At 42.8% G+C, this 248,908-nt stretch overlaps 2 protein-coding genes across 4 annotated transcripts; one reads left to right on the top strand and one right to left on the bottom strand.

Annotated features, from left to right (window-relative positions):
- The first annotated feature begins 68,331 nt into the window (after nucleotides 1-68,331).
- LINS1 (lines homolog 1) lies at nucleotides 68,332-101,118 on the top strand. 2 transcript variants are annotated; one of them, XM_075855285.1, is made up of 8 exons: nucleotides 68,332-68,463; nucleotides 69,866-70,061; nucleotides 71,008-71,213; nucleotides 72,740-72,829; nucleotides 80,327-80,468; nucleotides 83,943-84,536; nucleotides 89,574-89,757; nucleotides 99,792-101,118. In XM_075855285.1, exons 2-8 carry the CDS (start codon nucleotides 69,932-69,934, stop codon nucleotides 100,564-100,566), a joined length of 2,121 nt encoding a protein of 706 aa, XP_075711400.1. In that variant the 5' UTR covers nucleotides 68,332-68,463; nucleotides 69,866-69,931; the 3' UTR covers nucleotides 100,567-101,118. The 2 variants fall into 2 exon arrangements, with proteins under 2 accessions (XP_075711400.1, XP_075711399.1); XM_075855284.1 differs by having other exon boundaries at nucleotides 68,332-68,473.
- A 5,922-nt stretch (nucleotides 101,119-107,040) lies between these two features.
- On the bottom strand, nucleotides 107,041-198,685 carry CERS3 (ceramide synthase 3). 2 transcript variants are annotated; one of them, XM_075858253.1, is made up of 11 exons: nucleotides 198,637-198,685; nucleotides 164,897-165,073; nucleotides 139,132-139,249; nucleotides 125,483-125,601; nucleotides 117,024-117,081; nucleotides 115,147-115,197; nucleotides 112,916-113,008; nucleotides 112,433-112,561; nucleotides 112,221-112,327; nucleotides 111,131-111,284; nucleotides 107,041-108,499 (listed from the first exon to the last, which is right to left on the bottom strand). In XM_075858253.1, the coding sequence occupies exons 2-11, from the start codon at nucleotides 165,070-165,072 to the stop codon at nucleotides 108,383-108,385; spliced, it is 1,122 nt and encodes a 373-aa protein (XP_075714368.1). In that variant the 5' UTR covers nucleotide 165,073; nucleotides 198,637-198,685; the 3' UTR covers nucleotides 107,041-108,382. The 2 variants fall into 2 exon arrangements, with proteins under 2 accessions (XP_075714368.1, XP_075714367.1); XM_075858252.1 differs by lacking the exon at nucleotides 198,637-198,685 and adding an exon at nucleotides 198,150-198,201.
- Nucleotides 198,686-248,908: the final 50,223 nt, after the last annotated feature.

The raw sequence follows: 248,908 nt of genomic DNA, 5'->3' as shown, positions 1-248,908 counted from the left end.
CTTTGATGCTGGGAGAGCATGGTGTGTTGTTGTTTGGCATAGCAAGCAGGGTAGCCCGCTCTATGAATTATCAAGGCGTCACAAATAGGCTTCTACCTGGCTATACACGTTGTGCCTCATGACATACACACTATCCCTCCATGTTTCACTCACTTGCACCCCATTATCCATTTATTTCTATTGAGGCACTTCATTTATTACTGCCCCCTATATTTCACTTATAGTATTACACTTGCACACACACTATTCATTTATTATTTCTTACTACACATCCCATGCACCACACACCACTCCCCTCAAGACTAGTGGGAGTGGCTATTATTATTTAAAGCACCTGCTCGCCCTTTCATCAGCATTTCTGGCCTGGCTGTGTCCATTTGCAAGTATGGCCTTTTTCGGTGTTTCTGTATATGTCCCTGTGTTTTTATCGGTTCTGTTTGTGCATCAGGAACGTTCTGTTCCAGTTTAGGATTTAGGGACTCGCAAGTCTGGGGATCCTTGTCGTGGATTGCGAGCTTGCGTCCTTTTGGCCAAAATGATTACCAATACCCCAGGTATTTTTCATTATGTATATTCGCTTCTCTTGGACACAGCCGGGTCTTTGATGCTGGGAGAGCATGGTGTGTTGTTGTTTGGCATAGCAAGCAGGGTAGCCCGCTCTATGAATTATCAAGGCGTCACAAATAGGCTTCTACCTGGCTATACACGTTGTGCCTCATGACATACACACTATCCCTCCATGTTTCATTCACTTGCACCCCATTATCCATTTATTTCTATTGAGGCACTTCATTTATTACTGCCCCCTATATTTCACTTATAGTATTACACTTGCACACACACTATTCATTTATTATTTCTTACTACACATCCCATGCACCACACACCACTCCCCTCAAGACTAGTGGGAGTGGCTATTATTATTTAAAGCACCTGCTCGCCCTTTCATCAGCATTTCTGGCCTGGCTGTGTCCATTTGCAAGTATGGCCTTTTTCGGTGTTTCTGTATATGTCCCTGTGTTTTTATCGGTTCTGTTTGTGCATCAGGAACGTTCTGTTCCAGTTTAGGATTTAGGGACTCGCAAGTCTGGGGATCCTTGTCGTGGATTGCGAGCTTGCGTCCTTTTGGCCAAAATGATTACCAATACCCCAGGTATTTTTCATTATGTATATTCGCTTCTCTTGGACACAGCCGGGTCTTTGATGCTGGGAGAGCATGGTGTGTTGTTGTTTGGCATAGCAAGCAGGGTAGCCCGCTCTATGAATTATCAAGGCGTCACAAATAGGCTTCTACCTGGCTATACACGTTGTGCCTCATGACATACACACTATCCCTCCATGTTTCACTCACTTGCACCCCATTATCCATTTATTTCTATTGAGGCACTTCATTTATTACTGCCCCCTATATTTCACTTATAGTATTACACTTGCACACACACTATTCATTTATTATTTCTTACTACACATCCCATGCACCACACACCACTCCCCTCAAGACTAGTGGGAGTGGCTATTATTATTTAAAGCACCTGCTCGCCCTTTCATCAGCATTTCTGGCCTGGCTGTGTCCATTTGCAAGTATGGCCTTTTTCGGTGTTCAAGTTACATGTTAACATAGGACCCCTTCTTTGATATCACCTTCACAATTCTTGCATCCATTGAATTTGTGAGTATTTGGACAGTTTCTGCTTGAATATATTTGCAGGATGTCAGAATAGCCTCCCAGAGCTTCTGTTTTGATGTGAACTGCCTCCCACCCTCATAGATATTTTGCTTGAGGATGCTCCAAAGGTTCTCAATAGGGTTGAGGTCAGGGGAACATAGGGGCCACACCATGAGTTTCTCTCCTTTTATGCCCATAGCAGCCAATGACACAGAGGTATTCTTTGCAGCATGAGATGGTGCATTGTCATGCATGAAGATAATATTGCTACGGAAGGCACGATTCTTCTTTTTGTACCAAAGAAGAAAGTGGTCAGTCATAAACTCTACGTACCTTGCAGAGGTTATTTTCACACCGTCAGGGACCCTAAAGGGGCCTATGTCATGTCCCTGGCTGCGGGCTGTCAGCTCCGTTCCTCCCCTGACAGCCGCAGCCACGAGTCGGCAAGCGCTGGCCCCAGTCTCCTCCTCAGGAAAAGCCAGCACTCGCGTCTACTCACCAATGCCGGATCCCGTAGGGTGCGCGCGCACGCTCGTACCCGCTCTTAAAGGGGCAGCATGTGCACTGGACCTCGTTCCTGACCTTTGACCTGTGAGTACTCTGGACTATAAGAGGGGTCCAGCCCCCTAGTTCTATGCCTGAGCTTTGTTGTTGTATCCCTAGTCTGTCTTGCAAATGGCCCCCTAGTGTTTCCTGCTCCCAGTGGTTTTCTGTTCCTGTATCCTGAATCTAGGGTCATGCTTGCTGTAGCCGTGCTGTGCTATTTCCACGCTTGACCTGCCTCTCCACACCTGACGTCCACCTGCTGCCAAGTTCCTGCCTAGCCTGCCTCGCTACTGTCCGAACTGCCACAGGTACCCTATACGAACTATAGACTTTGACCTGAGTCCTGTTGGCCAGCTGCCATACTGCCAAGACGGCATGGCCCAGTGGGTCCACGAACCCTTCGCGACAGCCTACTAGCTCTCTCCCCATGATTCCAGCCCAAAACATGACTCCGCCACCTCCTTGCTGACGTCGCAGCCTTGTTGGGAGAAGGTGGCCATTCACCAACCATCCACTACTCCATCCATCTGGACCATCCAGGGTTGCACGGCACTCATCAGTAAACAACACGGTTTGAAAATTAGTCTTCATGTATTTCTGAGCCCACTGCAACCGTTTCTGCTTGTGAGCATTGTTTAGGGGTGGCAAAATAATAGCTTTATGCACAATTGCAAACCTCTGGAGGATCCTACACCTTGAGGTTCGCGGGACTCCAGAGGCACCAGCGGCTTCAAATACCTGTTTGCTGCTTTGCAATGGCATTTTAGCAGCTGCTCTCCTAATCCTATTCATTTGTCTGGCAGAAACCTTCCTCCTTATGCCTTTATCTGAACGAACCCGTCTGTGCTCTGAATCAGCCACAAATCTTTTCACAGTACGATGATCAAGCTCAAATTTTCTTGAAATATCCAATGTTTTCATGCCTTGTCCAAGGTATTGCATTACTTCACGCTTTTCGGCAGCAGAGAGATCCATTTTCTTTCCCATATTGCTTGAAACCTGTGGCCTGCTTAACCCCTTAGTGACCACTAATACGTCTTTTTACGTCCGTCACTAATGGGCTTTAGGCTAGGCTGACGCCTTTTCACGTCAGCCTAGTCTAAGTCCTGCACGGGTCTGCCGTGCAGGCTGGAGCCGGGACTCTGCTGTCTGATGACAGCTGGGCTCCTGCTCCAACGCCCGCGATCGAAGTTTACTTCGATCGCGGCCTTTTAACCCGTTAAATGCCGCCGTCAATAGCGACCGCGGCATTTAACTTTGTTTACAGAGGGAGTGAGCTCCCTCTGTCACCCATCGGCGGCCCGCGAATGCAATCGCGGGTCTCCGATGGGGTGTCATGGCAGCCGGGGGCCTGATAAAAGCCTCCAGGTCTGCCCTGGACATATTCCTGTTAGGACGCGCCGGAGGCACGTCCTAACAGATTGCCTGTCAGATTTACACTGACAGGCAATAATGCTCTGGTATACGAAGTATACCAGAGCATTATAGCAGCGATCGGAACATCGCACAGTAAAGTCCCCTAGTGGGACTAATAAAATAAGTCATCAAAGTGAAATAAAGATTATTAATAAAAAGTACAGTAAAAAAATAAATAGAACCATTTTTTTCCATAAAAAGTGTTTTTATTTAGTAAAAGTGTAAAAAAAAAAAAAAAGTACACATATGTGGTATCGCCGCGACCGTAATGACTCCATTAATAAAGTTAATATGTAATTTAAACCGCAAACTGAACACCGTAAAAAAAAAAACGCAAAAAAACATGTCGAAATTGCAATTTTTTTCCATTGCCCCCCAAAAAAGTCATAATAAAAATGAATCAATAAGTCCCATGCACCCCAAAACAGTACCATTCTAAACTACGTCTTGTCCCGCAGAAAACAAGCCCAAAAAATCACTACATTGATGGAAAAATAAAAAAATTACGGCTCTTGGAAAGCGACGATGCAAAAACAAATAATTTTAGTTCAAAAGTGTTTTTATTGTGCAAAAGTCGTAAAGCATAAAAAAACCTCTACATATGTGGTATCGCCGTAATCGTACCGACCCATAGAATAAAGGTAACATGTTATTTACGTCGCACAGTGAACGGCGTCAACTTAAAAACGCATAGAACAATGGCGGAATTTCAGTTTTTTTTTATAATCCCCCCCAAAAAGGTTAATAAAAGTTAATATAAAAATTATATGTACCCAAAAATGGTGCTATTAAAAAGCACAACTAATCCCGCAAAAAACAAGTCCTCATACAGCTATGTAGACTAAAAAATAAAAACGTTATAGCTCTTTGAATGCGACTATAGAAAAACGAATAAAATAGCTTGGTCATTAGGGCCTAAAATGGGCTGGTCACTAAGGGGTTAATAATGTGGAACGTCCTTCTTAAAGAGGCTCTGTCACCAGATTTTGCAACCCCTATCTGCTATTGCAGCAGATAGGCGCTGCAATGTAGATTACAGTAACGTTTTTATTTTTAAAAAACGAGCATTTTTGGCCAAGTTATGACCATTTTTGTAGCTATGCAAATGAGGCTTGCAAAAGTCCAAGTGGGTGTGTTTAAAAGTAAAAGTCCAAGTGGGCGTGTATTATGTGCGTACATCGGGGCGTTTTTAATACTTTTACTAGCTGGGCGTTCTGATGAGAAGTATCATCCACTTCTCTTCAGAACGCCCAGCTTCTGGCAGTGCAGACACAGCCGTGTTCTCGAGAGATCACGCTGTGTCGTCACTCACAGGTCCTGCATCGTGTCAGACGAGCGAGGACACCGGCACCAGAGGCTACAGTTGATTCTGCAGCAGCATCAGCGTTTGCAGGTAAGTAGCTACATCGACTTACCTGCTAACGCCGATGCTGCTGCAGAATCAACTGAGGGCGGGAGCTAGCTGAGTCTGGCCAGGTTGCGATAGGCTCTCCCACTCCTAAGCCTGCCAGCCTGAGTGGTGGAAGCTGGAGTCAGTCTCAGGGATGTAGATTCAGGTGCTGACTGATTAATTATGGGAGTTAACCCCGAAGCTGTGCCTGGCAGATCCTTTACAATTGAATCCAATTTATAATATTTCCTGACTCGTGAAAAAAAAAAAAAAAATTAGAACAATGTTTAATCACCTACACACTAATTGTTTAACTAAAAAAAAAAAAAAACATGTTTTGCTGGCAACACATTCCCTTTAAGTAGTTTTCCTTTGATAGGGCACACCTGGCAAACTAATTATCACAGGTGTCTGAAATTGATTACAATGATCCAAAGAGCCCTAAGGGTATGTTCACACGATGAGAGGCATTTACGTGTGAAAAGACAGACTGTTAACAGCTGCCTCGTTTCACACGTAAATGCTCCTCCTTGTAATTTACGAGGCGTCTTAGACGCTCTGAGACGCTCGTAAATCTTGAGCTGTGTTTCATTAAAGGGAATGTGTTGCCAGAAAAACATGTTTTGTTTTTTTTAATTAAACATTTAGTGTGTGGGTGATTAAACATTGTTCAAATTTTTTTTATTTTTTTCACGAGTCAGGAAATATTATAAATTAATTCTACTTTAGAATACTTCCCATTTCTGGTCACTAGATGGAGCTATTCCCAAAATTGCAGCATTGCAAAATTGGGTAAAAAGCCCTCGCTCTAGTGAGCTCTCAGCATCCCCCCCCCCCCTCCTTTATCCTGGCTAGTGCCGGGATAAACGAGGGGTTTGAACGGTGTAACCTCCTACACTGTGTGTCGCCATTTTTTGAGCTAACACACAGTGTAGTAGGTTTACATACAGTAGTAAACACACACAAACACGAACATACATTAAAATCTCTTACCTGCTTCTGCCGCCGCGGCTCCCTCCGGCCCGTCCGCTCCGTCTGCTGCCGCTGGTCCAAGTGCACAAGTCCGGAAGCCGCGACCGGAAGTAGTAATATTACTGTCCGGCCGCGACTTCCGGTCCACAGGAAAATGGCGCCGGACGGTGCCAATTTCAAATTGGACTGTGTGGGAGCGGCGCATGCGCAGTTCCCACACAGACGCCGTACACACAAGTGAATGGGACGGGAGCCGTTCGCAGTCCCTATGGGACTGTGGCTGCCGTATTCCATGTCTATGTGTCGTTAATCGGCACATACAGAAATGGAACAAAAAATGGCAGCCCCCATAGGGAAGAAAAAGTGTAAAATTAAGAAAAAGTAAAACACAAACACACAAATAAATATAAACGTTTTTAATAAAGCACTAACATCTTTAACATATAAAAAAATAATTTGTGATGACACTGTTCCTTTAAGTTCAATGAAGAACAGCTCAAATTACGTGACAAAGAAGTGCCCTGCACTTCTTTGCCGAGGCAGTCAATTTAGGCGTTGTCGTTTGACAGCTGTCAAACGACGACGCGTAAATTACAGGTCGTCTGCACAGTACGTCGGCAAACCCATTCAAATGAATGGGCAGATGTTTGCCGACGTATTGTAGCCCTATTTTCAGACGTAAAACGAGGCATAATACGCCTCGTTTACGTCTGAAAATAGGTCGTGTGAACCCAGCCATAGGCTCCCATAATAGGAGCTTTTACGTCTGAAATGACGCAGCTGTTTTCTCCTGAAAACAGTCTGTCTTTTCAGACGTAAAAGCCAGCTAGCGTGTGAACATACCCTGAGGGTATGTTCACACGTAGTCAACAAAAACGTCTGAAAATCCAGAGCTGCTTTCAAGGGAAAACAGACCCTGCTTTTCAGACGTTTTTTTACCAACTCGCATTTTTCGCTGCGTTTTTCGCGCCGTTTTCACTGCGTTTTTTACGTCCGTTTTTGGAGCTGTTTTCATTGGAGTCTATGAGAAAACAGCTCCAAAAAAGTCCAAAGAAGTGTCCTGCACTTCTTTTGACGAGGCTGTATTTTTACGCGTCGTCGTTTGACAGCTGTCAAACGACGACGCGTAAATAACAGGTCGTCTGCACAGTACGTCGGCAAACCCATTCAAATGAATGGGCAGATGTTTGCCGACGTATTGGAGCCGTATTTTCAGACGTAAAACGAGGCATAATACGCCTCGTATACGTCTGAAATTTGGCCGTGTGAACATACCCTGAGACACAATACCATCCATGAGTTTAATTGAAAAACTAATAATTAAATGTTTATGACACTTAAATCCAATGTGCATAATAATTTGGAACACGGTGTAAATAACATGTTACATTTATTCTATAGGTTGGTACGATTATGGCGATACTAAATATGTATAGTGCGATACTATATATGTGTACTTCTATTTTCTTTTACACTTTTACAAAATAAAACCACTTTTTATGGAAAAAATGGTTTTATTTAATTTTTACTGTGCAGTTTTTTTTATTTTTTGTAAACCTTTAACTGTAAAGCCATTTTTTTTCTTAATCCCACGAGATAACGTAACCACTAGGTTACAATCGTACCTGTTGAATCATGGCCAAAATATATATTAGACTGAAATTTTAGAGAAGTGTATCAACTGACACTAGGCCCAGGAAAGTTATCCAGATCCAAATCATAGGTTATATCGATATATAAAAGAGAAGTAAGAGACACAGAGACCATGTTTGTTTACTCAAATATCCTTCTCTGACTTTATTAACCCCTAGGCGCACCAGGACGCAACTGTACGTCCCTGCTGCCAGTGTCTTAGCGCACAAGGACGTACAGTTACTGAGTTTTTCCCGCTGCACACTGTCGGCGAAAGTGAGCACCGGGAAGTCAGCTGTCGCCGACAGCTGACACTCCATTCTTGCCGACCAGCGGTCCTTTGCCGCTGGTTTCGGCGAATTAACCCCTTAAATTCGGCGATCAGGTGCAATCGCCGCATTTTGGGGGTTTCTAACATATCGGCAGACCCCGGTCCAAAATCGTGGGGTTTGCCGATAGTTACTATGGCAAACGGAAGCCAAACAATGGCTTCCATGTCTGCCATGGACGGAAGCCCATCAGGACCAACCTTCGGCTGGTCCTGATAGGCTTCCTGTCAGAGTGACAGGAAGTCACTGTGTCGTTCCCGATGGCACACTGTCGGCAACAGTGTGCATCAGGAACTTGGAGATCAGCTGTCCCCGAAAACTATGTCAGCATAGCTATTTTTTGGTCACTCCCCCCCTCCCAAGATATAGAATAAAAAGTGATCAAAAAGTCGCATTTACCCCAAAATGGTACCAATAAAAACTACAACCCGTCCCGCAAAAAACAAGACCTCCCACAGCTTTTTTGACGAAAAAATAAAAAAGTTTCGGCTGAGAATAGCGTGTCCCAGAAAATAAATTATTTTATAGAAACGTAATTTTATTGTGCAAACGCTGCAAAACTTTAAAATAAACTATACACATATGGTATCGCCGTAATCGTACCAACCGGCAGAATAAAGTAAAACGTAATTTATTGCGCACGGGAACGCTGTAAGAAATAAAGAGTTAAAAGTGCCAAAATCTTTGTTTTTTGGTCACCTTAGCTCTAAAAAAGATCCTGTGGGGTCAAAATGCTCACTATACCCCTAGAAAAATTCCTTGAGGGGTGTAGTTTCCAAAATGGGGTCACTTTTGGGGGGTTTCCACTGTTTTGGTCCCTCCTGGGCGTTGCAAACCCGACATGGCACTAAAAAACAATCCAGCAAAATCTGCGCTCCAAAATCCAAAAGGCGCTCCCTCCCTTCTGAGCCCTGCTGTGGGTCCAAACATCAGTTTACGACCACATATGGGGTATTGCCGTAATCGGGAGAAATTGTTTTACAAATTTTGGGGTGCTTTTTCTCCTTTATTCCTTTTAAGAATTCTATGTTTCCACAGAAAATAGGTGATTTTCATCTTCACAGACTAATTCCACTAAATTCTGCAAAAAAAACGTGGGGTCTAAATGTTAACTATACCCCTAGAAAAATGCCTTGAGGGGTGTAGTTTCCAAAATGGGGTCACTTTGGGGGGGGGGGTTTCGACTGTTTAGGTACCACAAGACCTCCTCAAACCTGACATGGTGCCTAAAATATATTCCTAAAAAAAAGGAGGCCCCAAAATCCCCTAGGTGCTCCTTTGTTTCTTCTGATGCCGGTGCTTCAGTCCATTAGGGCATTTTTTTTATTACAAATGAATTGCGGCAAAAAAAATGAAATGTGTAAATTTCACCTCTACTTTGCCTTAATTCCTGTGAAACGCCTAAAGGGTTAAAATACTTTCTGAATGTGGTTTTGAATACTTTGAGGGGTGCAGTTTTCAAAATGAGGTGATTTATTGGGGAATTCTAATATATAAGGCCCTCAAAACCACTTCAGAACTGAACTGGTCCCTGAAAAAATGGCCTATTGACATTTTCTTGAAAATATGAGAAATTGCTGCTAAAGTTCTAAGCCTTGTAACGTCCTAGAAAAATAAAAGTACGTGAAAAAAATGATGCAAACATAAAGTAGACATATGGGGGATGTTAACTAGTAACTATTTTGTGTGGTATTACTATCTGTTTTACAAGCAAACACATTTACATTTAAAAAAATGGTAATTTTTGCACATTTTTGCTAAAATTTGACGTTTTTCACAAATAAATATTGAATTTGTCGACCAAATTTTTTCACTAACATAAAGTACAATATGTCACGAGAAAACAATCTCAGAATCGCTTGGATAGGTAAAAGCGTCACGGAGTTATTACCACATAAAATGACACATGTCAGATTTGAAAAAATCGGCTATGCCACAAGGACAAAACAGGCTGCGTCCTAAAGGGGTTAATCAAAACAGTCACAATAATATCTTTCAAAAAAATCGTTTACAATGTGACATTGTCTCTGATTCAGACAAGAGCATACAATGCAAATATATTTGTCCTGAACCAATCATAGGCTTAGAAGACTTTTTAAATGTAAAACCATGATTTCAAGAAATATACAATGTCATCAAGGCTAAGGCCTCATGCACACGACCGTAGCCGTGTGCACGGCCGTGATTTTCGGGTCGGCCGGCTGCGGACTGTCAGCCGCGGGCCGCCCACAAATCGTAGGACATGCACATGGCCGCCGTCATTGTTTTCAATGAGCCCGGACCGCAGAAGACGGCCGTAATAGGACATGCCCGTTCTTTCTGCGGTGCGGGTTCCCGGGCCGTGCAAAGACCGCAATAACTACGGTCGTGTGCATGGCCCATAGAAATAAATGGGGCCGCAATTCTCCCGTGGATTTTCGGGGGAATTGCGGCCGCAAAAACACGTTAGTGTGAATGTGGCCTAAGAGTCAAACTGCCCCCACCATTACAGTAAACAAAACCATTCTCCAGACAGTAGCAGATAGTAGACTTCTTCTCTCATGACAAAACGGGTAACTATTTATCTATATTCTCATAGCAAGAAAGACTAAACATGCAGCTCAGGGAAAAAAAACATATACTGTATTTTTTGGACTATAAGGCCTGATTTCCACGAGCGTGTGCGTTTTGCGCACACAAAAAACGCTGCGTTTTGCGTGCGCAAAAGGCACTTAACAGCTGCGTGTGTCATCAGTGTATGATGCGTGGCTGCGAGATTTTCTCGCAGCCGCCATCATTTTGACATTTTGACACTCCGTTTGGATGTTTGTAAACAGAAAAGCACATGGTGCTTTTCTGTTTACATTCAGAGTTTGACAGCTGTTGCGCTGTTGCTGAAGCGCTTCCGTGCGACCTGCGTGGTTTTCACGCACCCATTGACTTCAATGGGTGCGTGATGCGCGAACAGCGCACAAAGAAAGGACATGTTGTGAGTTTTACGCAACGCACTCGCGCTGCGCAAAACTCACGCACTGTCTGCACTGCCCCATAGCCTAATATAGGTGCGTACGACACGCGTGAAAAGCACGCGCGTATATTACACTCGTGTAAATTATGCCTAAGACGCAGTTTTCCTCTTAGAATCTGAGCTGTGAGCTCCGAGCTTCAAAGGTCCTTGCAGTGCAGTGTAATGGAAGCCGCGTGTCCTGCGCTGTGTGTAAAAGATCTCTGTGTTATCTGCTCACTGAACAGTCACATCTTACACACAGAATTCTGTCAAATCTGACTGTTCAGTGAGCAAATAACACAGACGTTAGTACACACAGCACAGTAAATCTGTGCAGTTATTGATCTGCAAGGACCTTCTAGCCACGCCCCCTCCTATGTACAGAGCCGCAAAAAGAGCAGATTCAACCCCATTAACCCCTGCCACTCCACACCTCTGATGTCTGGTGAGTTCAGGGGAGGGTGAGAGCACTATAGCTGCCAATATCTTGTATTTCTGTGTCTAACATTGTTATAGGGCCCTGTGGCTGGCATTGTATTGGGGCACTGTGGTACCCTGTTTTTAAAATATTACCCAGGAAATGTACAGTTAAAGGCAAAACCTTTTTTTCTCCTCTTTTATGCTACAATTTATGGGTGCGTCTTATGGTCCAGTGCGTCCTATAGTCCGTAAAATACGGTAATTGTTTCAGACAATGCTGACATAGATGTATTAGCTTAAAGGACGGGTGTAGCGAAAAAAAAATTTTTTATATCATGTATTTATATATTTATGTGCTTTTAGTCTTTTATTAAAAAATGTTTTATTTATTTGTGTGTTTGTGTTTTACTTTTTTTTATTTTTGAACTTTTTCTTCTCTATGGGGGCTGCCATTTTTTTTTTCATCTCTGTATGTGTCGATTAACGACACATACAGACATTGAATACGGCACATACAGTCCCATAGAGAATGCGAACGGGACCCATTCCATTCACTATGCTGTACGCCGTCTGTGTGGGAACGGCGCATGCTGCAAATCTCCTGCCTCTTTTCTTCTCCTCGCACATTGTTTCAGTGTGAGGAGAAGAAGAGACTTAGAGAGAATTGCTGCCAGAATAATACTGTGAAAAAAAATACAGTGTTACACTTCAATACACTCTTTGTATAGATAGATTTCTATCTATCTATACAATCTATCCATCTATCTGTTTTTTCTATCTATCTACCTTTCTATCTTTTATTATATTAGAATAGGCAGGTAGGGAATATATAATTTTATATATATATATATATATATATATATATCCACATATATATATATAATATATATAGCAATAGCGGTTTATTTTTTTGTTAGCGGTAGTGTAGATATATATACCAGTAAGTTTATGTTTGTTTATAAAAAATAATTGTTTGTTTAGTTAGACATTATGGCGAGGAAGTTTTTTAGTGCTGAGGAGGCATACGCCATGCTATGGTCAGAGTCTGAGTCTGACGCAGTAGAAACAGCGAAACATGGAAGCGCAGGGCTAGTAGCGCTGTAGCACGGGACAGCCTGGTCCCTCCAGTTCAGGCTCTTGTATGGGCACCTGCTCCATCTTTTGGGCCTAGAATCCCTCTTTCCCTCACTGCCACTGTTCCTGCGGTATGAATCGTGCTTAGCACAAACACATCTTTGTGATCCCTGTACTTGACCGCCAGCAATTCTTCAGATGCATAAGCACAGGAGTCCCCCTTTACCATGCGCTTCCCCACTAATTGCTGCGGAAAACCAATTCTGTTTTTGCGCATGGTACCACATGCCCCAGTCCTTGCAGCATGCAAATGCATAAACAGGGGCACACTGGAATAAAAATTCTCACAGTACAGGTGGTACCCCTTGTGAAGCAGAGGCTGCATTAGCTCCCACACAATTTTACTGCTGGTGGAAAGATCAGGGGGGCATCCAGGAACATTTATTGTGCGGTCCCGCCCTTCATAAATCCTGAAGGCGGTGGTATATCCTGACCCGCTTTCACACAATTTATAAAGCCTAATGCCATATCTTGCCCTTTTGGAAGGTAGATATTGGCGAAAGCGAAGTCTTCCATAGAAGTTGAGGAGGGATTCGTCCACACTTACATTCTGCTCAGGGGTTTAAAGTTGCAGAAATAAATTATTGAGTGAATTTATCAGTGGTCTTATTTTGAACAACCGATCACGGTTTGCATCGGTACTTGGGGGGGCCTGTGCATTGTCAGTGAAGTGGAGGAACCTCATTATTGTCTCATAACGAGACCTGGGCATTACTGCAGAATACACTGGGGTGGCTTGATTGACAAGTAAGACCTAATGGAGGGCTTTTTGACAATACCCATATTTAGGATGAGCCCCAAATTTTTTTTTCATTCCTGCAAATTGGTGGTCGTCCAATCTCTGGCATAGGTGGTTGAAGGTTTCTGCCTTATATACGGACAGAACCGATAAAATCAAGGGGACATATATGAAAACACAGAAAAAGGCCATACTTACAAATGGACACAGCCAGGTCAGAAACGCTGATGAAAGGGCGAGCAGGTGCTTTAAATAATAATAGCCACTCCCACTAGTCTTGAGGGGAGTGGTGTGTGGTGCATGGGATGTGTAGTAAGAAATAATAAATGAATAGTGTGTGTGCAAGTGTAATACTATGAGTGAAATATAGGGGGCAGTAATGAGTGAAGTGCCTCAATAGAAATAAATGGATAATGGGGTGCAAGTGTGTGAAACATGGAGGGATAGTGTGTACGTCATGAGGCACAACGTGTATAGCCAGGTAGAAGCCTATTTGTGACGCCTTGATAGTTCATAGAGCGGGCTACCCTGCTTGCTATGCCAAACAACAACACACCATGCTCTCCCAGCATCAAAGACCCGGCTGTGTCCAAGAGAAGCGAATATATGTAGTAATGAAATATACCTGGGGTATTAGTAATTATTTTGGCCAAAAGGACGCAAGCTCGCAATCCACGACAAGGATCCCCAGACTTGCGAGTCCCTAACTCCTTAAATGGAACAGAACGTTCCTGATGTACAAACAGAACCGATAAAAACAAAGGGACATATATGAAAACACAGAAAAAGGCCATACTTATATACTGAGCGGCATATAAATTAGTTTTGTGGACAATGATATTTAGGAGGTTGTCAGTAATAAATGGAAGTAATCCATTTGGATAAAATTTGTATTGTCCACAGTTAGGCCAGGAGTGGCACCAAGTGGGCGTTGTAAAGAGAAGTATATGACGCTGACCAATCAGCGTCATACACTTCTCTTCATTCATGTTTAGCTGTACTCATAGCACAGCGTGATCTCGCGAGATAACGCTGTGCTGTCACTTACTCCCACATTAACTTTACCAAAGTGACTTGAGAGTGAATAGACGTCGCCTCCAGCCAGGATGCGATGTCTATTCACACTCCCGACACTTCGGTAAACTTTCTGTGGGACTTACAGCACAGCGTGATCTTGCGAGATCATGCTGTGAATGACAGAACAGCGTGATCTCGCAAGATCACGCTGTGCTGTGAGTAAGTCTGAATAAAGAGAAGTACATGACACTGATTGGTCAGCGTCATACACTTGTCTTTGCAACGCCCACTTGGTAAAAAGTAAAAAAAAACTTTGGGCATTAAGAAACTAATTATCATAAATCTAAAATTGTTCAGAACTTGCTAAAAAATGATAGTTTTTCAAAACAAAAACCACTGCCTCATCTCATTGATGGAGTTGATCATCTTGATAAGTCCTTTAGTTCAAGTTTGTTGGCACTTGCTGGGACCCAACCTTTGCCATTTATTAAAATAAATGCTCATTTGGTGATAACAACAAAATCTACATACTCTATAAAAATTGATCAATACAAGTGACAAGCCCTTAAACTAAATCAAAGAAACACCTTTATATTAAAAAAAAAATTCTCTCTGTCCCACTGGACAGGGCATCTAGAAAATGTGCAGCTACTGGGTACATTTTATTTTGCACTTGGTTTGTAACACTTTTTAGTAGGATTTGTACCTTGATCTGAGCTGATTACCTGTGACAGCTCCTACCCACAGACATATTGTAACGGCTGACGCGCCGTTCCCCGTCTTCCCCACGGCCTCTGCTCCGGTTCCTGCGCCCTCCACTACCTCATGCTCATCCCGAGCTTCACTTACCAGATCCGGACGCTCAGCTGGCCCTGGGCGGCGTCAGGTAAGTGCATCCCTTACCTCCCTCCGCGGCCGTCATCCTCGATTTGAGGCTGCAGTCAATAGAGGGCGTGCTGACTCGTTCTGTCTTAAAGGGCCAGCGCGCGCCTTAATTCAAAGACTTCCTATTTAAGGGTCCTCCTTCCTTTCATCCATGCTTGTTCAACCAAATTCCCAGTGAATTTCCCTGTGCCCTGGTTCTCTGTTTCCTTCCCTTCTGCCTTTGTCTGGATTTCCCGTTGCTGACCTCTGCCTGAACTTGACTATCCTTGCCTGCCGCCTGCCTTGACCTATTGCTTCCATAACCGTTAAGCTGCTTGCCTTGACCTATTGCTTCCATACCCGTTACGCCGCCTGCCTTGACCTATTGCTTCCATACCCGTTACGACGTCTGCTGCCTGTCCTGACTTCTGCCTTTCCAGCCGACCGCTTCTACCCGCTGTGCCACGCATTGCCTGGGTTCCAAGCACCATTTCCCAGACGACACCAAGGATCCACAAACAAACCGGTGAGAACCATTATAGGTTGAACAAGCCATGGATCCCCATGACACAGCCCTGCCTGACACGGCTGATATGGCTCAGGAGCTTTCTCGACAACGAGTCCGCCAAGATCAGCTTTTCCAGCTGCTGCAGAATGTGTCCACTCGTTTGAACGAACTTGCGCCTCCGGCGCCTTCGATACCACCACCACCACCACCACAGCAAGCCCCTGTCTACAGTCCTGGACTACATTTACCTACGCCTGCTCGCTATGAGGGAGACCCCAAGACCTGCAGGGGATTTGTTAACCAATGCACCATCCATTTCGAAGTCATGGCGCATCATTTTTCCTCAGACCGGGCTAAGGTGGCCTACATCCTGTCCCTGCTGTCTAGTGAAGTGCTGGCTTGGGCAACGCCCTTGTAAGAGAGAAACGACCCCATCATGTACAACATTCAGAACTTTCTCTCCACTTTTAAAAGGGTGTTTGAAGAACCGGGTCGAGCCTCTTCTGCAGCTTCCTCTCTACTCAAGCTCCGGCAATGAACCTCCACAGTAGGTCAATACGCCATTCAATTTCACACCCTGGCTAAAAAACTTCAGTGGAATAATGAGCCTTTGGTATCTACCTTTTGGGAGGATCTGGCGGGTCGAATCAAGGATGAACTTGCTGGTCGAGACCTTCCACCATCCTTGGATGACTTGATTACGCCTACTAATCGAATAGATATATGTTTCCGTGAGAGACAACAAGAATCTGCTCGAGACAATCGGACATCACGGTTGGCACCAACCTTCCAAAAGCCTCTTCTGGCCTCATCTTCCTCTCGGTCGGATGAACCCATGCAGGTGGAGAGAACAAGACTCACGCCCGAAGAGCGCCAAAATAGACGCAAGTTGAATTTATGTTTGTATTGTGGTGGTAAAACGCACTTCCTCAAGGACTGTCCAGTGAGGCCAGAAAACTCCAACGCCTAGGGCAAGTAGGAGAGGCTGCCCTAGGTGGAATACCTTCCTCCCAAAAGATGACCATACCAGCAAAACTGTCCTTTGCAGGAACCACTTTCTGCATTCAAGCCTTCCTAGATTCCGGATCCGCTGGGAATTTTCTGCGCCAGTCCTTGGGAAATCGCTACCAAATCCCAGTGCAAAAACGAACCAAACCGTTGTCCATTGCTTCTGTAGATGGGAGGCTTCTACAGTAGACTATCTATCTCGTCACTGAGCCCATTCTCTTGCTAACAGGGGCGCTGCACCAGGAACGTATCTCCTTCTATGTTTTAAAGAACTTTCTGAACCCTTTGCTACTGGGTCTACCGTGGTTGCAGAAGCACTCTCCCGTTATTGACTGGACTGGAGGTCAAATTACCCGCTGGAGTGACTTCTGTCACCAACATTGTCTTCAATTTATTCGTCCACCCATGCCTCAGTCTACAGAACCTAACTCAGCAGGACATCCTGCTCCATACAAAAGCTTCTTGGATGTTTTCTGTAAACAACAAGCTGAATCACTGCCTCCTCACAGGCTCTACGACTGTGCCATAGACCTGGTCCCCAAGGCCACGCCTACAGAGGTAGAGTCTACACTTTGTCTTTGCCCGAGATGGAGGCCATGTCTCGGTATATCCAGGAAAATCTGGAGAGAGGATTCATCCGTAAGTCCTCCTCTCCTGCTGGCGCCGGGTTTTTCTTTGTGGGGAAAAAAGACTGTTCCCTGCGTCCCTGTATTGATTACCGAGGATTGAATAATATCACGCTAAAGAACAAGTACCCGTTACCATTGATCTCAGAACTCTTTGACCGCCTACAGGGGGCGAGAATTTTCACCAAACTAGACCTTCGTGGAGCTTATAACCTCATCCGTATCCGCGAGGGAGACGAATGGAAAACCGCATTCAACACTCGTGACGGGCATTTTGAATACCTCGTCATGCCCTTTGGACTTTGTAATGCTTCTGCGGTTTTCCAGGCTTTTGTTAATGACATTTTTCGGGATCTGTTGTACAGCTTTGTGGTGGTATACCTAGATGACATTTTAATCTTTTCTCCCAATATTCAAACTCATCGTGTGCATGTGTGCCAAGTGTTACAGCGTCTGCGAGAGAACACTCTGTTTGCCAAACTAGAGAAATGCCTCTTCAAGAAAACCAGCCTGCCTTTCTTGGGGTATGTAATTTCCGACCAGGGACTTCAAATAGATCCAGCCAAGCTATCTTCTATTCTCAACTGGCCACCTCCGCAAGGACTCAAAGCTGTCCAATGCCTGCTGGGATTCGCAAATTATTACCGCCAGTATATTCCTCATTTCTCCTCTATGACAGCTCCTATTTCTGCACTGACCAAAAAGGGGGTTAATGCCAAAGACTGGACCACGGAGGCTGAAGCCGCATTCTAAGCCCTTAAAATTTCCTTCTCTTCGGCTTCAGTTCTACATAGACCGGATTCCACCAAACCCTTTGTTCTGGAGGTCGATGCTTCATCTGTGGGAGTCAGAGCTATTCTTTCCCAAAAGACTTGTAGAGGGAGACTGGTGGCCTGTGTTTTTTTCTCCAAATCATTCACATCTGCTGAAAAAAATTATGGTATTGGAGATAAATAACTTTTAGCAATTAAATTGGCCCTGGAGGAATGGAAACATTTGCTTGAGGGTGCACGACATCCTGTCATCATCTACACAGATCATAAGAACCTCCTATACTTGCAGACTGCTCAACGCCTAAATTCTCGTCAAGCTCGGTGGGCATTATTCTTCTCCAGATTTTCAGCTTCACTACAGACCCGCTGGAAAGAATACCAAGGCTAACGCTTTATCTCGCTGTTTTGACACCACAGACCAAGAGCCCAGCCCGCAATTTATTATAGATCCTAAACGTATTATGATCGCTGCTCCAGCTGAAGTGGTACACATTCACTGAGGAAAGACCTACATACCCCCTAAACAAAGGGATTGTGTTCTTCGTTGGGGTCATACCTCCAGGGTTTCTGAGCACCCTGGCATCAAAAAGACTCTCAGTTTGATTGTCCGTCAGTACTGGTGTCCTTCCATGTCCCAAGACACTAAAGACTTTGTTTCAGCCTGCTCCACCTGCTCTCAGAATAAAGTCTCCCATTTAAGACCTGCTGGACTTTTGCATCCTCTACCCGTGCCTGACTCTCCCTGGTCGCACATTGCCATGGACTTCATCACCGATCTGCCTGGTTCTGCTGGGTGTACCGTGATCTGGGTTGTAGTGGATCGCTTTTCCAAGATTGCGCACTTCGTACCCCTCTCAGGCCTTCTGTCATCTTCCCGACTGGCAACGCTGTTTATCAAGCACATCTTTCGCCTTCATGGTCTTCAAGCATATTGTTTCTGACAGAGGAGTTCAGTTCACATCCAAGTTCTGGAGAGCCTTGTGCAAACTGCTGGAGGTCAAGCTAGATTTCTCTTCTGCGTACCACCCTCAATCCAATGGTCAAGTAGAGCGGATTAACCAAATACTTGAAAGTTTCCTCAGGAATTTCGTGTCTCCATGACAAGACGACTGGGTAAGTCTACTTCTATGGGCCGAATTTGCCTACAACAACCATACGGGGGGAATCTACCCACTCTTCTCCTTTCTTCTTGGTGTATGGCCAGCACCCAGGAATTCCCCTACCAGTCTCTGCACCTACTGAGGTTCCAGCTGCTAACACGGTCCACTGCGACTTTGTACGGATATGGCAGAAGGCCAAGGACTCCATCCACAAAGCCGTAGCCAGGTTTAAGAGAGACACGGATAAAAGATGCAGGATACCACTGCAGCTCCTTCCTGGGGATAAGGTCTGGCTGTCCACCCGGTACATACAGTGGAGGAAATAAGTATTTGATCCCTTGCTGATTTTGTAAGTTTGCCCACTGTCAAAGACATGAACAGTCTAGAATTTTTAGGCTAGGTTAATTTTACCAGTGAGAGATAGATTATATTAAAAAAAAAAAAGAAAATCACATTGTCAAAATTATATATATTTATTTACATTGTGCACAGAGAAATAAGTATTTGATCCCCTACCAACCATTAAGAGTTCAGCCTCCTTCAGACCAGTTACACGCTCCAAATCAACTTGGTGCCTGCATTAAAGACAGCTGTCTTATATGGTCACCTGTATAAAAGACTGCTGTCCACAGACTCAATTAATCAGTCTGACTCTAACCTCTACAACATGGGCAAGACCAAAGAGCTTTCTAAGGATGTCAGGGACAAGATCATAGACCTGCACAAGGCTGGAATGGGCTACAAAACCATAAGTAAGACGCTGGGTGAGAAGGAGACAACTGTTGGTGCAATAGTAAGAAAATGGAAGACATACAAAATGACTGTCAATCGACATCGATCTGGGGCTCCATGCAAAATCTCACCTCGTGGGGTATCCTTGATCCTGAGGAAGGTGAGAGCTCAGCCGAACACTACACGGGGGGAACTTGTTAATGATCTCAAGGCAGCTGGGACCACAGTCACCAAGAAAACCATTGGTAACACATTACGCCGTAATGGATTAAAATCCTGCAGTGCAAGCAAGGTCCCCCTGATCAAGAAGGCACATGTACAGGCCCGTCTGAAGTTTGCAAATGAACATCTGGATGATTCTGAGAGTGATTGGGAGAAGGTGCTGTGGTCAGATCAGACTAAAATTGAGCTCTTTGGCATTAATTCAACTCGCCGTTTTTGGAGGAAGAGAAATGCTGCCTATGACCCAAAGAACACCGTCCCCACTGTCAAGCATGGAGGTGGAAACATTATGTTTTGGGGGTGTTTCTCTGCTAAGGGCACAGGACTACTTCACCGCATCAATGGGAGAATGGATGGAGCCATGTACCGTCAAATCCCGAGTGACAACCTCCTTCCCTCCACCAGGACATTAAAAATGGCTCGTGGCTGGGTCTTCCAGCACGACAATGACCCGAAACATACAGCCAAGGCAACAAAGGAGTGGCTCAAAAAGAAGCACATTAAGGTCATGGAGTGGCCTAGCCGATCCCTAGACCTTAATCCCATCGAAAACTTATGGAGGGAGCTGAAGATCCGAGTTGCCAAGCGACAGCCTCGAAATCTTAATGATTTACAGATGATCTGCAAAGAGGAGTGGGCCAAAATTCCATCTAACATGTGTGCAAACCTCATCATCAACTACTAAAAATGTCTTTGAAAACTATGAGAAACAGGAGTCTTAAACCATAAGTGTACAGAGAAATAAATATCTTTTATTGTTACATCAAAAAATTCAAATATAAAACCACAAATACACAACGAGGTATTAAAATTGAAGGGTAAATGGGTAGATCAAATTCTAGACCTTCTACACAGGTATGCCTAGAATATTACAGGCAGAGAGTTCTACTGACTGTGGTTTTAATGGAGGAAGAAGACAAAGTGATGTTCCATACAGACAGTGCCGGTACCCTGAAACAGCACTTCCTCATTCCACCAATGAAATAGTAAATGCGTATCAAGTTAGCAGCATACAAATAAATGCCACAAGAAGTTATGTCTAACCCCACCTATTGCCTGGTCCCGGGTAGAAGACAGGAGAAACCCCCTGAGGAAGCGACACAAGCGAAACGCGCGTCGGGGTGCCTCAAACATTAGGTGGATCATTCTATTCCCATAAAACTTCATGGGTAAGCTAGTATCTACTAATTTCCCTGGTTCTTGCCAGGTGGACTATTTACATACCGGGTTTTTTCAGGTTATACTTTTCTCCTGTCTTCTACCCGGGACCAGGCAATAGGTGGGGTTAGACATAACTTCTTGTGGCATTTATTTGTATGCTGCTAACTTGATACGCATTTACTATTTCATTGGTGGAATGAGGAAGTGCTGTTTCAGGGTACCGGCACTATCTGTATGGAACATCAATTTGTCTTCTTCCTCCATTAAAACCACAGTCAGTAGAACTCTCTGCCTGTAATATTCTAGGCATACCTGTGTAGAAGGTCTAGAATTTGATCTACCCATTTACCCTTCAATTTTAATACCTCGTTGTGTATTTGTGGTTTTATATTTGAATTTTTTGATGTAACAATAAAAGATATTTATTTCTCTGTACACTTATGGTTTAAGACTCCTGTTTCTCATAGTTTTCAAGGTTATTCTTGGAGTTTCGCTATTTATAGTGACGTTTCTTGGAGGTGTTGTGACTACCACTTTGTGGGTGACACCTAGCCAAATTATCATACCTGCGAGACATTTTGGTTGTTAAAAATGTCTGACTGCTGTGCTTGCCAACAAGGGTTTTGCCACCAAGTATTAAGTCTTGTTTGCCAAAGGGATCAAATACTTATATAAATATATATAATTTTGACAATGTGATTTTTTTTATTTTTTTTTTATATAATCTATCTCTCACTGGTAAAATTAACCTAGCCAAAAAATTCTAGACTGTTCATGACTTTGACAGTGGGCAAACTTACAAAATCAGCAAGGGATCAAATACTTATTTCCTCCACTGTACGTCTGAAGACTCCTTGTTACAAGCTAGCTCCTCGGTTTTTAGGTCCCTATGAGATAACAAAACAAATCAATCCGGTAACTTTCAGACTTCGCCTTCCTCAGTCTCTAAAAATCTCTAATTCCTTCCTCATTTCTCTGCTGAAACACACTATACTCAACTGATTCTCCCAAAAAATTTCCTGTCCATCCTGCTCCTGCGGCTGATGCCGAATTTGAAATTAAAGAGATCCTGGATGTCAAACGAACACGGGGGAGTTTATGGTACCTAGTGGACTGGAAAGATTATGGTCCTGAAGAGAGATCATGGGAGCCCGTGGAGAATGTCAACGCCCCAGCTCTCATCAAGAACTTTGAACGAAGGTTTCCAAGAAAGCCAAAAAAGAGGGGGCATAATGGGGGGGTACTGTAACGGCTGCCGTGCCGTTCCCCATCTTCCCCACGGCCTCTGCACCAGTTCCTGCGCCCTCCACTACCTCATGCTCATCCCGAGCTCCACTTACCAGATCCGGACGCTCTGCTGGCCCTGGGCGGTGTCAGGTAAGTGCATCCCTTACCTCCCTCCGCGGCCGTCATCCTCGATGTGCGGCTGCAGTCACTATAGGGTGCGCGTGCTGACTCGTTCTGTCTTAAAGGGCCAGAGCGTGCCTTAATTCAAAGACATCCTATTTAAGGTTCCTCCTTCCTTTCATCCATGCTTGTTCAACCAAGTTCCCCGTGAGTTTCCCTGCCGCCTGCCTTGACCTATTGCTTTCATACCCGTTACGACGCCTGCCTTGACCTATTGCTTCCATAACTGTTACGACGCCTGCCGCCTACCTTGACCTATTGCTTCCATACCGAAAACGACGTCTGCTGCCTGTCCAGACTTCTGCCTTTCCATCCGACCGCCTTTACCCACTGTGCCAAGCGTTGCCTGGGTTCCAAGCACCATCTCCCAGACGACACCGAGGATTCACAAACAAACCGGTGAGAACCGTTATACATATTCACAGATACTATACATTTTATACCATTTAAACCATTTTTTTTACCTACTTCTTAGAACAAATTAACACCCTTATACACATACCTAATATCTTAGGAAGCTATATAAAAACATTTTGTATTCCCTGGAATGTTTCTCTGTGGGAGGCAGGTATGCTTATAAGGTTGGCCCCTACCGGTCTGCCAGGACTGTTCTGCAAGAAAATCAAACAGCTCTGCTCTAACAGAATTTACCAGCAACAGCTATAAAACCTGGGACATACCAATCAGATCTTACCAAATCGATCTTTGCAGTCTTGGAGGCATATGTGAGGCCACACACCATCAATGCAATTGCTGTCAAGAGTGCATTGGGTGCTACCGGTTTACCTTCCTTATCTGTCCACATTCCATTAGAAACTGGTTTCCACGCCTTCTGCTCCCAGTTGGACACTTTGTGTGGAGAAAAATCTTTTTGCCACATAATCATTAATTGATCTTAATCAGGTAATTACGTTTAAGAAAAACATTTTACAAATAACCACTGAGAAGTTATCATTTGCACAGTTATAACACGCTGCTACACCTTTAATCTGACACATGCCTCCAATAGTCCAATTCTAAGTGACAGGGGAATAGTTTACCCCAAGTATTGAACTGGTGTTTGTGCAATGATTAAGATATCAGCAGCTCTCTACATGCTATCTCAAAGTTAGTTTGTTTGATAACGATTCGTAAGAAGTGTGGGAATATTAAATACTGAGGTTAAGTTTCATGTAAAGTTCTGGATCAGCATGCACACAAATTCACTGAGAATTTTCTTGAGGGTGTTCTTTCCAGTGGGGAAGGTACAGGCCGGTCTTCAGGCCACCCTGAAAACAGGTCTACACATACAAGCACATTTTCATACACCCCTACCTTGGGCAGTCACTGGAACAGGTAATTTGGCCAGGGTTCACTTTTCATAGTTACCTTTGCTGTTCTACCTATGCCATGCCGTGCGCATATCATGCAGGCTGCTACAAACCTAGTGGTGACATTATTGAATCCAGGGACAAGCCAATTTGCTGTTACCTGTCTGCACATACTCTTGTTGTCAGGTCTGTCATCTCTTGCGCTCTTATTTGGCTTACCCGATGATCCAACAAAGTTCCTACTACCAATTGGCCCATAATCGAGGGCGATGCAAAAAGCGTACCTAGAGTCAGTGTAAATGTTGACCGTCTTACCTTTTGCCAAGTTACAAGCCTCAGCGAGCACCTCCAGCTCCGCTTCTTGGACAGAACAAGAAGGTGGAACTGGTCTCTGGACAATTTACCTCGTGCATCGTTACTACACGTATCCTGTCTTGTACATACTGTATATGATGAAGTATTTCTGAATTACAAAGTTACATTAGAAACCCATGCTGCATATGGATAGACTGTGGTTCAACAGGGTGGACTCATTTATTTAAAAAAAAATAGAAAATTAAATGTTCTATACTTCTCCACACTCATCTGATAATCCAGAACACTTGAGAATCACACTTGCCTCAGGTCCTGTAAATACCTGATTAATACCACAAACAAAAAAATTATTTTACTAAAATCTGGCATAAAACGAACAATGTTCAGGCAATTTTCACCTCCTTCCCATCTAAAAATCTGTAAAAACTCATCTGTGAGAGACGTCACCTCTGCCTCCTGTGCAGATTTACTGGAGGGGATCTGTTACACAGTACCTCATGTTGAGTGGTGACTAGAGCACAGCATACCCAGGTGCCATATTTGCCATTCTGGAAGGACAGAAAAACACAAAATCTGGGTTACTCTCATACACATTTAATCTTGGTTACTCATTGGGGTCTCATACACATTTTGTAGATCTCCTAGCTCTAAGTTCTTAAATTCAAAACAAAATTGTGCATTGTCTCACTGAAATGTAACTGATCAGTCTCATCACTACTCCCCCCTTTTTGAACCCTGTGGAAGTAATGCAGCAGGGTTCAAAACTGTATATCCCGCATCAGTAGGGTTGGGCACTCTATCTGGGGATACTTATTTGGCACCCCTGTAATACCCAATAGCCCAGAACTAAAAATGACTTTCTTCTGACAAAACGGCATTATATCTTTAGATACCTTGCAGCCGTTTCCTGCCAAAACAACATACATTTTCAAGATGACATTTAACCCCTTAACGACCGGCGTATAGTGTTTTTACATCGGTCGTTTAGGGTAGTTCTTCTGAAGTGTCGGCTTTTCACGTCGGCACTTCAGAAGAACTTGTCTGCCATCGTGCCGGGATCTCTTGAAGACCGGGCTGTTAGTAACAGTGGTCTCCGATAATTTTTAACCTCTCAGATGCCATGTTGAATAGTTTGGGAGGGAAGGGGCCGCATCAGAGAGGTTTGCGTGGCGATCTCCAGAAGTCCGGGCTGCTGGTAACAGCCTCGGGATTCAGGGCAATGATCGGAGACCACTAGCAGTGATCTCCGAACTTATTTAACCCCTCAGTTGCGGCACTCAATAGCAAGTCCCGGCCGCATCTGAGTGGTTTGCGAGGGAGGGGGCCACATCGGAGCGGTTTTCTCGGGGATCTCCTGAAGACCAGGCTGTTAGTAACAGCCTCGGGCTTCAGGGCAACGATCGGAGACCACTAGCAGTGGTCTCCAATCAGTTTTAACCCCTCAGATGCGGCACTCAATAGCAAGCGCCACATCTGAGTGGTTTGGGAGGGAGGGGGCCGCATCGGAGCGGTTTTCCCGGTCATCGGGTAATCTGCCTCTGAAGCCAAGGCTGTTAGCAACAGCCTTGGCTTCAGAGTGATGATCGGAAACCAATAACAGTGGTCTCCGTTCATGTGATCACTGTGAGAACCATTCACAGTGATCACAAAATGAAAAACAACGTGTTTCTCCTACCTGTCTCTCCTCACACTTGTTACTCTGTATGAGAAGAGACAGAGAGAATTTTACAGTGACACCAAAGACACAAAATTACAATAAATCTAATATATAAACTTTATATAAACTTCAATTGTATACCTAGGCTAGGGTTATCCTTAGGGCACGTTCACACGTGGCAGAGTTTTTCCGCTGCAAATGTTGGTGCAGATTTGGGGCAATTACGCAACGAATCTGCACCAACATTTGCATATTTGACAGGTAATTCAGACGTTGCAGATATCGCAGCAGACATGCCACAGATTTCAGTTTTTGCATTGCAAAGGCTGAAATCCGTAGTGAAATTCCGCTTCTTCTCCGCCACAGACTGTGCATGCTGCGGAGGGAAAATTCCGCACCGCAGCCTATAGTCCGCAGCGGAGTTTTCCGCAATGTGTAAACTAACTTGCCTAAAAATGTATTGAAACAAATGTAAAAAACGTTCGCTGGAGAATTCCACTGCGGACTGTCCACAGCGGAATTCCACAGCAATTTTCGCCACGTGTGAACGTGCCCTTAGGGTTAGTCTAGGGTTATTCTAGGTTCTATACTAGAGTTAGTCTAGGGTTAGTCTAGGGTTAGCCTAGGTTTAGTCTAGGGTTAGCCTAGGTTTAGCCTAGGGTTTTTGTGTAGCGTACGTGTGTGACGTCTGTGTATTTTATTAAGTAAAAAAAATATATATGTAAAAAAAAAACGTTTTATAGTCTACGTGTTTGTTCGACATCAGTTTTTTGTGGAGCGTGCTTTTGTGACGTCTGTGTATTTATGTCTGTGAAAAAAAAAAGTAAAGAAAAAATAATAAGATTTGTCTGCGTGTGCGTCTGGTTACAGTCTTTGTTGTACGTGTGTGTAATTACAATGTCCCAAAGAAGGTTCATGGTGGAAGAGGCATACGTCATGTTAATTTCTGACTCTGGTGAAAGCGATACAGAAACCGCATCCGAGGTAGAAATGTTGTCTACCAGTGATAGCGACAACAGTGATAAGCTTTCTGCAAATGCAAGTGTCGCTGCAGAGTCCACAAGCACAGGGCATGTCGCAGAAGTTCCACAAAACACGGCCCACTCTATTCCCCCAGAATATATTGAGTGGGTACCCACAGAGTCATTTTCCCCTAATATCCCAGAATTTATTGCCACACCAGGGATAAATATTAATGTGGAAAAGTTTACAGCCCTCGATTTTTTTAAAATATTCATTACAGATGAACTATTGGAGCTGGTTGTCAACCAAACCAATCTGTATGCTCGCCAATTCTTTGCTGAAAATCCAACGTCCTACTATGCAGTGGCACCCCACAAATATTGGAGAACTTTTTTTGGGGGTCATCCTCAACATGGGGTTAGTGAAAAAGCCCTCAATCCGGTCATACTGGGCAACAAGCCCTACACATGCCACACCTGTTTTTCCAGCCGTTATGACCAGAAGCAGATATGAGGTGTTAATGCGCTTCCTTCATTTTAACGACAATCACCAGGCCCCCCCACCAGCCCCCCCCCCCCCCGTAGTGATCCAGGCCGTGACCGCCTGTATAAAATAAGGCCCCCCTGATAAAAATTTTGGAGGAGTTATTTATTCCGATGTACAACCCCGAAAAAAAACCTAGCGGTGGATGAATCGCTGATGAGTTACAAAGGCAGGCTCTCATTCCGCCAGTACAGCCCCTCAAAGAGAGCAAAATATGGGGTTAAAATATACAAGCTCTGTGAGAGCGGTACAGGCTACACATCCGCTTTTAGAATCTATGAAGGCAATGACCGTGATATTACCCACATTATTAACTCATTTATTTTCACACTGTTTTTGTAGGGATAACCAAAAGGGAGGGTTACTTATTGGATAATGTTTCACTGTTAGGGTATGTGCACACTGCATTTACGTCTGAAATTACAGAGCTGTTTTCAGGAGAAAACAGCTCCTGAATTTCAGACGTAATTGCTCGTACTCGCGTTTTGCGGGGCGTCCAATACGGACGTAATTTGGAGCTGTTCTTCATTGGATTCAATGAAAAACAGCTCCAATTACGTCCCAAGAAGTGTCCTGCACTTCTTTGACGAGGCTGTTATTTTACGCGCCGTCTTTTGACAGCGACGCGTAAAATTACAGGTCGTCGGCACAGTACATCGACAAACACATTGAAATTAATGGGCAGATGTTTGCCGACGTATTGGAGCCGTGTTTTCAGGCGTAATTTGAGGCGTAAGACGCCTCCATTACGCCTGAAAATAGGTCGTGTGAACCCAGCCTTAAAGAGGCTCTGTCACCAGATTTTGCAGCCCCTATCTGCTATTGCAGCAGATAGGCGCTGCAATGTAGATTACAGTAACGTTTTTATTTTTAAAAAACGAGCATTTTTGGCCAAGTTATGACCATTTTTGTAGTTATGCAAATGAGGCTTGCAAAAGTCCAAGTGGGTGTGTTTAAAAGTAAAAGTCCAAGTGGGCGTGTATTATGTGCGTACATCGGGGCGTTTTTAATACTTTTACTAGCTGGGCGCTCTGACGAGAAGTATCATCCACTTCTCTTCAGAACGCCCAGCTTCTGGCAGTGCAGATCTGTGACGTCACTCACAGGTCCTGCATCATGTCGGACACATCGGCACCAGAGGCTTCAGTTGATTCTGCAGCAGCATCGGCGTTAGCAGGTAAGTCGATGTAGCTACTTACCTGCAAACGCCGATGCTGCTGCAGAATCATCTGTAGCCTCTGGTGCCGATGTGTCCCCGCTCGTCTGACACGATGCAGGACCTGTGAGTGACGACACAGCGTGATCTCTCGAGAACACGCTGTGTCTGCACTGCCAGAAGCTGGGCGTTCTGAAGAGAAGTGGATGATACTTCTCGTCAGAACGCCCAGCTAGTAAAAGTATTAAAAACGCCCCGATGTACACACACAATACACGCCCACTTGGACTTTTACTTTTAAACACACCCACTTGGACTTTTGCAAGCCTCATTTGCATAACTACAAAAATGGTCATAACTTGGCCAAAAATGCTCGTTTTTTAAAAATAAAAACGTTACTGTAATCTACATTGCAGCGCCTATCTGCTGCAATAGCAGATAGGGGTTGCAAAATCTGGTGACAGAGCCTCTTTAAAATGCAGCAATACTGTATTTTTTGGAAAAACCTATTTTTTATTTCTTTCCATCTATTAAAAATACTCACTATACCCCTAGATGAATATTAGCAGGACATTTATACTTGTCATAATGACCTGCAGTACCACGGCAAATATAGCGTGGTTCCCTAAAATCAGCTCTGCCGTAAAAAGGTCTCCAAAAGCCAAAATGGACTCCTTCTATGATGTGCCCTATAACGGGTCCATATAATAGATTAGACACACATGTGTGGTATCACCGTACACAGGAGAAACAGCAGAATGTGGAAAGGTGTCACTTTTACCAGTATGTCATATGGTGTTTCGAAAAGGCTTAAGAAAAGTGACACTTTTGTAAAAAAAATGCCCAAGTTTGGACAAATTCTGTAAAAAGTGTGAAGGGTAAAAACAGAAATCGAACTGATAGAAATAGACTTTAGTGTGTCTAGTTTGTAGAACACAATGTTTTTTTACCATTATTTATTGGACTTCAAGTCCATTACCCATACATTACTACCACGGTGTAAAAAACAAAATTAAGACATTTTAGTGCGCAATTGAAAAAAGGGGCACTTGTGTTTTATACTATATTTCTGGTCAAAAAAAATAAACTACACCTCCAAGTCAGGTGTTTTTATGATCAGGATAAATGAAAAAATATATTTCAATACATTTGTATAATACAACATACTGCAACAACTGTGCTCCAGCAGCAGCCGGGGTACAGCCTTGTAATACTGCAGCATACTATAAAGCAAAAACAACAACTGTAGTTCTTCATCTAGTGAAACAGAATAATATGTTTGCTAAGTCAATTACTCTCTTTGCGTAGACAGAGCAGCAGCGCATGTGTAAAGATAAGACATTTCAAATTCCTTCTCACAGAGGAGAGAGGTATAGACATGGGAGTTCACACAACCACCTCCCCCCCCCCCCCCTCCATCGTCCTTCAAACCCACGTTTGTTACTGGATCAAAACCAAAATTCCACTGCATTTATAACTCTAAAGGCTGACTTTACACTGTTAAAGAGGCTCTGTAACCACATTATAAGTGGCCTATATTGTACATGATGTGATCGGCGCTGTAATGTAGATTACAGCAGTGTTTTTTATTTAGAAAAACGATCATTTGTGACGGAGTTATGACCTATATTAGCTTTATGCTAATGAGTTTCTCAATGGACAACTGGGCGTGTTTAACTATATGGCCAAGTGGGCGTTGAGGAGGGAAGTGCATGACGCTGACCAATCAGCGTCATACTCTTCTCTCCATTCATTTATACAGCACATAGCGATATAGCTATATCACTATGTGCAGCCACATAAACACACTATAACATTACTGCAGTGTCCTGACAATTAATATACATTACCTCCAGCCAGGACGTGATGTTTATTCAGAATTCTGAACTTCGCTAACACAATCCCGACACTACAGCACAGGAAGCGTAATATAGTTTGAAATGACAGTTTACAGCGTAATCTCGCGAGATTACGCTTCCTGCCCTGTCATGTGTCCAAACAGCCGTTTATGAGCATATGTGGGGTATTGTTTTACTCGGGAGAATTGATTTACAAATGTTGCGGTGCTTTTTCTCCTTTAGTCCTTGTGGAAATGAGAAAAAATGTGCTAAACCTACATTTTACTAAAAAAAATGTAGATTTTAATTTTCACGGCCTATTTCCAATAATTTCTGCAATAAATCTGTAGGGTCAAAATGCTCACTATACTTGGATAAGTTCCTTGAGGGGTGTAGCTTCCCAAATGGGGTCACTTTTGGGGGATTTTCCCTGTTTTGGCACCGCAAGAGCCCTTCAAACCTGACATGGTGCCTAAAATATATTCTAATAAAAAGAGAGGCCAAAATCCACTAGGTGCTCCTTTACTTCTGATGTCGGTGCTTCAGTCCATAATTCTGTGTTCCAAAAAAATTTATAAAAAATGTATTTCTGCAACAAAAAAAAAAGAAATTTGTACATTTCACCTCTACTTTGCTTTAATTCCTGTGCAACACCTGAGGGGGTTAAGAAACTTTCTAAATGCTGTTTTGAATACTTTGAGGGGTGAAGTTTTTAAAATGGAATGACTTATTGGGGGTTTCTAAAATATAAGGCCCTAAAAGCCACTTCACAATTGAACTGGTCCCTGAAAAAATAGCCTTTTGAAATTTTCTTGAAAATGTGATAAATTGCTGCTAAAGTTCTAACGCCTCATGCACACGACCGTTGTGCCACTCGGGCCGTTTTTTGACGGAATACGAGTGGCACCCGATCGTCTTCACGGACCCATTCACTTTAGCGGGTGAATCGGGTCCGTGAAAAATGGTCCGTGTCTCCGATCCGAGGAAGGATAGAACATGTCCTATCTTTCCTCGAATCACTGACGGAACTCGGAAAGCACACTCGGTCGTATGCATGAGGCATAAGCCTTGTAACATCCCAGAAAAATAAATGATGTTCAAAAAACGATGCCAATCTAAAGTAGACATATCGGGGATGTTAATTAGCAACAATTTTGTGTGGTATAACTGCCTGTCTTACAAGCAGATACATTTCAATTTAGAAAAATGCTAGTTTTTGCAATTTTTCGCAAAATTTGGGTGTTTTTCCACAATTAAATGTTGAATGTATATATTATAGATGTTATTATAGATGAGGTTATAGATGATGTTATTATATGGATGGTCTTAAATATTATGTTATAATAGATGGTATGAATGTTGTTAATTTTGTTATTATAGATGTTTTAGATGTTACTATTGTTGTTCTTGTAAAGACTTCCTGTAAGTAAAAAATAATATTAAGTTTAGTATGCACATAATTCCAGAACAGGTCTGTAATGAAAATATAATTACTGCAAAGAACTTACCTCTATCGATTGTAACGGGCTTAGGCAGCAGACATCTAGGCATAGAATGCAATTCTACAGCGAAAGACAAGACCTACACTTTTGTCAAGGTGTGAGACATACTTATAGGCCTGATGATATCATAATATGTTAGAACTATATCATGATATCACAGGAAGCATGCGTAAATGGTCCACACCCAGATCCTAGATCCATTTACACAGGAAGTGTGTACAAATGCTCCATGCCTAACAGGGGGGTAACTAGGAAAGACTGAGCCCCATATCAAACTTTTAACAGGGCACCCTCTCCCCTGGGTGCCACACAACCCCCCTTTGTAGATAGTGTCTCCCTGTAGATTCTGCCACACAGCGACCACTGTAGATAGTGCCATACAGCCCACTGTAGATAACGCCACACATAGCCCCCTGTAGATAGTGCCATACAACCCCCCTTGTAGATAGCGCCATACAGCCCCCCCATAGATAGCGCCATACAGCCCCCCTGTAGATAGCGCCATACAGCCCCCCCTGTAGATAACACCATACAGCCCCGACCCCCCCCCCCAAAAAAAAAACAACGAACCAGCCATTAGCCTATAGGTTGTCCCAAAAAACACATGTATCCCATATCCACAGGATAGAGGATAAATGTGTGATAGCTGGGGGGGGCTCTGGGACCCACAACGAGAAGGAGAACAAAAGTCCCCCGAAGGTGCTCCATGAGAAACCTTGGACTTCCAGGTCTGTGTCTGGCAGCTCAATAAAAATGAAAGTAGCGCCGACCACGCATGCACACAAGCGCGACCGGCACTCCATTCTACGAAGCTGCCGGACACAGATCCCGGAAGTCCAAGGTTTCTCACGGAGCACTTTGGGGGACTTTCGGTCTTCCGTTCTCCTTATTGCTGGGGGTTGCACCCCCAGCGATCACACATGTATCCCCTATCCTGTGGATAGGGGATACATGTGTTTTTTTGGACAACCCCTTTAATGGCAGAGCGGGTAGATACCTCCCTGCTCTGACGTAGTGTTCAGTGGCGTCGCTACTGCTGTAGCCGCGGGCCCCGTAGCAGCCGCTATGGCTGCTACCTCGGTAGTTACGCCACTGATGCCTAGGTTGTAGATTATGGCATCACAAGAAGTATGTTCTGATACCATTCCAGACAGTGAAAAAGAGATGGGTCCACCATATTTATAGCAGTTTTTGATATTTTCTTGTTTCTATTCAGTGCCAACACTATAATATAATACATATATCCATCATATGAAGTATAATGATATTAATTTCACTGAGTACTAAACATTCTCTCCAGTTGCAATATTAAATTTATTATAGTATTTATTTATAAATAGAATATTTTATTGGGGTTCCCCCTGGGCCGCTATCAGGAATTTCTGGGCCCCATACAGCCAAGATGTCTGCCCCCCCCCCCTCCATTACAGGGGGTGGGCAATGGAAAGTGTGGCACTCACGTTTGTACGTTATACGCATTAACTGATTTTGGTGCTGATGTCAATTACAGTGAACGAAACCATGGAGCAGGCAGTGACCGGTTAATGCTCTGGATTTTGATCTATTTAGCCAAAACGTGTCCGACTGGATGGCATATTTAACCCCTTTAGGACACAGCCTGTTTTGGCCTTGTGGACACAGATGATTTTTGCAAATCTGGCATGTGTCACTTTATGTGGTAATAACTCCGGAATGCTTTTGCCTATCCAAGCGATTCTGAGATTGTTTTCTCGTGACATATTGTACTTTATGGATTAGTGAAAAAATTTGGTCGATAAATTCAATATTTTTTTGTGAAAAACTTCAAATTTTAGCAAAAATTTGCAAACATTTGCATTTTTCTAAATTTAAATGTATTTGCTTGTAAAACAGATAGTAACACCACACAAAATAGTTACTAGTTAACATCCCCCATATGTCTACTTTATGTTTGCATCACTTTTTTTCATGTCCCTTTATTTTTCTAGGACGTTACAAAGCTTAGAACTTTAGCAGCAATTTCTCATATTTTCAAGAAAATTTCAATAGGCCATTTTTCAGGGACCAGTTCAGTTCTGAAGTGGCTTTGAGGGCCTAATATATTAGAAAGTCCCCATAAATCACCCCATTTTGAAAACTGAACCCCTCAAGGTATTCAAAACCACATTCCGAAAGTATTTTAACCCTTTAGGCGTTTCACAGGAATTAAGGCAAAGTAGAGGTGAAATTTACAAATGTAATTTTTTTTGCCGAAATTCGTTTGTGATAAAAAAAAATCTGTAACACAGAAGGTTTTACCAGAGAAACGCAACTCAATATTTATTGGTAGAAAAACAAAAGAGGGGAACCTCCAGCTCACCTTGTGAGTACAAGTTGATGTACTGTAGACTTCGCACGGATCCTCGCGTCGGCACGCGTTGTATGAATTTCAAGAGAAAGAGGTTTTGGATCCAGCGTAGCTGCAACTAAAAAGGAACTCGTTCCAAGTTTAATGAAAAAATATTCAATTAAAAGAGGTCAATCGGAATGATGTCCTCAGGTGCTGGGAGAGAAGTAGGAAAATAAAGGAAGCCTACGCGTTTCAAACGCTAGCTGCGTTCTTAGTCATGGCTGGAATGAACTGACTGCCATGTATTGGTATCTTTATATATAACAGGTCTTAATTGATTTCAGGTGTGGGCACTTTCCCTGTACGGGAGCCGGAAGCGCTAAGACTCGGCGCTCGCCACGCTCTATTGTACCTTGAGAATAATTATTGTAACTTTTATTAGGGGATCAGAAATAAGTAGGTAGTATAAACCTGTAGGTTATTTTGTCATTTTTAGTTTTATTTGTGGAGCGAAAAGGGCTGCGTAGTGGCATAACTGTTTGTGATTTTTGTTTCCGTGGAAACTAGAGTCACTTCCGGTTGAATTTATATGTTGTTAATTTGCGTTTCAGGGTCATGTGGACCTGTTGGAACGCAAACCGGAAGTGGCACCATTCGCAGACGCCGAGGCTCAAACTTCCTTCTACATTGAATCCTAATTGTAAGTATATTCTTTTTATTTTAATGTGTGCAATTAGCGATAGTAAGTATAGGGAAGTGCCTATCCTCCTAGATAACTTTAGAGGTACTATATGTTTGTAAGAATATGAGAAAATATATAGACCCAATTTCAAATATACTTATAATGCCCTTTTCCATAAGAAATAGAAGAAGAAAGAGAGAAATAGGAAAAAATGTATATATATATATGAAGGAAAAACTGAGAACAGTAACATTAGTACCATTACTGGTAATTAGTTGAAAACTTTATGTAATCTTAAATAATGTTAGTAATGGTTTTTGTCTTAATAGGTGAATTATATCTTCCCCATACTTTTTGTGAGTGTCTCGAGCTTCTACCATTTCTGGGCAAAGTATATGTTTATAATGGTTTGTCAGTTTGAAAATTTTGGTGATTGAACCAAATAAAATTAAAGATAAGAAAACCGTTGGGGTGGGTATACGATATAGGAAAATGGGGGGGGTAGTGAACTAAAAACTTGAATCTGGGCAGAAATTGAGTTTCTGACCTTTTGATCAAGAAAAGGCTGAGAAAATAAATAAATTTTATTTAATGATTATTATGAAAAATAAGAGTGAACTTTAAAAAACCGAAAAACGGAAAAATGGAGAACATTTAATTGAACCAAATTGGTGATGTCTTTTTCAGTGGTTTATTTATATGAGAGCCTCTTAAAACAGGTTAAGAGGGACCCTAGACAGAACATATATTTTTGTCTATGTAACAAATATAGGGTTTAAGGAAGTATAAATATGAAGATGTTTTTAGCTTTAAGGACAACCTTACAAATACGGATAAATCTTGTCATATTAAATTGTAATTAGTTTGAACTAATCAGATGACAAGTGATTAGATGAGTTGGTGGCTTTATTTCATCTTAAACCATGTTTAAATTTAGGCTAGTGATAGTCGAATATCTGCTATACACCTATCCAATTTGAAAGATGATTTATACGATTGTTGTGAACTTGATACTTTTTGTATGTTAATAGTGGAACATGAGTTCCTTTTTTAAATTCAGACCATTGGGGACTCTAGTGTTGAGTCTAAATATCCAGAAAGCCTCTCTCTGGTGGACTTTATGCTGAAGGTCACCACCTCTTTTTGGGGGGTGTACTTTTTCTATAGCATAGCATATAAATGATTTTATAGTTCTGTTGTGACATGATATAAAGTGTTTTGCCACATTCGATGTATTACAAATATTGGGGTTCCTTATATAGCCTAGATGTTCTAGGATGCGGGTTTTAAATTTTCTGCTGGTACAGCCTATGTATTTTAAGCTGCATATAGTACATTCAATAACATAGACTACCGAGGTAGTGTTGCAGTTGATGTAATTCTGTATTTTAAACGTTTCGGAATTATTTGAGTTTGAAAAGGATTTAATAGGCTGAACTATAGTGCATGTTTTACATGGGTGTTGACCACATCTGTAAAAGCCCTTATTTTCTAACCAGGTTGTTGTATTATTTTCTTCTGACACAAATAGAGATGGGGAAAGGATGTTACCCAATGTGGGTGCTTTTCGTGCCACTATTTTACAGCCTCCTTGTAGAATGGACCGTAGTCCATCGTCTTCCGTCAGGATGGGTAGATATTTGTTTATAATTTGTTTAATTTCCTTAAACTGGTTACTTTGTTGTAATACCAGGACTGGTGTGTTAGGGTCTAGTTTTTTCTTTTTGCGAGACTGTTCGAGGAGATCAACTCTGGGGACTCTTCTGGTGATATGATTGGCCCGGTTGAGAGACCATGTTGGATAACCCCTATTTTTTAGTCTTAATTGTATTTGTTGTTGTTCTTCTGTATATTGTTCCTCTGAGCTGCAATTTCTTCTTGCTCTATACATTTCACCGACTGGGATGGCCATGATAGTTTTCTTTGCGTGATTACTACTGGCATGTAGTATGGTATTGGCAGTAGTGGGCTTATGGAAGGTTTTAGTTTGTATAATAGACCCGATTTTCCCCTCCAATACTAAATCTAGAAATGTTATTGTGGTTCTATCAAAATTATGGGTTACAATTCAAGAAATCAATGAATTCTTGAATGTTTGAGATGTCGCCCCTCCATATAAATAGGAGGTCGTCAATATATCTACCAAACCATGCTATGTTGTGTCCAAATGGGTTATTAGTTGAAAAAATATACTGTTCCTCCCACCAAGCCATGGTTAAATTGGCTATTGATGGGGAGAATTTTGCTCCCATTGATACCCCTCTTAATTGTAAGTAGAATTTGTCATTAAACTGAAAATAATTATTTGTCATCAAAAACATAAGAATGTCTAGTATGTAATTTTGAAAGTTTTTGGTGAAGGTGCTGTACGTGGCTAAATGGTGTGTTAGTGCAGCATATGCAGTTTGATGAGGAATGCTAGTATAGAGTGCAACAACATCGCAGGTAAGCCATACATCATTTTCATTCCATACTCAATCACCAAAATTTTCAAACTGACAAACCATTATAAACATATACTTTGCCCAGAAATGGTAGAAGCTCGAGACACTCACAAAAAGTATGGGGAAGATATAATTCACCTATTAAGACAAAAACCATTACTAACATTATTTAAGATTACATAAAGTTTTCAACTAATTACCAGTAATGGTACTAATGTTACTGTTCTCAGTTTTTCCTTCATATATATATATACATTTTTTCCTATTTCTCTCTTTCTTCTTCTATTTCTTATGGAAAAGGGCATTATAAGTATATTTGAAATTGGGTCTATATATTTTCTCATATTCTTACAAACATATAGTACCTCCAAAGTTATCTAGGAGGATAGGCACTTTCCTATACTTACTATCGCTAATTGCACACATTAAAATAAAAAGAATATACTTACAATTAGGATTCAATGTAGAAGGAAGTTTGAGCCTCGGCGTCTGCGAATGGTGCCACTTCCGGTTTGCGTTCCAACAGGTCCACATGACCCTGAAACGCAAATTAACAACATATAAATTCAACCGGAAGTGACTCTAGTTTCCACGGAAACAAAAATCACAAACAGTTATGCCACTACGCAGCCCTTTTCGCTCCACAAATAAAACTAAAAATGACAAAATAACCTACAGGTTTATACTACCTACTTATTTCTGATCCCCTAATAAAAGTTACAATAATTATTCTCAAGGTACATTAGAGCGTGGCGAGCGCCGAGTCTTAGCGCTTCCGGCTCCCGTACAGGGAAAGTGCCCACACCTGAAATCAATTAAGACCTGTTATATATAAAGATACCAATACATGGCAGTCAGTTCATTCCAGCCATGACTAAGAACGCAGCTAGCTTTTGAAACGCGTAGGCTTCCTTTATTTTCCTACTTCTCTCCCAGCACCTGAGGACATCATTCCGATTGACCTCTTTTAATTGAATATTTTTTCATTAAACTTGGAACGAGTTCCTTTTTAGTTGCAGCTACGCTGGATCCAAAACCTCTTTCTCTTGAAATTCAATATTTATTGCCCAGATTCTGCAGATTTTAGAAATATCCCACATGTGGCCATAGTGTCCTAATGGACTGAAACATCGGCCTCAGAAGCAAAGTAGCACCTAGAGGATTTTGAGGCCTCCTTTTTTTTTTTAACCTTCATCTTTTTTTGCATTTTTTCCAATTTTACATAATAACAATTCAATACAACATTGAACATTGAACAACAAATTAACATTTGCCAAAATGTATCAACATCATTATCCTACACAAAATAATACACATTAGAACGTCCATACAAGTAAGATGTTACAATTATTTCCGACACATAGCCCACCCTCCATCCCACCCGTAAGCACCTATGCAAGTAGTCTAACTATACCTCGTATTGTCCCAGTATCCTTCTCCCTAATACATCTAGGGACTTTCCAATGCTCCCAATGTACCACTAAGGTGTTCTCTTGCGTACCACCCTGTGTGTCTAAACGAGGACATCAATTCTCTGATCTCCTGATCATCGAATTGAGTAACAATGAATCTTTTCCATTTGGCAAAAAAATTGGTTTGTTTCTTTTTCTTTATGTCTTTCTGTTTCTAGGCGTTCTATATTCAAAAGCTTCTTCAGCTGTATAGTCACTTCTGATATTGTTGGGAGTTCCCTAATCAGCCAGTTCTGCAATAGACATCTTTTTGCTACCATGAGGACAGTATGTACTATTGAGGGCACCCGTCGAGATATCGCCGTATCCTCTACCTCAGGCGGTCTCACACGATGGAATAGCAAACATTGGGGAGACATTGGTAGGGGTGTTGCCCAGAATGTTGTTACAAACCTGCACACTTCCCCCCAAAAATTTGGGGTAGCTGGACAGCTCAAAATCCCATGGTACAAATCGGATTTGGCCAATTGACATTTAGGACAAGCAGTTATCCTATCCGGATTAGAGGCAGAAGCTGGGATGTTGAAACCATAAATAGCATTATGCATGATTTTGAAATACGACTCCCTCCATCTCTCATTTATAATTTCCTTTCGAACCGTCTTCCACCCTTTCAGTATAACTTCCGCAATATCCGAATCCCCTGTCAATCTTTCCCACCTTTTATAGCAAACTTTAGGATTCTGCTGAACGACTCTATTTCTAATGATATCATATAAAGAGGATATCGAAGCTTTTTCCACTCTCGGGCCAATAATTTCATCAAAAGTGTGAATTAACGCTTACTCGTGCATCGACTGCAACCTCTCTCTGCAAAACGCTACTATCTGCATTATGGAAAAATTATGTTTATCAGCCAAATTATATCTATCTTTAATTTCCATCATCGTAAGCCACCTTGGATGTTCCGAGTGCATTAGGTGTTGTGCCAGCAGAATGTTTTTTTCCTGGGCCTCCTTTTTTTAAGAATATATTTTAGGCACCATGTCAGGTTTGAGGAGGTCTTATGGTACCTAAACAGTCAAAACCCCCCAAAACTGACCCCATTTTGGAAACTACACCCCTCAAGGCATTTTTCTAGGGGTATAGTGAGCATTTTGACCCCACAGTTTTTTTGCAGAATTTAGTGGAATTAGTCTGTGAAGATGAAAATCACCTTTTTTTCTTTGGAAACATAGAATTTTTTCATTTTTACAAGGAATAAAGGAGAAAAAGCACCCCAACATTTGTAAAGCAATCTCTCCCGATTACGGCAATACCCCATATGTGGTCATAAACTGATGTTTGGACCCACAGCAGAGCTTAGGAGGGAAGGAGCGCCTTTTGGATTTTGGAGCACAGATTTTGCTGGATTGGTTTTCAGTGCCATGTCGGGTTTGCAACGCCCCGGAGGGACCAAAACAGTGAAAACCCCGCCAAAAGTGACCCTATTTTGGAAACTACACCCCTCAAGGAATTTTTCTAGGGGTATAGTGAGCATTTTGACCCCACAGGATCTTTTTTAGAGCTAAGGTGACCAAAAAACAGCGATTTTGGCGTTTTAAATTCTTTATCTCTTACAGCGTTCACTGTGCGCAATAAATTAGGTTGTACTTTATTCTGCCGGTCGGTACGATTACGGTGATACCATATGTGTATAGTTTTTTTTAAGTTTTGCAGCGTTTGCACAATAAAATTACGTTTCTATAAAATTATTTATTTTCTAAGACACCATATTCTGAGCCGTAACTTTTTTATTTTTTCGTCAAAAAAGCTGTGTAAGGGCTTGTTTTTTTGCGGGACAGGTTGTAGTTTTTATTGGTACTATTTTGGGGTAAATGCAACTTTTTGATCACTTTTTCTTCTATATTTTGGGAGGGGTGGTGACCAAAAAATAGCGATGCTGACATAGTTTTCCGTTTATTTTGTTTGCGGAGAAAATAACATTATAGTTTCATAGTTTGGGTCGTTACGAACACGGTGATACCAAATATGTGTACTTTTTTTTTACGCTTTCATTTTTTTCCTATAATAAATGACTTATTATAGGAAAACAAACATTTTTATTTTTACACTTTTATAAAACATTTTTATTAACTTTTTTTTACTTTTTACACTTTCTTTTTTTACCCGCAGCTTTGATCGCTGATAGAATACATTACACTACCTAGGTAGTGTAATGTATTCCAACTGTCAGTGTGACGTCACAGTCACTCTGACAGTTAGTCTATGAGGGCCAGCCTGAGGCTGGTCCTCATAGGCTTCCATACATGGCAGACACGGAGGCCATTGCCTCGCCTCCGGATGCCATCACAAGCATCAGCAGCCCCCACAATTGCATGGGGGCTGCTGATGCGCTACAAACCTCCTAAATGTGGTGATCGCAATCGAGCACCACATTTATCAGGTTAATTGCCGAAATCAGCGGCGATGAGCCGCTAATCGGCATCACAGGAGTGTCCGCTGTCGGGGACAGCTGATCTCCCAGTTCCCGATGCACACCTTGTCGCCGACAGTATGCATCGGGAAAGACACAGTGACTTCCTGTCACTCTGACAGGAAGCCTATCAGGACTAGCCGAAGGTTGGTCCTGATGGGCTTCCGTCCATGGCAGACATGGAAGCCATTGTTTGGCTTCCGTTTGCCATACTAACTATCGGAAAACCCCGCGATTTCGGACTGGGGTCTGCCGATATGCTAGAAACCCCTAAAATTCGGTGATTGTAACCGCCGCATTTAAGTTGTTAATTCGCCTAAATCAGCGGCAAAGGACCGCTGGCCGGCAAGAGTGGAGTGTCAGCTGTCGGCGACATTGTGCACCGGAAAAAACTCAGTAACTGTACGTCCTCGCGCGGGAAGTAACCTCCTGCAATGACGTACAATTACTTACTCGTGCGGATAGGGGTTAAGGGAGGGGGAAACACATTTGAGGATGTAAGGAGAGCTAATGCTCCGTTCTTACTTTTCCATTAAAGTTCAATGTGTTTTTCAGCCGCAAAAATTGGAGGCCTTCCCTTTGATTTCTGACGCAGATGTGTCACAAGCGTGTAGTAGATTCGCACGAGAATAAGGCCCTGTTCACAGAGTTTTTTGCCGCATTTTTTGCAGCGGAAACCGCGTTGGAATCTGTGGCAAGAAACAACTGAAATCGCCTCCTATTGATTTCAACGTCTCTGACCTCCCATTGACATCAATGGAAGGCAGAGAAAGCCTGAAGGAATTTCAAGGCAGATTTTTCTGCCTGCAAAAAAAAACTGTGTGAAGTCTTAAGTCCCATTGTCATTCAAAGTTGCTTATCCTCGGCTTTTCCATGCAAAATGTGCTGGATTTCTTTTCATGGTGCGGAGAAAAATACACGTGGAAATTTTTTTGTAGCATGTGAACTGGGTTGCGGAAACCTCATATGCATGGGATGCAGAATGACGTGCAAATTTGTCGCGGGTATTTTCGTGCGTCAAATCTGCAGTGTAATACACTACCAGCAAAGTAAATGAGATCAAGAAATCTCATCTACATGTCGCATTTTCTGCACAAAAATTTACCTGCGGTGCGTATTTGAAAATATGCTACATGTAAATGTATCTTGCGTTTCCGCTTGCAAATTGTTTCTGACTAGTTAGAAAGAAAAAAAAATCTGAAGCATAAAACCTGCACCTATTTCCGCATCAAAATGTAAAAACCACACCTAAAGGGGAGGCTGAGCGTTACGAGGGGGGGCCGCGAGCGGTGAGGGGGGCCCACAGTCCAGGGGGACGATGACGACAGCACGGCGGGCCCCTTTTCTTTAGCCATGTGGCTGAGTCCCTGACAGGAGTACCACTAGTACTGCCCTAATGCCGGGCCCTGTCCACCCCGATCCTTGGGAGAAGACATCAATATTTGATTGGCAGGGATCTGAATCAGGACCCCCGCATATAAGCAGAATGAAGGCGCCACGAACCATTTGTTGGGTACATAGATACAGCCGCTTATCTGTATGGTATCTGTGCCTGGTACTGCAGCTCGGGCATCCACCAATCAAATATCCTGAGGACAAGCAATCAAATATAAATCCTGGGAAATCCCTTTAATCCAAACGTGATAATTTTTCTTATAAGATTTCACAACTTTTTCACTCTGTAAGAATGGTTTCACACTCAAAAGTTGTTGTTTTTTTGTTAAATATAAAATGCACTAGAAACCGCATGCTCTAGAAAAAGACTAATCTCACAAATGTACACTACCGTTCAAAAGTTTGGGGTCACTTACAAATTTCCTTATTTTTGCAAGAAAAGCACAGTTTCTTTCAATGAAGATAACATTAAATTAATCAGAAATACACTCTATACATTGTTAATCTGCTAAATGACTATTCTAGCTGCAAACGTCTGGTTTTTAATGCAATATCTACATAGGTGTATAGAGGCCCATTTCCAGCAACCATCACTCCAGTGTTCTAATGGTACATTGTGTTTGCTAACTGTGTTAGAAGGCTAATGGATGATTAGAAAACACTTGAAAACCCTTGTGCAATTATATTAGCACCGCTGTAAACAGTTTTGCTGTTTAGAGGAGCAATAAAACTGACCTTCCTTTGAGCTAGTTGAGAATCTGGAGCATTACATTTGTGGGTTCGATTAAACTTTCAAAATGGCTAGAAAAAGAGAGCTTTCATGTGAAATTTGACAGTCTATTCTTGTTCTTAGAAATGAAAGCTATTCCATGCGAGAAATTGCCAAGAAACTGAAGATTTCCTACAACGGTGTGCACTACTCCCTTCAGAGGACAGCACAAACAGGCTCTAACCAGAGTAGAAAGAGAACTGAGCAACAAGACAAGTACATTAGAGTCTCCAGTTTGAGAAATAGACGCCTCACAGGTCCTCAACTGGCAGCTTCATTAAATAGTACCCGCAAAACACCAGTGTCAACGTCTACAGTGAAGAGGCGACTCCGGGATGATGGCCTTCAGGGCAGAGTGGCAAAGAAAAAGCCATATCTGAGACTGGCTAATAAAAGGAAAAGATTAATATGGGCAAAAGCACACAGACATTGGACAGAGGTAGATTGGAAAAAAGTGTTATGGACAGACGAATCGAAGTTTGAGGTGTTTGGATCACACAGAAGAACATTTGTGAGACGCAGAACAACTGAAAAGATGCTGGAAGAGTGCCTGACGCCATCTGTCAAGCATGGTGGAGGTAATGTGATGGTCTGGGGTTGCTTTGGTGCTGGTAAAGTGGGAGATTTGTACAAGGTAAAAGGGATTTTGAATAAGGAAGGCTATCACTCCATTTTGCAACGCCATGCCATACCCTGTGGACAGCGCTTGATTGGAGCCAATTTCATCCTAAAACAGGACAATGACCCAAAGCACACCTCCAAATTATGCAAGAACTATTTAGGGAAGTATCAGGCAGCTGGTATTCTATCTGTAATGGAGTGGCCAGCGCAGTCACCAGATCTCAACCCCATAGAGCTGGTGTGGGAGCAGCTTGACCGTATGGTACGCAAGAAGTGCCCATTAAGCCAATCCAACTTGTGGGAGGGGCTTCTGGAAGCATGGGGTGAAATTTCTCCCGATTACCTCAGCAAATTAACAGCTAGAATGCCAAAGGTCTGCAATGCTGTAATTGCTACAAATGGAGAATTCCTTGACGAAAACAAAGTTTGAAGGAGAAAATTATTATTTCAAATAAAAATCATTATTTCTAACCTTGTCAATGTCTTGACTATATTTTCTAGTCATTTTGCAACTCATTTGATAAATATAAGTGTGAGTTTTCATGGAAAACACAAAATTGTCTGGGTGACCCCAAACTTTTGAACGGTAGTGTATGTTCACATGGAGTAATTTGTAGGCAGAAAAAAAGCACATTTTTGTTACTGTTTTTATTGTACACGTGTATTTTAACGTGTTTTTTCTCCACTTTTTATGCAGATTTTTTAACTACTGCACCTAAATACCTGTGGAGGTATGTTTAACCCCTTCCTGCAATTTCACGTAACTGTACGTGATGGGATGCGGTCTGTTCCCGCATTTTTACGTAGTTACGTGATCGCTTTAAACTGCCGCCACACCGGGATGTGCGGAGGGAGTTTAAAACAGACGGCTGTCCGAGACAGCCTAGCAACTGTGAATGCTGACCGAGGACCAATCACAGCTATCCTCGGCCGGCGATGGCTGTGATTGGTCCATCAGTGCAGATGGACCAATCACAGCTTAGCATGACGTTTCGAACTATTTAAACTTCCGCCGCACATCCTGGTGCAGCGGAAGTTTAAAAAAGACGGCTGTCGGAGACAGCCTAGCAACTGTGGATGCCGGCCGAGGACCAATCACAGCTGTCCGCGGCCGGTGATCGATGTGATTGGTCCATCAGTGCAGATGGACCAATCACAGCTTAGTATGACTTAGTTTGACATTTAGAATTAATTAAACTTTAGAAAATACGGCTGTCCCAGACTGCCTAGTAACAGAGAATGCCAGCCAAGGACCAATCACAGCAGTCCTCGGCCGGCGAACGCTGTGACTGGTCCATCAGTGCTGATGGACCAATCACAGTTTATTATGACAATTGGAGGAGGGAGTTTAGTGTAGTCTCCGTCTCCGACCGCTTCACTTCTGTAAGGGAAGTGATCAGAGAAGGAGCTATTGCTAGTGAAAGTATAAATTACTAATTAACCATATAAATTAACCCCTGGATCACCAAGCAGCCGATCTACTGTGCCCTATACCTGTCCTGTGCTCTATACAGGTGTCCTGTGCCCTCTACAGGTGTCCTGTGCCCTATATAGGTGCCCATCACCAGCTATCTGCGTCACAGTACCCTTGGTGCCATATCATAAGACTGGTAGCCTTGTGTGCCGCATCCAGCCTCGTGTGCCGCATCCAGCCCCCTGTGCCGCATTTAGGCTCCTGTGCACCAAGACGTCTGTTACTGCCCAGCATATAAAATAAAAAAATGAATCCCGTCATTGACTCGCCACCATCCTGTGCCTGATTGGCACCAATCAGCCTCATCAGCACTCTTCCACCAATATCACCTATGATCCCTGCAAATCACTGCCCACCTGTAATTAACCTGTGATACCTGCAAATCACTGCCCAGTGACGTGTGTGAAAAGTGGGGTGTAAAATAAATTCACCCCTTCATTGTCTCATCGCTACCCTCCTGTATTCTGCGCCTAATTGGGACATACCAAACTCCATCCAACTGCGTTTGACACCTGTTACCCAGGAGTTTTTGTAGATAGATTAAATAAACACATTGGTTTTAGAGAATTAGTTATTCTATAAAATAAAAAAAAACACAAAAAAAGTTTTACGTTACTTTCAACGCCTGTGACACTTGTTACTAAGTTTACAGAAGAAATAAAAATGACTAAGCGTCTGTATACTGCCGAAGAGGCATGTGCCATGCTCTTTGAGGACTCTGAGTCTGGTAGTTGGGATGAGGTGACATTTTTAGTGTCCCAGTGACTCATCTACTGATGAACCGCCACGTAGGCGTCCAAGGGTAGGTGTCAGTAGTGCACAATCGCAGCCCAGTACAGCTGACTCCACATCGATCCCCGCAGATAATTTTGTGCCCCAGGTGCCTGAATTCACTGCAAAACCAGGCATCAATGTAGATACCGCAGGTTTCAGTGAAATTAACTATTTCCAACTGTTCTTCACTGATGACCTTGTAAATTTGATGGTGGCACAAACAAACATATATGCGGAGCAATTTATTTCCCGCAATCCAAATAGTTTTCATGCCAGGCCCCAAAAATGGACCCCCACAAACCCCACTGAAATCCGCAAGTTCTAGGGCCTGCTATTGAGTATGGGCATTACCAAAAAAAACCACAATACGTTCCTATTGGAACAGAGACATCCTTTGTCATTCCCCTCTTTATTTTCTTGCCATGCCCAGGACCCGTTTTGAAATTAAAATTCCTTCACCATACGACCCCAATTATGATAGACTCTATAAAGTTAGGCCAGTAGTTGACCACTACAACTTAAAATTCAGTCAGGTCTATACGCCCCAAAAATGGCTAGCAGTGGACGAATCCCTAGTCCACTTTAAAGGCAGATTACACTTCCGCCAGTACCTGCCCAATAAAAGGGCTAGGTATGGCGTGAAGCTGTATAAGGCCTGCGAAAGTGTGTCTGGGTATACATTGCGCTTTCGTGTATATGAAGGGAAGGATTCAAAGATCGAGCCACCAAACTTTCCCCCTGTCCTGGGAATAAGTGGGAGGATAGTATGGGATTTGCTCCACCCCATACTGGACCAAGGATACCACTTGTATGTGGACAATTTTTACAACATACCTTTCTGCCAGGGGCACACTAGCATGTGGCACAATTCGGCGAAATCAAAAGGGTCTTCCCAAGTCCTTTATAGAGCAGACACTGCGCCGTGGGGAAAGCAGGGTTGTTTGCGCCGAAAATTTGATGCTTGTCAAATATAAAGACAAGCGTGATGTCTTTATTTTGACCACACTGCATGCTGATCGATCCACCCCAGTTCCAGTCAGAGGAGCCACAGAGCAGACCACCAAGCATGTGTGCATCCAGGACTATAACCAATTCATGGGAGGTGTGGATCTTTCGGACCAGGTACTGCAGCCCTACAGTGCCCTAAGAAAATCTAATTTTTTTAATAATTATTTTCCTGGAATCCCAGGAAAGTCTCCGTATTGTCTGCTGATCTGTAGAGAACAAAGGCGTTATAGAGTGCCACTAGGGTGTGGTATACCGCCATTTTTTTATACCACACCCTAGTGGCACTCTATAACGCCTTTGTTCTCTACAGAACAGCAGACAATACGGAGACTTTCCTGGGATTCCAGGAAAATAATTATTAAAAAAATGATTTTTGGAGACCAGGAAGGAGAGGGCAGCAGTGAACGTAGCAGCACTTCTAGGATCTCCAGAATAATACATGGCCAGCATTTCCCTGGAGTACTTCCCCCCACAGAAAAAAAACAAAAACCCCAGAAAAGGTGTCGAGTTTGCTCAAGCAGAGGGATTAGGAAAGACACTACTCACTACTGTATGACCTGTCCCTCTAAACCAGGCCTCTGCATCGGAGAATGCTTCCGTTTTTATCACACCTCTGTTGATATTCGTTAAATTTAATTTTTACTACTCCAATGACATCACATCCATTCCATTCATTTCTTAAATACCCCATTATACCCCTAGATGAATACTGTGCTTTGAAGGGTGCAACTTTATTAAATGAGGCATTTCTTGAACTTAGTTTATGTTCTGGAGCCTCTGCAAACATAAGGTGTTGCTTAAAAATCATCCACGTAAAAAGTAGAAACCTCCTGGAACTGTGTATAAATCATATAAGGAGTATTATTCAGCACAAGATCCAAAAACAAAATGGTGGGCCTTCCCTTCTGAGCCCTACAGTGTGCCCAGGCAGAAGTTAATGGCCACATATGAGGTATTGGCCTTATCCGGAGAAATTGCACAACAAATTTTGGGGTGTTTTTTTTTTTTATTACCCTTGTATAAAAGAAAAATGTGAGGATATTGGAGAAAATTCAATTCTGCATTTTCACGGCCCAGTGTTCATAACTTCTAAGAAGCACCTCTCGAGTCAAAATGCTCACTACACCCCTAAATAAATTCCTTAAGGAGTGTAGTTTACAATATGGGATCACTTCCTGGGGGTTTCCACTGTACTTGTACCTCAGTAGCTCTACAAACGTGACATGGCACCCGAAAACCATTACAGCCAAATCAGAGCTCCAAATAGCGCTACTTCTCTTCTGAACCCTGTCGTGGGTCCAAACAGCAATTTAATACCACATATGGGGTATTTCTGTAATCGGGAGAAATTGCTTTACAAATGTAGGGATGCTTTTTCTCCTTTATTTTTTGTAAACAAATTCCGCAAAAAACCTGTGGGGTCAATATGCTAAGTATACCCCTAGGAAAATTCCTTGAGGGGTGTAGTTTCCAAAATGGGGTCACTTTTGCGGGGTTTCCACTGTTTTGGTCCCTACAGGACGTTGCAAACGTGACATGTAACCGAAAACCAATCCAGCAAAATCTGGACCACAAGACCTCTTCAAACCTGACATGGTGCCTAAAATATATTCTAAAAAAAGGAGGCCCCAAAATCCTCCTTTGCTTCTGAGGTCCGTGTTTCAGTCCGAGAGGACACTAGGGCCACATGTTAGATATTTCTAAAAACTGCAGAATCTGGGCAATATATATTGAGTTGCAATTCTTGGTTAAAACCTTCTGTGGTACAAAAAATATGTATTACAAATGAATTTTGGCAAAAAAAAATGAAATTAGTAAATTTCACATCTATTTTGCTTTAATTCCTGTGAAACGCCTAAAGGGTTAAGAAACTTTTTGAATGCTGTTTTGAATACTTTGAGGGGTGCATTTTTTAAAATGGGGTCATTTATGGGGGGTTTCTAAATTATAAGGCCTTCAAAGCCACTTCAGAACTGAACTGGTCCCTGTAAAAATAGCCTTTTTTGCATTTTCTAAGGCAGTATACAGGAGGAGAGAGGCTAAATACAGCTGAAAAGCAGAAAAGAGGCCAAATACAGATGAAAAGCAGAATAGAGGGAAAATGCGTTCTTTGGATGGTATTCTCTGGTTTTGAATACGATTATTGTTGTTTGCGGGGACTTATTTTTCGAATAGAGCTACGTACGGCAGTAGGGGGTACCAAACAAAAGTCTCTGCCAAAAGTGGGTGCCGGCCTCAGAAAATTTGGGAACCACTGGCTTAAACAATGGGGCAGAAGAACTCAGCCCAAGGGGCGTAACTTGAAGCTCCTGTGCCCCAATGCAAAATCTATAACAGGGTCCTCCATTTACCATGTGCCATTTATAATACATACAGTTAGGTCCAGAATTAATTGGACAGTGACACAAGTTTTGGCATTTTAGCTGTTTACCAAAACACATTGAATATACAGTTATATAATCAATATGGGCTTAAAGAGGCTCTGTCACCACATTATAAGTTTCCTATCTTGTACATGATGTGATTGGCGCTGTAATGTAGATTACAGCAGTGTTTTTTTATTTAGAAAAACGATCATTTTTGAGTTATGACCTATATTAGCTTTATGCTAATGAGTTTCTCAATGAACAACTGGGCGTGTTTTACTATATGGCCAAGTGGGCGTTGTGGAGAGAAGTGTATGACGCTGACCAATCAGCGTCATACACTTCTCTCGATTAATTTATACAGCACATAGCGATATAGCTATATCGCTATGTGCTGCCACATCAACACACTATAACATTTCTGCAGTGTCATGACAATGAATATACATTAGCTACAGGCAGGACGGGATGTGTATTCAGAATCCTGACCACTTCTCTGGGATTTACAGCACAGCAGGCGTAGTCTCGCGAGATTACGCTGTAAGCTGTCATTTACAGCGAGATCTCGCTGTGCTGTAAATCACAGAGAAGTGGTCAGGATTCTGAATACACATCACGTCCTGGCTGGAGGTAATGTATATTCATTGTCATGACACTGCAGTAATGTTATAGTGTGTTTATGTGGCAGCACATAGCGATATAGCTATATCGCTATGTGCTGTATAAATGAATGGAGAGAAGTATATGACGCTGATTGGTCACTGATTGGTCAGTGTCATACACTTCTCTCCACAACGCCCACTTAACCATATAGTAAAACACGCCGAGTTGTCCATTGAGAAACTCATTAGCATAAAGCTAATATAGGTCATAACTCCGTCACAAATGATCGTTTTTCTAAATAAAAACACTGCTGTAATCTACATTACAGCGCCGATCACATGATGTACAATATAGGCAACTTATAATGTGGTGACAGAGCCTATTTAAAGTGCAGAATCTCAGCTTTAATGTGAGGGTATTCACATCCTAATTTGAGGAAGGGTTTAGGAATTACCGCTCTTTAATACGTAGCTGCCTCTTTTTCAAGGGACCAAAGGTAATTGGACAATTATCTCAAAAGCTCTTTAATGGGCTGCATGGGCTATTCCCTAGTTAATTCATCATCAATTAAGCAGGTAAAAGGTCTGGGGTTGATTCCAGGTGTGGCATTTGCATTTGGAAGCTGTTGCTGTGAACCCACAACATGAGGTCAAAGGAGCTCTCAATGCAAGGGAAACAGACCATCGTTAGGCTGAAAATGAAGAAATCCATCAGAGAGAGAGCAGAAATGTTAGGAGTGGCCAAATCAACAGTTTGCTATATTCTTGAAAAAAATTAGTGCACTGATGATCGCGTGAACTCCAAAAGGCCTGGACGTCCACGGAAGACAACTGTGGTTGATGATCGCAGAATTCTTTCCATGGTGAAAAAAAAAACCTTCTTATGATACGAACTCAGTCGTGTGCAAGAGGTGCAGACAATGCTGCAAAGAGGAGCTCTCACTGGAGGACTTGGTGTAACCATGTATGTACCATTGTATTGCTTTGATAAAGTAAAATAATCAGTATAGCTTTGCTAATAATCATTTGCCCTTATAATCTGCTTATGCTACATATATGTATACTTTAGCTATGTATACTTTGCTTCTGAAAAGTATTTAATGTAATCTTCCATGCTAAGTCTTTATTTCAAAACTGTATTCTCTGAATATCAGACTGTTGGCCTACTCATTCAAGGCCCTTCTGAGAAAAGACTGCCAAGTTTACTGGAGACAGACATGATATTCAGGCAACATAAAGCGGGTACATAGAATGATGTGTTATTCGTACGCATTTCTTGAATGGTCAATAACTTGTAAGGTGGTTCCTTGATGCCACTTAGCCAGGAAAGACTTTTAAAAGGTTAATCTAAAATTGAACCTTTAGGTCTTCTGTCTAAACTCTTAAGTGGACATCCATTGCCATGTCTCTCTTATTTTCTTACTTCTCTCTCTCTCATTATTGTAACTTATCTTTCTTCCATTTAATTTCACCGTAAGACAAGAGAAGTTGTTTAAAGAGGCTCTGTCACCAGATGATCAAATCCCTATCTCTTATTGAATGTGATCGGCGCTGCAATGTAGATAACAGCAAAGTTGTTTTTTTTTAAAAAACGATCATTTTTGCCCAAGTTATGAGCAATTTTATATTTATGGAAATGAGCTTTTCAATGGACAACTGGGCGTGTTTTCTCGTATTTCCAACTGGGCGTGTATTGTGTTTTTACCAACTGGGCGTGTTTACTGGTTTTACCAACTGGGCGTTGTGAATAGAAGTGTATGACGCTGACAAATCAGCATCATACACTTCTCATCTTTCCCACCCAGCTTCTTTCACTGCAGACACACAGCATGACGTCACCAACAGGTCCTTCTACCTTGTCGTCGGACAAAGAAGATACATCGGCTCCAGGCGTCCAAAAGGTTAATATGCTCGTCTCTAGGGAGTTTGCTATGCTTACCTGCACATGGTGATGCTGCTGCAGATTCAACTGTACCCTCTGACGCCTGGAGCTGATGTGTCTTCTCTCTTCCGACGCCAAGGTTTAAAGAGGCTGTCACCAGATTTTGCAACCCCTATCTGCTATTGCAGCAGATAGGCGCTGCAATGTAGATTACAGTAACGTTTTTATTTTTAAAAAACGAGCATTTTTGGCCAAGTTATGACCATTTTTGTATTTATGCAAATGAGGCTTGCAAAAGTACAACTGGGCGTGTTGAAAAGTAAAAGTACAACTGGGCGTGTATTATGTGCGTACATCGGGGCGTCTTTACTTCTTTTACTAGCTGGGCGTTCTGACGAGAAGTATCATCCACTTCTCTTCAGAACGCCCAGCTTCTGGCAGATCACGCTGTGACGTCACTTCCCCAGGTCCTGCATCGTGTCAGACGAGCGAGGACACATCGGCACCAGAGGCTACCGTTGATTCTGCAGCAGCATCAGCGTTTGCAGGTAAGTAGCTACATCGACTTACCTGCAAACGCCGATGCTGCTGCAGAATCATATGTAGCCTCTGGTGCCGATGTGTCCTCGCTCGTCTGACACGATGCAGGACCTGTGAGTGACGTCACAGCGTGATCTCTCGAGAACACGCTGTCTGCACTGCCAGAAGCTGGGCGTTCTGAAGAGAAGTGGATGATACTTCTCGTCAGAACGCCCAGCTAGTAAAAGAAGTAAAAACGCCCCGATGTACGCACATAAGACACGCCCAGTTGTACTTTTACTTTTCAACACGCCCAGTTGTACTTTTGCAAGCCTCATTTGCATAAATACAAAAATGGTCATAACTTGGCCAAAAATGCTAGTTTTTTAAAAATAAAAACGTTACTGTAATCTACATTGCAGCGCCGATCTGCTGCAATAGGAGATAGGGGTTGCAAAATCTGGTGACAGAGCCTCTTTAAGGACCTGTGGGTGACCTCATCGTTCCCACACAGCTTCTTTCACTTCAGACACACAGCGTGACGTCACTAACCAATACGCAATACGCAGTTGTGTTTAGTGCATTAGATATTTTACTATAGACTTTAATGTAACATCTAGCCGCACTTAAAAAAAAAGCACCACAAAACGCTTCAAAACACAAACGCTGTGTGTGAATCAAACCACAGGGTGTATTCAGATGTTGCAGTTCAGGTGCAGCTAAAACTCCATCAAAAAACCGCATATGCATTTACCATGATTTCATGCAGTTGCGGTAAAAAAAACAAAAAAACGCATAGAAAAATGTTAAAACACATTTGTGGTTTTCGGATATGGTTTTTCAAAGTGGTTTTAACTGCTCCTCAACCACATCATCGGAATACACCCTTATGCCAGGATAACACCCACAGTTTTAACATGGGAGTGAACATAAAAGAAAGGATAAGTATCAGTCTTTTCTTTATACCTTTCCTTCCTTTTGGATCCATTTCTAATTTTGGCTAAAAATAACAGAGGCAAAAACTGCATCAAAACCTTTGATATTTACACAGGGAGATGTGCTGCCGACAACGATAATATATTCGGCATTTAAAACGATACAATCAGCTGATAAACGAGCGTTTGATCGTTTCATTGGCTGATCGTTGCCCTGTTTACATAGGGCAATGATCAGGAACGAGCGTTCTGTGAGTGCTTATTTGCCCTATAATTGGCCTGTGTAAAAGGGCCCTAAGGTGATAAAGGTGTTAATAATGATATCCATTATGCATTGTGATCTGAAATAGTTATGGGTTATTATCTTATATACCTGGAATTCTAGGGTGGTTAACACCTAATTCCATATAATAAAATAATTCTAGTTTATTATTATATAGCTTAGGATGGTGAAGGGGTTAATTGTGGTGTTCTAGGATAAGAATGTGTACTTATAATTTTATTTTATTTGATCTAAATAGGTCCAGAAGTCTTTTAAGGCCCTTATACACTGGCCAATTATTGGGAAAACACTCGTTCATAGAAAGCTCATTGCCGATAATTGCCCTGTGTAAACAGGGCAGCGATCAGCAGATCGTCTATCTGCTGATCATATAGTTTTAGGCCCCATGCACACGAACGTGCTTTTGCGGCCGTAATTCCCCCGAAAATCAACTGGAGAATTGCGGCCCCATTCATTCCTATGGGGCCATGCACACGACCGTGGATTTCACGGTCCGCGCATGGCCCCGGAGCCCGGACCGCAGAAAGAACGAGCAAGCCTTATTCGGTCCGGGCTCATTGAAAATAATGGCCGCGGCCATGTGCACAGCCCACGATTTGCTCGCGGCTGTCACTCCATGGCCGACCGACCCGGAAATCACGCCCGTGCACATGGCTACGGTCGTGTGCATGAGGCCTTAAATGTGTAAAATATTATCGTTGTCAGCAGCACATCTCCCTGAGTAAACAGGGAGAAGCGCTGCCGACATGATACAAATGTACGCGGACGAGCGATCAGAGTAACGAATGCTCGTCCCCATACTAGTTCCTTGTGAAAGGAGCAAACGAGAGCCGATCAATGAGCTATCTCGTTGATTGGCGCTCATTGCAATGGCCAAAATGTACCAGTGTAAAAGTACCTTTAGGCCTTGCAGACAAAGTGCCGATTTTATGCAGATTATGCATGTATATTTTTAAGCCAAACTCCGAATTGGATCGAAGACAGCAGACCTATAAGGCCTTCTTTTATGTATTTCTTCTGTTTAGGTTGCAGTTGTTGTTTGGCTTAAAAAATATTAGCGAAATCTACAGAAAATCTGCACTGCGTGAACAAGACCTTGGGCCACATCCACATGACATGTCGTTTTTATCCGTAATTATGGATCGTAATTACGGATCGTAATTAAGGACCCATTCATTTCTATGGGCTACGTACCGTAGAAAATATAGAACATGTCCTTTTTTTGTCCGTAATTACGGCACGGACTCCCCATAGAAGTCTGAGGGCGCTTCCGTAATTACGGACGGCTACGGATGTACATTGCTATGCGACGCCTGGGGATTACACAAGATTCCTTGTTAATTTACGGGAAGTTGTCCGGGCCATAGAAGTGTACCGCAAAAGATAGGGCATGTCCTATCTTTTGGTTTTTACGGGGCGTGCTCCCATACTTTGCAATCTCGGCCCGTGATTACGGGCACCGTCATGTGCATAGGACCTGTCACAGGCGCCAGATTTTGTTGCCGAAATGTTTTGCGTTTGAAAATCGGTTCCACTCATCTGAATGGTGTTGTTTCTGCAGCAGGTGTGTGGATTTCAGATGAATAGAACTCATTTTCTGCAACAAAATCTGCCGGGTGAGGGTAGGAACACACTAGTCGGAATCAGAGCCAGCCTTAGGTTGGATTGCGCCCTGTGCCGGACCCTATTGCTGCCCTCCACAAACCAAAACTTAACCAAATATATATGCACGCACATACTGGAACATAAATACTGCATATACATAAAGGCACATATTTAGACATACAGGCAAACATATACAAACACATTCTGGAATATATACATACATAAAGGTAAATATACAGACATACACACACACACACACACACACACACACACACACACACAAATACACAGACAGGAACACATAGAAATACATAAAGGCACATATGTAGACATACAGGCACATATATACAGACACACACACACACACACACACACACACACACACACAGGCATAAATAGACAGACAGGAATATATACAAACTACAAACATATACACACATTCTGGAATATATACATACATAAAGGTAAATATATAGACATACAGACACATATATACAGACACATATATACAGACAAACACACACACACACACACACACACACACACACACACACACACAGACACACATAAATACACAAACAGGAACACATACAAATACATAAAGGCACATATACAGTGAAGGAAATAAGTATTTGATCCCTTGCTGATTTTGTTAGTTTGCCCACTGTCAAAGACATGAACAGTCTAGAATTTTTAGGCTAGGTTAATTTTACCAGTGAGAGATAGATTATATAAAAAAAAAAAAAAAATCACATTGTCAAAATTATATATATTTATATAAGTATTTGATCCCTTTGGCAAACAAGACTTAATACTTGGTGGCAAAATCCTTGTTGGCAAGCACAGCAGTCAGACGTTTTTTGTAGTTGATGATGAGGTTTGCACACATGTTAGATGGAATTTTGGCCCACTCCTCTTTGCAGATCATCTGTAAATCATTAAGATTTCGAGGCTGTCGCTTGGGAACTCGGATCTTCAGCTCCCTCCTTAAGTTTTCAATGAGATAAAGGTCTGGATACTGGCTAGGCCACTCCATGACCTTAATGTTCTTTTTAAGCCACTCCTTTGTTGCCTTGGCTTGATTTCAATGGGAGGCGTCGGCGTCTTTTTCCCGCGAGCAGTAAAACTGCCTCGCGTGAAAAAGAAGCGACATGCCCTATCTTCGGGCGCTTCCGCCTCTGACCTCCCATTGACTTCAATGGGAGGCAGGAGAAAGTGTATTTTTCGCTGTTTTATGCCCGCGGTGCTCAATGGCCGCGGGCAAAAAACGGCACGATAATTGCCGTGAAAATCGGCGTGCAGGGAGAGGAATATCTGCCTCAAAGTTCCAAAGTACTGAATTTTGAGGCAGATATTCCTCCCCCAAAATACTCCGTGTGAACATAGCCTAACGCTGTGGATTTTCCGCAATGAAATCCTTTGTGGAAAACCTACAATGTTGCGTTGTGTTTGTTACTACCCTTAACCCCTTAGTGACCAGTCTATTTTTTTATGTTTTTCCATTGTCTCATTCAAAGAGCTATAGCTTTTATATTTTTGCGTCGACATAGCTGTATAAGGTCTTGTTTGTTGCGGGACAAGTTGTCATTTTTAATAGCACCATTTTGGGGAACATAGAATTTATTGATTAACTTTTATTAACTTTTTTTTGGGGGGAAAAGAAAAGAAACAGCAATTTTGCCACACTTTTTTGCGTCCTAAATTTATGCCGTTTACCGTGTGGTATAAATAACACAATAACTTTATTCAGCGGGTTGTTGCGATTGCAACGATACCAAATTTATATAGTTTTTGTATGTTTTACTACTTTTACACAGTGAAAACACATTTTTTTCAAAATTATTTGTTTTTGTGTCTCCATATTTGAAGAGCCATAATGTTTTTATTTTTTCGCCGATGTAATTGTAGGAGGGCATTTTTTTTGCGGGACGACTTGTAGTTTTTATCGGTACCATTTTGGATGCGACTTTTTGATCACTTTTTATTACATTTTTTTTAAGGCTGGATTCAAAGAAAACAGCAATTTTTGCATGTTTTTTTATTTTATTTTTTACGACGTTCACCGTGCGGGTTAAATGATGTAATAAGTTTATAGTCGGGGTCGTTACGGACGCGGCGATACCAAATATGTGTAACTTTTTTACTTTATTTTGTTTGTTAATAATAAAGCAATTTGTAAGGGGGAAAAAGTGGGTTTTTCATTTTTTTTTTCTTCACTTTTTATTAAACTTTTTTTTTCACTTTTTTACTAGTCCCACTAGGGGACTTCACTATGCGATGGTCCGATCGCATTTATAATACACTGCAATACTTCTGCATTGCAGTGTATTATGCCTGTCCGTGTAAAACGGACAGGCATCTGCTAGGTCATGCCTTTATTAGGCCCCCGGCTGCCATCGGAAACACAGACACTCGGTGATCTTATCACCGGGTGTCGGTGGGAGAGAGAGGGAGCTCCCTCCCTCTCTCCAAAACCACTCAGATGCGGTGCACGCTATTGTGCACCGCATCTGAGGGGTTAAACGAGTGAGATCAATACTTATATCGATCTCACCCGGCAGAGCAGGGACGCCCCCAGCCCTCAGCTACGTCTGGCAGCTGAGAGCAGGGAGATTTGACAGCTCCCTGCTCTGTTTACTTATTCCGATGCCGCGACGTAAAAAGTCTATGGCATCGGAATAAGGCCCGTTAGTGACCGACGTAGAAACACTATGGGCCGGTCACTAACGGGTTAACTTTTATTAACTTTTTTGGGGGGAAATAGAAAAAAACAGCAATTTCGCCACCTTTTTTTTGCGTCCTAAATTTACACCGTTTACCGTGTGGTATAAATAACACAATAACTTTATTCCGCCGGTTGTTACGATTGCAACTATACCATATTTAAATAGTTTTCTTATGTTTTACTACTTTTACACAGTAAAAACAATTTTTTTGTAGAAAATTATTTGTTTTTGTGTGTCCATATTTGAAGAGCCATAAGTTTTTTTATTTTTCCGCCGATGCAGTTGTATGAGGGCTTTTTTTTGCGGGACAACTAGTAGTTTTTATTGGTACACTTTTGCAGTACATGTGACTTTTTGATCACTTTTCATCACATTTTCTTTATAGCAGGATGCACAAAAAACAGCAATTCTTGCATTGTTTTTTATTTTAGTTTTTACTGCGTTCGCCGAGCAGGTTAAATAATGTAATAGCTTTATTACGGATGCGGCGATACCAAATATGTGTAACTTTTTTGGGGGGTTTTTAATAATAAAGCATTTTGTAAGGGGAAAAAGTAGGTATTTCATTTTATTTCACTCTGAATTTTTATTTATTTATTATTAACTTTATTCAACTTTTTTTCAACTTTTTTTTACTAGTTCCACTAGGGGACTTTACTGTGCGATCACCTGATCGCTTTTATAATACACTGCAATACTTCTGTATTGCAGTGTATTACTTGCCAGTCCGTGTAAAACTGACAGGCATCTGCTAGGCCATTCCTCTGGCATGGCCTAGCAGGCATTAACTAGAGGCAGACCTGGGGGCCTTTATATGTCCCCGGCTGCCATAGAAGACACTGGTGCCGGTGGGGTGAGAGAGGGAGCCCCCTCCATCCCTCCAAAGCCACTCAGATGTTGCACACGCTATTGAGTGCCGCATCTGAGGAGTTAAATGGTCGATATCGATACTTATTTAGATCTCGCCAGTTCGGGCAGGTCTGCTCCTAGCCCTCAGCTACCTCTGGTAGCTGAGAGCAGGGAGATTTAACTGCTCCCGGCAGTGATTATTTATTTATTCCGATGCAGCGCCGTAAAAAGGCAATTGATTCGGAATAATATGGGCGGTCACTAACGGGTTAAGTTACAAACACACTGGGCGGATACACTGCTTAACCCCTTCCCGCCGGATCACGTTACTGTACGTCATAATCTGTGGTGCATTCCCGCATTATCACGTACAGTAACGTCCAGACGATAAACTGTCACCATGTCACTTGACATGGTGACAGCAGGCAGATCACGGCGGCGAGTAGCAACAAACACTTGCTGCTCGCCGGCACAGGACCAATCAAAGTGGTCCTGTGACGTCGATGGCTGTGATTGGTCATTCAAAAATGACCAATCACAGCATATGTAAACAAAAGACAGAGAATTCTCCTCATCGCTGACTCTGACAAGCTCATTTCTGTCAAAGAGCTTGTGAGAGTCGTCGTGTGAAGCCCTGTCAGACAGAAAAAGTTAAAATAAAGTGAATAAAGATCTCTTCTAGATCTCCTCAGATCTCTCCTGTCCCAGTAGTTATAAAATAATCCCCAAATCGCCCACCCATTACCCCAGTGAAAATACTGCGCCATATTACGTTAGGCGATAGCCTAAATACCCCCAGATCGTCCCCTCACTGCCCAGCGAGAGAACATTGATCCGTGTCAGCGTCCAGTCCGATACACACAGATCGCCACGTTTCACTGTTGCCGTGCCACATACAGTCACAGTTTTACGCAGTGACCCAGTCCATTCCATCCCGCTCCTACGTTTTTGAGAGCGCCAGTTTGTTTACAGTTAATTAAAAAAAAAAATACAAAAAATATATATAAAAAAAAAATTATAAAACATTTTTTTTTTCTTAGTGACAGTTACATTTTAGGGTTACAATAAAATAAAATTAGAGCTGTTACATTGTAGTGTCCATTACTACAATATGGCACAGAAATTTTATAGCCCAGAGGAGGCGTACGCTATGCTGTGCTCAGATACAGACTCTGCTAGCGAACATGAAATGGAGTTCGTGCTGACATCATCTTCGTCTAGCGAGTCTGATGAGCCCCCCAGCAGCGCAGAAGAGTTGCTGGTTCTGACCCCCCCCCCCGATAGTGAGGCGATATGGATGGCTGCTACAAGTTATGCCCCCCAGGTTCCCGACTTCACTGCATCCTCGGGAATCCAAGTGGAGACCACGGGGTTTGGAGAGTTCGATTTTTTTTAATTATTTTTCTCCGCTGAATTTATAAATTTAATGGTGAAACAGACTAATTTATATGCGGAACAATTTCTCGCCAACAATCCCACATCCTACTATGCCAAAGACCAAAATTGGACCCACACAAACTCTGAGGAGCTTTGCAAATTTTGGGGCCTGTTACTGAATATGGGCCCCATAAAGAAACCCAGCATTAGGGACTACTGGTCATCGGATGTCCTATATTATAACCCCCTTTATGGCACCATTATGACCAGAAGAAGATTTGAGATCGTCCTCAAATTTCTGCATTACGCCGATAATACCCGCTGCCCACCCCCCAATGATCCAAATTATGACCGTTTATTTAAAATAAGGCCTGTCATAAATCATTTGAATTTAAAATTGCCCAAATCTACACCCCAGATAAAAATATTGCGGTCGACGAGTCTCTCGTCAGTTTTAAGGGAAGGCTCCACTTCCGTCAATACCTCCCAAATAAAAGGGCCCGGTATGGAATAAAGCTCTATAAGATCTGTGAAAGTTCCACCGGGTACACCCATTGTTTCCGGATTTATGAGGGAAGGGATTCCAAAATTGATCCCCCAGAGTGCCCCCCTTCCCTTACTGTCAGCGGAAAAATTGTGTGGGATCTTGTACACCCGCTACTTGGCCAGGGATATCATGTCTATATAGACAATTTTTATAACAGCATCCCTCTCCAAAAGTGCCTTTTGGCAAGAGAGACAGTGGCCTGTGGCACAATCAAAAAAAATTCTAAGGGCCTCCCCAAAACCCTCCTGGGCCAGACTTTGCCAAAAGGGGAAAGCAAAGCAATGTGCAGTAACAACATGTTGCTAGTGAAATATAGGGACAAGAAAGATGTCCACATTCTAACTAGCATCCATAAGGATAGCAGCATCAATGTTCCAGTTCGTGGCCCCAGCACCACAACTTCCAAGCCTGCCTGCGTACTGGATTATAACCGCTTTATGGGTGGGGTGGATCTATCTGATCAGGTCATAAAGCCGTATAGTGCCATGCGTAAAAGTAAGACCTGGTACAAGAAGCTGGCAGTCCACCTCACCCAAATGGCAATGTATAACGCATTTGTGGTGTCCAGATACGCAGGCAATCAAAACACATTTCTCCAATTTCAGGAGACAATAATCAAGGCCCTTTTATTTGATAACCCAGAAGGCGAGGGCACTTCTTTGGGAGATTAGAGTTGCCGTATAATCCCAGGCCAGCACTTTCCCTCAGTAAATCCCCCCACTGACAAGAAAATAAGACCCCAGAAAAGATGTCGGGTGTGTTCCAAAAAAGGCATTAGGAAAGACACTATCCACCAGTGTGAGACCTGCCCCAAAAAGCCAAGCCTATGCATCAATGAATGCTTCAAAATTTACCATACCTCCCAAGAGTTTTAGATTATTTTATTTATACACCCGTTTATTTTACAAATTGGCCATTCTAAATTGATTTTTGAAGCAGAGTAATTTTATATCAAATAATTTTTGCCCACAAAATTTAAAAGAAGCCCAAACAAAACGAAAAATTCTTACTGCACCCCTGGATGAATACCTAAAGTGGCTTCACGTTATAATTAGTCACACCAAATTAAAAAATGTTTGAAAAACCCCTAACAAAATTCTCACTATACCCCTAGATAAATACCTACGTGGTTTCACGTTATAATTGGTCACACAAAATTAAAATATTTTTGAAAAACCCCTAACAAAATTCTCACTATACCCCTAGATGAATACCTTGAAGGGTAGAGTTTTCAAAATAATGTCAGTTGGAATCACTGAAATAGCATACTTGAGATAAAAATTAAATTTTTATTTGACAGCATCATTTCATATAAATGTAATATTCCTTCAATATATATATATTTTTAATAATTTTACTGAGTTTGCCTATTATTATAACTGATTGATGGGGCTAAAGAGATGTTATATGACTACCGTATATGTCGGCGTATAAGACGACTGGGCGTATAAGACGACCCCCAACTTTTACCCTTAAAATATAGAATTTAAGATATACTCACCATTTCGTGCAGGAGCGCTTCACTATGGCCATCGGCGGCAGGACCCAGGACTCTCTGTCTCTTTGAACTCGCGCATGCGCAGATAGGCTGCTTCATCGCGCGAGATCTGAGAGGCAGGGAATGAGAGGAAAGGGCGGGCCAGAGGATCTTACAGAGATGTTCCCTGGCGGCTAATACCGGCTTCCCTCAGATCCGTGGCGGATTCCGTGCATCCCGGGAGCCTGTGTACCGGACTGCAGGCTCACAAGGTAACACACAACCTGTGTGTAGACAATATGTAGACTAGGGATGTCACGATACCAGAATTTGGACTTCGATACCGATACTTCGTTTAGTATTGCGATTTCGATACCAATTTCGATACTTTTGCCAACAGTAATAAAAAAAAAATTCTTCCGTTTTCTGATGTGAGGCGCGACGTGTGATGAATTTTGAACGCGCCTCACATTAATAGTAATTAATCCCATCATGTTTCTCAGTCATATTGGGTTAATGTGCGAGGTACATGATGGGGTTAATTACTATTAATGTGAGGAACATGGAGGGTAAATTCATCGCACCTCGCGCCTCACATTAATAAGTGAATGAAAGCCGTGTTTATTTCATTTTTTTACAGCGTACACATCATAAATGATGCAAAAACATTGTTGTCCGCGCCATTACTGAATGTGTGCATTTTATGTATTGAGACTTATTTTAATGTTTATTGTAAAAAAGGTGAAGGTGTATTTTTTTTACAATTTAACAATACTTTGTTTTTACTTTATTTTTAAACTTTAATGTACTGACATATATCAGATATGTGCCAGTACATTAACCTGTGGACGGATAATACACAGGCAGTTGTTAGGACATACTTGGGTATGTCCTAACAACATGAATTATGGTAAGACAGCCCTGGGGTCCGTCAATAGACCCTGGGCTGTCTGCCCATATATGGTATGGCCCTCGATCGCGTCACAGGAATTCCCTGTGACGCGATCCAGGGGCATCCCCCCTTCTCACTTTCCCCTGAATGGTGCAGTCAGCTGTGATCGCAGCATTCAGGGGAATAACGGCGGAGATGAGCGGTTTCTCTGATCTCCGCCGTTATAGAGCGGGGCTGCGGCTGTGTAATACAGCCATTGCCCCGCTCCTGACAGGAAGTGCGCGCGCGGTCAGCATGAGGTGATGCGGCCGGCGCTGCACTAATGAGCGGCAGTTCAGGCACTGAAGACAGAACATGAGGGTGTTTTGTAGCGCGCCCGCCATGTTCTGTCTCCAGTGCCGCCGCTCATTAGTGCAGCGCTGGCCGCATTGCATCATCCTGACCCCGTGAACTTATCATGACTCAGGAGCGGGGCTGTGGCTGAATTACACAGCCGCAGCCGCGCTCCCATACATTCATGTGTATTATACTGAGCTGTGCGGCTGCAACGTGCATCCCTAATGTAGACAATATCCGGCATATAAGACGACCCCACACTTTTGACATTTTTTTAAGGGTGTAAAAAGTCGTCTTGTACGCCGATATATACGGTAGTCCCTTTGAAAAAAAGAAGTGACATTATAAAGCCCTGTTCTTTCATCCTGTGAACATGCTCAAGTTCTAATTTTTTTCCTCCAGTTCTCAAATATATTGCCCTTCAGTCCAATACAGTTCTAATTTAAATTCTCGCTGCTTTAACTGTTTTTAACAGCTGTGGACTGACACATTTGTTGGTCATCTGCTTTGTTGGCACGACACAGTTACATACACTGGCAAATGCACTTCTACGGGTTAATATGCTGTGGAAGGCAACCATGCCCCAAAAATAATAGATTTGGTAAAAAAATTACCACCTAAATACCATGATTCCGGCTATGAAAACCTAGCGGTACAAACACTCATTAAACCACTAGGTGAATACCTTAGGGGTGCAGTTTCCAAAATGGGGTCACTTTTGGAGGTTTCTACTGTTTTGGTCCCTCCAGGGCCTTGAAAACACGACATGGCACCGAAAACCATTCCAACAATATCTGCACTCCAAATGGCAATTCTTCCCTTCTGAGCCCTTCTGTGGGTCTAAACAGCCGTTTATTACCACATATGGGGTATTGCCGTAATCGGGAGAAATAGCTTTACAAATGTTGGGGTGCTTTTTCTCCTTTATTCCTTTTAAAAATTAGAAAATTCTATGTTTTTTTCTGAAACACAGTAGATTTTCATCTTCACAAACTAATTCTAATAAATTCAGCAAAAAACCCGTGGGGTCAAAATGTTAACGATACCCCTAGAAAAATTTCTTGAGGGGTGTAGTTTCCAAAATAGGGTCACTTTTGGGGGTTTCTAATGTTTTGGTCCCTCCAGGGCCTTGAAAACACGACATGGCACCGAAAACCATTCCAACAATATCTGCGCTCCAAATGGCAGTCCTTCCCTTATTAGCCCTGCTGTGAGTCTGAACAACAGTTTATTATCACATATGGGGTATTGCCGTAATCGGGAGAAATTGCTTTACAAATGTGGGGGGGGGGGGGGGGTTTCTCCTTTATTCCTTGTAAAAAATAGAAAATTCTATGTTTTTTCAGAAACAAAGTCGATTTTCATCTTCACAAACTAATACTAATAAATTCAGCAAAAAACCTGTTGTGTCAAAATGTTAACTATACCCCTAAAAAAATTCCTTGAGGGGTGTCGTTTCCAAAATGGGGTCACTTTTGGGGGTTTCTACTGTTTTGGTCCCTCCAGTGCGTTGCAAACGCGACATGGCACCAAAAACAATTCCAGCAAAATCTGCGCTCCAAAATCCAAATGTCGCTCCTTCCCTTCTGAGCTTTGGCGTGGGTCTAAACAACCGTTTATTACCACATATGGGGTATTGCCGTAATCGGGAGAAATTGCTTTACAAATGTTGGGGTGCTTTTTCTCCTTTATTCCTTGTAAAAATTAGAAAATTCTATGTTTTTTCAGAAACAAAGTCGATTTTCATCTTCACAAACTAATTCTAATAAATTCAGCAAAAAACCTGTGGGGTCAAAATGTTAACTATACCCCTAGAAAAATTCCTTGAGGGGTGTAGTTTCCAAAATGGGGTCACTTTTGGGGGTTTCTACTGTTTTGGTCCCTCCAGTGTGTTGCAAACGCGACATGGCACCGAAAACAATTCCAGCAAAATCTGCCTTCCAAAATCCAAATGTCGCTCCTTCCCTTCTGAGCTTTGGCGTGGGTCTAAACAGCCGTTTATTACCACATATGAGGTATTGCCGTAATCGGGAGAAATTGCTTTACAAATGTTGGGGTTTTTTTCTCCTTTATTCCTTGTAAAAATTAGAAAATTCTATGTTTTTTCAGAAACAAAGTAGATTTTCATTTTCAAAGACTAATTCCATTAAATTTAGCAAAAAAACTGTTGGATCAAAATGCTAACTATACCCCTAGATAAATTCCTTGAGGGGTGTAGTTTCCAAAATGGGGTTTTGGTACCACAAGACCTCTTCAAACTGGACATGGTGCCTAAAATATATTCTACAAAAAGGAGGCCCCAAAATCCACTAGGTGCTCCTTTGCTTCTGAGGCCTTTGCTTCAGTCCAGTACCGCACTAGGGCCACATGTGGGATATTTCTAAAAACTGCAGAATCTGGGCAATAAATATTGAGTTGCGTTTCTTGGGTAAAACCTTCTGTGTTACAGAAAAAAATGTATTACAAATGAATTTTGGCAAAAAATATGAAATTTGTAAATTTCCCTTCTACTTTGTTTTAATTCCTGTGAAATGGTTAAAAGGGTTAAAACACTTTCTGAATGCTGTTTTGAATACTTTGAGGGGTGCAGTTTTCAAAATGGGGTGATTTATGGGCACTTTCTAATATTTAAGGCCCTCAAAGCCACTTCACAACTGAACTGGTCCCTGAAAAAATAGCCTTTTGAAATTTTCTTGAAAATGTAGGAAATTGCTGAGAAAGTTCTATGTCTTGTAACGTCCTAAAAAAATAAAAGGACGTTCAGAAAACGATGCAAACATAAAGTAGACATATGGGAAATGTGAAATAGTAGCTATTTTGGGTAGTATAACCATCTGTTTTACAAGCAGATACATTTAAATTTAGAAAAATGCAAATTTTTGCAAATTTTCTCTAAATCTTGGGTGTTTTTCACAAATAAATATTGAATTTATCGACCAAATTTTTTCACTAACATAAAGTACAATATGTCACGAGAAAACAATCTCAGAATCGCTTGGATCGGTAAAAGCATTCCAAAGTTATTACCACATAAAGAGACATGTCAGATTTGTAAAAATGGGTCTGGTCCTGAAGGCCAAAATGAGCTCGGTCCTGAAGGGGTTAAGGGTAGGAACACACAGCGTAAACACTGTGGATTTTCCGCAATAGATTATTTGCGTAAAATCCACAGCAGATTACAGTAGCATCAGTGTGGGTGAGATTTCAACAATTCTCGTCCCCAGACTGAGGAAAAATGCGGTAAAGCTGAGGAAAAACTTCGGTAAAGTTTGTGTGGGACTTATCACAGCACAGCGTGATCTCGCGAGATTACGCTGTGCTGAGTAGAAATGAACATGAATGGAGAGAAGTGTATGACGCTGATTGGTCACTGATTGGTCAGCGTCATACACGCCTCTGTACAACGCCCACTTGGTCAAAAGCTAAAACACGCCCAGTTGTCTATTAAGAAACGAATTAGCATAAATCTAAAATTGCTCATAACTTGCTCAAAAATTATAGTTTTTCAAAATAAAAACCACTTATCTACATTACAGCGCCGATCACATTATGTAGAAGACGGGGCACTTATTATCTGGTGACAGGGCCGCTTTAAAAAAACGAACCACAGTTCAATTTATGAGTGTTTTGGGCTGATTTTTCCCGCTGTGTATGGACAATCCCATCCACTGTGCTGCTACTGTACTACGCTGCAGACTTTCCACAATAAAATCCGTTGCAGAAAATCTTGTGTTTACGCCTTTGGCTATGTTCACACACAAACTCAAAAACGTCTGAAAATACGGAGCGCTTCAAGGTAAAACAGCTCCTGCTTTTCATACGTTTTTTAAGCCACTCGCGATTTTCGTAGTGTTTTTTACGGCCATTTTTGGAGCTGTTTTCAATAGTCTATGAAAAACAACTCCAAAAACGTCCCAAGTGCACTACTTTTTCTCGGCCGCTTTTTTACGCAGCCGTTTTTCATAACAGCCGCGTAAAAAATGAGCCCGTCGGAACAGAACGCCGTTTTTCCCATTGAAATCAATGGGCAGATGTTAGGAGGCGTTCTGCTTCCGATTTTTTGGCCGTTTTTGGCCCGAAAAACTTCCGAAAATAGCCCGTGTGAACATACCCTCACAGTGCATTTAGATGAGATGTCTCTGGCTGTGCGTTAAAAAACCGCATAGGTTGGGAATGCAAAAGGTGCGGTCAAATGGCAATTACATGCGGACACGATACGTGGGACTGAACCCTCAATGACTAAAATTTCCCAGTTCTAGAAACCCCCTTTCCAAGTTATATGTTTAATTGACAGCCCACAGTATCTGGACTGACTTTGTGCTTGGGCAGCGTTTCTTACATGCAGCATCGGGGTGTATCTTGCCACACATGGCACATGCCCATCGCACACTTATAAATTATTTTATTACATTTATCACGTTCGTCTATATTATCAGAAACAAGGCCCAATACTACTGCACTGACTGCGGGCACTTCCATAGACATCACACCAGCTCCTGCCACGAAGCCCACAATGCAGCAGAAACGGATCACAGCTCGAGGAACCAGCGCTCCCCAAAGTAAGCCGATTGGTTAAAGGCCAAATAGAACTCCGCCCACCACCCGGAAACAGCCATTGCGCATGCGTTTGAAAGCCGATTTGGCTAAAGACTACATTACCATGCATGCTTTGCGGTGTGTGTGGTCATTGTGCCGCTGTCCGGGGCTCTTTTAGGTGGCTGTCATGATGCCCTGACAGGGATTATTGGTTGCAGCATGATATTCTGGATGTGGTAGGTGATGGTATGTACTATGCCTGTTGGGTTAGGCGGGTGGCAGTGACCTGCATTATGTACATACGTGTAAGTGGATGTGCATAGTGGAATATAGCTGGATGGCAACCTACAGGATGCTCGTTGTATCATTGCATTCACTGTCCCAGTGATAACCGTGGGGCAGGTTTATCAATGTATTGGTCAAATGCCATATTTCTAAAACCCCTTTTAATCATTCAAATGTCTAAGTAAGTGGGTGAGTTGTGAACCAATGTCAGGTCTGGCTAGTCTCTGTTTTAAAGGGGTAGTGCTAAGATAGACATCTGAGTGCTGGGGGCCCCACTGCTGTGAACCCCACCAATTACCATAATGGGGTCCCCACTGCTGGACCTTCCCGCTCCTCACTTCATCCCCTGCAGTGAGGTGGAGCTTGAATGAATCTGCGGTCGAGCGTCTATAGGACTATCCGCGATCAGCCGTCGATCCCCCTTCCCTGTGGGAGACGATAGGACATGTGTCTCGTAGTTCTCTGTGGCAGAAATTGATCTTCAGAAATTTCAGTCAGAGCAAATCTTTGTGAGGCAAGTTAAACAATTTTTTTTTTACTACAGTTTTCTGGCGACCATAAAATAGAAAAATATTTGCAAAGCCGTGTTTCCCAGTCTAAGAAAGTGGACGGGGCTCTGCATTAAGGTTTTTCTTTGTACTATTCAGTCATTGGAGCAGAACAACGACAAACTGGAAGCGCAGATTCCGAGCTTCTGACACAAATGTGAACAGAGCCTTAATAATCTGCCATTATTGATCATTTCCCCGCGCTCCTCCTTGTCTCTGATCGCAATCACTTCTGTTCCATCATTCTGAAAATGTATTTGACCTGACCAGCTTAAAAAATATCCTTGGTCACTAGTGGTTATTGCTACACAGTAAGACTTGCCATACATTTTCGATAGCTGTCGGACGAACGTTTGCTCAGAGGACCGCTATTTCTCCCAACTCCCCCATACACGGCCGAGCGTGCATGTGTTCTCAGGAAGAAAGCCCATGCCTGACTCCTGGCAGCGGCTTATCTAATATCCAACAAAAGGATCGGGCACATTGAAATTTAACGTGCCCGACTACTCTCTCCCCCGACATCTGACGTTAGGGGAGCGTCAGGCAGCCGCCATACTCGTTAAATGGTCACTCCCCCCTAAAATTGGCATGTTCGGCCGACATATATATAATGTTTATGGCCAGCTAAACATTCAGTAGCAGATCTGGGACAGCACACGTGCATTCTAGTGCCATTCATTTCTATAGCAGCGACCTCCACATTAGCATAGAGATGAGGAGGAATGGGAAAGAATAATCCCAGCACACAGGCACCCCATCAATTCTATCTTCTGACATGTTGTTTTATTGTGTTTTTTTCCTTTAGGAGGGTTATTGAGTCCAATAATAATGAGCTTCCATTTAATGTACACTGTTCAAGTGCCTCAAGGAGATGGAAGGATCGTTCCCAGGCTTGAGGGAGCTGCACAAAAAGTTACTACAATCTGCCCCGCTACATGAAGATGTGCAAGCCTCTGCAGCTCTTTTAATGCCATGCAGTTCAAGCGACGCATGTAACACAGGTAATATTGCTGCCCTGTGCATCTGTGTCATAGCTAAGGGTGGCGTAGATAGGCAAGTATGTCACCAACACCAGTGGTCAGTGAGATGTCTGCCTTCCTGAGCAACGGACACCATCAGTCCTCTTTCAACAAGGAAAGTTGTTAGAAAGGCCCCCTTGACAATAAGCATTAGGGTAAAGTGTCCCCCAATCTGGACCCCCCAGTAATCCGCTGGAATCCTTGGAGAATCCTGGCAATTAAGGTGGTCATAAACCTTTAACTGTTGGCCGACAGCTTTCAACATCTGTCGTCAGGGGAGAGTCGGGACACCCCAATACACGTTGTGTTCGGCCAATGTTCACCTAATGTGTATGGGCACCTCAACGTTGGGTGCACTCATGGCGGTAAAATGCCCCGCAAATCCGCATGTGTAATGCGGATTTTGCTGCTAACTTTTACCTTTCTATATTGGAAGGGGTTAAAATCTGAACCACAGGTCAACTTCTGTGCTGAAAAATTCCCGCAGCATGTGGATGACTATGGCGGGTACTGTAATCCGCTGTGGATTTTCAATGCACAAATCTGTACGTAAAGTCTGCAGCATTTCCACTAAGTGTGGGCCCAGTGTAAATGTTCAATTTCCCTGCAGCGCCACCACAGGGGAAATTAAGTATTACTCAGTGCCCATTCATATTAATGCATCATCTGTGTAATGCAGGACAGGTCCTCCAGGGCAAGTGACGTTCTTTGTAACTTCTCTCCTTTCTGGCCAAACCGTGAGGATCCTGAACAGAGGATCCCCCCCCTTCCATTACCTTTGAATTCCCTAAATGGGTGTAGGTAATTGGGGTTTTCTAAACTGGATAACACCTTTCACTTCAATGCGTTTTGATCTGCAGTACAAGTTTCAGCGCCGCTGCTCATTCATTCATTAAATCTGCTCTCTCCTTTTTTGCTTTCGTTCTAGCAATCCATGAAAATGTGTTTGGGGCTAATCTGAGCTTGGACAGTGTGTCCACCACATGGGTGCCCCGGGATGTTACCTTGCTTCGGCTGTCCCTTATCCAGATCCTTATCATCAAAGCTGAGAACCTTTGCACTGCGCCGCAAGTCAGACATCAGTATTCCCGCGTGGTGGAGCTGCTGCAACAAAATGGCGTGGACACCACAATAGTAAGAGCATAAGCATTGCTAAGTGCATCTTGACTATCTTTTTATAGTGGTAGATGATTATAGATCTTTCAAGTTTTTGTGTCCATGCAGTTTATTTCCATATAACTTACAGCTATTGATCATTCATTGTTGAAATAGGACAATGAGCTAGAATGCCCACTGTACAGCCCCTAAACTGGAGATCAGGGCATTCTAATTTGTTTCCATAGTTAACTAAATTTGACAGCAAGGCACTGTTTTCCGTGTAGAATTGTCTGCCTTGCTTAATGTATTCTGGTAGGATCACTAAAGGTGTACCCATATATATATATATGAAAATCTGTTCTCAGGACATGTACCCTTTAGAATAGGCCATCTTTATGGTGCTACATCGAAGTATGCCCATACACATTCGAGGAAAGTGAGTCGAACCTGCTGATTTTGCCATGATCGACCGACTACCTAATGTGTATGGGGTAAATGTCCCGACCCTCTCATAATGGCAGAGTTCAGGGGGCGAGAAGGATCAGGCATGTTGAGTTTTAACATGCCCGAAACTTTGTTCTCTTTGGAGATAAGTCGCTGCCAGAAGTGTGTTCGCATTTTCTAAAATTTTTGTCCAATCGGACCATTATAATCAAAATTGATGTGTGTAACTGGCCAATCTATCTAATTAGAAACTTATCTGCCAGAAATCGGACCTGTTTAAAAATCTTTGTCTGCCATTGTGATCATGATTGTAGCTTATAAACAGCAACTCAAAGACCACTCCAATATTGGGAATCGGAAGGTTTTAGTTTACCAAGCATACAATAGATGAGACTCGATTATCCCAATAAAATGTGTGCCAACGGACCAGTCTAAAGGCCCATTTACACCGGCTGATAATCGGCCGATGCAGCGATCAACGAGATGTCGTTGATCGGCACTCTTTTGCTCCTGTCACACTGAGCCATGGATGGGGACAAGCTGTCGTTACTCCGATCGCTCGTCCCCATACATTATTATTATGTCGGCAGCGCGTCTCCCTACTTTACACAGGGAGATGCGCTGCCAACAACGATAATATTTAATTTTTTAAAACTATACGATCAGCGGATGAACGAGCGTTTGCGCATTCATCTGCTGATTGCTGTTCTGTTTACACAGGGCAATTATCGGCAACAAGCATTCTATGAACGCTTGTCTGCCCAATAATAGCCAGTGTTATGAAAATTGGTATGATTGGTCAGAAGTCTATTACCCACATTTATGAATGTATCTGCGTTTTTTTTTTTAAATGGGACTTTCCTTGGTTTAGTTAATGGCTGAGAGGTCTAACAAGGGGCAGGGCATTTACTATTTTGCAGCCCGATGATTGGCACTTTGTAAGTGATTGAACCCTCTTATTGGGGCATACATCGGATATAATATAAAAGGACCTGTCCTGGTAAATTATTCCAATTTAGAATGCAAAAAGTTTCCATAATCTTGTGGAAAAGTATTTGAACGTCTTATTGCACGTGCTCAACTGTCAGATAATTTTTTGTGTTTTCTCTTTTGTGCAGATTGGACTGTTAAACACTTCTGACAAGGTGCTATCGCACATTTCCTCCAAGTGCCTCTCTTATTTGGTGCTATATCAACTTAAATTCCAGGTAAGCTTCATTTTGTTTCTCCTATCTGTCATAAATGATTAAAGTTGAGTGCTATGTATTTGACTATTTATACTCTATGGTCCACTGTGTAACGGTAAAGCATAATCTATAATGCACATGACCTTCACTTCTGTTTTGTGTTCATTACATCTTCTGATCTATAACTGCCCCTATAAAACCACACCAGAATTCCGTTCTCCCACCTGATCTGACTTCAGGTGCAAAAAGACACCGGGAGCCAGTGTGGCGGTACAGTAGCTGAGGCAACCATATACCGCCTGAAATCTCATACACGGGTTCTATTAAATAGAATAGGATGTGTGCAGAAGTGAGATTCATCAGGTGTTGCAACTGTGCTATTTAATGTGCTCCATATTTCTCCACATCTGCTGTCAGATCAGAAAAAAATCTGTTAACCCCTTCACCGGAAAGGGGGAGTATGGAGCGGGCTCATGGGCTATGCCAGTTCCAAACTCTGCGGGTATCTGCTGTAACATACAGCCGACACTTCACTGCAACGGCCGTGATCCGAGAGATCTCCAGTCCTAGTCTTTTAACTATTTAGATTCCGCAGTCAAGTAACCACAGCATATAAGCAGTTAGAAAGTCGGGGAACCCCTCCGTTACTACATGGCACCCCCCCCCCCCGTAATGCAAACGAGGGGTGACAATGGCAGCCTGGGGGCCTAATAAAGGCTGTGTCGACAGAGGAAAAAAAAAAAGTTATGGCTTCCGGAAGACGGGGAGTGAAAACGTAACCATGAACAAAGATGGCGGCGGCAAGGGATTAACTGCTTACAATTGGAAAGAGGCACATCAATGAATGAAAGTATAGCATTGGAAACCATAAACACCTGGAGAACAGAGGCACTCGACTCTTGGGTTCTAAAATAAAAAAAAGAATTTGAATATTTGTTGTTTTTTATTTTTTTATCAAAAAACCTCATCAAAAGCGATCCTGTATTAGGCTATGTTCACACAGTTTTTTGCAGGAGGAAAATTCCTCCTGCAAAAACTGCTCCAGACGTTTTTTGCACAGTGGTTTGACAAAAACTCGTCAAAACACTCGTCGAGGCGTTTTTTTCCTCTTTCTAAGGCTATGTTCACACGGAGTATTTTGGGGGAGGAATATCTGCCTCAAAATTCCGTTTGGAACTTTGAGGCAGATATTCCTCTCCCTGCACGCCGATTTTCGCGGCAATTATCGCGCCGTTTTTCGCCTGCGGCCATTGAGCGCCGCGGGCATAAAACAGCGAAAAATACGCTTTCTCCTGCCTCCCATTGAAGTCAATGGGAGGTCGGAGGCGGAAGTGCCCGAAGATAGGGCATGTCGCTGCTTTTTCCCGCGAGGCAGTTTTACTGCTCGCGGGAAAAAGACGCCGACGCCTCCCATTGAAATCAATGGGAGGCGTTCTCGGGCCGTTTCTGCCGAGTTTTGCGACGCGGTTTCCGCGTCAAAAAACTCGGCAAAATACCCCGTGTGAACATAGCCTGACTGATTTGAAATGGGGTTTTGGAGGCGGAAAACGCCTCAAGATGGTTCATGTCACTTCTTTTTACCGCGACGCAGTTCTTTTACTCACGGTAAAAAAACTCGTCCAACTCCCATTGAAATCAATGGGAGGCATTTTCGGGCGGTTTTTGACGAGTTTTTGCAGCGCGGTTTGCGCGTCAAAAAACTCATCAAAAAAACTCTGTGTGAACAGGGCCTTACAGTGAGGACATCACAAAATCCGGCCAGGTTAAAGCAATTAGCCAAAAAATGAGTAGTGCAGGAATAGTATGGCATGAGATTACAAATACATAATGCATGAACCTCATACAATAATAACAAATGAACACTCAAAGGAGTGAACAATAGTTCAATACTACTGAAGCAACTAGCAGATGTACTAGAGCAAAAAATAAATGAATGCGTGGAAGTAATGAGCCACAACATGGTGTGACACTACTGTATACATTGGCATGCAATGTAACTGACAGAGTACATGACATATGACCTATGTCACTGTTCGTGAAAACCTCAGTAAGGCCTCATGCACACGGCTGTGCCCGTAAATACGGGCCACGATTGCGGGCACGGCCGGCAGCGGGCAACCGCCTGCATTTTCGGCCCGTTTTCCCATACAAAGTATGGGAACACGGACCGTAAAAAGCAAAAGATAGGACATGTCCTATCTTTTGTGGTACACTTCTACGGCCCGGACAGCTTCCCGTAAAAAAAGGGAAGGTGTCCGTGGACAGTAGAAGTGAATTGGTCCATAATTGCGGTCGTTTTTTTTTTTATTATTATTTTTTTTAACGGTCCTGTGCGTGGGGCCTAACCGTGATCACAATATAGTTATATTTTACCTATACTGTAAAAAACAAACAAACACAGGCTGGGAGGGCAAAAACACCTTATTTTAAGAAAGCCAATTTCCCCAGGATGAGGGCTGCAATTCAGGACATAGATTGGGAACAACTAATGTCAAATAATGGTACAAATGATAAATGAAAGAGCTTAAAATCTTCTTTGTATAATTATAATGCAAAATTTATTCCTAGAGGTAACAAGTATAAACGACTAAAATTAAATGCCACATGGTTTACACCTTCTGTAAAAAGGGCAATACATGACAAAAAAAAAAAAGGGCATTTGAAAAATACAAATCTGAGGGTACAGCTGTAGCCTTTGTAAAATATAAAGAGCTTAATAAAATCTGTAAAAAGGTAATAAAATCAGCGAAAATACAAAATGAAAGACAGGTGGTCAAGAATAGTAAAACAAATCCTAAAAAATTCTTCATGTATATAAATGCAAAAAAGTCAAGGTCGGAACATGTAGAACCCCTAGATAATGGTAATGGGGAGTTGATCACAGGGGATGCAGAGCTACTAAATGGGTTCTTTAGCTCTATATAGAACAGGAGAAAGAGTAGCTGATGTAGCCGGTGCCAGTGCTGTTAATACATCAATTATTAATATACTGAATTGGCTGATTGTAGATATAGTCCAAGCTAAGTTTAAAAAAAAAATAAATATGTAAACAAGGCCCCGGGACCTGATGGGTGACACCCAAGAGTTCTAACAGAGCTTAGTTCAGTTATTTCTGTCCCCCTCTTCATAATGTTTAATAGTTTGTACGGTTGAAAAAAGACAATGTCCACCAAGTTCAACCAAGGGATGGGGAAAGGGAAGAGAAAAATTTCTACACATAAGAGCTTATATTTTTTAGTTATAGGAAATTATCTAAGCCTTTTTTATAGCCATCTACTGTCCCTGCTGTGACCAGCTCCTGCGGTGACTATTCCATAGATTCACAGTAAAGAAGGCTTGTCGCCTCTGCAGGTTCAACATTTTTTTTATTTTATTTTTTTCCAGAAGCAGGGAGTCCCCCTTTGTTTTTTGAGGGGGTTTTACATGGAACAGGATTTCACCATATTTTTTGTGCCATTAATATATTTAATCATGTCTCCCCTTAGTCGTCTTTTTTCAAGGCTAAATAGGTTTAGTTCTTTTAATCTTTCCTCATAACTTAGATTCTCCATGCCCCTTATTAGCTTCGTTGCTCTTCTTTGTATTTTTTTCTAACTCCAGGACATCCTTTCTATGAACTGGAGCCCAGAACTGAACTGCATATTCTAGATGAGGCCTCACTAATTCTTTGTAACGTGGCAATATTACATCCCTGTCCCGCGAGTCCATGCCTCTTTTAATACACGACAATATCCTGCTGGCCTTTGAAGCAGCTGATTGACATTGCATGTTGTAATTTAGTTTGTGATCTACAAGTACACCCAGATCCTTCTCAACAAGTGACTCCCCCAGTCTACCTCCCCTAGGACATATAATGCATGCAGGTTGTTGGTACCCAGATGCATAACTTTACATTTATCTACATTAAACCTCATTTTGCCAAGTGGACGCCCAAACACTTAGTTTGTTTAAATCCGCCTGCAATTCATGAACATCTTCCATAGACTGAACTATATTACATAGCTTGGTGTCATCTGCAAAAATAGAAATAGTGCTATTAATCCCATCCTCTATATCATTAATAAATAAGTTGAATAATAGTGGTCCTAGCACTGAACCCTGGGGTACACCACTTATAACCGGGGACCATTCAGAGTAGGAATCATTGACCACAACTCTCTGGAGCCAATTCTCAATCCAATTACAAACTATACTTTCTAAACCTATAGTCCTTAATTTACCCATTAGACGTCTATGAGGGACAGTGTCAAATGCCTTTGCCAAGTCCAAAAACACTATATCCACAGCGGCCCCTCTGTCTAGGCTTCTGCTCACCTCTTCATAAAAACAGATCAGGTTGGTTTGACAACTTCTGTCCTTAGTAAAACCGTGCTGGCTGACTCTTATAATACTATTTTTTTTGTCACATAATCCTGTATATAGTCCCTCAATATTCAGAGACTCTATAATGACTGGTATAGTGCCAAGGGACTGGCGCAGGGAAAATGTGGTGCCTTTTCAAAAAGGGCTCTAGGTCTTCCCCAGTAATTATAGACCAGTAAGTTTAACATCCATTGTGTGGAAAATGTTTGAGGGGGTATAAACAGGATTATGTGACAAAAAATAGTATTATAATTGACAGCAGGATATTGTCGTGTATTAAGAGGCATGGACTCGCGGGACAGGGATGTAATATTACCACTTTACAAAGCATTAGTGAGGCCTTATCTAGAATATGCAGTCCAGTTCTGGGCTCCAGTTCATAGAAAGGATGCCCTGGAGTGGGAAAAAATACAAAGAAGAGCAACGAAGCTAATAAGGGGCATGGAGAATCTAAGTTATGAGGAAAGATTAAAATAACTAATCCTATTTAGACTTGAAAAGAGACGACTAAGGGGGGACATGATTAACTTATATAAATATATGAATGGCACATACAAAAAATATAGTGAAATCCTGTTCCATGTAAAACCCCCTCAAAAAACAAGGGGGCACTCCCTCCGTCTGGAAAAAAAAAAAGGTTCAACCTGCAGAGGCGACAAGCCTTCTTTACTGTGAATCTATGGAATAGCCTACCACAGGAGCTGGTCACAGCAGGGACAGTAGATGGCTTTAAAAAAGGCTTAGATTATTCCCTAGAACAAAAAAAATATCTGCTCCTATGTTAATTTGATAGAATCTTCGTTTCATCCCTTCCCTTTTCCCGTCCCTTGGTTGAACTTGATGGACGTGTCTTTTTATTTTATTTTTTTTTTCAAACACACTACGTAACTGTAAGAAGCAAAAAAAGCAGAACTGTTGGCAATGAATCAAAAGTAGATGACAAAAACAAGCCAAGGCAAAAGTAGGTAGGTGTTCATATTAGACCACATAATGGATATAGGTTTCAGCCATATTGTGCCATAGAGTCCTATCATAAGTAGGTGCACCACATATACTCCAAAATAAATAATATGTCGAGTGCAGTAGAGAATCAGATACTCCTCAGCCAATGGTGCACCTCAGCTGAAGTCGGCCACAAATTGCAGGCTTAGCAAAGTCAGTCTTGAGTAGGGTAAACCACTATCCCTCCTGTGTGTGGTTGTCCAGAAAGAGCTACAACCGCAGCAAGCGGCATGGCTCCCCACTGTAGGGGCGCATATGGCACTGGGACAAAATGGAGTATGGGAACAAGGCCTAGTCGAGCAGTATACAATCTCCGTTCTCTCCACTGTTAGGTTTCAGGCGTGGTATGCGGGGCACAAAGGGGCGTGCCGAGTAACTTGCACAAAAAGCATGGCCGTACACGCGGGATCCCAGTCATGTGACTTCAAAACTTAAGTTATGTGCGTTGACACGTTTCGCCACCACGAGAGCTACAAGTATAGGATTGAATGTATTTGTCATTGTAGTCAACACCTATCTAATGTGTAAAGCCATAGTAACAGGCCAAGACTGCCTTGATTATTCTTTCCGTCATTCTCAAAGCTTCTAGCTTCATAGTGAATATTGCAACTGAGGTCAAATAATGTTTACATACTAAGGCCAGATTCAAATGAACGAGTGCAAACTCGGATGTGAAAAACTAACGTTTTTCGCGTCAGAGTTGCACACGTGCGGGTCCCGTTTTCACGGATCCCCATAGACTTAAGTTGATCAAGGGATCTGTGAAAACTGAAGAAAAATGGGACATGTTCTATTTTTCAACGGACCCTTCACACGGTTTGTTGAAACAAAGGCCGTGTAAACGGCCCCATTGAAATACATTCGTCCGTGTGACGGCCGTTGCTATAACGGGCGTCACACGGACGTATTCTACATTGGTGTGAATAAGCCCTAAGGATAGGGACACACACCGCATAAACACTTGCAGATTTTCCGCAATGGACTTCGTTGTGGAAAATAAAGTAGCAGCAGTGTGGGTCAGCAGAGAAACCATTCATAAACTGACCTGTGGTGTGTCAATTTATGCTGTGGAATTGCTGCTCTCCTGTTGCGAGTTTTCCCCATTGAATTCATCCCATGTGACTGCTGCAGCCAATCACAAGCAGGAGGCCGGGCTGTACTTCAAGCAGATGGGCGCGCCACTATATTAACTAACGTCCAGCTGGTAAGTATAAATTTTTTTTCCCCTGCAGTATTTCCGCATCGAACATTACACCCGAAAAACTGCAGCACAATTTGGTGCATTATTTCAGGTGCAGTTCCATTCAGTTCCCAGGACTGTGTAATTTTCCACGTTCACACATGGCGGATATGCTGTGTAAAGGTACACCGCATATACCTCCTGGAACCCGCAGGGAATTACGCACAAAAAAAAACCTGACTAAACTGTAATGCAGTTTTTCAGGTGAAATGTCTGCTGCAGAAAACCGTGGCTGAAAAAATATATAAATTATACTTACCCCGTTCTCCAGCATGACACTGCAGCCCGTGTGACCACTGCAGCCGTAACATGGGATGAAATGGCAGGACGGAGAACAGAAGAACGTGTCACTGACAGTTCTCGGTTGGTGTGTGGATTTCCAGAACTAAAGGACTGTGGTGTCCATTAGAGCCCCCTAACTTTATAACCCCTCTCAGATTCCAGTTAGTGGAAATGTGACTCAATATACTAAGCAAAGGGAAAGGGTTTAGGGTGCTCTATGGTTGTGCCAACAAATCCGCAGAGGTACCAGCTTACAGACTCCATAATGTGATTGCCTAACATGCCTCTATGGCAGTGGTCCTCAACCTTCAGCACTCTAGCTCCTGGAATACTACAATTCCCCACATGCCTGGACAACCTTACTGGAAAAATAAAGCCTTTGGTTGTTAGGGCATGCTGGGAGTTGTAGTCTCAACAGCGGACGTGCAGAAGGTTGCTGACCCCTGTACTATGGTATGTCAAAGCATATATTTCCCCTTTAAGTACTTCAGTGCAACCCATTCTATTGTAGCCCCAGTTAGCAGTGGTTGTGGCTTACATGTACCAAGCCTCTAATTATATATCATACTTTTGACCGTGTGGTCTATTACTAAACGTATTTTTCAGTTAATGTGCTGTCCTTGTTTCCCTAGAATGAGGTGAATGCTCATTGGCTTCAGTTCTGCCTAAATACCTTGGGTAAAGATGCAGGATCCCACACACTAATGCCATGTCTGATGTCTCTGATATCTGTTCACAAAGGAATCCTTGTTGATGAGAGGATCAGAAAGGCAGGTAGGATTATAATTTGATTGCAGCAAATAACCTCAGGCTGTCTCAAAACCTATTTTATGTGTGATTGCAGTGTAAAGAATAAGGCTTTGTTCACACTGGCTTTGTACGGCAATAGTCCATTGAAATATAATGGGGTCCGTCAGTGTTTGGTTAAGGTTTCCATCACTTTGACAGCAAGTATAGCACTGCATGCTGCACTATTTTTGCCGTCTACCATCAAATTGCCTCTTCACGCTAATGTGAACAATACCTTACACTCTCTTTATTTTTAATGAACACAAATCTACAAAAATATGTGCACAACACCTATTCTAAGAGGCTGGAAAAGTTGAACCACTTCTATATAGATGTTTAAAATTAGGGTTTTATTGAGCTTCTTTAGTAATTAATCGCTGTATTCTATCAATCTGTGCAGTTACTGTAGTTAGGTTTTATTTCTGTAGTACATTAATTATGGCTTATATGACATACACAATGCAGATATATGCTGGGGCTCATGCATAAAAGTGTTAGAAGTTTTTTCATTTTTAAAAATGGTGTGAAAATGGTTTAACTTCAGTTAGATGTACTGTCTGTAGCTGAAATGCCTCTGTAAGGCTTTGTTCGCACGTTCAAAATATATGCTGGGAGCTTTTCCGGCACATACGTTACACTTGCACTGCAAATGCAGTGTGCATCCATTCTAAGCTAGTCTCGCATGCAGTCATATGACCATGCGCCTAGTTTTTTTTCCTGATTGTGTAACGTTCTATACACTGAACACGTGGTTATCGCTCCCCTCCCTGTATTGTACATGATATCTCACATCACATACCTCTTATTTACACTTCTCCCTGCTCTCCCTTCCTGTCTCTGGAGGGATTGTGTTTCACATTCTAGGCATCAGATAGTGCAGAGCAGTGTCTCAATAGCAAACCGTGAGTAATTACAGCGCTACCTTACACTTTGTAATAGAGGGGCATACATGAAGATATAAATATAGGCCATGTCTGTGGGAATGGAGAGGAATCATGGAAACTGCAGTCCTTTAAACTGGCAGAAAGCACAAGCAAAATGGAAACCCAGTACCGCAGAGATCTGGGTAACATAATGAAAAATAATTTCTTCATAGCCATGATGGCATCATTCAGATACATATAGGTTCTGGTCTGTTTTTCATAGGCTCGGAATCGAGTGATTTCTTTCATCAGGTGCTCATGTCAGTGACTGTCCATGAATGTTTGTTTCCAATGCCTTATTGACTGGATTTGATTGTGTGCATTGATGAAATTTGCACTCAGAGAATCAAATTATTAAAACACATCTGGGCAATATACAAGCCCAACCATATGGCTTATAATCAATGCCCAAATCCACCCCAGATTTGTCAGTTAGGTCTATACAAATGTAACGGTCGCCTATATTAAATAAATAATATTTGCATTTTAACAAACCAAGATACTAAATGGAAAAAGGAAACTTGACAAAGACCGCAAAATAACCAGAGAGGGGGGCTGCCCCTTCAGACCTTAGTAGTGGCCCGCGCCACGTCCAAAATACTGGGAAAACTCCATCTCCTCTAGTGCGCCCATTCTTCCGTTCAGAAGCCATCGTATTCTTCATTCTAATTAAAGGATTAGTGGCTTCGAGTGTGAGGCGCCCGCAATATCCACAGACTAGGGATAACTATCTTGCTTGACCATATGAAATATCTCGAAAGACACCCCCCCCCCCCCCCCCCCCAGTAAACAAAGTTATTTTTTTTTTGTGTGTGTGTGTATGTATATATGTGTGTGTGTGTGTGTGTGTGTGTATATATATATATATATCTATATATATATATATATATATATAATGTCCCAATTCAGGATACCCCTACAAGTAGTAACTGACACAAGTGTCAATAGAGGGCAATGTTAAAATGATGAAGCCGCTGTTGGACTCTGGCAGAGGTGAACACTAATAAAATGCTGATATAAGCGCTTCTGAGTGGCTGCATTGTTATTGATGCATTTTTGTGCATTGTTTCACCCTCGCTACCTTTTTAATACTCACCGTGTGAGCTCTTCCTGTGGTTGCTGCGTTTTGGGGGACAGTAGCGGTCACAGCATCTTTAATCCCTTCACGACCGCCATACGGCTATGTACGTTCCACCTCCCGATGCCCTGTGCAGTTGTCACATATATAAACGTTGGCCGCCTGAATCGGGGTTTGAGTGCAGTGCTGCTTCATTGTAAGCAGCGCTGCACTTATGTCTGCCGGGGCTTTGAGAGCCCCGGAATACACCCCCTCCCTATAGATAGCGCCACCTAAGCTCCCACTAGGAGCAAAATCCCTGGGCAGAGCGCTCTGACTGGGGATTCTGCTCCTAGAGGGAGCTTAGGTGGTGCCATCTACAGGGGGGGTCTGGTGCTATCTGAAGGGTGGGATATATATGGACTGTGTCGTCAAGGGCTTTCCCAAGACTGGAGTCCTCAGCCAGAGATCTTGCGAATCTCTGGCCGAGGACTCTGCTTCTGGGGGTTGCCCCTGAAGTCACTGTCCATATATGGACAGTGACGACAGGGGCTCCTGTTGGAATGGAATCACCGGACAGAGGTTGCTGGTGCTCTGGCTGGGGATTCTGCTCCTAGAGGGAGCTACGGTGGTGCTATCTAAATGGACACTGTGTGTGGCACCATGTGGGCACTATCTCTACTGTGGGAACTGCGGCACTATCTACAGGAGTATTGCGGCATTATCTACATGGGCACTGTGGTGTCTTCATGGGGTGTTTTTTGTTTGTTTTTTTGTTTTTTTTACGACCATTAAACAGATGGCAAGTGGAGGTAAAAAACGGTCAAAAAATGGATTCAAATTTTGAGACACACTGATGAAAAACAGCCGTGAAAATTCGGTTCACACATGAACCTTTTCTCAAGCTAATCCAAAAGTGCATAGTGCCAAGTATATATAGAAAGTACATAAAAAAAAAAAAAAAGCATATTTATGAATCCACTTTTTATATAATATATAAATATGCTTTATACTTCGCACTATGCACTTTTTGATTAGCTTGAGAAAGGTTCAGGTGTGAACCGAAACGTTGCTCATTCCTTCTACCTGGTGGTGAATAAACCAACATCTCCCCATTATTGAAGTCCTGGTGCTGTTACTTGTCATCTACTATTGCCATTTGTTCTACACCAAAGAGTTGATTCATCTTTTTATTTTTGTATTTTTTTTACACAAAGTGGGTTTTTTTTCCCCACATTTTTAGTGATTTGTCTTCTCATAAAAACATGGAATTAATTAAACTAATCTAGAAAATGAAAGCCTAATAAGTCTTGTAAAAATAGTTGTGACATTCAAAGTGGTTGCACAGATATTATAGTTTTAAAGAAGTGCGATCAGAAATGGAAAATTTTGACCAGGACACAGGGGCATCAATGGCCCTTGGTCATGAAAAGGTTAATAATCCAGAATTAAGAATGTACACTTTTTTTTGTTTTCTAGATTATCTGCTGCGGATTATAGTGGCTCTGGAAAATGTATTTGAAGAATTCTGCTCCGCTTTGATCACTCGCCTTACGTTAGCCCAATGCCAGCCTGCACTACTAGATGCGGAGTCCAGCAGTGCGCTCTCCTGTCTCTTGGATCTATTAGAAGTCTTGGTTGCCTTAAGGATAGAGCTGAAATTAAATGTCTCCCTCTGCAAACATGTTTTATCTGTGATTCTTCCTCAGGCCTTGAACCTTATGTCCACTCCTGTTCCTTACTTTGTAAAGAAGCAGGTTATCCTGGTGCTAAAAAGATGTCTGCTGTATAAATCTGGGGAAGACTTCCTGCCCTCCCCTCACCATATATTTAACCAAGAAGATGCCGTATTGGATGAGGAACTGGCAATCCTGGCGACCACGCTGCTTACTGCAGTACAACAAGGCTGGCTATTGCAAGTGCCTTCAAGCGACAGATCAAGCAGCTTCGGAGGTGCCACTGAAGGCTTGGAGCGTGGTCCTGACCTGGTGATCCTCGGAGCAGCCAGTCTTTCTGTTCTCAAAGCTCTGGAAATTCAGTTCCACCATAAAGCCTACAGTAGCATGGCGCCAGGTAATATTTGCAATATTGAGCTACACACTTTTTGCGTGTTATTGTATTGTCTTTTTTTTTTTTATAGTCCTGAGGCCAAGATGTTCTTCTGACCGATGGAGGAGATTTGCCGTGTCCAGGGTATTACTGGCATCTGCCTCTAGTGGTGAAGTCACATTAGTGTTTCTAGTAGGAACGGTTGGACTGTGACAACCCTTCATTTGTCGTCACGAGTTGAGTATTCGGGTATGTTCCCACAGGCAGGAGACGCTGCAGATTTTCTGTAATAGAAAATCTGCAGTGGAATCTCAAAAATCTGTCGCAGAAAGTAGTGCGTCTTTGCTAAAGGAATCCGCAGTGGTTTTACCTGCAGATTTAGTGTGAAGCATTGATTATAGAAAACTCTATGTGCACCTGAGGTAATTGCTGTACAAACCGTAACACAACTTGCGCTTTTTAGTGGACCAAACACGCAGCATCTCTGTACAGAACACGCAGTGTAAGTTTTCATGCTGTGGATTTGAAAATCTCACCGCAGAACACTTTCCGCACTGCTTTTTTGCTATTTTTTTTCCGCAAAGTGGGCCTGAGATTTGGAAAACGTCGTCCTCTTTGCTGCTACTTTAAATACTGTGGAATTTCCGCACACAATTTTGTTGCGAAAATTTGGCAATGTTTTCACACTGTGTGGGAATTCGGCCTAAAAGTGGTTGTATGATTTGAAAAGTCTGCGCTTTTTTTTTTTTTTTTTTTTCCCAGAAACCGTGCCACTCTTGTCTCTGGGTTGTGTCTGGTATTGCAGCACAGCTCATACATGCATTGTCCATATTGTTTTTTTTTTCTCTATATGAAATCTCTTCATAAGGTGGTTATTGCACTCGACGAGAGTGACCTTTTAGGATTTCAGAGATTCTATATCTATTTATTTATTTTAGGGCTGGGCGATTATGACCCAAGTCAAAATCACGATCGAACATGTAACCTCGATAACTATTATTTAGGCCACACCTTTTCTGTATAACACGCCCCCTATTTGCAAGCTACACTATCGAATTAATATTTATCCCCTGAGCCTGCTGTATACTACTATATATATATTATACACCTTACACTGCCCCCACACAGTATATTGTACCCCACACATTATAATGCCCCTATAGCTGCCCCATACATTATAATGCCCCCATAGCTGCCCTCCACACCGTGTATTGTCCCCATAGCTGCCCTCCACACCGTGTATTGTCCCCATAGCTGCCCTCCACACCGTGTATTGTCCCCATAGCTGCCCTCCACACCGTGTATTGTCCCCATAGCTGCCCTCCGCACCGTGTATTGTCCCCATACCTGCCCTCCGCACCGTGTATTGTCCCCATACCTGCCCTCCACACAGTATAATGCCTCTCTAGCTACCCCTATAACTGAAGGCGCAAATGCAGATGAAACCGGGGGGAAAAAAAATAGAAGAAACCGAAATGCACAAGACAAGTTCGGTTAATTCGGTTATTTTTCGATTAATTGCCCAGCCCTAATTATATATATATATATATATATATATATATATATATATATATATATATATATATATATATATATATATATGTATGTATGTGCTTCAGACAGAGCTTCAACCACAAGATTCAGTTCTGAAAGCCAGTTTGTCAGTAAAGGTGTACTTGCACTTAAAGTGTGATTGTTTAACAGGAATTTCCAGCTTATGACCTGTCTAAAGAGTCACACCAGTGTGACTGAGACCTGTACCCCAGGGCTACACTCACTGAAGGTTGTAGGTAAAATGACTTCCGTGCATGCTGCTTTTTTTTAATTAATTTTTTTACCGCAAGCGGCTGAAAACCACCGTGGGGGAAAAAACTCCTCCCATTGAAATCAATGGGAGGCCGTTTCGGACGTTTTTTGCCGCTGATTCCAACATGCTTTCCTTGTCAAAATCGGCATAAAAACAACTCTGTGTAAACTGGGCCTAAGGGTAGGAGAACACACCGCTTATACACTGAAAATTTTCCACAACTGAATTCATTGCAGAGAATTTGCAGCGTATTACAGTAGCAGCAGAGTGGATGAGATTTGAGAAACCGTTTATAAATTGACCTGCGGTGCGGTGGTTTTTTTTTTCTGCACCATGTCAATTTATGCAGCGGATATGCTGCTTTTCTGTTGCGGATTTTCACTAATTCAATAGGGAGGTAAGAACCGCAACAAAGTTGACGTTTCATCCCATGTGACTGCTGCAGCCAATCAAAGGCTGCAGCGAACACATGAACTACAGCATCATCCCAGGAGGCCGGGCTATACTCGGAGCAGAGGGATGTGTCGCCATGACCACGCCCGGGTGGTAAGTATAAACCTTTTTTTTTCTTTAGTAGTGTTTTTCAGGGAACTACCCTGCGGTTTCTAGGATGGTGTAAATTTACGCAGCGTATCCATCCTATGTGTCCAATCACTTGCCGCGAAAGTCCATTTCTTATGGGCTGATAGCAACAATAAGATTTAATAGGTTATTTGTCTATGTCCTGTGTGTGCAATGATGATAGCAGAGTTTACAACTTAACACCTTAACTCCCCAGGATGTGCCTGTATGTCCTGGTGCAGGGGTTGAAGTATAGAGTGGGCTCACGCGCTGTGCCAGCTCCATACGCTGCAGGTGTCCGCTCTGTATTACAGCTGCCCCCTTTACACTCACGGCCAGGAACAGAGATCGCTCTGTTCTTGGCTGTTTAACCACTTAGATGCTGTGGTCCATACCGACTGCGGCATCTAAGCTGTTAGACAGAGGGGGGCGGCCCCCCTCCCACTCCGCTACTCTTTTGCGGGTGCCGACAGTTGTCATGGCAACCTAGGGGCCTAATGAAGGCCCTCAGGTCTGCCTTTTTCCTGGCTCTGTTAAGTTGGTGTAACTGGTATTGCTGCATCCGTAAAAGTCATAACTATTACAATATAGCGTTATTTAACCTGCATGGTGAACGCCGTAAAAATAAATACAATTAAAATAGCCCAAATTTGCTTTTTTTTTCCCCCTCCACTTAGCTCCCCAAAAAAATTGAATCAAAGTCGCATGCACCCCAAAACGGTACCAATACAAACTGCAGCTTGCCATGCAAAAATAAGCCATCACACCGCTCAATGGACAGAAAAATAATATTAAGTTATGACTCTCAGAATGTGGGGACACCTTTTTTTTTTTATTTTTTTTATTTATTTTTTTTTAAATCGCTTAAGTGGTAAAACATAAAAAAAACAAAAACATAAATTTGGTATCGCCATAATCATATCAACCTGTAGAACATATAGTTTTTACTGCACGATAAATGCTGTAAAAACTAAACCGCCCCCCTCCCCCCCCCCCCCCCAAAAAAAGGAGATAGAGATAAAAAAAAAATATATATCAGTACATTAAATGGTGTCATGAAAAACGACAATTAGTCCAGCAAAAAACAAGTCCTCACACGGCTAAGTCGTTGAAAAAAAAATGTAAATGAAAAAACGAAAATTGGCTGTCTTTAAGGGGTTCATTAAAAAAGAAAATGTGCGCATGTTTTGTACAGATAGAGGGTGGTGCCTCAGAATCATTTCTTCTAATTGGCCTCTGGTACCCCCAGTCCAACACTGATGGGGAGTAGCATATGTATGTAGGCTTAAAGGGATTTTCCCACGAGGGACATCTATGACATATCCACAGGATATGTGATAAATGCGGGTCCCACCTCTGGAATGGAGACCCCTAAAATCTAGAATGGGGACCCCTAAACCCCGTTCTACCTCTGTGTGTTGGCTGATTTCCGACCATGAAGGTCCCATAGAACTGAATGGTTGTTACGGAAACCGCGTAGCTCGCATGCTACGCTGCTTCCGTAACTGCCAGTCACTACTATGGGAGTTACAGAAACAGCGTAGCTCAGCAGGCTACGCTGTTTTCGTAACTCCCGACCATAAAGTCCGGAAGTCAGTGATGGCAGACAAAGCTAGAACGGGGTTTAGGGGGACCCGTTCTAGAGATAGGTGCGGGTCCCAGAGGTGTGCTTCATATTACCCACCACACATGTGCCACATCACTAAAGGTGCATATGCTATTTGAGTAGATATGCCAGTCTTGCTAAACCTCCTCCACCACTACTTTTAATTCTGCAAATGGTGTGTAAGCTTGGTGGCCTGACTCATTCATTGAATCACTGAGGGTCTCCTCTTGTTAAAACCCCCAAAATATTAAAACTGGACCATGTTCATTTTCACACTGTTTTCAGATAGGGGAACATGCTGTATATCTACGTACTAGAATCTTCTATAGAAACTTAGATATTCAGATTATCAAGTGACTGGTTTTCTAATGGCCCATGAATGTTTGTCCTAAATAACCTATTCCAAGGTAGGATAACTCAGGGAGAAGTACATCATAAAAGGCGATGCCTATATTATCAGTCCTCTTGAAGCTCCCCTGATAAAGGTGTTTATAAAAAGATAAGCATTGTTCGGACCTCTTGATTCACTCCAATCCGACTTGTCATTTTTGTGTCCATGGTAAGTGCAGTTTATTTGGAATTGTTATCCTAAGCACTCTGGTGAAATAAATCATCTGAATGAACCTTTCATTGTTTTTGGTAACTCCTTCAGTTCCGCATTTTTATTTTGTCATCTTCACTCAATTTTAAGTATGACAGAAGGGCTCTTGGAATGAATCAAGTGTTACACCCTAAACCAGGAGAATGTTCAGCTGCGCGGTGCTGGTACAGTGACTCACAAACACTTTTAAAGGTAATCTTTGTACTCCTGCTTGTACATGGAGTGCTGCGGGGCTGGTCACATGATATAGAGTCGTATCGGCCTCAAAGAAGACTGCAACTAGACTTCCGGTCCCCCGCCAGCGCTATAAAAATCTGAAAGTCTCCGAATCAGCGCGACGGGGAATTGTAATGTATATTCGTGAGTGTACTCGCATACTGCACTGAGTACACTACTAATAATTTTTGGTCCCCACATAACCATCAAAATACAGTCATTTTTGGTTAAAGGGGTTATTTATTAAAAATGTTTTTGTTTTTCTTCAAGGACATACTGAAGCTTCTGATATGCCCACGTATATTGCTCACCTACTGAATTTCCTAAAACATCATCTTGGATGGCAGGAGCCGGTGCACTTCTGTGAATGGGTGTCCCTCACCTTTATAGAGCAGGATGATGACATGTTGGAGGTAGCGAAGAGTTTGCTTCAGATGTACCTACACAATCCAAGGTAAGCAGAATCTTCTCTCACCTCATAATGGTGTGTTGTATGGATTCACAGTGCCTTGTGAAAGTATTCACCCCCTATGTGTTTTTTTTTCCTGTGATGTTGCATTACAATCTTAACCACTTCCTAACCAGAGGCTTTACCCAACTTCCTGACCAGGCCCATTTTCAAGTTTTAGCCATGCGCCATTTTAAAGGCAAACTGTTATACTATTACTCTTCTTCAATCTACATGTTTTTTGTGTTTTTCTCAGACTATATTGGGCTGCGGCCCCTTCAAAACACCTGATCAGCAGGGTTGCCAGGAGTCGGGGCTCCCACCGATTTAGATATTGATGGCCTATCCTGAAGATAAGCCATAAAATTTTGGGGACTGGAAAACCCCTCCCCCAAAATGACTTATGGAAATTAGACACCCCCCCACCCAGGTATTCATTAACATTCCAAGCATGTGGATGAGATTTGCCGTGTACTGTAATCCGCTGCAGACGTTACCTGCGCAAATCCACAGATAAATTCTGCAGCGAATCCACCACATGTAAAATCACCCTAAGGCCTAATTCACACGAGCGTGGCGCATCTCGTACGTGAAAAACTGCAGTTTTTCACGTCCGAGGTGCATCCGTGCTCAGCGCTGCGGGACGCGATGTCTCGCATCCCCCATAGATGAGTCTATGGAGTGATGCGTGAAAAGATAGGACATGTCCTATTTTCCCACGGACTCTTCACACGGTCCGTTGAAACAACGGCTGTGTGAACGGCCACATTCAATTACATAGGTCTGTGTGATGGCCATTGTTTCAACGGCCGTCCCCCGGACATTTAACTTGCTCGTGTGAATCCAGCCTAAGGCCGGGTTCCCACGTAGCGTAAATGCTGCGGAACGCAGTGTGGAAATTCCACAGCATTTACAGTAGCAGCAAAGTGGATGAGATTTAGTAAATCTCTTGCCCATGCTGCGGGGGGAAAAAAAGCACAGCGTAAACTTTAATTGACCTGTGGTGCAGAGTTTAAATCCGCAGCATGTTAATTTATGCCGCGTTTTTAGTTTTATTTTCGGTTGTGGGTTTTCCCCATTGAATTCAATGGGGATGTGAAACCCTCAACAGAAAGCGAAGTTTTGCCGCGTATTCGCAGCGATTACGCCACAAAAATCGCAACTGCAGGAAAAAAAACCATACTTACCCAGAAGTCTGTTTCTTTGTCTAGTCCAGCCTCCTGGGATGACGTTGCATCCCATGTGACTGCTGCAGCCGATCACAGGCTGTAGCTGTGGTCGCATGGGATGAAACGTAATCCCAGTAGGCCAGCCTGGATGACATTACATCCTATGTGACCGCCGCTGCAGCCAATCACAGGCTGTAGCAGTCACATGGGCTGCGGCGTCATCCAGGGAGGCCGGACCGGACTGCACAGGAGGGACGTGTCGCCATAACGGCCTAGGTAAGTGCAAACGTTTTTACCGCTGCTTTCTGCAGCGAAAAATTTGTCCGGCAAAACGCACCACAACGTGGTGCGGTTTTTCAGACTGAACGTATTGCTGGTTTCAGGTTGGATACGCTTCACGGTTTTTACGCAGCATATCCGACCCGTGGGAACCAGGCCTGAGGCTGGGGCTACATGGTGACTTTGGCCGTGGCATAGGCCGCACAGCCAAAGATCGTGATGTCCGATAGCCTACAACGCAAGTAATGAGAGTCAATGTGGCCGCGTTGTGACCTCAAAGTAACTGCGACACGACCGTTTGAATTTCTTGCAACTGTCGTGTCGCGACACAACTACATTGACTTTTATTACTTGCAATGTACGCTACAGGACGTGGTGACCTGTGTAGCAGATAGACAGATAAATATATTTTATATTTACAGGGACAGCTGTATCACAGAGCGAAATACGGGGAGCGACAAACCAGCTAACTCTGCAGGACGTTATGGAACGTCCTTGCAGAGTGAAGTACGGACCGTCCAGACATTTATAGTCTAGGGGCGGTCCGCAACTAGTTATATTAAAGCGGCTTTTTGGAGGGTTTGTACCATTTTGATTTATACAAAAAATGTTACTGTGTCACAAGACAAAAATCTGATCTTTAGGCTGGATTCACACGAGCGTGGCGTTTTTGCGCACGCAAAAGCCACTTAACAGCTCCGTGAGGCAGCAGCATATGATGCTGTGTGGTTTTCAAGCAGCCGCCATCATTATGACACTCCATTTGGATGTTTGTAAACAGAAAAGCATGTGGTGCTTTTCTGTTTACATTCATCCTTTTGACAGCTGTTGCGCGACTCACGCAGTTCACACGGAAGTTCTTCCGTGCGTGATGCGCGAAAATCGCCCAAAGAACGGACATGTCGTGAGTTTTTCGCTGCGGACTGACGCGTCGTAAAAATCACGCACATGTATGAACGGCCCCATAGACTAATATAGGTCCGTGCGACACGCGTGAAAATCACGCGCGTTGCACGGACGTAATTCCCGTTCGTCTGAATAAAGCCTTAAGGTAGGAACACACTAGGCTTTTCCGCAACAGGTTTCATTTTGGAAAATCCTTAGCGTAGTATAGTAGCAGCAAAGTGGTTTAAATCTCATCCACACACCGCTGAAAAAATCTGCCAGGAAAAAAAAACAAAAACGTTCAAAAATGGACCTGCGGTGTTTTTTTCTTAAGCTGCAGTATGTTGATCTATTTTCCGGAACTGCTGCATATCTGTTGCGGGTTTTCCGCATTAAATTCAATAGGGAAATAAAACCCGCAATAAAGAGCCATGTGTTGCACTTTTACGGTGGAAACGATACATTTCGCTGCAAAAATTTAAAATTGGGGGGTGGATTTTTTTTATCTGAAATTAATGAAAAGCTTCGTACTAAACACTGGCCATAGTCCTAGTGACGTGATCCTCTCTTCTGAGCACAGCCTGGACTCCTGGGATGACTTTTCATCCCAAGTGACTGCTGAAGCCAATCAAAGGCTGTGGCGGTCACATGGACTACAGCGTCATCCCAAGCCGGGCTGCGCTTAGAAGAGAGGGAAACGTCGCCATGACAATGCCCGGTTGGGAAGTATAAACTTTTACTCCTGCAGGATTTCCGCAGCGGACATGCTGCCCGAAAAACTGTACCACAATTTGGTGCATCTTTTCAGATGGAATTCCTAGCGGCTAGCAGGGAGGACACGCTGTATAGTTTTAGGGAGCATATCCGTCTAGTGAGTTCGTAGCCCTAATGTGCAGAAGTATTCACCCCCTGAAAGTCAATACTTTGTGAAGCCGACTTTTGCTGCCATTACGGGTACAAATCTCTTGGGCTATATCTCTAGATGTGCTAAATTAATATAGACACTGGGACTTTTGTCCATTCTTCCAGACAAAATTTCTCCAACTCCCTTTGAATTAGATAGGTTGCATTGTGTACAGCAGTGTACAAGAAATGCCACAGATTCTCTATTGGATTGTGGTCTGGGCTTTTAACTGTCTTGGAATGGCCTAGTCAATGTTTCCCCTTAAACCACGCCAGTGTAGCTTTAACAGTATGTTTAGGGTCATTGTCCTGGTGGAAGGTGAACCGCCATCCCAGTCTCAAAGCCCTGGCAGACAGAAACCAAGAATTGCCCTGTATTTACTGCCAACCATCTTTCCTACAATCCTGACTTTCAGTCCCTGCCAATGAAAAGTATTCCCATAGCATGATGCTGCCACGACGATGCTTCACTGTGGGAAGTGTTGTTGGGGTAATGGGACGTGTTGGGTTTGCGCCACACATAGCGTTTCCCATGATGGCTAAAAAGATACATTTTAGTCTCATCTGACCAGAAAATCTTCCATGTGTTTTTTTTGTTTTTTTTTAATTTTTATTTATTTATTTTTTTTCTCCTGCCCACTCTTCCATGAAGCCACTCTGTGGAGTGTACGGCTTTTAGTGGTCCTATGGACAGATACTTCCATCTTTGAAACTCCTTCAGTGTTATCGTTGGTGTCTTTGTTGAATCTCTGATTTAATGCCCTCCTTGCCCTGTCTGTGAGGTCTTTTGTTTGGCTGCTTTTTCTTGTCAGGTTTGTAGTTGTAAAATCTCACTGCAATTGTAAAATACTTGTATCCAAATCTTTAAACAATAATCACTGACTCGTTGGTGGACTTTTATTGAATATACTTTAAAATTATTTTCGATTTTGCTCAGCGTCCAGTTCCACGGCAAAAATTCTAGGTGGAAACCGGGCTAAGATCACCTACGATGGGGATAATGGCAACACTGTATCCGTACTGGCCGGCTTCCAGCAATATGGATTGCCCCTACATTCTTTGAAACCCTTTTACGCAGGGATATCTGTCTGCTGCAACTATTCCCCTCTGCTATAAATTCACCCTGCCGGGTGTATTCATGTCACTGAAGCAATCTATTGTCAAAGTCTCCTTTTCGCAAATTAGGACGAAGCTTTTCTGTACATTCAAAGACAGCAGGATACCTAAGTGACCAGTCATGATCTGATACATCATAAAGGGGATCCAAGATGTCTAATTCCAGGGTATAGAAAGGCTTCGTCCTAATTTGCGAAGAGTAGACTTTGACAATAGATTGCTTCGGAAATAATCCCAATGGATTTTCAGATTGAAATCTATTAACCCTTTGGGTAGGGATGCACGATGCATAAGGAACAGCGATGCTGTTTCGATACCGTGCACCCTCAAACGGTTCAATACAGTTTTTTCATGTATTTCGATACTAAGCTGTGCGGCCGCACAGCTTAGTATAGTAACACATGAATGTATGAGAGCGGGGCGGCGGCTGTGTGATACATGTGTGATATAGCCATTGCCCCGCTCCTGAGAAGTGCACACGCGGTCAGCATGAGGTGATGCGGCCGGCACTGCACTAATGAGCGCCGACACTTTAGACAGAACATGGGGTTGTTTTGCAGTGCGCCCGCCATGTTCTGTCTAAAGTGCCGGCGCTCATTAGTGCAGTGCCGGCCACATCACCTCATGCTGACCGCGTGTGCATTTCTCAGGAGCGGGGTAATGGCTGTATCACACAGCCGTTATTCAGTGCTTGCGCTGCCGCTCATTAGTGCAGCGCCGGCCGCATCACCTCATGCTGACCGCGTGCACACTTGTCAGGACCGGGGCAATAGCTGTATTACACAGCCGCTGCCCACTCTAACAGCGGAGATCAGCGAAACCTCATCGCCGCTATTACCCTGAATGCTGCAATCAAAGCTGACCGCGGCATTCAAAGGGTAAATGAGAAGGGGCGATGCCCTCTGGATCGAGGGACATACCATAGATGGGCAGACAGCCCAGGGTCCACTGAAGGACCCCAGGGCAGTCTTACCATATTTCCTGTTAGGGCATACTTAGTACACAGGCAGTTGTTAGGGCATACCTATCAGTACACAGGCTAATGTACTGGCATATAAATATACCGTAATAACACATTTACAGCGTCATTTATGTTTACGCTGTTATAAAATAAACTGCTTTCTTTCACTTACTACTTCATGCCTCAAATTAATATGAATTTTGAACCTCCATGTGCCTCACATTAATAGTAATTAACCCCATCATGTACCTCACATTAACCCAATGTTGTCCATTATGACTGAGAAACATGATGGAATTAATTACTATTCGTGTTGGGCACTTGAAGGTTAAAAATTCAGAAAATGGAAGAACTTTTTTATTTATTGTTGGCAATAGTATCGTTTTGGTATAGAGTATCGCAATACTACACGAAGTATCGGTATCGAAGTCCAAATTCTGGTATTGTGACATCCCTACTCTGGGGTTTAATGAATCTATATCCTTTGTGCCCTTTATTTGAGTTGTCACTGCTACTGGTTGTATATACATCTATACTCACCCCTTGTCTTTACATAGTTTATCTTTATCCTGATATCTACTGATAAAGGCTACATGTAAAAGTGAATTGTACTACTTGTGGCCACATGTTATTCTGGGCTTGGTTATGATACAATGCATAATGGGACTACTTCTAATGGCTGTAGCGATATGTATTTGTTGAGCTATTCGTGATATTAATGCTGGTAGGTCTTATTAGAATTCACCACAGTGGTGGGCTGGAGTCTACACTCCCGATGCGTAGGGGATTAAATAGTGGGACCTAATTGGTTTCAATAATATTGAATATCATGGAAAACAATGATGAAGTTTTAGGACCTATAAAGGTGATCTATGGGAGAGTGAGATACGTGAGCCTCTGGCCGTGTATCCATAAAAAGGAGGATAAGCGAATAAATATCCATGTAGATGGCATTGGAGAAAAGACAGTGCTATATGGATTACCAAAGAAAAAGTCGTTCATATAATATTAATTGTGTATCGTGAATTCAGATCACAGGAAAGGTTAGATTAGAAGTTTCAGAAATCTTCTATCGATAATGGGCTAGCGAAAGTAAGCCAGGACGGTTTGTATTAGTAACCAGGGTAATGGTTGAGCCCCGTGGGTGTGTATTATGACACGCATAGAGGTAGAAGTCCAATTGGCTCAGCGGATGTAGTAGGAGGAAACCTTGACACGTGTCACCGAGATGTGGGCGGAGCTGAGCCTTTTATATATTCAGCATTTTGGCCGCCGCGCGCAGCTCTTATCGTGGTAGCCAGGGTTTACCACTAAAACTTTGTTGCTAATCTATGTGTGTATGTTTGAGAATGATCCAATAAATCTCCTGAAGTATCTGTGGGTCACACCACAGGCGAAATGCATAGAGACATTGTGACATGAATACACCCGGCAGGGTGAATTTATAGCAGAGGGTAATCTTTGCAGCAGATTGTGAAACCCTTTTAGGCAGGGATACTTAGGAATGTAGGAGCAATCCATATTGCTGGAAGCCGGCCAGTCTTCACACGGTGTTGCAATTATCCCAACGTAGGGCAGGCACTGATCGCAGGAGACACTGATCAGTGTCCTTAGCCCTGTTTCAACACAGAATTTTTTGAGTGAAACTGAATGAGTGATAGCAAAAATTTTACGTTTATTTATCCACTAGAGAGCCAGTGATTACAGGCTTGTAGTCGTGCTATATTCTTTCCATTTTGTTGTCATGGATTTAATTCTGCTCTGTGGGATGTTCAAAGCTTGATTGATTTATTTATATATATATATATATATATAATATAATATAATATAATATAATTAATTATTTATTTTAATAAACCGGCCCTGATCTATATTTCCCTACAACTTTGTCTCTGACCTGTTTGGAGAGCTCCTTGGTCTCCATGTTTGCTTAGCGGTGTTGCAGACTCAGGCCTTTCAGAACAGGTGTATTTGTGGTGAACTCATGTAACACGGATCACACACAGGGGGACCTTATTCAACTTACTATGGGACTTTTGAAATTAGTTGGTTTGACCAGACCTTATTTAGTGGTTTCATAGTAAAATCCATTTTAATTCGTGGTTTTAATGTAAAAAACAAAACCGGAATAACACCAAGGGAAGTTGAGTACTTTCGCAAGGCACAATTTATCTCCTCCAGAAGGAAGAAAACTCTCTACAGTGTTGCCTGTAGGTGACTACCTTGTATGTCAATGTCCAACCCTTTTATACAAGAAACAAGACTCCGGTTATGGCCTCTTTTACATGGCCGTATTTTATATCCGTACTTGTAAGCCAAAACCAGGAGTGGAACCTACACATAGAAAAAGTGTAATGGAAAGATTTATAACTCTTCCTTGTGTTGTATCCACTCCTCGTTTTGGTTTCCAAATCCAGACGCAAAATCCGAGATGCCCATCTGTAGACGACACCATTTCAGAGTTGTTGCTCATCAGATTCGATCAAGGTTCTGGTTGGCTGAATAAGATGCCGTTGAAGCAGCTCTTGGAAAGTACGGATTCTCCCAGGGATCATTTGCCTTAAGACTTTCTTCCAACTGGATCTCCGCAGGGAGAATCTGTGCCTTCCAAGAGTTGCACTGATGATTTAGTATACCGTCTGTGGGCCCATACTGCACATAGGCAGTGTGGCTCCGCTTTTATACTGAGCCATTCGGATATTTCTTTTCTCACGGATTCATACAAAAAAAAATGTAATTGTCTTGCAGCTTTGCATGCTGCGTAGAGCTTCATGGAGTCGCTATACGGCAACAGACCAGTAAGAACTCTATGTGCGGATTCCAGGGTGTTACAAATGTTCTAAAACCGCCCTTTCTCCAAGGTGCCAAAGAAGAGAACTTTCACTATTTGCATGCTTCCTTGAACTTTTCTGCACGGCGTTGAACAATGAGAAATCTGGAGACACAACAAGGCTAGATTACAATATTAACAATAAAAAGCAAACTTTATTATATTGGCCATCACAAGATAAAAACAGTAGTACACACAATTAAAAAGGAGAGTGTGGAGAAACAGCGTAAATAATCCAAGTTATACGCTAACACAATATGAACATCATGTGATGTGGTAAAATACAGAAATCTCCATCCAAGAAGGATGTGTCCTAAGCCAAATGGTAAAGCAAGAAAACAGAAAAGGCCATAGATGTGTTATGCACCTAGCCAGAAAGCACAAAATTGTGCACACCTATGAAAATACAAGGCTAGGACTGCACAAATAGACCCAAAAACGGCCCTATTTCATGGGCTAAGAGAAATGCACAAACCCGTGGATTGCATAGTGGATCACACTTTCTATTATTCACTGATTCTTTCACATTATATATATATTATATATATATATATATATATATATATATATATATATATATATAATCTATTTTTTTTTGTTTTGTTTTTTGTTTTATTCCATGGCTTTTATTGTAGATTAAAGTGAAGTTTTAAAGTGTATGGTGCTTTGTATGTTAATATATATATACAGTGATGTCTAAATTTTATACTGCTGTTGAGAGATAGATCAATATATATATGTATGTCTAAATGGGATGTTAATGTCAGGGTATATACATCAACAGTTCACATATCCTATTCAAACACCTATAACACAGTCATTTGGGATTATTTTGAACTTTGGCTGCTGTGCTTCATCACTGGTACTTATCCTCCACCCCTTATTTTGGGGTGGATAGTCCCATCGATGTATACGGCATCCCTACTTTATATACTTCTCTATTTATATGTCTGGGTTTCTGCCACATTTGCCAGGTTCCAAGATGGCTACCGCTCTTTCCCTATATATCAAGTATGGCCACGTCAGTCCCTCCTCCAAACTGTTAGGTGCGCACGCGCAGTGCGTACTCTCATGATGCCTATGTTTAAGGGCATGACTTCCGGCGCTCGGATAAGCGCCGGGGGGGGCATTATGGCGCCTGCAAGCACGAGTGCAGCCCCTTTCCTTTCTTTACATCCCTGGACCTCTGCAGCATGGTAGGCGTATTTTTTCCTGTGATTATAATACCCATAGGCTGTGTATACTTTGCATCCATTGGATGTTGTTACAATCCCCTCCCCTTGTGTTCTATATTTAAAGTGACCATTATCCCATCAGTCAGTACCCCTTGAGAAAGCTGACGGCGAAATGCGCGTTGGGGGCGGTCTGTGTGGAGATGTGCATTTCTCTTAGACCCAAAAACGGCCCTATTTCATGGGCTATTTGTGCAGTCCTAGCCTTGTATTTTCATAGGTGTGCACAATTTTGTGATTTCTGGCTAGGTGCATAACACATCTATGGCCTTTTCTGTTTTCTTGCTTTACAATTTGGCTTATGATCCATCCTTCTTGGATGGAGATTTCTGTACTTTACCACATCACGTGATGTTCATATTGTGTTAGCGTATAACTTGGATTATTTACGCTGTTTCTCCACACTCTCCTTTTTAATTGTGTGTACTACTGTTTTTATCTTGTGATGGCCAATTTGCTGTTATGTGCAATATAATAAAGTTTGTTTTTTATTGTCATGGTACATAATTTGTGCTATGTGTCGCTTATTTTTTGGATATACTAGCTGTCTTCACAGTCATTTATAGGTATTGAGTTCTGTTTTGCGATCTCGGCAAATGCCAATGGTCTATAATTGTATAGGTTTTCATCTACAATATTAACAAGCATGTTTTTTTTTTTGTTAGACTACACTCTACAACTAGTGATGAAGAGAAGGACACTTGGAAGTTACCATCACATCAGTGCGGGATCAATCCCCACTGTATCTTCTTGTTCCTGTTAAAGAACGTGGCGTTTGATGCATCAGTCCTGCTGGACTTTCTGATCTCCTCAGAGACTTGCTTTCTGGAGTATTTTGTCAGGTATTTGAAGCTTCTGAAGGAAGACTGGCCTCAATTCTGCTTAAACTGCACCTTTCTTGACAAATCGACCTCTCTCCAGTTACCTGGTGTGGCCAATGTCTCTGTCTGTCCTCTGCAGACAGTGGGCAAGCCACGTGCACAAGAATGCATTCCCCGTCCACACGTGGATACATCTACTGGGTCTGGTCGAAATAATCAGCTGTCACCTCGTTCTCACCAGTTTCACTCTGAAACCTCCTCTTCTTTAGGTGCTCTTCAACGCCTTGTAGACTATGACAGCTCCGAAGATTCAGAATCCGAAATGTCAGGCTGTGAACCTTGTCTAGTTGTCACACACCGTGCAGGGGCTGACAGATCACCTAAACCTATGGAGCAGCTAGGGCTGACGGAAATGTGTTCGGTATTCAGTACCACATCAGCAAATATGCAAGCTGCAACCAGTACATGCCAGGCTATGGGCATTAGGCAGAAATCGGCACAATGTCTGGTAGATCTTCAGGAAGCCGTTAACAGACTCCATAAAAAGAAGCTGTTTCCGTACAACCCGTCTGCATTACTAAAGCTACTCACTTACGTGTGTGCTCTAAGCAAAGAATAAATGTGACATGTAAATCATTGTCCACGCATGTAATCTGGATCTATTCCCCAAAAAAGTTTGTTTTTATTTCTTACTGAAAATTGTAGCCAGATATTCTCTACTTTTGCTAGAAAAAGCTCAATCATTTTATGGGCAATCCATCAATAGACAGGCTATCTTTTACCTCCGGATTCTGTAGGGCGATCATTGAATAACTAATGAAAAAAACCTGCATTCATATGTACTAGTTCCTTCCACAAAGCGTCTTCTTGCACTGACTTCATTATCCGCAATAACATTTCTGACAGTTGTGAAGATCAGAATATTTAGGCCATGATCTAAATTTGGTTCAAACTAACCTGAACCTGGTGCTATAATTTGCTGTTGATCTGTGTCTTACACAGTCGCACTTCTTGTTATCAATGTCTTGTAGATGGGCACCATGTGTGGAATACTGGGACCAAATTCTTGTTGCTTGATGTAATTTCTATTTACTTAAAACATTGACGGCTTGTCGACTGCCTGTTACAGTAATGTAAATTGTCTTCATGGAAATAAAAGTAGTTGAAGTAGCATTTGGATTACGTCAATTTTATACTTTTGTAGAGAATAAAAATAATTTCTTAGGCAGCTGTAGATGTACGCTGCGTAGCCAGAAATGATTTCCCCTCACTGCTGCTTTCCGTGAATGTGCATTTTGCTCTCTCCGTACCTGCTGAGTGGCCTGAGTCTTCCTGGGGTGGTGTATAGCCGCTCTGAGTTCTCCCTCCCTTGTCATAACATGCAGTCAGAGGTAGAAACTGCAGCTGCATCCCCCTACTCCTTTTTTTTTTTTCCTTTTTATGGTTCTACAGCGGACAGGTTTTGGCAGATTTTGCCTGCGTTTTGTAAGCTCAAAGCAGTATTGGATCCAGGAGACTAGACCTATATAATAGATCTATATATTTCTTCTGTTTTAGGTTCCGGTCCCGGTTTTGACTTAAAAAAAAAATGCATGCAAAATCTGCACTGTGGGAACCCAGCCTAAGGCTACATTCCGAAGAGTGTGTGCAACCTCAGACTTGAAGAACGTCTGTTTTTCACGTCTGAGATGCACCGTGTGGGACGCGTTATCACGGTTCCCTCAGACTAGAATCTATGGAGGCATGCGTGAAAACGCAAGAAAACACAACGTCCTATTTTTCCACAGACCCTTCTCAAGGTCCATTGAAACCATGGCCGTGTGAACGGCCCAGTGAGATGCATGTGTCCGTGTGACAACCGTTTTAACGGCCGTCACACAGATAAGTTGCACGCTAGTCTAAATGAGGCCTTGGGGTACAACCACATGTAGCGTTAAGGCCTCATGCACACGACCGTGTTCGGTCCGTGATATACGGTCCGCATGTCGGCCGCTTGTCCCGGACCGTACAAAGTACAGGGAGCCGGGCTCCTAGCATCATACTTATCTATGACGCTAGGTGTCACTGCCTATCCACGTAACTACTGTCACACACTAAAACATGATTACAGTACGGGACAGTAGTTCCGCGGACAGGCAGTGACCCCTATCGTCATAGATAAGTGTGATGCTAGGAGCCCGACTCCCTGCACTGTGTTCGGTCCGGGACATGCAGCCGACATGCGGACCGTATATCACGGACCGAACACGGTCGTGTGCATGAGGCCTTAGACTATGGAAATTCCACAGCATATTACAGTAGCCGCCGAGTGGTTGAGACTTGAAAAAACATCGTCCATACGCTGCAAAACAAAAACTTCAGAACCGTGCAGATCTTCCATTTGCAGCAAGTTAAATTTATAATTTCATATATTCACATGTATTACTGACTGATGCAATATGTATGGTTGAAATGTTTTAGCAGAGATTAAGATTAGCTTGTACTAAGAATGGTTGAGGGAATTAAATGCCATAGCGTCATAAGAAAGTCAATGGATTCCGTAGGGTACCATTGTCTCCACTGTACGGACCGGTGCTTCCAGCCTTTTCGTTGTTCTGCTCCTCTGAACAGAATGCCGAATGTGAACAGGGTCTTGCATTGTAACTTGATTCAATTAATCTGCAGACTTTGTTGTTTAGGGCCTGTTCACATCAGCGTTTCTTCCCATTGAGGGGTTCCGTCTGAGCTTTCAGTCGGGGGGAACCCCTCAACGGAGAGGCTAACTGAAATCTTAGCTTCCAATTGCATCACCCTTGATCTCAATGGTGATGGAAACTTTGCTAATGGTTTCCGTTGTTTTGATGGAATCCATAGCGCGGTCGACTGCGCTATTGTCAAAACAACTGTACCCTGTCACAATGGTGACAAACGGAAACCATTCGCAAAGTTTCCATCACCATTCAGATCAATGGTGACGTAAACGGAAGCTAAGGTTTCAGTTAGCCTCTCCATTGAGGGGTTCCCCTGACAGCTCAGACAGAACCCCTCAACGGAAACCAACGCTGATGTGAACAGGCCCTTACATTTATTGTAACTATCTTTTACCGTTCCTCCAGCCCCTCATTTCCACATGCACTATTTTAATTTTAAAGCATAAAGAATTTTCATAGAAAAAAAGAGCTTGTCCATGAGGCTTCAAACATATTCACTGCTATATAGGTATTGTTCTGGATGTCCTTGCTATGTTTTTGAAGAGGTGCACTTTAAGATCTGTTGAATGTCACACATTAAGGCTACGTATGTTTGCTCTCCTTCAACTGAACAACTTCTACAAACTTATCAGTAGGAGGTGGAGGAATGTTCTGAACAGCGAATTCTTTAGTGCTCCCACAGCAACACTGACCAGTTATTACTCTACCTCATTTTGTCGCTTATTAGAATTATACTCCACATCAAGTGCTCTAATCTATGTACGCCACAATATCAAGGAGTCCTGTTTATTTGCAGAAAACACATTCTGCTTCCTGCATAAAGAATTGTGACGTATTTAACTGGTTAATGTACGATACGCAAAACACAGATTACGAGTCTCCTGTATCAAAACAGAGCAAAATGCGTTTCTGCTGGTTTTAGGTTGGTACAAAGGGCACACATTTTATAACACGTGGGCAAGATCACTGGAATTGTGCCCGGTTAGCTAGCTCAATTTTCTACAAGTCGACTACAAAATACATGAAGCTCACTGAGCTGCATATATAGAGTTCAATGTACAAAGATCACCCATAAGACAAACTGTATGTGCAAGCCTGTGTACGGTGTGTAAATACATCCTGCCCATAGAGCAACATCTCAAATTGGTGTTTAGTTTGTAATTAATTCTGGAGCTAGACCTAGACTTTTGTTTTGTAGTGAGCGATAATCCCCGATCTATAGGAATGCATTGCGAAATGGGTAGCTCTGAAATCCCAGCATGTGGATTTAAAACAAAAACCCAACAACGCTAACCAGTCAATCACTTGACTGGAGCGATTTTAAAGATATTTTTTTTGAAGCTACTCAATGCATTGGTATAGACAGCGATTTTATTTCTGGAGTGAGATAAATAGCCCGAGCCTAATGTAGTCTACTACAAAACAAATCTCTAGCCCCGGCCTAAATGTTAGGCCTAATTCACACGACCGTGTTTTTGCGGCCGCAATTCCCCCGAAAATCCACGGGAGAATTGCGGCCCCATTCTTTTCTATGGGGCCGTGCACACGACCGTAGTTTTTGCGGTCCTTGCACGGCCCGGAAACAATGGCCGCGGCCATGTGCATGTCCTGCGATTTGCGGGCGGCCTGCGGCTGACAGTCCGCAGCCGGCCGACCTGAAAATCACGGCCGTGCACATGGCTATGGTCATGTGCATGAGGCCTTAATTCCATGCAATCATTAAATGGGGTTCCTTCAATGAAGCTTGTATTGGGGCTCCTGCAGTGAATAATAGCTTGTCCAGGGTAATAAGCTTCAGATACCTAGAGGTGAAAGAACCTATAATACCAAAGAGCTCACACACATGTACATAGATAATGGTCACTGGTCAAGCAAATTAGAAAGTAATCTTTAGTGTAAAATCTGAGTGTTTTAGGGATTTGTGATTATTAATTATGGTTAGAGCTCGTATAGGGGAGGGAAAATTCTTTACCTATATAAACCCCAATTTAATTTGCATGCAAAAACTGATCAGTGCAGTCCTGCGGTTTTAACATTTCTTTAACACATGCACCTGTAAATGTAGGTGAGAGGGTTTGTCCCCTACTGGACAACTGATGACTCAGGGTCTCTGTACTAGTACATGGGTACTGGTGTGGCCATGTATTGTCAATACAAAGATATCTCTTGTCCTTGTACTTGACACAAAATATGTTGCTGCTAGAATGTGCCCTGCTCTCACCCCTTGTTTGCCCAAGCAGAGTCTTAGGGAGGCCTCTCAGATTTCTTCTAGCAGTGCTGCAGTACTTCTGGAAGCGAGGCACTTGGAGTGGGACGCTGGTATAAAAATTATCCAGGCAGAGGTGGTAGCCCTGGTCCAGCAGTGGGTGCACCAAATCCCACACAATTTTTGCATTCTGACCCCACAGGTATTCTGGGGGCTGAATACTGGTGTCCTTCCCTTCATATATCCTAAATTTGTAGGTATACCCTGATGCACTCTCGCACAGCTTATCATCTTCACGCCATACCTTGCCCTCTTACTTGGCAGGTACTGGCGGAATTGAAGCCTCCCTTTAAAATGTACCAGGGAATCTAACAGAAATACACTTCTCAGGGGGTGTATGCTTGGGAAATCCGGGCACTGAAATGGTCTAATAGGGGTCTGTTTTATACAGTCAAAACTGGGGTCATCTCGGGGTGGGCACTGCTCATTATCCGTATAATGTAAGAAGCGAAGTATTGCCTCATAACGCATCCTGGATATGGCCATATGGTACATTGGGGTGTGGTATAAGAGGTCCGTGCTCCAGTAGGTCCTAATGGACGGCTTTTTCAGAAGCCCCATGTTCAAGTGAAGTCCCCAGAACTTACCCAACTCTGCTGCGTCTACAGGGGTCCACCTGTGGGATTGGGCATAAAATGATGTGGGGTTCTTAGTAATATATTGTTGGGCATATAAATTTGTCTATAGAGCTTATAGCCTCCCAAAGTCATCAGTGAAGTACAACTTGAAAAAGTCCATTTCACTGAGCCCTGCCTTATTAAATTTGATCCCTGGGCTGCCTGTGTACTCGGGGCTCATAAATGTCTGGTGTGGGGGTCCAAATGGGGTCCCTTCGCTCTGTAGTGGTGGTCCTGGGGCGTCTCCTAGGGGGTTCCTCTTCTTCATCACTGGCTGAGGAGTCGCACCAAGAAATGAATATGCCTCTTCGGCAGTAAATGTCCATTGGGACATGTTTGTTTGCTTCCCTAACTAGGAGCAATAGGCTGCTACCTAAACCAGCCAAAAAAATTGGTGCTTTTATAGAACGAGTGGGCATCCCTGAGACTTAACCTAACTAGGGCAAGGGTTCCTTACACTAAACCTAAGCAGATTTTATTTGAACTTCCCTGAGACTAAATCTAACTACGGTGACTATTCCCTGACAGTAAATCTAACTACGGTGACAGGTGCCTAACGCTAAACCTAACTAGATTATTCCGAGCTTCCCTGACGCTAAACCTAACTACGGTGATGGACTCTTAACGCTGGATCTAACTACGGTGACGGATTACTGATGCTATACCTAACTACGCTTTTTGACTGTTCCCTGACACTAACTAACCCTAATACTAAACTAACCAGTTAAATTGTCTAAACTAACAAAAAATTTTTTAGTTTTATATATTTTATAAAGAAAAAAATAATCCCCAGGGACCAAGAAATTGGTCCTGAAGACTAAGTGGTCAGTGATAGATCACAAGGAGGAAGGGTACAGGAGTGGGTAGTGGATAGGTGAGGTGGGAAGCAGAAATAAGCAAGAAAAGTTTGGTGTTTTTTTTGCTTTTCTCTCTCTTCTCACAACCGCTCTGAATGCCTCATTAGCGTGAAGGGGTTAAATAAAAAAATTACTTTGATGCAAAACTGCATGAGTTCTCTGTGTGTGTATAAAGTGGTATTTTGACCATGTGCCAGGGGTCTGTAATTTAGGTTTATTTGCACGTGTCATGGCTACCAGAGGTGCAAAATGTCCAAAACCTCCTGGCAATGAAAGTCAAAACAGGATGCAACCGGACACAAAAATAATCCAGGCTGCTTTTTCCTCTCCTGTTTAAAAACAGGATCCAGGCTGATCCTGTTTTTTTTTTTTTAGGACAGGAGAAGTCCATGGCAACAGGATGCAAAGATGTGGTGTGAACCTAGCCTAAGCGTTGATGCAAGCAACATAGTCAAAAACTACGTTTTCATGTACATGAGGGGGCAAGTCTCCTTTCAATAACCATATATTATGGAATATTTTATAGAATACATCCAAACTGGTGGATGGGGGACAGTGGAAGTTTTTAATACGGTTTCCCAAGAAGTGAAATTTGCAACACACACATCTTACAAATTCATTATAAAATGCTCTTAAATTACCACACCCTGCCAACAAACCAGCTAAAATCCAATGCTTTATTATTTTTGTGGTTTTATTTACACATGGACAAATGAAAGATAGAAAATTAGTGTGTAAATGTTTGAGACTGGCATCAAATGTGTGTATCCAGGCCAGGCCGCGCAGACAACACTGTGTTTACAGCTTATTCCCTCCAGATTTGGTCTTCGTAGACTCCTGCAACAAACCCCAATGTGCAACTTGGTTTTTTTGGGGGGGTAATACTGCAAATCGTAGAGCATGCATCTAACAGCAGCGGATTCTGCTTTTCATGTACATTAAGGCAGCACGTAACTACAAACTGTATAAAAGGACTTCAGGAACGGGAACTATAGTAAAAGACGACGAGGCCGAAACTTCCAAATTCAGCAAAGGCAGATTATAGGCTAGTAGCTATTTTTGGGCTTTAGAAATAAGCTGTGGTTATAATGCCAAGTATTCATTGGCTAAAAGTCTTATAAAAGTTGCATATGTATTAAAGACCTATGTTCTTTGCGGTTTGTGGAAAGCAGGCACAGAAGTGATGTGTCAATGGCAAAAGAAATAGCTAGCGCTTCCTGTGGTCATTTCTGAAATAGACGGGTAGAGTTATATTGTCGTCCCCTCCCTCACAACTCATGTATGAGGCCACAGCATGCGCCCAGCTAATCTGGTGTGTATTATACACAGAGCTCCTCTTGTGTTCTCGTACGTGGTATAAATAGAGCCAAGGAGGAGGTGGGGGATACAGTATCCTCATCTTCAGTACACTGTGAAATTAACCCTCTTGTGCAATAAGGACAGGAACGGAGGATCCAGCGCAAGAGTTGTCAATGAGGGTTTAGTGCAATTAAAGCTTGTTCCACTCTTCATAGTTTGTATCCAAAAGGAGAATGTTTCCAAGCCGTCAGTCATGGTTGGCATCAGCTCTACTTGCCTTCTGGAATACACTAAGAAATCCTGCCCCCACACAGACAAATTTTGTAAGTTATATTCCGGGAGAAGACACTGATACTTTAGAATACTGTCTTCTGTTGTCTCCTCCGGGATAAAACATGTAGTTGTTTAAAAAGTTGCTTCTATAGTATAAAAAAAACAAAAACAAAAAAAAAACAAGCTGTCACTTTAGGTGTATTTTTTTTCTTTTAAGGTTTGGACCTGTAAATTGGCCGGAGCTTGTTTCAAACATAGTTGGTCCTAAAGGAAAAGGACCCTGCACCTTCTGATTGATGGTGCCCATCCAGCTGTAGTCATCTGCCCCTTTCCCCTGCTGGATGCCTGACTAGAAATCCAACAACAATGATTCTTTACTCTTTATTCTCTGTTTTATCAGGGATGGGGAGCGACTGTATAACGAGCTGCAAACCTAGCGGTCGTGCTGCCCGTTTGTGACACGCTTCTTGCCATCCCCATTGGATAATGGATGCTCCTCATTTTCCTCGCTATCATCTTCTTCATTGTCACTCCGATCATCACCAGACATCTGCATAAAGATAGGAAGAGTAGTTGAGAACATGTTTTCCCAGTGATCTCAACCTTAAGCTGAACCAATAAAGAGCAGGACGGTTGGTACTAATCCGATATCGGTAAAGAGCTTTTCTGCAAATAAAGCTTAATAGTTGTTTAATGAAAAACTATATTAGAAATTTGCAGAAGTTTAAGTAGAAATGTTACCATTTTCAAGATCTCTACTTGTGGTCAGGGAATGGAAACTTATTGACTATATGTAGTGGAGTTTGAAAACCTGTCCTGCTCTTGTCCACCTGGCACAGGTGCGCGGCTTACTACAACGTATCAGAGGTTTCTCTTGTAAGAAGCAGTGTGCATGTGTCAGTTGGACATGAATAAGGCTTTGTTCACATAGAAAAGCCCTGGAACCGACGAACCCCATAATAAGTCAATAGGGTCCATCGAGTGGCGGTGGTATCATTTGTATGATGAATCCAGTACTGCGTCGTGGTATATACAAAGCTGAACAGTCAAGTTTTCAGCCTCTGCAGTTAATACTTAATTCACTGGACATGAAATAGCAAACCGCTTTTCTAGCTCAGGGGTCACAGAAATCAGACATTGATCACAGATTGTAGTTAAATGCCACCATGTCCGTTACGAAACAACCCCTATGAACGAAACGATTTCCTCTCCCACCAGGGACCGATAAAGTTGTGAGAATTTATTTTTTGTGTAAAAAAAGATTGTTTCTACAAATGATAGGACAGATTATCTATATATAATAAAATGTGGTCAACCAGGCTTTTTTTTCCCATAGTAAAGGTTTGTGGAATAGAACATGGTGCCATTATTTGTGTATATAATTTACATAAGGATTGGCACCACTTCTAGAAGCAAAACCTATGTTGACAGCGACCAGATGACGCATCTGACCAGGGCACACTGTCAGATGTTACCCCCAGTGATGCTTCTTACAGGTTATGTCTATCATTTGACACGATTAAACACCCATGTTGGGACCTGTGCTCGTGAATGGTATGCTTTCTACAGACGGGCACCTCATTCCTGTGGAGGTTGCTGCTGAATGCAGAACATTCTTGTGTTCTTCTCTGAGAGCTGGTAAGTTTCCTGCTGCCAGTGCTTGGCTCATGTAAGTTCTGTGGCTTATTGCAAAACTCTGCTTTTAAATCCTCACTTGGCATATACACAAAGAGCAAAAAGCATAAGCCTCTGGATGCCTGCACATGCAGGGGACTTTGTTCCACCAGCTCTGAAATTTGGCCCCAGTAGAAGGGGAAGTAAAGTTAGTCAACTTACAATTTAACTTTAGAGTCAGTTTATTCAGAGAGACATAGAACGTAATCTTAACAGTAAGTGGCTTGTTACAATGAATCGATTAGAAAGCGACGAGTTGTGTGCATTCCGTCTCCCATAGAGTCTTAAAATGTGGCCATTGCCTTATTGGCTCTCAAGCCACATGTGGCACCCAGCACCCTTGGATGTGGTTCCTAGCCACTGCATACACTTTTGTATAGGAATGTAAAGTCTCACTGCCTTAAACTGACCATGGCTCGGACAAGTAGAATATACATTTTAAAGGGAACCTGTCACCAGCATTTCACCTATTAAACCAGAAATACCAGGTGGTAGTGGGTGAAAAATCATTTCTATATAACCTATAATTGTCTTCTTAGTTGGCTCTGTAGCTTTAGTATTCAGTTTTTTAGTGTTCCCATCATGTATGCAAATGAGCAGAAAAGAGTCAGATCTTCGTTTGAAAAGAGTCAGATCTTCATTCCTCAAGTCTTTCCGAGTTTACCCCGCCTTCTTACTTTTGATTGACAGCTCCTCTCCTTCCCCAGCACACAAAATCCTGCGCTTGTGCATGGATGTCCTATTCTGGGGTGTGCGCACAAAGGGACACCGGATTATTACGATAAAAAGCGCAAAATAATTACAGACCGTTATTTACAGTTGGAGGAGGAGTTTAGGAGAGGGGATAACGGTAATGAACTTTTTATAGCAGCGGCCAGTGAGGGATAAGTAACGTTCAATAGGTGAAATGCTGGTGACAGGTTCCCTTTAAGAGAGCACAAGGCATAAGTAGTGGCCAAGCTTCAAACTTATCACAGGGTTAAACAATGGATTGGATGGTTTAGAATCAATCGTGATCTGCTAATAAATGTAATATCTGTGGCCAGATTGAGGCCCGATTCACACGGCAGAGGCATGTGCAGGACGCTTGTACAGTCACATGGAGTACATGCGGCTGGGTACTGCGGAGCCATGGGCACCCCGTTTAGCATTGTAGCTTCACATTTAAACTTAGTCAGTGATCGTCTGCAAACAGCAGCACAGGAGGAACAGGATCAGGAAACATGTTACAGCCCGGTTCACTCAGGGCAATTTAATGCAGCTTTTGATAAATTTTGAACCAAAAGTATTTATCTTCCTCATACTCCTCCCGGTAGGATCAATTAAAACTGCATAAAACTGTCCTGTATGAAACCTGGCCATATTATTATTCCACTACCCTCATTCCAATTTCTTATTATGGAGTAGAGGGGGGTGGGGGTCATTTTGTCTCACTATCACCTGCTATATTTGGTTAGAATAGTTGGAGGAGGATAAAAAGTACATCGTTGTTATTATTAGAACTTACATTTCCGGAGATCATTTTGCGCACCATCCTAAAGATAAGGTATGCCCAGTATATATGAAGGAACTGAAGGATAAACATAACCATATTGAAGAAATAGTAGAGGAAGAAGCGTGGGCAGTAGTACAGGGGATACACCACAGTTGCATAGATTATCCTGCAAGAACAAACATGTCCGTTATTTCCGGTACAAGTAATGCTATATGACTATTCACTACTGAACATGAATATATGTATTAAAAAGGATGGAGAACACCTAAACAACTGGCCACTAAAAATGTGTCCCCATTCTGTTCGGACGAGACCTTCTACAAGTTTGTTATAATCTTCTCTACTATAACAATCCCATTGTCTGGCAAGGAAGAGAGTTATCCTTTTAAACTTCGGCTAGGGAACCAGTTCTTATAATGGAGAACACCAGGATACTATAGTGGAATACTGTTCTTTCCAAGCCTTGGCTCTACTTCACCTTTATAATGAGTCCATCAGATTTCCATTTTCTGTTTTTTGGGCTATTCTACCCATCATTAAAAAAACAAACACAGACAGAGATCTGACAAAATTAATCCATAATGCCAGTTGGACATAACCTACAACTAGTTATACTATTCCAGCTTGACCAAAGCTTTCCATCAATATATAATGGTCGTGGGGACATGTCCCTTCATCTTTATAAGGTTCACTTGTTATTACCAATAGATAAATCCGTTCACGCTTTATGTTTTGTTTGAAACCTGTAGGAGGGACCAAGGGAAAAACATTTCTAAACCTTTCCTTATGAACGTCTCCCTTGTGAATGTTTTCCCCGTTCCCCCTTATGGGAAGCGGAAGGCTACGTTCACACGTAGCGGATTTGCTGGGGATTTCCCATCGGGATAGAAAATCCTTCGTGGAATACAGAAGAAAAATGGATGAGATTTGAACAAATCTCCTCCACATGCTACTCTAATTTCCCATGCAGAAATTGACCTGCCGTGCAGACTTAAATGTGTAACTTGTCAATCTGTCATATGCACCCAGATTCCAGCTATCTTAGAAATCATCCAAAGTTTTATTCAGATCAGATCAAATACACCGGAGGATGAGAACTTACCAGAATGGGAAGACAATAAGTCGACTGATGACGAAAACAACTGCAAATACGGCAAAAAGAATGTTGCAAGTCTTGCTCCACTTAGCGTAGCTACACATTTTAGCAGCCTTCAAAAAGAAATAAAAGAAGAGATAATGTACTGTGCAATAGCGGGAATCAAACCAGGATATTAGAATACTCTAATATAAAGCGGTTGTCACCATTCACCGTACCTCTAACAAAACATCGGAGACATCGTGCACCAGCAGAGTCAGAGTTCCCACTCGGATATACTTGACTCCCCATGAAAAGTTCAACAGGAAAATGGTGGCCAAGTGGTGAACAACTTGTACATTGAAATCCTGCATCAAGAAAGAACAGTCAGGGAAATGTAAACCGAATATAAAAGGTTTCAAAAAGTTCAATTCTGTCAAAGTAGAAAGTTATTTATGACGATGCTTTGCTCTCCTATTATTAAACGTAAGTAGAGAAGTCCTTCAATTTCCTTGAGCTTTCGGAGAATTCGCGGGACATTGCTGGATTTACATTTTCAGTCTTTAGAAATGTTTTGATTTCCTGTATCATCACTCGGCAGTTTGGAAGGACACTAAAAACACATAATGCCGTCGTGTCGAGTATTCCTGCACTGACCCAAAAAAATTACCCGCTGAGAGGAAGATCGCAAAATGTCACGAAGTTCTACGATTTTCGCTTACCTTCCGTCTAACATCAGAGGCAACGCTAAATAGCAGAGACCAGTAGAACCCTAATTCCATCACATAGTACCAGTACTGCGATTCTAGAACTTCCTTAAATGAGAATATAGAAACGGGTTATACGGTTAGTGTATGTTCACACATGCAAGCTCTGCTACTTTTTTATGTTAAAAAATGCATCTGAAAAGACAAGTCAAGTCATCCTTTCATACAATGTACGTTTTTACTTCAATGGAGGGAAAACACAGAATATAAAAAGCAAGTAAAAACTCATATCACATTGCCCATAGGACCAAGTTTGCACAGTGCAGTTTTAGTCTGGTTTTTGACGAGTTAAGACAGAAATCAGCCATATAGCATTGCTATAACCCTCCCGGCAATGGTGATTGGTCCTTCTCAGCTAGATGCCAGGTACAGTATATAGCCGCCCCTAAACTTTGGTTTTGGGAGCTGCATAATTGGAGCTACTTGCACCCACTGAAAATACCTCCCATTCACACTTTCAGAAAACACCTCAGTGTATTTTATACATTCTGGAATTCACCCATTTCAAATACGTGGGGAAATACAAATTTTTGCATGTGGCTTCATAATGCGGATGCCTGGTGAAATTTCCCTTGGGCTTGTGATCACCGCCTTCTTCACGATTATAATTATGGATATCCTTTATTGATCTGTACAGGGCGATTCAAAAAAGGATGGTGCAAAAGTAAAGGCCTGTAGTTAAAGTAACATCAGTGGTTAATGGTCAGTGACTAAAAATCAAAAGCAAAACGGGCATAGTTGCCCATAGCATCCAATCACAGCACAGCTTTCATTTTCAAGTGATACATTTGAAATGTACTTCGTGTGACATAATATGGAGACATGGAAGCAAGAAAAAGCTTTTTGCGTGTTGGAATTTGCAAGACCGTACAGCGAAACCTTCAGAAAAAAAATGGGTAAATGTGCTTCCCACAGAAATTGCATTTCGTGTGGGTGAAGCAATTCGAAAGCACTGGGTGTTTGTCATGGGAAAAGTCCGGGCCGCCCAAAGACTTCGGAAGAGACTGAACAGGATTCGAACAGTGTATGAGCATAGTCCTCGATCAGGCTGACTGGTATGGAATTACAGGTGCCACAAACCACAATATGGCGTATCTTACGAAAACATCTGCGTTGTATGCCGTACAGATTACAGCTTCAGGAGCTGAAACCAAACAACAAACCGAAACGCTGTGACTTTTGCATTGACTTGCAGGGCCGATTGGAAAAGGACGAATTTGCGGACGGTCTCGCGTTCAGCGATAAGGCTACCTTTCACCTCAGTGGGAATGTCAATTGCCACAACTTAGAATGTGGGGCTCAGAAATACCATGTGCCCTTATCGAGCACGTGAGGGCGCAACGTCTACGGTGCCTTCTTTTTTGCCGAGGATACGGTCACTGGCCACTCCTACCTGGACATGTTAAAGGAATGGCTTATGCCACAGATCGAGGAAGATCTGCCAAACGTAGTCTATCAGCAGGATGGTGCACCTCCACGTTTCCATGTGAATGTTTGCCTACTGGAGCATTGGCTCAGCTGCACCTGAAACAACGTTTCAGCAATGTTGCGCTGGTCTCCACGATCGCCAGATCGAACACCCTGCGACTTCTTTCTGTGGGGCTACATCAAGGTCTCAGTGTATCTGACCCTCAGCCACAGGATCTGATAGACCTGAGACAATGCATCACTGAAACAGTCCATATCTTAGGATATACTGCACGCGTCTGGACAGAACTGGACCACCGCCTAGACAACTGCCGTGTCACCAATGCAAATCACTTTGAACATTTGTAGTGTATAGATAAAACTTGGATAGTGTCTTTTCATGTCAAATTTGTGTTATGTTGTCTCGGTTATGAATACTGAGGCTATCATTTTGCATCATCCTTTTTGAATCGCCCTGTATTATAGTTTCAACATACTGAATACAGCACAATCATAAAATTCTCATTTATCCTCCAAGGTTTATCACCATTAGGGAACCAATTGCATATCACTCAGGGCTTCTCAAACATGTTCTACTGGAAAACCGAATAAAAAATATTGCTCGATTTACCTCCTCGACACTTATTCTGGAGATTGGTGCGGATCCCAGAGCTGGGAAATGCCATAAATGTCTATTATAGGCAAACCCCATTAATTCTTATTATAACCGTTTCCAGCTATTAGAATAAACCTCTGTCCATTTTAAATAGCGATCTTACCTGTTTTGGGTATCCTACCCAAACTTCCCACACATCATGAAACCAAGGTTTCTGCAAAAGAAAAACCTTTCATTATATTCTCTTACGTAATGTAAGTGCTTTCTTTACTTTTTACTACCATAACGATACAATAATCTCTGCTATTTGCAGGGCAATAGCACTGAACTGGATATTACCTCCTCAATCATTTCTGACGGTCACTGTCTCTGCTGGACTTTGTAGTGCATCTGCGGATTTGAACTTTTAATCTTTGCCTAATGTCAAGCATTTGGTATCCAACGTAAGACAATTGCACAGTGAAAGAAGCAGTGAGATTAATGCATTATGAATAAGGCATAGTGCAATAGTATCCAACTGCATGCCACCTGTCTGCCAGTCCATTCTGGATGAGCACAATTATCTTTATTTCTACAATTATCTTTATTTCTACAATTATCTTTATTTCTACAATTATCTTTGCCACCTTTGATAAATCAGCCCTATTTTTAATAATGTATTTATGCCAGCCTTCTGGTGAAAATACATTGTTCGACTGAATGCCATATTCATAAAGCCACTGAATCACTTTTTTCAACACATATCGATGTGTTGGAAAAAGTGGGCACGGCTTCAGAATTGCCCAGTGTGCCAGGTGGTGTTTTTAGCCCACACTACATTCTTCAACAGTGTGTGTGACCCGTTGATGAATATAGCACGCTGTACTGGATGAAGGACTGGCGCACAAGTATTAATAAATCTCTCAGTTTTTGTATGCAGAATTTGATAAACAATATAAATACTAGTCTTGATGGACCTCCTCAGTACAAAAATGTTGCTTCAAAATGATATTAATACTGTAGAAATGTAATTGAACCATCATTTTGTTATTTTCTTTTAAGAATTGCAATAATTCAATTAAATACGTTTTCAAGTCGTATTCACACACGGTTTAGACCTGGCATTAATGGTAGAGTTGAGCGCCACCCTATTATCGCACCCAAATACAACAGTAAACATACGGGTTTCACATGCATTTCTTGCCTCGACTGTCGTAGCATTTTGTAGAAAACTGTACGTAGAAGCGCTTGTTTGCTACCGCGTGCATGCTTCTAAACGGCAAGATCGTAGATTTCCTGCAGCGCTCTCATATAGGAGACTAGATAAATGCAGCCTAAGGGCACGGCCAGAAGTGGCGGAGTTTTTCCGCTGCAAATGTTGGTGCAGATTTGGGGCAATGACGCAACGAATCTGCACCAACATTTGCATATTTGACAGGTAGTTCAGACGTTGCAGAAAACACAGCGGACTTGCCACAGATTTCAGTTTTTGCATTGCAAAGGCTGAAATCTGCAGTGAAATTCCGCTTCTTCTCCGCAACAGAGCATGCTGCGGATCGAAAATTCCGCACCGCAGCCTATGGTCCGCAGCAGAGTTTTCCACAATGTATGAACTAACTTGCCAAAAAATGTATAGAAACAACTGTAAAAAACGGCCGCTGGAGAATTCCACTGCGGACTGTCCACAGCGGAATTCCACAGCAATTCTGCCACCTGTGAACATGCCCTTAGGCAAAACTCTGTGCATGGGGCATGTACGGTGGCAGATGGAGTTCCTATGGGGCTGTATTATGGACTGGTAGGCACTCTGTGTGCCGTAGTATGGTGCCTATGTATGGCATTGTATTCTATCTTAGATGCATTACGTAACCTTCGTAAGATGGCATGTGATGGAATTTGGCGATTGTTTTCACATGGATTGCGCATGAATCCACACTGAAATCATCAAAAAGCGTACCATGTGTGAATGTGGCCTCCCAGGTAAACATTCAATGTACAATGGTTTAATTCAACATCAACGCATTGTTATGCTCACAGATCACAGCAGGAACTGTAACTTACATCATATAGGACAGCGATCCCCCCGATCAGAGCGCACAGGTAAAAGGTGAACCTCCAGCTGGAGAGGAAACAGACACGTATGGGTTAGTTTTGTACAAGTGTCTTATGCCGACTCCTTCCATGTCCGCATAAAGTACAGACAAGGCACCTGGCTACATACAATAAACCTGCTGCTTATTTCCCTGCCATTATCCGAACTATTGGAACTGAACAGCCAAAACGGACTGCAAGTTCTAGAAATGTCTGAAGGAGAACGGTTACTTGCCAACTTGTACAAGGAAACAAAGTACCACAAATAGACAGGACAAAGAAACCGTCTTGTGTAGTGGGCGGTGTGTAAGCCGGTGTATAAAGGTAGGTTGTGAAAGGCAGAATACATACAGAAAGAATGATTTAATAAATACAGTTAAATGCGGAACCTACAGTATAGTACAGTTACACAGAAACGTGCAAGGTTTTCCAGTGTAGTCAGGGTCACAAAAAAGTGAAGACATCAGTTATTGGCAGATAAAAGAGGAAACATGAAGTGCGGTCAGTCTGACATCTCTGCGGCTATGTGGATAGATCAGGGCTGGATACTGCTGGGGTTAGGCCTCATGTATTGGTATGCCTGGGGCTACAGTATGGGCACTGCTGAAGAGGTGTTTACTACATAGGCATTCTGTGACATTGCAAACAATCTTCATTGCCTTTGATAAAAGAAATATAATGACAATCAAAGGGACACGTTCAGTGGCGTAACTACCGCTATAGCAGCTGCTACTGGGCCCGCGCCGACCGGGCAATAACATTTAGGGGCCAGGCCGCACGGGCCCCCTCACACCCGATGCTAGTGACAGGCACATTCACTTGTATCTGCGTCCTCAGGAAGCAGATACAATTGATAACCATAAGGCGCTGGGAAGACTTCCTGCGAAGCCTGGCGTAATGACGTCACTGAATCACGCTGGCCTGCGCAAGCATTTAGCTCAGAGGATACAGCACCGCCTACAGGGGCACTCTATAGCACCGCCTACAGGGGCACTCTAGCACCGCCTACATCTGCATCATAGCGCCCGTTGCAGATACCATCGTATTGGACTGTAAAAATAGTACTGCATGCACCATTAGTTTTCCAGTCAAAATGATGGCCACCACGATGGAACCCGTTGTAAGTCAAAGAGGCCATTGGGCGCTGGTGGTATCCTTGTACGAGAGATCTGGCACTGCGTCCTGGTTTGTGTTATAAACTGTAACCAGGAGGCAGATGTGAACAGAGCCTTACCATACTGGCTACTACTCTAATTTCTGATTTAGCAATATACAGCTATTTTCCCATTTTGAGAGACAATTCTCTTTCATGTATACAATACACTACATATTCTAAACATTTTTCCAAAGATCCCCGAGAAGTAGAACAACATCCAACATAAACTGGTATAAAAAGGTTAGAAATGACCCTTTTTTTGCATTTGCAGGAGGTTGTATGGCAGCACACGTCACACAGTCCACCAAGGCAAACACATCCTCTAGGATCCGCCATGCAACAAATACACATTGGTGGGTAACACAATCCTGACATAACGCATTCTTCAACTGCATCTCGGAGTCCTCACTACATCTATATTCTGGTTCTCTCATTTAATATTTCACAAGGGAAACATTAGCAGATGGAACTTAACTCCTGTGAGCCCATTGTCCTTGCGATAAGATTATAGCGGCTCTTGGCAGCGGCAGAATCCACTCTCCCGGTGATAGGTAATTACAGCCCCCAGAGAACCGCTGCCTCTTATTACAATACATTAAAGACGAGGCTACTGTAATGGAAAGCTTCCCAGAGAAATAGAGCCCCTTCTATGGAGCGCAGAATGACGGGGTGCCCTATCTAGTAGACTACATATAGGAGCACATCAATTCTTTTATGGTGTGTGAGGACACGATTTGTGCACAGCAGCCTTTGTGAATGCTTCTAGAATGAACATCATGGATAGACATTATATGGACGCAGACCCATTATACATAGTGGGAGACATGAACATACATCAGCCCAGAACAATGAAGAGTTTGCAGAAAAAACAGGGTATAATAAACGTTAATGTGAAAGCCTTCTGAATGTAACTTTATCTTTTATATTCAATGTAAAACACATTAATATGACCCATATATATGTGTGTCGGATAATATTCATTGTTTTAGGTATATTCTAATTGCGGATATTGGGCAATGTATTCTACAACTGATGGGGTGGTTTCCAAAAGACAACCCTTTTATTGCCTAGTTCACATCACGTTTTAGCCCTATGTTTAGATTCCTCCTGACAGAAGACTAGAACGTGATGTGAACAGGGCATTCAATTTAAGTAGGCCTGAAAGTCATTGGGTCCAGCTTCAGGAACCTCAGCCAGCCATACATCTGCAGTATTACAAGCCGGCTATTTAAATAAATGGCTAACCATGTAATACATGGATGGGCCAGGTCAACCAGAGGGAGAGCTGCTCTTCGATAGCGGGACTCTTCTCGGACTAATAGGAGGTGGGAAAAGGGTCCCAATATCTAAATGCCCTAATTGGACATATGCTAAGGGATTGTCTTCATGAGACAAAATCTTCAAAGGCATTGTATGGAGAATATTTAAATGAGATCTAAAGAACCGCTACGCACACCACAACGTAATAGCACGTCGTGTTTGGAGTGGGCTCATCAGCTGAGCCCGCTCCGTATGCAGCGAGTGTCTGCTGTGCATTACAGCTGACACCAGGGACTAACTGCCAAGAACAGCGACCGCGCTGTTCCTGGTCGTTTAACCCCTTAGATGCTGTGATCAATCACAATCGCAGCATCTAAGACACTGAAAAAGGGGGCGCCCGTTCTCACAAGTTACCTCCCCCCTGCGACGAGATCGGGGGGGGGGGGGGTTGGGGTGCCAATGGTTGTCAGGCCAGCCCAGTGGCCTAATGATGGCCCCCAGGACTGCCTTACTTCATCTGCTGTTAAGCCATCTGGCAGGATTTAACAGGAGCCTGTAAAAATTACAATATACTGCAATACATTAGTTACATCGCTGGTTCAGTACACTGCAATAGTCTCGCTAGTTCAAGTCCCCATGGAGGAGTAACAAAAAAAAGTTTCAGTGTAAGAAATATTAAAATAAAAAGTTCAAAAGACCCCCCTTTTTCCATTTTTCCTCTAAACTAATGTAAAAACTAAAAAAAGAAAATTCAATTGGTATCGCCGCGTCTGTAAAATGTCAAACTATTACAAAATACGATTATTCAACCAGCACTATTACAATATACGATTATTCAACCCGAACACCGTAAAAAATTGAAACCGCCATAAGTCGCTGTTTTTTGGTTACTTCATATGCCACAACTAATTAAATAAAAAAGTGATCAAAATGTCTCATCTAGCCCAAAACGGTACCAATAGAAACTACAGCTCACCCCGCAAAAAATAAGCCTTTATACCACTCAATCGACGGAAAAATAAAAATAAAAAAAAGTTATGGCTCTCCGAATGCAGCAACAAAAACACACTTTATTTTTAACAATTTGTTTTTTCCTTGTAAAAGCAGTAACACATAAAAAAAAAACGATATAAATTTGGTATTGCCGTAATCGTATTGACCGGTAGAATAAAGTTAACATGCCATTTTTACCGTGCGGTGAAAGCTGTAAAAACGAAACCCCTCAAAAGATTGAGGAATCGTTTTTTTCCTATTCCACCCCAAATATAATTTTTTTTTACAGTTTCGCAATGCATTATATGGTACGATAAATTGTGCTGTGAAAAACTACAACACTTCCCGCAAAAAACAAGACCTGATATGGCTTGATCGACATAAAAATAAAAAATAAGTTATGGCTTTTGGAAGGTGGGGAGAAAAATAATGAAAACGAAAAACAAAAAAAAATGGTTGCGTCCTGAAGGGGTTAAAAGTAACTGTGCTTTGTATTTGCCATGGCTGTCGTAGCATTACTGACACTTGGCAGGGGGGTCAGCACCCTCATATACCAGTTCATGCCCATGTTTCCTTATTCTATCACTCCTCTTCCACTAGTCCATACATGCGTGTTTCATTAGATGCATTGCCGTATTTGTACTTCTTAACCATAACCAAATTCTTTCCCATGGTTTGTTGGTAACCACAGACCACCACACTTGGTTAGTGGTGAGCGAGAACTTTGTGTTTTTCACATAGTCCAATAGTGACTCACGAGTGTGAATATTAGGCAACCAAACATCCCTGATCCATATGCAAACCAGCTCGGCCATTCAGACTGCAGGAAATAATGCGCCTAATTCCAGAATGCTGCAACGGTCTGCTCTATTTGTCATCTTTTATACTTCTTCTATATTTATGGTCAGTATGCGGTGCCCCACGTTAACCCCATACTGTAGTCACCTGCCGGTATGTAGCCCCTCAGATGTTGGCAATGAAGAGTTTATTTTCTATGCTGAAGGTTATTTGCACTAACAAAATCTGACTTGTGGTAAGCGGTGCTGATTCGGAGGCTGGGCACAAGTACCCTGTGCCAGTAGGGTGTGGTCACGGAGAGTGCACATATTCAGTGTCTGAGATGAATTGCTCAGGCGAGCGGATAGCGGACAGGGATGTCATCTCATCACGTGAAAAGGATTGCATAAGCACAAAGGTTCATCGTCACCGCACTCTGATATTTACAGTGACAGAATCCTTTCCAAAACAATCAACTTAAGTGCAAGCAAAATAAGGAACAGATAATACAATGACTGACTTCTCTCCGGGTGCTCGCAGCAAGTACACTTTTGGATCAGTTCACAGATTGAATACATGTTATATAAGGGTGAATCCCTACCATGTTTAAGGTTTTAGTTCGGCACATATGCAAAGTAAATCTCCAGAAATAGGTGCGAATGTAAAGCACTACAATATGCCACTGTATGCCATACAGTGTCATTCAGCATCCATCGAGATGACTAATATACCTTCTGAGAGTGAAAGAATATAAAAATGTAAAAACTATGTGGAAGGGATGTGAAATAAGGTTGAGCACATTATTGGTATGTATTGGGCTGTTACTCGATTGGGAGATGGATATTGTGGAATTCTTTTTTAGATATATTGGGATAGTTGAGCAAATATGTACGAAATAAGTTCTTAAAGAGACTCTGTCACCACATTATAAGTGGCCTATCTCCTACATAATGTGATCGGCGCTGTAATGTAGGAGACCGCAGTGCTTTTATTTAGAAAAACGATCTATTTTCACCAAGTTATGACCTATTTTATATTTATGCTAATGACTTTCTTAATGCCCAACTGGGCGTGTTTTTACTTTTGACCAAGTGGGCGTTGTGGAGCGAAGTGTATGACGCTGACCAATCAGTGACCAATCGGCGTCCTACACTTCGCTCCATTCATGTAACCAGCACATAGTGATCTTGCTAGATCATGATGTGCAGTCACAAATTCACACACTAACGTTACTGAAGCTTTTTGACAGTAAATAGACATCGCGCTCAACCAGGACGGGATGTCTATTCACAATCCCGACACTTTGGTAACGTTTGTGTGTGACTTACAGTACAGCAAGCGTAATCTCGCTGTAAATGACAGCACAACGGGTTCTCGATGTGCTGTGCTGTAAGTCCCACACAAACGTTAGCGAAGTGTCGGGATTGTGAATAGACATCGCGTCCTGGCTGGAGGTGATGTCTATTCACTGTAAGGACACTTCAGTAACGTTAATGTGTGTGTATGTGACTGCACATAGTGATCCTGCGTTGTTCACTATGTGCTGGTTACATGAATGGAGAGAAGTGTAGGACGCCGATTGGTCACTGGTCAGCGTCATACACTTCTCTCCACAACGCCCACTTGGTCAAAAGTAAAAACATGCCCAGTTGGGCATTAATAAAGTAATTAGCATAAATCTAAAATCGCTCATAACTTGGTGAAAATAGATCGTTTTTCTAAATAAAAAACACTGCTGTTATCTACATTATAGCGCCGATCACATTATGTAGGAGATAGGGCACTTATAATGTGGTGACAGAGCCTCTTTAAGGCGGGACAACGATATTGATGGAAGTATAGTAAATTATGTCTTCGGATGTAATTTATTGCATTTATTAACTAGCTATCGTGAATAATGAATTGATCGCAACAGTGTGGACAGTGAATACTAAGTGTAAGTCGGTTCACAGATAGTGGGTGTGAACAGGACTATTATTGTGTGCAGTAGTTTGCCATTACTGCTTTTATGCTTATTAATTCGCCATGTTTTATAAGGTTTAGCAAAGTGCCATTGCAAAGAATAAATTGTTTGCAATAGTGTGGATTGCGGATATGAATTTGTTTTCACAGAATCATATGAATCTATAATCTGTCTGCAGTAGAGCAAGTGTGAACAATGTCTTATTGCAGTGCACTTTTTCTGCTGTATACGTTTCTTTTCAGATGTTACAATATAATCGGTTATTAATGAAGAGTGGTGTAATATTTTGTATTGCATTATTAATGTAAAACCTTCTGATGGTTTTAGTATAGGTGTACTATGTGTATAGATGCAGATGTGTCGGACGATGTGTATTTAAAGAGAGAGCAGCGCACGCTTTAGCCATGCCCCAGAAGACGCTGGACAAGATGAAACCCAGGGTCGGGCAGGAGAGGCGTGTAACGTGGAGATTTTCTATATTTATGAGTGCTTTTTATTCTGTCACTTTGTGAGTATATGAAATAACGTACCAAAATAATTTATCCAACGCTGCGTCTGCGCTATGTTTGTCTGCTTTTATCCTTTGCAGACTTGCTGGGAGTCCATGCAGTAGAAACATCAAGTGTGTTCCGAAACTTCTTCTACCACATCTAACCTCCTTGATATTGGGGATGGTGAGGAACGGTTCCTGGAAACCGTGTGTTGAAATTTTTATCTGGACCCATTGCATCTAATCTTATTATATATGTATTTCTGAGTGGATTGCTGGACTTGATTCACTGCACTTGGGCACTCCACTGAATACAGATTAGTGCGAACCATATGTCAGTACATTATAATCAGTATCCACCACTCTTTTTGCGGTGGACCGCTGTATAGGAAAGCACTGCAGGCTGCTATTTTGACATTCCTCGGGTAACCATACCAAACAAATAGAATCTTTGCTGGCAAAAAAAAAGCAAGTGCTAGTAGGAGCCTTGATCCCTGTGGCAGCAGCTCCTTGATGTCCATACTAAAAATGTTGGAAAACCTCTCTCCAGCCTTGTAAAACGTTAGAACCAGCCTCTTTTTACAAAATCACTCAACTTTTTATATAGGTTATATTCATGTATAACCTGTACAATAATGTACATATGCCATACCTCCTAACTGTCCCGGATTCAGCAGGACAGTCCTGGATTTCGGGTGGTGTCCCGGTGTTAACTGTATCTGCATCCAGCCGATGCTCTGGCTAGGGATTCCACTCCTAGAGAGAGCCCCACTGGCACTATCTACATGGGCACTGTAGCACTATGTGGGAACTGTGATAGTATGTGGCCACTAGAACCATCCATATGGGCACGATCTACAGGGGCATTTCGGGACTATGGGCATTATACTGTGTGGGAGGCACTAAGGGGTAATATACTGTGTGGGGCAGCTATAGTGGCATTATACTGTGTGGGGGTTCTATGGGGGAATTATACGGTAAGGAGGCACTATGGAAGCATGATACTGTGAGTGTGGGGATAGGGCAGGTTAGAGGCATGGCTTAAAAAGAGACTGTCACCAGATTATAAGTGCCCTATCTCCTACATAATGTGATCGGCGATGTAATGTAGAGAACAGCAGTGGTTTTTATTTTGAAAAACAATCATTTTTTAGCAAGTTATGAGCTAGTTTAGATTTATGCTAATTCGTTTCTTAATGACCAACTGGGCGTGTTTTTACTTTTGACCAACTGGGTGTTGTACAGAGGAGTGTATGACGCTGACCAATCAGTGACATACACTTCTCATTGTTCCCGCCCAGCTTCTTTCACTGCACAATCACACTAACAATGGGCTGGAACAATGAGAAGTGTATGACACGGATTGGTCACTGATTGGTCAGCGTCATACACTTCTCTTCACAACGCCCAGTTGGTAAAAAGTAAAAACACGCCCAGTTGGTAATTAAGAAACGAATTAGCATTCAAAATAAAAACCACTGCTGTTATCTACATTACATCGCCGATCAGATTATGTAGGGGACAGGGCACTTATAATCTGGTGACAGAGCCTCTTTAAGATGGTAAAAAAATGATGTGCCGCATCAGTTGTCCCTCTTTGCGATACTTGAAAGTTGGGAGGTATGATATATGCTGTTATACCTACAGACTACATTAATAACCCTAGGCCAGGCTTAGCAACACAAACAACTAGCGAGGCTCCTGCAGTCTAGGTATGAAAATCACGGTCTTCAGTGACAATGGAGTTGTCAGAATTCCCACACTCCCAAACCCCGAGGACCTTTTCTCACCAGGATTCCTGGAACTTCTTCATTACAGCTGGCCGGTCCTGATTCCTCCTCCTTCTGAACCATCTCTCGATCTGTACTGTTGTACGATTGCATTTCTTAACCAGGCCGTAGAGGTCTGTCTGCATGAGCAAAGATTGCAAATCATTACATTTGCCAATAAACTGTATTCCAATAATAACACTATGCTGCCAAATTACAACTAGAGACATTAAAAGTACTTATTATAATATGTTACAACATCGTGCAACCTATACTGTCTGTACTGTACAGGACGCTGAAGAAGCCCCCCTGTCCTCATAAAAGTCAGTCACTTTGCAATGTAAGGACTTGCTTAGTTGGGTTCTGTTCACATCTGCATTAACTTTTCCGTTATTCTGTTCCACCAGAAGGAACAGAATAGCAAGTGCCAGATCGGACGCATGTCTGAAACAAACAGCGCCCAACAGAACCCATCGACTTTAATGGATTCTGTCGGGTGTCCATTTTGACACAGAAAAAAAGTGCTGCATGCTGCGCTTCTGTCAGATAAACAGTCGACTACACTATTGCTGACTGATCCAAGAGAGACAAACGGAAACCAGGGGCACCGGCTCCGTCACCATAGAAATCAGTGGTGGTGGTGACGGAAACCTCAGGTTAGTGTCTGTTCAGGGTCCCGTTCTGATGGAAACCTCCGACGGAACGTCAGAACGGGACCCCAATGCAGATGCCTTACCAGTATTTCATATAGAGTTAGGCTATGTTCACACAGAGTTTTTTGACGAGTTGACGCGGAAACCGCGCCACAAAGCTCGTCAAAAACGGCCTGAAAATGCCTCCCATTGATTTCAATGGGAGGCAGGGGCGGTTTTCTCCCACGAGTGGTAAAACCGCATCGCGGGACAAAGAAGGGACATGCCCTATCTTCGGGCGTTTACGCATCTGACCTCCCATTGACTTCAATGGGAGGCAGAGAAAGCGTATTTCGCGGCGTTTCATGCCCGCAGCGCTCAATGGTCGCGGGCGAAAAATGCAGCGAAAAAAGTTGCGAAAATCGGCGTGCAGGGAGAGGAAAGTCTGCCACAAACTTCCAAACGGAATTTTGAGGCAGAAATCCCGCCTGCAAAAAACTCTGTGTGAAAATAGCCTTAGGAAAATTCCTCCTGCAAAATCTGCTCCTGGCGTTTTTTGCACAGTGGTTTAACAAAAACGTGTCAAAACACTCGTCGTGGCTTTTTTTTCTGTCTTCCACTGATTGAAATGGGGTTTTGGAAGCGGAAACCGCCTCAAGATAGGCCGTGTCGCTTCTTTTTACCGCGAGGCGGGTTTTCCCGCATGCGGTAAAAAACCGCCTCCGCCTCCCGTTGAAATCAATGGGAGGCATTTTTTGGCCGAGTTTTGCGGAGCGGTTTCAGGGTGAACAGGGCCTTATATAGTCTCAAGTTACAATATTTTCAAGTTACCAAGGTCGTCCTGGAACAAAATATTGTAACTTGAGGATGCACTGTATATATCTTATCTGGATGAACTGCTTTATAACCCGTAGTACATTGTTATGTGTGGTTATACAGAGCTGCTGAACAGTTCATATAGATCTGAACTACCATCGTGTGGTTCTATCAATGACCTCATTGGGTTTTAAAAAATAAATAAAAATAAGCCGCTTTGGTAAATATTTTCACTCAGACAGTGCAGTGTAATTTGTCAAAATCCGCAGCAAGTTCACTACGAAATACGCAACATACAAAGGGTTAAATGCGCAGTGAATCTGCAATGCCATGTGTTAAATTTGCTACCTTTCCACAGAACAGAGCATGCTGCGTATTTGGAAAACCGCAGTGAGCCCTAGAATATCTGTGCAGATTTTTTCCACAACATGTAGATGGGGTTATGAAAATCCTATTCCGTTTCACTGCACTGTAGTTTGCTAAGATTTTCAGGCCCATTCCACCCATCTGAATGGGGTTGTTTCTGCAGCATGTGCCTGGATTTCTGCAAACCCCATTCAGATACATCAGATAATCAACAATTTCTGCAGTGTGTGAAGATACCCTTAGGCTGTGTACACACACGCAAGTGCAGAGAAGCAAGGCGTACTATCCTTGGCTTTATAGGCACAATGCGCATTTCCCCGAAGCCGCCAGACTCCTTACCGGAATTCCTTCTGGCAAGTTGTAATGTACTTTACTACCAGGTAGGCAGGTTTGGAATACTAAACCCCACTGCATAACAGAATACTGGTGGGTTAGTTGCTCCAAACCTACTGACCGGTTCCTGTTCACAGATGTTTGTTAAAAGTCTATAGTAAAGTATGAAATTGTCACCTTATACAGCATTTTCGTATTTGTAGCAATTTTGTGGTCAGTGACTTTTTTTTGTCGAAACGCAGAATGCTTTAGGGTCAGTTCACACTGAGTTTGACACGTTTGACGCGGAAACCGAATGCGGAAAAAATGGCTCCTATTGATTTCAATGGGAGGCGGAGGCGTTTTTTTTTTCCCGCGAGCGGAAAAATCGGCTCGCGGGAAAAAGAAGGGACATGCCCTATCTTCAGGCATTTACGCTTCTGACCTCTGACCAATGGGAGGCAGAAGAAGCGTATTTCGCTGCGCTTTTTGCCCACGGCGCTCATTGTCCACGGGTGAAAAACGCAGTGAAAATCGGCGGGCAGGAAGAGCAAAATCTGCCTCAAAATTCCAAACGGAATATTGAGGCAGATTTTCCTCTTGCAAAAAAAACTCTGTGTGAACCCAGCCTTAGGTTGGATGTTTTTTTCTGGCGGTTTTCTGCACAGGCTTCTCTATAGATCTTTGAAGACGCAAGAAAAACGCATATACAAAACAAAAGACACCGCAACCACTACAAAATAAACTCCGTGTAAAGGAGGTCTCATTAGGACAATATCGCTATGCAGATCTAGGGACTTGCATCTCTGAAATAGCGGACCCTGGGCCCTGTGTACAGATGACAGATGTTATTGTTCATTGTTTATGGTGACAAAGGGACGCTGATATTGACCGTGGCAGAACAGGGCGAGATGTCAGCACCAGATGAGATCAGAGTTATCTCATGGAATACAGAAGATCACATGATTATAATGCAAGGAGGCGACTGCATTATAAATTCTAACATCAGTCGATACAAAGGCACAAAAGAATGACTCGTGTATTCACCACGCGATCATCGTCTTATATTCTACATATGTGCTCAGGGCAAATTGAGGGGAATGACCCATTATGGGACATCACATAGGGGCTGCTAGATAAAGTAATACATTTCTAGATTAAAAAAGTAGAAAGAAAAAATAAAGGCCTGAGACCCCTTAATACCGAAGGTGTTTTAAACCTTAGTGACCAGAGCAATTTTTTGCAGTTTTGCTATTCACAGATGTAACGCAGTATAAGGCCTCATTTACACGAGCGTGTGCGTTTTGCGCACGCAAAAAAAGCAGCGTTTTGCGTGTGCAAAAGGCACTTGACAGCTCCGTGTGTCATCAGTGTATGATGCGCGGCTGCGTGATTTTCGCGCAGCCGCCATCATAGAGATGAGGCTAGTCGATGTCAGTCACTGTCCAGGGTGCTGAAAGAGTTAACTGATCGGCAGTAACTGTTTCAGCACCCTCGACAGTGAATTCCGATCACAATATACAGCAACCTGTGAATAAAAAAAAGACGTTCATACTTACCAAGAACTTCCTGCTTCCTCCAGTCCGGTCTCCCGGCCGTTGCCTTGGTGACGCGTCCCTCTCTTGACATCCGGCCCCACCTCCCTGGATGACGCGGCAGTCCATGTGACCGCTGCAGCCTGTGATTGGCTGCAGCCTGTGCTTGGCCTGTGATTGGCTGCAGCTGTCACTTGGACTGAATTGTCATCCCGGGAGGTCAGACTGGAGGAAGAAGCCGGGAGTTATCGGTAAGTCAGAACTTCTTTTTTTTTTTTACACGTTCATGTATATTGTGATCGGAAGTCACTGTCCAGGGTGCTGAACCAGTTTAACTCTTTCAGCACCGTGGACAGTGACTGTCTCCTGACGTCGCGTACCGGAAAATTTTTTGCCGGGTTCGGTCAAAACGAGTTCGGCCGAACCCGGTGAAGTTCGGTTCGCTCATCTCTAAGACACTCCGTTTGGATGTTTGTAAACAGAAAAGCACGTGGTGCTTTTCTCTTTACATTCAGAGTTTGACAGCTCTTGCGCGAATCACGCAGTTCGCACGGAAGTGCTTCCGTGCGACCTTTGTGGTTTTCACGCACCCATTGACTTCAATGGGTGCGTGATGCGCGAAAAACGCAGAAATTTAGAACATGTCGTGAGTTTTTTTCAGCGCACTCACGCTGAGCAAAACTCACGGACTGTCTGCATGCCCCCATAGACTTGTATAGGTCCGTGCGACCCGCGTGAAAAGCACGCGCGTCGCACGGACGTATATCACGTTCGTGTAAATGAGGCCTAACTCTGTATGTGTTTTATGCATCGATGTGAATTTTTTCTTGGGACATGTAGTGCTTCCTTTCTTGGTATATATGTATAGGTAACATTTTTGTTACTTTTTTTTATAGCCATGGAAAGACAGGGAAAAAAAAGGAAAATTTTTGATTTTTCATCATTTAAAATGTAACAGTTTGAAAATAAAAGTAATTGTATTATACAAATGTATTGAAATATATTTTCTCAATTGCGCACTAAAATGTCTTAATTTAGTTTTTCACACCATGGTATAATTGTATGGGTAAAGTCCAATAAATAACGGTAAAAAAACATTGTGTTCTACAAACTAGACACTCTAAAGTCTATTTCTAGCGGTTCAATTTCTGTTTTAACCCTTCACACTTTTTACAGAATTTGTCCAAACTTGGGGCAAAAAAAATGTAATTTGCATTTTTTTTTACAAAAGTGTCACTTTTCTTAAGCCATTTCAAAACACCATATGACATACTGGTAAAAGTGGCACCTTTCCACATTCTGCTGTTTCTCCTGTGTACGGTGATACCACATATGTGTGTCTAATCTATTATATGGACCTGTTATAGGGCACATCATAGAAGGAGTCCATTTTGGCTTTTGGAGGCCTTTTTACGCCAGAGCTGATTTTAGGGAACCACGCTATATTTGCCGTGGTACTGCAGGTCATTTTGACAGGTATAAATGTCCTTCTAATATTCATCTAGGGGTATAGTGAGTATTTTTAATAGATGGAAAGAAATAAAAAATAGTTTTTTCCAGAAAATACAGTATTGCTTCATTTTTACAGTGAAACATTATCCAATAAGCAACCCTCCCTACAAAAACAGTGTGAAAGTAAATGAGTTAATAATGTGGGTAATACCACGGTCTTTGCCTTCATAGATTATAAAGGCAGATGTGTAGCCTGTACCGCTCTCACAGAGCTTGTAGATCTTAACCCCATATTTTGCTCTCTTTGAGGGGCTGTACTGGCGGAATGAGAGCCTGCCTTTGTAACTCATCAGCGATTCATCCACCGCTAGTTTTTTTTCGGGGTTGTACATCGGCATAAATGACTCCTCCAAAATTCTTATCAGGGGCCTTATTTTATACAGGCGATCACGGCCTGGATCACTGCAGGGGGGGGGGGTTGGTGATTGTCGTTAAAATGAAGGAAGCGCATTAGCACCTCATATCTGCTGGAAAAACAGGTGTGGCATGTGTAGGGCTTGTTGCCCAATATGACCGGATTGAGGGCTTTTTCACTAACCCCATGTTGAGGATGAGCCCCAAAAATGTTTAAGTTTGCCAGTATTTGTGGGGTGCCACTGCTTGCATAGGAGGACGTTGGCTTTTCAGCAAAGAATTGGCGAGCATACAGATTGGTTTGGTTGACAACCAGCTCCAATAGTTCATCTGTAATGAATATTTTTTTTAAATCGAGGGCTGTAAAATTTTCCACATTAATATTTATCCCTGGTGTGGCAATAAATTCTGGGATATTAGGGGAAAATGACTCTGTGGGTACCCACTCAATATATTCTGGGGGAATAGAGTGGGCCGTGTTTTGTGGTACTTCTGCGACATGCCCTGTGCTTGTGGACTCTGCAGCGACACTTGCATTTGCAGAAAGTGTATCACTGTCGTCGCTATCACTGGTAGACAACATTTCTACCTTGGACGCGGTTTCTGTATCGCTTTAATCAGAGTCAGAGATTAACATGGCGTATGCCTCTTCCACCATGAACCTTCTTTTGGTCATTGTAATTACACACACGTACAACAAAGACTGTAACCAGACGCACACGCAGACAAATCTTAATTATTTTTTCTTTACTTTTTTCATTTCACAGCCAAAAATACACAGACATCACAAAAGCACGCTCCACAAAAAACGGATGTCGAACAAACACGTAGACTATGAAACTTTTTTTTTTTTGCACAAAAAAAATACAGACGTCACACACGTACACTACACAAAAATCCTAGGCTAAACTTAGAATAGAACCTAGAATAACCCTAGACTAACCCTAAGGGTACGTTCACACGTGGCGGAATTGCTGTGGAATTCCGCTGTGGACAGTCCGCAGTGGAATTCTCCAGCACCCGTTTTTTACATTTGTTTCTATCCATTTTTAGGCAAGTTAGTTCAGACGTTGCGGAAAACTCCGCTGTGGACCATAGGCTGCAGTGCGGAATATTCAGTCCGCATCATGCACTGTCTGTTGCGGAGAAGAAGCGGAATTTCACTGCGGATTTCAGCCTTTGCAATGCAAAAACTGAAATCTGTGGCAAGTCCGCTGTGTTTTCTGCAACGTCTGAATTACCTGTCAAATATGCAAATGTTGGTGCAGATTAGTTGCGTAATTGCTCCAAATCTGCACCAACATTTGCAGCGGAAAAACTCCGCCACGTGTGAACGTGCCCTAAGGATAACCCTAGCCTAGGTATACAATTGAAGTTTATAAAAAGTTTATATATTAGATTTTTTGTAATTTTGTGTCTTTGGTGTCACTGTAAAATTCTCTCTGTCTCTTCTCATACAGAGTAACACGTGTGAGGAGAGACAGAGAGACAGGTAGGAGCAACACTTTGTTTTTCACTTTGTGATCACTGTGATGGTTCTCACAGTGATCACATGAATGGACACCACTGTTATTAATCTCCGATCATCACTCTGAAGCCTTGGCTGTTGCTAACAGCCTTGGCTTAAGAGGCAGAGTACCCGATGACCGGGAAAACCGCTCCGATGCGGGCCCCCTCCCTCCCAAACCACTCAGATGTGGCGCTTGCTATTGAGCGCCGCATCTGAGGGGTTACATATGATCGGAGACCACTGATAGTGGTCTCCGATCGTTGCCCTGAAGCCCGAGGCTGTTACCAGCAGCCCGGTCTTCAGGAGATCCCCGCGAAAACCGCTCCGATGCGGCCCCCTCCCTCCCAAACCACTCAGATGTGGCGCTTGCTATTGAGCGCCACATCTGAGGGGTTACATATGATCGGAGACCACTGCTAGTGGTCTCCGATCGTTGCCCTGAAGCCCGAGGCTGTTACCAGCAGCCCGGTCTTCAGGAGATCCCCGCGAAAACCGCTCCGATTCGGCCCCCTCCCTCCCAAACCAATCAGATGTGGCGCTTGCTATTGAGCGCCACATCTGAGGGGTTACATATGATCGGAGACTACTGCTAGTGGTTTCCGATCGTTGCCCTGAAGCCCGAGCCGGTTACTAACAGCCCGGTCTTCAGGAGATCCCCGCACGATGACAGAAAAGTTCTTCTGAAGTGCCGACGTGTAAATCCGACACTTCAGAAGAACTACCCTGAACGGCCGACGTAAAAACACTATAAGCCATCGTTAAGGGGTTAATGCCCAACTGGGCGTGTTTTTACTTTTTACCAACTGGGCGTTGTACAGAGGAGTGTTTGACGCTGACCAATCAGTGACCAATCAGCGTCATACACTTCTCGTTGTTCCAGCCCAGCTTCTTTCACTGCACACATGCCTAAGGCTATATTCACGCGACCGTGAAAAAAAATGTCAATTAAAAACGGATAGCTTTTCATGGCCGTTTTGCATCAGTAGGTCTCCAAATTTTCATCCATTTCCAGTCCGCCCGTTTTTAATGGGCGTTAAAAAATTAAAAAAAAAAAAGATGAATTTCATTGGTCAGGCTTTTTTTTTGTCCCAACCCCCTGAAAACACCCAAAAGGAAGGTCACAAGTTCACTTAGACACTATTTACAGCCTCCCTGTACATGATGCCACACACCTCCCTGTATATGATACCTCACACTTCCATGTATATGCCACACAGCCTCCCTGTAGATGACACACAGCCCTCCTGTATATGATGCCACACAGCCCCGATGTAGATGCCACACAGCCCGACATGAGTGTCCTAAATACTCACCGATGCAGCGTTGTCTTCCCAGGTAAGGCATCTCTTATTCACTGGATCTGCGGCGACGCGATGACACTCACCGTTGCAGCTCGTCTGCACGGGATCTGCGAAGGTGGTGCAATTAAGTCATCGCGTCGCCTTCGCAGAAACCCGTTAAGACGAGAGACCACACGTGAAGAGGTCGGTGCTGCATCAGTGAGTGTCATCGAGCTGCCGATAGCCAACTAGTAGTTCCCTTGCCAATCCCCATGTCCGAGATCTGTTTTTAACCCCTTCCCCCTGCTTGCATTCTGGGCCCTAATGTCCAAGCCATTTTTTAGATTTTTCCATTGTCACATTCGAAGAGCTGTAACTTTTTTATTTTTGCGTCGGCATAGCTGTATAAGGTCTTGTTTTTTGCGGGACGACTTGCAGTTTTTATTGGTACCATTTGAGAGTAGATGCGACTTTTTGATCACTTTCTATCACATTTTTTTTAAGTCAGGATTAACAGAAAACAGCAATTTTTCCATTGTTTTTTATTTTATTTTTTACGGCGTTCACAGTGCGGGTTAAATAATGTAACAGCTTTATAGTCGGGGTCGTTACGGACGCGGCGATACCAAATATGTGTAACTTTTTTGCTTTATTGTAGTTTTTTTTAATAGTAAAGCATTTTGTAAGGGGAAAAGCTGGGTTTTTAATTTTTTTTTTTCACTTTTTTTTTTAAATTAACTTTATTCAACTTTTTTTACTTTTTTACTAGTCCCACTAGGGGACTTCACTATCCTCCGATCGCTATTATAATACACTGCAATACTTTTGTATTGCAGTGTATTACTGCCTGTCCGTTTAAAACGGACAGGCATCTGCTAGGTCATGCCTGCGGCATGATCTAGCAGGCATTCGCTGCAGGCAGACCTGGGGGTCTTTATTAGACCCCCGGCTGCCATAGAAGACACAGACACTCGGCGATTTTATCGCTGGGTGTCAGTGAGATGAGAGGGAGCTCCCTCCCTCTCTCCAAAACCATTCAGATGCGGTGCTCGCTATTGTGCACCGCATCTGAAGGGTTAAACAGGTGAGATCGATACTAATATCGATCTCACCCGGCAGAGCAGGGACGCTCCCAGCCCTCAGCTGCTTCTGGCAGCTGAGAGCAGGGAGATTTCACGGCTCCCTGCTCTGTTTACTTTATTCTACAGCAGCGACGTAGTTTGGCGGCGCTCTAGAATAAAGCCCACTAATGACCGCCGTAAAAAGACGTATCGGCGGTCATTAAGGGGTTAATAGTTGTTACATGTATTGACAGCCGTTAAAAACAGATCCATTGACTTCTATGGGGGCCGTCAGGCCGTTAAAAACGCCCAAAAATAGGACGTCCTATTTTTTGACGCCCATTGTTCACGGGCCGTTAAAAAAGCAGCCGTGTGAAAAAAAACAAACATCATCATTATTCTGAAAACGGCCATTAAATGAACGGCTGTCACACGGTTGTACTCATTTTTTTTGGTACATATGCATTAGCGTTTTTATAAGTCCGAGGTTTGTGATGGAGAACTTCAGGAGACTTTGTCCCCCGTTCTCCCTATCAATGCCATCGATCACACATGTATCCCCTATCCTGTGGATAGGGGATACATGTCTTTTGTAGGAACAACCCCTTTAATGGCAGAGCGGGGAGATACCTCCCTGCTCTGCCGTAGTGTTCAGTGGCGTCGCGCTGTAGTAGCCACAGCGGCAGCTAATGGAGCCTCCGGCCATGGTGGGGGCCCGTGCCGGCGGGCGACACGGGCCCCCTCATGCCGTGGGCCCCGTAGCAGCCGCTACGGCGGTAGTTACGCCACTGCGCACTACCCAATATATGGGACATGATCGCGTCACAGGAATCACCTGTGACATGATCAAAAGGGGGCTCCCCACCTCAGTCTCTCCCTTTGTATGCTGCAATCTGCGTTGATGACTGCATACAAAAAAACGTAACTATGGAGATCAGAGGTTTCTCAGCCATTGCCCCGCTCCGTTGCTTCGCTGTTCAGTGACTTTTTTTTAATCACAACGTAGTATGCCAAAGGTTTAGGAGAGACTGAGTTGGGGAGCAGCAACAAAAGCAGAATAAATAAACATTATTAAATATAAATCTCAAGATATAAAACAAATTAATTTGGTATCCATACGACCGTAAGAAACGATACAATTAATTAATATCTTTTATGAAAGAAAAAAAAAAAAAAGCTGCAGCGGAATAGTTTTTTCTGCATTTTTGCCTAAACAAAAAAGTCAAAAACTAAATTACCTTTAGAATTTGCGTCTATAAAAACGAACGCATACGTACCAAAATAAGATACATGAATAGAGTAAAACGCGTCCTGAAGAATACAAAGCCTCACATCGCGAAGTAAAAAAAAAAAAAAAAATAGTTAATTCTTTTTTTTATATAACGGACATGTCGGGAGAGCTAACAGGTCCTCTTTAAATGCATGATAATGTTGTTTGATCATTATCATTTAGTGGGAAACAATTTTCAAATACCCTATTAGGAAATTCGGAGTTCGTATAGGGGTTCCCTCCTCTAGGAAACCGAAGGTCCATGCCTTGTATTAAAGTAAAAGGGACCTGTATGTAAGATCACGTGATGTGATGGATGCCATTTTTCATTCATTTAAAGGACTTGAATATAGAAACAGATAAAGCAATAGACAGACTATGAACATGCCTGTAGAACATCCTTTTTATAGACTGGATAATCCAGTCCACATGTACAACAGACTAGATATAGATCAGTTATATTTGCTCCATCTGTTCATGGCTAGCCGTGTACTCCGTGTCCTGCACAGTGCACACACCGCGTACCTCCACACATCACCACAATATTACCTACCCGGGGGACCCATTTTACCGGACAGCAATGAAGAATATGCTAGGAAAATCATAAATGTTTTGCATGTCTGTACAATATGCAACATGAATGATTTGCACAGGCAAATTTTAGAGTAATCATGATGTCCCACTCTCTGTTCACATGGGAATGATTCATCTTGCTGAGCAGAATTTATTTTAACTCTTTCAGGACCAGGACATTTTTCATTTTTTCATTTTCCCCTTCCCCATCTTCCTAGAGCTATAACCCCCCGCCCCATCTACACAGCCATACAAAGGCTTGTTTTGTTGCAGGACAAGTTGTTATTTTTAATGGCGACATTTAATGTACCCTAACATTTAGTGGAAAACTTACAGATTATTTTGTGGGTTGGAATAGGAAAAAAAAAACAGCAATTCCTCCATTGTTTTTCAGGTTTTGATTTTAAAGGGGTTGTCCGAGATCCAATCAAATTTTCAAAAAGTGTGTCATACATTACCCCTTATACAGACAACCTAAATAAAGCAGTATATAAAAAATATAAAAAATACACTTATCTGTCACATGTCAGTATAAATACACTTGTTCTGAAAGGCCCCTGAGTCTACAACTCCACTAAGCAAGAAGACCAAGGAGCTCTCCAAACAGGTCAGGGACAAAGTTGTTTAGACGCATAGATCAGAGTTGGGTAATAAAAAAATATTGCAAGCTTTAGCATGGAGCGCCATTAAATCCATAATAACAAAATGGAAAGAATATGACAACTACAGACTTGACAAGAGAAGGTCGGCCACCAAAACTCACAGACCGGGCATGGAGGGCAATAATCAGAGATTCAACAATATGTCAACGAGAACACTGAAGGAGCTCCAAAGATCCACAGCGGAGATGGAAGTATCTGTGGAGCGTACGACATATAGTGGCCCTATGGACATAGCGGGGTTTTATGGAAGAGTGGCCAGAAAAAAAAACATAAGAAAAACACATTTTGAGTTTGCCAAAGAGCAAATGGCAGATTCCCCAAACACATGGAAGAAGGTTCTTTGGTCAGACTAAAATGTTGGCCATACTTATACTTATGTACATTAAAGTTCTCATTTTCTTTTGTCTTAATTATAGTTTGTGGTACAGTAAAAAAATATATATATTTTGAGCTTTCAAAGTAATAGGCATGTTGTGTAAATCAAATGGTATAAATCCCCCAAAAATCTATTTTAAACCTGGGTTGTAATGCAACAAAACACCACACGCACACACACGCACACACACGCCATGCTCAGGGCAAGCAGTGAATTAAGGTTCCTTTGAAAAACTTCAAGAGTCTGTCTTGTGGTTGGCACACAAGTCGGTGGTGGAATAATTTTAGAGAGGTCTTGTACCTCATAATCATGTTCAGAAGGAATTGAAAGTTAACTATAGAAGTAGACTACATCTCGCGGTCTTTTGTGTGGATTAAACACTAGGTGGTTGATGGGACACGTCTGTTTGGTAGCACAGTACAAGTTCTTGGGGATAGTGCTTGTCCTTTAGTAGTATCACAAATCAGTAATACTACTACGGGGCCCGCAGCATGAAAGTTCCCGTGCTGCCCCCCCCCCCCATTCCCGGTGGCGCCGCTAGCAGCTGTTATGGCTGCTACAGCGGTAGTTACGCCACCACAAGGCCCACGCGGGCCGGCCCCCAACATTTATGGGCCTTGCGGCACGGGCCCCCTTATGCCTGGCAGCGTCGCTAGCACCGATGGGGTCCCCGATGCCACATTCACTGGTATCTGCGTCCTCTGGACATAGATACAAATGAATATTCTAGGCTGCAGGCCACGTTAGGCCTGCAGCCTAAAATGCGCTGGGAAGACTCCCTGCGAAGGCCGGCGTGATGACGTCACTGCATCACACTGGTCTGCATGTGTCCCGACCGGAACCTGTGCAGCGCACCGTCCATTGTGGGAACGGGGCAAGTTAAGTACAATATCTACACAAGGGGTGTGTGCGTGCCAGGGGCCCACTTACACATGGGGAGGGCTGTAAGGCCCTACATACAAGGGGAGGGCTGTGTGGCACTATCTACAAAGGGGGGCTGTATGGCACTATTTACAAGGGGAGGGCTGTGGCACTATTTACAAGGGGAGGGCTGTGGCACTATCTACAGGGGTCTGTGTGTGGCGCAATCTACAGGGGTCTGTGTGGCACTATATACAGCGGGAGCTGTATGGTGCCATCTACAGGGGGCGGCTTTATGGCGATATTTATAGGGGGCTGTAAGGCACCATCTACAAGGGGGAGGTGGGGGCGCTATCTACAAGTGGGGTGTGACACGGTCTACACTGTATAGCACTGTCTACAGGGGGCACCATCTGTAAGGGGGGCTGCGTGTGGCACCTGGGGGGGGGCCCAGTCAAAAGTTTGCTATGGGGCCCAGTCTTTCCTTGTTATGCCCCATATTACAATATTATGCTGCTCTCCTTTATAGTACAACTGCTGAAATACTTACTTGAGATGGGTGTTTAGAGCCGGAGATGTAGAAATTTTCCAAGACCGGATTAAATGAAGCTTTTACTCGGACTTTGCTCTTTATCCCCATGGCTCTGGCCACAGGTGTAGCAATGGCCCTGTGGAAATGAAAGACACACATTGTAAATCAGACTGATAGCCTACTGATAACATTATTAACCCTGCATTAACAGGAAATCACTGGGACATGGTTGTCCTCACAGTTTTAGCCCACAAAACTGATAAAACATATAAAGGCTCTTAATGTGGATTCCTTGGTGTTTACATCACAAATAATAATTTGTTTCCGCAAAGTGAGTAGTGTTGTGCTTATGGGTCTATTTATATTCCAGAGTGAATATGGAAAATCTCTCTCAATGAGGCAGGAACGTCTATTTGGGCAGCCCCTCATTTCCAGATCTTCCCTCAAATTCGTCCTTATTCATAGTCCTGCTCAGAGGCTATTCTCCAGGGCAAACTAGTGAGGGAAAAGCTGCATACAAGCACGATAGATCGCCGCCTAATGAAAACGTAGAAACACATAGTAATAAAAGATCTGTCATTTTCACTGATAATTGAGGTTTTGGTTCCTAAAAAATAGCCAAAAACTACTCACTGAAAAATCTTAGGAACTTCACTTAAAATTCAAATACTTTGTTTTTAAATGCAAAGCAAATAAACGCCAGTACAGCACTTAAAATTCTTGACTCTCCTTCATTTGGGGGGGCTTGACTTTTTTGATAGATGAATTCAGTAATGTGTCACAGCTTCATATGTGAAAATCATGTGACCCATACAGAAGAGAAGACGGCAGTAGAGGAAAAGCCTATTCCATCCCTGTAGAGCAGGGGGGGGGGTCGGAGATCTTCGGCACTCCTGCTGCTGTAAAACTACAACTCCCAGCATGCCCAGACAGCCAAAGGCTTTATTATTCCAGCCAAATGTTGTTAAGGCATGCTGGGAATTGTAGTTTCACAACAGCTGGAGTGCCGAGGGTTGCGGACACCTGCTGTAGAGGTACTTGCTCTATTTGCCCAAAATTTAAATGGAGATATCCTAACTGTTTTACTCAATCTGCCAAACTCCCCTAAACTACTATAACCCTAGGCGTTTCCATCTGCTCAATTTCTTCAGGGATCATTTAAAGTAACTAATTGGCGTGCCCTGCATTTCCGCACATGATCTGTCAGCTTGTCAACAGTTTATAGATTTCAATAGCAGATTTTTTCCAGACACTGCACAGGTTGAATTTCTTTTTACCTATATAGCCAGTGTTATTTAAAGATAGAGCTTCACTTTAAAATTTAACGTGAGAAAGCAACAGACGAAACCTCATTCACACAGTAAGCGGTGCTAAAAAGTACAGAAATGGCAAACATGGCAGTGTAGATTCCAGATTAAGACAAGATTTCCACAAAGAATGATTCACACCACTGACTGGAACACTACAGCCTCCTACAACGGGACAGAATTTCCATTTGGAAATTCTGCAGCATTTACAGTAGCTGTTCAAAACGCATCCACACGCTGCGGAAGAAATCATCAGAAAAAACGTGCGAAGTTGACCTCAGGTGCGAATTCTCAATCTGCATGTCAATTTATCTTGCATAAACGCTGCAGAATTTCCACACAGAAATTCCGCAGTATTTCGATCCCATGTGCAGGAGGCCTAAGGTTCTTTTACAGGTGAAGATCAATTGGTTAAAAACGAGCACCAATAAATGATATAGCGAGTCGTTAACGTTAGAAAGAAATGCATTTCTATGCAACAATCATGTCTTTTTTGGAGGTTTGATTGCTTTTGAGATTGCTTGTCTTTTCTCCCTTCTGAGAACTAAGAATTTTTAGGCCATCATAAACTATTCGATCAATAACGAGCAAGCAATTTCTCGCTGATCATGTGATCGCTGTTTACACTGGCAAATGGTAGCAAATTTCTCCTCGATCTTAAGATATTTCAAATGATAATTTCCCTGTGTAAAGGGCCCTTAACATTCCTGAGGTGGTGACCTGTAATCTCCTATTGGTATTTAAACCTCCAAGTGACATAATTTCAGTGACATCAGCTCATAGAAATCCCTGTATGAGATAAAACTAGTAAGTTGAAACCTAGAAGCACACACCTATACTAAGGCCATATTCACACGACAGGGATTGTGGGCCGTGTGACGACAGTTCAAAAAGGGATGCTAAACGGCCAAGAAAAAAACGGACCAAAATGGAAGTTTTTATCGGCCGACACTCGAACCCTGTCGTCTGAATAGAGCCTAAGGCCCTATTCACACAACAGGGATTCCCGGCCGTCACACGGCCGTAGAAGGAACAATAGACCACAAATTGGGCTATGCACATGGCCGAGTTTTTGATCTGATAGACGGCCGTTCTTTCTGTCGCTCGTTCGCGCTCTTCTCGTCCTCACAGTGCATGTGAGGAGGAGGGTATTTTTTTGCTTCCTGTAGGAGCGGAATCCCCAATCCCCTGCCACAGCGTTGCCGAAGAGGTGGCTTCCGCTCCAGGAGAAGTCCCTGACTTCATTGTCCATATATGGACACCGTGACGTCAGGTCAGGGACTTCTGAAGCGGAATCCCCAGCACTGTGGCTGATGTTTCCGCTCCAGGAGAAGTCCCTGGTCTATTTATATATGGAAAGTGTGACGTCAAGTACAAGTGGAATCACCGGCCACAGAGCCGATCCAGGAGAAGTCCCTGACTTCACTCTCCATATATGTACATTGAATTCAGGGACTTCTCCTGGAAAGGTCCCCTTCAGTGGCGCTATCGCTGTCCATGCACATGGCCGCGTGCATTAATTTCTATGAGCCTGGACCGCAAAACACGGTAGGACTAAGACATGTCCTATCTTTTTGCGGTCCAGGCTCCTGGGCAACGCACGGAGTGTGGAAACCACGGTTATGTGCATGGGCCCATAGAAATGAATGGGACCGCAATTCACCCGCAGATTTGCGGCCGCAAAAACAGGTTCGTGTGCATGGAGCCTAGGCCTCTTGCTCACTACAGTTTTTTTCCCTCAGGGTGCTATCCGTTATTTTAACGGATAGCACCCTGACATGTTCATTTCAATTCACACTTCCGCTGTTTTAACGGAACCGTGCGGCCGTTCCATCAAAAATAGGACAGGTCCTACTCCTGTCCGCTTTTGACGGAACAGTCTTGGCATTTTCATTGATCTGGTCCGTGAAACAACAGACTGCACACGGAAGCTATCCGTGTGCGGTACGTGTTTCCCGGATCCGTCATTAGTGGCCGTACAACGGCCGACGGAAGTGTGCATGCAGCCTAAAATGAATGTGTCAGGCTGCTATCAGTTTAAAAAAACGGTTAGCACCCTGAAGAAAAAAAAACTGAAGTGGGCATGAGGCCTTACAGTGTATACAGCCAGCGTATATCAGTCCAAACCAGTTACATGCAGGCAATATTAGTTATTTCCCATTGCTTGTATAGCACCAACATATTACGCAGTGCAGATACAATTAGATTTTCCAAAGTTATACATGGAGTTGTAATTATGTAGTCTCATTAAAATGCTTCTTTATTTGGTTAATATTTACCCGGAAAACAAAAAAAACAAGTCTTGACTGTTCAAAATTAAAGTGCCTTACAAACAACCCCTTAGTGCTAGAGAAAATGTGCTAAGTAACATAGTCCTCAATATTCAAGTCAATGCAAAGGTTCATGGTTGCTGAACCTTCACTGTTCATTCAAACTCTGCGTATTCGCAGCAAATTCCGAAGTTTAATAAAAAATAATAAAGCCTATACTCTCGTAGCACTGCCATAGCAACGTGTCCCTGCTCTTCCTGATACTCCGTCCAGACAGCCCCTGTGGTTAGGTTTAATCACGTGACCCCTGCAGCCAATCACAGACTACAGCGGTCACATGTGGTGAACATCATCATAGGAGGACAGCCTGGACACAGAGCAGATGGTAGAGCTGGGACGCCAGGAAAGGTGGAGTAAAGGCCTTTTTTTTCTAATGCGGTCAATCCAGCCGAATATACGCACCAAATTAAAGCACCATTTAATGCGAATATTCATCGGATTTCCCTGCATGCTCCGGGTTGCATATGCTGCAGACTTTTCCACAAGGTTCCCGACCTGTGTGAACAAACCCTACTTACATACAAGGGAGTTGCATTAACAGCAATCTTGTAATATATTCGCAGTATGTAAATCTCTTTCCTAATATTAGGTATATTCCCTAATAATTAAAAGGTTTGCAAGTCTTTTTTTTAAGGACTGAGTGATTGAAACATACTTTCCTAAAGCCATATTGCAAGATTTATAAAGCACGTCATAGTATTTGTAAGGCATGCCTTTATTTTACTACAAGAACACTGCAAGTTTCAGCATTTTCTTCCTATAGGTGCCAGATCTGTAGCAGTTACATCAGTAGGCTTTGTGACCAGCAGAACTCAAATAAGTAAAGTGCGGCTAAGCTTATTATACGGACACCCCTAAGTAACAGATGATATAACAGGGATGCTACATAGGAGATCTAGTTGTACAAGGGTTTATTTGTAGTGCATAAATACTGTAAATGACTTTCATACAACATTAAAGGTCCAGACATGCAGTTACCTCTGTAGGGCTAAAAGTAGCAAGTGCCCTTACGTGTCTCTAAGCAGGACAATGGGGTTTCTTTTATACATCTAAACATTCACTTAAAGATTTGCAAACTGCATTAAGGCCCTGTGTTTATGCCATATATTTAGTGTATACGTATAGCGGAAATCTCCCGACAAACACTAAAAGCGTCCATAGGGCTTCATTAGCCCAACAGAAGCCAAGAGTGGTCAGTGGCATACGTCTAAAGCATGGAATAGCGTCGTAGAACCGCAATTCCTTATTTATTTTTTTAATTGGGGGCCTATAGGTGACCAATGCCACTGTATGGAATCTGTCACAGGCCTGCATTAAATGTATGCGTCGCAAAGCTTCCCATGATGTAGCAATGTCAGCTCTGTGGGATCCTCTGGGATACACACACACAGAAAACTCGCATGGCGTCTCTATGGCACCTTCCAAGCAGCCAGAGTCCCCAGTCCCCGGCTGCTATCTCGGCCCGGTCAAGCTACATCACTGGAGTTTCCCTGGGGTAGCCCCAGTGACGTAACTTGCCATTTCCGTCACTGGGGCTACACCAGGGAAACTCCAGGGATGTCATTAGGGCCACCCCCGAGAAGCTCCAGTGACATAGCTCCCCAATTACAGAAAATGGGTGACTGATGCCACTGATAGGCATCCGTCACAGGCTACGTTTAACATATGCGTCGAGAGCTTTTTCCTGACATTTACTTTAAACGTAGGAATGAAACGTGATGTGCAAAGGGCCTAACAGCATTTGCTAATATATCTATAAATGGAATTCATCCCTGGAGTAATCAAATAACAGGGCAATGAGAGGACAAATTCCTGGTTGCCGCTTTGTGTGCTACCAATCACCTCCAGCTTTTTTCAATATGAAGCAGGTTAGGGAAACATTTTTTGTTTTCTGTTTCTATTAAACACACACACCATCAATTTACATAAAAAGTTGAAGACTTTGTAAGGCTCTGTTCACACTAGCATCATGGTTTCCTTAGGGAATTTTTCCCCTCTCCCTTGTACGGTGATCCTCCTTTCAATCTATAAATACATACGGGAGAATGGATTTTCAATGTGAGATGTAAAGGGGGCCTTGTCGAGAAGTACAGCATATGTTATAACCCAGAGCTGCATTTATAATTCTGCAGTCTTCTACAAGGCTGAAATCTCCAATCATTCCTTGTCTGCACAGAGATTGCTCTAGTGATTTGCATTCTGGGAAGTGTAGCCGTTACAAAAGGCACAGTATGGTAATCTGATGTAGACACACAGTCCTACTGCATTTTATGAGCTCAATCTAATGTACAGATGTCAAACATGCCCTATCCTCGGGCGTTTACGTCTCTGACCTCCCATTGAGATCAAAATCTGCCTCAAAATTCCAGACGGAATTTTGAGGCAGAATTTTTAACCTGCAAAAAACTCAGTGTGAACATACACTAAAGAACAAGGTGGCCTTCAAAGATGTACACACCTTTTAAGAAATAGAACAAGTTACAATATTTCCACGTGTGGGAAGGAGATTTTGTCACAGAGCAATATTTCTATACAAGTTTGAGAGAAATATTTAGAGAGACCGATGAGACCTCCGTTGATTAGGACAACGAAGAGGATTGAGTCACTTCAGCACTTTACCACACACAGCGCCATTCTCGTCTGCACCCTATTAAAAGGAAAAAGGGTTAGCTGAAGCAGAGCTGTAACCCCACGCATAGCGCATGTACGAGATTAGCGCGGTTTGTGATAAAACGCTGAAGGGGTTCCAGTTCCTTTATACTCATGAACGGTGGGGGTCCCTGTAGATGGACTAGCACATTTACGTATTGATGACATAGCCTAGGATTATACTCTCATTTCTTAAAATTACATAACCACTTTAACCAACATAAAAGATAACGGAACAACCGTATTCTTGTATATAACACAATATGATTATGTTGAAACATCCTTTTTGAGACATATGTTGTTTAACATGCAGCAAATTTTGTAATTCTGATACCAAATTAATTAAAGGGGCTGTCCCAGAATCGAGAATTATCACCGATCCACAGTCCCGTGTACATTGAATAGAGCAGTGGGAGCATGCTCAGCTGCCACGCCATTCAAGCCCCTCCTTACAAAGTGGTGGAACTGGGGATTTGGGACCTCTATTTTTGCGATTGGTGGGGGTCCAAGTGATTAAACTATTATCACCTATCCTGGGGATAGGTGATAATTGTCGATTTTGGAACAACCCCTTTAATGCCAAATAGGTTAGCCTGTGCGACAGTTCCCGGATATAGTAACGGTGCACTTTATTTTGTCATTAACAGGTGGCAAAGTCCATTGATGAATATTTTCCAAAAATTGTGATCTGCCAGGTATACCCCTTTAGGTCTCATGCAGACAGGGACAAATAACATATCTGGTGTCCTTCCACACTCCAAAAACATACAGAGTACCCGGATGAAGCCCAAGAAGAAAAAAAAAAAAACATGGGGAGAACATATAAACTCCATGCAGACGTTGCCCTTGGTTTGCTTTGAACCCAGGACCCCAGCGCCATCGTCATATTGTCTGATCTGTAGCGTGTTTCTATTATTTAATTGGATTGTGTCGCATCCTGACAGGGTATGCGGAAAGTCAACTTTTAACCACAACAAGTCCAATATGATTCCCTCAATTATATATATTAGATATGGAGGTCAATGGAGCTTAGACATTGCACTGAACAGACAACTGATGATATCAGCAATTACAGTGTGCAGAGTCTGTGGTTCGTAGAAGAAATGGTATCTTTAGGGCTTAGTTACATCATCCACAGTGTCCGAATAGCTTATTGCTCTGAAACATTTCCTGCAGTTAAAACGATCGAGCCGAGCTTTACAGACGGGAAACGCTTAGATTTTTGCCTGACGATCACCGACCCAGCAATGTGAGGTTTTCTGTTACTCTGACAACAGTGAAAAAACAAGAACCATGAGTGATATGTATCAAAACTAGTGGAGGAGTTGCCTATAGTTGTTTCAATCAACTCGGATTGGATGCTACGGGTAACTCCGTCACATTTCCTCATGGTGGACGAATATGATGTTGGGCCCTGGGCTGTACATAAGCTATGGGCCCCCACCAGAGACGTGAATCTCACCTACGTGTCAAAGTACATCTTGTGGTACACCTCGCACTGACATGAAAACACGCTGGTGGACGTGGGGAATATTATACATATGGTCAAATATATTTGCCCTCCGTTACAGGATGCCCATATATATATGGCCTGGTTTGTTCTGCAATTACAAAAGAATCCATTTTTATAATAAGTTAACATGGCATCTAAAATATAATATTTCTACAAGATAGTCGTTTTCTTACCCCTTACATCGTTTTTTGCAGAATTACACTGGTGACTCTTGACGGAAGCGTTTGGGGTTTACTCTAAAACAAGCAAGGGAATGTGAAATTGTCCACATTGTTCCCACTGTTAGACAGTTTGTTCCAGTATGTATACATGAATAGGAGTAGATGTGCGTGAGCGCTGGGTTTGAGGTGTCTTCCTACACGCCCCATTCTTCCTGAATGCCTGTGCCTGCTGAGCGACACGCGGAAATGGCTCTGACTCATGATACCCCCAAGAGACGTGGTCTGTGCCCCCTCAATCGCAGGTGGTGTGTGTGTGTGCGTGTGTGCGTGTGTGTGTGCGCGTGTAGGAGACCGATAACTTTATGAAGAAATAGGAAGTGTCAGCTTTGGCAAACAAGATCACAGTTCAAAATGTGGATGTACATTCCCACATTACAATGCGATATCATCCGAGTGTTTTATACACAGTATGACATTCTGAGTAAATACACAAAGCATATAAAGGTGCAAAGTAAAAAATGAGGCTCGCAGTTTAGGCAGTTCCTCAAATATAAATTCCATGAAGTTTCCCCCACTCTCAAAAAGAGAACTTGTCACTATGAAGACCACCCCTTTGCATATGTCATATTAGGCATATGGGACGTCATAAAGGAGGGATCCCCCTAAAAACCACCCTCTATTGGCCCAAAGCAGAGAGCCAGCTAAGCCAGTGGTTGATTCTCTGGATAATGTCAGCGGAATGGGAACAAGACAAACGATAGGGAGGTTGAATATACGGTTGCGAAGGGTAACAGCCAACAAGCAGTTTCAATGAAAAGGACTCACGTAAAAAGGAATCGCCAACGGCGATATAGCAGATTTAGCCATTGCAGGGGAAATGCCTGGTCAGCTATGTATGCCTTCCCCAAAATGCGTCAAATTTATCATACAGCATGCACAACGGTGATAAATTTGGTGCATGTTCTGCCTGTCTGGTTTAGTTTTAAGTGCTCTAAATTTAAGACATTAAAGAGGCTCTGTCAACAGATTTTGCAACCCCTATCTGCTATTGCAGCAGATCGGCGCTGCAAATGGAGATAAGAGTAACGTTTTTTTGTTTTTTTTTTAAAACGAGCATTTTTGGCCAAGTTATGACCATTTTTATATTTATGTAAATGAGGCTTTCTAAAGTAAAACTGGGCGTGTTCGTTACATCTGGGCGTTTTTACTTCTTTTACTAGCTGGGCGTTGTGTATAGAAGTATCATCCACTTCTCTTCACAACGCCCAGCTTCTGGCAGTGCAGACACAGCCATGTTCTCGAGAGATCACGCTGTGACGTCACTCACTTCCTGCCCCAGGTCCTGCATCAAGCCGTGAGCAAAAAATGTTTTATTTTTATTTAATTCTGCAAAGGGGAAAACGGGGTTTGGAGAGTAATAGGGGAGAGGGGGCTAGGTACGAGGCCTCTACCTTGCTACGCCCCACAGAGTGAAATTTACACCGCCTAGGACACTTTTCTGCCGTATATTATAATAAATATGTCGGCCCACTGTGGCCCAGCCCCCTTTTGGAAGCCACGCCCCCTTCCCACAAAAGTGCCGAGGACGGCGTAAAAAAGGCTCTTTTGCAACTCTCTGCTACAGAAAACTGGCATAGAAAGGTTTTTAAATTTCCCTTAATGGGTCATGAAACCTGACTGACATGAGGGACTTCTACATCTTCATAACATTATCCAAGCCCCATCCTCACTGGTGTCGTATTAGGTTGTGTACACACGTCATGGTCAATTCCATTATTTATTTATTTTTAAGGCTTGCTTTTGTTTTTTTGTGTTTTAGCCACAAGGTGTGAACCCAGCCTTAGTATCCTGCAAGGAGGTTGCCATAATTGTAAAATTATGCGATTCTGTTTGGGTACATTTCCTATACGGACTCCCAAGCGGTAAGGCTCTGTTATTATGGCTGGCTCAGGCTTCTACTGTGGTCTAGTAAAGGAGACCAGGGGATCTCTGTATCCGCACCATTCAGGTAAATTAAACTTTGGGGGCTTGTTGAACTTCATGACTTACCAAAAGCTGAAATTTTAGTTTTTGACTGGAGTGACCTTTTGGTGCGGAAAAAAATAAATAAAAAATTACAGTAGAAACAAAATCTGCATGGATTTGAGAGCATGCTGTGGATTTTACATCTGTACAATGCTCTATTCTCAGTGAATCCATAACACAATCTGCACGTAACTAATGCAAAATTTTGCACCAGAATTGCAGTGGATTTGCGGAAAAATCTGCAGTGGATTTCTTCTACTAAATCCGCAGGGAATTTCTTGTACTATGTGTGGACGTACCCGAATAGTTAATCATTTACCAAAGCAGTTTCCAGACTTCTACACCAGATTAAAGGCTACGTACACCTTTGAAATTGTTTTTGTCTTTTTTAATGAAAATGTCTATCAGTGAATGGTGCAATTTTCAAAATACTTTATTAAAAATAATTTTTACTTTTTGAGATGCAGCTGCTTTCTATACTGTATACAGAGCAGCTGTATCTAGCGTTGAAACCTGTATACGTCAGGTCCACGGACCTGACGGGTTCAGTGTCAGCAGGTCCTGCGTGTCTCGGACACGCTCTAAACTACTTTTTATTGACTGACCCTGCATGCCATCGTTTAACTTTTTACTAGCTATACTGCGGCAATATCATCTATACTGTTGTAGAAGTTTTAGGCTATGTTCACACGGGGTCTTTTGCCGAGTTTATTGACGCGGAAACCGCGTCGCAAAACTCGGCAGAAACGGCCCGAGAACGCCTCCCATTGATTTCAATGGGAGGCGTCGGCGTCTTTTTCCCGCGAGCAGTAAAACTGCCTCGCGGGAAAAAGAAGCGACATGCCCTATCTTCGGGCGCTTCCGCCTCCGACCTCCCATTGACTTCAATGGGAGGCAGGAGAAAGCGTGTTTTCTGCCCGCGGCGCTCAATGGCCGCGGGCGAAAAACGGCGCGATCATTGCTATTCACACGGAGTATTTTGGGGGAGGAATATCTGCCTCAAAATTCCGTTTGGAGCTTTGAGGCAGATATTCCTCCCCCAAAATACTCCGTGTGAACATAGCCTTAAATGGGTTGTTCAGGATTAGAAAAAAGGGTTTGCTTTATTCAGGAAACAGCCCCTCTCAAGTCATGAGTTTTTTATAATAGATACATTAAACGGATGCCTAACAGTGGCATCTGTTAGCCATAGACCATTATAGGGGTGATTGTTATCCATGCGTCATAGCCCATGTTTAACTTATACGTCGGGAGCCATTCCTGGTTTAACCCCTTAATAGCCAGCCTATTTTAGACCTTAATGGCCCAGCCATTTTTTAAGTTTTTCCATCGTGTCATTCAAGGAGCTGTAACTTTTTTTATTTTTGCGTCGACATAGCTGTATAAGGTCTTGTTTTTTGCGGGACAAGTTGTCATTTTTAATAGCACTATTTTGGGGTACATAGAAGTTATTGATTAACTTTTATTTGGGGGGGGGGGGGGGGGAATAGAAAAAAAGCTGCAATTTCGCCACACTTTTTTGTGTCCTAAATTTACGCCGTTTACGGTGTGGTATAAATAATACAATAACTTTATTCAGTGGGTTGTTGCGATTGCAACGATACCAAATTTATATATATTTTGTATGTTTTACTACTTTTACACAGTGAAAACACTTTTTTCAAAATTATTTGTTTTTGTGTCTCCATATTTGAAGAGCCATAACACTTTTATTTTTTCGCCGATGTGGATGTATGGGGCTTTTTTTTTGCGGGACGACTTGTAGTTTTTATCGGTACCATTTTGGAGTAGATACGACTTTTTGATCACTTTTTATCACACTTTTTTTTTTTTAAGGCTGGATTCAAGGAAAACAGCACATTTCGCATTTTTGTTTTTATTTTATTTTTTAACCCCTTAGTGACCAGCCCATTTTAGGCCTTAATGACCAAGCTATTTTATTCGTTTTTCTATAGTCGCATTCAAAGAGCTATAACGTTTTTATTTTTTCGTCTACATAGCTGTATGAGGACTTGTTTTTTGCGGGATTAGTTGTGCTTTTTAATAGCATCATTTTTGGGTACATATAATTTTTATATTAACTTTTATTAACCTTTTTGGGGGGAGATTATAAAAAAAAACTGAAATTCCGCCATTGTTCTATGCGTTTTTAAATTGACGCCGTTCACTATGCGACGTAATTAACATGTTACCTTTATTCTATGGGTCGGTACGATTACGGCGATACCACATATGTAGAGGTTTTTTTATGTTTTACGACTTTTGCACAATAAAAACACTTTTGAACTAAAATTATTTGTTTTTGCATCGTCGCTTTCCAAGAGCCGTAATTTTTTTATTTTTCCATCAATGTAGTGATTTTTTGGGCTTGTTTTCTGCGGGACAAGACGTAGTTTTGAATGGTACTGTTTTGGGGTACATGGGACTTATTGATTCATTTTTATTATGACTTTTTTGGGGGGCAATGGAAAAAAATTGCAATTTCGCCAGTTTTTTGCGTTTTTTTTTTACGGTGTTCACTTTGCGGTTTAAATGACATATTAACTTTATTAATGGAGTCATTACGGCCGCGGCGATACCATATATGTGTACTTTTTTTTTTTTACACTTTTTCTAAATAAAACCACTTTTTATGGAAAAAAATTGTTTTATTTATTTTTTTACTGTACTTTTTATTAATAATCTTTATTTCACTTTGATGACTGATTTTATTAGTCCCACTAGGGGACTTTACTGTGCGATATTCCGATCGCTGCTATAATGCTCTGGTATACTTCGTATACCAGAGCATTATTGCCTGTCAGTGTAAATCTGACAGGCAATCTGTTAGGACGTGCCTCCGGCGCGTCCTAACAGGCATATGTCCAGGGCAGACCTGGGGGCTTTTATCAGTCCCCCGGCTGCCATGACACCCCATCGGAGACCCGCGATTGCATTCGCGGGCCGCCGATGGGTGACAGAGGGAGCGCACTCCCTCTGTAAACAAAGTTAAATGCCGCGGTCGCTATTGACGGCGGCATTTAACGGGTTAAACGGCCGCGATCGAAGTAAACTTCGATCGCGGGTGTTGGAGCAGGAGCTCAGCTGTCATCAGACAGCAGAGCCCCGGCTCCTGCCTGCACGGGAGACCCGTGCAGGACTTAGACTAGGCTGACGTGAAAAGGCGCCAGCCTAGCCTAAAGCCCATTAGTGAATCACGTAAAAAGGCGTATTAGTGGTCACTAAGGGGTTAAGACGTTCACCGTGCGGGTTAAATGATGTAAGAAGTTTATAGTTGGGGGCGTTACGGACGCGGCGATACCAAATGTGTAACTTTTTTACTTTTTTAAAAATAAAGCAGTTTGTAAGGGGAAAAAGTGTTTTTCATTTTTTTTTCCTCTTTTTATTAAACTTTTTTTTTACTAGTCCCACTAGGGGACTTCACTATGCGATTATCCGATCGCATTTATAATACACTGCAATACTTCTGTATTGCAGTGTATTATGCCTGTCCGTGTAAAACTGAAAGGCATCTGCTAGGTCATGCCAGAGGCAGGCATTCACTACAGGCAGACCTGGGGGTCTTTATTAGGCCCCCGGCTGCCATCGGAGACAGAGACACTCGGCGATCTTATCGCCGGGTGTCGGTGGGATGAGAGGGAGCTCCCTCCCTCTTTCCTAAACAACTCAGATGCGGCGCTCGCTATTGAGCGCCGCATCTGAGGGGTTAAACGGGTAAGATAGATACGGATATCAATCTCACACGTTCGAACGGGGATGCCCCCAGCTAACGCTGGCAGCTGAGAGAAGGGAGATTTAACGGCTCCCTGCTCTGTTTATTTATTCCGATGCAGCGCCGTAAAAAGGCTATTGCATCGGAATAAAGTTAGTGGCCGTCGTAAAAACACTATGGAGCGGGCAAGTCAAAATATTGTGATGTCAACAGGACCTAACCCGGAAAACTGCAGGTTTTTGACTGCGTTATGTGAATGAGACTTTTACATACATCCGCCCACGACGTCTCATACATCCGCCCACGACGTCTCATACATCCACCCACGACGTCTCATACATCCACCCACGACGTCTCATACATCCACCCACGACGTCTCATACATCCACCCACGACGTCTCATACATCCACCCACGACGTCTCATACATCCACCCACGACGTCTCATACATCCACCCACGACGTCTCATACATCCACCCACGACGTCTCATACATCCACCCACGACGTCTCATACATCCACCCACGACGTCTCATACATCCACCCACGTCTCTGCCTCCAGGACCCCTGTAGGCATGATGGGAATAATGATCTTATCGCCACTTTAATTTTTAGATTTGAGTCAGTCTCTGCTTAGCGGCAGTGTTTATCAGGCTCAGTGACACGCTTTCTATACTTGAGTCTATGGAGATCTATGCGTCACCAATCACAGGCTTCAGCAGTTCCTGTACCACACTACACGGTGGGGGGGGGGGGGGGCGAATCTTCTATAATCAGCCACCACTGACAGACAGGTTCCTGTCACACAGGTATAATGTGGAAGAATATAGTGCAGCCTCCCTATCTGTACTTATGGTTTCTCAACTTATTTAGGAGAGCATAGAGAGAATGATAGTCCGTGTCCCCCAGCATGCAGAAATGGTATGGTCTGTAGCTGGTCATGTGATGCTGTGCTGAAGCATCATGGGATTGATAGCAAAGCAGAGAGGAAGAGAAAGCTGGGGAAATCTAAGAATGAAGATGGAGGCTTTTTCTAAGAATAGACAAGGCAGCAGTTCAAAAAGTAAGTACAGGATACATAAAAAGTGGAGAATGTGATATACAGTCAGGTGAGGGGTGCAAGGATGCAAAGTTGTCTTAGCAACTAAAGGTCTACTTGCCTTGTGGACGCAGCCAATTTTTTCAAATCTGATATGTGTCACTTTATGTGGTAATAACTTGGGAATGCTTTTACCTATCCAAGCGATTCTGAGATTGTTTTCTCGTGACATTTTGTACTGTATGTTAGTGGAAAAATTTGATCAATAAATTCACTATTGGTTTGTGAAAAACAAACTTTAGAGAAAATTTCTAAAAATTACAATTTTTCTAAATGTAAATGCATCTGCTTGTAAGACAGATAGTAATACCACACACAATAGTTACGAATTAACATTTCCCATATGTCTACTTTAGATTGGCATCGTTTTTTGAACGACCTTTTATTTTTCTAGGACGTTACAAGGCTGAGAACTTTAGCAGCAATTTCTCACATTTTCAAGAACATTTCCAAAACCTATTTTTATAGGTACCAGTTCAGTTCTGAAGTGGCTTTGATGGCCTTAGTTATTAGAAACCCCCATAAGTCACCCAATTTTAAAAACTGCACCCCTCAAAGTATTCAATACAGAATTTAGAAAGTTTCTTAACCCTTTAAGTGTTTCACAGGAATTAAAGCAAAGTGGAGGGGAAGTTTACAAATTTATTTTCTTTGTCGGAAAATCCATTTTAATCCATTTTTTTCTGTGATACAAAAGGTTTTACCAGAGAAACGCAACACAATATTTATTGCCCAGATTCTCCAATTTTTAGATATATCCCACCTGTGGCCCTAGTGTCCTAATGGACTGAAACACCGGCCTCAGAAGCACCTAGAGGATTTTGGGGTCTCCTTTTTATTAGAATATATCTTAGGCACCATGTCAGGTTTGAAGAGGTCTTGTGGGGCCAAAACAGTGGAAAAACCCCGAAAGAGACACCATTTGGCAAACTACACCCCTCAAGGAATTCATCAAGGGGTGTAGTTAGCATTTTAACCCCACAGGTTTTTTGCTGAATTTAGTGGAATTAGTCCCTAAAAGTGAAAATCTAAATTTTTTTAAATAAAACGTAGAAATTATCAATTTTTTCAAGGAATAAAGAAGAAAAAGCACCCAAAGATTTGTAAAGCAATTTCTCCCGATTACGGTAATACCCCATATGTGGTAATAAACGGCTGTTTGGACACACGGCAGCGCACAGCATGGCGATATCAATTATGCATTAATTATTTATTTAATTTTTAAATTTTATTATTTTGTCATTTTACTTTTGTACATTTTTTTGTAATTTTTTATTTACTTTTTTCTTTTGGTCCCAACTAGGGACTTGAAGATCCAATTGTTGGACGTTGTCATAATACCCTGCAGCCTGTACTGGAAGATGCCGGGCTGCGGGGAGCGCCTGTGTGCTCTGTTAGGAGCACCCGTAGATTAACGGGCTGCAGGCACAAGGACCAGTGCTGCAGCCCGTTAATCTACGTGGGGTGGTCGGGAAGGGGTTAAGCTGGAAATTAAGAAAAAAAAAAAAAAAAGACAAAAAAAAAAAGTAAACCAACAAAATACAGGGATTACACACCTTAAAAAGTAAGTGCACCCCCAAACACTATATTTTTCCTGAAAGCAGACAACTTAACAATTGCAGTTGTCTTGATGTGTAGTTGGCAGCTATGTACACCTTCACGTAACTTTGTGACTAACAGGAATTAAAAAAAAACAAAAAAACATTCTAACACATTTGCGCCTAAAACTCACATGTACGCATAGTTTTACAAACAAAAAAACAAATGTAAAAATAGACCAAGATTTTAAAATTTCTTATACCGTATTTTTCGGACTATAAGAAGCAGTTTTTAGAAAGAATAAATCTTGCTAAAAAAATCCCTGCATCTTATAGTCGGCAGTGCCGGGCCCCCTAACTGCTCCTTACTTCACCCCTTCCCGACCCCTTATGTGCCGGCACATCATGACATCGGGGAGGGAGTGATGTATGGTGCGGGCTCACGCGCTGAGCCCGCTCCATACACTGCAGCGTGTCAGCTTTGTTTTACAGCTGACACGCTGTTCTAACGGCCAGGAACAGCGATGGCGCTGTTCCTAGCCATTTAACTAGTTCAAGAGGTCAATAGCGACCGCAGCGTTTATAGTGGTTTAACCATGGAGGACATTTATTACATATCCACAGGATAGGTCATAAATGTCAGATAGATGCGGGTCCCACCTCTGGGACCTGCACCTATCTCCAGAATGGGGCACCTAAACCCTGTTCTATCCTACCCGGCTCTGCTGTCTTCCGGCCACTTCCTGGTTATATGGTCGACTTACGGAAACCGAGTAACTCCCTGAGCTACACAGTTTCCATAACTCCCATAGAACTGAACAGTAGCTACAGAAACAGCGTAGCTGCCATTCGCTACTACGGGAGTTATGGAAACAGCGTAGCTCACAGAGTTACGCGGTTTCCCTAACTCATCCATTGCAGTGTATTGTACCAGCGATCCAATGATCGCTGGTTCAAGTTCCCTAGGGGGAACTAACAATGTGTAAAAACAAAAAGTTAGATACATTTTCAGGACTGTAAAAAAAACAACAAAAAAAATGTTTCCCATTTTTCGCCAAGCAAAAAACATTGAACTCTGCACATGGCAAAGAGCTACTAAACATAACGTGTTTACAAATATAATTGCATAAAAACGTAACTTTGTGACTAAAATGCGTACTCAAGCAGACCCCTTATGAAAACAAAATGTCCTCTGCAAAAACGTTTAAAAGATGTGAGGAGTTCATACATACCACACGTTTACATTCACAAGTACATGTTAGGCTATGTTCACACGGAGTATTTTGGGGGAGGAATATCTGCCTCAAAATTCCGTTTGGAACTTTGAGGCAGATTTTCCTCTCCCTGCACGCCGATTTTCGCGCCGTTTTTCGCCCGCGGCCATTGAGCGCCGCGGGCATGAAACAGCGCGAAATACGCTTTCAATGGGAGGTCAGAGGCGGAAGCGCCCGAAGATAGGGCATGTCGCTTCTTTTTCAATGGGAGGCGTTCTCGGGCCGTTTTTGCCGAGTTTTGCGACGCGGTTTCCGCGTCAAAAAACTCGGCAAAATACCCCGTGTGAACATAGCCTTAGAGAGAAGAAAAACAGGACTGTACCAACCAATTTTTGCATGCAAATTAAATTGTGGATTATAAAGCCTCATCATTTTCTATCTCCCTGTACCAACTCTAAGGCACTATGCACACAACCGTATTTTCATTGATCTGTAAATACTGTCCGTAAATACGGATCCTTAACTTATCCTTATATACCGCACGGTATCCGCAAATACGGTCCGTAGTGCATCCGTATTTGATCCGTACATACGGATTAGTAGAAAAAAAAAAAAAAAGGCGGCTGCAAACGATGGCACCAACATGTTGCATAGCAACGCTTCCGAAAATACAGGCAGACAGTTTACAGATACACATCCGTAGCCGTCCGTATTTACGGAAGCGCCCATAGGCTTCTATGGGAGAGTCAATGTCGTAATTATGGACAAGAATAGAACCGGTTCTATAATTTTTTCAGCACGGACACCCATCCGTAAAAATACGGAAAGGTTTCCTTGGCCAATAGAAATGAATGGGTCCGTAATTACGGATGAGATATACGGTCATGTGCATGGGGCCTAAGGCTGTGTTTACAAATCTGGTGAAATAGTGTTATTCTGCAAAGAATCGCAGCAAAAACCACAAATTGACTCCCAACGTGTGAACTTCGCCTAACCTGATCAATAATCGCAATTCCCTAAACTTAATCTAGTGCGTTAATTAATACTTTTTTTTTTTTATCATTTATTGCAACAGTCGATTAAATGTCTTTTCTGCCTGATTGAAATCTATTCCATCCATCAGAAATGTATGACACATTACTCTAGTGATAATCGTTATCACTATGACTAAAGCATGTAACTGGCTTTCCTAAAGAAGCGGTCATCGGATTTTCCAATCAAGATCGAGTACTGACAGTATATGTACAGTCTAAAATATACAAACTTATTTGACGCTGCGATCTGGATGGGTCGAAGTCAATAAACAGTCTAATTAGGCGCAGAGTGGTGATTCTCACCGTTTTCTGACAAAATAAAAGGACCCCCATGTGTGACAATCCGTGAGAAAGCATGCTCTCTAATTGATAAGGTGGGTTATAACACTAACAAAAGTTCATTTTATCCCGCCACTGGGGACAACTATAGCCATACAGGGACAGGAGGTGGTTGGCAGCTGTTCCTCCTGTCCCTGCACGCTGTAAGCATGTCTCCCGTGGGCCCCACTCTCCTCCTCCTCCTCCTCCTCATAGGCTGAAGTGAGAACTGCAAATAGATGAAACGCCCACTTTAACCTGCTCTATCCAGGTCTTGTCTGAAAGCAAAGACTTCAAAATGGAACTCTAGCTGCGAGCTAGCCTAAGTTCCAGCTGCGAGCTAGCCTAAGTTTCAGCTGCGAGCTAGCCTAAGTTTCAGCCGTTAATAGCCGAGACACATCAGATACGTCCTTGGCTATCAAAGTGTCTTCCTGCTAAGGAAAGGTTTAAATAAATCTGGCAATTCCAATGCTAACATTAGGTGTAGTAACTGAACAAATAGCGATAAAATGCTTGTTGATCTTACAAATCGTTGGACATTCTGACATTGCAGTATGTAAACTTGAATCGTATGACAGAAGATATGTGAAAATGTTAAATTGGCGAACAATGATAAATTTTTAACGATTGAGACAACGTTGTGTGTAAATACTTGTATGCAATCGCTGTTCGATTGCTTACAGCAGATCGCTAATATGAATATCCGCTTGTGTAAATGGACAGGAAGGCCAGACATTGGATGCCACATGTAAGAAAATCAGGCCCATGCGAATGGTCATGCGATTTTTATGAATTTGGCCTATTTGTGATTTTTTCGCTACCGATTTCGCACGCAGCGGATATGTTGTGTATTTTCTCTTCGGATTTGCGGGTGGAAAATCTGCAGCAAATGACTATTGCAAGTAAGTGGATGAGATTTTAAAAAAAACAAAAAAAAAAACAAAAAAAAAAACTCATCCATATGCTGCTTAACATTTACAACATGTTCATGATGTATCTGAAAACAAGTTCTTATTGTAGCCTATGGGTAAAGGATGCCACAGGCATCCGATTAACGTTTACGTCACCCATAGACTACAATGGTATCCATTTGATGTATGCAATCTGCATTAAATGTTCGCCTGTGACATATGCCATTCAATAGCAGAAGTCACCCATAGACTTTAAAAAAAAAATTAAAAAAAAACATATACCCCGCTGTATATGTTTTTTTTTTTTTCTGGGCTCTCAAGGGATGGAATAGCGTAGTCTTCGCTCTTTTGGGGCTAATTGACCACTATGTACAGGTTTAGCGCGTTTGCCGGGGGCTTTGCCAACATACACGCTAAACACAGGGAATGAACGTGGTGCAAAGGGGGTCTAAGTGTCATAGTAAAACGAAGGATTCCTGCTCGGCAGTGTAATATACGGATTAAAAGGTTTCTTCTCGGGACTAATTACAATGATGACGGGTCTTAACCCGGAGACCACCGATCATCATAACGAAGGGCTGAGAGGCAGTACCAGGCGCAGCTACACAAGTATTGGATAAATAATGTTCTGAAGTTTGGCGGGGGCCCCAGGATAAGACCTCACACCTATCTTTAAAATAGCCCATAAATGTTTAAGTCCTGAAAAAAACCCTTAAAAGTAGGTTAACAAACAGGTAAAAGAGGATTTATCCTGGCACACCAGAACTGCACATGTAAGCTGTATACTGATCCTACAGCAATCTACCAGCTAACTGCAGAAAATACCATTTCTCCAGTCTGATTTATCTACATTTCTTCATTCAACAGAAGACCTTCTCATAATACAACATGGAAGAGAGGGGAATTTCTCTATTAGCAGAGGGTGACGCTACACTTCACAGATCTATGAAGTATAGTAGTCCGACGCTAAGACCGTGCGTACGAACATCTCCTGTACGGTCATCAGCAGGGACTATCATCTGTTACACAGCTCTGCGAATGACTGGATTGTTTAGACCGGCTTGCCATTGCTGCACTTCTCTCATCTCAGCCCTCCTGAAAGGAAATAACAAGATCCTAAGCTATGGACGCTTGTGATGGTTGTGAGGCTTAACGCCCGGGGCCTGGCATCCAGGCTGCATTCTATCACCTCCCCAGTGACATGTCTGTGTGCAGCTAGACTTGTTGCTGCAGCTGTAGGCCACATTCTGCAGGACCTGATGATTATAGTGTGGGACTGCTCCATCCCACAAATATAGGCCTTCCTTCAGCCACCCACAAGGCCCGATCTGCCAGAGATGAAAGACAGGAATAGAGCAGCCACCCACTCAGATGCTGTGGAGTCGTCTGCTCGCTACATGACATGAATCAAGCCTTTATATACCCACTGCTGCCAGTTATTCTGAGGTGCCCACTGCTGCCAGTTATTCTGAGGTGCCTACTACTGCGGTCCCTAAGAAGCCATAACATTTACTGATACTCAACAAGTCAGAGAGATTAGAATCAGCCTGATGTCAGGAAAAGGCCCTGCATCCTGTCATGTGTCTGTGTGTTTAGTGTGAGTGTACAGAGCAGCGAGCTGCCACCTGTGACATTACAACTGCACCTCCCGACATATGCTGACAACAGTGTGGGTGTGCACGATGCAGAGATAGTGTGTGTACAGTATATGTATAAATAAGGTGTATGTACAATGTGTGTGTGTGTGCACGATGCATAGTGTATGTACAGTATATGTATAAATAAGGTGTATGTACAATGTGTGTGTGTGTGCACGATGCATAGTGTATGTACAGTATATGTATAAATAAGGTGTATGTACAATGTGTGTGTGTGTGCACGATGCATAGTGTATGTACAGTACAGTATATGTATAAATAAGGTGTATGTACAATGTGTGTGTGCACGATGCATAGTGTATGTACAGTATATGTATAAATAAGGTGTATGTACAGTGTGTGTGTGTGCACGATGCATAGATAGTGTGTGTACAGTATATGTATAAATAAGGTGTATGTACAGTGTGTGTGTGTGTGTGTGTGTGTGTGTGCACGATGCATAGATAGTGTGTGTACAGTATATGTATAAATAAGGTGTATGTACAATGTGTGTGTGCACGATGCATAGTGTATGTACAGTATATGTATAAATAAGGTGTATGTACAGTGTGTGTGTGTGCACGATGCATAGATAGTGTGTGTACAGTATATGTATAAATAAGGTGTATGTACAGTGTGTGTGTGTGTGTGTGTGTGCACGATGCATAGATAGTGTGTGTACAGTATATGTATAAATAAGGTGTATGTACAGTGTGTGTGTGTGTGTGTGTGCACGATGCATAGATAGTGTGTGTACAGTATATGTATAAATAAGGTGTATGTACAATGTGTGTGTGCACGATGCATAGTGTATGTACAGTATATGTATAAATAAGGTGTATGTACAGTGTGTGTGTGTGCACGATGCATAGATAGTGTGTGTACAGTATATGTATAAATAAGGTGTATGTACAGTGTGTGTGTGTGTGTGTGTGTGTGTGCACGATGCATAGATAGTGTGTGTACAGTATATGTATAAATAAGGTGTATGTACAGTGTGGGTGTGCATGATGCATAGATAGTGTGTGTACAGTATATGTATAAATAAGGTGTATGTACAGTGTGTGTGCGCACGATGCATAGTGTATGTACAGTATATGTATAAATAAGGTGTATGTACAATGTGTGTGTGCACGATGCATAGTGTATGTACAGTATATGTATAAATAAGGTGTATGTACAGTGTGTGTGTGTGCACGATGCATAGTGTGTGTACAGTATATGTATAAATAAGGTGTATGTACAGTGTGTGTGTGTGTGTGTGTGTGTGCACGATGCATAGATAGTATATGTATAAATAAGGTGTATGTAGTGTGTGTGTGCACTATGCGTAGCTATTGTGTGTACAGTATATGTATAAATAAGGTGTATGTACAATGTGTGTGTGTGTGTGTGTGTGTGTGCACGATGCATAGTGTGTGTACAGTATATGTATAAATAAGGTGTATGTACAGTGTGTGCACGATGCAGAGATATTGTGTGTGTACAGTATATGTATAAATAAGGTGTATGTACAATGTGTGTGTGTGCACGATGGATAGTGTGTGTACAGTATATGTATAAATAAGGTGTATGTACAGTGTGTGTGTGTGCACGATGGATAGTGTGTGTACAGTATATGTATAAATAAGGTGTATGTACAATGTGTGTGTGTGCACGATGGATAGTGTGTGTACAGTATATGTATAAATAAGGTGTATGTACAATGTGGGTGTGCACGATGCATAGATAGTGTGTGTACAGTATATGTATAAATAAGGTGTATGTAGAGTGTGTGTGTGTGTGCGCACGATGCATAGTGTGTGTACAGTATATGTATAAATAAGGTGTATGTACAATGTGGGTGTGCACGATGCATAGCTATTGTGTGTGTACAGTATATGTATAAATAAGGTGTATGTAGAGTGTGTGTGTGTGCGCACGATGCATAGTGTGTGTACAGTATATGTATAAATAAGGTGTATGTACAGTGTGTGTGTGTGCGCACGATGCATAGTGTGTGTACAGTATATGTATAAATAAGGTGTATGTACAATGTGGGTGTGCACGATGCATAGATAGTGTATGTACAATATATGTATACATAAGGTGTATGTACAATGTGGGTGTGCACGATGCATAGATATAGTGTGTGTACAGTATATGTATAAATAAGGTGTATGTACAGTGTGTGTGTGTGTGTGTGTGTGTGTGTGTGTGCGCACGATGCATAGATAGTGTGTGTACAGTATATGTATAAATAAGGTGTATGTACAGTGTGTGTGTGCGCACGATGCATAGTGTATGTACAGTATATGTATAAATAAGGTGTATGTACAATGTGTGTGTGCACGATGCATAGTGTGTGTACAGTATATGTATAAATAAGGTGTATGTACAATGTGGGTGTGCACGATGCATAGATATTGTGTGTCTACAGTATATGTATAAATAAGGTGTATGTACAGTGTGTGTGTGTGTGTGTGTGCGCGCACGATGCATAGTGTATGTACAGTATATGTATAAATAAGGTGTATGTACAATGTGTGTGTGCACGATGCAGTGTACAGTATATGTATAAATAAGGTGTATGTACAATGTGTGTGTGCACGATGCATAGTGTGTACAGTATATGTATAAATAAGGTGTATGTACAATGTGGGTGTGCACGATGCATAGCTATTGTGTGTGTACAGTATATGTATAAATAAGGTGTATGTACAATGTGGGTGTGCACGATGCATAGATATTGTGTGTGTGCGCACGATGCATAGTGTATGTACAGTATATGTATAAATAAGGTGTATGTACAGTGTGTGTGTGTGTGTGTGTGTGCGCACGATGCATAGTGTATGTACAGTATATGTATAAATAAGGTGTATGTACAATGTGTGTGTGTGTGTGTGTGTGCGCACGATGCATAGTGTGTGTACAGTATATGTATAAATGTGTATGTACAATGTGGGTGTGCACGATGCATAGATATAGTGTGTGTACTTAAATAAGGTGTATGTACAATGTGTGTGTGTGCACGATGCATAGATATAGTGTGTGTACAGTATATGTATAAATAAGGTGTATGCACAGTGTGGGCGTGTGTGTGTATAGATCATTTATGTACAGAAATTGTACACTATGTGTATTGTAGATGTATAGATAATATATATATATATATATACAGTTTGTGCATGTATAGATAATGTATATGTACAGTATGTGTGTATAGATAATGTATGTACGGCATGTGTATTCTGTATAGATTGTGTGTATTGCCTATAGATTATGTACAGTGTGTGTATTGATAATTTATGTAGTGTGTATATTGTGTATAGATAATGTATGAAGTGCATGTATAGATTATGTATGTACAGTGTGTATATTGTGTATGTATAGATTATGTATGTACAGTGTGTATATTGTGTATGTATAGATTATGTATGTACAGTGTGTGTATGTATAGATTATGTATGTACAGTGTGTATATTGTGTATGTATAGATTATGAATGTACAATGTATGTATCGTATATGTATAGATAATATATATGTACAATGTGTATGTATGGATAAAATATATATATATATATATATATATATATATATATATATATATATATAGTACAGTATGTGTAGATAATGTAGAGTGTGTACAGCATATGTATAGATTATAAGGTATGTACAGACAATAATGTATATGTACAGTGTATTGTGTATATATAGATAATGTATATGTAAGTGTATTGTGTATATATAGAGAATGTATGTAAGTGTATTGTGTATATATAGATAATGTATATGTAAGTGTATTGTGTATATATAATGTATATGTAAGTGTATTGTGTATGTATAGATAATGTTTATGTACTGTATAGTGTATGTAAATATAATGTAGTGAATGTATATGTACAGTATGCATGTATTGTGTATGTATAGATAATAATGTATGTACAGTATGTGTATTGTGTGTATAGATCATTTACATATACATTATTGTGTGTTGTGTATGTAGTGATGAAAACTAGCGTGTGAAAAGGAAAGAAGCGGTGTTTTGGAGCAGCCAATGAGGTAGCTGCTTTCATTTTCCAAAAAATGAGAGATGGAATATGACTGGTCGCTACGGGCAACTGCCCCTCTGCACTAGTTTTGATAAGTGGCGCTAGGAGTGTATATAAAGTGTGTCATACAATGTGTGTTGTGTGTTCGTGTATATAGCGCGATCACACAGGATGTTGTGACCAAGTAACAAGTGTGTATGTGTCTATGTGTACGGTGCACACAGTGCTGTGGGGTGGGACGGTTGAAGTCTGTAGTGTCGGGAGGAGGGGGTGTCTGTCTTCATGGAGGAAGCTGGTAACTTACCTCTCAAAGCCATATCTGAACAGCATGAAGAGCAGGGCGAGCGGGAGGGTGATGAGGAGCTGGGACGAGGACGCCGAGCCGGTCCCTTCACTGTTCTGAAAGTCATCCCAAGTGTAATTACACGGCAGCCAGATCCTGTCCCACCAGAACCAGTTACTCAGGGTCTTCAGCACCATCCTGGAGGGGTGAGAGACGGCGGCACAGGGTTAGGCACAGCAGAGAGAAGAGGGTGGCACTATACAACTACGAGACGAGTCCTGTGACTGGCACACTGCGCTGCTGCTCAAAGGGGAAGTGATTCATTCTGCTGCTGCCGCTGGGACGTGTTCTCTCTTTCCCCCTCTCTTCACTTCTCTGCTGATTTTTTTTTTTTTTTTTTTTTTAAATATTACTTCCAGCTTTATAAAGTGGAAAAGACAGGGCCAGTCCCGGCGCGGACACAGTGGGATGGCACAAACTGTATGGGTAGTCAGAAACCTATAAATCTCCAGGTGATGTGGAGTTTCAACCCCCAACATGTGGTCATGCTGGGAGTTGTAGTAGTATTACACATTCACCGCTCAATATTGCTGGGACCACTGCTGTATCTGCATTCACCACAACTTTCATGGCACATTCAAGCTGCCCTGTAGGTGCCAGGATAAATGAGGTTATCACTACAGCTGTGCCACCAGACAGACAGGCGGGTACATCGACCACTCTCCCACAGCAACTATTACATACACATGAGTTATAGGCCAGTTGAAATACAGGGGGGGGGGGGCATATTTATTAATACTGGTGTACCACCAACGGTCGTTGTACCCATAGACTTTATTGGACAAACTTCTGCTAAAAGGCTTTCATTTTGCCAGGATACGTCGACCCCACAGCCCAAACTGTATTAAACACCAACCTAGTGAACGGCTTTTTCCAATACTTGGTTCTGTCATAATTCGACTAATCATAAGAAATCTTCATAGCGCATAGGTGACATATGCGCCTTCTAGGGATGTCCTCCGCCTTTCACACAGTCGACCACTCCCTCCGGTTACAAATTCTCTTGTCCCTTGGCATCACAGACTGGGTCCTCTCCTGGATCTGCTCATAACTCACCAGCCGTACATGCAGGGTCTCCCACTCCACCCACTCTTCTCTGTCCAGGGACCCTTGCTCTTCTCCATTTATACCTTTGGCCTAGGAGAGCTCACAAACGCCATGGCTTTCAACACCACTTTTAGGCCGCAGACACACAAATTTACCTCTCTGCTATTCTTGTCTATCAGTTATCTCCTTTACTTTCCACTTCCAAAAACTTAACACAGAGAAAACAGAAATCATCATCTTTCCCTCATCTCACTCAACCGCCTTACCAGAACGACCAATCACAGTAAGGGTATGTTCACACGCCCTATTTATGGACGTAATTCAGGTGTTTTACGCCTCAAATTACGCCCGAAAAAACAACTCCAAACATCTGCCCATTCAATTCAATGGGTCTTACGGTGTTCTGTACAGACAGGCTTTTTTTTACGCGCCGCTGTCACTTCTTGGGACGTAATTGGAGCAGTTTTTCATTGACTCCATTGAAAAACTGCTCCAATTACGTCCGTAATGGACGCCACGAAAAACGCTCCGTAATTTCAGACGAATTTGGCGTTGCCGTGTAAACATACCCTTAATGGCGCCGCACTTTACCCCAGTCTCACAAGTCCACTGCCTCGTGATAATATTTGATTGAGTCCTCCTCTACAATCCACACATGCAGACCCTTACCACCTCCCACTGTTACCATCGCAAAAATATTTTTCAAATCTGCGTTTTCCTCAATTCTGAGTCAACAAAAATGCTTGTTCATGCCATCATCTACGGTCTAGACTTCAGCAAAATTCTTCTCTGTGGCCTCCAATCTGAAATTCTTACATCCCTCCAATCCATCCTAATTCTGCTGCCTAGATAATCTACCTCTCCCCTAATTCCTCTACTCCTTCCCCCCTCTGCCAGTCCCTTAACGGACTACATCGTGACATGTCGGAAGTTTTGATCGGTAGGGGTCTGAGCACTGAGACCCCCTACGATCATTAAAACAAAGCGGCAGAAGTGCACGGGTGAGAGCTGAGCCGCGTAGTTTCTGATCACCTTTTCTCGGAAAGCCGAGCAGTTGGTGTTGGTGCATAGACTTTTCATTGAGTCTGTACACCGTTACCTCGGCTTTCCAAGAAAAGCCGATCAGAAACCAACCGTCTCAGCGCTCACCCGAGCACTTCTGCCGCTTCGTTTTAGCGATCAGTGTGGGTCTCCTTACTTTAACCCCCACATGATTCTGACATGTCACTGTGACATGTCACATTTTTTGTACATTTAGTTACCCTTTAACCTGGACAAACAAGGCTGTCCCCAATATACATCTCTGCCCTAATCTCCAGATACCTCCTCACACAATCTCTGGTCCTCAAAAGACCACCTACTTTGCGCTCTTGTCTGCTCCTCACATAATTGCCTTTAAAATTTCTCCCATGCATCCCCCATACCCTGGAAATCGCTACTCCAACACAGGAGACTCTCTCCCACCATCTAAACCTTCAGAAGCAACCTGAAAACCCACCTCTACCGAAAAAGTACAGTCTTCAATAACCCCGTCTCCACTACACGACCTGATGAACAGCTTCTTCTCTCACCTACTGTCTCCTACCCTTGTAGATTGTAAGCCGTTTTGGGCAGGACCTTCCCTCCTGTTCCAGTCATCACTCGTGTTTATTGTTCTTTTTTTTATTGTCTCAGGTTATGTTCTGTATTTCCTATGTACAGCAACCTAGAAGTAATGCTTTAAAATACATTGACACCTTTTTAAGACGACCACCCAAAATTGCATTGAAAAGTGGTGTTCAAGTGGGGTGGTCTTAAAGAAGATGCGCTGTATGCACAGTACGGTAAATGGTGGAACTAAAAACCTGTCACAGGTAATTTGGTCTGGCTAAAGAGGTGGTCTTTTGGAGAGGTTTCATTGTAAATAAAAATAATAATGTATGGGGCACCTTTGTGAAAATAGTACACAAAAAAAATGTACCATAATTTTCCCTCTTTAAATTCGTAAATAATTTTTATTTTTTTTTACACAATTCCTACTCTTCTTTTTTACAATCAGAGCAATAAGTAACTAGGACACCATGTAACCTTAAAATCGGACCCATTTATACTGTATTATCTTTGTTTAGATTATAAGAAATGTATGATTAAATAAATCCAGTACCAGGACTTCTAGGTTTCCAGCCGGGAAATGAACAGCGATCGGGGATGACAGGGACATATGGTTACTAGGAATCCAGTCCTCTTGAATACCCGCTATACATTGTTTTGGTGTATAGAGGACAGCAATTATATGTAATCTTGAGTTAGGGTATGTTCACACGCTTACTAAAAAAAAAAGTCTGAAAATACAGAGCTGTTTTCAAGGGAAGACAGCTCCTGATTTTCAACTGAATACACGTCACGTCCTGGCTGGAGGTAATGTATATTCATTTTTAGGACACTGCAGTAGCGTTATAGTGTGTGTGTTATAGTGTGTATGTGCTGTGTAAATGAATGGAGAGAAGTGTATGACGCTGATTGGTCAGCGTCATACACTTCTCTCCACAACGCCCACTTGGACATATAGTAAAACACGCCCAGTTGTCCATTGAGAAACTCATTAGCATAAAGCTAATATAGGTCATAACTCCGTCAAAAATGATCGTTTTTCTAAATAAAAAACACTGCTGTAATCTACATTACAGCACCGATCACATCATGTACAATATAGGCCACTTATAATGTGGTGACAGGGCCTCTTTAAAGGGGTTGTGTAGGGGATAAATGTATAATCACTGGGACACCCACCGATCACTAGAACAGGGTTTCCAACCCTGATCTTCCTCACTGCACAATCACATTGAGGTTTTTTAACCCCTACCCGCGCGAGGACGTAACTGTGCGTCGTTGCGGGAGGTTACTTCCCGCACGACGACGTACAGTTACTGAGTTTTTCCCGGTGCACACTGTCGGTGACAGTGTGCACCGGGAACCGGGAGGTCAGCTGTCGCCAATAGCTGACACTCCACTCTTGCCGACCAGCGGTCCTTTGCCTCTGATTTCAGCGAATTAACCCCTTAAATTCGGCGTTCGGTTGAAATCGCCAAATTTTGGGTGTTTCTAACATATCAGCAGACCCCGGTCCGAAATCGCGGGGTTTGCCGATAGTTAGTATGGCAAACGGAAGCCAATCAATGGCTTCCGTGTCTGCCATGGACGGAAGGCCCTCAGGACCAACCTTCGGCTGGTCCTGATAGTGACTTCCTGTCACTCTGACAGGAAGCGTGTCGTTCCCGATGCACACTGTCGGCGACAAGGTGTGCATCGGGAACTTGGAGATCAGCTGTCCCCGACAGCTGACACTCCAGTGTTGCCGATCAGCGGCTCATCGCCGCTGATTTTGGCAATTAACCCGTTACATGAGAGGCTCGATTGCGATCTCCGCATGTAGCGGGTTTGTAGCGCATCAGCAGCCCCCATGCAATCGTGGGGGCTTCTGATGCTTGTGATGGCACCCGGGAGCCAGACAACAGCCCCCGGGTCTGCCATGTATGTCAGCCTATGAGGATCAGCCTCTGCTGATCCTCGTAGACCAACTGTCAGAGAGACTGTGACGTCACACTGACAGTTGGAATACGTTACACTACCTAGGTAGTGTAATGTATTCTAGCAGTGATCAGAGCTGCAGGTCAAAAAAATAAAGTGTAAAAAGTAAAAAAAAGTTAATAAAAATGTTTTGTAAAAGTGTAAAAATAAGTTTTTGTTTTCCTATAATAAGTCATTTATTATAGCTAAAAAAAAAAAGTACACATATTTGGTATCACCGTGTTCGTAACGACCCAAACTATGAAACTATAATGTTAATTTTTCCGCACGGTGAACGCCTCAAACAAAATAAACGGAAAACTATGTCAGCGTCGCTATTTTTTGATCACCACCCCTCCCAAGATATAGAATAAAAAGTGATCATAAAGTCGCATTTACCCCAAAATAGTACCACTAAAAACTACAACCCGTCCCGCAAAAAACAAGACCTCCCACAGCTTTTTTGACGAAAAAATAAAAAAGTTACGGCTCAGAATAGAGTCTCAGAAAATATATTATTTTATAGAAACGTAATTTTATTGTGCAAACACTGCAAAACGTAAAAAAAACTATACACATGGCATCGCCGTAATCGTACCGACCCGCAGAATAAAGTAAAACGTAATGTATTGCGCACGGTGAACGCTGTAAGAAATAAAGAATTTAAAGCGCCAAAATCGTTGTTTTTTGGTCACCTTAGCTCTAAAAAAGATCCTGTGGGGTCAAAATGCTCACTATACCCCTAGAAAAATTACTCGAGGGGTGTAGTTTCCAAAATAGGGTCACTTTTGGGGGGTTTCCACTGTTTTGGTCCCTCCGGGGCGTTGCAAACCCGACACGGCACTGAAAACCAATCCAGCAAAATCTGCGCTCCAAAAGGCGCTCCTTCCCTCCTGAGCCTTGCTGTGGGTCCAAACATCAGTTTATGACCACATATGGGGTATTGCCGTAATCGGGGGAAATTGCTTTACAAATATTGGGGTGCTTTTTCTCCTTTATTCCTTGTAAAAATGAAAACATTCTATGTTTCCACAGAAAAATAGGTGATTTTCATCTTCACAGACTAATTCCACTAAATTCTGAAAAAAAACTGTGGGGTCAAAATGCTAACTATACCCCTAGAAAAATGCCTTGAGGGGTGTTTTCCAAAATGGGGTCACTTTTGGGGGGTTTCGACTGTTTAGGTATCACAAGACCTCCTCAAACCTGACATGGTGCCTAAAATATATTTCTAAAAAAAAGGAGGCCCCAAAATCCTCTAAGTGCTCCTTTGCTTCTGAGGCCGATGCTTCAGTCCATTAGGACACTAGGGCCACATGTTGGATATTTCTAAAATCTGCAGAATCTGGGCAATAAATATTGAGTTGCGTTTCTCTGGTAAAACCTTCTGTGTTACAGATTTTTTTTTATTACAAATGAATTTCGGCAAAAAAAATGAAATTTGTAAATTTCACCTCTGCTTTGCCTTAATTCCTGTGAAACGCCTAAAGCGTTCAAATACTTTCTGAATGTGGTTTTGAATACCTTGAGGGTTTCAGTTTTCAAAATGGGGTGATTTATGGGGACTTTCTAATATAGAAGGCCCTTAAAAACCACTTCAGAACTGAACTGGTCCCTGAAAAAATGGGCTATTGAAATTTTCTTGAAAATATGAGAAATTGCTGCTAAAGTTCTAAGCCTTGTAATGTCCTAGAAAAATAAAAGTATGTGGAAAAAAATGATGCAAACATAAAGTAGGCATATGGGGGATGTTAACTAGTAACTATTTTGTGTGGTATTACTATCTGTTTTACAAGCAAACACATTTAAATTTAGAAAAATGGTAACTTTTCTAAAATTTGAAGTTTTTCACAAATAAATATTGAATTTATCGACCAAATTTTTTCAGAATCGCTTGGATAGGTAAAAGCGTTCGAGTTATTACCACAAAGTGACACATGTCAGATTTGAAAAAATCATCTGTGTCCACAAGGCCAAAACAGGCTGTGTCCTAAAGGGGTTAATGGCGTGCTGGTCGCGCATGTACGCTGCCACTCCACTTCCACTGTTGATAAACATTTGTGGAAAAACCCCTTTACATAAACCGGCATTGATCCCTTTCCCTATAATTATCTTCCATTTTTTGCATATATTGGGTATACCAGTTTCCACCCACACAAACATACTGGAATCCTTTGAAATTGGCCCAAGTGTGTATGTGATATCTAGGGCAATCAGACTGGGAGACCCATGGAGGTTAGTGTATTAATTGGAATATATCCTATATAAAAAGAGTATACATGCTATATACATAAAGTAAAATACATTAAAATGGGTATTCCGGTTACAACAAGTTATCACCTATCAGCTCAGAGTTAGGGTATGTGCACACGAGGAGTTACTTTTACGTTTGAAATGACAGACTGTTTTCAGGAGAAAACAGCTGCCTCGTTTCAGACGTAAAAGCTCCTCGCATTATGCGAGGCGTCTTTGACGCTCGTAAATCTTGAGCTGCTCTTCATTGATTTCAATGAAGAACGGCTGAAATTACGTTGCAAAGAAGTGTCCTGCACTTCTTTGCCGAGGCAGTCAATTTACGCGTCGTCGTTTGACAGCTGTCAAACGATGACGCGTAAATGACAGGTCGTCTGCACAGTACGTCGGCAAACCCATTCAAATGAATGGGCAGATGTTTGCCAACGTATTGTAGCCCTATTTTCAGACGTAAAACGAGGCATAATACGCCTCGTTTACGTCTGAAAATAGGTCGTGTGAACCCAGCCTTAGGCAGTTTGTCACTGCCATACACTTTGAATGTACTAAGACATACGCTCTACCGCCGCTCCATTCCACACCTCCTGGCAAATGGTCTTGTGGCGGGGGGTAAAGAGGAACACTGGACCTTCTTCATTTTTACCGCACAGTGAACAAGAATTGCTGGGTTTTTTTCATTCCACCCCATAAAATAATTTTAAAAAGGTTTTCAATACATTAGGTACATTATGGTGGTATAAAAAAAATACAACTCATCCTGCAAAAAACAAACCCTCATACGCCTATGTCGACGAAAAAACAAAAAGTTATGGCCCTTGGAAGGTGGGAAGGCAAAAAATAAAAATCCTTTGGCAGGAATGGGTTAATAGTCTAGTTTCTCTTGTCCCTGAAAAAAAAATAGAACTACTTGTACAATAGCATTACATCTTCTGTAGGTCCTGACTGAACATAATGTCAGACTAGCACAGCGGTTTTGGCAACAAATGAGTGGAGGAGAAGCTATGCGGGCCTGCTAATGGCAAGACTCCAATTCACCCACCCCTTGTAGTGTCACAGCAAATGGGAAGTGCTCATTATCGTGTAAAAATGCAGCGTGGTCACGATACCAGAATTTGGACTTCGATACGGATACTTCATGTAGTATTGCGATAGTCTATACCAAACCGGTACTTTGCCAACAGTAATAAAAATAAAAAAAAGTCCTTCCATTTTCTGAGGTGAGGCACGAGGTTTGATGAATTTTCGACCTCCATGTGCCTCACATTAATAGTAATTAACCTCATCATGTCTTATTTTAATGTCTATTGTTTGTTTTTTTTATTTAACCATTTTATTTAAATTATTATTTTTTTAAACTTTAACGTACTGGCATATATCTATATACTAATAGTACACAGGCTGTTAGGACAGACCTAAGTATGCCCTAACAGGAAATATGGTCAGACAGCCCTGGGGTCTTCAATGGACCCTGGGCTGTCTGCCCATATATAGTATGTCCCTCAATCGCATCACAGGGATTCCCTGTGACGCGATCCAGAGGGCATCCCCCTCTTCTCATTTACCCCTTGAATGCTGCAGTCAGCTTTGAGAGCAGCATTCAAGGGAATAGCGGCGGAGTGGAGAGGTTTCTATGATCTCCGCCGTTACATCGGTGTCGGGGGTGTGTAATACAGCCATTCCCCCTGCTCCTGACAAGTGTGCGTGCGCCGGCTGCAAGGGCTGATGTGGCTGACGCTGCACTAATGAGCGGCGGTGCGGGCACTGAAGACAGGACATGGGGATGTTTTGTAGTGTGCCTGCCATGTTCTGTCTTCAGTGCCAGCAATTATTAGTGCAGCGCTGGTCGCATCACATCAGGATGACCGCGCGCGCACTTGTCAGGACTCAAGAGTGGGGCAATAGCTGTGTTACACAGCCGCAGCCCCGCCCTAACAACATTCATGTGTTACTATACTTAGCAGCTTCGTATCAAAATACATGAATTAGCGGTATCGAACCGTTTGAGGGTGCATGGTATAGAAATTTCAATGCATCATGCAATCCTAATCGCATGTAGCGGCAGTATTCTACTGCTGACCTTAACTCTTTAGTAATGGCTCTGTTGCAACAACCTTAGCTCACTAATCTGTTACATGGTTACTTTACATTCTGTAAACCAGTTACATGATTTGTGAAAGGTTCAGAAGTTCATTGAGTTCACCCTTTACAATTTTAAGGGGCGAGGCGGCAATGGAATTAGTGATGCTCCACCTTTAACCCCTTCTGGGCACAGCCTGTTTTGGCCTTAAAGAGAACCTTTCACCTGCACACATACATGTTCAGCTGAGTGCAACATGTCATGGGTAGGCTGTACAAACCCGGTCTTACTATACATTTTATTCCCATCTTTCACCATTCTTTAGATTTTGGTGCAGTTATATTTGGCACCCGATATTTAAATAACCCCCTGAACGGTCAATGGGGCGTGTAATTGGCGGGTGTCCAATCGTCTTGGGACAACGTCACAGCAACAGCTGGAGAGGAGAGCGTGTGTGCAGCTCTGCTGCCGCCACCACGGAACAAGAGAAGAAGAATGTGAGAGATCACACGGTCTTGTTCAGCTTGTCTGCCGAGTGCTGAAGAGTGGGAGCGCGCACACATGCTCTCCTCTCTCGAGCACTTGCTGTGAAACTGTCCGTAGCGAATTGGACAGTGTCACACTGATAGTAACACGCCCCCTTGCGCCATTTACACGCCCCATTGACAGTTCAGGGGTTATTTAAATATCGGGAGCCAAATATATCGGCACCGATATCTATATAACCGAGGAGGATAGGAAAAAAATGCAAAGTGCCCCAGGATTTGTATGATTGAAGGAACAGGGGAAGTAGGAAAAGTAGTGTGTTTCATTAATGTAAAAAATAAAAAATACTTTATTATTAAATTGTTATTAAAAACAATGTTGGATGTAAATTACGTTGCGCCAAAGTCCCCTAAATTGGCACAATATGACAAATTATGTCTAGATCGAATTGCCCAGGATTTGGGCAATTACATGCTGCACATGTTTGGGCAGGTAAAAGGCTTTCTTTAAAGACCAAGCCAATTTTTTCAAATCGGACCTGTGCCACTATGTGGTAATAACTTGGGAATGCTTTTATCTATCCTAACGATTCGGAGATTGTTTACTTGTGACATATTGTACTTTGTTAGTGAAGGATTTAGCGACCAAAAAATTTAATATTTATTTGTGAAAAACAACAAAATGTAGAGAAAATTTCAAAAAATTTGCGCTTTTCTATATTTTAATGTTTCTGCTTGTTCACAGATAGTAATCCCACACAATAGTTACTTTTTCACATATCCCATTCGTCTACTTTATGTTGGCAGTTTGTTTGAAACGTTCTTGTCTTTTTCCAAGACGTTACAAGGCTTAGAACTTTAGCAGCAATTTCTCACATATTCAAGAAAATTTAAAAATGCTATTTTTTTCAGGGACCAGTTCAGTTGTGAAGTGGCTTTGAGGGGCCTATACAATACAAACCCCCATAAATCACGCGATTTTAAAACTGCACCCCTCAAAGTATTAAAAACAGCATTAAGAAAGTTTCTTAACCCTTTAAGCGTTTCACAAAAAAGAAAGCAAAGTTGGGGTGAAATTTACTAATTTAATTATTCTTTGCAGAAATTCATATTTAATCTTTTTTCTGCAACAGAGTTTTACCAGAGAAATGCAACTCAATATTTATTGCCCAGATTCTTCAGATTTTAGAAATATCCCACATATGGCCCTAGTGTGCTTATGGACTGAAACACAGGCCTCAGAAGCACCTAGAGGATGTCGGGGCATCTTTTTTATTAGAATATATTTTAGGCACCATGTCCGGTTTGAAGAGGTCTTGTGGGGCCAAAACAGTGGAAACACTCCCAAAAAAAAACATCATTTGGAAAACTACACCCCTCAAGGAATTTATCAAGGGGCATAGTGAGTATTTTGACCCCACATGTTTTTTTGCTGAATTTAGCGGAATGAGGGCGAGAAAATGAAAATCTATGTTTTTTTTGCTAATCAATTTTTACACGGCATAAAGGACAAAAAAACAACCCAACATTTGAAAAAAAAGTTACCCCATTTGGGAAACTACACCCTTGAAGGCATTTATCTAGGGGTATAGGGAGCATTTTGACCCCACAGTTTTTTTGCCGAATTTAGTGGAATTAGGCCATGATATTGAAAAGCTACATTTTCAATTTTTACAAGGACTAAAAACAACGAAAGAGAAAAAGGACCCCAACATTTGAAAAGCAATTTCTGCCGATTACGGCAATACCCTATAAGTGGTCGTAAACCGCTGTTTTGACACATTGCATGGCTCAAAAGGGAAGGAGCATCATTGGAGCTCAAATTTAGCTGGAATGGTTTTCAGGTGCCATGTCACATTTCAAAAGCCCCTGCGGGGCCAAAACATTGGGAGCCCCCTAAAAGTGACCCCCATTTGGGAAACTACACACCTTAAGGAATCTATCTAGTGGTATAGTCAGAATTTAGACTCCATAGGTTTTTTGCAGAATTTCTTGGAATTAGGCTGTAAAAATTGATATCACATTTTTTCCACTAAAGAGTAGCATTTTTTGATATTCACAAGGTATAAAGGAAAAAAGCCGCCCAACATTTGTATAGCAGTTTCTGCCGAGTACGGCAATACCCCACATGTGGTCATAACCTGCTATTTGGACACACAGCAAGGCTCTAAAAGGAAGATTTTACAAAATTAGTTTTCGGACACCATGTGGCATTGAGCCAAGGTACTAGTACATTGGAAAGCCCCGTAAAATGACCCCATTTTGGAAACTACATCCCAGAAGAAATTTATCTAGAGGTATTGTGAGTATTTTGACCCCGCAAGTGTTTTGCAATATGTTGTGCCCAGCTTGTGCCACACACCCCATACATTTCTTAAGTGGGTTCTCCAAAGTACAGTAACACCCCATATGCGGTCATAAACTGCTGTTCGGGCACATTGTCAGGCTTAGAAGCACCGTCATTTGGCTTTTGGAGCGTAGATTTTGCTTGGTAGTAGTTTGGTTTGGGGTTTTACTGGTATTTCAGCTTATAATATGGGGGCATATGTAATCTGGGCCGAGTACATCAGGGTACACGTTAGCTGGGCAGGGTACATCAGGGTACACGTTAGCTGGGCAGAGTACATCAGGGTACACGTTAGCTGGGCAGAGTACATCAGGGTACACGTAAGCTGGGCAGAGTACATCAGGGTACACGTAAGCTGGGCAGAGTACATCAGGGTACACGTAAGCTGGGCAGAGTACACGTAAGCTGGGCAGAGTACATCAGGGTACACGTAAGCTGGGCAGAGTACATCAGGGTACACGTAAGCTGGGCAGAGTACATCAGGGTACATGTAGGGCTGAGCGATTAATGTAATTAATTTGCCCTGAAGGACTTTCACGATTCTGTTTAACAGAATCGTAGAATCGATTCTTTAGTAGCACCGTCGCGCTGTGCTGCAGGTGGAAGCTCCGCCTAGTCACTGCCTGGTTTGCTCCATTCTGTCTCTGCTTCCCCGCAGGGAAGCAGAGACTCCTAGTACATAGCTACACCCCGCTGTAGATAGCACCCGCTTGCAGATCGAACCACCACCACCCCTTTTTCCTTACAGATCGCACTACAAACCCCTCCTTGTCTATCGCCCCCCAAAACCCCCTTTTATAGCTTATAGATCGCGCCGTGTAGATAGCACCCCCCCCCCTTGTATCTTATAGATTGCGCCGCTTTAGCTTCCACTAGGAGCTGAATCCCTGGCCAAAGTGTCCGCAACCTCTGGCCGGGGATTCAGCTGCTAGTGGCAACTACAGCGGCGCGATCTACAAAGAAGGGGGGGTGGTGCTGCAATTTATAAGGGAGTGTAGCACTATGTCACTACACGTGGGCCCTGTGGCACTGTCACTACACGTGGGCCCTGTGGCACTGTCACTACACGTGGGCCCTGTGACACCATCTTCCCCGACAAATTAAATCCATCCTTTTTTTAACGGCCATGAAAGACGGACTGGAAATAGTTGAGAATTTGGAGACACTGATGCGAAATGGACATGAAAAACTGACCATTGATCAGTTTTTAATGGTAGTTTTTTTTTCACGGTCGTGTGATTGTAGCCTGAATGACTGATGCCAGGAGTTCCGTTCACATGGAATGTGACATCCGGCTGACACATGGACTATTTTTCACAGTCCAATCACGATCGTGTGAATCCGGCAATGTCGTAGACCGGCTGAGGTGGTGACGAGTAGAGAGGGATGTTAGTGCACGCAGTGCCTCATTGATTAGATTCCGGTTAACCTGTTCGCTGCCAGGGAACACAGACGTTATAATCAATTAGATAGACATTTTTCCAATTGTACTTATGATAAAGTAAAGTATTTGCAGAGGTTAAAAGTAGTGAAGTTACTTACAATAATTATAGCAATATATGTTAAAAAGTTATTTTTTTATATAAAAGAAAATGTATTAAATTATCTCTTGGTGTTACGGTTAAACAAAAACTAAAAAAACGGGGATTCAAATCGAAAAACGGCCAAAGTGTTGAAAAAAAAACCTATTTTAGTTTTGGGCAAAATCGCCCAGCTCTAGGTATATGTAAGCTGGGCGAAGTACATCAGGGTATATATAAGCTGGGCGTAGTGCATCAGGGCATAATAGGATGATGTAATTATTCTGGTGAATGAATAATAAAGTTAATAATCCATGGATTGGTGTGTTAGGGTATGTGCACACGAGAACTGGCTTTTACGTCTGAAAAGGAGAAAACAGCTGCATCGTTTCAGACGTAAACTCCTCCTCGCATTATGCGAGGCGTCTTTGACGGCCGAACATTTGAGCTGTTATTCATTGAATTCAATGAAAAACGGCTCAAATTACGTTTCAAAGAAGTGTCCTGCACTTCTTTGCCGAGGCAGTCATTTTACGCGTCGTCGTTTGACAGCTGTCAAACGACGACGCGTAAATGACAGGTCGTCGGCACAGTACGTCGGCAAACCCATTCAAATGAATGGGCAGATGTTTGCCGACGTATTGTAGCCCTATTTTCAGATTTAAAACGAGGAATAATACGCCTCGTTTACGTCTGAAAATAGGTCGTGTGAACCCAACCTTACGCTTTGAACCAATCCTTAATACACAGGCCTGGCTTTTTGGGTAATGTACAAAATATCTTTGCTACAGTATTGCCTAATTTTTGACTTCTTCACTGGCACAAGGCCCTAAAGTGTCCTCATCTCTGCTGCATCTACAGGGTCCACCTGTGGGGGTCTAGCAAATGATGTGGTGGGTTTTTTATTTAAAAACTACTGGACCTAAAAAATGTGTCATAACATGTTATTTTTCCGTTGACGGAGCTGTGTGAGAGCTTGCTTTTTGTGGAATGAGCTGTAATTTTTATTGGTTGTATTTTGACGTACATATAATTTTTTTTTTTATCACTATTCAATTTTTTGGGGGACGGGGAAACCAAAAAGCAGCACTTCTAGCACGATTTTGTTTCTGCTTTTTTTAGGGTATGTTCACACAGCTTATTCTCTGCCATTTTTCGGGCCGTAAACGGCTGAAAAATCGGAAGCAGAACGCCTCCAAATATCTGCTCATTCATTGCAATGGAAAAAGCGCTGTTCCGACGGCTGTTTTTCACTTTTTCAGACGTTTTTGTAGATGTTTTTCCATAGACACTATAGAAAAACGGGTCCAAAAACGGCCGTAAAAAACGCTGTGAAAAACGCGAGTGGCTTAAAAAAACATCTGAAAATCAGGAGCGGTTTTCTCTTGAAAACAGCTCCGTATTTTCAGAGGTTTCTGAGTTTGCACATGAACATACTCTTACAGTGTTCACTGTGCAGTATAAATAACATGTTAACTTTATTCTGTGGGTCGATACGATTACAGCGATAACAAATTTATAGTGTGTTTTTTTACGTTTTACTACTTTCCCACAATAAAAATACTATTTTCTAAAAAAAAATATCATGTTTTAGTGTCGCCATTTTCTGACAGCCATAACTTTATTTTTCAGTTGATATCGCTGTGAGAGGGCTTGTTTTTTGCGTGACAAACTGTAGTGTTTGGGGGTACCATTTTGGAGTACTCAGAACTTTTTGATCACGTTTTATTAAAAAAAAATTCTGAGACAAGGTGACCAAAAAAACCAAAAACGGTCATTGTTTTTTAAATTGAATATTTTTACAGTGTTCACCGTGCAGTAAAGATAGTGATATTTTTATTATTCAGGCCGTTCCGAACGTGGCGATACCCATTATGTATAGTCTTTTTAATGTTTTCTTTTTCAATTATAAAAAGGACTTTATCAGGTAAACAGAGCGATTGTTTTTATTACCTAAAACTTTATTTACATTATAACATTTAAAAATAAATAAATAATATCTTACACTTACTAGGGGACTTTAAGATCTGATCTTCTGATCCCCTGTACAATACACTGCACTACGTTTGTAGTGCACTGTATTGTAACTGTCATTTTTCACTTGACAGTTAGCCTATTAGGTCCTGCCTTGGGTGGGACCTAATAGGCTTCTGTACCTGGCCAACCAGGAAGCAGTTGCTAGGCTTCCTGGTTGCCATAGCAACCATGGGCACCCACGATCTCTCGCCGGGGGGGGGGGCGGTGGGGTACAGAGGGAGCCCCCTCCCTCTGTCAACCACTTTAATGCGGCAGATGCAATTGACCGCTGCATTGAAGGGGTTAAACGGCGGTAACTGCGACCACTGCCATTGCAGCGGGATGTCGGCTGTATATTACGGCTGACACCCGCTGAAGATGATGCGAGCACAGCTCCTGTGCTCGCTTCATCTACAGGACGGGTCTAGTACGTCAGATTGTGGTAAGTTTCTTGCAATGCCCATGTACCAGACCCGTCATTTTTCGGGAAGGGGTTAAAGATTATCAGTCAGCAGCTTTGAGGCCTCAAAATTGCTGACAGAGCGATATAAAGAAGGGGGAGGGCATCGTAAACATAAGTTTTTGTCTAGGTCATGCAAGTTGCATGACCAAAAATTGCACTGAATCAGGAGACCGATAGAGCAGAAGGGCGGGGCTAGCAGCATGCATCTCCTGCAGCGCCATAGAAAATGAATGGAGCAGCAGGGGCATACGCGACCTGTCGCTCCATTCATTCGGAGCAACGGGACCCTCGTGATCGGTGGGGTCCCAGCCATCGGACCCCCACTGATCAGCATGTTAACACCCATCCTGTGGTTGGGGGTTTAAAGTTGAATCTGGAGACAACCCCTTTAAATCTCTTTGACACTGTTCAGAAAATTCTATCAATAAATATCTGACAAGAGTCGAAGCATAGGGTCATGGATTTGTATGACAGTGTGGTTAAAATTTAAGATTTTCAACAAGTTTTGGAACAGTGCCAAAGGTTTTTAAGCATTCTATCGAGCCCTTTTGTTCTGGAAAGCCATGTTTGTGGGAGATTACAGACAATACCGATGTGTTCTTCTCCCACTCATTCATTCCCCCTTTAAATTCTACTCTCCGATTTAGGTTGTAATGGCATCCATCAGATTCTCCTGAGCAGGGACGTAACTATTAAAGACTGGGCCCCATAGCAAACTTTTGAGAGGGCCTCCCTCCCCTGGGTGCCATACAACCCCCCCTTGTAGATCGTGCCTCCCTGTAGATTCTGCCACACAGCGCCCCCCGTAGATAGCGCCATGCGGCCCCCCTGTAGATCGCGCCATACAGCCCCCCCCCCTCTATATAACACCATTCAGCCCCAACGCCCCCCCCCCCCCCCCCACAAAAAAAAAAAAAGAAGCTTGTAGCCTATGGGTTGTCCCACAAAACACATGTATCCCCTATCCACAGGCGCTCCATTCATTTCTACGTAGCTGCTGGACACAGACCCCGGAAGTCCATGGTTTCTCATGGAGCACTTCAGGGGATTTTTGGTCTCCCGTTCTTCTCATCGCTGGGGTCCCCAGCGGTCGGGGCCCCAGCGATCACACATGTATCTCCTATCCTGTGGATAGGGGATACATGTGTTTTGTGGGACAACCCCTTTAATGGCTGAGCGGGGAGATACCTCCCTGCTCTGCCGTAGTGTTTAGTGGCGTAACTACTGCTGTAGTAGCCATGGCGGCTGCTAGCGGAGCCTCCGGAAATGGGGGGGGGGGGCCTGTAGCAGCCATTCAAATGTATGGAGCAGATTTTCAGTTGCAGACATATCTGCAACAAATCTGCTGTGCGTGAACTCACGGACACATGTATATCAATGGGGCTGTTCACACGACCGTTGTTTCAAAGGTCTGAAGGGTCCGTGGAAAATAGGACATGTCACACATCCCTCCATAAACTCTAGTCTATGAGGGATCCATGATAACGCTTCCCGCACGGGTGCACCTCGAACGTGAAAACAGTCAGTTTTTCACATCCGAGGTTGCACACGCTCGTCTGAAAGTAGCCCAAGTGTTGAACACCTTGTCTACCGTGCAGGAAGCCAATTCTACAGCATTGACATGCAGAGGAGCACTGAGGCCATGTTCACAACATTGCAGAATTTCTGACTTTTTGCTGTGTGGCGTTTTCACAACTACAATTGACATGCTGCAAAATGAATTACGGTTTCGAATTTCATTTTTCGACCAGGTTTTATTCGCAGCCTGTTGATGAGATTTGTTTAATCTCATCCACTTTGCTGCTACTCTAATACGCTGCAAAATTTCTACACAGAAAATCTGGTCAGAAATTCTACAGTTTGCGCAATGTGTGAACATCACCTAACTGTAAAAGGCTATGTGCATCTGCCTGTAAGTCAGGACTTTCTATCATTGGTTGATCTATCTGGTCAAGTAGCTATAAAGGGTATGTTTGCACAAAGCGGATACGCTGCGTAAAAGCACACAGTGAATCGACCCTGTGCGCCACAGGACATTTTTGCAGAAAAAACGCACCAAATTGTGGTGGTTTTTCAGCCAGAATGTCCGCAGCGGAAAACCATTTAAAAAAATTAAAATGAAATGGATACTTACCATGGCGACACGTCCCTATGACGTCCTGACCCTCTGCAGCCCTGGGATGAGGTTTCATCCCATGTGACCGCTGCAGCCTGTGATTGGCTGCAACGGTCACATGGGATGAACAGTCATCCCAGGAGGCCGGCCTGGACGAAGAAACACAGACTTCTGGGTAAGTATAAGATTTATTTTTTTCTTCTGAGTTGTGTTTTTTGCAGCGGAATCGCAGAAATTCTACTGCAAAAAACGCATCTGCTGTTGAATTTCCAATGGGGAAATCCCGCAACAAATAAGCAGCGTTTACGCAAATACAATTGACATGCTGCGAATTAAAAAACCGCACCGCATGTCAATTTGAGTGTTTTTTCCCGCTCAGCATTTACACAGCGTGTGAATGAGATTTGTTAAAATCTCATCCACTATGCTGCTACGGTATTATGCTGCGGATTTTCTGCAAGGAAATCAGTTACGGAAAATCCACAGTATTAACACTATGTGTGAACTCGCCTATTTAGATGAACGGAAGTGATCTTCAGTCGCAGAGCTTTCAACCGAATCTGCTGCGTGTGACTGCAGCCTTACCTATCACTTCTCCTGACTGGTCTATTTTTAGTACATACTTGTATTCCCCATTTAATAACCATTGTGAAAGATCTTTTTTTAGAACTATGTTGTGCCGTTCTAGAAACGTATGAATACATTGACAACTGGATGGCAAGGGGGCCAATTATCGGGCGCGCGATAGTTGATAGAACGCTCGTTCCAGATAATTGCCCTGTGTAAACGGGACAGCGATCAGCAGATGAACAAGCAAACGCTCGTTCATCTGCTGATCGTATAGTTTTCAAAAAGTAAAATAGTATAGTTGTCGGCAGCACATGATAATAATGAGGATACATGCTTGGGGAGGAGCGATCGGAGTAACGAGCGCACGTCCCCATACTAGCTCCTTGTGAAAGGATCAAACAAGTGCCTATCAACTATCGTTGATCGACGCTCATTCACACGGCCCAGGACGGTCGCGTAAGAGGACACAGCGTAGCTCAACATGTACGCTGTTTCTGCAACTCCCGACCATGAAATCAGAAAGTGGCCGGGAGTCAGCGTGAGCACAAAAAGCTAGAACGGTGTTTAGGGGTCCCCTTTCTAGAGATAGGTGTGGGTCCCAGAGGTAGGTTAGTCGTTTATGACATATCCTGTGAAGTGAATGGGAGAATGCTCTTATGCTGTGAACCGCCGCTACGAGTGTGTCGACGATTCACAGTGAACAAGTAGAAACAAAAAGGGAAAGCAGCCCTCGTACGAAATCTCCTTTGTGGAAACCGTGCAGAAAAAAAATAAATGTTACTTGACAGACCTGGTTTATGGAAAACCACGCTCATCCCCACGCACTCCCTGTTCTCCTCCAGACTGATCGGTGATCCTTTTCTTATCATACAGATGTAGTTATAAGCGACCCAAAAAATCCTCCACACCATTGCATTATGCTTTTTGCTCCCTTTCTGGGAAAATGAGTCCGCAATGTAGACTGAATAATTTAGTGTGCTAAATAGCTTCTTAAAAAGGCCTAATTTTTCTGGAAGTGATGCATTTTGATTCATTACAAGCATTTGTGTTCTTATGATCGGATATCAGAATACCATTTGTGTGTGAGAAATATTTGTGGTGTGGAGAGTGATTGTGCTTTATTATACAGTATACTGGACTACTGGGGAACGGCTGTAAGATATACACTATAATGAATAATTTGGTGGCATTTTTATTAATTATGCATGGAGTAGTGTTATTGTATTTGTAGGAATTATTCTATGTTAGGTAATTGGGTCTGTACAATGGGGGCCCTTTAGTAGCCTGGGGATCCATTTTGCGCCATGGCCTGCAGTAGTAAATCATACCAAAAAAAGAAATTGAATAAAATTGTCCAGCAGCAGCAAAGGGGAACACTTTGAGGTAGAATAAAACTGAGAAATTACACTCCTCAACACTGAAATTGCAACACCAAGAAGGGCAAGACATGAGATTGTGCAAATCGAGGAAGTAGCAGGTGTCGCTAAGATCTCCAATCTGTGGCACGTGGGAGGGCATAAAAGTCAGATTGAAAGCAACGTTTTTATAGCCACATGAAACCTCAAAAATCAGGTAGTGTGGGATGATTAAAAAGGAGGCATCGCACATCGACGTGCCAGTTACCGCCACTTGTCGCAAACTGAGAGGGACAGAATACTTGAACTAGCGAACTTGGTTTATCACTCCGGCAGAACGCTACGCACCTAGGCCGAGATGTCAGCACTGTTTAACATTGCGTGTCCCAGAAGTTTGGAGAACAATTATGAACGGGAATGACCGCAAGATGTACGGACACATCAGCTTATTGGAAAAATGGCGCGTAGTGATCCATTCTGTACTGCAAGTGAAATTGGACGTCACATTCTAAGCCTAAAGCAGAAACCAGTGTCGACACACACCATCAGAAGGAGTTTGCAAGATGAGCCAGACGTCTACAGGTGTTCCATTGACCACATGCCACCATTCTCAAAGGCGATCATGGTGCACCGCAAGAAGGCAGTGGATGCTGGAATGAGGGTCTAACCTCTTTAGTGAGGAGTCCAGCTTTTGTCTAGGGCGCAATGATAGAGATTGGTCCGGAGACCACGTGGGCAAATCCATAAAGAGGCCTTCACAAGGGAACGCAACACCGGTCCTACTCCCGGGAATATGGTGGAATAATGTACTGAAGCCGGACCCCTCTAGTCGTCATTTCAGGTGGACTAACAGCTCGGTGTTACATTGATTTGGTCGTGGAACCAGCGGTGCGGCCATTTCTCCAAAGTGTCCCAGAAGCCATTTTTCAACAGGCCAACGCCAGGCCGCATGTTGTTCAAGCTACTGTGAGCAGCCTGCGTGGCCTAAATGTGCTACCATGGCCTGCAGCATCTCCAGGACTGGTCTCTCATCAAGCACATCTGGGACGTCATTGGTCTGCAATTGCAAAGGGAGTAGCCAGCAGCCAATCTTTGTTCCTTTGGATGTGCTGCCTGGATCTCTTCTCTTTACATTGGTGACTAGGACGGTTGGATTCGGTCTGATTGGGCTCTGCACTCCGCATTTCTATACCATTCTGGTGCGGTTATTTCCTCCTTGATTATCACTTAGTGAATGTCCAGAATTTGTAGGTGCGCACTGTCCATGAGGTGAGAACTTCTCTTCAAGAAGCACCCTACATTGCAGCAAACTATCACAAGAGAGCTGCTGCTAATGTGTTTTACTCACGTAGCATTGTCTAGACTGGACACCATGGTATTCACTTCTCAGACTGAATATGTACTGGGTTAGCCACCTCTGAATGTAAACAAGAATGTTCTCATTTGTTGACAGCAAACAAATATCTTGAAAATAGTGAGGAACTAAAACACAAAGTATATAAGAAAGTTGTAGAACTTTCCATTTATACAGGGATTAAGCTTTATTTACATAAAACTGGAAAAACTTTCACTTTAGGCCACCTTTATACGACAAAATTTTGCTCATTATTTTGCTTCGGTATTTGTAAGCCCAAACTAGGAGCGTCTGGGCTTACAAATCCAGTGGTTTTGGATTTCCAAATATAGATGTTAAATACTGACCAAAACTCTGCCATGTTAAAGTGGCCTTAGACATGGCGCATTTTGACAGATATATCACCAATCCTTGCATTTTCCCATCTAAATTTTTGCTTTTTGCAGCAAAACTATACATGTCTGATCACTTGTCTGAATGGCAACATCTAAAGCGCTAAATGATGAACATTGCCATTGTACACATCACTGCAGCCTCTATATATAGAAAGATGCATATAAAGCGAAGATGTAGTTAATTATACGAATGGATTTGGGGCATTTTCACAACATGTTGCTTTTACCACCATTTTATGGCATACATTAAAATGACAATTCTGGGTTTTATGATCCATTAATACATCAATATAATGCATCTACAATACAATACATTATAATGTTTCAAAGTTTAGATCTACATATTTTGTAATGAAATGTGATGTAATTATACTGGGAAAAGTATATTGGAAAACTAGTTCAGCATTGGAAAGAGCAATAATAATAATAATAATAATAATAATAATAATAATAAAATAAATAAAATGTTGGCATTAGATACAGAATAAAATACTACCAAACAGCAGCTATTTAAAGTGACGCTCCAGGCAAAAGCAGAAAATAGCTATGCGCAGCAAGTTATTTCATGTACAGATTTCCAGATGGGAAATAACTGCTGCTTGGAAACACACAGCAGGGAGCAGGCCGGACGACGCTTGGGGGTCTCCAGATTGCTAAAAAGGAGGCAAGCTAAACTTTAGGGGTAAGGCATCTCAACTACAGGTAGAAGCTGAAACTTACACAAATGATGAAGGAAATGCAAAAACAGCAACTCACTAATGTTTTTAATGAGATTGCTCCCAATGAAATTGGCAGATGCAGGGAACTAGAATGATGTAACTTAAATGATGTGATTCAACATATGGTTTGAATCTACCTCTGGCTGGTCACTTTTTATATACAGAAGTGCAGAAGCATTGCCGACATGCCACCAGAAATTCTGTTCCCTGTATTTTTCAGGAGAAGATGGCAGCCCTGTTCCATGAGAGAGGGTGCAGGAGTCCAAAGGGACTTGCAATACATTGATATTAGGGAAATTTCTTTTCAATGCCTGACTGCTCCTCTCTCCACCCCATATGCGTACACAAAATGCAGGAGTGCAGGAAATGTGAGCTTAACTGCTTCTACACTGCCCAACGTCTTTAGACGTCGGGCTGGTCTGCATATAAATCCGCAGAGACATTTCTAAACGTATCTGAAGAGTCTACAGCTGCCTCTACCTTCTTGAAGGCGGAATACTCGGTGCATAATGGCCGGCAATCATATGATCGTCAGGTAGCTGCTGGATCACGCTCTGCAGTGTATGTCAGGAGGCTATATCGCTCTGTAAGGACGTAGCCATATGTGGCAGATTTTGGTGCAGAAATTTCCACAAATGAAAATCAGTTTTATTCATCTGAATGGGGTTGTTTCTGCAGCAAGAACATGGATTTCTTAATATTCCATTCAGATGAATAGAACGGATTTTCAGTTGCAGAAATTTCCACCCTACCTGGGGCTATTTTTTCAGCCCCAGTAAAGTTAGGACTACACGGTGTCTTTGGCTGCGACACAGGTCGCATGGCCAAAGATTGCTGCGTCTCGATTCCTGCATTGCAGGTAATGAAAGTGAAAAAGTGGCACGAAGTCCAGCTGGTTTGGATTCCTTGTAACTGTGGAGTCGCATTAGTTTGCAGGTCGACCACATTTACTTTCGTTGTCTTCGACGCAGGCAGCACGCGACACAGCGATCTTTGGCCTCGCGACCTGTGTTGCAGCCAAAGTCGCCATGTAGCCCTAGACTTACTGGGGAAATCAGCAATGTAAAACATTTTTAAAACGTTCCCCAAAGCCCTATTATAACCTTATGGGCTGGCCAAAAATGTGTAAAAGAAATAAGACAGAAGAAAGAAAAACAAGTAAATAAAAAACAAAGAATGATACCGCTAGCCCAAACCACAGAGGTAGCCCACCCCTGACAAAACTATCCATCCCTTTTATGAAGATTACCATAATGGCAGCAGAGTCACATGGCCTGTGAGTAGTCCATCATCCATGGAAAGCGGACTACTCACACGGAAAAGGGAGGGGGTAAGTATGAATGGCTTTTTTTTCTACAGCGCTGCTTTCCACAGCGGAAATTCCGTTAGGAAAACTGCACCACAAAGTCGGATGGAAGGTAGGATATGCTGCACAGTTTTTACGCAGCGCATCCGACCTGTGGGAACCCGGCCTTAAAGTTTTCAAATCTGTATGTACTAAAAAAAAAAACAACAACACTGTGCCAAGCCAATTAACAGGTGAAAATGTTGAACTGGTTAAAAGGGGTTGTTTGGTTTCAGCAAATTTCTGTTATTTTTTGTATAATTAAAGTTATACAATTTCCAATATACTTTGGTACTTAAGATCTCTTCTTGTTGTTATTCAGTAGGACCATTCGTTATTTAATTCCTGTGGATAAAATTCTGTCCATTATCATGTGATGGACACACAGGTGCACAGCTCGTTACAGTTGGTGTATTAGAGCGGCGTCTCCTAACCAGCGGCGCATTATAATATGTCAATTTTTGGCGGCCACCCGTGGACCCTAGGCTACCGGGGGGCCCATGGCTGCCCAAACCACTACAGTGTACACAGCAGGAGAACTCAGAGGGGACACAAACAGAGCATCAGCACCGTAAAGGCAACAGCATAGCAGCGCCACGTACCATGATAGCTATGCTCGGTCACGGAGGAAACCTTCTCCTGACGTGCAGCAAGGAGAGAGCAGAGAGATGCTTTGGATCAGTGCTTAGTAGAGCATCGGTACGCAGGAAGGAAGGATGGATGGATAAGGGAGAAGTAGTGTGCACCGGGAGCGCTACGTGGTAATGCCTGGGAAGGTGCTACAGCACTAGACAGCTCCAAGGGCCGGATTAGGGTTACAGATCCTAAACACAGACACTCATTTACCACTGCTGTACTCTGTGGTGTATGCAAACAAAATGTTAGTGCCATTCTGTGACAGAACGGTGCTAAAGGGACAATGAATGACAAATGGGCACTAATTCTGTCGTCATTTGTAATTTATTGCCCCTTTAGGCTACATTTACACGACAGTGAAAAATTGCAGTTTTTTGTAATTCTATAGTTGTATTTACACAGCCGTTTTTTTAATGGCCCATGAATACTGGCCGTCAAAAGCACTGAGCCCGGGGAGGCCCTCGACATCACTGTCCATATATAGACAGTGATGTCAGGGCGTTCAGCTATGGAGACCCCGGCCAGAGCATTGCAAGCTCTCTGGCCGGGGACTCCGGTCTTGGGAAAGGCCTTGACATCACTGTCCACTTTATGGACAGTGACATCAGGGGCTCCTCCAGGTTGCCAACGCTCAGGCTGGGGATTCCACTTCTAGAGGAGCCCCTGGAGTCACTATCCATATAGTGGACAGTGACGTCAGGGGCTCCTCCTGGAGCGGAATCCACAGGCAGAACGTGGCTTTCCCACATCAAGAGCTTTCCCAAGACCGTTAGTCCCCAGCCAGAGAGCTTGTGATGCTCTGACCAGGGACTCCATAGTGGAAAGCCCTGACATCACTGTCCATATATGGAAAGTGAAGTCAAGGGCTTCCCTGGACTCCATATATAAAGTAGCGCTGTGCCTGGGAAGTCCTGTTATGTGGGCCAGGATCAGTAACAGCCATCACAAGGACAGACGCCTAAAAAACGGCTGTTAAAAACTGATCCATTGACTTCTATGGGGGCCGTGAGAACTGACAAAAATAGAACCTGTTCTATTTTTTGATGGCCAGTTTTCACGGGCCGTTAAGAAACAAAAAAAAACACAGCCGTGTGAATATCGCCATAGAACTACATTGTTCTGAAAACGTCCGTGTGATCATTAGAAGACACAGGTCTGATACACCTATTGTTCCGAGCCGTGCACCTGTGTCTCCTTAGAAATGTTCCTATAACAAGGAGAGATCTTGAAAACCGCGTGCAGCGGAGTCGTGTAAAAAACTAACGGCTTGCTTTCCCATTGATCTAAATGGGAAGCTTAATAAAGCGTTTGACGCTTTTTTCGTGTTTTTTGATGCATTTTGTGTGCGCTTTGTTACGCATAATTAGGACTCCCATTGACTATGGGCGTGTTTTACGTGCAAAAGAATTGACTCGATACTTTATTTAAAAATGAGTTTGTAAAAAAGAGCGTTGTATGTACTAACAGCGCACTTTACCAATTGTGTAAATAAAAAGTGTAATCAAGCGTTTTTTGATGCGGTTTTTGGCACGTAAAATGCGCAAAAAAAAGTGTCAAAATACACGCCATGTTAACCTGTCAACTGAAAAGTAATTTGCTTCACTTTCATCATTCTTAGGTTATGTGCACACACAAAATTAAAAACGTCTGAAAATACAGAGCTGTTTTCAAAGGGAAAACTGCTCCTGATTTTCAGCCTTTTTTTTTTTTTTTTTTTAAGCAACTCCACGTCGGAACAGAACGCCGTATTTCCCATTGAAAATCAACGGGCAGATGTATGGAGGCGTTCTGCTTCACGAAAAATGGCAGAAAATAAGCCGTGTGAACATACCATTAGGGTATATGCACGCGTAGTGGTTTCAGCTGTTTTTTCGGGCCGTAAACATCCCGAAAAACGGCTGAAAAATTGGAAGCAGAACGCCTACAAATATCATGGGAAATATGGCGCTGTTACGACGGGGCGTTTCTTTTTACACCTCATTTTCAAAAAAGAGCATGTAAAAAGACGCCCGTGAAAAAGAAGTGCATGTCACTTCTTGAGACGTTTTTGGAGCAGCTTTTTATTCACTCTATAGAAAACAGCTCCAAAAGCTGCCGTAAAAAACACGAGTTTGATTAAAAAAAAACTGCTGAAAATCAGGAGCGGTTTTCCCTTGAAAACAGCTCCGTATTTTCAGACTTTATTTAGTAAGCATGTGAACATACCCTTAGCCTTTTTATGTGTCCTATAGCTTCTGCCAGCTGCCATTTGTACAATCACTCCCAAAATGGCAGCCGGACAATGCTTAGCAATTTGAAGGCACCTTTTCCTGGCTTGTAGCCAAAAATTGGGAGGGGGGGGGGTGAGATTACCTCCCATATTTACGGCAGCTGTGGGTCAGGTTGCTTTGACTTATTCACCTTGCTGTAATTCTGGGAAGTGCTCCCTCTGGTGGCCAATATAGAAAAACATGTCAAATTATTATTTAATTTTTAATAATTTCCACCATGTGGAAGAGAAATGAAAAAAAAACAAACAAAAAAAACGGCAAAAAGCTGAAATATAATAGAAAGAAGTAACTTACTTTAAAAAAAAAAAAAAAAAAAGGTTTCATTCGCCACATTCCCTTTAATGTCCTGAAAACTTCTTCAAGTATTATTGCTTCAGATGAGGCAAAATTGTAGGTAATGATTTAGCCATTGTAGCTGTCCTGCCATTTAGAAGAAACTGCAATTCTTTTCATTTGACCTTCTTGTCTTTAATGAAAACCTCAGACTGTGAAATGATGTCCGCTTTGGCTTTTGAGAAAATTGAGGCAGAAAATCTGATGTTTATGGTTAAAAATAACTCCACAGTGCTAATGTACTGAACAGAATGTATTCTGAGTCTCAGTTGTAAGACAAACTAGATGTGCCAGTTCTTCCTTATCCGGGTCTGATTTTATGTCCCTATACCCGGGGTACATATTTATATCTAGAGATATAGGAGGAATGAGCATCTCATTGAAAATGATCAGTTCCTAAAGGTACTTCTACATGGCCCGGACTGGGCTGTGTAAACGAGTCCCGATCAGCAAGACCGCTCGTTGATCGGCGCTAGTTTGCTCCTTTTACAAGGTGCTAGTATGGAGACGATCGCTCGTTGATCCAATCGCTCGTCCCCATACATTTCTATCATGTCAGCAGCACACCTCCCTGTTTATACAGGGAGAAGTGCTGCCGACAACTATAATATGCTCAGTATTTAAAACTATATGATCAGCGTTTGCTCGTTGATCGGCTGATCGTTGCCCGGGAACAAGCGTTCTGCGGACACTAGTTTGCCCCATGATTGGCCATTGTAATAAGGCCGCGATCTGTCGCTGGCCAGTGTAGTAGGGCCAGCCTCAGCCGATGAACGAGAAAACGCTAGTAGTTGTTTAGTTACGATCTTGTGCGTTTGCCTACGTCTAAGGGTCCTTTTACACCGGCCAATTTTGCCCGTAACAAGCGCCGATCAACGAGACAGTTCATTGATGGTCGCAGGTTTGCTCCTTTTACATGGATCTATGGTTAGTTATGTATGGGCACGAGTGATCGTTACTAGGATCGCTCGTCCCCGTGCATTTCCATTATGTCGGCAGCACATCTCCCTGTTTACTCAGGGAGATGTGCTGCCGACAACGATATTTTCTGCTGCATAAACAATACTATCAGCAGATGATCGAATGTTTGCTTGTTCAACGGCTGATCGTTGCCCTGTTTACACAGGGCAATAATCAGGAACGTGTGCTCTGTGACTGCTCGTTGGCCAGTATAAAATGGCCTTTAGGCCTTGTTCACACAGTGCAGATTATGCATGCATATTTTTTTTTTTACGCCAAACCCAGAATTGGCTCAAAGAGAGCAGACCTATAAAGCCTCTTTATATAATTCTTCTATAAATTCATTAATCTTCGATGAATGAGCATTTGATTGTTCTTCGGCTCATCGTTGCACTGTTTACACATGGCAATGATCCGGAACGAGCAACTGTATGCCTTTGTGCATACTGTACATCTGCAATTGACGGGCTTTAACCCCTTAATGACCGTCCACCGTCTTGACGGCAGGAGGTGCATGTCCTTAGTCTACAGCGACGTCTTTTGGCGTCGCTGTAGAAGAGGCTGATGAGCGCTCTTGTAACTTACAGCTCCTGATCTCAGAGAAGCCTGCTGAATACCACTGGGGGGGGGGGGGGGTGGGTCGGAAAACATTCGGACCCCAGCTATTTAACCCTTTGATCGCCGCGGCAAGATCAAAGGGAACTCCCTGCTTTGATCTAGTCATCGGAAACCCGGTGACGTGATCAAACACTGGGGAATCCCTCTGCAGTCAGCCCTGGGGACCTACAAAGGACCCCAGGGCTGTCTGTTCAGTAAGCCTGCTGTTCGGGCACACTGTGTGCTGCCCTAACAACAGCCTGTGTTATAGTGACACAGTGTAATGTATTAGCATACAGGAGTATGCTAATACATTACAAGTAAAAAATAAAGTTATAAATAAAGTTATGCCTTAATGGGCTTAAAAAAAAAAAAAAAAAAAAAAGTCATTACTTTGCATAAAACATTTTATTGCCCCTACACTAAATAAAAACAAAAAACCTACACATATTAGGTATCTAAACGACCATAATAACCTGAAGAATTAAACGAATAGGTTATTTAGCGTGAAACGTGAACGGGATAAAAAATAAATAAACAAGAAAAACGATGCAGAGAATAGCTATTTCTTATATTCACACCATAAAAATATTTTTTTCCTACCTCTAAACTATATATATAAAAAAAATTAATAAATACAATTTCTCCTGCATAAAACAATACGGCCACGTCAATGAAAAAATACAAAAAAAGTTATGGCTGCTGAAAGGCAGAGAGGTAGAAACTGAAAAATTTAGCTGGTCATTAAGGCCTTTTCCGGCCCGGTCATTAAGGCCTTTTCAAGCCCGGTCATTAAGGGGTTAATAAATATATATTGTGCAGTTTATGTTTTTTGTTTGCAGTTGTATAAAAAGAAAAAACGCACAAATCGAGCATAGCCATGTGGGTGAATGCATGGGAGACTCTCGGCACACACGTCAACAGTGCACCACAGGTGTTGTGTGAATCAAGCCTTTGGCTACTTTCGCACGGCAGTATTGTGGTCAGTATATGCGAACCGATACCGGGAGTGGTACCCAAAATAATAAAAAAATAAATTAAAAAAAAGGGGAGGTACAAGCTTTCCATTATACTTTCTCTCTGTTATGTTTCGCTCCTAGTTTCGGCTTCTAATTACATGGAGCAAATCGGGAATTCGGAAAGGAACAATTGTTATTACGATCATTCATCCCCATACAGTTTACACAGGGGATGTGCTGCCGACAAATGATAATTTTTTTCAGCAGCATACATGAAGCAATCAGCTGATAAATTAGCATTTGCTTGTTTGTCGGCTGATCGCTGCCCTGTTTACGTGGGCCAATGATCAGGAACAAGCATTCGTATGAGCGCTCTATCACCTGATCATTGGCCTGTGTAAAAGGGCCTTTAGCCACACATACGGTCAACATAGCTATTATCAGAACATCGTTCCCATCACAAAAAAGGTTTTTGGGAAAGCTATTGAACAGCAGAGATAAAGAAAATGGGATAAAATAGAAGATGGTGTCTTGATACTACAGGAGACAGGGGGTCTGAGTTATTCTGCTTTTTCAATTGCCCAAAAGTGGAGCAGTTATGAACACCTTTGAAAAGCAAATTATTATTATTATTGGTGCAAATTTACAAATGCTTTTTATTAAAAACTTGTCTTACTTTTTTAGATACAGCTGCTCTGTATCTAAAAAAGTAGAATTAAAAAAAAAAAAAAAAAAAAGGATTTGTAAAGTTGCACCAAAAACACACTGATAGACATTAACAGAAAATAAATAAATTTGTCTTTCAAAAGGTGTCCATAGCCTTTCACTAATAATAATATAAGCGTATGCCTAAAACAGCTGTATTGCCTATGCCATTTAGTCACTGCACTTTTCCTACTTGAAACCAGTAAATGATTGATCTGTAGTGCTATTCTAATGCAAAGTGATTTTTAATAGCTAATAAAATAATGGGTGGAAGTTATTAGGATATAAAACTTAAGAAAGGAGATGTATTAGTAAACAAACTCCACCCATTCATAGTAAAAGCTCTGGAGAAGAGAACATCCGGCGATCTGTTATCAGGGCTGCATTTATGATGCAACTCATAACCGACAACCTTTTATAACTCTGTTAGCAATCTTCGAGGGCTGTTGCAGAATGACTTAACATTTACTGTAAAATAAAGTTCCATTTTGGAGTTACTCAGGGTGATGTATTAGAGAACAGCATTATATGGCTTTTTCCGAACCTATTTTCATTAGCTGAATAACTTCTGCTACAAATAGGAGCAGCTTGCAGCTAGTAAATCGCAGCCACAGGGAAAACAAATTCCCTCCAGTGGTGGCGGCCTGTAGTTGGTCTATGAACCAAAGGATACAGGCTGTCAGTTTTCTTCTGTGCTTCTTATTTTGATCCTGCCTGATATGCATAAGCCTGCAAGTGATGATTTCTTTCACACACCACCATTTATATTAAATAAATGGAGAGATTGTTGTAGGAGGAAAAGGTGGCGAAGGTAAGAGATGGTACCCCATAGCAAAGATCAAATTGGGCCCACATTTATAACATGAGAAAAATATGTCGCCAAATTGTGGCTCATTTCATTTTAGAACAGATGTTTTCACCTCTCAAGACACTTTAAAAAAAGTACAAAAGGGTGGGGCTTAACCAAAAGGAACGGGAACCAAAGATCTGGCACAAAATTCTGATGCAAATTAAGCCAAATCAAAAGGTGGAAAAGGAGGAGAAAAGTGTGTAGCAAGTCTAGCTAGATGCACCCAATTTATTATACAGCATGCACCACTGTCCCATGTAAACACCACAGGTAGAGCCCAAGCACAGTGTGAGCATAGCTTAATAGAGGAATGTGGAAAAAGAGATCCAGATCTAACCTTCAGGTTGGTTGGTGCCCTGTGCAGTCTCTTTTATTTCACCTCCCTCTTTATGGTGCGCCACACAGTGCCCAAATAATACAGTCATACGGCGCCCAAATACCACTGTCCAATGTAACTATCTTTCCATAGGTTCAGCACCAAGTGTGGGATTGGGGTTTCCAACTCTGGGTGCCCAGGCCATCAGGGCCAGTGGTATCCTATTCAGTAGTGACAGGTTGTGTACCCTGTGCAACGGCCGGCCCTTAAAAGAACATTTTTCTGGGCTTCCTGTCAGTAATCCCATTGAAAGTACGTTTCTGCGGCCACATGCGGATGAAACCACTTCCACATGCAGTGGCCAATGGCCGCATGATTTTGCTGGTAATACCATAGTATTATCTGCAAAATTGTGCCGCCACTGTCCACTTCCGGCAGCCGCAAGGTGGGAGTGTATCCTGAAGGAAATTACAATCAGCCTCTCCCCAGCCTGAAGTAGTTGATTACAGAAAACAATAGGACAATAGAATACACTGCAAACATATGGCGATAAGATTGGCTTTAGCTTTACCATCCCTGTAAAGTGCAATGACCAGTTGGCAAATATAAGCATGGCTCATGCTTTAAAGGGATGGTGTTAAATTTTTTTTTTTTATCATATTGCTTTTAATATGATATTAACATAAATTGTATTTATTTGTGTTCTCATGTTCTACTTTTTACTGTGTTCTTACTTTTACTTCTCTATGGTGGCTGACATTCTTTTTTCATCTCTGTATGTGTCGATTACGACACATACAGAGATGGAATACGGCACATACAACCCCATACAGAATGCGAACGGGAGCCGTTCCATTGTCAGAAGCGTACACCGTCTGTGTGGGAACGGCACATGTGGACGAAATCCGGCGCCATTTTCATGTGGACCGGAAGCCGCTGCCGGACAGTCAGATGACGACTTCCGGCTGCGGCTTCCGGCCATATGTTCAGGTGCATGGAGTAGAAGCGTAGACCAGCGGAGGCGGCAGGTAATTTATGTTCGTGTATGTGATGTGTGTATTATGTTCGTGTGATACGGTCTGCTGAGCCCTGTATCTAATCCTCCTACACTTTACAGTCGCTCAGAAAATGGCGGCACACAGTGTAGAAGGTTTGAAGATTCAAACCCTTCCTTCTCCTGGCACTAGTGTGAGGACACTAGAGAGAGTGTGTCCACCACAAATTTGCAGCATAAATCAATGAGGTTGCTTTACCACATTGACCATGCTGCAATTTTGGGAACTGCTCCCTCTAGTGCCCAGCACATGGAAATGTTATAAATTAGAATCTAATTTATAATATTTCCTGAATGTGTAATCACTTAAATAATAATTGAATGAAGAAATTTGGATGAAAAAATACTCCTTACACCGGGCGCTCTGGCGTGAGTAATTCACTGATTCCACGGAGTCATAGGTAGGAATTAAAAGGTTTATTTCGAAGACCTCGGTTTATTTCGAAGGTCTGACGAAGACCTCGGTGCGAGGTTGAAACGCATTGCAGCAAATCCTTTTATCACTTTTATTATTTTTTTTCGAAATAAAAAAATTCATTCCTACCTATGACTCCAGGGAATCAGTGAATTACTCACGCCAGAGCGCCCGGTGTAAGGAGCATTTTTTCATCCAAATTTCTTCGTTCAAAAAGACCACGAGAAAGAGGCTCCTGTGTATTGGAGACACTCGCCGTAGTTTAGCTCCAGAGGCAAGCACAGTGTGAACGAGACCAAAGGTGGATAAGCACCTGACAAGCAACAAAGTTAAGTTGTGCTAACGACCTTGCACAACATAATCAGGTGAGTCCTACCACATCAGTCTACGATTGATTTTTCCACCATATCTTTACGTTATCACCTTAGAGAAGCGCCGTCTCTCTCCTTTTTATCAAGCTTAAATAATAAAATTGTTTAACTGAAAAAAATAAAATTCTAGCGACACATACCCTTTAAAAGTGTGCATTGTGCAATCCACAGGTGGGTGAACGTAAAATTCAACGTCCAAGGTTCAAGTTAAAATGTAGGTTAACAAATTGTGGCTGCGGTAGCTGAGCCAGCACTGTGGGGTTGTGTAATTCATCCAGCCTGTGGAAGCCAAGTCTGGGGGGGTTGCGATAGAAACCTTTCACATACATTACGAGATTTATTCCACAACATTCAGCAGCAGAAGCAAATTCAAGGAGCAGAGCCAGAACTAGAAATTGCAATAGATCTCAACTAGCGGCTGCCAGGATCACCAGAAGTGTAAAAAATAATAATAGTGAATGGTAGAAGAGTTTTTCTGCAGAGGTGGTGCTGGCGCATACAGTAGGAAATGAGAATAACTTGGGTTAAGCCTGTGGATCAAATATCATCTGCTGTTCTACATTCACTAGGAAAAAATGCCTTTTTTGGAATAAAGGCATGTATGAATGGACATGGGGAATGACTTACTTTTTTCCTTCATGGGCAGCTTTCTCCTGCTTTGACTAGCTTCCCAGCTCTGCAAACACAAAAGGAAGAGACACATCAGCGCAGCTTTGTTCCTGTATTATCAATGTATCTGCAAATCAGTAACTCTGCTTAGTAACCATTGGTTGTAGATTATTAAATTGTCAGGGAGAAGAATGTATTTACAGAATGGGCATAGCATCCGGACAAAGAAAAGCTGTCTGTAGGTCATGTGGGTACAGCGGTAATGTACATCAAAAATTGTACCCTTGCCCTCAGAATTTACAGTGTGCGGAGAACAAACTATCACTCAAATGACCATTTATGTGTCAGATTAAATCACATGCCTAAGGATGTGTTCACGTGGGCAGGTTTTGTGACGTTTTTCTTAGCAATTATTGTAAAACCGTGGCAAAAAACACTGTGGCTGTGAAAAATTGTGGCAAGCTTCGGAAAAATAGGCTTTAGGGTAGATTCAGACGGTGTGGTCATGTCGTGCTTTGCAACAGCCATCATGTGAATACTGCAGCATTTTGCCGCATTTTCATAGCAGTTAAAAACAAAATCGATTGACCATCCGAATATACCACATATGAACGCTCAATCCAGATCATTGCACTGTGTAAACAGGTCAATGATCAGCCGACGAACGAACAAACGGTCATTCATCGGCTGATCATATCGTCCATGCAACACAAAATATTATCGTTGTCGGCAGCATATCTCCCTGTGTAAACAGGGAGATGTGCTGCCGACATGATGGAAATGTATGGGAACGAACGATCGTAAAATTAATCACTCGTCCCCATACATAACCAATCATTGCTCCTTGTGATATGAGTAAACTAGCACCAATCAACGAGATGTCTCATTGATCGGTGCTCGTTTTCACAACCCATTTAAGAGAAACTTTAGCTTCATAATTTCTTAAATCAGTAGCACGTGTTACAATAAAAAAAAAAAAAGAAAGCACAATATGCTGTGGACAGGAGACAAATAGTCATATATGTCCTATTCACATTACATATTGATATACCGTTTGTTTAACAATTATAAAACAACGCTTTCCTTAGATAAAGCACCAAGTGTGGGATTGGGGGTTCCACCTCCAGGTGCCCAGGCCATCAGGGGCAGTTGTGCTCGCTTCAGTAGTGACAGGTGATGCGCTCTGTGCAACTGCACAGGTCGCACACCTCTTAGGCAGGCCCTTTGCCCCATAAAACCTAAGTCCTACTTCACACCTCCTGTATTACTTATACAGTAGAGAAAACTAAAACTTACAGGAAGCTATCCCTAATTTATCCCATTGGTTTCTATGGACCAAACGTTTGCCAAGATGTGTTATTTTGGCATATGCTTTTGTGCAATACCAGGGATACTATTCGGTAGCACAGGGCTTTATACGATTGTGTACTGAAAACGTATAGGCGATATACTTCCCAACTTTCAAGAAATGCAAAGAGGGACAACTGATGTGGCACACGTAGCCCGGCAAATGTTTCAGTTTTAAGCCACACCTCTAACTCCACCCAATCCCCGCCCATACACACCCAATTCAGCCTACACTTTCATGCTCCCATAGGGCATTCCCACAGTATAACGCCCCCATAAAGTAGAATGCCCACGCAGATGCCTTATTACAGTACAATTCCCATAGCTGCCCCCATACAGCATAATGGCCCCCTAGCTGCCCCATACTGGGTCCAGAGCTGGAACTGCAATGTCAATGAGCTACACGATTTCGGTAACTCCAGGAGTTATAGGGGGCAACAGCACTAAAAGTTACTAAGGCAGCATCAACTCTAATTACAGCCCTGCCAGTATCTAAGCCTATCATGTGTGATACTGTCCGCTGGGCCCTATATCTAATCCTATCCATAGCTATAGGGGTCGTAGATAGATAGATAGATAGATAGACACACATGCATACATATTTGGGAGGGAGGTTGGAACATTTGTATTGGGGCTATTGCCCCTGACTTTTTAAGACCTTAGAAAGCTGCGGGCCATTGGCCACGAAGAGAAGTTGTGGGGCCCAAGAAGGACTTTTGGATCGTGGCCCATGAGTCTTTAGCTATGCCCCAGACCGTAACCTCAGGGGCTTTCCCAAGACTGGAGTTCCTGGCCAGAGAGCTTGCATTGCTCTGGCCGGGGACCCCATAGTAGAAAGCCCGTCATCACTGTCCATATATGGACAGTGACGTCAAGGGCTTACCCAGGGTCCACGCTTAATGTAGCACTGTGCTCGTGGAGTACTCGACAAGTGGACCGTGAATGCTGACCGTTTCTTGCTTCAGCATTAGATTCAACTGTATCTGCATGCTGGGTACGCAGATGCAGTTGACACCGGGACATACCACCGGCTACCCAGGACAGCTGGACGCCGCCCAGAATCGGGACTGTCCTGCTGAATCCAAGACAGTTGGGAGGTATGTGTGACATATACCCCTTTTTTTTAAAATTTTATTATGAGTCAATGGCATGACATGACTATTTATGACGTACATTTGCACGTTTTTTTTTAGCAACTTCCTTCATAAATTTGGACATGCTTAAAGTGTAGCTAAACATTTAACAAACTTCTGACATGTCATAGTGATATGTCAGAAGTTTGGATTGGTGGGGGTCCGAGCACTGAGACCCCCACCAATCACTAGAACGAACTAGCTGAAGTGCTTGTGTGAGCGCTCAGCTGCTTCGTGTCGGTTCGGCTTTTTCCGGAATTAAATGTATCGGTGTACGGACTCAATACAAAGTCTATGAGCCCGTACTCCAATACATCGGCTTTCCAGAAAAAGCCAAACAGAAATGAAGCAGCTGAGCGCTCACACGAGCACTTCATTCTAGTGATTGGTGGGATTCTCAGTTCTAGGACCCCCACCAATCAAAACTTCTGACATGTCACTAAAACATGTCAGAAGTTTGTAAAACGTTTAGCTACACTTTAAGGATCAAAGAGGAAAAAAGAATAAGTGTTGGGGTGAATTTCCTCAAATTTATTAAAAGTTGCATACCTCTTAATAAATTTGCCGCACTTTGGCTCATTGGCAAATTCAGAAAATGAAATCTTTGCCTGCTATGAGCAGGAGCAGATTTTTGCCAAAATTTGCGCCATTTTATGACTTTAGTATTAATAAATTTGTAGGCTACGCCCACCTCCAATAAACCCTGCACACTTTTCTCAGCACTTATCAAAACGGACAAATGTCTCAGTATATGCCAAAATCCGGCATAAACTGATTATTAAATGTAGGCCAACATTTTTTGGGGGGGAAAGTAGATGAAAGTGCAGTATCTTCGACATGATATAAAATAGACCTGTGAGTACTCTACAGCAGGTTTCCCCAACCTTGTTCTGCTGGGGCCTCACCAGCCAGAACAGGATGATGCTTGAACCTCATCAGCCAGTGGTCGAGGTCCAGAGATTGGTGCAGCAGGAGAAAGTATTGTGCATTGTGCAACATATCATCACTTCTGTCAAAGCCGCCTACCCAACAACTGGTGGGCACCTCACATTTTGAGACGCACTGCTCCACAGGATATAAAAACGTGATGTACACCCAGCCTTAGAGATTATGGATCTCAATGGAATAGAACTGGCCATATACATTCTGATTGTTAGCCAAAGTTGCAGCATGATGCTTCATCCTATTGTTCGTCAAATAGCGCTTTACAACTGGGTAGTCGAATCACGTAGTATTAAAAAATGATTTTAAACTACATTTAGGCCCTGTTCACAAAGAGTTTTTTTGCAGGCAGAAAAATCTGCCTCAAAATTCCGCCTGGTATTTTGAGGCAGATTTTGACCTGCCTGCATGCTGCTTGTCGCGTTTTTCGTGGCATTTTTCGCCTGCGGACACTGAGCGCCGCGGGCAACATAAAACCAGCGAAAAACACTTTCTCTGCCTCCCATTGATGTCAATGGGAGGTCAGAGACGTAGACGCCCGAAGATAGGGCATGCCGCTTTTTTCCGCGAGCAGCTTTTACCGCTCGCCTCCGCCTCCCATTGAAATCAATGGGAGTCATTTTCGGCCTTTTTTTGGCACGTTTTCCACATCAAAAAACTGTGTGAACTCCCCCTTAGTGTTGCAACTTGAGTGTCTGAGACTTTCTCACAGTGAAAGACATTGTCAAAGTCCATTGTGTTATACAGTCTTTCCATATACTTGCCATTTATGGTAGAAACACACTCCGCGTATACACTACAGATTTTCCGTAATGGTATTCATTGTGAAAAATACGCAGCGTAATACAGTAGCGGCAGAGTGGATGAGATTTAAACAAATCTCACCCACACACAGTGGAAAAAATAATTCATAAATTGACCTACCGTGCAGTTTTTTAATCCACAGCACATCAATATATGATGCGCTTCTGTTTCGGGTTTTCCTCTTTGAATTCAATGGGAAGGTAAAACCCGCAATAAAGAGCAATGTGTTGCAACTTTTGCAGTGGAAACACTGCGATTCCGCTGCAAATAAAGAAAACCAAAACTATTTTTTTTAATATAAAAATGAATTAAAAAACTTATACTTACCCCTGGCTATAGTCATGGCGAAGAGTCCCTCTGTTCTAAATGCAGCTCGGCCTCCTGGGATCAAGTTTTATCCCATGTGACTGCTGCAAACACATGGACCATCGCGTCATCCCAGGTGGCCAGGCTGCGCTTCCGTCTAAGGTATACGTCGGGATGACCCGCGACGTATACCTAGGACAAAAGGCCCAAACGTATCGCACTGTATGGCACCCAGTGGGATATATTGCCCAGGGACCGGCCCTGGCAAAACTACTGATGTCACTGTCCATATAGGGACAGCGACTTCAGGACTTCCCTATCGCTGGATTAGGCGAGCAGAGCATCAGCTGATGCTCTGCTCGGCGACTCCAGCACTCCCGACGTCACTATCTATATATGAACAGCGACTTCAGGAGTTTTCAGGGGGCCCGAGTCCCGGGCCTGAGCCATCTAATAGCGCTCTGCCCAGGGCTGCAAACGCCGTGGAAGCTCCTGACTTCACTATCCCTATATGGACAGTGATGTCACATGTAGTATGAATTATTTTTTTTTACATACGGTGTGCCATGTGTCAATGGGAGACAAAAACGCCTTCCAGTTGTCAAATATATCACTTTCATTATGCATATGAAATGTAGGAAGGATACACATTATTCCCGCCAGTACATTCCTAGCCATTTTGAGGCGCCCATTTACATTACGGTTTTACCCTACGTTTAGCGTGTACACCAGGAAGGCGTCTAACGTACACGCTGAATGTGTCTACAGGAGAACATCCTCTTGGCCTCCGCTGGTCCGGTATAACGTAAGAAAAAGTAGACTACGCTATTGCATACAATGGAATCCAGTTAAAAGAATATATACCGCATGGTATACGTTTTTCCAACGTGGGAGCCAATGGGTGACAGATGTCACTGTATGGCATATGACATACATCAATTTTATGTCCAGACAACCCCTTTAATTGCCTGCATTATTGTTGCCACACTTCCCATCTATGGTCAGCCACGCCCTGACCTAGATACACTATGAGTGTTTCATATTCATTATTAAATATACAGTAGAAAAAAAATTGATGAACACTTACCAACAGTGCATGAACGTGAAAACTACCACAACAATGTCAGCAGACAGTCACTAATTAGCATTTATTTAGCTGTAATTTAGCCAATGAAAACAAATGTTATAGGATTTAGATTGGGGGTTAGAAATAACTGTCAGTATCCATATACTACCAATAAATCATGAAAGAAAAACGGCCATATATGTGGAGCCTGTTGAAGTTCCAGTCTTACAAATTGACTAGTTCAAGGGTAATGCAATAGGCAGAGCTGTGTGCAATGAGCTTGTACAGCCACATATGGGGCAGTATGCAACCCAGCGTACCGCTGAATGCTTCCCCTGTACAGGACTGTATAATGTAGGTAGTCTACCTTAGACGTTATGCTTCTTGACGAGAATACCTTCATAATAAGGCATCCAATGGGCTACATCCTCCCTTTCTCTGTAAAGCCGGCATAACTCGAAATGTACGGAATGAGATGTTAAACGTAAAAACAAAAACCACATGTACCTTCGGCGGATGCATCAGTCGTTCATAGACTCCCATGTTAAAAAAAACTATACGTCACAGCCATCAAGTATAAAACGTATGTTTTTTTAACATGGGAGTCTATGGGCGACAAATGACATCCATCAGAGGAATCCGTTGCCCATAGCCCCAGCATCTTACTTATCCCTACTAGGTCACAATATCTTCCAGCATTATTAATTCTTATTCATTAATCTTGTTAGTGTAGTTTCTAGCATTAGTACATTAGTATACATGCACTTTATATGTTTCTGTATAGTTTTTCTTCTTATTCCTTTTACCTGTTCTAACCGATTCTTCTATTCCACCCCAGTTTAATTACTTAACCCCAAGCTCACTAGCTACATTGTCCTCCCCTCCTATACAGTAATTGCGCTACCCCCATTCCCTAGTTTAAACACTCCTCCAACCTTCTAGCCATCTTCTCCCCAACACAGCTGCACCCTCCCCATCCCTACCGTAGAGTCTGTATCCAGGGGCGTAGCTAAAGGCTCATGGGCCCTGGTGCAAGAATTCAGCTTGGGCCCCCCTACCCCTCCAACACCACCAGACTTCTGCGTGCCCAGCCGCCTCGCTGAACAGCAACCATGCATGCCCCCACACAGTATAATGCCCCCCCATAGCTGCCCCTCTGCAGTATAATGCTCCCCATAGCTGCCCCTCTGCAGTATAATGCTCCCCATAGCTGCCCCTCTGCAGTATAATGCTCCCCATAGCTGCCCCTCTGCAGTATAATGCTCCCCATAGCTGTCCCTCTGCAGTATAATGCTCCCCATAGCTGCCCCTCTGCAGTATAATGCTCCCCATAGCTGCCCTCCACACAGTATAATTCTCTCATAACTGCCCTCCACAGTATAATGCTCCCATAGCTGCCCCCACACAGTATAATGCTCCCATAGCTGCCCCCACAGTATAAAGCCCCCATAGCAGCCCTCAGTGTAATGCCCCCACACAGTAAAATGCCCCACACCGTATAATGCCCCAATAGCTACCCCATACAGTATAATGCCCCCATACAGTATAATGCCTGCATATCAGCCCCCCATACCGTATAATGCCCCCACATATCAGCCCCCCATACAGTATAATGCCCCCACATATCAGCCCCTCATACAATATAATGCCCCCCTATACAATATAATGCCCCCCATATCAGCCCCCTCATATGTGCATAATATAAAAATAATAAAATGACTTACCCATCACCGTTCCCACGCCGGGTGGAGGATCCTTGTCTCCCTTTTCCCTGCGATATGAGTGACACGGCGCAGACTGGCGCAATTACGTCACTGCATCGCGCCTGTCTGTGTCGAGTCGCTCATGGCTCAGTGAATGCTGGAGGAAGGAGCCGTCAGCTCTTTCCTCCAGCATTGAATTCAACAGGAACCGGGACCTAGGTGGGTGACCCGCGGCCCCCCACAATTTGTAGTGTATTGTGCAGTGTGCGGTGGAGATAGAAGGGGGGCTGTAATTTAACGGCCCATCTCTCCTCTCTCCACCGCAAACACAGACAGCACAATACAGTACATTACGGGCTCCCTCTTCAGCTCACCAGGAGTCTTCCAGCAGCGGTGCACCACGAGTTTTCCCGCACCGACTCTTTCACGCTGGCTGGAATTCCCCTGACATGACATCACGGTCACAAGGTATACTGAGTGTACCATGTGTCCGTGACGTCTACTAAGGAGCCTGGCCCGTAACCAGGAAGTGCCGGCGTCCGCGGCACAGAGTATTTATTTATTAGCGTGCTGTGAGGCAACGGGGCCCCATGGGCCCCCCAGGCTTAGGGGCCCAGTCGCAACTGCAACCCCTATAGCTATGCCACTGTCTGTATCCAACAGAGAAGTCGGCCCAGTTCTCCAAGTACCCAAACCCCTCCTTTCTACACCAATTCTTTAGCCACTTATTTATCTCCCTAACGTCCGGCTGTCTCTTTGGTGTGGCACGTGGTACATATAGTATTTCTGAAAATACTACATTTGAGGTACTTATCCTGAGCTTACTACCCACGTCCCTATCATCATATATTAGGACTTTCCACCTACCTCTTAGTAATTTGCCAACGTGCACCATGGTCGCTGGGTCTTCACCAGCACCCAGAAGACAGCAAACGGTTTGGTATTCCCAGTCTGTGTGACAGATTGCCCTATCCGTTCCCCCTAATAATAGAGTCTCCCACTACCAGGACCTGTATAGAATTTCCTATGCTCCGATGACAGAACAGAATAACGGAGAAACTTGGCACCGATGTGAGCAAAGTCTCAAAACGTAATTCAAGAAAATAATGAGGGTGGACACATCTCTATGGTGCAATTTCATATGAATACAAGAAAAAAAATAATCTCCATATGCCTCTGTATGAAATCTGCTTCTGAAGGCACAGTAGGTCCCTATAGACTTCTAAGGGTGCGGTACAACTCGGAGCTTGCATGGAGCAGTTATTTAGCTTTGTGCATAACCCCCTTAAGGTGGCGATGTCTGAGATCCAACCACAATTTGTGAGGCAGTATCATTTTCTACTGGTTCACTGATCTCTAAAAGGAGCATACATTGCAATGCATTTGCTACAATTATATTGGTTTCTCCCTATGAAAAGGGCCACAATGGTTTTAAATATTTTTAGTATACATATTTTCCTTAAGAGAGTGAATTTACCAGCACAACTGTAGCATTTACTCAGTAGCAGTTGGAAGCAAGTTCTCTATTGACTGATTTTATAGTCAAGGCCCTTTTATACAGGAAGATGATTGGGGGAATGGAACGCTTGTTCCCGATCATCCACCCGAATGAAAAGGCTCAGCGATCAGCCAACAAACACGCAAACGTTTATTTGTGGGCTGATCGCAACTTTTATGTGAACGGACAGACCTGCGCAGGTTTTTTACGCGTGTAAGTCGTCATGCTTTATCGTCGAACCCTTAGGCTATTGTGGACCCTTAGGCTACATTCACAAGAGCATGACAGATTTACGCGTGTAAAAAACGTGTGCAAGTCTGTCCGTCTGCGTTGCACTTTTGCATCTGTATGCTTTGCATGTGTCTTTCACACACTTGCAAGCACTTTTTTCAACGTAATTGATGCGTGAAACACTGACAGCACGCGGATATGCGTCCGTGTGCTGTCTGTGGTTTTCACGCACCCGTTTACTTTAATGGGCGTCTAGGTGAGTGAAAACGCACCAATATAGGACATGCAGTGAGTTTCACCCAACGGACACTCGCTGCACGAAAACTCACGCATGTCTGAATAGCGCCATTGAAATCAATGGGTCCGTGTGCAGTGCGTGGTTTTAACGAGAATCACGCTCGTGTGAATTACACCCTTATGCTCCGTTTACCCTGGCATCATTGGCTGTTTTTACAGGAGGGGGTGAGTGTTTGTTTACATGTCTCTATGATTACAGAGGTCACACAGCTCCATAGAACAGATACATATGGCCTCCGTACACAGCCATACAAGCTCTGTTTAACCATATGTACAGTCATATTTCCACAGAAGCAAAGCTCTCAGGGGAGAATACCTCTGTACATACGGTACCAAGGATTTGTATGGGATCTGACAAAAAAAAACAACAACAACTCTGTTATGCTTCTGTATGAAATCAGAGGGATATGGAGGTGCAGTAGAAGCCTTATGTACCTCTATTGCAGCCCTATTGTGGCTCCGTACAAAATAAAGCTGTAATATGGCCACGTGCATAAGCCCTAAAGCCTCATGTTACAGACCTGTATGGGAGCATGTCTTACTTCTTTTGTTCATAATACATTAGGTTTGGTCTGAAACCATTTTTTTTTTCAAGGTCACTGGTAATTGACACGAGACAAACAAAAGGTAAAGCGAGTCCCTCCATGTGTCATTGACACTCCCTTTTTTTGTGTGGAAATTTGAATGAAGGTCAGTAAGTACTGACTAGTAACCATAACACAAGGACTATTGCTCCCAACAGAAGGTCTAGATAATCTGGAAAGTCTTATCTATAGGATACATGAAATGAAGTTCTCAGCTATTTACGTGGAGCTTCTGTCCAGTCACATGCAGCCCTAACCTAAATAGAATCACGAGGCCTGTGTTGTTAGATATTCTCCCCTAGAAGTAATTCTACTCAGCGAAACGTACCTCAATATTACTTCATGCAATGGAGAACGCCACGGATAAAAATCAGAGGTATACAAAGATACCAGTAGTGCCCAAGTCTAAGAACGCCCCATTACGGATCTGTAGGACTTGGGAGCTTATACACGAGAAGCCTCATAACACGACCATGTGCATGAGGCTTTAAGGTCACCACCCTCTTATCACGGTTTACTGGTAAAATTATAATTTCAACCTCCATTATAACAGAAGACGGGTTACCTGACTGACTTACGGTCACCTTTCTTGTAAAGCAGTTACGGTATATAGAAGATCAGATGATCCTTTTTGGCCGATCAATAGGAGGGGCATACTGGTTCTCATACAGTGCATGTTTCCTGTTGCAGGGATTGCGAGTTCTCTTTCTAAATATACTCATTCTATTCTGCACAGAAGATGGTGAATTGGTAGCAGACAATCCATTATTGTGTAGACCTCCTCAGGATACGTGTTGTGCTATGTCAGCCTTGAAGTCTACACACACACACACTGACATTAACCTGTTGGGGCAGGTTTCATACTGCCTGCGTGTTAGAACCTACATCTACTCCTACTTCTAAGCCAGGCACTGATTTTATAACTATAGACTGGGGCACTTTTCTTATTTTAGTTTTTTACTTTTAATTGGGAACATGACATCATTTGTATCATGGGGGTCTAGAAACTACTCTAATGTAACCATCCTGCCAAAGGACTCTTTTCCTTGGAGTATGAGAAGTACAAGGTTTCTTTATACTGTGCAGGAGTTTTATCCTATTTATTGCTTATCTTATTGATTTCTCAGGTTATTACTAATACGGGGATATGTTTTTACTGTTAAATCATTTTTATTCATAAAAATGTATAAAAAAAGTGTTTATTGTATTTATTTTTTGCAACATATTAATCGTAAACGTTATTTAATTTTAAAATGGAAAAAAAATTATTTTTTTAGCCCCAGTAGGGACTTTTATTTTTATTTTATTTTTTAAAACTGTGTTGTAATATCATATGTCTACATGACAATGCCAGAGCTGACAAAGGGAACGCCCTCCGATTGTCTGCACAGCGATCAGCATTGACCACATTGCAGAAAGGTTAAATAGGATTGGGGTTTCCTTAGATCCTGGCAGCTTGTGCTGGAGGGCAACAGTCAGTCACATCCATCATGTACATATATGTTGCGATGTGGGAAGGTGACCCTTAATGCAATGTAAATGTACGCGATTCTGCAGGAAGGAGTAAAAAGCTATTTTGGATTATCCCTTTATTACTTATTGATCATAATCACATTCAAATCATATTTTATACAAAACTTTTTTTCTGCGTTCCCTCTCTGTCACAATTTCATGCATTGCCAGGCTCCCTTATTTGGAGGAGCTGATGCCCTTGTTCATCTTGGGCTTCCTGGTTCATGAACATAATGCTACAATGATCACTCAATAGCAGATCCAAACTGATAGACAAGCCATTCAGGGTCTATGGAAAGCCATATGGGCACAATGTCACCCATTAGTGCTTTACAGAAGGGAATTTAGGGATTCATAGTTCACTGTAAATTTTAGGTTTAGAGGGGAAAGCTCACTATGATGCACAGTAAGTTACAATTTACATATAATTTAAAAAAAAAATGCTTTTTCAAGAAATATAAGACAAAGGCTACAAAAGCAATAGTTTTTTTTACTGGGCAGTGGGACAGGTGTATATAAATATTGTCAATATCTACCACTGACCAGACATCCTGTATTTAGACAGCACACCACAGACAGAACAGTACTGCCGAAAAGTGGAACTGTCCAGCTAATAGTATAAATACCTGCTTAACTCTTTCAGTGCCACTCGCTATTCACCTTTACAACAGAGGTCTGTGTTATATGTGAAATGCTCTTTTCTTATTTTAAATGCAGTTTTCTTCACTGAACATCGGTCAGGATCACTAACCTCTATCATGATCACTGGTTCACGCCATTGTATTTTTAAAGAATGAATTATTTTGCATTAAAATGTTAGGAAATCCCCTGGCCCACATAACTCAATTTATTGGCAACTGGATATTCCTAATCAGAGGAGTTCCCAGAATTGGACATCACGTCGCCCATTCTAGGAAAAAGAGCTGAATCAGATATGTCTTGGGCTTAATTTACATCTGTGTCTGGGTTCCATCAGACCTTTCCATCAGGGGAACCCATACCTTTCCGTTTGCATTACCATTGATTTTAATGGTAACGCTTCAGTTGCAAATAGTTTCCATTTCTTTCCGTTCCGTAAGGTTTTGTGTTTTTTTTGCGGAAACAATAGCGCAGTTGACTATGCTATTGATTCTGTAAAAAAACCGGAAACCTTACGGAACGGACACAAACAGAAACCATTAGCAATGGAAGCATTACCATTGGAATCAATGGTAATGCAAACGGAAAGCTATGGGTTCCCCTGACAGAAAGGTCTGACGGAAACCCATGAATGGAGCCCCGACGCAGATGTGAACGAAGCCTTAGGGGAATATAAATCTTAGAAAGCTGGAACCTCCACCTAATCGGAGATTCAATAATGAGAAGAGTGTCCAATCACCTTTGGTGCTGGTCGCATCTGTGATATCTTCATGCATAATTCTAGGGGGTTAAAAGATGGCTAAAAACATGAGGAGTGTTACCTTAAGATTACTTTGTATTTGTTACAATTATAACATTCAAGCATTTTAATAATCATTTGTATGGTTACAAATAATTTTTCAGTATATGGGACAATTGATTAGGGTTAATCAATCCAAATAATAGCAGGTCTTGGGCTGCTAAAAAAAATTAATGTCCCCTTAAAATAGTTAAGTTTGTATATTGTATATAGTTTGTAAGTTTTAGGTCAAATGTGCTGAATAATTTCATAAGATATCTTTACAGCAGTTATTGCCCTGCATTGACACAAAGTGAAAACAATAAAACCCTAGATGCCTGCAACCACCACTAGAGGGAGCTTTGGAGCATACCGCACACAGTTTTATTATTGAGTTCAATGTATAAAACCGTATGTAGTAAGCCAACTGCACTATCCATCATTCATCAGAATACTGCAGGATTTTTGGCAAGGACATAATAAATACGTCATGACTAAAGCTCAGAAATTTAGTTTTCAAATGATACCAGGCTCAATACTGTAGATGCAATATTCGGGGTGCAGCACCCTTTTGAAGTCGGGGAGCAGCACGAACAGTTTTATTTTCTGGTTTAGTGTCCTTGTAAGGAAGGAGAGAAGCTGCAAGTCACAACAGGAAGAAAGATCACAGGTTGTAAGCAATGTTCCCTCTAAGTCTTGGCAGCTCCTGAGCGGGGCAGTTAGGGAGCAGGGCAAGTTTCCATCAATGGTGGGAGACCTGATGACCAAAAGTAATACCCCCAGTAAACGCTAATATAGCGACTAAATAAGAAAAGTTATTTTAACATAGTTTTAATAACTTTTTTAAATACTATAATATTACAAGTACACCAGTAAAATAGACAGTTATAAACACCAATTATAGGCATCAATGAAAGAATCCCTCATTCCACCACTGTCCTTATAGATAGCGCCACACACAGCCCACCACTGTAGATAGCGCCACACACAATCCCCCCTGTAGATGGCGTCACACACAAACCCCCCTGTAGATGGCGCCACAGACCCCCTGTAGATGGCGATTGACACACACACCCTGTAGATAGCAACACACCCTCTCCCTGTGTATGCCGCCGCGCAGCAATCCGCCCTCCCCTTGTGTATGCGGCCGCGCAGCAATCCGCCCTCCCCTTGTATATGCCGCCGCGCAGCAATCCGCCCTCCCCTTGTATATGCCGCCGCGCAGCAATCCGCCCTCCCCTTGTATATGCCGCCGCGCAGCAATCCGCCCTCCCCTTGTATATGCCGCCGCGCAGCAATCCGCCCTCCCCTTGTATATGCCGCCGCGCAGCAATCCGCCCTCCCCTTGTATATGCCGCCACGCAGCAATCCGCCCTCCCCTTGTATATGCCGCCACGCAGCAATCCGCCCTCCCCTTGTATATGCCGCCACGCAGCAATCCGCCCTCCCCTTGTATATGCCGCCACGCAGCAATCCGCCCTCCCCTTGTATATGCCGCCACGCAGCAATCCGCCCTCCCCTTGTATATGCCGCCACGCAGCAATCCGCCCTCCCCTTGTATATGCCGCCACGCAGCAATCCGCCCTCCCCTTGTATATTCCGCCACGCAGCAATCCGCCCTCCCCTTGTATATGCCGCCACGCAGCAATCCGCCCTCCCCTTGTATATGCCGCCACGCAGCAATCCGCCCTCCCCTTGTATATGCCGCCACGCAGCAATCCGCCCTCCCCTTGTATATGCCGCCACGCAGCAATCCGCCCTCCCCTTGTATATGCCGCCACACAGCAATCCCCCCTTCCCTTGTATATAGTGCTACACAGCAATCCCCCCCTGTATATTACCACACAGCCCCCTCAAAAAACAAAAGATTGTACTTACCTTGCCCCGCTCCCGCGACGGACAGAGCGCTGCACTGCCTTCTGGGCAGGACGCATGTGAACACCGGCGTGATGATGTGACGTCATCACGCCAGCCTGCGCACGTAGTCTTCCTAGCGCCTTATAGGCTGCAGGCCTAACGTGGCCTGCAGCCTATAGTATTCACTTGCATCTACGTCCTGAGGATGGACATACAAGTGAATGTGGCTGTCTCTAGCACCGGAGCCGGGCGGACTGTGGAAGGCGCAACTTATAGGGAACACTGGTTGTAAGGGTATGTTCTCACAGGCAGGATACACTGTGGAATTTCCACAACGCAATTCTGTGCAGAAATTCCGCAGCATTTACAGTAGCAGCAAACCGTATAAGATTTCTGCAAATCTCAGCCAAAGTTTAGAGTTGCCACCTAGCCGGTAAACCACATCGGTAAGCCACTGCCGACAAAAGTTTTTCACCGATAATAATAATTGCCAGTGGAAAACTAAGTAACTGCAGTCAATGTTAAGAAAGAAAAATAGAAGGAAAATTACTCACCTTTTAAATCCCACTGCCGATGTACTGGTGGTGCCGGTCCGGCAGCGATTACACCACGTATATCATTACCAAGACCATTGCAGCCAATCAAGGCCATTGATTGTCACATTTAGGGCAGTTTTCCCACTACTAGAAGGGTGAAAATATGAGCGGTTATATAGATAATCACCTGTGCCTAATCCGACCATTTACTGACTCCATGACTCCGATTTTTACCGGCATCAGGATTGCAGGGATTTTTAGGCCGTATTCGTTACTGAATAATACCACCACACCATAACCACATAGTGACTGAATAATACCCCCATATGGTTACTAAATAAAACCACTATACAAAGACCAATACTAACACCATGTAGTGACCATATAGTGGTAGATGCCAGTTATACACAGGAGCTCTGCAGACCATATAAGTGTTTACAGCACATTTATATCTAGTGACTCACAGGTAATGTTTTCTCTGATTAGAGTCATTCACTTTCCCTTTATTTTCTCCATCCGGTCCAGACCACTGACACGACTTATTCCAGGCACGACTCATCTCTGCAGAATTTGACGCACAGACATGTTGGGTTCTCGTTTTTCCATCATCCTCCACACCTATAACCCATCCTCTAAACAAACTCGTAATCCACAGTGCCCCAGATGGTAATGATCCCTCAGTGCTCGACACAATAAAAGTGACCCATCAGTAACCGTGCCCCTCATATTAATGATGCCCCTTTGTGTCCCCTGTAGATAGCACCACACACAGCCCCCCTTCTGTATAGTGCCAGACATCCACCCCTCCCTTGTATAACGTGCCACGCAGCGCCCCTCCCTTGTAGAACGTGCCACGCAGCGCCCCTCCCTTGTAGAACGTGCCACGCAGCGCCGCTCCCTTGAATAACGTGCCACGCAGCGCCCCTCCCTTGTATAACGTGCCACGCAGCGCCCCTCCCTTGTATAACGTGCCACGCAGTGCCCCTCCCTTGTATAACGTGCCACGCAGCGCCCCTCCCTTGTATAACGTGCCATGCGCTTCCGCCTCTGACCTCCCATTGACTTCAATGGGAGGCAGAGAAAACGTATTTCGCTGCGTTTTATGCCCTCAGTGCCCAATGGCCGCGGGCGAAAAACGCCAAGAAAATCGGCGTGCAGGGAGAGGAAAATCTGCCTCAAACTTCCAAACGGAATTTTGAGGCAGAAATTCTGCCTGCAAAATACTCCGGGTGAACATAGCCTTATACTGATAAAATAAATAATTTTATTTGTACAAGAAATAAAAAAAACACATTAAAATCAAAGATGATTTCCACAGTGTGAAGCAGATGAGGCCAGACAGTTGTCAATAATTGGATAATAAATAAACATGTGTTTTGAAAGTATCATGAGTAAGGCTTGGAGTAACTGCAACCATGAAAGCACATTCCGTGCTCTACATAGTGTATGAAATATATAAACCCGGGAGACATGTAATGTGTTCTAGATAATATGCAGAGTCCCAGGTCTGAGTAATCATTGTAAAGGGGTTGTCCGAGATATGATCACATTTTCAAAGAGTGTGTCATACATTACCCCTTATACAGACAACCTAAATAAAGCAGTATTTAAAAAAATAAAAATCCACTTACCACATATCTTCTTTGAATTTAGCGCCGTTTGTTTACATGCACTCCAGGTTCGGTTTGTTGATGTTTCCTTCTCATGAAACTTCTTTTCCCTGCATGCATTGCAAGAGTTCATGTGAGCTGTCCTTGCTCGTCCCCGCTGACATCCTTCGTGTTTCCTTGCTGACCTTTTTTTGCACCCAAACACCTCCGTAGATGTCATCCCCCACCTCCATAGGATGTCACACTCCCCTCCCCCCACCTGTACCTAGCGCTATTGTACCTCACCGAAGGAGCGGAATCCCACTGGGGTTGTGGAATCCGCTCCTGGACGCTTCGCATGATCACTCTGTCCATATATGGACAGAGGGATCAAGCGAGCCGTTCTGGACAGGAATCACCGGCCACAGTGGCGCTATGTATATGAAGGGGTGTTTGTGGGGGGTATCTACAAGTGGCTGTGTTTCGCAGGTGCCGTCCTTGTTCACTGTGAACACGCACGGGCGCGCTCACAGTGAACAACTACATAGGCTGGGTGGGCACTAAAGAACCAGCACTCGCAGAAACGACACGTCACCAGTGACGTGTCGTATACCATCCGAGGTCTCTCTGGTCCGAGACCATGTGATAGGTATACGACACGACAGTGGAGGAGGCAGAAAACGTGACGTCGGAGCTCATGTGATGAGCAGGAAAAACAGCCAGTGTGGAGAACAGAAGCAAGATTGCAAGGGTAAGTATATTATGAAATTGTAAATATGTGCAATGTGGTTTTAAATGTAGAAAAAAAAAACCTCGGACAACTCCTTTAGGGTATGTGCACACGGTAGCAGGCTTTTATGTCTGAAAAGACAGACTGTTTTCAGGAGAAAACAGCTGCCTCGTTTCAGTCGTAAATGCTCCTCCTCGCATTTTGCGAGGCTTCTCTGACAGCCGTAAATTTTTAGCTGCTCTTCATTGAGTTCAATGAAGAACGGCTCAAATTACGTCTGAAAGAAGTGTCCTGCACTTCTTTTGACGAGGCTGTATTTTTACGCGTCGTCGTTTGACAGCTGTCAAACGACGACGCGTAAATGACCGGTTGTCTGCACAGTACGTCGGCAAACCCATTCAAATGAATGGGCAGATGTTTGCCGACGTATTGTAGCCCTATTTTCAGACGTAAAACGAGGCATAATACGCCTCGTTTACGTCTGAAAATAGGTCGTGTGAACCCAGCCCAAAGGCAAAGATGCAGTCAGCACCAGACCAAAACAAATGGTTACATAACAGGTATATATGGATATATAGTATAAGCAACTTATTCATAGATTTGTGCTGTCTGGCGTCACACCCGACGTACGTTTCAGCTGAGAGCCTTCGTCTGGGGGTGACGCCAAACAATACTTGTTATGTAACCATTTGTTTGGGTCTGGTGCTGACTGCATCTTTGCCATCAAATGATTACTCAGACCTGGGACTCTGCATATTATCTAGAACACATTACATGTCTCCCGGGTTTATATATTTCATACACTATGTAGAGCACTGAATGTGCTTTCATGGTTGCAGTTACTCCAAGCCTTACTCATGATACTTTCAAAACACATATATGTTTATTTATTATCCAACTATTGACAACTGTCTGGCCTCAATTGCTTCACACTGTGGTAATCAGCTTTGATTTTAATGTGTGTTTTTTTTAAATATCTTGTACCAATAAAATTATTTATTTTATCAGTATAAGCATGGTCTTGACTATTTTTAGGTTTTTATTCTGAATATGTTATGAGTCACCGCTGACGTCACCCGTAGTCATGGTCGTTTTCTAATATATACCCTCCCCCCCGATATAATATATATGATCTACTGATATCTATTTAGTTTCTTTATAGAGGGGTATTTAGGTTGTCCTCAATATTGGTTAAATATAAATGGATTGTATTGAACTAGTCTTGTACTATAGGTACGTTATACATTAGGAGAGCTTTTTGTCAGCCAGACATTGTTCTATCACCACTTTTACTGCATCACAAGAACTTCAGCAATGTGACCAGGACCTTCACTCAATTCATCATAGAAATGGCTGCACCACACAATTCATTGAGCGCAAAGTAAACGAGTTATCGGTTAGTTCATTGCATCTACAAATAAACACGATCTACTAATGTAGCTGAAATACCCAGAGGTTAGTAGAGACATTCGGCTACGTCACGTTCCCATCAGTGAATAACATCAACAATGTATCCTATTTTGTATACAAGTTCACCTAGGCCATGTTAACACGCCATATTTCATAGCGTAAAATGCTCGTATTACGCTCTGAAAATCACGTGAAATACACCTAAAAACTGCTTCTCATTGACTCTAACGGGAAATACACAGTCCACATGAGGCGTATCTTTACACCACTGGATTGATTAAAATAACACCTTGTAAAAATACGCTGCGTTAAAGAGAAGCGAAATGTCACTTCTTGAAATGTTTTACAAGCAGATTTCCATTATGCTACAAAAAAAACCATGCCTCAAAATATGTTTCAAAAACGCTTGCAAAGAAAAAAAATAGGCTTTGAAAATCAGCTCCAAAAATGCCTAGATTCAGAGGCTGTTTTTTCTTGAAATCAGCTTCGTATTTTTCAACATGAACATACGCCGTGTGAACATGGCCCAAGTTTTCTAACTATCCCTTACCTGTCTTCTGTAGTATCGGACTGGTGTGAGGGGAGGGGGTAAGAGCACGGCCAGGACAGCTCACAGGAACAGGCCTGATGTAGAGAACTGTAGGAAAGAACATACAAGCCGCTCCAGGACCTGATCTCACAGGTGAGGATTCCCATGTCCGGAGAACACACCCTTATTGTCTCACAGTCCCACCCCACAGCTCAGTACTGGATGCCACTACATTGCAGAGGCTTTACATTATTCAATACTATTACCTTGGCTTCTAATCTAAACTGGGAAGGCAAACTATATGCATATTTTTACTGCCAAAATGACAGCTAAGGCCAAGTTCACATCTCGTTTTTACTCTACATCTGACGTGCACGTTTTGACATGAGATAACAGTGTCAAAACGTATGCCACAGCGTGTATATTGATTTCTATGGTCAGGACGGATGTCCCAATAGTGTCGTTTGTGCAGACGTTTTGTGTGCTTACGTTCTATCCTTTTTTTCCCATGTCCTGAAAATTGAAGCCTACTATAATTTTTTTGATTAAGTTGTATTATTTTTTTTTGGGGGGGGGGGATAAAAACAAAACTGAAATTCCGCCCTTGTTATATACGTTTTAAATTTGCGCCGTTCACTGTGTGGTGTAAATAACATGTTACCTATGTTCTATGTGTCGGTACGAATACGGCATATCGATGTATAGGTTTTTTATGTTTTATGACTTTTGCACAATAAAAAGATCATTTGCTTTTGCATCGTCGCTTTCCAAGAGCCGTAATTTTTATTTTTTTTCCGTCAATGTAGTGATATGAGGTCTTATTTTTTGCGAGACGAGACCTAGTTTTGATTGGTACTGTTTTGGGGTACATGGGACGTATTGACTAACTTTTATTATGACTTTTTGGGCGGACATAGGAAAAAAATAGCAATTTCGTTGTAGTTTTTTGCGGAGGTTTTCACCTTGCGGTTTAAATTACATGTTAAAGTGTAGCTAAACGTTTGACAAACTTCTGACATGTCATGGTGACATGTCAGAAGTTTGGATTGGTGGGGGTCCGAGCACTGAGACCCCCACCAATCTCTAGAACGAAGCAGCAGAAGTGCTCGTTTGATCGCTCAGCTGCTTCGTGTCTGTTCGCTATTTTCGGAAAGAAATGTATCGGTGTGCGGACTCAATAGAAAGTCTATGAGCCCGTACACCGATACATCAGCTTTCCGGAAAAAGCCGAACAGACACAAAGCAGCTGAGCGCTCATACGAGCACTTCAGCTGCTTCATTCTAACGATTGGTGGGGGTCTCCGTGCTCGGACCCCCACCCATCCAAACTTCTGACATGTCACTATGACATGTCAGAAGTTTGTCGAACGTTTAGCTATACTTTAACTCTATTGTTTGGGTCATTACGGTCGCGGCAATACTATATATGTGTACTTTTATTTATTTTTTTCTATTTTTACAAAACAAAACCACTTTTTATGGGAAAAAAATGTTTGTTTCTTTTTACTGTAATCTTTATTAATAATTTTTATTTCACATTAATGACTTATTTTTTCTGTACTACTAGGGGACTTCACTATGCAATCTTCTGATCGTTGCTATAATGCTTTGGTATACTTAGTGTAAAACTGACAGGCAATCTATTAGGCAGGGACGTAGCTAGGGGGGGGGGGAAGGCGGGGCATGTGCCCTGGGCGCAGCTTAGAGGGGAGCGCCAGCGCCACCTCCTCCTGCACTATAATTGTACCTGTGTCTATAGGACACAGGTACAATTACAAGCAATGAATGGCCGGGTACGTTCCGTGCCCGGCTATTCAGCGCTTTTGTACCAGTGAAGCGACTGGTACCTTTTGTACCAGTGAAGCTTCCGTCGCTGAAAGGCGCTGAATGACAGGCAAAGTCATCCTGCCCAGCCAATCAGCGCCTTTCATAGACGCTTCGTTCAACCCCCAGGAGACCTGCGCAGAAGAGAGCAGGTCTCCATTGCTGCCGGCCGGCGTGGGGGGGGGGGCTTTATCTACGGGGGGGGGGCCTTTATCTTCAAGGGGGACTTTATCTACGGGGGGGCTTTATCTACATGGGGGGGGGGGATTTATCTACAAGGGGGACTTTATCTATGGGGGGTGTCTATCTACAGGGGGGGCTATATGCTGGGGTGCGCTATCTATGGAGCACCATATACAGGGGTGGGCTATATCTACAGTCGGGCTATATACAGGGGTGGGCTATCTGTGGAGCACTATATACTGGGGTGGGCTATATCTACAGGGGGGCTATATACAGGGGTGGGCGATCTATGGAGCACTATATACAGGGGTGGGCTATATCTACAGGAGGGCTCTATACAGGGGTGGGCTATCTGTGGAGCACTATATACAGGGGTGGACTATATGTGGAGCACTATATACAGAGGTGGGCTATATCTACAGGGGGGCTATATACAGGGGTGGACTATATGTGGAGCACTATATACAGGGGTGGACTATATGTGGAGCACTATATACAGGGGTGGGCTATATCTACAGGGGGGCTATATACAGGGGTGGGCTATCTGTGGAGCACTATATACAGGGGTGGGCTATATCTACAGGGGGCTATATACAGGGGTGGGCTATCTGTTGAGCACTATATACAGGGGTGGGCTATATCTACAGGGGACTATATAAAGGGGTGGGCTATACATGGAGCACTATATACAGGGCTGGGCTATATCTACAAGGGGCTATATACAGGGGTGGGCTATCTGTAGAGCACTATAGGTGGAGCTATTTGTGGGACACTATATATGGGGGCACTATCTACCGGGGCTCTATGGGGGCACTATCTATAAGGGGCTCTATGGCAGACACTATCTACAGGGGGCTCTATGGCAGACACTATCTACAGGGGGCTCTATGGGGGGCACTATCTACAGGGGGCTCTATGGCAGGCACTATCTATAGTGGGCACAGTGTGTGTGTGTGTGTGTGTGTGTGTGTGTGTGTGTGTGGGACACGGTGTATGGTGCTATTATAATTAGAGGTGCAGTGTATGGTGCTATTATATTTAGGGGCGTAGTGTGTGGTATAATGATAACTTTATCTTTATTTATAGGTGTAGAAATGTTGGAAAAGTGAGAAGCTGAAGACATCTGAGCGGCAAACTGCAGAAATGGGCTGTGACCGGATGGAGAAAAATAGCTAGAATCTGAGACGTCACCGGTGAGTCACTTAATGTAAATGTTTATTCTGCCTCTAATCAGCACTGTAGTCACTGTATGATCTGCAGAGATATGATGGGTGGTATGATTATGATATGATTTATTTTTTGTGAAACAGCAACTCCCAGCATATCCTTATCATTGTTCTGGCCATGCTGGGAGCTGTAGTTTTACGCTGTACAAACCTGTACAGCAGGGGTTGCACTAAATTGAGCTGTATTTGTGCTGGTGCTGTATATATGTATTGAGCTTGGTTCTGGGGCTGTATTTATGTACTGAGCTTGGTTCTGGTGTTGTGTATAGAACTATATTGCTTGTAAAATGTACAAATGTTTTTATACTCGAGTTACATAAAAAGAAATGTGGAAAAGAAATGACACGTCATTGATTGGTAGAGAAAACAAACACGGCGAGGGGGAAAGAGATGTCGGGAAAGTGGTTGGGGGGGGGGCGCCAAACTGAATCTTTGCCCCGGGTGCTGGAGAACCTAGCTATGCCTCTGTAATAGGCATACAGCCAGGGCAGTCCTGGGGGCTTTTATTAGGCCCCCGGCTGCCATGACACCTCATCGGAGGCCTGCGATTGCATTTGCAGTCCGCCAATGGGTGACAGAGGGAGCTCCCTCCCTCTGCAAATGATTTAAATGCAGCGGTCGCTATTGACCACAGCGTTTAATGGGTTAAACGGCCGTGATCTAAGTAAACTTAGATCGCTACCAAAAGAGCAGGAGCCCAGCTGTCACCAGACAGCCGAGCACCCACTTCAGCCTGCACAGGACACCCATGCAGGACTTAGACTAGGCTGCTGTGCAAAAGGCAGTGGCCTAGCCTAAGGCCCCTTAGTGACCGTCGTTAAAAGGCGTATTGGTAGTCACTAAGGGGTTAAAATTGATGGCCTAGCCTTAGAATAGGCCTTCTATATTAGATCGGTGGGGGTACGACTCTCAGCAGTCCCACTGATCAACTGTTTTAAGGGGCTTCAGTGCTCATACAAGCGCAGAAGCATCTTTATTATTTACATAGGTTTTATTCCTTTTCATACTTTCACCCGCCATAACTTTCGTAACGATTTTTCAAGGTATTTCAGCACTGTCCCACTACTTTAATGGGAAAATGCTGCAATACCTCGCACAGCCACTACAAAAGTAATAGCATATGAAAATAATATTGATGGATAGGCCACTAATTTTAAAACTCCGGCTAACCCCTCTACGGATATGTTCACACAGGTCGGATATGCTGCGTAAAAGAACGCAAAAAGTATTCGACCTAGAACCCACAGGGAATTCCATCTGAAAGACTGCACCAAATTGTGGTGAAGGTTTTTGGCCAGAATTCTTTGCAATTTTTTTTTATTTTTAAGCAACACCTCTAACCCCGCCAAATCTTCGCCCATACACACCCGGTTCAGCCCACACAGTATCATGGTCCCATAGTGCTTCCCCAAAGTATAATGCCCCCATAGAACCCTCCACACCATATAATGCCCCTATAGCTGTCCCCCACAAAAAGTATAATACCCCATATTGCCTCCTACACAGTATATTGCCAAATAGCTGCCCCCACACAGTAAAATGCCACCATACAATACAGTACAAAGCCAACACAGATGCCCCATACAGTATAATGCCCCACAGCTGTCCTCATATAGTATAATGCCCCATAGCTGCCCCATACAGTATAATGCCCTCACAGTTGCCCCCAGACAGTATAATGCCCCCATAGCTGCCCCATACATTATAATGCCCCCATAGCTGCCCCATACAGTATAATGCCCCCTTAGCTGCCACTATGCAGTATAATGTCCCCTTAGATGCCACCATTCAGTATAATGCCCCTTAGCTGCCCCCAATACAGTATAATTCCGCATAGATGCCCCCCCCTGTATAATGCCCCCTTAGCTGCCCCGAGTGTCAATGCCCACATATAAAGTGCCAGTGCCCACATAGATAGTGCCACAGTGCCCATGTAGATAGCGCCCATAGAGTGCCACATTGCCCATGTAGATAGTACCTCACTCCCTTGAACATACCGCCACCCCACCCTGTAGATAGTGCTACACCCCCCTGTAATCCATTCCAGGAGGAGCACCTGATGTCACTCTCCGTTTATGGACAGTGTCGTCAATGGCTTTCTCAAGACTGGAGTCCCCCCCCCCCCCCAGCCAGAGAGCTCGCATTGCTATGGCTAGGGACTCCATAGTTGAAAGTCCGACATTACTGTCCATATATAGACAGTGACGTAAAGGGCTTCCTCGGGCTCTGCGATTAAAGTGGCGCTGTGCCCGGGGAGTCACCGACAAGTGGACAGCAAATGCTGAAGCAGGGAGCTGACAGTCTCTTGCTTAAGCATTGTATTCAACTGTGTCACATAGTGGTGCGTTGACCCAATGGGCCGTACCGCCTTGGCCAACAGGATACAAGTCAAAGTAGGTGTACCTGTGGTAACTTCAGACAGTAGCAAGATAAGCTCAGATGGGACCTTGGCAGCAGGCAGACACAAGGCGTGGTGTAACAAGGCAGGCGTAGTACTTAGCACAACATGACTCCAACTCTAAATGGCACTTGGACCAGGATAGCACGGGATACAGGATACCGGTAGAACGGGAACACTGGGAACTGGAAAACACTTAAGGGACCATTTGCAGAGACGAACAAAGGTAAACGAAAACAATGCTCAGGCAAGGCAGAAAGGGGCAGGTCTAATTTGGTAACAGATTCAGGTGCGCGCGCTGGCCCTTTAAGACTGAGCACTGGCGTGTGCACGCACCCTATGGGACACAGCAGAGTGAAGCGAAAGTGAGCACTCGTGTCTCCTGAGGAGGAGATGTGGGCCAGCGCTCACTGATCCATGGCTGTGGCTGTCAGGAGGTGAGTAAACCTGACAGTCCGCGGCCATGGGTGTTACAAACTGCATCTGCATGGACGCAGATGCAGTTGACACCAGGACATACCACCAGCCGTCCGGGACAGCAGGACACCTACCGGAATCCGGGACTGTCCCGCTGAATCTGGGAGGGTTGGGAGGTATGCAGGAGGGAGTGTTTGCTTTTTCACCTCTTGTAGGAGTAAAGTCAAGACCATCAGCCAGATTTCCTTCCGTCTTGTTTGCTAGCAATTAAAGTGGTTTTACACCTTCTGACAACTGATTACCTATCCACCGGATACGTCATCTGTACATGATCTGTGGGGGTCCGACACCCGGGCCTCACACATATCAGCTGGTCCGGTGCCTCTGTGCACCGGACGTACATGCCGGAAGCAATTGGCTCCAGCCACGGAATAGAGGCCGATGCAGCTCTGCTCCTATTCAAGCGTATAGGAGCAGACCTGCAGTTCTGCAGCACGGCCGCTATGCTATGTACGGAGCCAACTGCTTCCGCCTCCATACATTATGTGCCATAACATCCTGTGCGGCTGACCGCTGCGGGGTCCGGGTGATGGACCCGCACCGATGATATACTGATGACTTATCCAGTGGATAGGTCATCAGTTGTCAGAAGGTGGAGAACATCTGTAACCCCTTAACGTTGAGTGACGGTTATATCCGTCACAAGCAGGTGCTAGTTCCTGCATAGAGACGGATATGTCCGTCGCTCTGATCTGGTGGGTACTGCCACTGTATCCACCAGATCAGTGGCAGGAGAATGGCTGTTATACACAGCCTGGCTCCGGCCCCAACTGCCGGAATGAAAGCTCTCTCCGATTCTGGCAATTTTACCCAGTAGTTGCTGCTGTCAATAGCGACAGCGGCATCTAATGTGTTTGACAGAGGGAGTGAGCTCCCTCTGCCATCCCATCGGCCGCCCCGCAACGATATTGTGGGGCACCGATCGGTTTCCATGGAAGACGGGGGCCTAACAAAGGCCCCCAGGTCTGCCTTCAGCAACTGCCTAATAGATTGCCTGTCAGTTTTAGAGTATGTTCACACGGCCTATTTTCAGACGTAATTCGGGCGTTTTACACCTCGAATTACACCTGAAAAAACGGCTCCAATACGCCTGCAAACATCTGCCATTGATTTCAATGGGTTTTCCGATGTTCTGTGCACACGAGGTGTATTTTTACGCGTCGCTGTCAAGAGACAGCGCATAAAAAGACGCCCGCCTCAAAGAAGTGCATGTCACTTCTTGGGACGTAATTGGAGCCGTTTTTCATTAACTCCATTGAAAAACAGCTCCAATTACGTCCACGAAAAACGCGAGCACTTGCAAACAGTCTGAAATTCAGGAGCTGTTTTCGCCTGAAAACAGCTCTGTAATTTCAGACGTATTTTGTTAAGACGTGAACATACCCTCACACTGACAGGCAATCAGGCAATAATGCTTTGGTGTACTAAGTAGACCAAAGCATTATATAAGCGATCAGAAGATCACAAAGTGAAGTCCCTAGTGGGACAAAAAAAAAAAAGTTAAATCAAGTTTATGAAAAAAAAAAAAAAGATTACAGTAAAAATAAAATTAAACTAATTATTTCCCCCAAAAGTGGTTTTATCTAGTAAAAGTGTAAAAAAACAACAATACCTACACATATAAGGTATCGCTGCGATTGTAACAACTCAAACAATAAAGGTAACACATTAACTAAACCGCCTCATAAATAGCGTCTAAAAAACGTGCAAAAAGCAATGCCAAAATTCCTTTTTTTTTCCTCCCATTCACCCCATAAAAAATAAAATAAACGTTAATCAATATGTCCTATGTACCCCAAAATACTACCAATGAAATATACACCTTGTCCCGCAAAAAAAAAGGCCCACATATGGCTATATCGACGGAAAAATAAAAAGTTACGGCTCTTGGAATGCGGCGATTCAAAAACAAGTCATTTTTTTTTTAAAAGGGTTTTTGTTTTGCAAACGTAGGAAAACATAAAACCTTTACGTATTTGGTATCCTCATAAGCGTTCCGACCCATAGAATAAAGGTAACATGTTATTTATGCCGCATAGTGAACGGCGTAAATTTATGACGCAAAAATCAATGCTGGAATAGCTGCTTATTTTCAATTCTTTCCTAAAATCAAGTTAATAAAAGTTAATCAACATATTATATGCACCCAAAAATACAACTCGTCCCGCAAAAAACAAGCCCTTATACGGCTATGTCGACGGAATAATAAAAAAGTTACGACTCTTAGGCCTTATTCACACAAACGTGTATTACGTCCGGATACACGCATGAAAATCACACGTGTCTCACGGACCTATGTTAGTGAATGGGGCCGTTCAGACAGTCCGTGATTTTCACGCAGCGTATGTCGGCTGCATAAAACTCACGACATGTCCTATACTTGGCCGTTTTTCGTGCATCACGCACCCATTGAACTCAATGGGTGCGTGAAAATCGAACACGGAAGCACTTCCGTGTGACGCGCGTGATTCGCGCAACAGTAGATAAAGAAATGAAGGAAAAAATAAAAGCACTTCCTTCATTTATTTTTCTAAAGTTCAAAACCGCGTTTCATAAGCATGGCATATGCGTGAAAATCACATACTGATGACACACGCAACGCGCAAAAAATGCAGCATTTTTTGCGCGCGCAATATGCACACGTTCGTGTGAATAAGGCCATAGAATGTGACAGTGAAAAAACGAAAAAATAATCCTTGGTCGTTAACGCGCAAAAATGCCTAGTCATTAAGGGGTTAAAGGGATTTTCCCACCAGAGACATTTATGACATAGCCACGGGATATGAAGAAAAGTAGAAGGTTTTGAAGCAGCACAAGTCCCGAGTCTGGTGCGGTGCACGCTGTCAAGCCAGGCAAAACCACTCCGGCATAATGTAAATTCCAAGACAAATAATAGGACAACAGCACACGTCTCCAGATCTTCAAAGTGGTTTTATTGTCAAAACATCCACGACAAACAGGCAACGTTTCGACCCATAGTGAGTGTAGGGACTTTGTCACGCCTAACATTATGTCTAAAAACATCATCTTAAATAGGTGACTACAAATAATCACATGGTACATTTCAGCCAATGAAAATCGTGACCAGTGTCTCCCAGGTGAATTATACATTAATCGTAATGACATCCGTCAACTTGTTACATAATAGTAAAAATGTGCATAAGAACGACATACAATACATCTTCAATCGACAGTTAATATAAATGCAATCTATCGTTATTCTGATAATACAAAACGAAGAAGGGAAGTTCACCACACTCCAGGTTTCAGCTCCGATCCTAGGACGCTACTACGCATGCTCTGTAATTAATGAATCGCCGAGGCGCAATAGAAACAGGGAATTGACCACCAACTGAACAAATCGGCCAGGAATATCAATCTGGTACCTATAGAAGCCATAATATCCTCAATCCCACATCTTGTGGCTCAAATGTATTGACCACAACATTGTAATTGTAACAGTGTCATTTGTAAAAGACGCTGTGGGACATAATCTGTTATGTTGTCAAGGACGCCATCACTACATAACAATAAGTCACATGTTTCTAAATATCCAATGAGTCAATGGGAAAAAGGGAGGGGGGTTTTAGTATCGACCCCTAACTATATGTGTGGATCAATAAGTAGTTTAATCTTTACTCATCCAATAAGTCATCTACTATGTTAAACCGCCTATATAAACTAGATCACAAAAAGTGATCAAAGATAGTTGCATGGAATGCTCGTAATATGTGTCCGAAGAAAATCATCAGACGGATATACAGCATAATAAACACAAGACTTGTAATTGGCTCCTGACCGTCTCCTATAGTATCTCCCTTAAAGAGACTCTGTCACCACATTATAAGTGTCCTATCTCCTACATAAGGAGATGGGCGCTGTAATGTAGGTGACAGTAATGCTTTTTATTTAAAAAAACTATCTATTTTCACAACGTTTGGAGCGATTTTGGTTTATGCTAATGAGTTTCTTAATGCCCAAGTGGGCGTATTTTTACTTTCGACCAAGTGTGCGTTGTACAGAGGAGTGTATGACGCTGACCAATCGGCATCATGCACTCCGCTCCATTCATTTAGACAGCAGAATCGCGTTCTTACTAGAACATGATCTTCAGCCACATAAACAGAGATTCTGCTTGATTAACGTTAATCGAGTGTCCTGATAATGAACACACATGACCATCCAGCCTGGACGTCATGTGTACTCAGAATCCTGACACTTCTGAATCTTTTCTGTGAGATTCCAGCAACGGATACGAAATCTCGCGAGATTACGGAGGTAAACAAGATTTCGTATCCGTTGCTGTAAATCTCACAGAAAAGATTCAGAAGTGTCAGGATTCTGAGTACACATGACATCCAGTCTGGATTTCATGTGTATTCATTATCAGGACACTAGTAATGTTAGGGCTTGTGTATGAGGCTGCACATAGCGATATATCTATATCGCTAGTGCAGTGTAAATGAATGGAGAGTAGTGCATGATGCTGATTGGTCAGCGTCATACACTCCTCTGTACAACGCCCACTTGGTCGAAAGTAAAAATACGCCCACTTGGGCATTAAGAAAGCTCATTAGCATAAACCAAAATCGCTCCTAACTTTGTGAAAAAAGATGGTTTTTTTTAAATAAAAAGCATTACTGTCACCTACATTACAGCGCCCATCTCCTTATGTAGGAGACAGGGCACTTATAATGTGGTGACAGAGCCTCTTTAAGACCCATATGATCTCTTCAATTATTACAACGAGCTAATAAAAGCAGTCGCATTTATGACCACAGACAGAAGATGAACAGAAAGAGAGGAAAAAGTGTAGTCTTCATCCTGGTCGTATGTTCGCTGGTGTGTGGTGAACGAACCTTCAAGAAGGACAATCTTCAACTATAAAAAATATATAGAAAATATATATAAAAATGAGAATATATCGAAAATAACCCATGATGTGCAAAATATTAGATAAAAATGTTAAAAACAGCAATAGAATCTCAGAGTCCAGGTGTTATCTTATACTCTAGATTCAGACCTCTGGGGTACAAGGTCTCAAGTTCAAAAATCCAACGCAATTCCTTTCTTTTTAATGACTTCTGTCTGTCCCCTCCCCTTCTAAGTGTTGGAACACAATCTATTATCCTAAATCTTAATTGATTTAACTGATGATTTTTTTCAATAAAATGTCTCGGTAATGGAAGTTCAATAATTTTCTTCCTAATTGTACTCTTGTGTTTATTGATTCTCAATTTAATGGGCATAGTCGTTTCTCCCATGTAGATTAATGAGCAAGGACATGTTATCATATATACGACGAAATCCGAGTTACATGTAAACCTGTGTCTAATATTGAAAACCTTCCCAGTGTAGGGATGCTGGAATTTATTACCCTTCAAGATGTTGTTGCAATTACAGCAATTCAAACATGGAAAATTTCCATTTTTAGGGGGGCAAAGTAACAATTGTGTATTTTTCTTTTTACTACCCACATCCGATTTAACCAATGCGTCTCTGATATTCTTGGTCCTACGATAGGACATGATAGGTGGTGTACTCAATGTGTTAATCTCATTATGTCCCTTCGACACTATCGACCAATTCTTTCGCAGAATGTTACCTATGCGACCACTCAAGTTGCCAAAGGTTGAAATAAAAGGGTATGCGTTCAACCTGTTTATTCTTAGTTTTTGATTCCAATGGATTATTGTCTAATCTATCCCTATGTTTCTGCACAAGCTTCCTAGAATTTATTGCACATCTGTGTCAACCTAACCTGTTTCGGTGTTGTATCCGACACAATTCTATCAACATGTAACAGTTGACTCCATGGTAAAGATTCTATCATGTGTCTGGGATGATTACTGCTATATAAAAGAAGATTATTTCTGTCTGTGGATTTCACGAATAAATCCGTAGAGAACAATCCATCTTTAAGTTGTACCAATGTATCCAGGAACTGCAGCTCATGGTCAGAGCAAACCATTGTGAACTGCAGGGCCGGGATATGGCTATTTAACTCCAGAAGGAATTGGTCTAAACACAATCTATCTCCCTCCCAGATGACAAAAATGTCATCAATAAACCTCCACCAGCAGCGGATGTGACCCATATGTGTAGAGGTGTAGACATGCTCCTCCTCAAAGGTAGATATAAAGATGTTGGCATACTTTGGGGCCACATTGATTGCAGAGCATGCGCAGTAGCGTCCAAGGATCGGAGCTGAAACCTGGAGTGTGGTGAACTTCCCTTCTTCGTTTTCTATTATCAGAATAACGATTGATGCATTTATATTAACTGTCGATTGAAGATGTATTGTATGTCGTTCTTATGCACATTTTTACTATTATGTAATAAGTTGACGGATGTCATTACGATTAATGTATAATTCACCTGGGAGACACTGATCATGATTTTCATTGGTTGAAATGTACCATGTGATTATTTGTATTCACCTATTTAAGATGATGTTTTTAGACATAATGTTAGGCGTGACAAAGACCCTACACTCACTATGGGTCGAAACGTTGCCTGTTTGTCGTGGATGTTTTGACAATAAAACCACTTTGAAGATCTGGAGACGTGTGCTGTTGTCCTACTATTTGTCTTGGAATATCCACAGGATATGTCATAAATGTCGGATAAATGCATGTCCCACCGTTGGGACCCGCACCTATCTCTAGAGTGGGGCCCCCTAAACTCCGTTCAACCGCTCCGTGTTGTGGCTGAAGTGTGTGATTTCCAACCATGAATTACGGAAACAGTGTAGCTCGCTGAGCTACGCTGTTTCCATAAGTCCCATAGAACTGAAAGGTAGTTACGGAAACAGTGTAGCTCGCATGCTACGCTGCTTCCATAACTGCCAGTCACTACTATGGGAGTTACGGAAACAGTCACACGCTTCAGCCACAACACAGAGCAGTAGAATGGGATTTAGGGGGCCTCGTTCTAGGGATAGGTGCGGGTCCCAGAGTTGGGACCCACATATATCTGACATTTATGACATATCCTTAGATATGTCATAAATGTCTCTGGTGGGAAAACCCCTTTCAGTGACTCTGAATCATGGGAACCCTGCACAAGTTCATACCAGCCATATAGGTATGGGGCCAACTGAAATAGTGCACCCCTTTTTATATGAGTATTTTGCTAGTGAGCCAGAAAGAAGAGGCTTTATGACCAGTACCTCATCCTCTAGAAAGCAATGAGTCGCAATTTTTACCACAGATTGCACATTTTTGGGCCTCTTGTGACTTTCCTGTGCCAAGACACTGCTGTAGAAAGGTTAATAAATTCCCCCTTACTTATTTGCCAATTGTCTCTCCATTTAATTACATCAATAACATATGATAAAACATCTAGGAATGGGGAAAATAAAAAGGAAAAATCATATAGGATCATGAACTCTTGGAATGTACTGAGATCCAGCTGGTAGGGAGTCTTAGCTATACAAAATAGCTATAGGTGGCACTAGAGCGAGACAGAAAGACAGTTTTCTTCCTTCTGGAGGAGAGTTATTTTGGATAGGATTATTATGCACCAACAATTTAGCATTACAGGTTGCATTTTTTCAGTCTAAGGACGTATTCAATTATGAATCCACCAGGGGGCAATAATGTCATCTATTCGCTAATGGACCCACAATTGATATGCCAACAGCAGCGGGTATGTCATCTCTGGTTTATTCCCATTTGCAAGAACTAATGGCTCCCTGGAGCCTCGTTGCACATTTTAATTTGATGTATTATTTATGCATGTCTTTCTAAAAAGAGGTTTGTACAAAACCTAATCAGGATATTTATAATACTCATTAATTATTCACGCTAGTTTGTTTTCAACAATAACAAGCCAAAACCTTAAGGATTTAAGACCTTACATTTTTTTTTTCAAACACTAATAAGTTATGTCAGATATTAATAATACATAGATAATGTACACATACATATAATTATATACATATGAGTATGCAAATATACATATATTATTATGTGTACATATGCAGATATAAGGTTATTTAATAAGTGATGTTGTTAAATAATGAATATAAAATTGTAAAGATGATTCTACTTTTAACATCTCATGGTTTAAATCTACATTAACCCCTTGACGCACCAGGACGTCCCCGTATGTCCTGGTGCGGGCGTTGAAGTATGGAAGGGGCTCATGCACTGAGCCCGCTCCATGCGCTGTGGGTGTCAGCTGTGTATTACAGATGACACCTCGCACTAACAGCTAGGAACAGAGAGAGTTCTGATCCTGGCCGTTTAATCACTATGGTGCCGTGGCATCTAAGCTGTTAGGAGAGGGGCAGCACCCTCCGACAGACCATCCCCCACTGAAACGCGATTGCAGGGTGCCAATGATTGCCATGGCAGCAGGGGGTCTAATGATGGTCCTCAGGTTTGCCTTCTTTCTGCTCCTGTTAACAGGAGCCAGTAAAAATTACAATAAACTGCGATACATTAGTATTGCATTGTATTGTACCAGAGATCTGACGATCACTGGTTCAAATCCCCTAGGAGAACTAATAAAAATGTTAAAAATAGATGAATAAAGTTCTCAGTAGTGTACAAAATTTTACAAATATTAAAAGTTCAAAAAACAAAACCTTTTCCCATTTGTCCCTCTAAAGTAATGTAAAAAATAAACAAAATTGGCATCGTCGCGTCCGTAAAAGTCTGAACTATTACAATATAATATTACTTAACTTGCACGGATAACACTGTAATAATTTTTTTAAATTTTTTTTTAAAGCCAGAATCACTGGTTTTTGGTCACCTTAGCGCTAAAAAACCACATAATAAAAAGTGATCAAAAAGTCTACTGTACCTTAATATGGCACCAATACAAACTGCAACTCGTCCCGCAAACAATAAGCCCTCACACCGCTCAATCGACGAACAAAAATAAAAAAGTTATTCCTCTCAGAATGTGGCGACACAAAAAAGTTTTTTCTTTGTAAAAGTAGTAAAACATAAGAAAAACGACATAAATTTGGTATCACCGTAATCGTATTGACCCGCAAAATAAAGTTAAGTTGTCGTTTACCGCACGATCAAAGACGTAAAATAGAACCCAAAAAACTGTGCAGGAATCGCGGTTATTTTCCAATTCCACCCCACAAAGAAATTGTTTTCAGTTTCCCAGTCCATTATACGGAACTTTAAATTGTGCTATTAGAAACTACGAAACTTCCTGCAAAAAAATAAACCCTTACACCGCTCCATTGATGGAAAAATAAAAATCTTATGGCTCTTGGAAGGCGGGAAGTGAAAAACGAAGATGAAAAAGCAAAAAAAAAGGCTGTGGCGCCAAGGGGTTAAAAAGTCAACCAACTTTCCTTTCCTTTATGTTTTTGTACCAGGTATGAATTATTTCCTATCAATTTTTATCCATTCATATACAAAGTTGCTTTAGACCTCCTGCACACAGAGGATTTGTTGTGGATTTTCCGTCCAGATTTGTGGGAGAAAATTTCACAGTGGACGAGTGTTGCAGGCAAGCTGATGAGACCCAAAAATCTCATCCACATTCTGCTGGACATTTTCCACACGGAAATCAGAGCACGCTACAGATTTAATTTACAGCATGTTTATTCTGTTCTGAATGTTCACTGCGGATTTCACTCTTGTTAGGCCTTGTTCACAAAGTGCAGATGCGATGCAGATTTTGCATGAATTTTTTAAGGCAGAACTAGAATTGGATTCAGAAGTGGAGAAACTTTAAGGTCTTTCTTTATATATTTCTTCTATTTAGATACCGTTCCTGGTTTTGGCTAAAAAATATATGCAAAATCTGCATCAAATTTGCACTGTATAAACAAGGCCTTAATGTAGAAAAGGTAAAACCCTGCAGCAAAATCTGTGAGTAGCATTTGCAGATTTTGCTGCAGGAACATCGCAGAAAGGCTGCGGATACGCTGCGAAAAACCGCAACAAATCCGCTACGTTACCATTAAATTTCTCCTGAAATTTCTGTTACCCCTGAATACAGACAGGGGTTTAGCTTCACTCAGCTGTCAGACGTATAACCGATCAGCATAAGGGTATGTTCACACATACTGTTTTCAGACGTAATTCGGGCGTTTTACGCCTTGAATTCCGCCTGAAAAAACGGCTCCATTACGCCTACAAACATCTGCCCATTGCTTTCAAAGGGTTTTACGATGTTCTGTTCCCACGAGGTGTAATTTTACGCGCCGTCTTTTGACAGCGTAAAGAAGTGCATGTTACTTCTTGGGCCCTTTTTGGAGCCGTTTTTCATTGACTCCATTGAAAAACAGCTCCAAAAACGTCCGTAAAATACGGCGCGAAAAACGCAAGTTGTTAAAAAACTTTTGAAAATCAGGAGCTGTTTTCAGGCGAAAACAGCTCTGTAATTTCAGACGTATTTTGCTACTGCGTGTGAACATACCCTAACTCCAACTGAGGCCACATGCACTACACAGTTATGTGCAGAATGATTTGTTTGGTTTGCAAAAGAAAAGCATCCAAATGTATCATGGGACGTACTCAAAGTTTAGGCTGCTTAAGGCCGGGTTCCCATGTAGCATAAACGCTGTGGAATTTCTGTGCGGAAATTCCGCAGCATTTACAGTAGCAGCAAAGTGGATGAGATTTAGAAAATCTCCTGCTGAATCTGCAGTTTTAAACGTTAATAAATTGACCTGCGGTGCTAAATTTAAATCCACAGCATAACGTATTGCAGTATATCGTCATTTTTACAGGCCTGAGCTTAGCAGAGGCAGAGTCAAGGCAGCTCTGGGGGCCTTCATCAGCCCACTGGGTTGCCATAACAACTTTTGTCACCCCCCGATCCCACTGGGAGGGGGGGGAGGGGCGATGAGCTTTCGGAGGGGGACGCCCCCTCTTTTCAACGCCTCAGATGCTGATGCAGATGCTCAAGATTTGCGTAAATTAATAAAAATTAAAAAAATTGGAGACATTTTGTAAAAATAGGCGTATGGCCGCCATGTTAACATCACCCTGGAACAGCAGAGAGGCACTGCGTCATCAAGCGGTGCCAGGGGGCGGAGACCAGAGCGACACACACGCAACACATGAACTACGTGGCCATATTAAGAAAGGGCAAACTTGCCAGGAGTATCATACTCACCAAGAATGTAAATAACACGCTGCCTGATCCTATCGTCCCAAAGTACCAGGGAGACGGACATAAACAGTAATTGAATGCCCGTATCACCATAATGCCATGGAAGGAGGAGATCAGAACAGCTGCACATTAATACGTAGTGTATATTTTTTTTTATCAGTTTTGAGCAATTTAGAAGACTTACAAATGTAATAATAATTTTATAAATTTTGAAGTACATTTTGTTTTCCTGCACCAAGCCAGATTTTCAGAGGCTCATAGGTCTCAGAATGATGGAAACCTCCACAAATTACCCAATTTTGAAAACTACACCCCTTAAGTTATTTATTAAGGGGTGTTGTAAGTATTTTGAGCCCACTGTTTTTTTGTAAGAATTAATGCAATGCAGACGTAAAAAAATATAATGAAATTTTTTTTCGTGTAATTTTAAAGACAAATTTCTTTGTAAAGCAAACATGAGAATGAAGAAACAAACCCCAAAATGTATCACCCTGCTGCCTGGACACACGGCAGGGCCCAAAAGGAAGGGAACAACCGGAGGCTTTCAGGACTCATATTTTGCTTGAAAATGTTTTAGGCCCCACTGTATATTTGGAGAGGTTTTGAGCTGCCAGAACGATAGAAACTCCCCATAAACTACCCCATTTAGAAAACTAGGTATTTATCTAGGGGGTAGTGAGTATTTTAATCCCACAATTTTTTGATAATTTTAATGCAAAGCAGATGAAAAAAAATAAAATGTCTTTTTTCATAAAAGTATCATTTTGAAGACCGATTTCTTTGTAAAGTGAACATGAGAATGAAGAAACACACCCCAAAATCTATCACCCTGTTTCTCCTGTTGCCTCAATCTGCTTATTAGATGTGTGGCTGGGCCAAAAAGAGAGGGAGCACCCTTTGGCTTTCAGGACACAATTGAATATATTCTAGCCCCCATATCATGCATTTAGAGGCATTGAGCAGCCTGAACAAGAAAAACACCCAGAAATAACCCCATTTTAAAAACCAGACCCCTAATTGTATTCATCTAGTGGTGTAGTGGACATGCTGACCAAAACATTTTAAAGGAGGAAATAATGGGTATTATTTCAGACACTATGGGTATATAATGTTTTCTTAAAATTCTTATTACATTTCCACATGAAATAGAGATGTGGTAAAATGTTATTTTGTTAGAAATATGCCACATTAATAAATTTGTGCGGCACAGAAGAGAAGTGAAGCCGTGTATTCATAACGGATACATGTTGCTATAGACGTATTTGCGTGTACTTATGACTATGTCTGGCTAAAGAAGCAGTTGTCCCTCATCTGTGCCATTAGGATGTCATTGTGGACAGAATTCTGTTCTAATATAAAATCAGTCAGAGAGGAAAAAATAAACTGTACTGGAGTGACGGGCAATATCTTCAAACAAATGGAGGAAAATGTATCCAACTATGTGGCAAACTTGAGTTTGTCCACAAGATAAAAGATCTTTAGGGCTGTCATGACAAGGTTTTTTTGTTTTTTTTAGTGACTGGATGTACAACGTCTCTTTGGCTCCATCAATCCCTGTATGAGGGATGAACGTGCCAAGTGACGCCGTACACCATAACAGGCCCCTGCCCGGCAAGGTAGAAACCGCTATGCGCACAAAACAACCAATCGTTTAAACTATATATAAAGGGGCAGTGTCCAAAACCATCTATAGGAACAGTAAAGGATCACTAATCCCCAAAATGATGTCCGTATTTCCAGAAGAATTGTCGGGTTTACTATGTCCAGTAAACACCCAAACATAACTGTAACAAAGCCCATGGTGTATTGATAAGGAGCAGCTCGATTATTAGAGACCCTCCAAAAAAAAATATCATGCCCATATCACGGTACAGAAATAGGAATGTAACAGCCGTATGTGGCAGGACATAGTCATAAGAAAAAGGAAATACATCCTCAATTTATTCTTGTAATCATTGCTAAAATGCACGACTTCCACTAATTCAGGGGTGGCACGGGCCGCAGGTGTTGGATTTATCTACTAATAAATGCAATGCCCACATTTATTTTTTATTTCAAGAACACTTGTGGGGTCCATGTTCTGAATAGACAGATGTGGGCTCCTGCACAATAAACTGTGTTAATTTGTGAGATTATGTCCAGGATTTAATTGTCCAAGAATTATTTTATAGAAATGAATTTAATTGTCCAAAACACATCAGCCCTTGTTTACCTGGTACCTATTGAATGCTTACTAATATTATGACACGTAACTTTAGTGTAACTGAATATTAAGCATACAATTAAGATTAAAAGCGTAATGTGAACAGAAAGTCCCTATATACTCATGCTAGTATTGCTCAACAGTCTGTACTGTCTAGGTGCAGGGTCAAAGCAATACCTCTAATGACCACACTGCCTGTATGAGATAATGATAACCTGCGGCTGCAGTCCGCTTGAGAAAGGACTTCAAATATCAGGCCACATTGAATTTTAAAAAAGAGAGAAGCCCCCCCCCCCCCCCGACATGTTTCACCACTGTAGTGGGGTCCTCAGGGGGCCCCATTTTCATTATTGATTCATAGAGTGTTCAGGCCATAACGGCTGCAAATACAGGGGTGCTGTGGATAGCGCTGGTAGCCCAGTAGGAGCGGATAGAAGTTTTTTTTTTTTTACTATCTCCATGTCTAGGGTTATTCCCCCAAATTTTATTTCGGAACTTGTTGTTGGGATCCATCCTCTGGCATAGCAAGACTTGGGATTTTGGGTGACAAATTGCCTGGCATATAAATTTGTCTGCTGGACAATCAGTTCCAGGACCTGATCACCTGTAAACAAATGAAAAAAATTATAGGGAGTAAAATTTGAGACACCTGCGTTGATGCCTGGAGTCACTATAAATGGCAAAATTTGGGGGGAGAAAGCAATTGTAGGATCCCACATTGTGGGAGGGACTGCGTTACTAGGCCCTGCTCCTGACGCTTCAATGGTGACAACTGCGTCCACCACCATATGGGGGTCTAGTGGCAGAAGCAGAACTTGTGTGCTTTTCAGAGCTAAGTTCTGCTTCTTGCGCAGTGTCCGTATCGCTGCCGGAACTGCTAGAGCACAGCAAGGCGAACGCTTGATCTGCAGAAAACATTCTTTGGCTTCTGCGATTCATGTTCGCTACACTAATAATAACGATATAAACACGAGAAGAACAGAGTCTATAGCCAATATATATTTGAAAAGTATCAATACAAAACTTTATTTAAATATACATAATAGACAAACATTTAAAAGACGTATAACAGTAGGAGGACTCAATCACAAGATAACATAGAGACACATCAGGAGAGCCAAGGTATGTATAGTAAACCTTAAACGTATAGGTTTGGGGTAAGACTAACACTAATGTAGCATGAGACTAGTTAGATCTATTTACAGCCTTAGATGCTGTTTAAAGGGCATAAATGGTCCCAAAAACAAACATCAGACTGAGGGTAATGGGTCTGAAGCAGACCTAATGTGAAAGGATTGCTAGGATGGTCTTACCCATAAAAAGTCCTTAGGCTAAGTCCTGATGGCCACTGTGTGCGCCCCGACGCGCGTTTCGCAGATGTCCGCTTCCTTAAGGGGGTGTAGTGTGTCTGGCCAAGGCGGCACCCTATATACCCTATCAACCCAGGTGTATTCTATCTGTGTTCTGTCCCGTCCAAGCGTAATTGGCGCGCATCCAACGGCGAAACCGGAAGTGTGGCATGCCCCACTTCCGTCCTCCAGTGCTGCGGCGCACATCCGGTCTCTGGTCGCGTACCAGATGATCCGGACATGCGCACCGCACTCTAGGAGAGACGGGCGTGGCCTCACCCAGTCCCGGTCGCACACGTCAGAGGCGCGCACTTGATTGGACAGAACAGAACACTACGTACAGGTAAGTACAATTGGGACATATCAAAACCCTTTTTGATGCAGCATAATCTCTCTATCTTCACAATTTGGTGAAGTTGACCAGGAAATGCAGATGATTTACATCTGATACGTTTTTACCCAGCAGGTGTTTTATTGTTGTGTACCTCATTAGGGGCCGATTTCTACCGGAACGCTGCTCATATTAATTTTTTTTAAATTTAAAAAAAAAAAAAATAAAAAAAAATAAAACTAAATAATCAATTATATATATTCGGCTGCACGAGTACTTTAGAAAAAATATAAATATAAATATATAAATAAATAAGTGAATATGATAAATCAACTATGGACACATCTGTGCCTCACATTCAATAATATGAAAACCCTCTACATCAAAAGTACATAAGTCTTCAAAAAACATATACCAAATAAACACCATGAACAAACACATAAATATTTAAATATAAATAGTGCATAAAATACATATATTAGAGACTGTTGCCAACAGCAACAGTCATATAAGGTTGTCTGTGAATACGACAGGCAACTAAAGTGCTGATGCAATTATACAAACAAAAAATAATAAAAATAAAAAATAAAAAATAAAGTTGAAAAATAAAAAATAATAAAAGAATAAGCAGGTTACACAAATCAAGTCCTGGATATACATTATCCTCTTCGAGATTCGCAGCATGATGGGTCGTCCAATTATACAGGGCTTTAGTCAAGGTACAAGGATGCCTTTACTGGATACTGGCCAATACATCTCATACCTACTAAGAGAGTATATGCATTAAAAACTAAACACACAAACAATTCACAGTTTAAAAGTCATAAAACAATGATCTGCTGGTAGTATGGTTTACGGCTTCCTCATAAAAAAGGAGCAAAACTCAGCTGTTCATTTAGTCCAGCCGGTGCCATAGATCCTAGTTGCACAATCCACCTACATTCTTTCTGTGCCAGAACCTTCTTCACATTACCCCCCCTGATGCCACAACGGATACGTTCAATTCCCCGGATTTTCAGGGACCTTGGGTTGCACCCATGATACATTTTAAAATGTCTAGGCAGGGTTTTGAGTTCAATTGGATCATCGATTCCTCCCGCTGCGATAATATCTCGCACATGTTCTCTTGTGCGTATGCGTAGTTCCCTCGATGTTAGGCCTATGTAGACCTTGGGGCACCCGCACACAGCGTAATACACTATGTGTGTGGTACTGCATGATATATAGTCTCTGATCTCAAAAGACTTAGTACCGTCCACTGATTCAAACTTATTGGTTCTGCTAACGTTGGGACATGCAACGCAATTGCCACATGGATAGCAGCCCTTTCTTTGTCCCTGGGTTCCAAAGAAGTTAATTTTTTTGGGGATATAGTGACTTTGGACCAGGATATCTCGGAGATTCCTGCTTCGCCTAGCCGTCATTGTCGGTTTGTCACTCAGACACAGGGCCAGAGTAGGTTCAGACCTTAAAATTGGCCAGTGTCGCCCTAAGATGGTCCTTACTTCATCCCATCAAAAAAAAAAAAAAAAAAAAAAAAGAATTGTGAAGATAGAGAGATTATGAAGATATTGTGAAGATAGAGAGATTATGCTGCATCAAAAAGGGTTTTGATATGTCCCAATTGTACTTACCTGTACGTAGTGTTCTGTTCTGTCCAATCGGGTGCGCGCCTCTGACGTGTGCGACCGGGACTGGGTGAGGCCACGCCCGTCTCTCCTAGAGTGCGGTGCGCATGTCCGGATCATCTGGTACGCGACCAGAGACCGGATGTGCGCCGCAGCACTGGAGGACGGAAGTGGGGCATGCCACACTTCCGGTTTCGCCGTCGGATGCGCGCCAATTACGCTTGGACGGGACAGAACACAGATAGAATACACCTGGGTTGATAGGGTATATAGGGTGCCGCCTTGGCCAGACACACTACACCCCCTTGAGGAAGCGGACATCTGCGAAACGCGCGTCGGGGCGCACACAGTGGCCATCAGGACTTAGCCTAAGGACTTTTTATGGGTAAGACCATCCTAGCAATCCTTTCACATTAGGTCTGCTTCAGACCCATTACCCTCAGTCTGATGTTTGTTTTTGGGACCATTTATGCCCTTTAAACAGCATCTAAGGCTGTAAATAGATCTAACTAGTCTCATGCTACATTAGTGTTAGTCTTACCCCAAACCTATACGTTTAAGGTTTACTATACATACCTTGGCTCTCCTGATGTGTCTCTATGTTATCTTGTGATTGAGTCCTCCTACTGTTATACGTCTTTTAAATGTTTGTCTATTATGTATATTTAAATAAAGTTTTGTATTGATACTTTTCAAATATATATTGGCTATAGACTCTGTTCTTCTCGTGTTTATATATGTATCATAGAGTTGCCTTATTAATACATATGGGAGGTTGTCCCTAGGAACATTACCTAGCCCAATAATACTACTTGTTTATGGATACCATTAGTTATAACTAATAATAACGAATACATTTTTTTGTATTTTTTTTTTATAAGACAAACAAAACTTACATTTTTAAACCGCAGGTAATAACCGCTATTAGAATAAGAAAAAAACCAGAGAGGGGTGATCACGGGTAATCTGGGGTGATTACAGGTATTCTTGGGTAATTATGGGTAATCTGGGGGTGATTACTGGTAATATAGAAACGCTGGTGAATATCTGGTGTGTTTTTCCACAGTAAAACAGCACAAGATTTGTAAAGTATCTCTCTCTCCTCTGACAGATCAACTACAGTGAGAGGAGGAAGGGAAACAGCACGAATCCTGTGCTGTATTTAGTAAATATGAGATTATGGTAACTGTGATAGGTATATCATATTGACCATATGATCAGGGACCAATTATAACGGTCCCTGATCAGTTTCTATTTCCAGGCAGAATATCTCACAGCTCATGCGTGCGCCATTTTCTTTTTTCCCCCAGCCGTTTGGGGGGGGGAGGGGTGTCATGATCACTGGCAGTGGGGGCCTAACAAGTCATTTTTTTATCTCCTCTCACCAAACATTCATGGTGAGAGGTGATAGAAAAAGCTTGTTTACACTGCTGCATACACTGTAACGGCGATCGCCGGTATTCGTTGAATACCGGCAATCGCCGGTTTGTGGACCGCAAACAATAGTCCCCAGAGTGCTCCAAGCCCTCAGCTACCTAAGGGACCTGAGAGCAGGGTGCTATCCCTCTGCACTGCCACGCAAATTTATTCTGGTGTAGCGCCGTGAAAAGGCGTATTGGCGGTCACTAACGGGTTAAAGCGGGCCTGTCATCAGACTGAACAACCCTGTTTAAGAGCAGCATAGTATGGGGACGAAGGTGAGGAAGGTCGTGGTGCGCTCCAGAACACTGAAGAATTTCGCAAGAAAAGTCCTGTAGATCGAGAATCCGCACTGCAAGTCAAATGCCACACTTCTTTTCTGCATTTTTTTTCTGCAGCGTGTGGATGAAATTTGTTGAAATCTCATCCACTTTGCTGCTAATATAGTACGCAGTGGATTTTCCGCAATTTTATTGCAGGAAAATCTGCAGCTAATCCGCCCCGTTTACATTTAACATTTACCCTAAATAACTCTATGCAGCAGATTAGGATTTAAAATACATGCGTTCAGTTCATCTCAGTATAGGCAAACGGACAATGTTTTGTTCTGGAAACTACAAAAAAAATCCCCTATTGTGGCTTTTTTCCATTGCAGCACACTGCAATAGGGAATTTACACACTGCAGTGCCCAGGATGAGGAAACAGCTGTCCATGTACTTAAGGTATAATAGATTTATTAGTGTCTAATCTGCACAATGGCTGTTCAAGCGCCAGGAAAATATAGGTATGCCACAGATTCATGGAGAACTCCTCACCTAAGACTGTACAGAAACCAATACACAAGTAATAATATTACATAACATTTAGTAGAATGGGAGCTACGGAGCCGTGGCACGTCGGGGGGGGGGGGGGGGGGGGGGAGAGAAGGTAGGACTAGTTTGGCAGAGGCGCCAAACGGACGAGCAAGAAGTAGTGTTTGGGAACATCTGTGTGGCAATGTCTGTAGAGGAGCTTTTGGACCGTGTTCGCGTGCTAGCATCTGATCGGGGTCATTCCTGGTTGGCGGCCGAAGTTGCGGGGATGCGGTCCTCGGCGGAAGTATCCAGTCGGCCGGTGAGGGCTTCCTGACCGCAAGTACGCTTAATCCCAGTCCAGTTCGGCCTATCAGGAGGCGCAGAAGTCCTAGCTTGGAGTGATGGGCAGGCGGTCGCAAAAGAGGAGTAGCTGGAGGAGCTGTTCAGCCGGCGCTTGAGTGTTCCATTGTACAGGGGTCGGTGAGGAGAGGTCAATCACCCAGAAAAAGGCAAGTGATCGTGGGAGCTGTGGCTGAGAGCCGGGAGGTGCCAACTACGATTGGGAGAGGAGTGGAGTTGAGAGGAAGGGACTCAGTTGGGAATAGCAGTCGGCTGTCATATTCCTACCCCTGATGTGGGGGTCCGGGAGGTGCCTACTATGATTGGGAGAGGAGTGGAGAGAAAGGAACTCAGTTGGGGATAGCAGTCGGCTGTCTGATGTTCCTCCCCCTGATGTGGGGGTCCGGGCTATGGAGGAAGACGGATGGGCACCTTCTGGGGGGGGGGTTAGCGGTGTTGGAGGCTGGGAGGAAGAGTTTCCCATTGCAAGAGGATCTTATGACTGATGTTATTTAGTTTGCACACACGATGGACGTTGGTGCTGGGATGTCGAGTCGGTCTCCTGGCGATGGCAGGTTCCAGAGGTCCAGGACTAAAACGGGAAGAAAAAAATGTGAACAAAATATGGACCAACAAAACGGAGCTGCTAAACTGGAATGAGGATGACTGGAGTAATAAGAGTTAATTTATTGTACAGGGCTACGCGTTACGACATCAACTGATGTTTTCATCAGGCCATAAAAAAACAAGCAATGTTACACCCTAAATACAACTAGATGACAGCGCAAACAACTGAAAAAAAAATGCCAAATCTGTACAGGTCAAAGATCAATCCTGACGTCATACACCAGTTAAAAGTGACAGAAAACAAAACTGCAGTTTAAAAAGATAAAAATGTTCACAAAAAACACAGAAGTTAATACATGAATACGTTAAACAAAGAAATATCAATATATTAAGAGAAGCTGTTCGTAAAATAATCTAACAGGATAAAACAAAATCAGGTTAAAAGAATTATGCGCATCAATTCAAAACACAATTATTTTTTATATATATTACTCACATAATGACAGCATCTTATCAGCATGGAGAATAGAGATATAATCCGAAGGAGAGAAAAAGAGGAGAAGAAAAGAACAGGCAAGAACCTATTCCGTAGGAAGGTGCACGAGTACACAGGCGATCGCGAAAAGAAGTGTCCCTGGAGTCAAGGCAACCGACAACTACGGAAGCTGAGAGGAGACAGACTCCGAGATAGAAGGTCTGCAGGATTAGTGAATAGGAGGATAATACTTTAATAATAATGATGTAAAATGTAGAATATGAGTAAGTTACTCTAGTGTTGATGTTAGAAAAATTGATCAATAGAGGTGCTGCGGATAGGAGTATATTAGAAGTTGATAGTATTTAGGCTTTAGAAAAAAAATAAACTATCAGTCTCATACAAAAAAAGGACGGATTAGAAGAATATAGTGTTGTTAGGTGACCAACCCCAAGTTAGATCATCCGGCGGATAGAGGAATCAATAGCATATCGGGAAATGTATATTATATTATATAAAGGAAATGAAAAAGTTATTACCTTAACCCCTACCCGCACGAGTAAGTAACTATACGTCGTAGCGGGAGGTTTCTTCACGCACGAGGACGTATAGTTACTGAGTTTTTCCAGTGCACACTATCGGCGACAGTCTGCATCGGGAACCGGGAGGTCAGCTGTCGCCGACAGCTGACACTCCACTCTTGCCGGCCAGCGGTCCTTTGCCACTGATTTTGGCGAATTAACCCCTTAAATTCGGCGATCGGTTGCAATCACCGGATTTTAGTGGTTTCTAACATATCGGCAGACCCCGGTCCGAAATCGCGAGGTTTGCCGATAGTTAGCATGGCAAATGGAAGCCAAACAATGGCCTCCGTGTCTGCCATGGACAGAAGCCCATCAGGACCAACCTTCGGCTAGTCCTGATAGGCTTCCTGTCAGAGTGACAGGAAGTCACTGTGTCGTTCCCGATGCACACTGTCGGCGACAAGGTGTGCATCGGGAACTAGGAGGTTAGCTGTCCCCGACAGCTGACACTCCAGTGTTGCCGATGAGCGGCTCATCGCCACTGATTTAGGCAATTAACACGTTAAATGCGGTGCTCGATTGCGATCGCCACATTTAGGGGGTTTGTAGCACATCAGCAGCCGCCATGCAATTGTGGGGGTTGCTGATTCTTCTGCTGGTATCCGGAGGCCAGGCAATGGCCTCCGGGTCTGCCATGTATGGAAGCCTATGAGGACCAGCCTCTGGCTGGTGCACGTAGACTTACTGTCAGAGTAACTGTGACGTCACACCGACAGTTGGAATAGGTTACACTACCTAGGTAGTGTAATGCATTCTAGCAGCGATCAGAGCTGCAGGTAAAAAAAATAAAGTGTAAAAAGTAAAAAAAAAAAGTTTTTGTTTTCCTATAATAAGTCATTTATTATAGGAAAAAAATTAAAATGTTAAAAAAAGTACACATATTTGATATCACCGTGTTCGTAACGACCCAAACTATGAAACTATAATGTTATTTGTTCTGCACGGTGAACGCCGCAAACAAAATAAACTGAAAACAATGTCTGCATCGCTATTTTTTGGTCACCACCCCTCCCAAGATATAGAATAAGAAGTGATCAAAAAGTCGCATTTACCCCAAATTAGTACCAATAAAAACTACAACCCGGATAGCCATCATCTTTTGGGTTGTTTTTTGGAAGGAGCTTACTATGTGGATCTTTGCCGTCCCATGGGCTGCGCATTGCCTTGCTCATACTTTGAAGCTTTCAGTAGCTTCATAGAGTGGGTGGTTAGGGAGTTGTCGGGTTTTGTCAGCATCATTCACTATCTGGATGATTTCTTATGCCTGGGCCCGGCGAGATCAGGGATCTGTAGTCACATCTTGAACACGCTGTTGAGAATTTCCTGTGACTTTGGTATTCCGATGGCGGAGGACAAGACGGTGGGCTCGTTGTCGTGTTTGACTTTCCTGCATCTAGAATTAGATTCGGTGGCAGGAATTTTCAGAATAAGTTGGAAGATCTCAGGTCTGAGATCTCTCGGCTTTTGGAACTCAGGAAGGTGAAGCTGTGTGATCTTCAATCGGTTTTGTGCAAACTGAATTTTGCCTGCCGAGTCATTCCGATGGGCAGGATCTTCAGCAGGCGGTTAAAGTAGAGCGACGTCTGGAGTGTCTGAACCTCACCACCTTGTGAGGCTCACGAAGGAACATCGGGAGGATCTATGGGTGTGGGAATCCTTTCTTGTTACCTTCCATGGGGTTTCAGTATTCCAATTGGGATCGGTGGATTTGGGTCTTCAGAACGATGCATCTGGTAGTGTGGGTTTTTGGGCGCTACTGAGTTCTAGATGGTGTGCGTCGAAGTAGCCTTGCTATTGGTCTGGCTCCTCGCTTTTGAAGAACTTGACCTTTTTGGAATTATTCTCGATTTTGTGGCTTTGCATTTATGGGAGGATGAGTTCAGAAATCGCAGGGTGGTGTTTTTGTCGGACAATATGGAAGTGGTGCAGGCTGTCAACAACTTGTCTTCCGGGTCGGATCCAGTGATACGTCTGTTGAGGGGACTGGTATTACAATGTTTGCATCTTCATGTGCTTTTTCGGGCGAGACATGTACCAGGTGTGCTAAGCTGCTGATGCTCTTTCGCGTTTTCAGTGGGCAAGTTTTCGGAAGGCAGTACCGGAGGCCGAGGAGGTGGGAGACGTCTGCCCGTAACATATTTGGAACGTGGTTGAGCCGTAATGGAAGATTTGCTGTGGAATTAGTTGGCGGCATCCACTTGGAAGTCTTACGAGAAGTCGTGGTTGGACTTTGCTGTCTAGAAGGAGGAGTGGTCTGCGTCGCAGGCATGGCCTGAGTCCCTTGTTGAAATTCTTGAGGCCTATGTTGTTCATTTGGTTGAATCAGGGTTGTCAGCTTCAGGGGTGGAGGGAAGGCTGTCAGGCCCTGAAAGGGTTGAAATGCCGGAAGTCGGTAGACACCATCGACCTATTACGGCGGAGCTGCTATGGAGATTGATTGGAGTATTCAGTGTGATTTGTCTGTCAAGTTATGAATCATCTTTGTTCACATTGGTATTTTCTTGTGCTTTTTTCGGGGACCTTCCGAGTGAGTGAGTTAGTGAGCAACAGCAAGATACGGCCAGCGGGTGTGTGCTATCAAGATGTGTCATAGAATGGGAGGGTAGTGCGTATTTGGTTGCGAGGTTCGAAAACGGACTAGCTTCGCAAAGGGGTGTCTGTGGTTCTGTCGGCCATATCCAACGTGTCAGTATGGCCACTTTTTTCAGAACTTTTGCGGATAAGGGGGCCGCGTGGTCCGGGCCCGATTTTTATTCACTAGGGTGGCTCTCCCCTTTCCTGCTTCCAATTTCTGTCTGTGCTCAGGAAGGGTATTAGTCACTCGGGTGCTGTGGATAAGGAATTTGGCACCCATTCCTTTAAGGGTGGGCGCGGCGACTGTAGCCTCCCGGCTTGGTCTGGGGACTGCGGGGGAACAATGCATAGGTAGGTGGAAATCGGGGGCTTTTAAGAGGTATGTCTGACCTGGTAGGGTGTGGGCACCTGTGGTTTGAAGGTTGTGTTGGGGGGGTTTTCTTGTCATTTTCAGTGTGTCTGGGTGACTTTAATTTTGTCCGCAGGGAGGGTTCCAGTTGTGGCCTGGATCTTAGGGCATTCCTACATTTACTGGGTGCATCAGCAGGCCGTAGTTCGAAAAGATGGTGAAGGGCTTGGCTTTCCCATGGACCGAATGGAAGAGAGATGGTTCGGTTACAAAGGTCTTCGATAGGACAGTGTGGTGACCGAAGTGGTGCGCTTGGCCGGAATGATTGGCTACCCCAAGATTCTGGTGTTGCATGTCGGGGGCAACGACCTTGGAAAATGCAGTCAGAGGGACCTGATCATGAACATGAAGAAGGACGTGGTTCGACTGTTGGGTTTGTTGCCTGGCGTTTGCTTGGTGCGGCTTTGTGTTGATCCCGGGGCAAGGTCAATAAGGAGATGTCGACATTTGTTCGGCTCCTTGGGGGTGAAGTGGTGCGCCAACCCCTGCTGGAAGGCAGGGCGACCGGTTTGTTCCGTGCGGATGGTGTTCACCTGACGGAAATGGATTGGACATTTTCAATGTTGGTCTGCAGGACGGCCTGGAAGAGGCTTTGGCAATTGGTAGGGGAGCACAGCTGGCATGAGATCTCCTACGGCTCTTGGCGGGGGCTTAGTCAGCCTGGGGGATGTTGGAGGCTAAAAAGGGGAGTCTGAGCGCATGCTCACTCAGTTTAAAACTGGGTGGGGCATGAGGACTATCCCCTTTCGGGAAAAAGGTTAAACATATATTAATTTATGTAAATTTATGTTAATCTATGCTAAGTGGGACGTTATATGACTGGCTACAAAATTTCATCTGTACTTATGAGTTGTTATATTTAATAAATCGTATTGGCCACATTATTTATTCCAACATAAGTATATGCGTTTTTTATTATGG

This window comes from Rhinoderma darwinii, chromosome 3 (genome assembly GCF_050947455.1).
Source record: "Rhinoderma darwinii isolate aRhiDar2 chromosome 3, aRhiDar2.hap1, whole genome shotgun sequence".
In the NCBI taxonomy this organism is placed as follows: Eukaryota; Metazoa; Chordata; class Amphibia; order Anura; family Rhinodermatidae; genus Rhinoderma; species Rhinoderma darwinii.
The sequence above is the reverse complement of the archived record's forward strand: the minus strand, read 5'-3'. Positions and strand labels throughout refer to the sequence as shown.

Excerpts from the sequence above, each read along its gene's own strand:
- LINS1 (XM_075855285.1), top strand. The coding sequence starts at position 69,932 with ATGGAAGGATCGTTCCCAGGCTTGAGGGAGCTGCACAAAAAGTTACTA. Across the intron at positions 80,469-83,942 it reads TGAGAGGATCAGAAAGGCAG|ATTATCTGCTGCGGATTATA; the intron begins GTAGGATTATAA and ends TTTGTTTTCTAG. Across the intron at positions 84,537-89,573 it reads CTACAGTAGCATGGCGCCAG|GACATACTGAAGCTTCTGAT; the intron begins GTAATATTTGCA and ends TTTTTCTTCAAG.
- CERS3 (XM_075858252.1), bottom strand. Across the intron at positions 139,250-164,896 it reads TTCAGATATGGCTTTGAGAG|GGCCATTGCTACACCTGTGG; the intron begins GTAAGTTACCAG and ends TCATTTCCACAG. Across the intron at positions 108,500-111,130 it reads GCAAAATGATCTCCGGAAAT|ATGTCTGGTGATGATCGGAG; the intron begins GTAAGTTCTAAT and ends ATCTTTATGCAG.